General features: G+C 41.7%; 5 protein-coding genes and 1 long non-coding RNA gene across 10 annotated transcripts in view; 2 read left to right on the top strand and 4 right to left on the bottom strand.

Moving 5' to 3' along the window:
- Positions 1 to 15,155, bottom strand: part of HBEGF (heparin binding EGF like growth factor) — a 15,319-nt gene extending 164 nt beyond the window's left edge. Inside the window, exons 1-6 of the mRNA XM_020799411.3 lie at positions 14,771 to 15,155; positions 13,472 to 13,654; positions 6,412 to 6,583; positions 3,421 to 3,576; positions 2,283 to 2,374; positions 1 to 411 (exon numbers count right to left, since the gene is read on the bottom strand). The exon at positions 1 to 411 is cut by the window's left edge and continues 164 nt beyond it. Of these exons, the coding sequence (XP_020655070.3) occupies positions 2,302 to 2,374; positions 3,421 to 3,576; positions 6,412 to 6,583; positions 13,472 to 13,654; positions 14,771 to 14,813 (627 nt within the window). The 5' untranslated portion in view covers positions 14,814 to 15,155 and the 3' untranslated portion in view covers positions 1 to 411; positions 2,283 to 2,301. The remainder of the gene's footprint in view (positions 412 to 2,282; positions 2,375 to 3,420; positions 3,577 to 6,411; positions 6,584 to 13,471; positions 13,655 to 14,770) is intronic.
- A 25,160-nt stretch (positions 15,156 to 40,315) lies between these two features.
- SLC4A9 (solute carrier family 4 member 9) lies at positions 40,316 to 103,082 on the top strand. The gene is made up of 22 exons (XM_078392519.1): positions 40,316 to 42,525; positions 48,748 to 48,908; positions 50,228 to 50,380; positions 52,054 to 52,115; positions 53,024 to 53,181; positions 54,625 to 54,712; positions 56,580 to 56,734; positions 57,587 to 57,709; positions 58,155 to 58,329; positions 58,565 to 58,698; positions 59,676 to 59,947; positions 60,938 to 60,993; positions 62,121 to 62,315; positions 64,760 to 64,873; positions 68,818 to 68,979; positions 74,606 to 74,784; positions 74,987 to 75,059; positions 76,065 to 76,133; positions 78,446 to 78,619; positions 92,090 to 92,245; positions 94,351 to 94,444; positions 101,012 to 103,082. The coding sequence occupies exons 1-21, from the start codon at positions 42,212 to 42,214 to the stop codon at positions 94,402 to 94,404; spliced, it is 3,027 nt and encodes a 1,008-aa protein (XP_078248645.1). The 5' UTR covers positions 40,316 to 42,211; the 3' UTR covers positions 94,405 to 94,444; positions 101,012 to 103,082.
- LOC144588936 (uncharacterized) lies at positions 43,570 to 62,181 on the bottom strand. Its single transcript, XR_013544702.1, has 3 exons — positions 62,029 to 62,181; positions 58,994 to 59,117; positions 43,570 to 43,630 (listed from the first exon to the last, which is right to left on the bottom strand). It is a non-coding gene; the product is annotated as an uncharacterized LOC144588936 (long non-coding RNA).
- Positions 103,083 to 119,620: 16,538 nt separating the features above from the next.
- Positions 119,621 to 124,157, bottom strand: LOC144588935 (uncharacterized). The gene is made up of 2 exons (XM_078392518.1): positions 123,001 to 124,157; positions 119,621 to 120,387 (listed from the first exon to the last, which is right to left on the bottom strand). Exons 1-2 carry the CDS (start codon positions 123,997 to 123,999, stop codon positions 119,746 to 119,748), a joined length of 1,641 nt encoding a protein of 546 aa, XP_078248644.1. The 5' UTR covers positions 124,000 to 124,157; the 3' UTR covers positions 119,621 to 119,745.
- A 7,277-nt stretch (positions 124,158 to 131,434) lies between these two features.
- ANKHD1 (ankyrin repeat and KH domain containing 1) lies at positions 131,435 to 264,057 on the top strand. 5 transcript variants are annotated; one of them, XM_078392507.1, is made up of 35 exons: positions 131,435 to 131,827; positions 145,413 to 145,566; positions 166,729 to 166,885; positions 170,016 to 170,163; positions 173,137 to 173,284; positions 175,021 to 175,254; positions 184,909 to 185,003; positions 186,505 to 186,742; positions 189,513 to 189,704; positions 196,763 to 196,872; positions 198,012 to 198,099; positions 199,573 to 199,700; positions 199,903 to 200,046; positions 201,045 to 201,147; positions 215,582 to 216,328; positions 224,344 to 224,483; positions 224,587 to 224,698; positions 225,516 to 225,661; positions 226,512 to 226,654; positions 227,098 to 227,311; positions 228,996 to 229,171; positions 230,386 to 230,548; positions 231,618 to 231,713; positions 233,899 to 234,015; positions 235,956 to 236,130; positions 239,576 to 240,032; positions 244,930 to 245,076; positions 246,031 to 246,141; positions 246,983 to 247,132; positions 247,228 to 248,840; positions 256,247 to 256,411; positions 259,416 to 259,646; positions 260,404 to 260,576; positions 263,010 to 263,174; positions 263,530 to 264,057. In XM_078392507.1, exons 1-35 carry the CDS (start codon positions 131,531 to 131,533, stop codon positions 263,587 to 263,589), a joined length of 7,737 nt encoding a protein of 2,578 aa, XP_078248633.1. In that variant the 5' UTR covers positions 131,435 to 131,530; the 3' UTR covers positions 263,590 to 264,057. The 5 variants fall into 5 exon arrangements, with proteins under 5 accessions (XP_078248633.1, XP_020655028.2, XP_020655027.2 ...); XM_020799369.3 differs by having other exon boundaries at positions 260,401 to 260,576; XM_020799368.3 differs by having other exon boundaries at positions 259,395 to 259,646.
- Positions 264,058 to 280,356: 16,299 nt separating this feature from the next.
- SRA1 (steroid receptor RNA activator 1) lies at positions 280,357 to 284,026 on the bottom strand. The gene is made up of 5 exons (XM_020799423.3): positions 283,778 to 284,026; positions 283,469 to 283,648; positions 282,376 to 282,557; positions 281,590 to 281,698; positions 280,357 to 281,346 (listed from the first exon to the last, which is right to left on the bottom strand). Exons 1-5 carry the CDS (start codon positions 283,800 to 283,802, stop codon positions 281,153 to 281,155), a joined length of 690 nt encoding a protein of 229 aa, XP_020655082.3. The 5' UTR covers positions 283,803 to 284,026; the 3' UTR covers positions 280,357 to 281,152.
- Positions 284,027 to 288,358: the final 4,332 nt, after the last annotated feature.

Raw genomic sequence — 288,358 nt, 5'->3', positions numbered from 1 at the left:
ATTAAGTTCAAAAGTTAGGTTACTTCAGCAGAGTCTAAGTGTTTTCACAGTTAAATCCTCAGCAGACGTCAGAAGAATCCTGCTTGCTGGTTCCTTCACTGCTTGTATGTGAAGCTGTTGCCTTCCAGTGGTACCAAGGCAAAGTCCAACTTTCCTCTGGATTTTGTGGCTCCACCTTGGGAAGAAGCCCTCTGTGGAGAAATGTGTCCCTGTCTCTCCTTTGGATTTTTTTTCCAATCTGGAGAAGAGTGCATTGCTTCTTCAACAAAGCAACTATCTGATACACAGTCTCCTTGGGAAAGGAACACTTGCTTCCAATCCTACAAACTCCCCTTTGACTTTGAAATGTGTCCAAGAAAAAGAGTTCCATCCACTGGACTGTGGAAGTAAAGCTTCTTTCACTGCTGAATCCTGAAATGTAATGAAAGAATAGTTCACATGAAAACAAACTATTGACTACACAACAGCTTTTTATGTACAGAATTAATTTTTAAAGCTTCTATCTCAGGCATCTGAGGAGGAATCATCCTGGCCTTGTTGTCACGTAGGCTCCCATCTCCAAAGATAAAACCACAATACAGTGGTGCCTCGCTTGACGATGTTCATCCGTTCCAGCAAAATCACTGTAGAGCGAAATCGTCATCAAGTGGGGGGAAAAACCCATTGAAACGCATTGAAAACCGGTTCAATGCGTTCCAATGGGATAAATACCTAATTGTCCAGCAAAGATCCTCCATAGGGCAGCCATTTTCCGGTGCCTGTACAGCGAAAAATCTATCCTAAAAACAGTGGGGAGCCATTTTGCACAGCGGGCGGCCATTTTGAGAGCCGCCAATCAGCTGTTTTAAAACCATCGTTAAGCGAAAAATTGGTTCCCGAAGCAGGGAACTGATCATCGTTAAGCGATTTTTTCCCATTAAAACATTGTTTTGCGATTGCAAAAACCTCGTCATCAAGTGGATTCATCATTTAATGAGGTAATCGTTAAGCAGGGGACCACTGTAAGTGAACTTGCGCCACTCCAGGACTCACACTGAGGAAGTGGCTTGAAGCGTAACATTATGCACTCTTCTGGAATCCAGTAGCTCTCTACAAGTGTCCCTACTTGCCTGCTGGCTCTAAGTAGATCCAACACACATATTTATACTTTGATTATCTAGATTAAGGAAATACTTGCAAGGCAAGTTTTCAGAACATATTTATTCATAACCCAACATTTGCAGCTATGCCCACCACTAAAGGAAAGCACTCCAAGGGAAAAGACAAATCACTTCCTTTCAAGTACCACAACTATGGCCTGTATAGCCTCTAAAGGGCCGTTGTTGATGCTGGAAGCTACAGCCTTCTAGGCAGGGCAAGTAAGAGTGGAAAATATTTTTGTAAAGCAAGCCCAAAAGCACCAGTGTGACTCAGAAGAAGAAATTGCAATACAAAGGAAGGACAAACAGATAGCCAGGGATGTGGCAGGTTTTCAGCAACACCAGATGAGGCATCAGTAAAGAAGGTGTATGGCTTGGGTCTTAGTAGAAGACCACATGATATAGAGGCAAATCTGTTATGCTTGGTTAGGGGCTCAGTACTTGAGGTCAGCACAGTGCAATATAGCTCCACATACAAGCCAGCAAATTATGTTTGCCCCAGGGCTTAATGTCCTCTCATCTACCTTTCAAGAATATTTTTATGACACAGCCAACATCACAGGCATCTCATATTTATATTAGTCTACTAAATAAGAAAGACTGCTTTAGGGCAAAGAAAGGACAGAATCCAATGTGATGTATTCCCACCAATGATATAAGCCAGGCTTGTCCAACCTGCGGCCCGGGGGCCGCATGCAGCCCAGGTCGGCTCGTAATGCGGCTCAGTGCAATTTTTTTTTTAAAAAAAGAAATTCCAAAGTTTCAAGTTACACTGCCGGTGCTTGCGGCCGGAATGCGGCCCGGGCACGTCACAATGGTGGGGGGGAGAGAGAGGGAAGGAAGGAAGGAGCAGGAGGGGAGGGGAGAGGGGGGCTGCGTGACTGCATTGCGCCATCCCAATCAATAGGTGGACCCCCTCCTGGCCCCATAAAGCCACCGGAGTCGAAGCTGGCAGCCTCTGCTATCTGAGATCGCAGCTGCCGGTAAGCGCGCTTAGAGCGGGGCTGTGGAGGACGGCTAGGGCTGCCCCCCCCATGCGGCCCAAACCAAATTTTCATCTTCTAATGTGACCCAGGTGAAAGTTTGGACACCCCTGATGTAAGCAGTCTGTCCATCAGTCACTTGGTTGGAAAGACAGATTACCTTCCATTTCCAGATTATCTCAGTGGTTGACAGGGATGCCCAGCTTCACCTTCTCTTCACTCTCTACATCATATACTCCTTTTTTATGGCACCTGGAAAACCCAACCAAAAAAGATACTCAAGATAAAGAATAAATCCAAACCTGCATAAAGAATGACAAAATGATTACCACACTACCATTAGTCCAAGACAAGGAGCAAGTATTCCCTTATAGTATTAGAAATTCCACACACCTCATTTCATGCCATGGACCAGCCGCAAGATGTGAAATACTTTGGACAAGGGGTGGGCAACTGTAACCTTCCAGTTATTTTTGGCCTTCAGCTCCCTTAATCCTCCACCACTGGCTATCCTGCATAAGGATGCGGAGCTTGTAGGCCGTAAACATCTGGCGTACCACCGTTGCTCATGTTTGCCTGAGGCTAAAACTATATTAATGCCTTCACTTTCTGACTTCCTGTTCAGGCAGCTTTTTGTGCTGTAAACTGCCCCGAGTAGCCTTTGGCTAGATGGGTGGTATAAAAATCAAATAAATAAATAAATAAATAAGCCAGCTGTGTAACTAAGAGTACAGAAGGGCTGAACCAGGAGACCTGGATTCAAATTCCTGCTTGGCCAGAGAAATTCACCGAGAGGTGACACTGGTAAAACCATTCCTTAAATATCTCATACGCTTTTAAAATCCTACGAGGGTTGCTATAAATCAAATGCAACCTGACAGCACGTAACAGAGAAGGGCTAGTACTCAGAGTCACTGAACTGGAAGAGATTTCCAAACCTAACTAATCAAATCGGCACCAAAAAGATTCTTTGCAAAATTTGACAACAAATCAAATTAAGACCTTGATCTGCCTCACTCTGCTACTTGAAAAAAAGTTAAGGGAAATGGACAGATAGTTGGGGTTTTGCTATTGGACAAATCACACAGTTGTTCACGAGGTGGCCTTGGGGACAGAGATCTGCCAGACTCAGTTTCATGCCTGTACTGAGCTAAGGACCAAACTAAGCAAGGACTACAAAGGCCACCTTTCACGGCTGTTACTTTCTTGCAGTTCTTGCTCTTCCAAATTATAGCAAACAAAATATAGGCCTGCACTTCAGTTTCTGCTACTCTTCCCAAACCCATCCAAGAGCTTACCTGAGCATCAGTAATACAGCAATGATGATAAGGCAGAGGGAGGACAGCACAACTGCTGTGACTGCTAGTATAGTTGTGTTGTCATAGCTGCGGGATCGGTTTTCCACTGGAAGACTAAGGGCATGGCATCGCTCCCCATGGTACCCCTCTTGGCATCTGAGAGTTGCAAGTAAAAACAATGCAAAAGAATTATTCCAGATCTGAATAATAGTCACGATCAGTCACACGGGTACTAATGCCTACCTCCAGCTATGTTTAATGCACAAAACATTACCCTAAGCCTCTTAAGTCTACTGTGCACCACACGCCTGCTCAGTTTCTCATTAGTTTCCTCCAGTCTGCATTGGGCATAGCTAGTGCAGAGAGTTCTCTGGTTTTGATGGAATCAGAAATACACAGACACTAACTGAAGCATGAACAAAGCTTGTAGAGTCACAACCTATCAAGTTAATTGTGCACAGCAATCTTTCTGGAACGTTGCTGAAGATCTATTTAGGTCTCAACCAGAATAAGCCTGAAGTATGAAACTACTGTAACACTGTCCTATCTTCAAAAGAGATCTGAGTCTTGTGAGTGCAAGTAATTTGGTATTATTATTAGTTATTGTTTATTTAGCATCATAAGCACTCATGGGCTTTTTATAGTAACAGAAGCAAAGGCTGAATTGCACTCACCAGAGGGAGAGGGAATGTGCAAATCTCAGCAAGGACTGAAAGTTCTCCCCAGTTCATAAAGTCTTTGCTCAAGAAAAAACATTTGCATGCATCCAATTGTTACTCAGTAGCAATGCTCTTTTACTAGAACAGAGCAAGACAGAAATTTGTGGAAGCAAAAAGGGGAGGCCAGTATCCATCACTGGATTTCAATAGTTTAATGAACAAGAAAAAGCAGATGCTCTTTAAGAGCATCGCCTTTGAAGAAAAGGAAAACAACCATAATTAACTCTGTCTTGGCAATCTTTGGGATAGAAACATATATTCTGAAAAGGATAACTGAGCTTCACTTGTCTGTACAGTATATCCAGCTAGTCACTTGTATATTATTTATAAAAGGCATGTGAGTAAAATACTTAAATCCACAAGTGTCCGTTTCACAGAGAAGCAAGGTAAACAGAGAGCTACAAGCCCAACATTCCAACGAGGCCTAACAGAGTGGTTCTTTCCAAACATTCAGACCGTAAGTCTCATGCTTAGTGAGGGCCTGGCTAGAAGTAGCCCATTCCATACATCAAGATCACCTTCAAGCTTCAGTACTCAAAAACTGCACCAAGAGTGATGACACAGCTTACAGCCCCCCATGCCTTCTCCCCTTCTGATATCACAAGACTAAAAATCTCAGTAGCCATCCCATATGATCCATTGATCTGTTCTAGCAAGGATGCCTATGGCCCAAAGGGGGTGGGCAGGAGGACTAACAAGAACAGACTCAACTGCAGACAGCATACATAGCAGCCACATATTTGTGTGCTGTTACAACTGTTTATTCAACCGTTGTGGTTGTTTAAAAAGTGTAACAGAACTGGTAAATGTAGAACTAATTATGTAGGGATTTATCAATGTGATAGGTCATGTAGTCTCCTCATCGTATAAGCGGGAAAGCCATGACAATGAACATCTCAGAAAACTTCTGCTTTCTCAAGATGAAACACTGCCAGTTTTATTGAATACCACCAAAGGTCTGCAATGTCCAGAAGTCTGTTCATTTAAGCCAGTGGTTCTTAACCTTTGTTACTCGGATGTTTTTGAACTGCAACTCCCAGAAACCCCAGCCAACACAGTTGGTGGTGAAGGCTTCTGGGAGTTGCAGTCCAAAACTCCTGAGTAACCCAAGGTTAAGAACCAGTGATTTAAGCCAGTCACGCCTTTTCCTTGAGCCTGGCACAAAACACAGTCTGATGTTCAGTATCTTGGAGACCCCCGCTACTTAACACTGGGAAATGTAGTGCTTCCCCTTGCTGAACTGAAGGAAATAAGAAGAGGTCTGAAGCTAATGTTCAGCATGCCTGCATCCTGCACTTTGTGAAGAATAATCCCAGGTATTTTCTCAGCTGCAAGTTAACTGTAACCACAATTTAACATGGAGAAACAAGACAGAACTACTGTATTGTTAATTTAAAGTAAGACTCATTAGAGATGACTGCTTGCTTCTAATTAATTATTTCTTCCAATAACCAAGTTATAACTAAATCGTACCACAATTCTAACATAACAAGGGATAACATAACTGGTACTACAGTGAGGATGTTAATTGTAGGGTGTGGCAATATGTGATCTCATAGAGGAGTGCAGAAATTGCTGCTGGGCAAAGAACTCAGCGTACTGAGAATGTCAACTTTTAAGGAAAGCCGAGTTGCTTTCCTTGCTGCAGGAATGGTACATTTTTCCAGCAGTCAAGCAGCAGTATTTCTTTTGTCATTGATAAAGAACATATTTTACTGCCACCTAAGTACAATAAAGAGTTTGTATTGCTTGCCCAAGTCACTAGTTCAAGTAATACTGTAGTTGCTACTTCAAACCTCACCATCACAAGTTTTTAGGTAAATTTAGAAAAAAACGATCTCATATTTCTTATTGTATTCTGAGGATCAAATACTACTCCCATAACTCAAGGGCAAATATTTAGGCTGCTTTCTTTTAACCACATATTGGGAAACAAAATCTATATTCAATAGGACTTATTTCTCAACAGACGTGTATAGGTTTGTTCAGGAAGTTAAAAAGATCTTGCTGTGCAGAGCTAAATCTGGTCATTGTGTGGAGCTCTGCCTATTTCCATTTAGCTGTGTGATGAACCCTCACACTCTAGTACCACAATGCACATCTACCGTCATTTTTATTTAACCAAAAATAAAGAATGTAACACAGTTATGTGATCATGTGGGGCAGGAAGGCAGGTTTGTGCAGCAAGAACAAACACATAATTAAAAAGAATATATTCGCTTTCATTATCTGCAAAGACATCCCTAGGAAAGAAATGCTGTGATTAACTTACTGGCAGGTTGGAATTTTGAGTGCTTTGACATATTTGCATTCTCCATGAAAACAGTAATTCTTGTATTTTCGTAAGCAGGGATCTCTCTTTTTCCCCTTCCCCTTCCTCTGTTTCTTCCTTTTCCCCTCTTTATTTGGTGTCACTGGATCTTGAGGCCTGGACAGGAAAGCAACTGGAAAAAGAATTAAAACAGCAATATTTGTTAGACTTATTAACAGTCTACAAAACATGTCTAGCATATACTGAACTAAATTATCTGCAGGTAACTTTGGTTATTATACCTTCCCTTAGACAGGAAAATCAAATTAATGTCATGTCACTTAGTTATCGATGTGATTTTAACAGTCATGACTTGTGAATTAACATGGAAGCTGGTTTTATCATTATTTACTACAGAGTTTGGCAGACCTCAGATTTATGGGCCTACTTTGGTTTGGGCTACACCCTCCTCACAAAGGTAAAGGTATAGGTAAAGGTTCCCCTTGACAATTTTTCTCCAGTCGTGTTCAACTCTAGGGGGCGGTGCTCATCCCCGTTTCCAAGCCATAGAGCCACCGTTTGTCCGAAGACAATCTGTGGTCACATGGCCAGTGCGACTTAGACACGGAATGCTGTTACCTTCCCACCGAGGTTGTCCCTATTTATCTACTTGCATTTGCATGCTTTTGAACCACTAGGTTGGCGGGAGCTGGGACAAGCAACGGGCGCTCACTCCGTCGCGTGGATTCGATCTTACGACTGCTTGGTCTTCTGACCCTGCAGCACAGGCTTCTGCAGTTTAGCCCGCAGCGCCACCACGATTTTAAAATTAAGGAATGGAGTGCCTTAATTTTTTGCATACACATCCTAATAATATTAAATCTGGGATGAGTAAATTCTTAAACAGAAAAGATCTCCCTGCAAAATTTCTCAGCTTCCTGAGCTTCAGGACTGGGGAGAAGGTTTTTCTCGTTGTTCTTGTTCAGCAAGGAGCCATATACCTTTGCCAAACATCTACAACAAATCACACAGAAATCAAGTAAACAGCCCCCAGCCAACTTTCTTCCTGCTCTCAATCTACTGGAATCCTAAAGCCCCTCCAAAACAAAACCAGACTACCCAGCCACCTCTAACAGCCTCCACTGCTTTGGTCCTGGGGCTCTCTTAAGCAGTGCAGGGCGGGTGCCTCCCAGTCTCTTGATTCCAGCATCCTCCTCTGGCCACCGCATCCTTCCAGTTACATTTATAGTTCAGAAGGAAAGCTCCAGGAGTTCTCCTCACACAGCAGCCAGTGAGAAAGGCTGCAGCTGAAGCCAGATTACAAACCAAGTGCCTTATTCACAAAGTGCTTTGAGGAAATGGACAAGGAGCTCTCCTCCCATCTGTGCCAGACCAAGTTTGGGGGCACAGATTTGCTCCGACTGTGTGTGTGTGTGTGTGTGTGTGTGTGCGTGTGCGTGTGTGCGCGCGCGCGCGCGCGCTACATCATTTTCCTTGCTGACTAGAAACACGTCCCCTTTCCAACAGTGTTTGTGTTTTAAGTCTTAGGTTGTCATTTGTGCACTCCAAAGTCACATGGAGTTTGTAGTGGCTGAGTGACAGCTGAAAAAAATTGAAATGGGACCCAAGTGAGATCTCACTTAAGAACAGCTGTTCCTCTTATGTGCGGCTTTCACGTGGCAGAGCTTCTGCAGCAGCACACTGCCATGTTTTAATGTATAGCTTCTTATTCATACTCATGCTAGTAGGAATCAAGACAGGTTATTGTATGTTCAGAATATAAACTTTGCAGAGGGAAAATTTTGCTGTTGTACTTGCTGGCCTCCCACAAAGCGCAGAAAAAAATCATCATGTTCTGACCATGATCTTAAAGTCTCTGGCCTTTTGCATAAGGCGGTTCAGAGTCCTGCTCAATAAATTCTACTATCATTAACTGATGGTTGACAGTGAGCTAAGTTAAATATTACAACACAGCCCCAGGCAAGGTCAGGCTCCCAGCCACTTCTCCCTTGCAAAGTGCCATCAAGAGGCAGCCCATCTGCTGTTAAGAGGGGACATAACTGGGAGGGGATTGTATCCTTTACCCTACTAAATCCATTTCCGTGAGAACTCCACCCTGCTAGGGTTCAGCAGCTATGTCGTTCTGAACTTCTGAGGGAGTGGACCAGTCCATGAAAGCTCACATTAAAATATAGCAGTTAGCTTTTAAGGTGCCACATTTTTGCATTCTTTATTTCTTATTTTTCTTTTGACTTTGCGTGATGCATTACGCTTGGTTTCTACACTGTGTAATGGTTGAGGCCCATGAAAGCCTATTGACTGGTTCCCTGAAAACAAGCTGAAGCAAAACAAACATACCCAGTAGAATAGGGTTCCCCCCCCCATTCCCCTGAAAATCTTTGTTCTCCATGAACTCCACTAACCCCCCCCCCCCTTTTCACCCATCTGGGAACAACAGACAGGCAACATTCCCTTTAATTTTCCAGAGACTTACACAGGAGGCCTGCCCTGTTCATGCAGAGTTCTGGCTGAGACCGGAAGCAAGTGGGCAGCCCTGATCCAGTGTTGTGTGGCTGCACAACTTAGAGGGTTGCAGACAGGCATTTGCAATGAAAGAGATAATTCTTTTCACAGCAAAGGTACAGGTGTTCAGCTCTTTTCTTTATTTACTAATAGAGGTTGGACTGTTTGGACTGTTAACCCTACCCATTGCTCTTCACCAGCGTTCATAATTAACCCTTCTATCTCTGACTTCTGCTGGTGGTGAAAAAAGGGGGAAGGTGCTCATCCTATGCACTAGATTCATGGCAGAGAAGAAGACTGTTGTTTGACATGTTAAGCTTGTGAAGCCCTATGGCACAGTGGTTAAACTGCAGTATTGCAGTCAAAACTCTGTTCATGACCTGAGTTCAATCCCAGTGGCTTCAGGTAGCTGGCTCAAGGTTAACTCGCCTTCCATTCGCCTGATGTTGATAAACTGAGTACCTAGCTCAGGGGAGGGGGGGGTCAATGTGTAGCCTGTCCAGATAATGCTTTCAGCACTACAGGGTGGTATGTAAGCACTACATTTTGCTTTGCTTTGCTTTGAACATGAATCTGGATCAAAGTATGGAAATGTTTCTTTTCTAGATTACACCACACAGAATTATCCTACCAGGCATACATATTGGAACAGAAGGCAGCAAGAAGCAGCTACAACTCCTGAGCACATTTACACACAGCAGGATCTGTACATATTTAGCACTCTGCAATGCAGGAAACATCCCATAAAGTTGGATAAGTACTCCTCACAGAGGGGGAATGCCTCTTTGGATCCTGCAAAACCAAGCCGCAAAAGCTAGACAGACAGGGCCATAAGGCTATTTACAATTCCCCTCTGCCCCTGCTCCTCACCCTATTATTGGCAGCTCCCCAATCCTGCCCCTCCTCCCTGAATAGCAGCTTGAGAAGACTGTGTGTGTCCGAGGAGCAGAAAATCCGGTAGGGAGCTACTCCAGCAAGGAACAAGCCAAACATCACCCTCCGTCAGGCATTCTGCCGAACAATATTGCAGGCTAGTCTTCTATATTGGGGGGGGGGGGGGAGAGAAATTCCACCCCTCCTTTGCTGCCCTGCTCCTACTGCTTTATTCACCCAACACACCATTGTTAGCTCTCTAAGCCCAGATGCCTCACTTCTTTGTTTTAATCAGAAGACAGACTGACAAAATAAGCCTGCAAAACTGCTCCATCTGTTGAGAGGACCACCAGGTTGCTCTTTGATAAAGCGGGATATCTAAACAGGAGGCGTAGAAAAAAAACACAGGCAGTGCAACACCTGGGGAATGAGCAGAACCCAGAAGCAGGAAAGCCAGGTCCTGTGACCCTTTTCTTCTGCTGCTAGGAGTCCCCCATGCTCTGGGGTCCCAGGGCTGACCAATGAAAACTGACTGAAGAGCTGGGCATGCAGACAACGCCGTGAACTGTTTATGAAGAAAAACAACTAGCCCAGATCTGGAGAAAGGTTGACAAAAGCCCTGGAGGGAAAGAGAATATACAAATTGTATATTTAAGACACTAGACAAAGAGATGCCCCACTCGTGCAGTGCTGCCTCATCAACTCCTGTGCAAATGCAAAGAAATATTATTCACCCTACCACACGTCCCAAGAAGTATCTGGAATAGAAAACCGGAGAAGATGCAGTTGGAAAGGTGAGTGAGGAAGTTGTGAGAGGAAAGGGGAGGTTCGGTATTCAACTGCCCATTGACAAAACTCTAGGAGGGAACCCCAAATGCAAAGAAGAATGACATTGCAGTGCTGTGAAACAAACAGGAAAGAGACTACCCGTGAAAGATGGGGTGCCACCTCTTGGTCAGGGTAACCAGTGACTTCAACAACATCAGAAGTTAGCTTTGTAGCCTATTTTAGCCTCTTGCCCGGGCCTTCCCTAGGTGCAAAAGATGCTAGGTGTTTCTGAAAATAAAGGGGTGGAAAAACAGGGCTTTCTTGAAAAATGAAAAGAGAACTGATAGACATACAGACAGGCTTGCCACAGCTATGTTCATCTACGTAGTTCAACCCCGTTTAACTGCAGCAGTTCAAAGTTCTTCCCACACAGAGTTTAATGACTGGTGTACTGGGACCCATATTGGGCAGAAAGCATCCAAGGGACTCAGGACAAAAATGGGCGGAGAGGGTGAAATGGAGACCCAGCCAGACGCCCCCAGATGGCACAATGTAGCCTCAGTGACTAAACTGAGCAAGGTAAGAAGAACCACATTGTGTGGGCGGGGGACGGTGAGTCATCTGTGGATCCCCTCCACCAACTGACACCATCTCCAGCCTGGAAAATTAATACTTCCTCTGGACAGACCCCCCCAGACACACAAAGCAATTGAGCCCGGGTGGCAAATGACTGGTCCTACTTTGCCTTTGGACCAGGGCCCAGCAATGCTTTATTATTCAAACCTCTCTGTGACTCAAACTCTATACAGGGGTACAAATGCCAAGAAGACAGATCTTTCTTTCCTTGCCATATCTTAAGAACATTGTTGCTATGGGACCCCAGGGCTGGCCAATGTTTTCCATAAGAAAGAAGGAAGGACAGGGTTGTCAAGGGGGGAGAGAGAATAAGTGTTTGTGAAGTTGCCAAGTTTTCAGATTCCTGCAGAAAACTAGGGAAGGAAGGGGAAGCTAAGAATTCAAAGTTGAGGTCACAGCTATACTAAAAGTTCTTGTGTAGCAGGAAGGCATAAAAACATCCTGTCACTAACAAAACATGTTGCAGAAGAATTAAAACCCAGCCCAGACCAGTGGGAGAAGTTACTCCATACTGTTCAAATTCCTTAGAAGTAGGCAAATTACATGAAAAGCAAAAGCCTGCAAAGTGCAGCAGTACCGTCAACCAAAGTAGTCCTCTAATTTTGATGTCATATTTTTAAGTGCCGGGGCTTGTGAAAACCAAGTGGTTATACTTCATAAGAGGACAAAAAGCTGTGGGCAGCACAGGATGCAGCTCTAAGGGCTTGTGGGCAGCTGGAATGCACGGCTGGCTCAAACGTGGGGCACTGGGGCCCTCCAGGGAAATAGCAAGCTCAGAAAATAGAAACAAGGAACTACTAAAACATCAGCACACTGTGACATCAAGCAAACAAGGCAAGAATTTCCGTGGGAACATTCTAGCCTGATTCCCTCCCTTGTCCTGGGGATCCACTCCTGTTGCCAGGGTTGTGCACACATAAGGGGAAAACACCCAAAACACTCAGCACCACAACTTTATTTGGCATGAGAATGCAGAAAAACAATCCAGTAAAATATGAAAGATCACATCAACAATTTTAACTTTGCCACTGTCACTCTTCTATTCCTAGCAGGCTTGGTATCCCTCTAGCAACACACTGTACAAGGATCTGAGTGGCAAGAAATATTCAGGTTACTAAAGCATTCTTGGTCATGTTCCTAGTTCAAAGCACACATAAATGGGAGTGTATTTCACTGATAGTTAATTTATTTTCAAATAAGTATATTTGGAATTTGGATGGAAGGCTACTATAACTCCAGAATGCCAATGATAGATGAATTTCTTCGTCTATTTAGCCACAGGTCCTCCATCACTGGGATCTGTGCTCAGCAAGTACTATCTCCCAAGGCACGTCTGATAAAGTTGGGGGCATATGAGCTTTGCTAAACAGGTAAAAAGTAGTCTAATTAGTTCATGAGGAGGAGAGATTAATTTGTTGACTAATCAGTCACAACCTCCTGCTGACATACAAGCCAAAGAATTGATGATTTCTCTCTTCTGAAATGCAAGTGCATGGATTTTATATTCAGATGGGGTCTAAATGTATTTCATTCCAAATTAGAATAAGCCAAGTTACAGTTTACTTGGAAACCTGCGGAATTAAAAGGTGTCCATAATCTGATCTTAATCTCCAATTAGTTTTCTCTTTTCTCTTCAGTGCAGGACACGCAACAAGGGGCTCAAGTTAAAGGAAGCGAGATTTCAGTTGAATATCAGGAAAAACTTCCTAACTGTTAGAACAATAAGACACTGGAGCCAGTTACCTCGGGAGTTGGTGATTGCTCCAACACTGGAGGCAATCAAGAAAATCTTGGATAATCACCTGGCAGATATGCTTTGACTGTATTCCTGCGTTGAGCAGTGGGTTGGACTTGATGGCCTTCACTTTTCTATGATTCTATGATTCATCTATTTTTTTTTAAACCACCATTTCGTAGGAAGTCTGCTTTTATGATAAAGATGCACCCTCTTTTATCTCTGAATTGGTGTATTCCAAGCATCTGTCTCCCACTTCTTCATGCACCGCTCAAGTCACCATACAACACAAGGATATATCTTTCAGCAGATTGATTTCATTTTTCAAAATCAATGGAAACATATGTGCCTAACTCTCTACTGGACAGTAGCCACTGAATGCAATGAAAGAAAATGACAAAGATTTCCCCAATACAACATGCAAAGTAACAGACTTGTGTTCTCCATGAACCTACAACGCATGTTTGTGGAAAACCCAAACCACCCCCCAAAATAGGTAGCAGACAAATATTTATCACTTTTCTTCTAAAATACTTTGGGACATACCTTGCGAGAGTTCACTAAAGTTACTGCTTGAGGATGGCAGGCCCCTGTTTTTTTCTCCTTCTTGTCCCAAGGTCTCCCTAGCTGGAAGGAGTTGGGGATGTGTCAGATCTTCTACACCATCTTCACTGTACTGTTCATTCTGAAGTAGAACAGACTCCTCACCATTCACCAGGACGGCACAAACTACAATTGAGAAAAAGGATATGTGAAAATGACTAATTCAATCTATCAATCAATAAGTCATCCTTTTAACATCCTTCTAATACTCCCCCTCCCCAATACATGGGGAAGTTCATTGTGCAATTCTCTCACCCAACAACCCATTATAACACTGTATTTTAAGAACTGGCACTGTTATTTATTGAATGATTGTGCAGCTAAAACAAGGATCAGAAACATGGTATGAATGAAGGACGAACACATTTTCATTTGAGTGCATGACTACTATAAAGGTTCACACATTCAAATGCAATATGTGTACAACGACTTTCTCAGGCATAAGGACACACATTCTATTAAAATATATGTGCACCCACATTACCCATACCCTAATACCCACACAGTATACACGTCTAGACCATCCAGTCACACGCTTCTTTTACACTGCTGTTTCCAAGCATATTTATATGCATATTCACTGTTTTGAGGGCTTGCCCCTGGGCTACAAAGAACATTTAGATTTGCAAATGTCAAGGTGCATGTTTAAAAGAAGGGGGAATCTCAACCACTGGCACTGCAGAAACTTCGAAAACTTTTTTTTTCCACCGTCGGGGAATGGCATTTTGCAAGGAATCAAACCCCCCAGGCACCACAATGTTGTGCGTGTGTGCGTGTGTGTGTTGGAACTACAGTATGTAGTCCGCTTACACCCACCCAAGCGAGCCAACCATATCGGCTATCAAAACAGGCTAAATTAGGCCGCGCTGCAAAGAAGCCCAAGCGACGAGAAGAGAGCCGCGGATTCGAAAAACCTCCTAAGCATCCGCGGGACGTGGACGGACTTTTCCTAAAGACCGATCATTTTATTTCCAATGCAGTTAAAAACGGGGCACGACAAGAGGACAGCTAAGTGCCATTCCTGATTTAAATGACATGTACATACAGATCCAAAGGGGTATAAAAATGCGCAGTAACTTTGCGCCAACCCCGAGCGCCCCGCGTTTCCTCGCGTTCCAACCGCGCTCCTTCGCCTCCCTTCCCCGGGACCCGGCGCCCCTCTGCCCAGGAGCTGCTACTCCGTCCGCCGGCGAGAAGGCGGCCAGCCCTTCGAGTCCGCCTTGCGCCCCGTCTCCTTCTTACCTGCCGCCAGAAGAAGGCTCGAGATCACCAGCACCCCCCTCATCTCACTCCCTGGCCCCGACTGGACAACAAGAGCCGGGCGCGGGGCGGGAGAGGCGGGCAGAAAGGCGCCTGGGGCTGCCGCCTGCTTCGGAGCCGCACAGTCCGACGGCGGGGGCTTGAAAGCCGGTGGCTGGGCGCTGCCCACGGACTCGCCCTCCGGCCGGCTCCTCCGCGGAGGTCCTCTCGGGACGGCGCTGTCCTCAAACGAAGCCAAGCGGGAGCGCGGCGTCCCCACGTGCGCCTCGGCGACGACGATGCTGGAGCGCAGCGCTTGCTCCCTGGGCCACCCCGCGCAGCGCTCACCCTCCTGCCGCCGCCGCCGCCGCCGCCGCCGGAGCCCCAGTTACAAACTCGAGGGGGTGGGCCCGCCAGCCTCGTCACCGCCCGGCCCGCCCATTCCGGGGCGACGTCGCGGCCTTTCTAGCGGTTCAGGCGCGTAGGCGGGTTTCCGAGCCCTGCCCTCGGGCGCGGCAGGAGATGAGCGGGGCGCCTTCTGAGGTGTTTCCCCACCCGCACCCGTTTGTCCCGTCGAGGGGGGGAAAAAGCGTGTCCCGCCCGTGGATTTCTGCGGCTGCTTTCGGGTGCGGGGGGACATTAGGACCCTTTGCCTCCCGTCCCGTTTCTTGGGCGGGTCGCCCCCTGGCTGGGTTTGGCAAGAGCCCACGCTTCGTTCCCTCAGCTTGGGACTGGTGCGCGGGCAGCGGCCGTGGGGGGGGGGTTGTCCTGGGGGCGAGGTCGCTGCTCAGCCCACCTGCCCGCCAAACCGGCGTAGCTTTCCGGAACTTTAAACACGATACTAGGTCTCAAACTTGACACTGCTAGGCTTTCTGGTTTTCTAGGTCCCATCACTCCGGCCCATTGACTATCCGGGTTGTGGCTTCGGGGAGCTGGGAGTCCACAACATTTGAATCACCAGATGGGCTCCTCTTTCCCACGAGGGTTGAAGAGGAACGTTACAGCTCCATCTGGTCATTTTTTCCTGGACCTCTTGCACCTTGTTGACCTTAAAGACATGGATGTGTTTCGTGAGAATGTCAAGCCAAACTCATGTTTGCAGGATTTTTTTTACTATTGTAGTTACTTATGAATGAGCAAACTGAGTTAGTCCAGGCGGGGTGGATTTTGGGCTCTCAAGATTATTCTGAACTACAACTTCCATCATTCTTCACAATTTGTTTTGCTGGCTAGAGATGATGGGAGTTGCAGTCAGATACAGGGAGGGATCTAGTATGAAAGCTTAAGCTTCAGAGCTCCTACTCCTGGACGCATTACCAGAAGTGACTTTAGCCCACATTAAAAATAAATAAATCTGTGACGATCTGTTACACTACAGAACAACCCCATGGTTGCAAATGGGGCCCCATAACAGGTCAAGCTTGAGGGCCCCAAAAATGTATGTCTGCCGCTGCTCAGACAGCAGCAGGAACCATAGGATTCCAAGCCCTGAGCTAGTGAAATGCCTACCTTCAAGAGAGGAACAGTACTGTTGTCCTTAAGGAGCTAGTTTTAAAGGGGCCTTTTTGCAGAAATACTTACTCTTGAGCTAGACCATAACAACAAAGTGTTAGTTCTATAAATCCCTAAATGGCTTAGGTCCAAGCTATCTCAAGGACTGTGTCTCCCTTTATGGATCTGTCTGGGTATTAAGATAATCAGGGCAGGCCTTTCTCTTGATCCCACCACCCTCACAGGTGCACTTGGTGGGGACACATGAGAGGGCCCTTTCTCTGTTGCTGATCTCAGACTTTGGAACACCCTCCCACAGGAAGCCAGGCTAGCCCCATCTTTGCTGTCGTTCTGCACACAGATGAAGACCTTGTTCTTCATACAGGTTTTCCCATAGTGATTAGTTGTCTGAGAGGAGCTTTTAAATAGCCTTGTTGCTTTCAATCTTTTTTTAACGTCGCTTTGTTTAGTGTGGTATTTGTTTGATTCTTTTTAATATTTGTACATGTACTATTTTTTAGCTTTCAAATATTGTCTTTTAATAGTGTAAGCTTCCTTGGGTCTTTTTTAAGAAAAAGGTGGGGTAATAATATTTAAAATAAATAATAATAAATAAATTATCAACCCGCAGCAAAGCTTTTTTTCTTTCACTTAAATCGGGTATTTAGGCATGTTATTGTTTTCACTTCTAAAGTTTTCTGGTTGAAATAGATTCCTCAGATTCTTCCCAGGCTGGGTTCAGGGTGGAGACTGTTTTGGTCAGCTTATTGGATGCCCTGGGTCAGAAAAGGATTGTTAAGGAGAATCTCTGTTGTTGCAGCTCGGTATGATGCTATCAACTATAGTATCGTTCTGGTTCACCTGACAGGTGAATCAGTGGCTCAATTCCTTTCTGGAGGGCCAGTTGCAGGAGAGTGCTGTTCCATCTCATGGCCTTTGGCCTAAAATGGTTTGCCTCAAGGGTCTGTCTTGTCTACCACTATCTTTAACATCTACACGAAACTGCTAGATGAAGTCATCTGGAAGTCTGGGTTGTAGCATCATCAGCGTGTGGGTGATACACAGCTCTATGTACTTCAGAAAAGCCCCAGAAAGGCAATCATGGTGAGCAATCAATACTTGAGTTGTGTGGACCCATGAAAATGGCCCACCTGAGGAGGCTTAGGAATTCCTGAATGTTCCTGATGAGTTTCTGTTTAACGTTTTCATGCCTGTCAAGGCCCTGGTCTCAGCCAACATTACTCTTTTTTTGGGGGGGGGCTACAGCTCAGAACTCCAAACCTGCACAGGTGCTGGCCATGCTGGAGGGCAGTCTGGGGTTTGTAGTACAACAATATGGCTTTTCAAGATTGTGCTCTCACAATGGTGATTGATGAGAGAGAACAAGCTGTTGGGACAATTGAACTAGCTGCTGAGAAAATGCTTCCAGACATTCTTTCTGACACTGTCAAGTCTAATAATTTCTCTAGTTTGGTGAGGTGGTTCTCTAGGACTGAGTAGCTTGCCCATGCCTGGATAGCTGTTTTCCCAAGAGGCACACTAATGAATTGAACTCCTAGCCCCTACTTTAACTCAATGAACTATCTAGCTAGATATGAAAGCGTGCTCACATAGATAGGAAAGCAATTGAGGTTCAGCCTAAATTCCAAAAAGGTTAAGTCAGATAGAGGCCCATCATGCCATTTGGTGTGATCCTTGCATCTAAATGGCATATATACCTCAAACAACCCTATTTGGCTTTCCTTATGAAAACAAGAAAAAAATCCCCCTGCTCATCCCTCCTCTTAGTTATCTGTTTTTTCATTTCCCCCCTTAAATGATATAACCCATCAATGCTTTCCTCGCAGACTTTAAAAGAAAAACTTGCTTCCTTCCTTTGCCCATCCACAGAGGAGCAGAGGAAGTGTTTAAATTCCCAATATTGTGAAGTGGCTAGGCCAGTGATGGCTAACCTTTTTGAGCCTGAGTGCCCAAACGGCAAAACAAAAAAAACATATTTTCTTTCGAAGTGCCAACATTGCAATTAAATCTGAATACTGATGTTTTAGTTTAGAAAAATCAACTCAGTTGTCTGAACTAATCATCACCATTTGTCTTCAAAACATAACATAACTTTCAATGATATAAACACTTTGTTATTGAAAAATAACCATTAACTCTAGTAAATGGAAACAAATATAAAAGTAATACAAGCCAGGTAATTTATACAATCTTTTAAATAATTATATGCATGTATTTTTGATAAGGGATACTCAACTTGGCATGATTTTGCACAATGTGATTTTTGATGTTGTATGCATGCTGATAATTTGGCAAACCTTGGCCCATATGCTGTTAGTTTGAGAGCAAGCCATGCAGCACCCAGACAACCCAGATAGTGTGGCTGCTGACATTGAGCCAGACATCCTGGAGAGTGAAGTCAAGTCGGCCTTAGAAAGCATGGCTAACAACAAGGCCAGTGGAGGTGATGGCATTCCAGTTGAACTATTTAAAATGTTAAAAAATGATGCTGTTAAGGTGCTACAGTCAATATACCAGCAAGTTTGGAAAACTCAGCAATGGCCAGAGGACTGGAAAAGATCAGTGTACATCCCAATCCCAAAGAAGGGCAGTGCCAAAGAATACTCCAGCTACCGTACAATTGCACTCATTTCACATGCTAGCAAGGTTATGCTCAGAATCCTATAAGGTAGGCTTTAGCAGCATGTGGACCGAGAACTCCCAGAAATACACGCTGGATTTTGAAGGGGCAGACAAACTAGAGACCAAATTGCTAACATGCACTGGATTATGGAGAAAGCCAGAGAGTTCCAGAAAAACACAGCTTCATTGACTAGGAACCACAAGAAACTATGGCAAGTTCTTAAAAGAAATGGGAGTGCCTGATCACCTTAGCCATCTCCTGATAAATCTATATGTGGGACAGAAAGCAACAGTTAGAACTGGATATGGAACAACTGACTGGTTCAAAATTGGGAAAGGAGTACGACAAGGCTGTATATTGTCCCCCTGCTTATTTAACTTATATGCAGAATACAGTACATCATGCGAAAAGGCCAGACTGGATGAATCCAAAGCGGGAATTAAAATTGCCAGAAGAAATATTAACAACCTCCAATATGCAGATGATACCACTCTGATGGCAGAAAGTGAGGAGGAATTAAAGAACCTCTTAATGAGGTTGAAAGAGGAAGCTCAACATCAAAAAAAGGTGGTCTGAAGCTCAACATAAAAAAAAAAAAACCAAGATCATGGCCACTGGTCCCATCACCTCCTGGCAAATAGAAGGGGAAGATATGGAGGCAGTGACAGATTTTACTTTCTTGGGCTCCATGATCACTGCAGATGGTGACAGCAGCCATGAAATTAGAAGATGCTTGCTTTTTGGGAGGAAACCAATGACAAACCTTGACAGCATCTTAAAAAGCAGAGACATCACCTTGCCGACAAAGGTCCACATAGTCAAACCTATGGTTTTTCCAGTAGTCATGTATGGAAGTGAGAGGTGGACCATAAGGAAGGCTGGCCGCAGAAGAATTGATGCTTTTGAATTGTGGTGCTGGTGGAGACTCTTGAGAGTCCCCTGGACTGCAAGGAGAACAAATCTATCCATTTTGAAGGAAATCAACCCTGAGTGCTCACTGGAAGGACAGATCCTGAAGCTGAGGTTCCAATACTTTGGCAATCTCATGAGAAGAGAAGAATCCCTGGAAAATACCCTGATGTCAGGAAAGTGTGAAGGAAAGAGGAGAAGGGAAGAGTATGAGATGGTTGGACAGTGTCATCGAAGCAACCAACATGAATTTGACCCAACTCTGGAAGGCAGTGGAAGCCAGGTGGGCCTGGCATGCTCTGGTCCATGGGGTCAGGAAGAGTCAAACACGACTTAACGACTAAACAACAACAACATTTATAAAGCTTATTAAGTGCATTGAAATTCAGGACTTGTTTCTTCCAAAGTAAACCACCCTCTGAAAAGCAGCTATATATAGGAGTGCAGACTTTTAATACACATTTTAATACATAAAGTGTAAACACACATTTCACTTATTTGAAATATAGTGGTGGAAAAGAGTTTTACAGATAGCATGACTTGTCAGAAAGATAAGTAAAGCAAATTAAGTGTGGACTTTCACTACAAGCTAAAATAATCAAACAATGGGCACTGTACTACCATCATAAGAAGACAAGCTCACTAGAAAAGGCAGCAGTGCAAGAAAAAGTGCAAGAAAAAGGAAGACTGCACATGAGATGGATTGACACAATAACGAAACCCACAGTCTTTTGTTTGGTGTTGCAGTAAAAGTAGGACCAGGAGCAGAAAGACTGGGATTCAGATTTTGGAAATAAAATGTGATACTTTTGCCTGTTTTGGGGATGATAAATAGAGAAACACGATTGCTATACACTTCATACTTCTGCTGTTCTCAGCAGAAACTGCAGAGCTAAATGCAGTGGAGATTAACAGTTTTGAGTCAGTCTCTCTCCCTCTGTCACGTTCCTGGGGGTTACAACAGCCGAGGTCCGATAAGCCAGTCCAAAGTCAGGAATACTAGGAATGCAAAGCCAATATCCAATTACCAAACCAACTCACAGAACGTAGTCCAAGGTCAGAGTCCAGAGTCAAACACACAACGTAGTCCAAGGTCAAACACACAACGTAGTCCAAAGTCCGAGTCCAGAGTCAGGAGTTCAGAAAACATGGTTCAAGGTTGTAGGAGCGTGGATGCAAGTCAGAGGTTTTGACTTGTTGCTTCCACAAAATTCTAGCTGACTAGGAGCTGTTTTTACAGTAAAACAGCCCCTTGAGCTGCTGGAAACCTTTCCATCCTGTCAATACTCAGGGCTAGTTGAACGGATGTTTCTGTGGACAGCCTTCAAGTGATCCTCTGACCTTTTAGCCATAGGTCTTCCCTGAAGCCTGGCCCGAAGCTTGTCTGCTGGGGAAGGAGAATCTGGAGGCGATTCAGGTGTTTCTGATTGCTCAGCATTCTCCTCAGCCTCAGTTAACCCTTCTGGTTCCAGGACTTCAGCTGCATTCATGACACCCTCCCTCTCTCTCTGTCACACACAAACACACTCTTGCTCCCTCATTTTGTACATACATGTAAACAAGCTTGATGAAGTTGCGCATTCCTTCCCTCAACTGGAGTTTCCCTCCTTGAATCAGTTCCCTTTTTCTTGATTTTGAATCACACACACACACTCTCCCTCCCACACCCCTACACACATACTCACCCTTGCTCCCTCCATTTTATACATACATTTAAACAAGCTTGATGAACTCTCACGTTCCTTCCCTCCTTAACCTGGAGCCTTTCCCTCCTGCTTGCAGTCACCTCCGGGTGGAAGCAGTCATTCACAAGCCCTGGATTGACTGCTGGGGGCCAGCTGTAACCAATCAAGCAGGCTTATCTCTGATCTCTTAAATAAGGAGTGCCGGAACCAAGGAAAATAGCAGGAAGAGGTGGCTGACTATGATGCAGTTTGAGGTTCGGCTGTGAGGTGATGGAGAGGGGGTGGGTAGCAGGAGGGGTAGTGCTTGCGTGCCAAGGGAGACTCTCTGTGTCCCACCTGTCACACTTGTGTCATAGGTTCGCCATCACTGGGCTAGGTTGTCTTCTTAAGCCACTTAACAATATTGGGAAATTGAAAACAGAAGGCAAATGTAAAGCCACAAACTCCACTTTGGTTCAATCCCAGCAATTGCAGTTGCTAGAAACAAACCAAAACAGAGCAACCCTACCTGCACTGAAAAAAATCAAACAAACCTAGTAGCCCATGACAGGGATCCAGAAAAGTGCCGGTAGGAATATTCTCAAAATGTGCTGTTTGATTATCCATAGGGTCCCTTCCAGCTCTGCAATCCTCAGACAATGCTGATGGCGATGATGCTCTGGCAATTACATCATCTGAAAGGAGTGAACCAGCCCACTCCTACAGTGAACCAAACAGCAGGACATATGCCTGTCTGATTGCACCCTAAATCTTGTTGCTGGAAACTTTTACAAAGTGCAGTTCTCCTTTAGACTAAGGTGTTCTCAGCAGAACGTGTTTCAACAGTGTGGGGGTGGGGTGGGGAATGTTTCAAACCAGAAGTATAGTTTATTTACTTCTACCAGTAAAGGTGCTGAGAATGGGAGTTGGCCCCTTGACTTGCTGCATGCCCATCCTTGATTTTAAGCCTTAATGACCAATTTGTCAGTATGCACATGCATGCGCGCACGCACGCACACACACACACACAGAGAGAATATAATTATACAACACAGTATGTATATGTGTATGTATGTTTAAATGTGTTTGCTAGGAAAGACCATAATTTTGTATTTGCATAGCATAACTTTCTGACCAATCAGAATGTGTCTGGAGTCAGACAAGCAGATATATAAGAGGCAGGTGTCAGTTAGAAGTCTGTCAGATATGTGACAGGGTCCATTACATATGGGACAGGGATAAGGGTGATAGGTCAGACAGGGACTAATATGTGATGGGGGTGACAGAATGGAAGATGTACCAGACAGGATCCGATAAAGCCAGATAAGGCTTACTAATGTAATAGTGTTAGGATAAGAGAGCTAGTTATTTACTGTAGAAAAATGTCTATCTATAAGTCAAGAATATATATGATAAATACCAAATGTCTAATCACTATGAGTTATGTTATATTCTACATACACTTCTAAGTAGTGTTATTTAATGTTAAACAAAAACACAAGTGATTATTTACTGTCAATTGCTGGCACAGATAAGGAAGAACATCAAATGTTCTCTACCAAGTGGTTTTTATCAAGTGGTATTTTAGCTCTAATCTGCTGTGCACAGACTCTGCAAGTTAGAGGTTATATATTATTTATTATCACCAAAAGCCAACACAATGAAAGTACTTTCCATTGAGACTTTAAACCAGAGGGTAGGCAATAAAATTGTCATAGCCCTATACAGATATGTTCTGCGCTGCAGGGGCAAAGGTCTGACCAATACATTTTCCACATTTCCCTTCAGAGGTAGAGTGGGTAGTGATGGGCTGGGTGAAAAAAAGTGTTGCTGACCTCTGGGCCAGAGGTTACCCCCTTTTGGCCTAAGTGATCGGAGGGAGGTTACCTGATGGACTGCTGTGAGATGGTTCAGTAATTTTCTAAGTTACTCTGTGTACAGTCGCAGAAATGTAGAATATGAGTAAACTATTATTACCTTCTGGGTGCAGTTAGTGAGGGAAGGGTAGTAAATTTGCACACCTGTGCTTTGTCACAAGCTCACAAACAAACAAACAAAAACCCAGCCATAAAAGCCTTAGGAGTCCTTAAATTCAGGATGACTGATTATGCAGCTCGGAGGGACAGGTGCAGTTTTACAGGTACGTACCTGACTCCTACAGCTATCACAGTGCTCAACTTAAGTAGAAGGGGAAGAGATTGTGCATTCAAAAATATTTGAGCTGTTTTTCTCATGCTTGTGGGTCTGCCCCACTTGCAGACCCATAAGCACTGCACTTTGCCCAGTGCCTCCTTTTTAAATTGATCATCTCTTAATAATTTAAGTCCATGGTGAAAGCGCTGGGATTTCAGCTTATCACCTACTTGGCTAGCAGCCATCTTGGATGACGTGGGGGTAAGGAATGAGGAAATATCTGTTGAAGTTTTACACATGTCTGAAAGTCTGGGAAGAGCCTAAGGAAGCTTTACCCCACCTACTACCTGAAAGAAGGCTTGTGACAAGTATTAGCACATAGATGATGACAAAAGAGTGGTAGATCCTGTCTTTAATCAGATCTGTTTCATCTACCAGAGCTAAAGTATTTTTGTTGGTTTGAGAACATGACACAGTGTAAGAGGCACATAACAACTTACACTTTTCTTACATGGCAAATTTATTCACATAGTTGTTGTTTTTAAAAAAAACATCATGAAAGTACAGGATCATCATCATGCAGAAAAATGTCTAGTGTGTTTATTTTGCTTTGCATGCACAAATAACAAATCCCCAGGCTAGCATGTGTAAAACCAACAGGTAATTATCACAGTACCCATCTTGCATTTCCATTTTTTTTAACCCACACCAAAGAGCTTTCAGTCCAAGAAAAGCTTTTTAAGCGATTCTGTTGGGTCAAAGCAAAGGGTTCATTTACGCCAGGAGGTCTGTTGAAAGCTATCCCGATATAATTAAAAAACATTACATAAGCAAGTAATGATAGTGGTGGCCACCCCAGCATCTATCACATTGCCCCAGAACATGGAAATTCTGTTCCTGTAAGTCATAGTCTCTGAGCCTTATATGATCGCTTATTGAAGGAAATGTACCGTAATACCAAACTCTGGATGAGAGTCCCCTCTCTTTTACAGACACTTCCATAGAAGCCAACAACATTAGAACACTCTAAATACGGTAATGTCTGTCTTCCCTCCCTCTTCTGTCAACTGGCTCCTATTTTCCTAGATTATCACTTATTTCATCATCTTGATTTGCTTCTACTCATCTGTACAGTCATTCAAGAACAACTCAAACTGAGGAAACAGCTCCTTCCTGAGGCCCTTCCAAGATCACATTCAAAGTTATTTCTGCTAAAGTAATACATCCTGCTCTTCAATGGAAAATGTACTCCCTACTTACACCTCTTTGTACAGAAACAGGTGGATGGGCTGCTACAATAGTCAGAATCCTATTGCTTAGTGTAATAAATTGCAGTAGAGTAGGCCCGTTGAATCAATGGGGATTTAGTAAGTCAACTCTTCTGTAAATTCCTTTGACTCAGATGTGATTTATTATGCTAAATTAAGGCACAATTAGAATCAATGGCACTTACAGAGGGGTTGACTCACCAGATCCCCATGGATTCAATAGGCTTACTCTAGTGTGATCTGTTATGCTAAGCAACAGATTTTTGGCCAGTAGGTAAATTACCTGCACAAACTGTGTCTATTGATTGAATGACTGAGGCCTTTAGATATACAACAGAGACAATAGGGGGAAGTAATCTCCTTTAAAAACCATTAAAAACAGTCTGTGGCTGAAAGAAGGGTTAACTAACGGGCAGCCATTACATTCTATAGAAATGAGTGAAATATGTAAATATATAATTATATGTTCAAAAGCCTGTTGGGACGATTCTCTGTTCCCCACCCAGTCTCAGCGTGAGGGTTTTCTGCCCCAGGACCAAACTGTCATGAAACCCTGGGCAATTTCCATGTTCCAGTTGCTGCCGCCACCCCAGTTTTTGTATTTCAAGGAACAAGGGACCCTTCACCAAAGTACATGCCCTTCAACAGGGTCATCAAGAGGTCAGGACTGCAAACAGAACTGCCATCCCCTCTCTCTTAGCTTGTAGAACAAACTTGCAAGTCTTATAAAGTTTAGTAAAGGAAAACATATCAAGTAAATTAATAGAATTAAACATTTTGTTGCCAATGAAAAAGAATAATTCAAGGGTTACAAAATATGTGGCTACAGATAACAAATTTGGAAAATAAGATTCCAAGTTTATACATTAAAGCAGTGGTCCCCAACCTTTTCCGAACCACAGACCAGTTTAGCATGTGAGGGGGGGCAGGGGGCGGCATCAGTGGGGGGGGCAACCATGTATGCATAGGGAGGCGGGGCACCCATGCCTGCATGTGTGGGTGGGGCATCCGTGCATGCAGGGCGTGTGTGCGTCCGTGAGTGTATGTGGGGGGCATATGTGGGGGGGGACGGGAGGTCTGTCTCTGTGACCCAGGCAGCGGACCGGGGGGTTGGTGACCCCTTAATTAAAGGACTAAGCTTCCAGCCTGCCTAAGCAAGCTGTGGGCTCTCCCTCCCCCCCCCCCCCCGCGCCCCTGCACTTAGCTCATCCTTCAAGTCCCCAGGAAAAGACAAAGAGAATACACAACTCTTAGTTCCTAAACAGGATGCCCATTTTGTTAATGGCTTGTAATCTCCCTTTGAACTCAGCAGGGAGCAGAGTACTGATGTAACCAAAATGTAGGATCTCTCAGATATGCCCTGGGGGTAAGCAGGTTATCCAAACAGAAATCTCAATGACTTCAAAAGCCCTTTGAAAATCATGATGCAGGGAAATAACACCTCCCTTAGCATTAGCTTTCCCATTGTTCATTCTTGCCATTTGTGTCAGTATAGTATATTTAATTAATCAAGCTAACTTCTGAGATCACAACTGTCAAAATGACAATGTGAGGGTTCACTTCCAGGCTCCTGACTTGCCCCAAATAAATCGGAGTAACGTTTATTGCATTACAGTGGGGTCTTGACTTAAGAACGGCTTGAGTTAAGAACATTTTGACTGAAGAACCACTCTCATAGGAAAATATTGACTTGACTTAAGTACTTAGATTTGAGTTAAGAACTGAAAAAAAACCATGTGGGAGGCAGGGAAAGTGCAAAATTTGAACTTTCAGTTAACTGTTGGCCAGTGAAAAGGGTGCCTGTCTGCTTCCTCACTCCTCCCAGCGTTTAGAGAGTGGATTGGGAGACAGTCTTCAGACTGCCTGGTACTGTACTGCCTGGACTGTATTTTCCCTGCCTTCCCTGAACCTTTCTTGACCTAAGAAAAAAAAAGAAACAAAATATCCCCCTCTAGTGGTCGAAGGCGGAATAGCAGCTTCCCATTAGTTTCTATGGACGGAAAAGAGCAGATACGGATCAAATGGTTTTCAATGCATTCCTATGGGAAATGCAGATTTGACTTGAGAACTTTTTGACTTGAGAACCGCCTTCCAATACAGATTAAGTTCTCAAGTCAAGACCCCACTGTATTTAACAGAAATCCGGTATCAGCAAAAGCATTCTTCACCCCCTCTTATATCTGCTAGCCCCGCCTCCACCACTACCCGTGCTTTTTGTTCTGTTCCCACCAAACCAGTCCTGGTCTCCTTGACCATTAACTTTCAAATCCTCCTCCATCCTCCCCGGGTCTGGTCCAGGTGTCTTGTCTTCCTGGGTGGGGGAATTGGCGGGGGTTTGACTTTCTTTATCAACCGCAGACGGCGGGAGGGAAGGCACTCCTGTGCGAGGCACCTTGCTGTCACCTCCTGTCTTACAGACAATATCTTGGTTTCTGCCCAAGGAACACAGGAAAGTTCTAGATCAATGAAAGATGGGAAAGGATTTGAGAGCTGAGAATACCATTATTTCAGTGCTGCTCTGCAGAACATCCCAATATCATGCCAAAAGTAGAGCCGCTGAGATTGTATTAATTCCCTGAGTAGATTTATCTGCAAGCAAGGTAAAGGTAAAGGTTCCCCTTGACAATTTGTCCAGTCGTGTTCAACTCTAGGGGGCGGTGTTCATCCCTGTCTCCAAGCCATAGAGCCAGCATTTTGTCCAAAGACAATCTTCCGTGGTCACATGGCCAGTGCGACTTAGACACGGAACACTGTTACCTTCCCACCGAAGTGGTCCCTATTTATCTACTCGCATTTGCATGCTTTCGAACCGCTAGGTTGGCGGGAGCTGGGACAAGTGACAGGAGCTCACTCCGTTGTGTGGATTCGATCTTACAGCTGCAGATCTATAGACCTTACAGCACAGAGGCTTCTGTGGTTTAACCCACAGCGCCACCACATCCCTTTATCTGCAAGTAGACGGTACCTAAAGCAACCTGGCCTACCATGTAGGGCTGGCATAAACAACATGTGCCCCACTGACTACATTACCCATCCCTTTGGGTTTTTCACTGCACTGGTATGCATACACATGCATTCAGACATGGATGGTCCTTGCTGCTGCCCAGTCTGAGCAATTCTTCTGGGTAACATGCAATGTGGGGAGCAAATACCTTATTGACTAGTATAATCCTACTCCCAGTGGTTTTCAAGAGCGTTATTCTGTCTGGAAGCAAGGCATACGCACTATGTTCCATGTTCCCAGAAAGATTGCTTGGTTTGGGCACTGGTGGTGTGATTCTTTCTGATGAGGCAGGAGGAAATTGCAGCTCCCCCAGGGTTTGAGGGGGTCCAGCGTGGAAGTTGTTCAGCTTCCTAGGATTCAAAGATCCAAAAGTAGGATTCTTTGGAACAGAGCACCAATGTGTATAGCAAGTGATCTGAACCAGTAAACGGAGACAGGAACAGTAGGCAGATGGATAGCCTGGATGAGTTTTCCCTCTTGAGTTTTTTCTCAAGGTTTCTTTGTGCTTCTTCCCAGCTCATATGATTTCTTTATAATGGCTGAACAACAGAGACACATGAAAGTCAGATGTTGGGACTTCTGTAACTAAGTTTAGAAATTTCTGCATTATCATTGAATGGATTTCTTGAAACAGTAAACAATGTTTTCACATTGTCAGCTGATTAAGGAGTTTCTGAAGTAGCGACTCTCGTTTAATAACTATACACTCAGTACTAGCCCCTACATTCTGCAATTGTAAATATCAGATACTCTTACACAAATGACCTCCCCCATTACTTTTGTATAAGCATTAACAAACATAGGGAACAGAATTAAGCCTTATGGAATCTCACAAGCCAAAGACAGAACAACAATCATCCAGCTCTACCCTCTTATTAGCAAAATTCCCAGTCTGATGAAGAGTCCTATAGGACTCAAAAGCTATCCGGTTTGTGGGATTTTAGTTGTGTAATAAAGGTTTCAGCCACTCTGATTTTCATCTTTGTACAAAGATGACACAGATGAGGGGTGTAATCACAGAGACCATAAGAACTGCAGTTATATTGACTGTCATTAAATAATTTTATAAAATTCTGTTCACATGACACACTGGTAAAATTGATTTATTTGGCCAACTGATTGATTTTTTTAGATTTTATCAGCATGACTTTTTAAAATGATCCGGTCCCTGATCACTTCTATCTGAATTGGTTTGATATGTGTGATCATTGCTGTTGATTTAATTTGCACTCACTTATGTTTTCAACACTATGGGCACTGCATGGCCACCACACTTGATTACTTTTTAAATAATTTTCCAAATGCTAAGTGATATATCAATTTTCTCTCCCCCAAGAGTTTACCACCGCATCACTTCCTTGTAAAATTCACCCCAGCTCATCCCTTCCCTTGTCAATGTGAAGAGACCCCACCTAGTATCCTTTGAGAAACAAAAAAAATCTAAAACCAAAGAACTGCCAAACGAAACCTTGCATTATGAAACATCTTCGAATATTGCTTTCTAAAACTTTTCAGATGAATTTAGATGCTGCTTTAGTGATATATCATTTAGGTTGTTGGTTTTTAATTAAAAAGCAAGTTTAGAGCAGCGTACTCCTAAAAACAGAATTGGAAATGAGTCAGTTTCATTGGGATGGCACATGTAGCTTTCAAAACCTATTCAAAGTTTTAAGTAATGTATATATATATATGCTATATATATAAAGATCGCCATGTGAACTGGCCCAAAAATTTATATACCACAAGACTATACATAGATATGTATTAGTGAAGTACTGTAGGAGATTGAAACAAATCAAATGGCCCATGTGTTTAGGGCCTAGGTTTCAGGGTTCCACAGAACTCTTTCCTCTTTTTTCTTCTTGCGTCCCCACCACCGCTTTGTTCCTACCCGCTCTCCTAAGAGGTGGAATGAAAATACGCATCAATGACCAGAATCTGCAACAAAATGTTGCAGTGTGGCATTCTCTCCTCCAGTATTTCGACCAGCCAACCAACATATGTTCTTCAGGGATAAACACTACATCTGTTATGCCCACCCCAGAGGCTTTCTGCCACGTATCCCATCAGATGGCATTTAATGTTCTGTTGCCACTCAGCATGTTCGGTCGCCAGCAGTGCTTTCCTTCTCTGTGCATTTGTTCTTCTCCTCTTCCATTGCTAAACATTCTCTTCTGTTTTTCCTAACCCTGGAGTTCCCCTTAGCAGGGTGATCCAAACCTTTTCTTTCTTAACAACATGTTTTTGCAGCATAGTCATTACAACTCAACACTCAAGCTCACTATTGCTATATATGTGTGTCACAGAGCCTGTGTCTCCATGCTTGCTGGAGTTTCTGTGAGTAAACATCCAGATGATCCTGATGTTTCTCAACTCTTGCTAGTTTAGAAGGGGTCTGTCCTGTCCTATTAAATGGTAGGCCTCTTCTGACACACATCTAGGGCATAGCCATTCCTTTGTTCCTTGTTTGGTAACAAGAGTCTGGGAAGCAGGACTAGGACTCAAAGTCACCAGGAAGTTTCATGTCTCAGTCGGGTATCAATCCAAGTCTCAAGAGTTCTAGTTGAATGCTCTAATGGCCACTGTGCCACCCTGAATCGCACTAAATTGAGATTCAGGGTGTCACTAAATACTCTAGCTCTGTTTAGGCCTTTGTCTCATTGCTGTGCCTTTGTGGCTAAAGTATTTGCAGTGAATTTAATATCTTTCCCCGCTCTGTTTCTGGCCAGGCAAGCAATGTGTCTCCATTGCTTGAATTAATGAAAATTCTGCTGCCATCGTATGGCTGTAGTTCTTTTAATTACCTCTCCTTGTCCCTCCTTTTTTCCTACTTGACATTACGATTCATTCCCTCCATCCCTCGGTGGGTCTTGAATCTTGTCTCCACAAGGAGGACTCTTGTGTTCTCTCTGCTGGCCTCTTAGACAGCTGTTTGGGGATTCTGTCACCTGGTTTGCTCTTCCTTCACTTTTATAGGTTTGGAGCAAAACCATGATTGTGAGAACCATGGGTGGTATAAGGGTATCTCAGCGCCTTCTGCAGAGGTGCTTGGAGGCTCACAGTTACTCTTTATGCCACAGCAGCTTGGGGAATGGTGCAGGATGGCTGCTGCAGTGAGGTGGGGGAAAAAGCTGTCCGGGCCTTATGTGCTTGTGACTTTCAGGGCATGTGTTTGCTCCTGAGGGCAATGGCCCACGATAGCGCTGGTAGTGCTGCCATGGATGCTGTGGCTGGAGCTGTGGCTCTCTCTCTCTCTCTCTCTCTCTCTCTCTCTCTCTCTCTCTCTCTCTCTCCATCCATCCATCCATCCATCCATCCATCCATCCATCCATCCATCCATCCATCCATCTATCTATCTATCTATCTATCTATCTATCTATCTATCTATCTATCTATCTATCTATCTATCTATCTATCTATCTATCTATCTATCTATCTATCTATCTATCTATCTATCTATCTATCTATCTATCTATCTATCTATCTATCTATCTATCTATCTATCTATCACACACAGACAGACACACAGACACACAGACACACAGACACACACAATCTCTCTGTTCTTAGCCTGGCTGTCCTAGTGTAAGATTTGGAAGCAGTTGCCTCAACATATCAAGAGCCTCTCCCTCTCCTCTCATGTAACTGGTGTGTGGGATTAATTAACAGTGAAATGAACTTGTGTGCTTTTGATAATAATTTCCAAATGAACTCGTAAGTTGCTCATAATAATTCTTCTTGTGGTGTTCTGCTTGGCAATGTTTTCATATATTATTAGTGTCATATATGTACTGTACATATTTCTGCTTCTACTGAATGCTTAAACATTCTGAAAGAAGGGAATTACAGTACAGATCCTTTTTATTTTGATGTCCAGTCGGTATCTTTAGTATTGTACAGTCTTCAGTTAAATCATTCGCTATATGTGTCTATCAACCCAACATCTAAAATGGGAATTAGTTCTAGTGATAGTAAATATACTCATCCCCTGCTATGGGCAGCTCCGCCTGGAATCAAACTAATATACTCTGCATGCTGTGTTGAGGTCACCACCCCAGGAATGAATCGCATCCTTCAGTCTCAAGAGACTATGGTAATGTCACCAGTCTGCTGAAATACTGTGTTTGATAAATACAATTCAGTGAAGCATGAGCTTAATATGAGAATCCTGCCTTCTCATGATGTGCCCAAAGTAGGACAGCCTCAGTTTCAACATTTTTGCCTCCAGAGATAGTTCAGTCTGGATTTGTTTGTCTTTCTGGCAGTCCAGGGTATCTGTAAAGCTCTCGTCCAGCAGCACATTCCATGTTTTTCCTGTCAGATTTCTTTACTACCAAGTTTATACACCCATACATAGTGATCAGAAATACAAGAGTATGGATGACATTGGTCTTGGTCTACGGGTAGGTGGGGCTTGTCAGCCTTGGGAGGCAGCCCATCTAGGAGAAGGAAAACTCCAACTTCAGTCCTCCACTGCCTTGTGGCTATATCCACTGATGGAAAAAGCTTCAGGAGTCAACCTCGAGGCAAAATCCGGAGCTGGAGTCCCAGAGGCAGTTCATGTCGTTCTGTCAACTTCTGCAACGTCGCTGGAACCAGTTGTATTGGCTCTTGCCTCTCCATTGGACTATTTCAGTGATGTGGAGAGGGGGGTTTGCTGCTTGGGTAACAGCCTCTCCTCCATATTATTTTACCCAGGCTTCGTGCCCTGGAGAGGACACTCCAGCTTCGCATACAGCGTCGAAACACTAGACGCTGTTCCAAGGCCTCCATACAGAGCATGTTACCATAGTCTCTTGAGACTGAAGGATACCTATGAGTAAATATAGCAATAAAGATTTTACAGTCTGACTTGAGTTGAATGTCTGTCCCATATCTGTTCACATTTTTATTAGAACATGTCATAATTATAGTCCAGAAAAGTAACTGTACAAAGCAGGGGCAAGGGCTGTGTGATAACCATAGCATTTTATAATGAAGACTACTAAATTTCCATCTATAACTGGTAAGATCCTGATGTTTAAGTCTAGCTGGGTTGTCTTGATTACCATTTTTAACGTAATAAGGCAAACTTCAACATGAAAACAAAATACTTAGAGTAGAAACAGAAATGTAAGGTCTAAAATCCAAGAAGATGTGAGTTGTTTCTAATATGGAGAGCCTACCTGTGAGCGGTGCCAATATGATTTTATCTTATGAAAAAAGTATTTTGGGGTTAGGTGACAAGATGAAAACATGAAACAAAAACTTGATGTTTACAGTAATGTTAGATACAATATTGTATTATTGCCATCCAGTAGGAAGCCATAGTAATGTACTGCAGAATTGTTGAACTGTGTTTTATATAATAACCCTAAATAAACTTGTTCTCTCAGAGTATTTTGCATTATACAAAGGATGACGCTTTGGAATGAGACAGTGGGAGTCAGGTGGCCCTGGCATGCCACCTTGTGGTGGTTCTGCAATTCAACTCACATTTGAAATACTGTAGTTGTGTGCTGTCCTTCAGTTTCTGACTTAAGCCAGCCCTTTTGAGGTATCCTAGACAGAGGGTACTCAGCAGTATGCCTCACCTCATGAGGAAGACATCTGACAAAGCACCTGCAGCTGAGTTTTGGGTGGTACTCTGGCAGCACAGCTTTAGAAGCCTCTGTTGTCAGCAAAGAGGATTCTGGGGAAAAAAGTCTAGACATTGGCTGTATCCCTTGCTAGCATGTTCCTTGTTGCTTGCTCTGTCAGACCGCCTTCATGCTTGACTTGAGACTGCCTTTGACTTTGTCTTTAAGTGCCCTTGCCTGTGTTGCCTCAATGATGATGATGATGATGATGATGATGATGATGATGATGATGATGATGATGATAATAATAATAATAATAATAATAATAATAATAATAATAATAATAATAATAATAATAATAATAATAATAATAATAATAATAATAATAATAATATAGATGGGAAATTAAATGACTACAAGGACATCTGAGAAGTACTGATGGAAGGCATGACAATAATTCAACATGGGCATGGCTAAAACTTGGGACCATTAAGAAAGAAACTGAAGGCTTGATTTTTGCTGCACAAGAACAAGCACTCGAAACCAATGTAAAGAAAGCCAAGATTAAAGGAATTAGTGCTAACAGCAAATGTTAATTCTGCCAAGAAAAAGATGAAATTGTAACACCTCATCTGTGAATGTCCAAATACTGAAAAAAACAGATTACAATATTAGACATGATAGAGTGACAAAATTTGTGCACTGGTCATTATGCAAAAAAATATAACTTGCCAGCCTCCAAAAACACTTGGGAATAACTGATAGAGAACGGGTCAGAAAATGAGAAAGTCAAGATCTTGGGGCATTTCCAGATCCAAACTGATAGACACCTTTAGCATAATGGACCAGACAGAGTAGCAATAGAATGAAGAAATGTCCGGATCATTGACATTGCAATTTCAGGGGATGCCAGAGTTGAAAATAAAGAACTGGAAAAACTAACAAAATACAGAGATCTGGCAATTAAAACATCTCACTTGCAGATGAAACACATGTCAGTGGTCCACATCGTCATTGGGGCTTTTGGAATGCTATCAAGAAATTTCACACAGTATTATAAGCAGTTGCAGAAATCTCGCCATCAGAGATAGATTTTTGGATTGTTGCAATTCATCCTTCTTTTGATTAATGATACTCCCTTTCCTGCCCCCTTCCTCACTTTTTCCCATGGCCATAATAAAATGGGCCACAGTTACCTTCCTTTTTTTTGTTAAATAAATTATGTGATATAATGCAACAGCAATACATCTACCTAGCATAGTACACATAATACTGCCAATGTATCTAATTTATCTAGAATAGCGCTGCCTCAATAGACAAATACCGTATTTTTCGCACCATAAGACGCACTTTTTCCCCACAAAACAGGGGGCTGGAAAGTCTGTGCTTCTTATGGAGCGAAGAAAACAGATTATATTTTCCTGTTTTCTTCTCCTAAAAAATTGGTGCATCTTATAGAAAGGTGCGTCTTATGGAGCGAAAAATACGGTATACTTTTAAATGTTCAAATGGTAGAATAGATAAAAATAGTGGAGGAGGGGTTTCCATCATCCATTTCAATGCCACATCAAGGATTGTCACCTTAGATAACATCACCCACAGCTCTATTCGACTGCAAACTATCCACACAGGCTACAGAATGGGATATTAGGAGTGTTCCGAATTGTGTCAAAAATATGTATCCCTAGTGCTGTACTAAAAAGAATTGGGACAGTTCTAAAAAAGGGGCAGATCATTTAAAATCAAAAAACATGTGAATGCTGTGATTTTATTTGAATTAAACAGCACCAAAAATGATCCAAATAGTGAGCCATATATCCTTCCAGATGTGTCCCAGGACTAAAAGTTCCAGCACACTCTCAAAGAGGACGAGCACGGTGAACTTTCATATTTCTTTCATTTCAGTTTTTTTGGGGGATTCCTTTTATGTCCCCCCTTGTATCAGTCCTTTCATTTTACAAAAAAAGTAATGCTTTTTTTTCAGTTTCCTGTTCATGTTTCCTCGTCCATGTTTTCTGACACAAGAAAAGCACTGAAGAACCCTTCCAAATTGTTCCAAAAAGCAGAAGCAAGGCAACAGGTTTCTCTCCCCTCACCACTTGATATCTTCTCATCTGGTCTTTTGAATCCAGCAGGCAGCAGCAGGCAGGACTGGCAGCAACAAAAATAATCCAAGGAAGGAAAGGACCAAAGGAAACCAAAGAGATGAATAAATCCCCCCCACACACACAAAGCAGAGGAGGTCTTGACACCAATCCAAAATGAAGGACAGCCCACATACAAAGAAGAACTGAAGCAAAGAGGGCTCCTCACCGTGTTCCAGACCCATGATTAGATTCAGAATTCCCGCTCTAACCTGTGGGCATCCTGATCGGTTGCTGACAGCCCTCACTGAGCTTTTCAAAGAAAAATGTCTCAAGCAATTGGACTGACAGCAGGGGAAAGGGCAATAAAGGTTTACACAAAAGAGAGGACCCAAAAGAAACATGAAACTCCATGGACCCCCTTTTTTGTAAACCTTAATTATTTATGTTTCAGAGGCTTGTCTTTTGGCTATTCTAGAAAGATCACAAATCACATGGCAGAGAGACACTTTCCATGCAAAGCCCATCCCTAAAGGTGGACTATACATACATATCGCTTTCCACCATGGAAATTTTTCCCCTACATCAGCCAAATAAGGCAAGTGACCAGAGAGGCACAAGCCAGGAGCCCATACTGTTTTTAGCTGACCTGGCAGAGCTGCTGTGAAGTCAACCCAGGTATAAGAGTGGGTGGCATTCACATTGTGCAACATCTCCTTGCATCATGCTCTGGTGCAGTATACTGTACCCGAACACATATATGCATTCACTCACTAGCTCATTCAAAACAAGCAGAAGCATTGCTCATATGTTTGTAAACTGGATTTGCTCACTCATTGCACAATAGGCATGATTTCTTCCTGGTCCAGCCTGCCTGTGTGTGTTGTGAACCAGCTACATTGATTCATTTTATCTACAACATGCTGTGGGACATTGCACCTTGTTAGGACCAGACCTGGGTGTGAGTAGGACATCAGGGCTTGCTTATAAGAGCTCTTTGACAGAAAGGATGCCAGAGACTTAAAAGGTCTCTGCCATGCATTTCCATGGTGAGCTGCCCTTGCTATACTGCATTACATAGCGAATGCTTAAAAAAGGAGTGGAAAGGGGGCAGGGGAATAACCTCCATCAAAGAGAAATGAGTGGGCAAGAAAGGTATTTGCCCATAAGAAGGCTCTGGGGTGGTCAGGGCTAAAGTTATACCTGGATAAATACAAAATGTGAGACATGGGAGGGCAAAGGTCTTACTTGAGAGGCTGATTTGTTATCAAGATAATACACCCCACATCACATTAGAGTCAAATTGGCTCAGTGTGGAGGCTGCTGGGATCAGTTTAATACTGTGTGAATTCCTCAGATGTATGTATGAGGCTTACCAGCTGGTTACGTTTGTTCTTGTTCTCTCCCTCCCTCCCCCCCCCCATGTATGTATCTGTACACGCACGTTAAACTCTAGACTCCAAGGAAAAACAGAATTGTTATTGGTAGGTCATTAATTTTGGTTTTTTTTCCGGGTGTTTAGACATAACACAGGTGGCAGTGCTTATGTCCACATTTATCAATATATTGTGTCCATCCCATTATTCTCCTGCTGTGAGACACAGATTCTTTTGTTGTGCTAGCTGGTGATTTTTCACCTGATTCATTCTTACCCAACCCATTCTTTCTGTCTACTGTTTATAGTAAAAACACTTCTTGTTTTTATGCATACATACATATTTGAAGTACACACACACACACACACACACACACACACAGGTGCCCCACTCACACTGCTACTTTGTAGAAACAAGTACTGTAGTGCTAACCCAGGGCCACTTGTTATGCCTGCTGGTGTCGGAATGGCACTGCTGTCAAATAGCAATGGAGCCCTCCATGTCTCATGGCATCCTGGGGAAGTCCAGGGCTGTAACCGAAAAACTCTGTAAACCTAGCAGGAAAGGCAGCATCTGAAGAAACATTAAGGACTTGTATATAGCCTGCATAACTAAACTGTAAACTGCCCCTAGAGAGTGCTTTAAGTGCTATGGGGTGGTGTATATGCAGCACACTTTGCTTTGCTTTTGCTTCTCTTGTTTGGATTGACAAGTACTGCTTATTTAACCCCTTCAGAGGATAATGATTTAGCCTTCCAAAACAAGATGCAGTCTCGTCTAGAAGATGTGCTTTTCACTTTAAGCCTCTCATTGGAAGATACTTTTTCATGAACCTTTAAGTCTAGCCCCTTAAATGAAACCTATCAGTCCATACCTTACCTATTCAATACCTTACCTCCAATGCTATTTGGAGCCTGGTAAGATTCCATGTTCAGGGCGATTGCCTAAGAAAGCTTAGCCTAAAAGCACCCAGGAGATGCAATACTGTTTGTTTAATGTGTAATAGCTTTGGGTGCTATTCATGAAGCAACATGAGCCACGTCACCTCCAGAGGAAAACAGTGATTAAGCTGCTTTGTAACATTGTATTGTTGGTTGAGCAAGGTGTGTCTGGGAGTGTGTGCCTTCTTGTTTACCCCAACAATAAAGTAACTACTATGGTATGTGTGTGAACAACAAAGAGTGCTAGCCGAACACCAAAGTGAGCTGTTATAGATAACAAGCCGGTATTGCATAATAATATTTTTAGGAATGCAAACAACATGTACAAATTATCCTCATCATAATCTTAGAACTGCAGATTTGGAAGGGACCCTATAGATCATCAAGTCCAGCCCTTGTCAAAGAGACACAGTGAAGATTTATATTCCCAATTTCTGGCTCCACAACTAGATACCTAAACCACTGAGCTCAGTATCTAATAATTGTATAATAACAAAGTTTAAATATATGAATGAAGGCTGAAAATCCAAAGAGAGATTAAAGAGATTCCAAAAATAGCATGGACACTAAGTTCAGGTGGATAGTTCACTAAGGTTTGGGAGCTGTCTTCCCCACTGTGCCTCCTGGAAGAAGAGCAAGCCTGTGTGACCTTGAGCAAGCTGTGTGGCCCAAGAGCACCATCAGAAAGAACAGCTGGTAAAGCATCCGGGGAGTTCTTTGTACCTCAGATAGCCTGGATGGCTTGGTGGTAGCCACTCATATTGAAAGTACTGTACGGGGCCTCTCAGCTCTAGGGGTTGCTGGGTGAAACTGATTATCTGGATCTATTTCACTCTGCTTTTAGACTTGGCTGGTGGACAATCTACACTGGAGACTCAACACAGGGAATATGTCCCTGTTGACTCTCCTGGATTTCTCAGCAGTTTTGATATTATCTACCATGGTATTCTTCTGGGCAGCCTCACTGGAATGGGACCTGGAGGTACTCCTTTGCAGTGGCTCCAGTCCTTCCAGGGGCTGAGAGTGGAGAGAACAAACTCAGAAGGTGCAGCTGGGGGACTCCAGTTTGATGTCCTGGCCTTTGGCCTGTAGCATCACTCAGGGCGCTGCTTTGTCCCCTCATGCTATGAAACATATACTCAAAACCAATGGGAGAGTTTGTCTGGAGTTTTGGGATTCGGTGTTATCTCTCCTCATCTAATTCCAAGCAAGCTATATTGGCTCTAAACTGGTGTGTGATGTCTGTAATGGATTGGATGAGGGCAAACAAATTGAAATCTAGTCCTTACAATACAGATACTCCTTCCTGGTCAGTTGTAAGGCAGATCAGGGAACAGAGTTTGACAGGTTTACATTCCTCCTGAAAGCTCAGGTTCACATCTTGGGGGGGAATCCTGGATCCATCCTGGAGCCTGGACGCTCAAGATTCAGCAGCAGCCAGGACTGCCTTTGCACAGTTAAATGTGGTGCTCCAGCTGTGCCCATTCCTTTAAATGACTGATTTGGCTACAGTGACTTAGTTATGCCCTGTTTGAGTTACTGTAGCACATTCTATGTGGGTCTAGTTTTGCAGATGGATTGGAAACGTCACCTGGTTCAAAATGCTGCAGCCAGACTGCCGACTGGATTCAGTAAGAGAGACCATATAACTCCTTGGTTACAACAACTTCACTGGCTGCTAGTGTATTTCCATGTCATCCAGCACCCACCAGACAAATCTGTTTGACTGCAGAGGAAGCCCTAATCATCATCATCATCATCATCATCATCATCATCATCATCATCATCATCATCATCATCATCATCATCATCATCATGTGCCATCAAATCAATTCTGACTTACGGTTACCCTTTTCAGGGTTTTTCAGGTAGAGAATACTCCGAAATGGTTTGCCATTCCCTTCTTCCAGGGATGCCCTGGGATCATTCAGCTTGCCCAAGACCACACAGACTGGTTGGCACAGTGGGGAATCAAACGGCTAACCTCCCAAACTCTGGCTCAGCAGCCAGATACCTAAACCACTGAAATCATCATTCTGGGCTGTTTTGGGCAATAGAAATATTCTGACCAGAACAGGTACTGGAATGTTGTTTCCAGGGTGTGTGTGTGGGGGGGGGCTGGTTGCATCAGGTCCCCTCTAGTTGAATGGAATGGGTGCGTTTCATTGGGCTGCCCTACTTAGAAGTCAGTGTTCCAGGAATGTTATATAATATCAATTTTCTATACAGAACATTTTTTTTTCCTGAGGATGATTTGTGGCTTGCTGCATCTGTCTCATCTAGTCCCGTGTGTGTCATGAATTTGGCTTGATTATCCTACTCTTCTGGGCCACTGTGTTCCATTCTGTTTTTAAGGTCTGAGGTCTAAAATATTGTTCATTGTTTATTTGTTCTCTGGCATATATAGTATACATGCTTTTAAACATTTTACCATATCACACTGTCTTGTACTGTATGCCAATAAAGGTTTTGAAACTATAAACTGTTTATTTGTCCATTGCATTCCTTTATTTTTGACATCCATTTTTATTAAGAAGTTCTCATTCTGCCTTGTTCTGTTTTGTTCTGTTCCATTCCAAGTTTTACCTAGCCCCTGAATTTGTCAATTTCTAATATATACGAAAATATCAAAAAAAGAGAAGGAATTCAGTTTTCAGGCTCCTGAAGAGAACTTGTCTCCACTTATCTTCCTAACAAGTGTGGCAGACAAGCTGGCAGAGGTGCTGTGAAATTGATACTGTTTACATACATGGTAGAAACATGACTTTTTGGACTGTAACTCCCAGAACCACTTGCAACGTGGCCAGTAGGTATGAGGGGGCTACATGGGAGTGCAGTCCCACCCAAAAAAGCTTATATGCATAGGTGGCCCATGGCCAGATCAGAGGTTGCCTATTCACTTGGTCAGCAAGGTACTCTTGCTTACATATAAGCCATATACAGAAATGTGTTTTGATGTGTAAGCATTCGCATCAGCAGCCAACAGAGACTTCCCGTATTAAACAGTTTCTTGCCAAGCTACCACTGTTTAACTTAACATGTTGATCTTCTTTTTGAATAATAGATCTTGTTGCAAATTTAGCCATGGAAACTCAGGGACTAAAATTTACAAATTAGTTACAAAGTTTCTCCATAAATATGTGACCCATATGTAGGTTTACATGCCCTCCACATACATAAGCATATTTCCCTCCCATGCTGCATTTACCAGCCACTTGTCTCTGTAGCTGGTCTCTTAAACACACACACACACACACACACACACACACACACACACACACACACACACACACACACACACACACACACACACACACACACACACACACACACACACACACACACACACACACACACACACACACTTTAAATGCAATGACTCGTCAAATGCCATGTCTAGTTCAGCTTTCACCTTCATGGTCAGATGTTGCCAGCTATCAGATAGTGGAAAGCTCCATTAGTATTTTCCTCCTGGAGGTTTGGTATAAATTGCCCTTCACTCATGAAAATTCAAGTCTCACAGGAGAAAGAGATTACTATCAATGGTTGTGTATGCTTCCCCCCCCCAAAAAAATCTAAGTGTTCTCTTTCAGTGGTTTTTAATTCTCCCACTGTGCCAAAGCACAAAGCAAATTTTTCTTTAAAATCTTTCTTAGCTCGGGTTTTGGGGGAAAGGGTTTGTGTTTCCCTTACCTGCTGTGGCAAGCAAGTGTTATTTTCTAAAGAGAGCAAACAGTAAAGAACAGTTTGAAAGTGGGCTGCGTTCTCACATAGCTGCTTACATCTCTTCCATGGTGGGAATGCTGAAGTGGAGGTGTGGGGGGGGGGAGATTCATATTGCTGTTGTGTTCCCCACCACTGCCTCCCCCTCCCCAAAACTCTCCTGCTCCTACAAATCCTTCCAGCTTTCACTACCTCAAAGGTTCAACCGTGTCAAGTTTCCCCTCCTTCCCCCACAACCTCATCACTTTCCTTGTCTCAGGTTTCTTCACTTCCCAGGATGGCCTGGCCTGCCCTGGGCCTGGCCAGTGCTTCAAATAGTACACACTGTTGTAAACAAGCCCCAGCACCCATGATAAGGGCTGAGCAGTCCCTCTGTGATTAGGTGGGTAGAAAGGAGCAGCCCCAGTGAGTTCTGGCTGGTTTTTGCAGACCAAAAGAGCTCCTCTCCCTGGTTATATTTGTTTGGGGTAGTGTGTTCCTGCCCATTTGTCTGTGTCTGGCTTGAACAGGCTCTGGCCCCTTATAAAAGTGGAATGACATGGATCTGCTCAGTGGCTGTTCAGGCTTTGCCACAGAGGGAAGAGGGCCCTGCTGACGACGACAGCGGCCAGAGGGGGTGCTGATGGGCTGAGTGCTTGCCTAGCTCAACATGTCAAATGCAAAGGAAAGGGATGGAGGCCAGGATGCTCTCCCTGGAAGAACAGAAGACCTCATCTCTCATGCTGAGATGATGAACAACAACCATGGAGCAGACCGGGAGCCCTCCAGCAGAAATTCGGTGGTCATCTGCCAGGCAGTGGGCAGGAGTATCTTCACATCCACCATCTCTTCCGCGGCAGAGAGGGTCTGCCTCATGCTGAAACAGGAGGAGGAGAACGAAGAAGCAAGTCGCCCAGTGCTATTTATACAGCTCTCAGAACTCTTCAGTGCCCCTGAAGGACTGGAATGGAGGCAAACAGCCAGGTGGGTACCCATGCAGAGGCTAGCGTCAGGATTGAGCACATGGGTTACATACTCTCCCTGCAAAAGGTCTCCAGTTCAATCTTCAGTTAAACAGCTCCCCAGAAGAATGAGGAAAGAGTTATATCAATCTGAGATCTGAGGGAAGAACTTGGAAAAGTTCCCTTTTTTAAATTATAGGTTGCAGAACCCAGATATGAGCTGCTAGGAGTCTAGGTAGCCAAACAATGGGCAAGAGAGGTTAACTGTCGGGTTAACTGTCAGTATAAAGCAGAAGTCTCATACAAATCTCCTTTGGATTTGCCAGAACAAAGCAGACCTGATGGAGAACTGTACCATCATGTCTATAGATACCTTTAGTGGAGTGATAGGTGTTTTCTTGCCGGGTAGGAAGTTGCAATATGAAAATCTGTTTTCATCCTACATGTCTGCCACCAGAAATGAGAGAAAAATCAGATAAAAGACAGGTCATTGGTTTTCCTTGCCAGCAGCTGGAAGTAAAATTGGGATCACCATGCAGCCCCTTTCCCTGATGAATAATGTGGGGTTTATCCACATTCAACTGTCACAAACTCAACCTTGCCCATTTAATATATTAAAATGTTGCAGGACTTATTCTCCAGAGGAGGAAGAGGTTTAGATACTAGTTGTACCTGGAATGGCTGAATGAAGAAATAACCATTAACCCAGAGTACTTGGCAAATGCTAAAGTGCTTTCTAAAAGTAACATGGGAGAAATTGAGAGCATTGGTGGGATATCACAACAGAGCGGGCAGGGAATGATAAAATACTCTGCGCTCACATCATACAGGCTGCAACCTTAGTGCCAGTTGTTGCTTGTTCCATTATCATCCTGGAACATGGACAAAATGTGGCAGATAATGAATAAGCATTCCTTTATATTCTTACAGAGGATCTGATACAGGAGATCATGTAAAGAGGTATAAACTGCAACAATGTTACAAATGTGCTGAATATTGAAATATGCACATTTGCTGTAGTAATTTTCATTTATACATGCCTGGATGGAGTACAGCCAGATCACAGTGGTGGTGCCTCAGTGAGTACAGCTTTTCTCCACCTTTGTAACACCTGTCTTCTGAGTCACCTGGTGGGCAGGTAAGGGCAAACTCAGGTTAGCAGAGGGTTGAATTGTAGAAGATATCCCATTACTAGAAGAAGGAAGTCATCAAGTACTGATAGTGTGAGATTATTACTGTAGCAGTTTATCTCATCTCCTGCAATATGCAAAATAGCTTGCTTTGTTTTGGGGTTTTGTCTTTGGGACATAGGCAGCTCTTTTCTTGTAAGTCCAATTTCCCATCTCCAAGACAGACTATTGCCCCAGTTACATTTTATGAATTCCAGAGTGACTGCAGCTGCAATATACAATGTGGCCCAGAAATGAATTTATTGTTCCAGTACTGTAAATGAATCCATTGCAAAGAATGGACAATATGCAGAGGAGCGCATAAACTATTTCTAGCTTCCTGATTCTGTCACAGTTGTAAACTAGATTATGCGATCATTCAGACATTGTGTGATCTGTGTTCCCATGGATGGCAGAACCAGATACAGGAACTGTACAGCTTAGACACAGAGACAGTTTCTCTGTTGTGTCTCAAGTCATTCAATTAAAGAACTGGCAACTCTGTATTGAAAAAGAATGGTTCTGTGCTTGAAGTCATGCGCAGACTCAGACTGCCTTAGTATCAGATGATGTTTGCATGTACTATAATAAACACATGTGAAGGGTACTTTAATATATTTTTAAACAACTAAATAGTGCACAGGGGTGTGTGCACAAAAGGTTCCCCAAGCTACCTTCGAGTTGTGGGACCTCAAGGCTGGCAGGCAGGTAACTACCAGGTGTGTTTTCATATCTGCTTATATAATGGACTACATAAATAGGCCGCCTAAAGTGTTTGAAACGACCATATAGGCGGGGTATTAAATAAATAAATAAATAAATAAATAAATAAATAAATAAATAAATAAATAAATAAATAAATAAATAAATAAATAAATAAATAAATAAATAAATAAATAATCATGTCATGATCTCTTCCATATAGTTAAACAGGTGTCACAGTTATACAGACTATTACATAAAAAAGAAAAACCAAAAAGTAGCAATTGCTCAAAGTAAATATTGCAGAATAATTATAGAAGGAATCAGGAACAAAACTATCAGCACCGTCCTGTCTTAGACCAGATGGGTGGGATACAAATCAAATAAATCAATAAATAAAATAAATAAATAAATAACAGATGGATGACCAAAACGATCAAGGGACTGGAGTAACTCTCCTGTCAGGAAAGGCTGCAGTGGGCATAATCCTGTTGTAGAGCTTCATGCCAGTGTAACCCCAATGGGGGAACCGAAAACATTTAATGTACCATTGGTTAAAAGCTTATTGTCCTCTTGCCTTAGGGTCCAGAGCTCCCTAGTGGAACCCTTTTGCCCCGGGGAAGCCTTTGGGGTGTGTGTCTCAAGATGAAGCGGGGGAGAAGAGGCCTTTCATAGTCAAAAAGTGCATCAGATTATCACCACTAGTATTGCAACCACCAGTGGTAATCCAATGGTGATTTTTTTTTACTATTAAAGGACATTTATTCCACTTACAGACTGGTTTTCTATTTATTAATTATGCTGTCACTGTGACTACAGAAGAAAGGATGAGTTTTAAATTTAAAATACCTGTATTAGTCTATAAATGTAGTCTTTCTGCACTAAATCTTACAAAACGCTGCTTGAATCTGAACCATCATGCTTTAAAGTATTAAGATAAATTAAATAAAAGATGGACTGACCCCCTAAAGGTAGCCACAGGCTGGAGTTTACAAGAGCTGAGTATGGCAGTTGAGGACAGGGGATTTTGGAGATCGCTCACTCATAGGATTCCCACAAGTTGGAGGCTGTTGTTTAGTCGTTAAGTCGTGTCCAACTCTCCGTGACCCCATGGACCAGAGCATGCCAGGCCCTCCTGTCTTCCACTGCTTCCCGGAGTTGTGTCAAATTCATGTTAGTCACTTTGATGACATTGTCCAGCCATCTCACCCTCTGTTGTCCCCTTCTCTTCTTGCCTTCACACTTTCCCAACATCAGCTTCAGGATGTGTCCCTCCAATGAGCACTCAGGGCTGATTTTCTTCAAAATGGATAGGTTTGTTCTCCTTACAGTCCAGGGGACTCTCAAGAGCCTCCTCCAACACCACAATTCAAAAGCATAAATTCTTTGGTGGTCAGCTTTCTTTATGGTCCAGCTCTCACTTCCATACATCACTACTGGAAAAACCATAGCTTTGACTATGTGGATCTTTGTTGGCAACGTGATGTCTCTGCTTTTTACGATGCTGTCTAGGTTTGTCATCGCTTTCCTCCCAAGAAGCAGGCGTCTTTTAATTTTGTGGCTGCTGTCACCATCTGCAGTGATCATGGAGCCCAAATGCGATTCTAACGTCTTCTACATATATGTATTCTGCATATATGATGGAGGCTAATTGACAGCAAATAACAAAAACAACAAAATCCAGAGCATATGCAGAGTGCAAGCAAAATTACCAAAAAAAGGTCTTTGCCTGATGAGTAGACCTTTGGTCTAGATGGGTGGGGTAGAAATAAATAAATACATAAATGATGGAAGGACAAGAGGGAAGGGACCAGCCTAGCTGCACAAGGTAGTGCATTCCAAAGCCTGGGAGCAGCTCCTGGAAAGACCTTCTCTCCTGTCCTCACTAAATGATGCTGTGAAGGTGACGGGACTGTGAGAAGGGCCTCCCCAAAAGACGTTAAAAGTCAAAGAGGTTCATATGAGGTGATACAATCCTTCAGATAACCCGGACATAAGCCATTTAGGCCTTTATAGTTACTGTATAACCTGCACTTTGAATTGAGCCCAGAAACAGATTGTCAGCCAGTGAAGCTGTCGTATGACAGTATGCACAGGAATTATTGCCCCCTAATTCTGTAGACTAGTAACTGTCTTACATACAAATCTTCATAATGAGCAAACCTTGTTTTAAAAGCCTTTCATTCATTACAAAAAAGGAAATAATTTAACACACACCCCTCCCTGGTATTCCTGTTTCCTTATAAAACAATTGATTTTCTCATGTGTTTTTCTTGGGCAACCACATAACTAGATAACAGCATAACCACATCCGAACAGCTCTTACATCTTACTAGGGCAGTTGGATCTCCACTTTTGGCCCTGACACCCAGAGCTGGAATTTATCCTTTAAGTCTCAGGCTTTGGGATGTTGTCAGCTTGTCAACGTGACTTCAGTATAGGCCATTTAGACATAAACTTTTCCTTCTCATGCCTTTAACATTCCTGTGCTGGCCTTAAATTCCGTATAGTTCAAATGCTGTCTGTCTATCACATGGACACAATTTTGTAATTGCTGTTGAAACATTACTAACCTAGCAACTGAGCTTTAATATATTGGTCTGATCTGATCCATGAATACCTATTGTACTTTGTTTTAGTTCCTCAACAATCCATCAGTGTGCTATCAAATCAATTCTGGAACGGTGCAGCTTGCTCAAGGCCACACAGTATGGTGGAAATCAAACTCCCAGCCTCTAGCTCCACAGCCAGGTACCTAACTCGCTGAGCCAGCCAGCCAGCCTCCTCAACAATATCAGTCGAAAACAAAAAAGAAAGAGAACTGGGAATGACCAATCATAGTCAGCCTCGAACTTTCATGCAACTTTGCTGAGTCTGATTTCATGCAGATGTTCAACAGAGTGGCAGTCAAGCCAAAACCCGAGGGATCCTTTGCATAAATGCAACAGGGCCAGACAACAGCCCCAGAACACAACCTCCCCTCCAGTACGAACAAAACTATCAAAACAACTGTTTCCAATTCCCAAACCGCAGAGTTCAGTTAGAAAGACTTCATGGCCAATTCACCCTGTCCCTCTCCCACTATCTGTCCTTTGTCATGTTGTCAAAGCAACTTGTGTGTCAAAACTGGACATGAAACCAGGCAGGTGTGGGTGCAGATCATCAGTTTGACCCAAGAGTGCCGGAGGCTGCTCAGTTTGGTACTTTGCCTAAGAAGAGATCTTAGTGGATAGCTCAGTGGTTTAGGTATCTGGCTGCAGAACCAAAGGCTGAGAGTTCAATTCCCCACTGAGACTTCTGTAAACTAGCACCAGCCTGTGTGGCCTTGGGCAAGCTGCACAGTCCCAGGAGGTCCCCATAAGAAGGGAAAGGGAAACTACTTCTGAGTACTCTCTACCTGGCAAATCCTGGAACAAAGTCATCACAGGTCAGAACTGACTTGATACCACATGATGATGATGATGATGATTGAAGAGTTGTTATGACAATCCTCGTCTGCCAGTGGAAAGGCAAGAGGGAAGAAACTGGCCCAACTCTGGCAGGGAGCTTCACTCCTGAGAACAGCCATCAGAAAGAACTTCTCCACTGGGAGGAGAGGACTTATTAAGCAAGGAGTTTTCAGCACCAAAAGTGAGCTGACCTTTGGTGCTAGCAAAGATTCACTAGTAAATTCTAAGTAATTCTAAGCAATTAGTTAAGACACTGTAGAATTAATGACACTAATCAATACAACAGTTTGATACACTGTACTAATGTATAGTGATTCATCCTTCAAAATCTGGGTGTCTGTTCTATTCTGAAAGGGAAGATTTTTTCTTAAATGTGAAGACTGAATTTATTTGACAGGAAAGCCATTTCATGGTAAAGGTGATGTAATTTCTCTGACAGGCATTTGCCTAGCATCTATGGCAACACTATAGTTTCCCACAAATCACACTGCAGTGTAATGTGTTAATGGCTCCCGGTTCCCATATATGAAAGAAGGGATGTGGCCAGCTCCAGTGGAGTCCTCCATATCATTACCCAGCTCCACCACACAAACAAGGCATAGTTTGGAAGACTAAAGAATACCACAATAGAAATTAGTACCCACAAAGTATTAGTGGCACTAGGTGGGGGCTTGAATGTGATGTGCTGGGTTTCCAGGTTATTCCTGCCTTACTCTGATTACACACCTACTGCTAGTCCGCCTGGGCTAAGAGCCATCTCTCCTTCACCCTAGAAGCTGGCCTTTGCTCAGTTCTGACAAGGAGGCTAAATAGCTGGTATATTTTCCCCTGAAGTCATGAGGTCATGCCTTTTGGAAAGCATATGACCATAATTATGTCATATATGCAAGAGTCTCAGTTGCAGGTTTCACTTTTTGGTTGCAGATGGATAAAGTTTGAAGAGAAAGTGGAAGATGGAGGAGAACGATGGAGCAAACCTCATGTGACAACTCTGTCCCTTCACAGTCTGTTTGAGCTGAGGACGTGTATAAGGAAAGGGACTGTCCTCCTAGACCTGGAAGCTCCAAGTTTCAAGCAAATAATTGGTATGTGGGATGTGTGAATAGATCAAACCACCTTCCAAGGCCACAACTGGGGGTTTTGCAGCTTTTTCAGTGAAAGCCTTTGTTTGCAATAGTGAGGCCTATAGGCTCATCACAGGCTTTGGCACTGTAAGATTTGTATGGAGGGAGCATTCCTGGGCTTTTGCATGCATGAAGTTCTGGTGCTACCAGAAGTCTTTCTTGAAACTCACGTAAGCCCGCCATAGTACACTCTTCAAATGTACCCTGCCACTCAAGTCTTGCATATGGCATGCGGAAAGGCTAGTGGAAAGCAGCTTGGGAATCTGTAGGGCCACTTTCAGTATCATTTCTTCCTTCTGATCCTCCGTGCGTTGGGGCTCTCGTGCCTGCAAGAGCTCCTTTAAGCAAACGGTGGGGGGACCAGAAGTAGTGCAGAAGTCATACTTCTGCACTATTAGAGAGCAGGCCAGGTAGGTGGGACTTGTCAGCCATGGAAGGCAGCCCATCTAGGAGAAGGAAAACTCCAATTTCAAACCTCCACTGACTTGTGGCTATATCCACTCATGGAAAAGGCTCCAGGAGTTAACCTAGAGGCAAAATCTGGAGCTGGAGTCCTGGAGGCAGTTCGTGTTGTTCTGGCAAGTCTTGCGATGTCGCTGGAACCAGTTGTATTGGCTCTTGCCTTTCCATTGGACTATTTCAGCAACATGGAGAGGGGGGATTTGCTGCTTGGGTAACAGCCTATCCTCCATACTACTTTACCCAGGCTTCATGCTCTGGAGAGGATACTTCTCGATACAGAGCATGTTACCATAGTTTCTTGAGACTGAAGGATGCCTATGATGATGGGGGCGGGGGGGGACAGAACAATTAGAAGGTGCTGCAGAAATTGGCACTAGCCAGTAAGGGAAGATGCCTGAAAACAGTGCTACCTTCTGCCTGCCAAGGGCTGTTTCCCTTATATTACTTTTCCCATTGCCACTGTGGCTCCTTATAATCAGCACCCCTCCTGGCAGCGCCAGGACCTGGTGTTCCTGCAATATCTCACAGGTCTCTGGTTCCATGAGTTTGGCAAGATTTCCTCCTAGCAAATGTGCTGAAAATTGAAATCTTAATTTAGTAAAGTGACTGAACCTGGACCATTCGTTTCTCTGTTTTTCAACTGAGTCCATTGACAGAGCATTTATACTGAAATCTTTTCCTTTCTATGTCATTGGTAACCACTGCTGATCAACAGGGGGATGACTGACAGTCAGTGTTCTTCGATAAACCCCCAGATTTGAACATGATTAGCATGATAAGCATGTGTTTCCTCAACTGGTGTTTCTCTTGTGTTCAAGAAAAGGTGATTGAGAACCAGATTGGGAACTATCTCCTCCGGCCAGAATCCTTGAAGAAACTCACCCAAGTTTTGCTCCTGAAACCTCAGCACCAGACCACCAAATCACAGCTGAAGATGCTGGTTGAAATGGGGATGGGCTCCTGCTGCTCTGGTATGTAGGCATGGAACTATGTCCTCAGCATCTTTCCCTCAGTCCTTAACTCCAGCATCTGGCAGATGAGAGGGTCCCTCAAGCACTACGGCTTCTGGAGCACAGCTTGGGAGACAGCAGAATCCCATGCAGATTCCCAGAGATTCAGAACCTATTTATTTTGAAGCAGCACAAAATCGTCATCTCATCATTCTCTGACAATTTTGTTTGGCATTGATAATACAGCAGTCCTTCTTAGAATAATCATCATCTTAGAACTGCAGATCTGGAAGGGACCCTATGGATCCTCATGTTCAGCCCTGTCAAGGAGGCTCAGTGGGGAATCGAACTTCCAACCCCTGGTTCCATGGCCAGATATATAAACCAGATCATGGCTTAGCTGAGCAGATAATTCATTTATTTCATTTTCATTATTTGTACCACACACCCCCTTTCATTCTATTATCCTATATGGATGAGAACCTTAGGTCCTGTAGCCAAATCCAACTCTCTGAGACTTCCCAGACACACACTCTCTCTGTTCAGGATGACACCAACATTGGGTAGTTCCAAAGCTTTTGTATAGTTCTCCCAGCCTCATTTGAAAAGATTTAAGTGCCCCCCCCCAAAGGCCTGGTTGTTAGCTATTAAGGAGCCTAAACCTGAAAGCAATGACATTTTGATTGTACCCTTTTGACCATGACCCTACTGACCACTTGAAAGCAGCCTCTGTAAACTTCTCTGATAATGAATTTCGCCATGACTCTGAAATAATTGCCCACCTTTTCTATACACAGTCGCCTGAGCCTATGTTGCAGTTGACTCCATGGAATTTATTTCTGACTACACTTTGAGTATACCCATATTATACAGATGTAGCACTTTAACTGTCATGGTTCCATCCTATAGAAGCCTGGGTTTTGAAGTTTTATGAGATACCTAGCACTGGTAAATAAATAAATAAATAAATAAATAAATAAATAAATAAATAAATAAATAAATAAATAAATAAATAAATAAATAAATAAATAAATAAATAAATAAATTTTAACAATAACAACAACAACAACAACAACAACAACAATAGTGATGATGATGATGATGATGTGCCGTCAAATCAGTTCCAATGTATGGTGACCCTCTCTAGGGTTTTCCACATAGAGAATACACAGAAGTGGTTCACCTTTCTTCTGGGACATCCTGGGACTGTGCAGCTTGCCCATGACTGCATAGGCTGGCTCTACTCGCAGAAAGCAAGTGGGGAATTAAACTCCCACCTTCTGGCTCCATGGGCAGATACTTAAACCCCTGAGCTATCCACTCCTTAAATATTTCACTTTCTTTGAAATCCCTGAAAGGGTCACTATAAGTGAGCTCCATCTGAAGGAGGCATAACACAAGGCTGAGTCACCATTGAAAAAAGACCCTGAGATTTGTGGGCTGCCACAGAAGGTGGTCCGTGTACAGCAGGTTCTGTGTGATGGTACACCCATGAGAGACCCTTGGTAAAGCACAAGTGATGAGAGATGGTGCTTTCATCTGCATGCCTCTCTAACAGCCAAGTTAGCTTCCACTTCCTCATAAACACAAAGGAGTTGAAAACAATATAAATCCACTCATTTTGCTGCTGAGGTGCATTCCTGCTAGAAGCATGCTAACATTTCCTCTGCTTTTGTTTTTAACTTTTGCTGCAGGCAAAGCTAAAAGCCACTCAGTTCCTAAGGATGAGATCTCAGAGGTACCTCTAAAGGAACAGGTAGGTAATGCTCATTAGAAACACAGACAGGGAAAATGCTGTGAAATGCTTCAAAGGCCTCCTCCATAGGATGTCAGGGGTTGTCTATGGCAGAGAAACATCCTCCCTTCTCCAAGGATTCTTTTAGACACTCTCCGGTCTGGAAAGCCATGCCCGCTTTGAGAAGGCAGCTCTGAAAATTCAACTGGATTTTGTCAAATGAACGAATGCTTTCTAACAGAGAAAACAGAAGTTGCAAATATTTGTAGGATCTTTGGCACCCCTTACTGTAAAGAAAAGGAAAGGACTACCTTCATTTGAAAAGGTTCTACTTAATCCTCAGGACCAATACTAAATAGCCCTAGTGGTTTTATTAAGCCACAAGGGGAAGATCAGAGACTAAGATTAGAGAGGCCAGCTGCTCCAATTCATACAATGCAATGTAGTCTAGTTCTGTAGAAGAGGGAGCATCTCTCTCTCTCTCTCTCTCTCTCTCTCTCTCTCTCTCTCTCTCTCTCTCTCTCTCCCTGATCTCCAGTGCCTTTGGCTGATCATATGCCTAATCATTGCCAAAATCTGCTCATGTCATGATGCACTGCTATTAATTTTAGTGCTTTTATCTGGATAAGAAAAAAAGCCTAGCTGTAGAAGTGTAGACATCCTATATAAAATGAATAGCTAACCAAATGAGACATATACTTGCTAGTATATCTCAGTCTAATAATTTAATACAGCTAAGTTTGAGATCACAGGATGTTTGTGGGGACCCCAAGAATAATTTTGCTACAATATAATAGGAGTATTATTAAAAAAAACGTGAAGCCCCCTTAAAAAAATATACTCCATATACACCCCAAGAAATCATGCTGTCACCCTTCTCTAGCTTGGTGAACTCTCAATCGCCACCACAGTATTTCCTTTTACTGCAGCTGAAAAATGACTTCAAGAAGAAGATTCCACCTGGGACTGAAGTGGCCAACATTCTTGTAGGAGAAGCCAGCTTCCTGGAGAAACCTTTCATAGCTTTTGTGCGCCTTCAGGAATCAGTGCTTCTTGGAAACTTGACAGAAGTTGCTTTCCCTAGCAGGTAACAAGCAGGTGGTCCCTGGGGCCAGAATTTAAAAAGCAGCCAAAGACCCACTTCAGTAGCAATACAATGATATATCCCGTAATGTTTTTGTTGGGTGCACATTGTATGTATGGGTAGATAGGGAATATACAGATGTGGAATTGGGCATGCTTAAATTGGAGGAGAGATTATTGAGAAATGCTCATTAAGAACCTGAAGAGATACCACAGAGGAGATGGAACAAGTTGCAGTTTTGATGAAATATTAAGGACTTGCTAGGAATAAGAACCCATTGCACACTGCCTTGGAAGGAAGTGGACTCTCCATTATTGGAAGCTTTTAGGCAGAGACTAAACTGCTATCCGTTAGGTATGTTTTAGCTGAGGTCTCTCTGTCTTCACAGGAGTTTGAACTAATTGACCACTGAGGTCCCTCCCGGTTCAAACCGACTTTGATTCTCAATGAAGCATGCAAGCAAGCAGGTCATACAATCCTGCAAACATTTAGCAGAACACCACATTTCCTATAAGGATGCTTGCACTAAAGCAGGTGCCCAGCTGTTCTCAGCATTAGGTTGCTGCTGGAAATTAAGGTCGTTATCAGTGTTCTGATAAACAACTGAAAGGCTGCAGTCTCCCACACCCGACTGCACTTATTCAGTTTGAGACAGCTGGGTGCTAGTTATGGAAGAGAGTCCTTGAGGACAGCAGGGTTAACAGCCAGCTGCTCTAGGACTAGAACGCTTGCACCAAGGGATCAGGCCACTGCCTCTCATGTAGGTGGGCTCCTTGGCAGGGATATTAAAATTAGAAAGGCCATGCCTGAGGCCATTCTACAACCTGGGCAAAACTGAGGTTATGAACAAGAGCCAGTCCTGAGCAAATGTAGCATTTGGTAGGCTTGAAGACTAGTAGCAAGCCCTGGTTATTGTGCCGTCCAAGCTGGGCAGGACCCAGCCCATGTCTTTCAGGTCTTGTCTAAATGTAGAGATGGACTGCAGCCGGGAGTCCAGTTGCAAGACAGACTGACTAAGATCCATAGAGTCCAAATTAGGCAAGGTGGCTGGAAACAAGTTGGAGGCAGGTGAAGAGCAAAAAGAACAGGAGAAGCAGGTGAGGTCAAAGACAGGTCAGGGGCAAGGTTCCAGATGGGAGAGTGGGCAAAGCAAAGGCTGGGTGCCCACATGCAGGAACTGGCCCTAGAAGAACAACCGTAAACCAAAGCCAGACAGGACCTGACTGGATGTGATCCAGCCTGGCAGCAAAACCAAAATCAGGCCAGTATCTCTTTCAGGCTGAAAGGGGATCTAATGAAGTAGGGAGTAAAAGATCTAGCCCTGCTGCCTGACTCCCCAGACCCCTGGTGCCTAACAACTTCACTCGCTCCTAAAGAAGAAAAGGAGTGCTTAGCCACCTTCAGTGGAAGCAGGGACACTCACACACTCTCCATGGCTCTGCCTAGGTTCCTCTTCATCCTCCTGGGCCCCAGAGCCAAAGTGAAGGCCTACCATGAAATTGGCAGGGCAGTGGCTACTCTCCTGACGGATGACGTAAGTGTGGGTGCCGGGGGGGGGAATGGGGATGGGTGGCATAGAATTGCTGTCGCTAGTTTTTTGATAGTATGGTACTTTCAACGCCTAGAAGGCAAATAGCAGACAATTAGTACCCTGAGAGGAATCTTCTCATTCCGAAGGAAGAATTTTTTGTTTTTAGCACGTGGGATTTTCATAGGTGGCTGCCTCTGATGCATAATTTTCATGGTGGCTGCTAATGTTTTTCAGAACTCTGCCCACAGTCATTTTAAAATGTACTATGGAGAGTTGTTGAATGTATTTATATGTTTATTGTCCATTTATTTATTTTTGTGAAGGCAGAATTATGAGTCTGTGCAAACCTCAGAGTCCAGCTTTCTGTTTCAAAGATATGTGCCTGTGAACATTTCCAGATGGAGCATTTATTTTCCTATTATCCACAATGTAGCTGATGGTGCACTGATGACATCAGTACTGTACTTTTTCTACCATCCGTGCTAAATTCCGTTTGTCTCAGAACAGTAACAAACAGCAACAACATCCAAGATTTTCTATGGTTTACTCTTCCCTCTGCAATGTATGGTTGTTGTTTTGAAATCCCACATTGCGATGAATGTTGTTCATTTCTGACGTCAGCTCCCAGTTGAATGCTTTCAATTAAAGTCAATTAGATTTTCTGAGGTACAAAAACAATTTTAAAAATATTTCAAGGATGTCAACATTTTTAAGGGATCTCTAGATCACACAAAGCTAGGAGGGATATTCAACATCATAGAGGATACAGTCTAGGTTCAGAAGGAACTAGACAGGAAAGCAATGACAGGATGAGATTAAAGGAAGACCTCTAGATACAAAAATACCTCCACAGACGGAAGAGATCCGGCTTGGCAGTGGTATATGGACCTTAGTGCAGAATCTGAGCCAATGTTGTAATCTAGCAGCTAAAAAAGCTAATACAGTCTTGAGCTACATTAACAGAAACACAGAGTGCAGAACATGGGAAATAATAGTTCTACTCTTTTTTACATTAGTACAGCAGCATCCAGACTGCTATGACCAGTTCTGAGCAGGCTGTTTTTAAAAAAGTTAGAGCACAACCAGAGAAGACTGTGCAGTGTTTGGAAAACAGAGAAAAGTGTCTGTGTCCACAGAATGGTGTGAGTTAAAGAAACCATATCCTACAATCATTAGTTGAAAGATCAATATATATTTAGCTTGGAGAAGAGAATATTGAGTGCCATGAAAGCTGTCTTCAAGTATGATGATGATGATGATGATGATGATGATGATGATGATGATGATGATGATGATGATGATGATGATGTCAATAACAACAACAACAACCTTAGAACTGCAGAGCTGAAAGGGACCCTATGGGTCGAGTCCAGCCTCTGTCAAGGAGGCAAAGTGGGGAATCAAACTCTCACCCTCTGGCTCTGCTGCAGCCAGATTCCTAACTTGCTGAGCTATCCAGCGTTCCTATCTAACAAGCTATCGATGTAAAAGAGGGAGAGGATTCATTGTCAAGCCAGATGGCAGGTCTAGAATCAAGCCGTGCAAATGGCAAAGAAGCAGATTTGGCTAAACGAAACCTCCTATCAGTGGAAGGCAATTTAGCGTTGGAATAGACTGCCTTGGGAGGTGTGAGGTCTCCTTTTGCTGGAGTTGTTTCATTACAAGTGGGATGGCCCTCTGCCGGGGACCCTATAGCCAGATCCTGCACTTCATAGCCTGGATGTGGTTTGGGGGATTTGAGTAGCTTCCTTCTCTGACTGAAAGCACAACAAGGCCCTGCATGTTCTCTGGATGGTCCCCAAGGATCACATTATCTTATTAACTTTGCCTATTAAAAGTCAAAACTAGAACTAACACCCTTCTCTTCCAGCTTTTCCAAAGGGTTGCCTGGAAAGCAAAAAGTGCAGAAGATCTCATTGCAGGAATCGATGAGTTTCTGGATGAGCTGACTGTCCTACCTCCAGGCAAATGGGACCCAACCATCCGAATTTCTCCCCCAAAATGCTTGCCCTCGCCACAGAAGAGGTATAAACAGAGAGGAACTGGGAATGGGAGAACACTGATTAAATTCTGGTGAATCTGAGGCCGTCCATTTGATGAAAAATCAATGAGGAAAAGCCTGGAGTAATAAATGCTTCTTTCCTGGCTACAGCAGGGCCATCTTTTTCTAGTCCAGCAAGAATCTCTATGGACCAGGATCACTGCAGTACAACGGAAGCCCATTTATCCCTCATTTCTAGTGAGGAACTGAAAGAGCTTCATCCAGCTTAGTGCATGTGATGCTGCTTCTTCCCAGCATTTCAGTCATTCTAACCTACGGCTGGGAAAGAGTGGCTCTTTTTCTCAAGAGTGCACCAAGGTTGTGCACATCTTGCAGGTTCACGTACCAACTCGACTTCATTTCAGCTAAACAGCGAAGTTCAGTGTATTTTTTATTCTTTGCTGGAGAAATACAAGAGGCCAAGGTAGTTGCTTGTTTCTGCCAGGCAGCAGCACTGTTTCCTAGTTAGGACATAGCTGGTCCTCCCTATGTCCTCAGAGGTAGCTGAATGTCCCTGTTTCCGTCTTCGTTTTTTCCAAGAGGGAGCAATGGGGTGAGACAGGGCAAGGCCCCATGACCTCCTGGCAGCGCTGTCACCACCCGAGATACCATGTCCCAATCCCGACCCCAACAGAGATTGTTCTCTTTCTCAGTGGATCAGTGTTAGAAAGTGAGATCTGGGAAGGGTGTGCTATTCGATCATGTGCGGAAGCTGTTGGAAATCCTGGTGGTGGTGATGGTGGCTAGTGGGAAATATTGCCTAACGATCAATGGTCTGATGCTTTCTTGTAGATCAGGGATGGCTCTACCCTAAATTATGTCCCTTGTATTCTCAGGCTGTCCATGCACTTCCGTGAATGGAGTCCTCACTCTAATGGGAACATATCCGCCATAGATGACCGGCATATGCATGGACATGGCCACCAGCATGTCAGCGAGGAGCTGAAGAGGACAGGACGGTAAAAGCAGGATGGTCAAGGCAAGGGGAGGGGGGGTGGAAGAAGGGAGAGGAGGCAGTTTCCCTCCCCTGTCAGCCAGATATACAATAAACGGTGGTTGGCACAGGAATGCAGATCTAGGGGCCTCTGCACGAGGACTCAGCCCAGAGCTGGTTTTCAGTACCAGTTCAGCAGCTCACCGACAAGTGATTTCACACAAAGCTCTACTTCTGTTTCCTCCCAGCTCTCTTAGCCTCCCAGTGGAGGAGGCTTCTTATTTTTTTTCTTTTGTTGTCAAACAGCTGGGCATCAACACCATTGGGGATCTATTGCAGATCACTTGGTCTACTTTCTGCCTAGAGCTGCTCTATTCTAGGTTACAGCTTTAAAAGGAGAAATGGCTCCAAAATAATCACTTACCGTGAGTTAGAGACCAAGCATTACCAGAGTCTCTATCTTCTTGCAGGCTATTTGGAGGGTTATTAAAGGATATCCAAAGGAAAGTCCCTTGGTATTGCAGCGATTTCTATGATGCCCTCAACCTCCAGTGCTTTTCAGCCATCCTCTACATCTACCTGGCCACAGTCACCAACGCGATCACCTTTGGAGGAATGCTGGGAGATGCCACAGACAACATGCAGGTCTGTGGAAGAGCCCTGATGGCAACACACTGTGCTCCTCTGTGGATGCGATGACTTCTCCTCTCCGCCCCCACCTTACATTTCCTGAGCATCTTGCATGGGACAGAAGAAAGGCGGTTTTCATGGCATGATAGCCATGGAGTGCCACCTTATCCTCACCATCCCCATTGTAGCAATTAGCTGAGCACAAGCTTCTGGCCATCATTCAACCCACCTGCTTCTTCGTATGTTTTAGGGTGTGCTGGAGAGTTTCCTGGGCACTGCGATTGCTGGTGCGTTCTTCTGCCTGTTTGCTGGCCAGCCTCTGACCATCCTGAGCAGTACTGGCCCTGTCCTTGTTTTTGAGAGACTTCTGTTTTCCTTTAGCAAGTAAGTAAAGCCCTCGTATCAGTAAGTGTTTGCTTTTTGGGTTGGAGATGATGACAAATATAGTCAAAAGATGCCAGCTTGGGGAAGGCTGGGTCACCCCTCCCTCCCTCCCTCCCTCCCTTTCTCTTGCCTGCTGTCTGATGCCTAAAATTATCAGATGACTAACCTTGAATGCATAAATATCAATGAGCAGAAGACTGTTACCATTCTACTGTCTTTCAACAAAGGGTCCAACAACCAACCGAGATTATAAGAAAGCCATTAACAAGCGGTGAGGAGGCTTCTTCACTCTTACCTGCTGAACTTCAGGTTCTCCTGCTGTGTGGAGATGGTCATTCAGCTGCTCAGCTGGCTGGGCTGAGGGTGTAAGAATCTTCTTCTGAGCTCTCAGCAAGAAGTTTGAGCCATGAGTGAAATGCCTACATTGGAGTAGGGAACATTCAAGTTTGGAGTCACTTCTGTTTTCCTGCAAGACCTCAGAGGACTGCTTCCCCTCAAAACACCCATAACTCCCCAAAACTCCTGTTGGAATAAAGCTCACCAAATGTCACACTGATGCCCCCTGAAGCCTCAATTTGTCACTTAAACACAATTTCATCCCTTCCTGGGCTTTAGGCCTTAAAATGCCAGTCATTTCTGGTTTCTTTTTAAAAGGACCATTTAATGCCTAAAATATCCTTAGGAGTGAAGATTGTTATTAAACAACAAATAACAGCCCTCCTCCTGGCTTCCAGAGATTCAATTCGCCTAGCAGAGATGCTGACTTTTTTTGTTCAGGATTTTAGGGATCGGGGGCTGGAGAGGCCTGGGAGCCAGACAGGGGCATGGGGGGGGGGCTCCACAAAACCTAGAGGCCACATTTTGCTCTCCCCCCCCCCCCCCGTCAGTTGAATGGCTTAAATCTCATCCTGTGGACTGCTGCCTTCTGAGCAAGTCAGCTTATTAAAGGAATCTTTCTTGCTCCTCCTTCTTCCCAGAGACTACAGTTTGGATTATTTAGAATTCCGCCTTTGGATTGGCCTCTGGGTGGCCTTCTTTGGCCTTATCCTGGTGGCAACAGAAGCGAGTTACTTGGTGCAGTATTTCACACGCTTCACGGAGGAAGGCTTCTGTGCCCTCATCAGCTTCATTTTCATCTATGATGCAGTGAAGAAGATGCTGTCCCTTGTGGAACACTACCCAGTCAACTGGGACTACAAGATCGGGGATGTCACTTTGTACAGTTGCACCTGCCATATGTCAGAGAGAGGTAAGGTGAATTTTCAGTATTGCTGGGAGGGTAGGTGGGTGGGCTGCACCACATGGACAATTTGATCTAGTTCTCTCGGAATACTTTAATTTTTGAAATGTTTAGGATTTTGTGTTCAAGTGCAGTATATTTTCCCCCTTTGTAAACAAAAACCTCTGTGTTGCAATTATCAGTGCACCAGCTTCTCTTCTAGAGCAGCTATTCTCAATGAGGGCCCCTATGGCCCCGCGGGGGGTGCTCCTGGCACATTTGAAGGGGACCACAGGCTGGAAACAATTATTCACACAGCACCTTATAAGATTTGCTATGCTATTTATACAATCCTAATTTGGCCTATATTTCTTTTGTATTGTGTTTATGACCATGGCCAAGAAAAGGTTGAAAATGGCTATTGAGACAATATTATACAAACAAAAGAGAAGCCTGTAAAGCACAGTACAGTAGGTGTGGATATACTGTATTACTGTGCTCCAGGAAGGGTACACCCTCTCCGATACATCCTGTCTGTCCCTTTTATCATGCGCTACTGTTTGATGTTCTGTCATGCACTGTTAGCACTAAGTGGGGAAAAAAAATCAATTTTTAGCATGAAAAAACTGGCCAACCACCACACTCCCCTCCATTGAATTAAGAAAAAAAACTTCTTGTTCCTTTGTGTTTTAGAGTCTGATGTTATTAAAATATTTTGCATGACATCAACTAAATAAATTTGTTCCTCCTTGTTGCATTTCTTTTGAAATACAAATGTGAAATTCTGTCTCTTGTTGCCCCCAAAAAATAACTGCTCACAGGTAAGTACATTTATTGTAATATGTTACATCTAAGCTTTGCCCAACAACAGTGCAGATCATGAATGAGCCATCATGGCTTAACAGGTGTATTATCTAGGAAACTTCTCTGACATGAAGAATCTCTAAGTTTCAGGCAGCTGTAGACCTGAGTGATTGTTTGAGACAAGAACTAATGCCTTGGATTGACTGTTTCTTGCAGGCAACTTCTCTCTTACGAACAAGACGCTGACCCCTGACCTCAGCACTTTTGGGGAGGTAAGAAATTAAATAGTTATTATGGGGCAGGATGTGTATGGAAGAGAACCAAAGATCCTCAGGTCACTGTGACCCAAGCAAAGGCAAGAAATCAGCACCCCTTGACAAGCTTATGTCTTTCCCCATTTCATAATCAGGATGGTTTGATTGCCCCGAGTTATCAGCTATCCTATGCAGTTGCCTTTATGTGAACCCACTCAAAGCCCCCCCCCCATCACCAACATACACCATCTCCCTTCCAATGATACACTGTTGATTACCAGATAACATCACAGTCTCACAAATGCTAGAAGACCACTCCAGGGAGTTCACGGACCAGTGATTCCTCAGCTGCAAAGAAAACACACCCAATGCTTTTTAATTCCGTTTCATGTGAAAAGTGAAATAAATACACAGGTATTTGGGAAGGCAGATTGCCAGCACAGGCTGAGCTTGGCATGAAGTGGAAGAGGAAGGATGAGCCTGCTGAGACAGCCTAAAGATGCCCACTGCCTTCGCCCTAACCCACCCCGATTTCAATGCCTGGCTGTCAATGCCTCCAACTTATGGCAATCCTACCCATGAGCAATTTCCAAAATGGCCTCTCCTCAGCTGCTTAGGTCTTGTAAACTCAAGCCTGTTGGCTTCTTTTAGGGAATCAATCCATCTTGTGTTGGGTCTCCTGCTTCCCCTGCTGCCTTCCACCTTCCCTAGCAGGACCCTAGAAGGGAGAAAAGCCCCATGCCACCCTGAGCTCTATGTGCTGCTCCTTCTCTTCCTGACGTGGCCGAGATGTATCTCCTTCGCACCCAGGAGAGAGAGTTCTTCCAGAGAAGAAAGAAGGGCAGCACAGGCCAGAGATGACCGTCCTGCCACCATCATTAGGTTAGGCTTCTGACGCATCAAAAGAACAAGGCTTGCAGTGTTCTAAAAAGCCTGGCTATGACCCAGAAGCAAAGCTGTGGAACTGGGTTTTTAGAATATAATGTATTAATCGTGAATTCCTTTCATCAGCTGTCTTCGCCCTCACCCCCCCCCCGCGCGTGCCAATTTTACCTAATGGCAACGCTTCTGCAACGCGCTAGGCTGTGATCCATTTCCTGGAGGCGAGCAGCGCGTTTTCCCTCATGATCTGACCTTCTCCGCAGCAACCAGATCCGAAGCCCGGGAATTGGTCCCTGCTGACCAAAGAACAGTGCGTGCAACTAGGAGGCCACCTAGAGGGCAACAGCTGCAACTACGTGCCTGATATTGCTTTCATGTCTTTCATTCTCTTCTTGGGGACTTTCCTCTCCTCTATGGTACTGAAGAACTTTAAGTCCAGCCGGTATTTCCCCACCGCAGTGAGTAGCTCCAATGTCTTGCTTGTCTTTGGACTATCAGGGTGCTTGTTAGTAAACTGCAGGTAGAACAAAGGATACTTTGGAACGTGAACATTTAGCAGATTTGTCCCTTACGACAGTGGTCCCCAACCTTGGGCCTCCAGATGTTCTTGGACTTCAACTCCCAGAAATCCTGGCCAGCAGAGATGATGGTGAAGGCTTCTGGGAGTTATAGTCTAAGAACATCTGGAGGCCCAAGGTTGGGGACCACTGCCTTACAACGTCACAGTGGCCGAAATCCCGTGGCCTGGCATAGTAAGTCACAACCAGAATAGGCTCATTGAATCAGTGGGGATTTGATGAGTCAGCACCCTCTGTAAGTTTCAGTGATTCAATGGGTCTACTCTAATTGCAGCTTATCACACCAAGAAACAGGATTTCAGCCTCTAAATGTGTTTGTTTCTAAGGTATTCCAAGAGTCTGTTGCTTTTTTGGTTTGGTTTTTCAGAAAACTGTAACATAACTTCAGCAAGCAGGTGAATCAGTGCAGTCATGCCCATATGTTATGGTGATGAGTCAAGTACTGTGTATATCTACGTTATAGAAATAAAAGAATTTGCAAGAGATGGAGACCAAGGCTACAAAGTAAACAAAGAGAGAAAAGTACACATACACATATATTCGCCCCTCCTAAAGTCTATTTAATCTATATTTGACCATTATAAATTAATCATTTAGTTCAGCATATACTACTACTACTACTACTACTACTACTACTACTACTACTACTACTACTACTACTACTACTACTAATAATAATAATAATAATAATAATAATAATAATAATAATAATAATAATAATAATAATAATAATAATAATAATAATAATAATAATAATAATAATAATAATAATAATAATAATGTGCCATCAAGTCAATTCAAACTTGCAACAACTCTTTCTAGAGTTTTCTAAGAACCAAGTACTCAGAAGGGATTTATCATTCCCTACTTCTGAGGGCACTCTGGGGCTATGCAGCTTGCCCAGGGCTACACAGGCTGACACTTCTCCCAGCAGGCATAGTGAGGAATTGAATTGCCAGTCTCTGGCTCCAGGAGTAGATAACCACAGATCCAGTCAGCTATTTTTAATCCTATCTTTCCACTAAAAAAAGTGCTCACAGTGGCTAACAAATGCCACTAAAAACAGATTTTAGAAAGGAATATTCCATAAAGAGCAAAACAATTTGAAAATATTTATGTATTTTCCTACTTTTTCTACAAGCTGTGAGAGTGAGAACTGATCCCAGCTCTGAAAAATGTACACTTTACAATTTGGGAACATCACAGGAGGAAGTCATCACCTGTGCCAAGGCAAGGCCCTGAAGTTGATGGCATTCTCAAGATGGCCCCTCCAGAAGACCTAAGGTGGTCTCTTATAGAACCAGGTCCTATATTTTTAGTGCCTTAAAGGTTAAAACAAACCCCTTAGATCAAGCCCAGAAAGCAGTTGGCTACAAATGTTGTTTTACATTACTAGTTTCAAATATTGGGGGGGGGGGTCAGTGATTTATCATTCTGCACATGTTGTTTGCATTTGAAAAAGACAATAGTATCCCACTGTTGTTGCTGTTGTTCTTATAAACCTGTCCTTCCTGTTTCATACAACCTGCCCCATCATTCATCACAGAATACAGATTGCAGCCATCCTGCTCTCCCTAGTCCATATAACGTCCACAGTTAAAAAGGAAAGTGGGTTGTGGGAAGTTGAATTGTGCCTCTCAGAATATGGAAAGTTTCCAGGAAAGGGAAGGCACAGACTACTTTCTTTTCTCACTCCCAGGCCAGGAAGTGTTGCTGAATGGCAGGCTGTAGCCTCCAAACAAACCTCCAGTGCTAAATCTCTTTGTACAACCCTCCTCTCACTTTGAGGCGGGAGATATGTGTGTCCTTGTGGCCCACCGGCAAGTATGAGAGTAGAAGAGGGATTGCCTTGTTCTTTGCCTGATTAAGAGGTGCTCATCCATGTGTTTTTAAAATTTTTCTTACAGAACCACTTTATACATGTTTATTCACAACTAAACCCCACTGAACACAGTAAAACCTATTGCCCATTAATTTCCCCTACATCTAAAGACCACCATTCCCTTTCTCTCATGTACCCACATAGTCACAGATCTACAGAAAGTGTGATTTAATGGTATGATTACGAGTTAACAGCCATTAAGAAGAAAGATACTTTGTATGAGATATTTCATTACACAGTGTTTTATCCTCCTTCTTTCCCCCCCCCCCTCATTTTTTTTAAAGTCTAGGGCTTAACTGAGATGGAGAGGCATATGTTTGTGTCTGAATACTTTGGTTAATCTCATTTTTTGTTTCTTTCTTTCTTTCTTTCTTTCTTTCTTTCTTTCTTTCTTTCTTTCTTTCTTTCTTTCTTTCTTTCTTTCTTTCTTTCGGCTTCTTAGCTGAGGAGGCTAGTAGGGGATTTCTCCATTATCTTGGCTATCCTTACCTTCTGTGGAATTGATGCTGTCCTTGGATTAGAGACCCCAAAGCTCATCGTGCCAAACCAGTTCAAGGTGAGGTTGTCAGAACCAGGCACAAGGGTGATTCTCATTGGTTGTATAAGAGGTGCATTTAAACTGTTTGGAATTTTAACCACAAACTATGCAGTTGAGTTTCCCACGTTTGGAGAAATAGCAGGTGGCCACTTCAGTAAGTTCCAGAAGAGCCTCTCTGGATATAAGCAGCTTTGTTCCAGTTTCCTTAAAGGCGTAGATGTGAAATAGCTTTGCTTAACTAATTGCTAGGCTGTTAACTCTGTTCAAGATGACAGTGTGCTCTTAACTTAATTGGGTCCCTGACACAACAGATACTGTCCTTCTGGCTTTGGAAGACTGGGTGACAGTGGATGATGGAAGCTATAGTCCTCTTAAGGGTTAACTCAGTGAGTGCATCCCATTCCATCATGATCTTCTTTCATATATACAGTGGTGCCTCGCAAGACAATGTTAATTCGTTCCGCGAAAATCGCTGTCTTGTGAAAACATCATCTTGCGAAATGCGGTTCCCCATTGGAATGCATTGAAATCCATTTAATGCGTTCCAATGGGGGGAGAAATCATCGTCTTGCAAAAATCGCCCATAGAGAAACTGTTTTGCGAAGCACGGAACCAGCTGTCAAAGTTGTCATCTTGCGAAAAACTGTCCCGGAAAAAAAACCGTCTTGCAAAGCACGGACCGAAACATTGTCTAGCGAAAATCGCCCATAGGAAGAACCGTTTTGCGAAGCGCTATAGCAAAAAATCGTCTTGCAAATTAACCGTTTTGTGAGGTAATTGTCTAGCGAGGCACCACTGTACAGTCTTTGGGCTCAACAGAAGGTTTTTGGATATCTTCTGCACTTGATGACAGAGAGTAAAGTGAGAAAACATGTATCACAGTCCAACCTCCGATTCTCTGGTACCACAAATACTCTGTAATGGTAGGTCAATATTTTTAATACAGACAGTTGATAAGATGATCATGCAGAGAAACAATGGTCTGAATAACATCACTTACAGACCACACAGTAACAGATGAAGTTTGAAGAAGAAATTCTCCAGCTCCCAAGTTATGCTCGTAGTCACTAGATGACACTGTCTGTCTAATGTAAAGGTGCCAACCACTCAAGTCTAGGGAGAACAATGAATTTACTTTTGGAAATCTGCAGTATAATGGAAGCCAAGTTAAGCCATAGCTGTGGCCTCAGTTGCGGTCCTGGAACCATGCTCATTACAGTAGGAGAGAGAGTCAAGAGAAGCCATTGCTGCTATCTGGAAACTTTAAACTTTGTACACTTTGTTGGGTTATGATCTGGCGAACCTATCCATGATGTACCTTTACTGAATGTCAGGTTTGCACTCTCCTGCCTTTCTCTACTCACCTGTATCAAAAGGAAACACATTCCTTTCCTTCTTTATGCAGACGTCCCTATGACTTTATCTCATACCATTGCAGTTACATCAATTACAGAACAGAGGGGCATTAATCTGCAGGCAGTAATCCATCATTACATGCAGACAACAGGCTCCAACTCCCAGTAGCCACTGTCACCCCTGGTCCATTCCATTGGCGGGGCACTAGATTGCGAGGAGGCTTATATAACACTACATCTCAGTTATACCTATGTTTACTCACAAATAAGTCCTACCACTTTCTGTGAGACTTACTCACCAGTTAAATGTGAGTGGGATTGCTGCTTTACACTGGATGAACAGTCATTCCCACTTCTTCGGGTATCCTAGGGACTGTATTTCTGTCAAGGAGATCAAGAAGAAGCATCTCAGGTCCTCCAACAGACTACAGTTCCCAGGATTCACTGGGAAAGCCATGACACTCTGGAGGAAAAAAGAATAACAAAGCCGAAAACCATCACCAGCTTCCTGCTGTAAACTTGTTTCCTTAAGTCTCCTGCCATTTCTTCTCATAGGAAAATTCTGGAAGTAGCTACCCTGAAACATCCTACCTCCTGAGGAAGAATAATAGGAGTATAAAACACAACTTCACTAGAAAGCTAGCATAGCAATCTCAGCTGCCTTGCCCTCACCTCTTCTGGAGCAGCTCTTGTCTTCAAGCAAGGACTTTGAGGCCTAAAGGGCTCCTTCGCCTAGAGTGGTTACTACCATAATAAATAGGCCAAAGCCAGCCAGCCAGCCATGTCCTGGTTCTACTGTTCAGGGCACAGTTTGTGAAAGAAGAAGAGCCAATGGGTGGCACAAGTCCAGGCTTGAGCAGCAGCCCTGCCACAAGCCTGGGTGTGGGAGGATTAACAGAGGCTCCAGTGAGAACAGCACTCCCTGCCAGCCAAAGGAGGTGCCGAGGAGCTTGTGGCTTCTCTCTGGAACAGGCAGCAGGGGAGGTGTGTTGGCCAATGTGGGTGAGATGCCAGGCTCCATAAAAGGTGGAGGTTCCCAGGCGGACTGAACTAAGCGGGCATCCCAGATAGTGGTCTGAAGAACCTTCGGAGGCTTCTGCCCCTGCAGTAAACGGCAACTGCTGTTTCTCCATCTGACTTGCCAAAAGATTATGTTAATTAAATGCTACACACACAGCATCCCTTGGCAGCCATGGGAAGGCCTCATTATAATTAACTCTCTTTCTGAGATACTGAAACAGAACTTCAGAGAAGCCTTCTGACTCAGCCTTAGTATGGAGGTGGGGATGGACTGCCTGAGCCCTGCTACCCACGCCTAAGCCTGTTGCAACTTGCTGAGCACTGCCAAACAGTTTCAATCTAGGTTAAGGCCTCATGGATGAACTTTACCAACAGGGGAACATGTTGAGGGGAGGGAGGGAGGGAGAGAAAAGGATTATGATGCTGGCATGGCAGGATACCACTTTATCCCCCATGCTCTTTATCATCTACATAAACTCCCCGGCAACAGTCATCACTGTTGCAAGGACTATTATCAATCAGTTCTGGAGCAGGCACGGAGGTGGCAGTTTAATCCATAGTGTCTGGTTGCAGTGGAGGGATGAACTGGGGCCATAAACTGATACTGAGCTCTAGGAAAATTGTGACTTTATGTACGGCTGGTTCCCATATCTAGGAGACAGGTAGACTACTTGTTCTGTGAGGGATATCACCCCCACTGAACAATTTAGTGCATTCTGTGAGGACACTTCTGGATCAGTTTCTGGGGCTGGAGGCCCAGGTTGGTCTCAGAGGCTCAGAGTGCCTTTTAGCAGTTTGGACTCTGCTTAGACTAGAATGGCTGCCCTCAGTGGCCCAAACATTGGCAACGTTAAGCTTAGACTACTGCAGAGTGCTCCTTGTGGGGTTGCCCTTAAGGCTAATCAGCAAGATCTAGCTGGTGCAGAAAGTTTTCGGTTACTTTCCAACATTACATAATACCTCTGATGCAGGAATTACACCAGCTACCAATTTGCTATTGGGCTGGGTTTGCTCTCCCCACCCACCCCCACCCCCATTTTAAATTTTAAACAATGCAGGCATCTGATTGTCTGACAGAATTTCTCTCTCTTTCTCTCTCTCACACACATGCACACATGCACACACACACTTTGTAATATCACAGATATGCACTACATTATACTGTGTATAATTCTATTTTTAATTAAATTAGTACAAAATTAATGAATTCATAAAACTATGCAGTTCTTGAAAGAGTGATATAATCAGATGTGTGCAGATTTTTTATTTTTGGACTATAACTCTCCGAATTCTCTACATCGTCCAAAAACCACAAATTTGCACACCTGGATATATCCCTAACACAGCATCCATAAAATACTATCAAGAAGCAATGGCAACAAGCAGTCTGTGTTTTGTTCATTTGGAAGCCCACACCTCTAAGCCCAGCCTGCAGGACTTCCTTTTTGGTTAGATCACGAGATGGAGGATGTATAGATTGTACCTTGCAAGTATGTCTTAGAAGGATGTGAGGTGGCCACTGAATCCTTTGTTGAAAGCTCTGTTTGCTGCCTTTGATCTGCTAACTGTTCACCTTTCTCTCTGCAGCCTACAAATCCTGCACGGGGTTGGTTTGTCTTTCCATTTGGAGCGAATCCCTGGTGGATCTGCTTGGCTGCATCAGTGCCTGCCATTTTGGTCATCATTCTTGTCTTCATGGACCAGCAAATCACAGCGGTTATTCTTAACCGCAAGGAGTATAAACTGAAGGTCAGTGAGGGCTGGAGAGCACAGGGCCTCTTATCTCATGCAGGAATTCCCTCACACATTAAGTGATAGCGCTGCGGCTTTGAACATCAGATGGCTATTAAACCCAAACATCATCTTTCAAAGGAAATCTCCGCCGGTGCCTTTTTCCACTGGCTCTGTCACCCACATTCAAGCTATGGCAGAGGCTTTGTGTTCCTAAGTAAGTACAATTATCATGGTTGCAAAAATGGAAAAGACCAAGCGTGAGATTCCTGTTTTCCAGTGCTGGATGATGCCCCAAGATTGCCATTTTCTACATACTAGATCTTTCAGTATCCTCATTCCCAACTGCAGTTAACACAATTACTACCAAGTTACTGTCTGTTATTCAAATGAAAGCATACAGAGAAAAGGGTAGAACTGCTGGATAGTTCAGTAGTTTAGGTATCTGGTTGCAGAGCCAGAGGTTGGGAGTTCGATCCCCCACTGTTCCTCCTCAACAGGGAATGGACTTGATCCATAGGGTCCCTTCCAGCTCTATGGTTCTAAGATAGTGAAAATGAGAGAGTCAGCGTGCATAGAAGTTTCTACTGCTTCCATGCTATGTTCTTCCTCTGCAGGCATTCCTGATCTGCAGAGGAAGAACATAAATGCCGAAAGTCCAATGTAAAGTGTGCATGCCTGTCTGCTCAGCTAGCCAAAACTGGTTCCTCTGGATGGATTGTTATGGGAGGGAGTGCCCTGCATTTCTCTGCCGCTTGGCCTTTTATTCTTGCTGGAGCTTACCTAGCCAGGCTTCGTGCTTCTTCTCTTCCTATTCCAGTCTCCTACCATAGCAGAGAAACCTCCCAATGGAGGGAACTGTTAGGTTCAGTGGATTGGCGCATGCGGGACCTGGGAGCATGTGAGGACTGAGCCTATCTCTCTACGGATTGTGGAAAGGCCAAATAGATAACAAGATCAGCCAATGAAACACCAATACTGGAGAAAATACTTCTTCTGTGGGCTACTTCTTGTACTGTTCTGCCAGTGTTATGGCTCTATTCTGTGGCGTGGGGTAGAAAGAGGTGCATGTAGCAAAAAAATCAAACAAACAGAAAACCCACCAACTTTTATACTGTATTTAAAAGGTTTTCAGAGTGGCAAGTGCCTGACGTTTCAAAGAGATCGTTGTGTTAATCTTGTAGCACCTCTAAGACTTCTTTTCAGGCTTCTTCTACCTGTAGTGTGAGGTCATCATGTCCCTCCTCACTTTGGTTGTGACGGTTCCAACTTTGGTTGTGACAGGTCCCCAGGGTTTTCAGAAACTTCAGACACTATCTTCCCCCCTGCAAATTTCTTTTAGTGTGAGCTTTTGTGGATTACAAGCCACTCCTTTAGATGAAGCAAGTGTTATTGGGGTGGAGGCAAAGCGAAATGGGATCAAGAAAATAACACATTTTTAACATTGGTCATTGTTTCATCGTTAAGTCATGTCTGACTCTTCGTGACCCCATGGACCAGAACACACCAGGCTCTCCTGTCTTCCATTGCCTCCCAGAATTGTGTCAAATTCATGTTGGTTGCTTCGATTACACTGTCCAACCATCTCATCCTCTGTTGTCCCCTTCTCCTCCTGCCTCCACACTTTTCCAATATCAGGGTCTTTTCCAGGGAGTCTTCTCTTCTCATGAGATTGCCCAAGTATTGGAGCCTCAGCTTCAGGATCTGTCCTTCCAGTGAGCACTCAGGGTTGATTTCCTTCAAAATCTATTGGTTTGTTCTCCTTGAAGTCCAGGGGACTCTCAAGAGTGTCCTCCATCACCACAATTCAAAAGCATCAATTCTTTAGCAGTCAGCCTTCTTTATGGTCCAGCTCTCACTTCCATACATTGCTACTGGAAAAACCTTAGCTTTGACTATGCGAACCTTTGTCGGCAAGGTGATGTCTCTGCTTTTTAAGATGCTGTCTAGGTTTGTCATCGCTTTCATCCCAAGAAGCAGGGGTCTTTTGATTTTGTGGCTGCTGTCTCCATCTGCAGTGATCATAGAGCCCAAGAAAATAAAATCTGTCACTGTCTCCATATCTTCCCCTTCTATTTGCCAGGAAGTGATCGGACCAATGGCCATGATCCTAGTTTTTTTTAATGTTGAGCTTGAGACCATTTTTTGCACTCTCGTCTTTCACCCTCATTAAGGTGTTCTTTAATTCTTTTTGCCATCAGCGTGGTATTATCTGCATATCTTAGGTTGTTGATATTTCTTCCGGCAATCTTAATTCCAGCCTGGAATTCCTCCAGTACAGCCTTTCGCATGACGTATTCTGCATATAAGTTAAATAAGCAGGGGGACAATATACAGCCTTCTCTAACTCCTTTCCCAATTTTGAACCAATCAGTGGTTCCATATCCAGTTCTAACTGTTGCTTCCTGTCCCACGTATAGGTTTCTCAGGAGACAGATAAGGTGGTGAGGCACTCCCATTTCTTTAAGGACTTGCCATAGCTTGTTGTGGTCGACACAGTCAAAGGCTTTTGCATAGTCAATGAAGCAGAAGTAGATGTTTTATTTTTTTTGGAACTCTCTGGCTTTCTCCATAATCCAGCACATGTTAGCAATTTGGTCTCTAGTTCCTCGGCCCCTTCGAAATCCAGCATGTTAGCCATGCTTTCTAAGTCCCACTTGACTTCACTCTCCAGACTGTCTTGCTCAAGTTCAGCAACCACACTATCTGGGTTGTCTGGGACATCCAGATGTTTCTGGTATAATTCCTCTGTGTATTCTTGTCACCTCTTCTTGATGTCTTCTGATTCTGTTAGGTCCCTACCATTTTTGTTCTTTATCATGTCCATCTTTGCATAAAATGTTCCTTTGATATTTCCAATTTTCTTGAACAGATCTCTTTTTTTCCTTTTCTGTTATTTTTCTCTATCGCTTTCCACTGTTCATTTAAGAAGGACCTCTTGTCTCTCCTTGCTATTCTTTGGAAATCTGTATTCAGTTTTCTGTAGCTTTCCCTATCTCCCTTGCATTTTGTTTCCCTTCTCTGCTATTTGTAAGGCCTCATTGGACAGCCACTTTGCTTTCCTGCATTTCCTTTTCTTTAGGATAGTTTTTGTTGCTGCTTCCTGTACAAAGTTACAAGCCTCCATCCATAGTTCTTCAGGCACTCTGTCCATCAAATCGAGTTCCTTAAATCTGTTCTTCACTTCCACTGTGTATTCATAAGGGATTTGGTTTAGGTTATACCTGACTCGTCCAGTGGTTTTTCCTACTTTCTTCAGTTTAAGCTTGAATTTTGCTATAAGAAGCTGATGATCAGAGCCACAATCAGCTCCAGGTCTTGTTTTTGCTGACTGAATAGAGCTTCACCATCTTTGGCTGCAGAGAACATAATCAATCTGATATCGGTATTGCCCATCTGGTCATGTCCACCTGTAGAGTTGCCTTTTGTGTTGTTGGAAAAGAGTGTTTGTGATGACCAGCTTGTTCTCTTGACAAAACTCTATTAGCCTTTGCCCTGCTTCATTTTGAACTCCAAGACCAAACCTACCTGTTGTTCCTTTTCTCTCTTGACTCCCTACTTCAGCATTTCAATCCCCTATAATGGCAAGAACATTTTTCTTTGGTGTCAGTTCTAGAAGGTGTTGTAAGTCTTCATAGAACTGGTCAATTTCAGCCTCTTCAGCATTGGTGGTTGGTGCATAAACTTGGATGACTGTCATGTTGAAAGGTCTGCCTTGGATTCGTATTGAAATCATTAGATCTTTTTTGAGATTGTATCCCAGTACAGCTTTCCCCCCTCTTTTGTTGACTATAAGGGCTACTCCATTTCTTCTACGGGATTCTTGTCCACAATAGTAGATATGATAATCGTCTGAAGTGAATTCACCCATTCCCGTCCATTTTAGTTCACTGACGCCCAGGATGTCAATGGCGATTCTTACCATCTCCTGTTTGACCACATCCAGCTTACCAAAGGTTCATAGATCTTACATTCCAGGTTCCTATGCAGTATTCTTCTCTGCAGCATCAGACTTTCCTTTCACTTTCAGGCGTGTCCACAGCTGAGCATCCTTTCAGCTTTGGCCCAACCACTTCATTAGCTCTGGAGCTACTTGTACTTGTCCTCCGTTCTTCCTCAGTAGCATAATGGATGCCTTCCGACCTGGGGGCCTCATTTTCCAGCATCATATATTTTAGCCTTTTGTTTCTGTTCGTGGGGATTTTTTGGCAAAGATACTGGAGTGGCTTGCCAGTTCCTTCTCCAGGTGGATCGCGTTTAGTTAGAACTCTCCACTATGACCTGTCTGTCCTGGGTATCCCTGCACGGCATAGCCCATAGCTTCTCTGAATTACTCAAGCCCCTTCACCACGACAAGGCAGCAATCCATGAAGGGGACAAAAGAAGATGAGAATTACATTTTTAACATTGGTAGGGAGTCTCAAAGTGTTCATAATCATAGGTAGAGTAACTGTCTTTTGTAAACTAATCCAGGTCATTTACAGCAATGAGCAAATGTTCAGACTATCTGTCACTGTTTCATTAAGACTGACTATTGTGTTTATCTCATAGTCTTGGACTCCAGTTGTGACAATACTAAGACTTATACAACATGAAGTATTTTCAATGTTTATATCCTTCTAAGGAATCAACCTATTACTAGATTGCAGAACCGAAAAAGATCAAAACCAACATTAATGATTTAAAATTTGAAACCCCTTAAGGAACCAGGTGTTACTAATCAGAGCACCTGTTTCATGCTAGAATCTGTTTTTTACATAAACATCTGTTGTATACAATCAATTGACTTTTTTAAAGGGTTGAATCAATGTGTTTTGCTCTTTGGAAATACTTAGCTGTGCTGATAGTTTTGCCAAAGAATACGTAGTATTATATCAGTATCTAGATCCAGACAGAGATATAATAAATGCATGTATATGTAGTATTAGTGAAATTCTGTTGTGTAGTTATGCAAATGTTTAACTTTGAGATAATAATTGCTATTTGTTATGACATTTCCTTAGACATAATCCAAGTCACGTGATTCAATAGGTAACAGAAAATGTGTACAAAGATTTCTTAACTTACAGCAGTTCACAGCTACAAGTTGCACCATTTGTGTAACTGTGCAACAGGATTTCAGCCATTGTGTTTGAATGTTGAGAGATAGAGGTGTGTGTGTTTGTGAGAGAGAGGGAGGGAGAGAGGGAGGGAGGGAGGGAGGGAGAATATACTTCAATTCTTCACGTTGCCCTTAAATAGGTTCTGAAGCACAGGGCTTTGTGAGAAAATAGACAGGTAGGGCATAGCTGCCACAAACTGAGCAGTTATAGGGGCTGGGAAGACTTAGGTTCTAGTCCATACCAACAGGCACAACTCTCTGTGTGACCTTGGGCTGATCCCTCTCTCTCTCTCAGCCTTCCCTGCCTCACAGTGTTACAAGGGTCAAATGGGGAAGAATCCATGTATGAGCTCATTGGTGAAGAAGCAGGATACTGACAATAGATTAAAACATATACATATAAATGGTGAGAAACACACCATGTTTGGAAAAGATGAAGATGTTCATTGCTCCACAAGATTAGAAAATGTCTGGACTGGAAAGTACTATATAAGGCCTCCCAAGCACATCCTCCAGCTCATGTCGCTCGCTTTTCTTTTGCAGAAAGGGGCGGGATTTCATCTAGATTTCTTCTGTGTTTCCCTACTGATGATTCTTACCTCTCTTCTGGGCTTGCCCTGGTACGTGTCAGCTACAGTCATCTCCCTGGCCCATATGGAGGGTCTGAAGAAAGAGAGCACGACTTGTGCTCCAGGCGAGCAACCAAAGTTCCTTGGAATCAGGTACTGGGCAAGGGCTCTTCTTCAGAGCAGCCTCAATGTGGATTTTGCAACCTGATCTCTTTAAATTCCTCTTTTTCTCCTAAACAATGGGTACCTCTGCTGGATACCTATTCCTCCCAGCAGCTAGGGGGGGCGAGGGAATGGCAGGGATGGTTGCCCACTGAGATGTAAATGTCTAATTCAGAATTACTCTTGCTTGCAGGGAGCAGAGAGTGACAGGATTGATGGTCTTCATCCTCACTGGGCTTTCTGTGTTCTTGGCACCTGTACTCAAGGTAACAAAGCCTCGTTGTACTTTCCTAACACTGGCAAGGGCTGAAATGAATACAGTGGTGCCCCGCTTGACGATTACCCCGCTCCATGACAAAATCGCTTCACGATGAGGTTTTTGCGATTGCTATTGCGATCACAAAACGATGATTCAAAAGGGAAAATCCATTTTATGACGATCGGTTCCCTGCTTTGGGAACCAATTCTTCGCATTGCGACGATCAAAAACAGCTGATCAGCAGGTTTCAAAATGGCCGCCTGCTGTTTTCCGGACCTATTTCCGGAAGACAGCAACCAAAAATGGCTTCCCCTATGGAGGATCTTCGCAGGACGATGAGGTATTTTGCCCATTGGAATGCACTGAACTGATTTTCAATGCATTTCAATGGGTTTTTTCTTTCGCTTGACGACAATATCACTTAACAGCAATTTTAACAGAACGGATTATCGTCATCAGGCAGGGCACCACTATATCTTTGCCTTGGGTAGTGTCCGCAGAGATCTTTGGGTCCGTGGTAGAAGGCAAGCTTAATCTTCTGCAACTGAATTATGCTCACAGCTATCATAAGCAAATATCAGCACATATTTAACATATTATGACACTAACTGGTTTCTTATTGAAGGTAAGATCACTTGAATCCCCAGGCAATTTTGCGGCCTTGAATGCTCTTGCTGCACTATTAAGCTTGGAGTATCTGGAATTCTGTACGATATATGCTTAGGAGGAGGCAGAACAGGTGGGAAGCGTGGGGCTGGGGGACAGAGTCTTTGGATTTGTTTGTGCATAGATTCAAGAACATATTATTACCCCTGGATCCATGGAATCCTTCCAAAATTCCCTCCAACAAAGGCATGTGCCCATCTAGTCCTTGATTCCTTTTGGTAACGGCTGTCTGTTTTGTTTTGCTTTGCTTTCACATAGTCAGCATCAAGCTGACTTGGATAGTGGTGTTTCATAGAATGTTGTCTAGGAAGGTCCATTTTGAGTAATGCTTATGCTTTCCCCCCAGTTTATTCCAATGCCTGTGCTGTATGGTGTTTTTCTCTACATGGGTGTGGCAGCACTCAGCAGTATCCAGGTAATTTATTTATTTATTTATTTAATTTATATCCCATCTATCTGGTCGTGTTAGGACCACTCTAGGCGGCTAAGCACAAAACAGTAGGAAAAGAGGCTTTTGGGCTGAGTGGAAGGAGGCAATGGGAAATTCACCTGATTCTAGCACTATCACTGTTATGGTAGAGGAATTTTCTTGTTGTTTAGTCGTTAAGTCACATTTGACTCTTCGTGACCCCATGGACCACAGCACTCCCGGCCCAACTGTCTTCGATTGTCTCCCGGAGTTGGGTCAGATTCATGTTGGTAGCTTCAATGACACTGTCCATCCATCTCATCCTCTGTCGTCCCCTTCTCCTCCTGCCTTCACACTTTCCCAACATCAGGGGCTTTTCCACTGAGTGTTCTCTTCTCATGAGATGGACAAAGTATTGGAGCCTCCGCTTCAAGATCTGTCCTTCCAGTGAGCATTCAGGGTTGATTTCCTTCAGAATGGAATTTTAAATTATATTTTAAATTATATTTAATTAGAAAAAAAATGCTATTTCTATCTTTACATACTCCATTTAAAATATTCTTTGTATATACAGTGGTGGAAAAAAGTATACAGTGGTGCCTCACACAACGATGTTAATTGGTTCCAAAAAAATCAACGTTGTGTGAAACATCGTTCTGTGAAACACCATTTCCCATAGGAATGAATTGAAAACTGGTTAATCCGTTCCAATTGGAACAGATTGCCGTCTTTAAGTGAAAAAACCCATAGGAAACATCGTTGAGTGAAACAATGTTTCCTCCATTGGAATGTATTGAAGCCGACTCAATACATTTCAATGGCTTTGCGAAGTCCTTTTTCGCTCCTGTAAAAGTGCCTTACAGTGTTTGGAACAGGTTTTAATGGTTGCAATCGTTAGCCCACCTCCTGAACCCTATGCAAACTTAATTTGATGTTGTTCTGAGTCGTCCTTAATTTTTAGTGATTTTTTGAATTTTCTCTCATTGGAATGTATTGAACTTTCCGTCCAATGCATTCCAATGAGAGAAAATTCAAAAAATCACCAAAAATTAAGGACGACTCAGAACAACACCAAATTAAGTTTGCATAGGGTTCAGGAGGTGGGCTAACGACTGCAACCATTTAAAACCTGTTCCAAACACTGTAAGGCACTTTTACAGGAGCGAAAACGGACATTGGAAAGGGCTCTTTGATCTCCGTTTTCCTGCTTTTGAAGCTCTTTCCGATGTCCGTTTTCGCTCATTTAAAAGTGCCTTACAATGTTTGGAACAGGTTTTAAATGGTTGCAATCGTTAGCCCACCTCCTGAACCCTATGCAAACTTAATTTGGTGTTGTTCTGAGTCGTCCTTAATTTTTGATGATTTTTTGTTTTCCCTATTTAAATGCATTGAACTGTCCATTCAATTGATTTAAATGGGGAAAATAAAAAAATCACCAAAAATTAATGAAGACTCAGAACAAAACCAAATTAAGTTTGCACATGTTTCACAAGGTGCACTATGGAATCCAAGTATTTAAAACAGGTTTCAAACATTTTAAGACACTTTTAAATGAGCAAAAAGGGACATCGTTAAGTGAAATTCCCCCATAGAGAACATCGTTAAACGATGGGGGAAATTCCTCAAAAAAACCCATCGCTGTGTGAATTCATCGTTGTATGAAGCAATCGTTGTGCGAGGCACCACTGTATATTGCATTTATAAAAATGTGAGGGAAGCAAAGGCCTATGACCCACTGAAATCACTGTGAACCTTGGAGGAAGTTGGGCTCAACTTGCAGCTGTGAGCTTTCTCATTCTTTAACATCTGTCTTTCTCCTCAGACTCATTAGAAACCCTGCAACTTAAAATAGGGCTCGGAAGAGCAAAGGAATTTGCAGTGCTTCATGGATGCCACTTCAGTAACCCTGCAATTGCCTTGTGTGGTAGCCAGTATTATTGTGATCAATCCATAATGCATACCGAAGGGTGGAGGCTAAGTGAATAGAGGCTTACCCGGGAAGGCTACATAGTGAATTCGTAACTGAGCCAAGATATGAATGAAAAACTTTCCAGCTGACTCTTAACTTCCCACTGTAAAACAGTATACCTACTTCAGGGGGCTCTACGATTTAATATGGACAATTTAGTATTTTCAGCTCAATGTTCTTTATATTTAGAAAATCTCAGGCTCCTTGAAGTTCTTTATATTAAAAAAAAGTAATCAAAGTGCATTGTAATTTGTGATCGCTTGTCCTGCTCTCGTGTAGGATGTTCCTCCATGGAATATTCAGTGCCCAGGAAAGTACTCCATAGGTTTCTTGTTTTCATGTGTCCCAGTTCACAGACCGACTCCAGCTCCTACTGATGCCTGCTAAACACCAGCCTGACTTTATCTACCTCCGCCATGTTCCACTGCGCCAAGTCCATCTCTTCACCTTCATTCAGATCCTTTGCCTGGCTATTCTGTGGATTATTAAGTCAACTGCAGCTGCCATTATCTTTCCACTAATGGTAAGAGCCTTTAGGGCAGAGAGGAGGTTCTTCTGATATATATGCAAATATTGTGCATAGAATGTGAGAATTTGCCTTTGCTTGTATCCTCTTCTCTGTTGTTCTCTATAAAGCTGTAAATCTTTTATTTTCCACTGTACTATAATGCAAATTATCCTTCATCACCTCAGGGTTATCTAGTCCTTGAATCACCTGGTATATCTGTTTGGAATGAAACAAATATGCTAAAACTGTCTTGAGCTTTGACCATTTTCTCCTCTAGAAAGGTTTCATGCAACATTTTCTGTGGCTCCCTGTTGTCACTGTTCTGTGGTGTCACTGATGTCCAAAAATCTGCTTCCTGAATTATTGCCCTCTCTTGTGGCTCTGACTCTATGATTCCTCTCCTCAACTGCTCAGAGCTCTTTCCTTTCCATATCAAAAACAAACACCATATAATGTACTTGATTCTTTATGTCTCCCTACCATCCTCCTCTTCCCCCAGTTTCCTCCATAGCTTCCTGAAATCTTCCTAAGGATGATTCTCCCCTCTTAAGAGGTAGATACTCATGATATCACCTCTCTTCTTTACTCTCTTTGTGGTACTATATCTCCGCTTAACTTTAGACTGGCAGCTGGTGTGAATCTCCACAGGAATTTATTTATTTATTTATTTATTTATTTATTTATTTATTTATTTATTTATTTATTTATTTATTTATTTATTTATTTACTTGCTTGCTTGCTTGCTTGCTTGCTTGCTTGCTTGCTTGCTTGCTTGCTTGCTTGCTTGCTTGCTTGCTTGCTTGCTTGCTTACTTACTTACTTAACTTGTATGCCCTCCATCTAGACAATGTCTACTCTGGGCGACTCACAACAAATAGAGTAAAAACAATTGAAATGTACCAACAACTTCACAACAATAAACAATCATTCAAGATGGAGGATAAAAAGATAAATTAAGTGGTGCCTGGAGGGAAGGCCTGCCTACATAGCCAGGTTTTAAGTTGGCTTTTGAAAATACCCAGCGAAGGGGCCAAACGGATCTCGGAGAGGAGATTATTCCAAAGATGGGGAGCCACTGCCGAGAAGGCCCAGCTTCTTGTTTTTTCTTTCCGGACCTCCCTTGGCGTTAGGTTCCTCAGCCGCCCCTCCTGGCTGGAGTGAGTGATATGAGTAGATCTAGGTGGGAGGAGGCGTTCCGTCAGGTATCGAGGTCCTAAACCATTTAGGGCTTTATATGTAATCATTAAAACTTTGAAATCGATGCAGAAATGAACAGGTAGCCAATACAAGGCAGCCAGAGTGGGAGAGATATGTTGATGTTTTCTTACCCCACTGAGAAGTCTGGCTGCCGCATTCTGCACCATTTGAAGCTTCCACATCAATCTCAAAGATAGTCCTATGTAGAGCGCATTATAGTGGTCTAATCTCGAAATTACAAGCACATGGACCAGAGTGGTGAGTGCCCCAACATCAAGATAGGGATACAGATGGGCAATCCACCAAAGAGGCAAATAGGCGGAGCGGACCACTGACGCCACCTGAGTTTCCATAGTGAGCGCCGGGTCCAAATGGACCCCCAAGCTGCGAACCTCACTCTTCGTGAGGGAGTTTTCCAAACTGCCAATGATGGGGCCACCCACCCTCAGGACCTCCATCTTGTCCGGGTTCAGCCTCAGCCCATTTTCCTGCATCCATTGCAGTATGGTCTCCAAACAGCGCTGAAGGGACAGAACGGCATCCACTGTGGTTGGAGAAAAGGAGATGTAGAATTGAGTGTCATCAGCATACTGATGGCACGATGCCCCACACCCCCTGATGACCCCACCCAGCGGCCTCATATAGATATTAAACAGCATTGGGGAGATAATCGAACCCTCCGGAACTCCACTATTGAGGCTCCACGGGGCAGAAGCTCTCTCCCCAAGCTGAAATCTCTGAGGACAATCCTCCAAGAAGGATCAGAGGCGGCCTGAAACCCAACTGGAACGGATCCAGAGCATTTGTTTCATCCAAATCAACCTGAAGCTGATTGGCCACCACCTTCTCCACCACTTTACTAATGAAAGAAACATTGGTGACGGGCCTATAATTGCCAATATTGTCCACCGCCAAGTTTGGCTTCTTCCTAATGGGCCTAATGAGTGTCTCCTTGAGGGCAAGAGGAAAACTGCCCTCCAGGAATGACCCATTAATTATTGCTGTGGCCCATTAAGTTGTTATAGATCTGGCTGCTTTGATTAGCCAGGCCGGTCAAGGGTCAAGGGAGGAGGTGGTGGCCCGGCAGCGATCAAGTGCTTTGTCCACAATATCTGGCAACACAGGCTGAAAGAGATCAAGACTCACCGGGCAAGACGGAGCGCTGGATACCTCTGCTCGATCCACTGTATCCAAAAAAGGAGGGAGCTCCCAGTGGATGGCCTCCACTTTAGATTTTAAAAATGCTGCAAATTGGTCGGGTGAGATACTAGAAGAAGGCCCATCACTTAGACCAATTCCAGATAGGTTGCAGACTATACGGAAAAGTTCCACCTGCTGATTTGAAGCTTCACTTATCCGGTCAGCGAGGTGAGCTCAACTAGCAGCCCTTACCTTAGCAAGGTAAAGATTAGTCGCGACCCTGACAGCTTTCAGATTGTAAACCGTTGGGCTCCATCTCCATTTGCACTCTTGCCTTCTCCTGGTTTGCTTCATAGCTCGCAGCTCCTGGTTAAACCAGGGTGCTGGCCGAGCTCTGCAACGGAGAGGGCGTTTAGGAGCAATCATGTCTACAGCCCTGCTGGTGGCAGTAAACCAGCCTTCAACCAGAGCCTCAACAGGAGCACCAGTCAGATCAGCCAGAATCCCTCTCATGGAATCCTGGAATCCTATAGGATCCAGTAGCCTTTGAGGGTGGACCATCAAAATAGTTCTTTGCTCCCTCAGGAGAGGGAGAGCCACTGAGAGGTTACATTTTATTAGGTGGTGATCTGACCATGACAAGGGAACTGACACAAGGTCAGTTACCATTAGACCACATTCACTTCGCTCAGTGGAGAACACCAGGTCTAGCGTGTGACTACCCATGTGGGTGGGGCCGTTAACATGTTGAGACATGTTCAAGGAAGCCATGGTTTCCAAGAACTCAAGAGCTGGACCAGAAATCTCTGCCTCCGCATGGATGTTGAAATCTCCCAAGACCAAAAGCCTTGGGGATTCCAACAGTGCCACGGAGACAAAGTCCACCACCTCTGGTAAGGAAATGGCTGGGTCAGGGGGAGCACGGTAACCCAGCAAAATACTAATACCATCCCTGGCCCCTACCAACACATGGAAGGCCTTCAAACCTGGCTTCACCACCATGGAGCACCTAGTAAGTTCCAGAGTATTTTTATATAAAATGGCTACTCCCCCACCCCTCCAGTCTGCCCTGGTGCTCGACAGCATAACCAGGAGGGCAGGCAAGGGTCAGGGGTGGACCCCCATCCCCGCCCATCCAAGTTTCCATTATGCACGCCAGGTCTGCATTCTCCTCCAGAATGAGATCATAAATAATCTGGAATTTATTAGTTACAGACCTGGCATTCAACAACACCAGTTTTAGAGTGGAGGGTTGGCTGATCTGGCTACCTTGATACTGACAGTTGGTCACAGTCCCAGAACAGTGAACAGCCTACAAACATCTGTTTGCTGTTCTTCTAACACGAGTAGGGGCTGTGCCAGTGCCATATCTCCCTCTACCCGTAATCACTCGGATGTTCAGTGGCCCCTCGCTGGGAGGGCAAGCCTTCCACTCCATGTCAAAGAGAAAAGAAACCCAAAGAAAATGCCAAATTAATACAATTAAACAATATAGTGATATCAAAATTTAACATAAGGTAACAAACAGAAATAAAATATACTATTAAACTAAACAATAATCAGTAATCAAATTAAATAATTTAAAGTACATATATTTCAGAAAAAGGTGAGTAAGACAAATAACAATAAAGTAAATAAAATAAAGTAAATATAAATAAAATAAAATAAAAATGAAATAAAAATAAAATAAACAATATAAATAGACAATATAAAGAAATTAAACCCAAAATTTACCCCCCACACACACACACACTAACAGTCCTGTTCTGTTGTGTTCTGTCTGGAGATCTTCTCTTTCCAGATGTTATTAGGACAGTTATGGTAGCCGGTTCAAGGTTGACTCAGCCTTCTATCCTTCTGAGGTCAGTAAAATGAGTACCCAGCTTGCTGGGGGGGGGCAATGTGTAGCCTGCATAATTAACTTGTAAACCGCCCAAAGAGTGCTTGAAACACTATGGGGTGGTATATAAGCAGCACGCTTTTTGCTTTGCTTTTATGAGGACAGTTTTTAAAACTGAGGCATGTTTCAGTAGTAAGCAGGGGAAACAACAGTAGCAAGAGAGTTAGTGATAAAAATGGTGCTAGTGTTGCCATTTTCCATACCAGGAGGTCAGTTGAAAGATCCTTGCTAGTCGCGCCAGGAGAAGGGGCGGGGGAGTAGTTCTTGATGATATTGCTCCTGGTGAAATTAACAACGTGGCAGCTAGCAAGGGGGTAGCTAGCAGGACCCCACAGCAAGCTTCCCAACTCCAAACTCCCAGCCAAAACCTCCAATGCACCACCCAACTTCAAATAATTCCACTGAGCCTCCCATCGTCTTCTCAGGAATGGTGGACCAATTAAGATGATCCGCCCCAGATGCCTCATAGGTCCTATCAGTTTCCTGAGCACACTTGGGGAGCTTCATACTTTGTCAGTGGGACTATCAAAGCCCTGACTGGTTGGTCCAATATAGAAGGGGCTGGAGCTGTTGACAGTATTGCTCCTAAGCACCCTCTCCCCACTTGTACATCTAGCCCAGCTCCTTGGTTCAACAGGGATCTGAGAGCACTGAAACAGCAGGATGGAGGCTAAAGCATCACTGGAGGACAACTAGGGATGAGTCAGGTCACTACCTTGCTGTCATCTATTGGAACAGGCACACTGCAAAAGCAGAGGTAGCTAGGAAAGCCTACGTCTCTGTTGCTATTGTGTCTGCACAGAGCAGGCCAGCTTTTTCAGACTGTGCAAGGCCTCCTTCACTAGGATACTGGGAGGGACTACTGCGGGTGGCGTCTTACATGTTTTGCAGACAAGGCTCACCGGCCTTGCCTTGACATTGATTCTGATATTGGGCCATGGCCATGCTGATGTAACTATGGCAGCCATTTGTCCTTTTAGCTGGGATTCTTATCAGCTTGTGGAACTTGAGAACAGGAAAGAGTACTTGGAATGGTGAGGGCAACCCCGGCTCACTCAATCCTTGCTTCTTGGCTAGTCAAATATGCCAAGGTGGGAGTGATGCCATGGCTAAGGGAGGTGATAATTACTTACTTAAAGGAAGGACCTGTTCCTTCGTATCCAAAAGAAGCTTAAAACTTTCTGAAAGAAACTTGCCCTTGACTCAGTTTCAATTAATTGAAAGTCTGTCTCAGATTTACCATTTTTGGTAAATCCGAGACAGACCAAGTAGTTGCACTCTTGGATGATATTGATTATCTGGACCATTTCAATCAGGCTTTCCACAAGAATATGGGACTAAGACTGGTTTGATTGCCTTGGCAGATGACCTACACCAAAAACTTGATAGGGGGAGCACAACCTTTTTTGATCTCCTTTTAGTGGCATTTGATACCATTGATCTTGCTATCCTGCTGGACCAGGATGGGTTAGCGGGGGGGGGGGGCACTGTATTACACTAGCTCTGGTCCTTCCTGTCATGACATGCACAGAAATTAGTGCTGTGGGAGCATTGTTTGGTATTGTCGGATAGCATGACCTCCATCAGAGTTCCATCTTATCCTCTACAGTATATTATTTAATATCTACATGAAGCTGCTGTGAGAGGGTCATTCAGAGCTTTGGACTGAGGTGCCACCAATATGCTGATAACAATCAATGCTTATGCTTCTTCTCCCCCAACACCAAGAAAGTAATCAGGATCCTTGAATGCCTGAGCTTGATAACAGGCTGGATCAGTGTAAACAAGCTGAACCTAAATCCTGACAAGACAGACATGTTGCTGGTTATTAGAAAGTCAGATTCAGGAATGAGGATTCAACCTGCTCTAGAAGGGATTGCTCCTCCTTCCCGACAACTCAGTTTTGTAGTCTGGGAGTGTTCTTTGACTATGCTGGAGTCCAAGTGAGGAGTACCCTTGCACAACTCCACCTAGTGTGCCAGTCACCACCTTTCCTGAATTGACTTGGCTTAGTAACAGTCATTCATGCCTCAATTAAATTGCTTCTTGACTACTATAATGCATTCTGCATGGGACTACCCTTGAAGAAGGTCCAGAGTCTTTAATTAGTGCACCATACTGCAACTAGGCTGCCAGCCGGTACACAATACCTTCAGCAAAGGACCCCAATACTGAAAGACCTGGGCTAGTTACCAGGCCCCATTCAGGTATTGGTTTTAATTTTTAAAGCCCTAAACAGCTTGGGGCCCAGAGTGCTGACTGCCTCTCTTATTATGAATTGATACAGAAGTTAATAACAGGCTCCCTTTAAAATAGCAACTATTTCAGAGGCCTGCCTAACAATCATGTGGGAGAGGATCTTCTCTTATGTGGCTCCCAGACTGTGGAATGTACGTCCATCAGAGCTGTGATCTCTTTCTACTCTGACTGGTTTTAAAAGGGAATAAAAAGTATATATTTTAGACTGAAAAATTATTTAACCTGCCCTACTGCATTGTTGCTTTTAATGGTTTTAATGTACAGTATTTACTTGATATTAGTGGTTTTAACAGTGGAGGTGGCTTATTTGATTTTATGATTTTTTTAAGTTAAATGTTGTTTAATCTGTTTTATTCTTTTCTCAGGTTTGTAAGCCATATTGAGTGTTATTTTCTAGTGGAAGGACAGGATATAAATATAGTAAATAAAATAAAAATCTCCTTAAAGGTCACATTCTCTTAGTCGTTCTCACCAAGTGAAATGAAATTTAAATATACGTGACCAGCTTTGCCTCTTCTTTCCTCTTCTCCCTGTCTCTTTGTGTTGTCTACTTCATTTCTATTATTTCTGTAAGCTCTGAGGGGCAGAGACAATGTCTTTTAAAGTTGGCACCTAAATGACAAAGAGTGTGGTTAACAACCAACTCTCTGACAGAACTGAGATGTACAGTTAGGGTACCATCACTGAGAATGCCCTGCTGAATGCAGCGCTCCTGTAGCAGATCATGGATAGGTCAGTTTTGGGGAAGGGAGTCCTCTGTGCACCATGGCACTGAGTCATGTGGGTTTTTTGCACTACTGTTAACATATGGGGCTTTGTGACAGCTAGTGCAACGATTTTGAAATGCAGTCTGTGTTGGCAGCTGGGTGACAATATTCTGCACCAACTGCATCCTACAGATCATCTTCTACACAGTGTATTCTACACAGTAGGGCTGTGTAGAATGCACTGCAACAATCCACCAGAAACTTGTCTTGTCATTTTATTAACTTCTAGTTTGAGTGCTTTCTTACTCTGAGTTTACATACCAGGATGAGGAAGTTATCAGATAAGGGGGCAAAATTTAGGATTGTTGTAAGGATTGCATCACTATATTTCATCCTTGTTGTACAGCCTGTTGTTGCTAACCAGCAACCATTTAAATTGGGGTGGAAGATCCACTGATGAGAGCAAATACAGGAAGACCGCACAGTGTGTGGGAAAGGATGGCATAATTTTTCAGGAGGGTGTTGTTACATACAGCACTGATGTTACCTGTCTGTCATGGGTTTGGAGGGAAAGTTCCATCCTATGGGGAGTGGAAGGCGGGACATCAGGAGGAGGGGCTGTACTGTATATAAATGTGAAACCTGTGTGGTGAGAGAGAGACAGACTGTGAGACACTGGGTTGTGACGAAGCAGCAGCTGGGAAGAAGAAGCTGTTGTGGGAGTCTGTGTGTCAGACAGGGTACTTCTGTGTGTCAGAGTACCAACCTGATAGGTTCAGGTGTCTGTTGGTTAGCCAGAACTGATAGGTTCAGGGTCTGTGCTTTAAGTTAAGGGTTCTGGGTGAACCAAACTGTATGCTTGTATGAGTGAGAATAAGCCACGTTATTTTATCCTATTCACCTGATTGTTTATTTTTCCCTGTGTGTATTTAAATAAACCTTATTCTTTTTATTGTTTAAAAATCCATCCCTGGTCTGTGTGACTTCTTACAGGGAATGGTTGGTGGCAGCTTAAGTAAAGTGTGGCAGATCCCAGTAGGTCTGGGTTTGTCACATTGATTGGTGTCCAGCGTGTGGGATACGACTGGTCCAGTTGTCCAGCGGTCCAGCAAAGCCTTGGCAAGTGTGCCCAGAGCAAGGGGGGTCTAGTCAGGGACAGTCTGAGGCGCGTAGGTAATCTTCTAGGTGTACCTCACGGGGAGGTGCGCTAGTAGAAGAACGTGCCAACTGGGGAGACTTAGATTAAGGTGCTCTGAGGCAGCCTAGTTTTGGCGGGAAAAAGCTGAGGCAAAACTGCGTAGTAACAGTGAGCTAGCTTGCCAGCTGAGAGGCCCAGCAGAGGGGGGTAGGCTCTGACTCGATACTGTTGCAAGTTAGTGCTGAAGAACAGCAGCAGTCTCTAGGGAGAGCTGGTTCTGAGGCAAAAAGGAAAAAAGTGGTCGTTTTATTTTGAGGCTTGACTTTTTAAAGCAGCCTGTTCTGAGGGGGGATTATGCCCTTGACTCGAAGCCAGATAGCAGACATGAGTGAAGTGAAAGACCCCCAGATTGACCAAGGTTCTGAGGATGAATTTGGCTCAGTGCAGGGTGACAGCACAGGAGAGCAGAACCCAGAACTCAGAAAATTGCTCATAGCCCAACAGCATGAACTGAGGATGAGGCAATTTGAAGTGGAGGAAAAGGAAAGGGAAAGGCAATTTGAAAGGGAGGAAAGGGAGAGAGAGAAACAAAGGCAATTTGAATTAGAGAGAATGGAGAGGGAGGAAAGATTGGAGAGAGAGAGAATGGCGTTTGAATTGAGAAAACTGGAACTGATGAACCAGAACAATAATAACAATAGGGATTCTGAGGGAGGCCAATTGTCTAAAGCTGACCTGAAGAAATTCCCTGTGTACCACAAGGGAGATTGTCCTGAGGTGTTCTTTTCCTTAGTGGAAAGAGCGTTTGTGGACTTCTCAGTGAGGGAAACTGAGAAGATGACCATCATGCGATCTTTAATCAGTGGTAGCCTGGCTGAGGTTTATGCCGAGATGCCTGAGGAACTGATGAAAGATTTTGCAGAGTTTAAAAAACTGGTGTTTGCCAGACATGGGATAAATGCAGAGCAGCTGAGACAAAGATTCAGGTCCCTCACAAAAAAACCAGAACAGACTTTTACCCAAGTGGGGGCCCAATTGGTGAGGCTGCTTGAGAAATGGCTATCGCAGGAAGGGACAGAGACCTATGAGCAGCTTAAAGATTTGATAGCGCTGGAGCAGTTCTATTCAGTCCTGCAGGGGGAATTGAAATTCCAGGTGAGGGAAAGGAAACCGAGGTCTGTGGCAGAAGCCTCAGAGATCGCAGATTTTATTTCCCAAATAAGAAAGCCCTTGGGTGAGGGGAAATCTGTAGGTAAACCCAAAGAAACCTACAGCAAGTACTCTCAGGGACCAGGGAAAAACCAGCAAGGGGGAGGGGCCCATGGTGAAGGGAAGCCCTCAGACATGAAACTAAGACCTCAGATTTTGGAGGGAAAACCAAAACAAGATGAGAGAGAATCAAAATACACCAGAAAATGTTATTTCTGTCAGGGAAAGGGTCATCTAATCTCAGAGTGTGAGAAATTAAAACAGCTAAAAGGAATGGTGCCTCAGAATTCTAGTGGGACCAAGCCAAAAGCTGTGTTCTGTGTCCAGAAAGAGCAAGGCTCAGTGTCACAGAGGGAGCCGGTTGCCATGACTACTCAGTCTGGAACAGCTACCTCTGCTGATCAGGCTGAGGAAAATGGTCCTCTTGTGGAGGTAAAGCGCTGCTTGCTGGTAAAAACAGATTCTCAGTTGTTTGAGACAGCTGGGGTGGACGTAGGAATACTTGACCGTCAGTATAGGGGGCTGCGGGACACTTGTTCCCAGGTAACCCTGTGCCATCCAGATATCATCCCTAGGGAGTTTATAATCCCAAATGAGAGCATAAAGGTGGCAGGGATTGAGGGGCAGGTAATCTCTCTGCCAGTAGCAGAGGTACCTGTCAACTTTCAAGGCTGGAGGGGAGATTGGCGGCTAGCGATTTCATCGACTCTGCCAGCAGCCGTGCTCGTGGGAAATGACCTGGCTGAACATGTGAAACGGGTGCTAGTGATTACACGCTCACAAGCCACCACAGGGACAGTTCAGGGGGGTAATGATGAGCCAGAGACGGAAGCAGAGGGGAGTTCAGAAGCTGTGGTGGAAACCTTAACCACAGACAGCAGATTTGGACAGGAGCAAAAGGCAGACGCCACTCTCCAAAAGTGTTTTGAACAGGTGACTGACGCCCAGCTAACACCTGAAACCCCAGTGAGATTTCTGGAGAAAAAGGGGATTTTATATAGAGAAACCCTGAGGAATATCTCAAAAGGGGGAGATGGGATCAGAAGTCAGCTGGTGGTACCTGAAAAGTATCGCCCCATGATCTTACAAAGGGGTCACTCTGACATGTCTGCTGCACACTTAGGGGTGAAAGGGCCCCTTGATTTGATCAAACAAAATTGGGAGCAGATCACCCAGGATGACCCACAAGACGTTGTGACTTACATAGACACCTTGATGAATGACCTAAAGAGAAATCTAGAGCTGGCAGCAGAAAACCTGCAAGCTCAGAAGGTCAGACAGAAAACATGGTATGACCACAAAGCTAGAGAGAGGCACTTTGACCCAGGGGAGGAAGTGCTTTGGCTTAGGCCCTGCAGAGAGAACAAACTGCAGCTCAAATGGGCAGGACCATATAGGGTCATTTCCAAGATGTCAGACCTGAACTACCTAATAGAGCAGGAGGAGAACCAAGCAAGGAGGGTGGTTCATGTGAATGCCCTAAAACCCTACTACAGAGGGGAACAGAGGGTTTTATTCGCGATAAAAGCAGCTGAGAGTGAGGAAGCTGAATTACCCTTCTGGGAGGGTAGAGGGGAAGTAAAATACAACCCAGAGGAGGTAAAGATCAGTCCTGCACTCACCCAAGACCAGCAGCAAGAACTGAAAATGCTGCTTAGTAAATATCAACAGGTGTTTTCCAACAAGCCGGGGATAGTGAAGGGAGTGATGCATCGGATCCACACAGGGGATGCACCCCCGCAGGCAGTATCCCCATACCGAGTAACGGGACCCTATAGGGACAAGGTGCGGAAGGAGCTGGACGAGATGCTTAGGGAGAACATAATCGTCCCCTCTTCTAGCCCTTGGTCCTCTCCGATAGTCCTTGTGGACAAGCCTGATGGGAGCATTAGGTTTTGTGTCGATTACAGGAAATTAAACCGTGTAACCACTCCTGATGCCTACCCAATGCCCAGGCTAGACAACCTGATTGAAACCATAGGGGGTTGTCGGTTCATCTCATCATTGGACCTGGTAAAGGGATATTGGCAATTAAGAATTGATCCCAGGGATCAAGAAAAGACTGCCTTTTGCAGCCCGTTTGGTCTCTATGAGTTTCGAGTCCTGAGCTTTGGTCTCAGAAATGCACCAGCCACATTCCAAAGGCTGATGGACCAGACCTTGGCAGGGCTCAGTGACTTTACAGTGGCCTACATTGACGACATAGGGATCTTCAGTAATACCTGGGAAGATCACCTGAGACACCTGGAGGTAGTGCTGCAGAGGTTAAGTGCAGCAGGGCTAACGGTAAAGGCCAGCAAGTGTCAGCTGGGTAGCCCAGAAATAAAATACTTGGGTCACATGGTAGGGGGAGGAATGATAAAACCCCTGGAGGCCAAAATAGAAGCTGTTCGTGATTGGCCTAGACCCAACACCAAGAAAAAAGTCAAATCATTTCTTGGGTTGGTGGGCTACTACAGAAAGTTCATCCCGAGGTTTAGCGAGATTGCGGCTCCGCTGACCGATCTGACGAGGAAGACGGCTGATGACCGCATCCCGTGGACCAGCGACTGTGAGGCGGCGTTCCAGAGGTTGAAGGAGGCGTTAATCAACTATCCTGTCCTGCGTGCTCCAGACTTCGACCGGGAGTTCATCATCTACACCGATGCGTCTAACAGCGGGGTAGGAGCAGTTCTGTGCCAGGAGGATGAGAATGGTGACCAGCATCCAGTGTCCTACCTGAGTAGGAAACTTCAAAAAGGTGAGAGACATTTGGCAACCGTGGAGAAGGAGTGTTTGGCCATAGTCTACGCGATCCAGAAGGCCAAGCCTTACATCTGGGGAAGACATTTTATTCTGTGTACTGACCATTCACCATTGCAATGGTTAAAGACAATGAAAACCCACAATAGCAAACTTATGAGGTGGGCTTTAAACCTACAGGACTATGACTTTGAAGTGAAGGTGGTCAGAGGGTCAGTGAACTGCGTTGCTGACGCCTTATCAAGAAGACCTGAAGAATGAAGACGGCGAAAGAACATGGACTATGTGTATATAATGATGACAAAAAGTTAAATGTACCTGTTTTTGAATTGGTTTGTATGCATAAAGGTAAATTGATGTAATGTATATGGTAAATGTTTAAATGCCTATTTGCTATGGTTTAACTTAGAATGTAAGTATAAGTAAGTATAATATGGTATGTATAACTGTTGGTGTGTATTTTATACAGGTTGTTTTTTGGTGAAAAGCACGTTAGCTTTCCCCCTACAAAACAACTTATAAAGAGGGGAGGTGTTACATACAGCACTGATGTTACCTGTCTGTCATGGGTTTGGAGGGAAAGTTCCATCCTATGGGGAGTGGAAGGCGGGACATCAGGAGGAGGGGCTGTACTGTATATAAATGTGAAACCTGTGTGGTGAGAGAGAGACAGACTGTGAGACACTGGGTTGTGACGAAGCAGCAGCTGGGAAGAAGAAGCTGTTGTGGGAGTCTGTGTGTCAGACAGGGTACTTCTGTGTGTCAGAGTACCAACCTGATAGGTTCAGGTGTCTGTTGGTTAGCCAGAACTGATAGGTTCAGGGTCTGTGCTTTAAGTTAAGGGTTCTGGGTGAACCAAACTGTATGCTTGTATGAGTGAGAATAAGCCACGTTATTTTATCCTATTCACCTGATTGTTTATTTTTCCCTGTGTGTATTTAAATAAACCTTATTCTTTTTATTGTTTAAAAATCCATCCCTGGTCTGTGTGACTTCTTACAGGGAATGGTTGGTGGCAGCTTAAGTAAAGTGTGGCAGATCCCAGTAGGTCTACTGGGATATGTCACAGGTGTCACAAACTTCTTGTTGCTTTGCCACTCAGATCTCTGGAAAGAACTATGTTAATAAATAATAATCATAATTAATAACAAATATTATACTAATTAATTATCATAATTGTTCTGGCCTTCTAGCTGCTGTCTCTAGTAGGGGTACGAAAAGCAATTGAATACATCTTCCCCCGGCATCACCTGGCTTGGTTGGATGATGTCATGCCAGAAAAGGAGAGAAAAGAGGAAGAGGAAAAGCTGAAGAAGAAGCAAGATCATGATGACAGTGACAGCGAGGATGTGAGTATTAGTAATTTTTAGGGAACAGAACAAACAGGGGAGGAGGCTGCATGGAGTGTAAATTGCATATACCTCACCTCAATATCCCCTTCACGGATTGCTGCCTTGTCGTGACGAAGGGGCTTGATTAATTCAGAGAAACTATGGGCTATGCTGTGCAGGGACACACAAGATGGACAGGTCATAGTGGAGAATTCGAACTAAACGCGATCCACCTGGAGCAGGAACTGGCAAGCCACTCCAGTATCTTTGCCAAGAAAACTCCATGGACAGAAACAAAAAGCTAAAAGATATGATCCTGGAAGATGAGCCCCTCAGGTCAGAAGGTGTCCAACATGCTACTGAGGAAGAGTGGATGACAAATACAAGTAGCTCCAGAGGTAATGAAGTGGTTGGGCCAAAGCCAAAAGGACACTCATCCCCTGGACTGCAAGGAAAACAAACCAATCCATTTTGAAGGAAATGAACCCTGAGTGCTCACTGGAAGGACAGATCCTGAAGCTTAGGCTCCAATAATTTGGCCATCTCATGAGAAGAGAAGACTCAGTGGAAAAGCCCCTGATGTTGGGAAAGTGTGAAGGCAAGAGGAAAAGGGGACGACAGAGGATGAGATGGTTGGACAGTGTCACCAAAGCTAACAACGTGAATTTGACCAAACTCCAGGAGGCAGTGGAAGACTGTTGGGCCGGGCGTTCCCTGTTCCATGGGGTCATGAAGAGTTGGACGCAACTTAACGACTGAAGAACACCAACACTTCAATATGTAATTCTGAGGCAGCAAAACAGAAGTTCAACTTGCCTATGTGTAGGGAAGAGCTGGTGTAGCTGCCTTGTGACTTATTCAGGGCACTTCATAACATCCAGTTTCCTTCTGCGAGATACTTCAGTATCAAGACCTACATCCATTTGTCTTTAATGAGAGGGATGAAGGAGTATAGCAATCTTTTTTCCTGGCAGATCTATGGACAAACTACCTTCCCACTTGTATTTTGGCTTCTGTCGCCAGTTCAATTTCACTTGCCCTAAAGGAGCTTCCATCAATTCTAGTATCCAAAGAAACATGGGTTTAGCAAAGGAAGGAAAAGCTGTCCCTCCACAAAACATGGGCAAAAAATTATTGGGAAGATTAAGGTGGCAGGACTCAGTTGTATAAGCATAGCGTGCGTACAGACACAGACACAGATTTGTAATAGTAGACAGAGGCCCAGTGGTAGAAGTGCGATAGGTCTCTCTCTGCATCCACTCAGATCTAACTTTATGGGGTTGGTCCACCTTGCTTCAGGAGAGAATATCATTTCAAGTCGATCACTCTGGCTTCAATCAGCAATTTACTAAGAACCAAACTAGACAATACTTCTAGAATTACTAGACCTCCCTTTAGAGAGAAAAGATGGTACTTTTATCCTAAAAGGAGTTCTTCTCAGGATGTTGCAAATTAGTTTGCTTTTGTTTCATGACTTGCTACTGGGAAGTGAACATGGGCTTCATTTGGAGCTTTGATGCTCGGGTATGGAGTTTTGATGGAAATGCATGCCTATGGCGGGACTGTTGTCAGTTGTCATAGCAAGAGACAGGCCTCTCCCTTAATGCATAATTTGACATGCAAGGCCAAAACTGCTTTGAGCATGCAGAATAACAGACACTTTCTTTAGGCAATGCTAGCTATTTAAGGTTCAGCCTCCCCCCCCCCAGCCTCTGCCTTTTGGTAACCCCATCTTTTTGCTCCTCAAGTGCTGTTATTTGCTGCTTTCCTGGCCTCCAAGTTATGTAATTTCATACCATGGAGCTCTTGTTTCTGGAAAGAGTGTGGTTTTTACATCACATTTCTACAGAGAAGAGTTAGGAGCTCTTTCCAGGATCCTAGATAAGGGAATTCCAGCTGGTGAAAAATAGGAGTCAGACGATCTGGAGGATCATAGTCAAGCCCTTTCCCTCTCTGAGAATTTCACCTATGGTGTCATTCTTCCATTGTGTCTCCTATCTCTTTGGACCTTTGTGTAATGGCTTTCTCAGGGCAGGGAAAAGGAAACAAAAAGCACTATTTAGGTGGTGCTGTCTTGTATGTAGTTTTATTAACTCCTTCTTTGGCTTGTGCTTCTTTTTTAGTCTGAACTTATGTACCAAGAAAAAGGACCAGAAATCAACATCTCTGTGAACTAGAAGGACTGATACTTGCCAGTGGACCAGGCCAGAGATGAATGTGTGTAATGTGTAAGGATGGCTTTAAAAAAATAATAATATTTATTTATTTATTTGATTTATATCCCGTCTGGTCTGGTCGACCACTCTGGGCGGCTTCCAATAAAGTGTATACGATAAAACATAAGAATTTCACAAACAGTCCATAACACATACAATAATAAAACAAATAATAAATGAAAGAAAAAATAAAGAAAGAATTAAATACTGACAGGTGGGAAGGCCTGAACATACAACCATGTTTTTAGTTGACTCTTAAAAGTGCCCAGCATAGGGGCCACATGAATAACCAGAGGATGGTTATTGCAGAGGCGAGGAGCCACCGCCTAGAAGGCCCGGTTTCGTGTCCTTTCCTTCCAGGCCTCCCTCGGCGTTAGGCTCCTCAGCCTCACCTCCTGGCTCGTGCGGGTGATTCAAGTAGATCTAGGTGAGAGCAGGCTGTGACAAACCCAGACCTACTGGGATCTGCCACAGTTTAACTAAGCTGCCACCAACCATTCCCTATAAGAAGTCACACAGACCAGGGATGGATTTTCAACAAATAAAAGAATAAGGTTTATTTAAATACAACACACAGGGAAAATAAAATGATCAGGTGAATAAGATAAAGTAACGTGGCTTATTCTCATTCATACATGCATACAGTTTGGTTCACACAGAACCCTTAACTTGAAGCACAGACCCTGAACCTATCAGTTCTGGCTAACCAACAGACACCTGAACCTATCAGGTTGGTACTCTGACACACAGTAGTACCCTGTCTGACACACAGACTCCCACACCAGCTTCTTCTTCCCAGCTGCTGCTTCTTCACATCCCAGCGTCTCAACTTCACCACACAGGCTTCACATATATATACAGTACAGCCCCTCCTCCTGATGTCCCGCCTTCCACTCCCCATAGGATGGAACTTTCCCTCCAAACCCATGACAGACAGGTAACATCAGTGCTGTATGTAACACCTCCCCTCTTTATAAGTTGTTTTGTAGGGGGAAAGCTAAGGTGCTTTTTCCCAAAAAACAACCTGGATAAAACACACAACAACAGTTATACATACCATATCATACTTACTTATACTTACATTCTAAGTTAACCATAGCAATTAGGCATTTAAACATTTACCATATACATTACATCAATTTACCTTTATTCATACAAACCAAGTTCAAAAAACAGGTACATTTAACTTTTTGTTCACCAAAATATATACATAGTCCATGTTCTTTCGCCGTCTTCATTCTTCAGGTCTTCTTGACAAGGCGTCAGCAACACAGTTCACTGACCCTCTGACCACCTTCACTTCAAAGTCATAGTCCTGCAGGTTTAAAGCCCACCTCATAAGTTTGCTATTGTGGGTTTTCATTGTCTTTAACCATTGCAGTGGTGAATGGTCAGTGCACAGAACAAAATGTCTTCCCCAGATGTAAGGCTTGGCCTTCTGGATCGCGTAGACTATGGCCAAACACTCCTTCTCCACGGTTGCCAAATGTCTCTCACCTTTTTGAAGTTTCCTACTCAGGTAGGACACTGGATGCTGGTCACCATTCTCATCCTCCTGGCAAAGAACTGCTCCTACCCCGCTGTTAGACGCATCGGTGTAGATGATGAACTCCCGGTCGAAGTCGGGAGCACGCAGCACTGGATAGTTGATGAGCGCCTGCTTCAACCTCCGGAACGCCTCCTCACAGTCGCTGGTCCACGGGATGCGGTCATCAGTCTTCTTCCTCGTCAGATCGGTCAGCGGAGCCGCAATCTCGCTAAACCTCGGGATGAACTTTCTGTAGTAGCCCACCAACCCAAGAAATGATTTGACTTTTTTCTTGGTGTTGGGTCTGGGCCAATCACGAACAGCTTCTATTTTGGCCTCCAGGGGTTTTATCACTCCTCCCCCTACCATGTGACCCAAGCACTTTACTTCTGGGCTACCCAGCTGCAGTTTGTTTTCTTTGCAGAGCCTAGGCCAAAGCACTCCCTCCCCTGGGTTAAAGTGCCTCTCCCCGGCTTTCTGGTCATCCCAAACTTTCTTTCTGACCTTTTGAGCTTGCAGGGTCTCTGCTGCTAGCTCTAGGTTTCTCTTTAGGTCCTTCCTTAAAGAGTCTATATATGTCACAACGTCTTGTGGGTCATCCTGGGTGATCTGCTCCCAATTTTGTTTGATCAAATCAAGGGGCCCTTTCACCCTTCTCCCAAATAAAAGTTCAAATGGACTGAACCCGGTACTGGCTTGTGGCACTGATCGATAAGCAAACAAAAGGGATTGCAGCTTCTGGTCCCAATTGTTTGGATTCTCTGCCAAGTAAGCCCTAATCATGCGCATTAGAGTCCCATTGAACTTCTCAGTTAACCCATTACTTTCAGGATGATAGGCAGTAGTTTCCTTGTGCTTAATTCCACAGATTTGCCATAAGCGTTTCATGAGCTTTGACGTGAACGATGCGCCCAAATCTGTGATTATTTCTGAGGCAAATCCCATCCTGGACATATACCCCACCAAGGCATCTGCCACTGTGTTAGTTTCAATGTTAGTCAAGGGTATGGCTTCAGGGTACCTCGTGGCATGGTCCACAATGGTGAGAATGAACCTGTTCCCCCTCTTTGTGGCCTTGGGCAACGGTCCCACAATATCCACCCCTATGCATTTGAACGGAGTGTCAATCACAGGCAAAGGGCACAACTTTGCTTTGGTCCTGTCGCGGCTATTCCCCTGCCTTTGACACACATCACATTGTTTACAGAACTCCCTGATCTGCTTCCCTATTTCAGGCCAGTAAAAATTCTGTGTGATTCTCTGCTGTGTTTTGTTCACCCCTAAGTGCGCAGCAAACATGTCAGAGTGCCCCCTTTGTAAGATCATGGGGCGATACTTTTCAGGTACCACTAGCTGACTTCGGATCCCATCTCCCCCTTTTGAGATATTGCTCAGGGTCTCTCTATATAAAATCCCCTTTTTCTCCAGAAATCTCACTGGGGTTTCAGGTGTTAGCTGGGCGTCAGTCACCTGTTCAAAACACTTTTGGAGAGTGGCGTCTGCCTTTTGCTCTTGTCCAAATCTGCTGTCTGTGGTTAAGGTTTCCACCACAGCTTCTGAACTCCCCTCTGCTTCCGTCTCTGGCTCATCATTACCCCCTTGAACTGTCCCCGTGGTGGCTTGTGAACGTGTAATCACTAGCACCCGTTTCACATGTTCAGCCAGGTCATTTCCCACGAGCACGGCTGCTGGCAGAGTCGATGAAATCGCTAGCCGCCAAACTCCCCTCCAGCCTTGAAAGTTGACAGGTACCTCCGCGACTGGCAATGCGATCACCTGCCCCTCAATCCCTGCCACCTTCATGCTCTCATTTGGGATTACATACTCCCTGGGAATAATATCTGGATGGCACAGGGTCACCTGGGAACAAGTGTCCCGCAGCCCCCGATACTGATGTCCAAGTATTCCTACGTCCACCCCTGCTGTCTCAAACAATTGAGAATCTGTTCTCACCAGTAGGCAGCGCTTGACCTCTACAAGAGGACCATTTTCCTCAGCCTGATCAGCAGATGTAGCTGTTCCAGATTGAGTAGCCATGGCAACAGGCTCCCTCAGTGACAATGAGCCTTGCTCTTTCTGGACACAGAACACAGCTTTTGGCTTGGTTCCACTCGAATCATGAGGCAAACCTCCCTTTAGCTGCTTCCACCTCTCACACCCTGAGATTAGGTGGCCCTTTCCCTGACAGAAATAACATTTTCTGCTGTACTTGGAGTCCTTCTCATCTGGTTTTGGTTTTCCCTCCAAAATCTGGTTCCTGGACTGGCTCTGCCCAGAAGTTTTATCAACAAAATGGCCGCCCATTTTTGGCGGGCCCTGAACTAACCCTTTGGAGTACTTAGGGTCCCCTGTTTCCCTCATGTTTTCTTCAGACTAATTCAGGTGTTGACGTTGTGCCTTAACCTGTGTGCCTTCTTTTGGTTTCTTTTCCAGCTCCTTTTGCTTAGCCTCAAACTCAGCCCTGATCTGTAAAATTTCTTCCTCAGCCCTAGCTTTTATCTCTTTTACTTTTTCTTCAGTCTTATCTCTGATTTCTTTTAATTTAATGTCTTTTTGCTGATTATATTTTTCAAGATCTTGCTCACTTTGTCTGGCCTGAGCCTCATACTTTTCTCTTTCCGCAATTTCTTCAACTGATAAACTGTTGTTTCTCTTATTGAGGAATGTTAATTCTAATTGTGCCATTCTAATTCTGTGTTTCAGTTCCATCTCTTTTATCCTCATGGCCATTCCCCTTTCCTTGGCATCTGCCTCTGCCTGACTGATTTCAGATCTTTCTCTTAAGTCTAATTCCCTCATCCTCAGTTCATGCTGTTGGGCTAGGAGCATTTTTCTGAGTTCTGAGGTCAGTTCTTCCGTGCTCTCATCCTGCACTGAGCCAAATTCATCCTCAGAACCTTGGTCAACCTGGGGGTCTTTCACTTCACCCATTTCTGCCATTTGGCTTCGAGTCAAGGGCATAATCCCCCCCCAGCACAGGCTGCTTTAAACAGTCAAGCCTCAAAATAAAACGACCACTTTTTTTTTTTCTTCTTTTGCCTCAGAACCAGCTTTCTATAGATTGCTGCTGTTCTTCAGCACTTAACTTGCAACAGTTGCGAGCCAGCGTCTACCCCCCTCTGCTAGGCCTCTCAGCAGGCAAGCTAGCTCACTTCTATTTCACAGTTTTGCCTCAGCTTTTTTCCCCGCCAAAACAGGCTGCCTCAGAGCTCCCTACTCTAGTCCCCAATCTGAGGTTACACGTTCTTCTACTAGTGCACCCCCCCGTGAGGTACACCTAGAAGATTACCTACGTGCTCTCAGATTGTCCCTGACTAGACCCCCCTTGCTCTGGGCACACTTGCCAAGGCTTTGCTGGATCACTGGACAACTGGACCAGTCGTATCCCACACGCTGGACACCAATCAATGTGACAAACCCAGACCTACTGGGATCTGCCACAGTTTAACTAAGCTGCCACCAACCATTCCCTATAAGAAGTCACACAGACCAGGGATGGATTTTCAACAAATAAAAGAATAAGGTTTATTTAAATACAACACACAGGGAAAATAAAATGATCAGGTGAATAAGATAAAGTAACGTGGCTTATTCTCATTCATACATGCATACAGTTTGGTTCACACAGAACCCTTAACTTGAAGCACAGACCCTGAACCTATCAGTTCTGGCTAACCAACAGACACCTGAACCTATCAGGTTGGTACTCTGACACACAGTAGTACCCTGTCTGACACACAGACTCCCACACCAGCTTCTTCTTCCCAGCTGCTGCTTCTTCACATCCCAGCGTCTCAACTTCACCACACAGGCTTCACATATATATACAGTACAGCCCCTCCTCCTGATGTCCCGCCTTCCACTCCCCATAGGATGGAACTTTCCCTCCAAACCCATGACAGACAGGTAACATCAGTGCTGTATGTAACACAGGCGTTCTGTCAAGTATCGAGGTCCTAAACCATTTAGGGCCTTATATGTAAGCATTAACACTTTGAAGTTAATGCCGTAACGGATGGGCAGCCAGTGCAGCATGGCCAGAGTAGGAGAGATATGTTGGTATTTTCTCACTCCAGTAAGGAGTCTGGCCACCGCATTCTGCACCACCTGAAGTCTCCGCATCAGCTTCAAAGGGAGAGCTGCGAGAAATTTCCCAGAGAAAATTAAATTTGCTGCAGCATAAACTATGAGGAGAATGTCAGGGGTCATTTATGCTAAGCTTCTGTATGCAAGTGTACAGTATCTTATGTAATTAGACTGTTCTCTTCTTAAAGCACACCCACCCACACACCAATAAGTCCAGATATTTCATTTGATAGGGTAGTAGCCATCACAAGGCTTGTCCTAGTGATGGGACCACAATATTTACAATGGAATTTATTCAAAAGAAGATGTGTCCAATGCTGCCCATGAAGGTGTATCATGTAAAGAAATAAAGAGACAAGTCTTAAAATTAAATTTAATTATTCTCTGCCATGGTCCTGAAAAGAATCCAAGGTGAGGCTCTATGGACTGGAGTGGGCTTGTTTCTCAGTACCTCCCATTTCATTCTTGATATCAAGTAAAGCATTGGAGCTGAAAAATCTCCTTGAGAAGGGAGCAAATCTTTCTTCCCCAGAAAATGAGTTTTCTATTGCTGAGAGCAACCTCAGCCTACACCTCTGAGGTGGCCCTTAATATGGAAATTTCTTTCCTATACAGTAAAGTGCTGCCATCCTCCTAACTAGTGTTGCATCTGAGGATACAACTGTAATGACTGCCTACTCTTCCCCATAAGGCAAAAGCAGGCAACATTGCCCTTCTTGTATGGAGAGCTTCCTGTAGGTCTATTCCTGTGGTTGTCACATTGTCATGAGATTTAGATGCAGTCAAGCTTCAGGTGGTGGATCAGTGAGGTTGACCTTAGGCAGAGGAGACAAGGTGCTTTCAAGTTAGGCTTTCATTGTGAAAGGGATCTGTCTCCCTAATGAAATTTTATGGGGTCCAGATGATAATTGTAATCTGCTTGTAACCTTGTCTTTTTCTGTCCTTGCTACACAGGAAGGAAAGATGGAATGGCTTCACAATGCCTTTTGATTGGTAATACTGGGAGTCCTCTGTCTGGAAGCCTGCCCTCTGTTATACTCTCCACTGGCAGCTGTTGTGGTGGTGGTGGTAATGGGGTGGAGGCGCTGCTATCTTTCTCATTGCAGTTGCAGCAGAGCTCAGTTCAAGAGTGGAGGAGGAGAGAGAGCCTTCCCTTTGCCATCCAGCTTTGCAGCTCTTCATCTGACCTCTCCAGTCAGCACAGTGAAAGGACACAAGACCACTGCTTGCTTGCACTGTAGCAGAATTAGATGAACTGACTATATTCCCCCAAGAGCCATTTGACACTTACTACTACTGGTGGTGTTTCTATGCCATCAGTGCTCTTTAGTGTTGCTGTCAACCAATTTGCCTTTAAATGGCAAAGTGACTTCTCTAATTCTAATTATGGATGCAGATTTTCCAGAGTTTGCAACTATGTACTGACAAGCTACAATAATGTGATCATTATTCCATTTCTTGGGAGTAAGTCCCACCTATTTTAGTGGTATTTACCACTATACTGTAGAAATGTTTTCAGGAATGCATCCTTTGATTCTTGCCATTTTCTATGATAATCCAGAAAATGGCTATTTTGTTTAACAAGCAATTTTGTATCTTCAGGACTTTATGCTTAGAGCCTGTTAGATCTCACAGTTCTTCTCAGTGGGGCCTTCGACTTTACCATCTAAGTTGACTGGATTGTATAAAGAAAATGGTCTTCTGTAAAAATTACCTTCTCCTTCTTGCTGCTTTTCAGCTCATTCCCACTTCAGCAGGAATTAAACCAAGATATACAGAGAGATGTTCAGATACGTACTATGCAATGCATCTTATAGGAATTGCTGGTGTATTGACACATGTGCACATTTCACCTGGTGGATTTTCAAGATAATCCTCTGGTTGGCATTTCAGGACGTATAAGATCTGTTAGTTCCCTCTTCCAAGGAATGAGAGAGATGTCCATCTTCAAACAAAGAGGGTTCACCTCGGTCCTCCCCCCCCAAACTTCTGTGGCCATACCTGCATCTCTTATTACTGCAACATAAACAGAAGAAAGGTGGGGAGAAACTGTGGATCCAAAGGATCTTTGCTCTGGATGTACATGTAAATCAGTTAGTAATCTCTGCCAGCCCTGGAACATTTGTAGTTGAATCCTCCCAGACTGGTTTAAGTGAGAGGAGTCTCTCAATATACAATTTGATGGAAGTTCAGAGTGTGAAGGAAGGCCCATTAGAACATACCTCTCATGTGTGGAAATGATACCACACTTTTTCCTGTGAATTGTTTGAGAGAAGACAGCTTATATTTAAGGAGTATTCAATCCTTCCCAAGGATGCCCAATTTTCCAATGTTCTTGCTCATGTGTAGAGCTTACACACAAACAGGAACATATCTGCAAACTTTTTGTGCAGAAAACAACAGGGATGAAAGGGATTAGCAACTCCCCTCTCAATTTAGGACGCGTCTCGTACGAAACAACTGAATCCCCTTTAGAGGATGATCTCTGCCATCTTATAGAATATGGTTGCTGTATGAATATATCAAGACAAGTAGAATACTCCAGGGAGTTTAAGCATCAAAGAAAAAAAAATACATTATCAGCAATGTGCCCTCTAATTTTCCGCCCCGCTGGGCGGGGCTCTGCCTCTGTTCTGAGTGACTTCTCACCTGTGTATGCATGTGACTCTGCCCTCCCTGCGTGTGGGGTTCCATTGCAACCAGAACCAAAGGGGCTGCGCAGAGGAGGAGGAAAGCTGTCTGGTGAGAGGCCGAGTTGTGCACGCAGCCATGAGCCTTAGAGGAATTCTTGATTAGCAGTCTTTTCCCCCTTTTCTCCCTCTTTCTCTCCAATGTATCTTGCTATGCTGAAGTGGCCCGTATTGAACATGTTGTCCTAAAACAACTGTACAGCTATTTAGTGTAGAAAATCATGAAGTACAAATTGTTCAGATTTTTTTTTATGAAACTGTTGACATTCCTTTGGTACTTTGCTTCCTTTAAAGCTGAATAGTGTTATGTTAAATAAAGTATATTGAAACAGGCATTGTTGCTGCTTTCATCAATTCAATTGTGTATTTGGAACTTGAGGCTGTGATTACACCAGGCCTTTTGGTGCAGTATAAATAGGGTTGCCTGAGGTCAGAGGGAGGAATTATATGCCATTTGGTGCGATCCTTGCATCCAAATAGCATACCGATCTCAAGCAATCCTATTTAGTCCAGCTACCTCTCTGTGGAGGGACAGGGGAAGTGAAATTATCTTTTGCCTCTGCTAGAAAATTGTTGATGCCCTGAATCAGTAAGATTACATATTAAAAATATTATTTGCCTTTGTTTCAAGTGCTGATTGAAATCACAGCTGCATACAGTTTTTTGATTGGCATAACGCGCAAGGCAAAAAAAAATCTTAAAAAATTTAACCTGAGTGATTCAGTGCATAAGCATGGTCTAGCACTTTCATTTTAAAACATTTTATTAGTTTTTCAATCTATCTAGATTCAATTCATGCTTGTTAAACATCGTGTTAGATGGGTTGCTTATAATTATTTGGTTTTTGCGTCTTGGTGTCTTCTTAGTTGTACCTTCAAAATCTATACATTTTTAAACCATTCATGCATGGTTTTTCCAGTAGTGATGTATGAAATTAAGAGCTGGACCATAAAGAAAGCTGACTGCTGAATAATTGATGCCTTTGAACTGTGGTGGTGGAGAAGACTCTTGAGACTCCCCTGGACTGCAAGGAGAACAAACCTATCCATTCTGAAGGAAATCAACCCTGAGTGCTCACTGGAAGGACAGATTCTGAAGATTAGGCTCCAATACTTTGGCCATCTCATGAGAAGAGAAATCTGCCTGGAAAAGACCCTGATGTTAGGAAAGTGTGAAGGCAAGAGGAGCAGGGGATGACAGAGTACAAGATGATTGGACAGTGTCATCGAAGCTACCAACATGAATTTGACCCAACTCCAGGAGGCAGTGGAAGACAGGAGGGCCTGGTGTGCTCTGGTCCATGGGGTCACGAAGAGTTGGACACGACTTAACGACTAAACAACAACAACAACATTGGCTACTATCACGATATTGCTCTAATAGTATACAATGTTCTCAAAATCCTCTAATCACATACCTAATAAAAGTAATTCCGGTTCCAAATTTATATTATTTTGAGGTGATTTTACTGACGAACTTTGTATTTTATACCAGTAATAACTGAATAGGTTCCTAACACATAAAGCATTTTATACAGTTTTTTAATATGTTTAGCCATTTCTGTCTCCACATTTTCTATCATATCAATATCATATCTAATGTATGTTCATTAGGTACTATTTATTTTACCTCATCCTTATATCTAGCTTCAATTTACCTTAAGAACCACTGTGTTGTGCCTTTACCCTGATTAGAGATCCCTTATTTCAGTTTAATTCCCTTTTCTAATATATAGGATATGCCCCCTTACAATTCTAGAAGTTAGGTATATAGATGCTTTCAACGTTGAAGGCCACTTTAAATTTTTTTTATTTTTCATCTTTCTAAGTAACTCTCTTATTTGTCTTTTCCCGATTCTTGTTTCTATCTCTCTAAAAATTCTGCTGTGCCTTGTGCCACCTGAGAACATTTTATACATTTGATCTATATCCAATAGATATTCCAGGCTCTTTTTAATTCGATCTGCTGATTCTCTCCCATTATCTTCCCTTACAACACATAAAACTCTCCTTGGCTCCAGAGTTAGAATTAAATCTCCAGTTCCTCTTTTGACTGACATATATCATCCACCACCCTCTCATTTCCTTGTTCATTATTCCCTGTCTCCTGTTGACTATAGCTCTTCTTCAACCATGAATAATTTTGCCTCTTTGTTGTGGAATTTCACTATTTCTAAAATTGCTTGAATTGTAGATTTTGTTTCCTCCCAAAATTGTCCTTGTTGTGGCATTATGTCCCAGAGGTCAAATGATTGTATTCCAAGTGAAAGCTGTCCATTTCCATCAATACTTGCTTCCATAGGTCCACTTTAATGGATTGATCATGGATTAGGGTTGATGGATTAGGGTTAAGCTTGAATCCAGTCTCAGATGTAGAGTTTTCCCTGCCTAAAGGCTCAAGGTCCAGTCATGTTCAGAACCCAGGATACAGTTTAGAAGTTCCACTTTGGCTGGATTGGACTTTCTAGGGTTAATTTATCTGTAGTTCAGTTCCATCCTCAAAAAGAAAGGGAATTCCAACAGCCATAAAGTGTTCACGGTCATTGATTCTAGGCTTTTTGCCAGCACCTTATATAGCTGTTTCAAGTAACATAAATAAGTTTAGCTTCCCAGAGTTGTTGCCAATGATGTTTTCAAGAGAAAGATTCTTAAGTTTATAATGACAAGTACCAAACTTCCTTCCTTGAATTATAATTAAATGCCTAATTAATGTCCAATTTATTTTCCTTGTGTCTCCCTGCATCTCCTCCTCTCTCCAGATTCACTGCTGCTCAATCAGTGGTGGGGGATAGAAGACGCTATTTCTGCTGTAGAGATTGTCTCATCCAGGGATAGTAAAGCAAGGCAGTTAAAAATGTATCTCACCCAATTTTAATACAATGTTAATTACGCTGATTTATCACTTCTCCATTGGTGGCTGCTGATGACTTCCATGCAAGCTAGTTCAGCTGCTTGTTCCGTCTGCTAGTTGATTGGGGAGTTTCCCAGATCAAACGTGGGTAACCGCCATTTCCCCCATGATCAACAGGCTTCTCCCCCATTTTACCACCTCTTTGGGGTGGTTTTAACCCCCGGGGGATCCCAAACAGGTCGAATTCAGCCCAGGGGACAGAGCTCCATCCTCCTGCTGCTGTCTCATTGCAGTGTCAAGCCGGAAGCCAACTGACTCGGTCTAACACTTTCTTAAATTGTACCTCAAGCAAAACCACTCTTTTATTTGAAATACATTGATGACTTTTTTTCATCTCAACCCATGGAAAGGGAACCCTAAAAAAATTCCACTGAGATTTCAATAACTTTCATTTGAACCTCAACCTGGACCAATCCACACAACAGGTGCATTTTCTATACACCATTGTGAAAGTACAGCATGGACTCCTTAGCTCCACATTCTATCAAAATCCCACTAATCAATATGCTTACAGACAAACCCGCAATCTCAAGCAACAGTAAGTTGCAGAATACTGATACAGCGATGGGGACTATATCCTGCTACAAACCCAGGTGCCAGCTCTACTCCCACATTTACTCTGGCAACATGATTACAGGACCTAACAATGTCTCACACACTATCAAAGGCACTTTTACTTGTTTCTCTGATAATGTGATCTATGCTGTTTTTGCCAACAACGCCCCTCAGCACTATACATAGAAAAGATATCTATACAGAAGGATAGCATATATCAGACATCACGGATGGCAATACACAGGAATGTTTCATATCATTTCTATATCATTTCTATCTTCAGACAGCCAAGCTCTTCAGACACCCAGACAGACAAGCCAAAAAAAAAACCCCACCTCTCAGAGATGTCAGACCTACAAATAGGTAAAAAAGTCAAGTACCTCGGAATATATTTAACTGCCAGATGTTTAACTATAAAAGAAAATAATTATATAAAACTACTTAACCAAATAAAAATAGACCTAGAAAAATGGAAAAACCTACAACTATCACTATTAGGAAGAATTGCAACAACCAAAATGAACACCTTGCCAAATCTACTTTTTTTTGTTTCAAACAGCACCAGTGAAAATAGAGAAGAAATACTTTGATGATTTAAACAAGGTGATATTAAAATATATTTGGCAAGGGAAGAAAGCCAGAATCAAATTAAAAATGCTCCAAGAAACCAAGGAAAATGGAGGATTTGGTTTACTGGACTGGACCTTATATTACCAATCATCTGTTCTAACCTGGCTGAAAGAATGGATTAGCCTGAAAAACAAGACTTTTGTATTTAGAAGGACATGATCTACAGTTGGGTTGGCATGCCTTTTTATGGTATCAGAAAGCTAAAACTCATAGGTATTTCCAAAAACACTATATTAGAAACTCCCTGTATATAATATGGGAAAAGATAAAAATGAAAATGTACACAAAAATACCAGGATGGGTTTCACCCTTAGAAGCATTTGTTATCCCAATCTTCTGAATTTTGAAAAAATATGACCTATACAGATATCTTAGATATAGATCTTATAGACCAGGGATTAGATGCATCATGGTGCTCCATAATGCAAATACAATCAAGATATGAAAGGGACTTAAAATGTATCATTTTTAAAAAGAACAGACAACATTTGACCAAATAATGTTAACATCAGATGATAAATTAATTAGGAAAATATATAAATTTCTTTTAAACTGGAAAATGGAGGACGAACAGGTCAAAGAAATGATGGTTCAATGGGAAATTTTTTTTGGATACAATATTGACTTTGAAAAATGGCAAGGTCTAGAAACTATAAGATGACATGGCAACATCTTATAAAGAGAACTTATATAAAATGTTTTATAGATGGCATTTACCTTCCAACAGATTGGCTAAGATGTATTCTAATAGGTCAAGTAAATGCTGGAAATGTCATTTAAAAACTGGAATTTTTTATCACCTTTGGTGGACTTGTGATAAAGCAAAAAAAAATTGGAACAAAATACATATATGGCTTGTTAAAATAATCAAAAAGCATATAGATTTTAGGCCAGAGCTCTTTCTGTTAGGCATAATACCAGAAAGTGTTGATAAACAAAATGTATATTTAATACTGTATATTTTAACATCCGCAAGGATTATATTTGCACAGTACTGGAAAAATGAAGAAACACCTACAGATGAAGAAATAATTAAAAAGATATTGGACTGCACCGAAATGGATAGACTAACACTGAAAATCAAAGGAAAGGAAGATAAAAAATATTATCAAACATGCGGCTTTTTCTATCAATGGTTAGAAGCATGTTCTATAGATTAGGAGCTTAATGTGTATTGTCCTTTGCTAACAAATAATTATAAGCTGTACGCAGGTGGCACAATGTTAAATTAGCATGGATGGATTTTATAAATTATAATGATAATAAAATTAAAAAAGAAAATATTATGAATAAAACTTGGTGGCTGGAGGCAGAAAGAAACAGTCTATCAGACCCAGGAACAGTGAGGCTGGGTGCCTGAAGAAATATAGTAGCAATCCATAGCTGCCAACAGAGAGCTACAAAGTAACTCTCTTTCTAACGCAGAAAAGGAAAAAGTATTTTTAAATTGAGGCTTGACTGTCTGTCTCTGTAAAGTCAGCCAGCTTGTCCAAAGAAGCACAAATAAACATGCCTTCTAATCAAGGGAAAAGTTAGCAATGGAGGTAACAGATGTTCAAAGTTTACCTCACAAAGAGGAGAGCCCTCTTGAAATAACTGAGCAAGATGAGACTCAGGAGGAGGATGCCTCAAGAGGAGAAACTGGGTTAACCTCCCAAGAATTTGAAAGATGGAGGTTGCAACAAGAATTTAAATTAAAGGAGTTAGAAATAATAACTAGGGCTGAGGCTTCACAGTTAGAAATAAGAACTAGGGCTGAGGCTGAAGCCAAACAATTAGAAATGAGAGGAAAAGCTGAGGCAGAAGAAAGAGAAAGAGAAATGGCAATGGAACAAGAAAAGAGACAAATGGAGTATCAATTAGAACTGAAAAGATTAGAATTGGCATCTCTAAATAAGAATAACAACAATAATATTGAAAATGTAAAAACAGACCTTAAGAATTTCCCTCAATTTAGAAAGGGTGATTGTCCAAAAGCATTCCTTATTGCTTTTGAGTGGGTGTGCTGGGATTTGAACGTAAAAGTAGAAGAGAGAATGGTTATGCTGAGGTCCCAGATAGTGGAGAGTTAGCTGAGATTTATTTTCAAATGCCACTGGATCAAGCAAGAGACTATGAGGCATTCAGAAAATTGGTTTTCTCAAGGTTTGGGATCAATGCTGAGCACCTCAGATGGAAATTTAGAGCACTGACTAAAAAGCCTGAGGAATCATATTCTCAATTGGGAGCAAATCTGCTCAGATACTTGGAGAAATGGCTAGAACAGACAAATGCAGAATCGTTAGAAGATATGAAAAATATTATTGGGCTAGAACGATTCTATTCAGTTCTACCTGGAGAGCTGACGTATTTGGTCAGGGACCAAAAGCTCAAAACTGTACAGAAGGCAAGTGAAGCTGCTGATTATATATCAGAAATAAAGAGCCCAAAATTTTCTGAGGTAAAACTTGGCGGTAAAAGCTGGGATGAAAGAAAGAAAGAGTCCAGAGATTATCACAGAAACAATCAGGCTACTGGAGGCCATTTTAGAGGCAAGCCCTCAGAGCAGAATCAACAGAGGTATAAAGGCTTTGAAGGAAGACAAGTCCCCATATTTTGAACAAAGAGCCCCTACAACCTGCTATGGATGCAGAGAAAAGGGGCATTTCATTTCTCAATGTCAGATTTCAAAGAATAAAGAGGTTGGTCAACAGAAAGGAGGGAGAAATCTGCTCAAGAAAATGTACTGTGTACAACAACAGAGAAAGACCGCTGAGGCAGTTAGAAATGGTGCAGTAACTGAGAGAGCTGAGAGCCAGGAACAACGACTGCCTTTAGCAAACATTGTACATTGTTAGTTTATTGAGAGTAACCAGGAGCTGCTTCATTGTTCTGGTGAAAGCATTTACATAAATGATACTAAATATCTAGCTTTGAAAGACTCATGCTCTCAGGTGACTTGTGTTATCTTGATATAATCCCTTAAGGAGAATACATAATCATAATAGGGATTGGAACTGAATTAATTACTCTACCCATGGCTAAATTACAAATGAAATATCAAGGGTGGGATGGAGTGTGGAAGGTAGCCATCACAAATCAAATTCCTGCTCCTTGCTTGATTGGGCTGAATGTATCTGAGCATGTTAAGTGTGTTTTGGTAACTACTCGCTCCCAGAAAAAAAAGGAAACCCCTGAGGAAAAATGTGAGATCCCTGATGAAATTATAGGAGGAAATGAAGCCCATGAAACAGCTGAGGTATTTATGATATTTTATGATATTGGTAAACTGCCCCGAGTAGACACTGTCTAGGGGGGCAGGGTAGAAATCTAATAAATAAATAAATAAAAAGATTAAATTATAAGGAATCCTCATGAAAATGCTTTTAGCAAGGAACAAAGACAGGATTCCACTTTACAACAATGCTTTAAGTTAGCCAGAGAAGGAAAGCTAACCCCTGAAAACCCTGAAAGATTCTGTGTAGGAAAAGACCTGTTATATAGAGAGGTATTAATAAGTCCTAAGAGGGGAAGGGAAAGCATCCACAAACAACTAGTAATCCCTTTTAAATAAAAGGAAAAGATTATAGAAAATGGACATAAAAGCACCTTTCCTGCTCATTTGGGAATCACACACACAAAGCAGAGGATAGCTCAAAATTTTTACTGGCCTGGGATGGGGAAGCAAATAAAATCATACTGTCAAAGCTGTGACATATGTCAAAGGCAGGGTACTGGCAATGATAAAACTAAAGCTAAATTGTGCCCTTTACCAGTAATTTCAATCCCATTTCAACGCATGAGTTTAGGCATTGTGGGACCCTTACCTAAAGTAACTAGAAGGGGAAACCGATTCATTTTAACTATAATAGATTATGCCACCCGATACCCAGAAGCTGTTCCCTTGCGAAATATACAGAAACTGTGGCAGATACCTTATTGAATTACAGTGATGCCTCACAAGACGATGTTAATTCATTCCACGAAAATCGCTGTCTTGCAAAAACATCGTCTTGCAAAATGCGGTTCCCCACTGAAATGCACTGATATCTATTTAATGAGTTCCAGTGGGGAAATATCGTCATCTTGTGAAAATCGTCCATAGAAAACATTGTCTTGCGAAACGCGCTTCTCCATTGGAATGCACTGAAATCTATCTAATGCGTTCCAATGGGGGGGAACCGTCTTGCGAAGCATCGATTTAAAAAAAAAAAACACCATCTTGCGAAAAGCGGTTCCCCATTGGAATGCATTGAAATCTATTTAATGTGAAGCATAGACCCAAACATTGTCTTGCGAAAATCGTCCATAGGAAAAACCGTCTTGCGAAGCACAACAGCAATCACAAAAACCCATTGTCTTGCGGATTAATCGTCCTGCGAGGCAATCATCTAGTGAGGCACCACTGTATATGTGTCACATTGTGTTTTTTCAAAAGTTTCCCCACTGCCAATGCCTCAGTCCACAGGTGAAATGTGGGGCAGGAATCTCTCCCTAATTCTCAAGGAGGTGAAGAGGCCCCTCTCGCCAGTAGGGGGATAAGGCTGGTCCCTTATGTTTTCAGATTTTGTTCCAGTAAAAAATTGAAACTTCTATAATCTATATATGTATTTTCAGTTGAACCCAATGCCTTTGTATAATTGTGCCAGATATAAATAAATGAATAACCAGAAGACATTAAATTACATTTCTAAAAATCAATGCATCACATTCAAAATTGATTACATCTCAAGTTTCTTCAGATATGGTGCTGACAGCATGCATGGACATATGAGAAGCATTTGTCTCATACAACCAGCAATGTACAGCTGTGAATCAGTCAGTTGTTTTATTTGTATAGTTCTCTATTAACATTATATTCAAAGGTATTCACAAGTAGGACAAAAGATTAATAATATTTTCTTGCTGAAAAATATTAAATTTAATAACAATTACATTAAAATCCACAATAAAACAATGTAAGAAAAACAATTATAGCAATATCCCCACAATCCCATGACTTTGGTGTACATTCGCAGCAAGTTGTTTCAGGCAGGAAGGTGGAGGTATAAATGTGCCACGTGGTGTTTAGATAGAATAAGTAGTTTCATGGTAATAACATGTTGAGGGAAACAATCACAGACTAATAGCTGTTATCTGGTCACTCTAGCCACCATACAGTTATGAGTGATGACTGGTTTCCGTATCATCTCCATTCCATGTCATGAATGAAGACAGTTTCTTTTCTTTTAGGCAACCCTTTTATTATGGACATTATTCACTGATGCTGCAGTTGTACCTGTCACTCCTACTATCTTTGGACAACATTTTTTTACTCAAACAGACAATGTTCAGTGATAAAGGGTAAAAAGATAACATCATCTCACACCAGGATGGTTGGTCTTTGGGGTTAGGGTTCTGATTCTGAAATGTGTTGTGGGGGGATGCAGCACATCAACAATAGTACAAAAGACATTTTCCTCACCTTTTTAGGGTGATTGTTATCCTTAGAGAGTTCCAGATATATTTGGCTGGGAGAGGTTAGTCTGCTTTCTATATGGAGTTTCAGTTTTTATGTTACTGTTTACTGATAAAATTACTTTTCATTTTTCCCTATTATTTTTCTGTTGGTAAACTTTTTCATAATATTGATGTTTATTGTTTACCTTGCATGAATTAAACCTATGTACCTTTTAACTCTATAGACGTCTGCACAATATTTAGACAAAGCTCAGACACACAGCATGCCTAGCCTCATAGACACACACACACACACACACACACACACACACCTCTAATCACAGGTATATAGGGTGTCAAATAAAGTAAAATAACCACCATGACAGGTTTTGAAATTTGGTGACACAATGAGAAAAAAATTTAAAAATACTGTATTACGTGTTCTAAAATATCTCTTTTTTGCACTAAAAACAAATGCTAGCTACCTCAATATGAAATGGACATTTCCCTTCTTTTAATATCTAGTAATTTAGTAATATTTTAATTTTTACCATTTTTGTAAACACTTTTTAAAATAATAATAATAGCTCAAATGTGTATGAAAGTTATTAGTTAATTAGGGAAATAAACACTTAGTTCTTTATACAGTGGTGCCTCGCTTTACGATTGCCCTGCATTACGACAAAACCGCTTAATGACGATCTTTTTGCGATCGCAATTGCGATCGCAAAATGATGGTCTGGATGGGGGAATTTCGCTTTGCGATGATCGGTTCCCTGCTTCGGGAACCGATTCTTTGCAAAATGATGTTTTTCAAACAGCTGATCGGCGGTTTCAAAATGGCCGCCGGATGATTAAAATGGCTCCCCGCTGTGTTTAGGGACGGATTCCTCGCTATACAGGCAGCAAAAATGGCCACTGTATGGAGGATTTTCACTGGACGGTGAGTTTTTACCCCATTGGAACTCATTGAACGGGTTTCAATGCATTTCAATTGAGTTTTTATTTTCACTTTACGATGTTTTCGCTTAATGGCGATTTTCCTGGAACGGATTATCGTCGTTAAGCGAGGCACCACTGTATTTGTAATCAAGTATGAAACACAGTTCATTATATATGTTACTACTTTTTGTAAATGTTTGTTTTGTTTTTAGCAGCTGCTGTCTTATATGATGTCTATGTGTTTCTACCTTTCAAACAGCAGGGGAGTTTCTGAAGGGGAGGATACTTAATCGGTTTAAAACAAAAGGGTTTGATTGAAACTATACTCAACTAAGCAAATAAATTCAAACTGCAGATAAACCCTGCTCACTCAAAATATTAGCATATTGATGGACCCTTTTTTGCAGCTTAACTTCTACCCCAGTTAAACAGAAGAGATGAAGTTCATTCTGACTTTCTAAATAGGGGGAAAAACCAATTTAGGCTTATCTCAGCCTAAGCCAATTAAACACAGCACAACTTTTTTGCAACATGGATCAGATGGGTTGCACTAGTACAGATTATACATCTGTTTATTGTTATTGACATTATCAAAGCTTGTGCTTTATTTCAAGTCCTACACCCTACTAATAATGTGTTATGTAGGAGCATTGGCTAGTGAGATTATGCTGCAGCATTCATTGGAAATGGAGTTTAAGGTACTGTACCAAAAGGGTACATCAATATGCCTGCGTTTTAATTGAGACAATCAACATGTCATCTACATTTCTTTCATTTTGGTTTATAGAGATGTGTATCTGTACTGGTTGGAAGCTTTTGTGTTTAATGGTCCTAGCCAAAGCCAAAGCCTTGTTTCTTTACAACAGAGCTAATTTTTACACATGCTTAGGACAGAATATGAAGTACAAGAGCGGTGCTTCTATGTGCCCATGTATGGAGGGGGGGAATCTGCCACCTAAATTTCTGTACCTTTTGGATTACCATAAATTTTGCACTAAATTGGTTGAGACATACACACTTTGGGGATTACGCATTACATTTGGACTGCATATGAAACCTAACATACAGTTTTGCATATTTATAAATGGGAAAATCAAGTACTACTTGTGTATACTTTGCCTGTCTTCTAATGGGAAACAGAGAGTGAGAAAGCCAAACAGTGAGTGCGGTTCAGAATATTAGCCACTGATGACAGGCAATAAAACATAGGTGGCAGCACAAGATCTGAAGCTTGTTACAGTGCAATGAAAGGGAATTTTGATGTTGGGGGTTTAAGTATGATCCTACAAGGCTGAGAGTGACTGATCCAAACTCATGATAAATTTGAACCTCAGTCTCCCAATTCACATACAAACATTCTACCAATCACACTGGCTATCTAGTTATGGTTGTGTCATGGTTTTGGATGGTATTGCATAATCCTCCAATCTGCTGCAAAATTGTGGAACTGGTTTTAAGTGAAGAGCACAATATTGGGTTCAGAGTAATCAGTAGAACCCTGTACTAGGATGTAAGCAAGCATTGATGCAAACTGCATTTGGGAATACTGGCCAAAATCTTGTTGATTACTATAGTAAATTACACTATAGTAAATCCATTCTCAAAAGCCCTGCTCAACTCCTGTAAACTCAAGCATCAATCCATCTCATATTTGGTCTTCCTCTTTTCCTGCTGTCTTCAACTTTTCCAAGCATTATTGTCTTTTCCAGATAACTTTGCCTTCTCATAATGTATCTAAAGTATGATACAGCCTCAGTTTTGCCTTCAGACAAACTTCAGGTTTCATTTGCTCTAAGACCCTGTTGGGACCAGCCCCACTCCCCTTGCTGATGGGAGTGGGCTTTCCACCTCCCCAGGAGTAAAGGCAAGATTCCAGTCCCACAGTTTGCCTGTGGACTGGGGTACTGTAGGCAGTGATGTGGACAACACCTTAAAGGATACAAGCGGACATGGAAGACTGGATTTAAGGAGGAGAGCAAGAAGGGAGGACTGTTGAGTAGATGCCTTTGACTGGGAGGCATTCAAGGCTCAGATTGGTACCAGCACTACTGAAGCACCCACTGGTTGGTTGGGAGATGATCCATCGCTGGGACCCTGACACTGGGCATTAGGAGGAGTTCTTCGTGCCGATGGAGGAAGCAGCCTGAGTCCACCAGGATAAGGCGAGGTGGCAAGAGGCAAAGCAGCTGGAGAAGCAAAGAAGAGTGCAATGCCAGCAGAGGAAGCAGCAGGGACAAGTGGCCCTGCAGGAAAGTTCCATGGGCAGTATTCCCAGCACTGGCCAAGCGGTCCTCCTCCTGCATCATGTTACATGGGTGAGCCCAGCCATGTCTGTATAGACTTTGGCAGTGCCTCTAAGGAGATGTACTGCATATATGAAGCAGCTTCTGCTAGTGGTGACTACAGAGGAGTAGTTGGGAAAGATGCCCAGGCTACTCTATTCCAAGGACAATTAAGCGTTACAGCACTCCATACTTAACACACCTGAGAGGTGTCCTCAAACTGGCAGAAGAGGTAGGGCTCTGCTCCTTCAAGTAAAACTATTGTGGACTGGTCCTGTTGACATAAACTGTTTGAGAGTGCAGTTAACTCTGTGGAGTCCATAGAACTGTTTAAGTTTTGTTGTTGAGCCATGTTGGCGTCGTTACAGTTGCTTTGCTCTAATAAAAGAGCTTGTTCCTGCAAACACTTCCTGCATCTTCAAAGGTAGATCAATACATTAGTATGTATAATTTGTGTGCTGAATAAGAGCAACTTAGGGTTTCTACCACTCATTTATCAGTATTCTGGCCTTTGATATACTGCTGTTCTGAATGAGAGGAAAAGTACGGTAGTGTCACCATTAGAACTGCCCAGGCCAAACAAATTAGTTACGAGCCACTTTTTTTTTGTTTTTATTTACTTCTTCCCTACCTGCCCCTTTTCCTTTCTACATTGTTCCCATATTCACATCAAATTCCTGAGGGTAGGACTATGCTATCACAGAGTATTAATGGACGAGGATGGCCAGCAGATGTTCTCTTTACAGAAGATAAGGGCAAGAAAATAGTTGGAGCTCTCTCTGAAAGGTTTTAGGAAGACAGCTGCTATCAGAAGGTAACACATCATTCTCCTCTCAAGCCAATGATCTAATTATCTATTTACCTACAATAAAAATAAACTTGACAAGTTTGAAATGTGGTGCTAGAGTAGAGCTTTGTGGATACCCTGAATTGCCAGAAAGACACACATATGAGGCCTTGATAAAATCAAGCCTGAAATATCTCTGGAGATAAAAATGATGAGGCTTAGGCTGTCCTGCTTTGGGCACATCATGAGAAGACAGGATTCTCTCGAAAACAGAATGCTGGGAAAGATGGGAGGCAGCAGGAAAAGAGGAAGACCAAATATGAGATGCACTGACTCCCTAAAGGAAGCCTCAGGCTTGAGCAGGGCTGTTGAAGACAGGGCATTTTGGAAATCACTTTCTAAAGGCTCACCATAAGTTGGAAGCAACTTGGTGTCACATAACAATAACAATGTTTCCTCCAGCAGCCAGATGTGTCTCTTCCTGAAATCCAATCACGCTCCCAAAGTAGATACACTTACCAACACCTGGGCATTACTTTTTCATATAAGCAAGAAACTGGAAAAAAAATTCCAGTAATGGTGGAATATATATTCGATCTATAAATACACCCTGCTATTTGTTGTCTGCAACAGGAAGTGTGATGTAAAGCACTGAGTACATCTTGGCCATCATGTACACATTTTGTACTGAGAAGATAGGTGATCTGAGAGAGGGGTCAGGAAGGCCATACATGTACATATATAAAATCCCTCACTCAACAGGAGTGGAGGCCCTATATATAAAAGTTTGCTTTTTAATTATTTATATATATTAATTATTAAAAAGTAAACTATCTTCCAAACAATCCTCAAACCTAGCATTTAAGGTACTGTAGGAACTCCCGCACACACACAAATCCATGGCATCAGAATCTGCTGATTGACTTATCTGCTGCCTGAAAACACTAAATATTTATGTGTATTTCCAGGATGTATTTACCAGAACTGGCCACTAGAGAAATCCAGAGACCATGCAAAATACATATAACATTTGCTATATCTGTGTTTTTCGGCGTCTGGCTTGGAATCAATGCACCATGGATGCTGTGGTCCTACTGTAATGTGCTCATTGTTCATAGATTTGCAGAATCTTTATTGTTTTATTTTGTGTTGGAAGCCGCCTAGAGTGGGCCGGTGGCCCAGATAGGCAGGATACAAATCAAATCAAATCAAATCAAATCAAATCAATCAATCAATCAATATAAACAATAGGATTAAGGTCTCTTCCTGGACTTTGCTTATTTTATACCAGTTTTATTGTGAAAAAGTGCATGCTATCTCAGATTGGGTAACTTGGCTTAACTGAATTAGTTTACCAAAAATATATACACTGCATGAATATGCAGCCTCATGCTACATAACTAAACTCTATTTTATGCTGAATAACCTTTGTAATCATTGTATCTTAAATAGAAAACTAGATAATTCTTCCTCCAAAGCTTTTCATTAAAATAAATCTGATTTAATTTTTAAAAATTCTTTTAATTTTTTAATCATCCGTTTTAATTCACACTGAAATACATTTTTCATGCCATTTCTTTCTCCTGGGCCAAATTTTGTGAGTGAATTCATTCAGGAGAAGGCAGCAGCCTAATCCCCTGCCAACTGACCCAGAATATATTACAGTATGTAATATCCTGCACATTAACCTTTTACTGCTTGTTTGTTCTTTACATGGACAACTGGCAAAGCACTTGCCCTACTTTGATTTTTGGGATGTATCTACTAAATACACTAAAGTAAGACTGTATAAGGGAATATACTGTGGTTCACTGGTAAAGAATATGCTCTGTACACCATATGTCTCAGGTTACGTATTAGGCTTCACCAGGTGCAGTTGAGGTGCTAAGCCCTGGACATCCACTGCCATGCAGTTTAGATTACCCCAAACTTCATGTACCACCAATCCCAACTCTGTGTAACACAATATAACACAGCTACTTTTGTTCAAAATCGCAGTGTATTTGTAAAATCTGCAATCCTATGCATGCATATTTCTGAACTAATGTGCTGTAAACATTTATTTACTAAAGAATATAAAACTTTGCAGATAAAAATGGAAGCCAGTGTAAGACAGGTGCTGCTTTGTTAGTTAATGCCAAGTACAGTAAGATGAAAAGTCTTCAGCAATGGAAAATACTTTTGCTCAGCCCTAAAGCTTGTGAGTAAGACGTGGCATTTTGGATTTGTGGGTTTCCTACATGCATCTGGTGGCCACTGTGGAGAAAAATACTGGGCAAGATAAGCTTTTGGTTTGACCCAGCGTGGTTCTTATGTTATCTTCAATAGCTGAATTCAGAAAGATTACCTAAGATCTTGCAAACACGTTTTCAAAAGAATAGTTAACCTTGTTGTTGGAAAGGCTGCTGAGAAATTGGAAGCTCACCTCACTCAAGTGAAATAATTGTTATTCTGGGGAAAAATGATAAGACTAAGTGAAACAACTTTGTGGCGCACATTTACAACGGGAGATGTAACTAAGTATAATGTAAAGATTGTAAGAGAAGAGGCAAAATAACATGGAGGTTCATAGTGAATTCTATGAGGTGAAATTGTTAATTTAAGGCACACCAAGCTGTGAGCTGGAGGCAGTCAGTCCATGGCAAAAGTCAACTCTGACACCTTCCTCAACCACTTAAGCACAGGCGGGGGGGGGCATATGGTTCACTATGATCAGCAGTTAACTGCTGAAGCTCCTGGCTCCTAGATAAAGATTTTTAAAAATATTCCCTTGAAAAACCATCATATTGTGAGTGAGTAATGTGCTCTGAAAGAAAAAAGAACGCAGCTTCCTGATAAGGACGAATTAAGGGGTGGTGATTTATAGATAGCTAGTTTCTTTTATGAGAGTTTTTGCCGGGGCAGAGGATCACTGTCTCAGCAGCTGAAAAGGGAAGGAAGAAGCATCCATCTCTTATCTGACTTATAAGAACTGGCTGGGAAATTTGTTTAGATTGGTTAGGTTAACAAAGTTTAAAACTTATAAAAGCACTTGAAAGTTTTGGAAATGGCTCAGACTGAGGCTGTGATAAGGAGGGCAGAAATGAATCTTTTGAATCATTGTTGTTTGAGCAACAGAAAATTCTACTTCTTGCTTTTGAAAAGCGAATTTAAGAAAAATAAAGCAACAACTCTCAGGTACAAGATTATTAGAAAGAAAGCTGCCTAAAAAGAAAATATATACACATATGTATAAGAACGAAGGATCTGTGTGAGGTCTTCCCTGATGGATGGGTGTAAGAAGGTCCTTCTCCAGCGGGGGGGCACTTGTAGTGAAGGCGGGAAACAGACACGGAGGCTCATCACGGGGTTCATTATTAAACACTTTATTGTAAACAGCTTCCAACTCTAAAGGATCAAACGGATCTTGCAACAACCGATCATTCAACAAATGGTACTTCTTAGGACGAACAGTAGGAACCGCGGTTTGTTCGCCTAGAAGGGAGCTGGCCCAAACTTCTCCCTGTCTGTCATCTGACGCAAGGGCGCGCTCCTCAGTGCACACACCGTGCCGCAGCAAGGGTGGCGGGCCCAATCTCCCTCTAAAGGTCTCTTCTGATATTCTGGCCCGGGCCGGATCACACGTCTCCCTCCCCCAGGATAGTTCAGGGGGAAAACTGAAACCTTCCATTCCAGGGGCTCAATACCTCTGCCTTTGGCTCCCAGGAATGGTGGATCCGGCAGTAGTCCCCCTCCGGTCATCAGATTAGGGAACCCCGATGTTGCTCCAGACGCTTGACTTTGGTCGAGAATGGGCTCAGTCTGGACCCCTCTGTGTCTTGGTCTGTCCGCGTTTAAGTCTGTCCAAGTTCTAAAGTCCCGCGCGCCTCCTCCGTCTTTTATCTCCTCCCACATAATTAGATCCACCTCCTCCCCTCCTTCTTCCACAAGACACACCTCTTCAGCCCTCTCAGACACCACCTCCGTTTGGTCCAGTTCTATCAGCACCCCTTCCACACATCCGCCTTCCTCTACATCTTCCTTTTTAACGGAGGACGGCACACTCTCTTGATCACCTTCACACGCCCCCCCTTCCGAGTGGGCCGTCCTCGACTCCAGTTCGGGCTCCCCTCTGTCCTGTCGAGAGAAATAGTCCGCATTAGAATGGGCTGTCCCCTTTTTATACTGCACTTGAAAAGAATAGGGTTGTAAGCTTAGATACCACCTGGTAAGTCTAGGGTTGGTATCTTTCATTCAGTTCAGCCACTGTAAAGGGGCATGGTCCGTCACTAAAATGAAGGGAGCTCCTAACAAGTAGTATCTTAAGGCTTGAATGGCCCATTTGACTGCCAGCGCCTCTTTTTCTATGGTGGCATACTTCCTCTCCCGGTCACTCAATTTTTTACTCAGATACATTATGGGGTACTCTATCTCTTCCTTCTTCTGAGATAGTACCGCACCTAGGCCTCTGTCCGAAGCATCCGTTTGCAATATAAAGGGAAGAGAAAAATCGGGAGCGAAGCGACTAGGCAAAGATGACAATACCCCTTTTAACTCCTCAAAGGCTTTCTGTTCCGGTGGTCCCCAATCTATTCGACTCTTCTTCCTTTTGCGGGTTAAGTCTGTGAGAGGGGCAGCTACTTCTGCAAAATGTGGCACAAATTGCCTATAATAACCAGCCAGTCCTAGGAATTGTTGGACTTCTTTCTTATCCCGCGGAACTGTCCATGACACTACTTTGTCTACTTTGTCAGACTGGTTGAATCTTTCCTCCTTCTATTCGGAACCCCAAAAACTTAACCCCCTTCCTGGCTACTTTGCACTTGGAAGGATTAACTTTTAGCCCGGCTTTCTCGATTTCCCTCAAGACTCTCCTAAGGTGGTCAATGTGTTCCTCCCAAGTTTTGCTGTATATCAAAATATCGTCAATGTAAGCGCCCGCGAAATCTTTTACCGGTTCCAACACACGGTCCATAAGCCTCTGGAAAGTCGCAGCTGCTCCATGTAGCCCAAAGGGCATTTTTTTAAAATGGAACAGCCCCTTGGGGGTGACAAAGGCGGTTTTCTCCTGGTCTTCCTTCCTTACTGGAATTTGCCAGTAACCTTTAGTGAGGTCCAGCGAGGTCAGGTAAACGCCCCCCCCCAGCCTCTCCAAGAGGTCATCCACTTTTGGCATTGGGTAGGCATCAAATTTAGAAATTTCGTTAAGGCGTCTGAAATCAATACATACCCTAACTTGCCCATCTGGCTTAGGAACTAGTACTGGGTAGCTTCGCCAAGGGCTGCGGGATGGTTCTATGATGCCTAATTTTTCCATCTCTGCTACCTCAGCATTGATAGTATCTCTCAAATGATAGGGCCAGGTCCTATCCCCCATTCTAGCAACCATCCCCGGGGGTGTATGAATTTCATGCTGAATGAGATTTGTCTCTCCTGGTATGCCCGAAAATACCGCTTCGAATTCTTTTTCCAACCTCCTCACATCTAGTTGCTGGGCCTCTTCCAAAATCTCATCAACCTCTAACCTTAGGTCTTTACTTAGACACACACTTACTTCGGGACCAAATTCTTCTCCTACTTCCCCCCACAGGGCTTCTCTTTCCTTCCATTCCTTCAACAAATTGACGTGAAAAATCCCATTCTTTTTGGTCTTATCCGGCATGTATATTTCATAATCCACTGCTCCTACCTTCCTAACCACTTCGTAGGGACCTTGCCACGTGGCAAATAATTTAGCCTGTTCGGAATGCATCAATAGCAAGACTTTCTGGCCTGGGTGAAATTCTCTGACTTTTACCCTTTGGTCATACCTTCTTTTTTGTCCCTCTTGGGCGTTTCCCAAATGATCTTTTGCAATACTTAGGACAGTTCTCAAATGGTCCCTCATTTCCATCACATGCTGCACCGTGATCTGAGCATCATCTTGGCCCTCTTCCCATTTTTCCCTCATCAAATCCAGTATGCCTCTGGGATTCCATCCGTACATTAATTCGAAGGGAGAGAAGCCCGTAGATGCTTGTGGTACCTCCCTAATGGCGAACATTAAGGGTGCCACTAATACATGCCACCTTCTAGGTTTTTCCATAACCAGCTTCCTTAACATGCCTTTTAGTGTTTTATTAAAACGCTCCACTAAGCCATTGGTTTGTGGATGATAGACCGCGGTGTGAATAGGTTTGACTTCTAGTAAGCGCCACATCTCTTTCAGCGTAATACTCATAAAGTTGGTCCCTTGATCTGTTATGACTTCTTTAGGGAAGCCTAGTCTTGTAAATACCTGCATTAACTCTCGCGCGATTACCTTAGCCGTGGTGGACCTTAAGGGGATTGCCTCCGGGTATCGGGTGGCATAATCCACCAACACTAGAATGTGTGTATGACCTCCTGCTGATTTAACCAGAGGTCCTACTATGTCAAGGCCAATTCTTTGAAAAGGGTGATCCATGAGGGGCATTGGCATTAATTCAGCCCCCTTTGCTGGGCGCTTTTGCGTTTTTTGACATTGGGGACAGGTGACACAGTACTCTCTAACTTCCTTGTCCATCTCTGGCCACCAAAACCTTTGCTTAATTCGTGCTTTCATTTTTCCTCTGCCAAATGCCCAGCTAGGGGCACGTCATGGGCCAGTTCCATTACCTTACTTCGCCATTTCAGGGGTACCACCAGCTTCTTCCCCCCGTCTCCCTCCACCCTATACAACAATCCCCTATCCAACTCCCATCCCGTTTGCCCCTTCACCACAGTTCCCACCGGTTGAGCCGCTAGCAATGGTTCTTGAAGCGATGCATCGTCCTGCTGCATCAATTGCATCTGTTCCCGCGAGGCGCGCTGCAAAAAATCGGACTCGTCTTCAACTTTCAACATTTCTCCCTGTAATCCCTCCTTGATCTTCCCCACATCTCTAGATCCGACCCAATCTCTTCCCAGCAGCATCTCCCTCGACAACCCCGGCACCACACCTATATTCATCCTTCGTTCTTCTGCCCCTACCCTCACAGTGGCCCATAATGTCTGATATTTCTTTACATCCCCATGTATGCAGCGAACAGTCAATCCCTCTTCTTTTTTCTGTCCCGAAAGGTCCCGTACTAACGTCTTGGCACACCCTGTGTCTATCAAAGCCTTTTTCTTTTCTCCATTCACCCAGGCTTCTACCTCCCACCTCTCCGATGAATCCATTTTGGGGGGGGAAGGTCTGTCATACAGCCCCACCCACGAACAGTCGGCCCCCGGGCAATTCCTCCTCACGTGGCCCGGGACCCCACAGGCGAAGCAGACAGGGCGCCCCTCTTTGTTCTCGCGTACCCCTGCTCCGGGAGTGTAAATAGGGCGCCCGTCCTTGCCCTCTCTCCAGCCCGTCCCAGGAGCATAAATCCGCTGATCCACAGTTACCGGGCGCACAGGTTTAGATCCAAAGGGTTCGAACATCTTCCCTTTGAATTTCTGCGTTCCGCTTGGCTCTACTGCTGACCGCGCACTTGAATTAGAAAACGAAAGCGAAGCCTCTCCACCGCGTGGTTTGCCTTTCTCCGCCCAGGGGGTGTTGCCTTCTTTCGCAGCCTCCTCCGTCATACTATAATCCTCCAATAAGGAAATTGCTTTCTCCAGCGTCTTCGGGTTGTTTCGTTGAATCCAGTTTTTCGCGCCAGCTCCTAACGTCTGTACTAGCTGCTCCATAACAATCAAATCCACTACCCGCTCGCCGTCTTCACCATTAGGTTTTAACCATCTCAACGCGTTTGCCCTCATCCGTTGCGCCACTGTGCGGGGGTGGGAACCCGGCTTCCATTTTAGATCTCTCAGTCTTTTCCGATACGTTTCTTCGGTCAAATTCAGTGTTCGAAGTATAGCCCTCTTTACTGCCTCATATTGGGAGGCCTCCTGTGTGCTCAAAGTATCCACTTACCTCCTGCAACAGCCCCGTAAGGCATGGAATCAAAATAAGGGTCCATTGTTCCCTCGGCCACCCAGCTGCTACAGCCACTCGCTCAAAGGTATGCAAATAGGCCTCAGGATCGTCAGAGCTTGTCATTTTTTGCATTCGAATGGGGGCAGGCCCTGCTATCAAGCCCCCCCTTACTGCTGCCGCCGGTCTCTCCGTTCTCTCCTCCTCTGGCCCTTGCCGCCTTATCTGTCTCGCGATCAGCGTTTGTTGTTCAACCAGATTTTCTATTAACTTCGCCTGCCGGTCCATAGTCTCTTTTAGTCCCAGCCATTCTTCCTTTCCCGCCTTCGGTACCGCCCCCCGCCCCACGTTGGGCGCCAGTGTAAGAAGGTCCTTCTCCAGCGGGGGGGCACTTGTAGTGAAGGCGGGAAACAGACACGGAGGCTCATCACGGGGTTCATTATTAAACACTTTATTGTAAACAGCTTCCAACTCTAAAGGATCAAACGGATCTTGCAACAACCGATCATTCAACAAATGGTACTTCTTAGGACGAACAGTAGGAACCGCGGTTTGTTCGCCTAGAAGGGAGCTGGCCCAAACTTCTCCCTGTCTGTCATCTGACGCAAGGGTGCGCTCCTCAGTGCACACACTGTGCCGCAGCAAGGGTGGCGGGCCCAATTTCCCTCTAAAGGTCTCTTCTGATATTCTGGCCCGGGCCGGATCACACGTCTCCCTCCCCCAGGATAGTTCAGGGGGAAAACTGAAACCTTCCATTCCAGGGGCTCAATACCTCTGCCTTTGGCTCCCAGGAATGGTGGATCCGGCAGTAGTCCCCCTCCGGTCATCAGATTAGGGAACCCCGATGTTGCTCCAGACGCTTGACTTTGGTCGAGAATGGGCTCAGTCTGGACCCCTCTGTGTCTTGGTCTGTCCGCGTTTAAGTCTGTCCAAGTTCTAAAGTCCCGCGCGCCTCCTCCGTCTTTTATCTCCTCCCACATAATTAGATCCACCTCCTCCCCTCCTTCTTCCACAAGACACACCTCTTCAGCCCTCTCAGACACCACCTCCGTTTGGTCCAGTTCTATCAGCACCCCTTCCACACATCCGCCTTCCTCTACATCTTCCTTTTTAACGGAGGACGGCACACTCTCTTGATCACCTTCACAATGGGTTTGCCACATTTTGATGCCTAGACACTGATCAATGTGAAACAAGAAGCCTAAATGGAGGGTAAAAGACCCCATCTGTCAGATAGAAGTTTATCTAGACTTCAAAGAGTAGAGTTCTCTGAGGAACAAAGTGCTAATAATACAGATGAGACTCAAGAGATTTAGACTGAGAGAAGATACCTTACCACCTAAAGGGGACGACAGAGGATGAAATGTTTGGACAGTGTCATTGAAGCTACCAACATGAGTTTGACCAAACTCCAGGAGGCAGTGGAAGACAGGAGGGCCTGGCGTGCTCTGGTCTATGGGGTCATGAAGAGTCAGACACAACTTAACCACTAAACAACAAAAAGTACTGGCAAAATTGTTTTCCTATGTAAATATATATATGGTAAGGTGCCTAAAGACTGGGAAACACGTATAATTGTAACAATTTATAAGAAAGGGAATAAAATTGGTCCAACTAATTACAAGCCTATAAGGTTATTGGATGCAATCTCTAAATTATATGTATGACATCTCTTAATTAAACTGGAAGTTTGGGTAAAATCTAACAATATTAATGTGAAACAACAAGTAGGTTTTAGGAAAGGCAGGAGTATTATTATTATACAATTATTATATGTTCTATTATTGTATGTTATATCATCTCATAAACAAATATGCTAAGGAGACATCTGTATGCCATTTTTTTAGATCTTACAGCAGCATATAAATAAAATAAATCAAGAAAGATTGTAGGTATAGTTTTAGAACTCCGATATCGATACGAGATTATTTACTCTTATTAGAATTTTGTATGTTGATATGTGTATGACACAGAGAGTTGGCCAGCTGACAAATCCAATTCCAATTTCTAAGGGTGTACAGCAGTGCTATTTATACATTGGTTCGAAAAGATGAGTAAAGCAAAGTAAGAGCAAATAACAGCAGTATTAGGATGGGAAAGAATATCTTGGTTTAATCTGATCCAATTAGAGGAATGGACTAAAGAGTAAAAAAGAAATGGTAAATATAGGTATCTTACAAGATTTGAAGAAATGATACAAGAAACATGTAGATTAAAACTAGATAATGAAAGAGATAACAAGTAGGATGTACAAGGTATTAATAGAAGCAGAAAATCAATAGGATGTTCTTAAAGGATTATGGGAATATGATTTGGGAGAAGAAATAAATATCAAGGTGTGAAGAATACATGAAATAAAAGAATATTTTAACCGTATGCGGATCAGGATAAAGGAAAACTTTTAGAAATTAGTCTGGACATAGTATTTAACTCTGGTGAAATTAAATCATATAAATACTAAATATTCTAATTTATGTTGGGGAGTATATCAGGAAGCAGGCTGCGGATATGTGGTGGGAATTTAAGAATACATCGAAATTTTTGAGGTGAGTCTTCAAGGAAATAAATTAAATAATTCAGTTACATATAAAGGTTTCCCTTAAAAGAGCTCTTTTTTCAATATCTGATAAGAAGCAACGGAGCTGGACAACAACAGAATTGATTTCAAATTTATTAATAGTGGCAAGGTTAACGGTAGGAAGCAATTGGAAAGTTAAGCATGATTTTCAATTAGATGAATGGTATAAAGAAGTTTGGAATATAGCTATACATTTAGTTCATATGTAACATGAAAATTAAAAAGGGATTGTTACATAAGAATGTCTTTATTGATGCACTGAGAGAATTTATTGAGTTTGTGTTAATTAAAGGGAAGGGCTCTGTACCTCCTCAAGAATCAATGCAATTTTGGAAGGGGAATGGGGCTTCGCTATGAAATTAAACATGGCTATATCTTCAGATGGTTCTAGTGGTGGTGGGGAGATGTTTTTGTATTATTATGTTGTTACTGTGTTTTTGTGTTATTAAGGTTTTCTTGGTTAGTTGTGTCTCATTTTATTTTTCTAATGGTTGTTATAAATAAAAATGTAAAAACTTTCAAACACCAGCCTGCAAGAAGGTTGTGTGCCATCTTTCACCTGGGCACTACTCAAGGTGGGATGAGCCCTTTGTGCAGACTGCTTCAGTGGCAGCCCAGAACTCAGAGTCCTGGGAAGCAGGAATGGTGAAAAACATCTAGGAAGGGGCTGTATAAAAGGAGAAGAAGCAGCTGCTGAGGGAAAACAGTGTGAAGAAAAAGAGAAGGGGGAGGAAATTTCGGCTGATGCTGAAAAGAGAGAATTTTACAGGTTGCAACAACTTGAAGGTGGCCTCCAGGATAAAGAAGAGTGCAAAAAGGAATAAGAATATTGAGACAATAGAGTGATTAGTACAGCAGAGTTTTTAGCGAGTAGTGAGAGTGATTAGTACAGCAGAGTTTTTAATTTCTGGTTAAAACTTCTCTAGCAGTGAATTAGAAGTGCAGGGATCCATGGAGCAGAATACCTTCAAATTCATCAGAGTAGTCCACCCCTGGTACTAACATTTTCAATAACTCACTCTGACGCATTAGTAAGAAAAACAATAAAAAATTTTTTCTTTACTTACAGTTGTGCACAGACCAAACAGCAAACTGATAAACATGGCTGACTTCCAACAATAGACTAAAGAGAGGGAGAAACCTCTTAAGAGAGAGGTGGGGTTCTCGTTTAAATCAAAGGCAGGAGGGAACTGTTGGTTAGTGCTGGACACACTGACAGTCACCCCAGTCCAAAAAATATCCCTCCTAGTCAAACCTGCTAGAGGCAGCATGCCAGGTTGTAAAAAAACTTCAACAAATAGAACCACCCAGGACACTTGAACTGGATTAGCAGGTGGTGAAACTTAACTGCTCTGTCCTAGGAGAACAAGACTTGTCAGAAAAGTGATGATCTGGAAGAATCTAAGACAGTGAAAGTAGCTAACGTACTGTGTATAGTTCTTGAATAAAGTTCTGAGTTTACTGCACATTGTTCTTCTCATGGCAACAAACCTCATGGGCCTTGCTGCTGCCCCCTTGACCATGGAGGGCTTGCTTTTGTTGTTATGTGCTGTCACATCAGAACTTATAGTGACCCTAATAGGGTTTTCAAGATAAGTGAAGTATTCAAGGAGTGTTTTTACCAATCATATCCTTCCCCCAGTGAGTTTCCATGTCAGAGCTAGGGAACTGAACCCAAGTATCCTCAGTCCTAGTCAAGGACGGAGTTACACTCCCTCTAAAAACAAATTCGTGCAGCTTGGTGGTGCTCCTGGGTTAATCTTTGAGCCTGAATGCCCAGTTTTCAGTGGTGGCCAGGAGTACACAATTAAAACTGATGCACTCCTGGTAACCACTGCGACCACTCATGGAGAGGTCTGAATCTGGCTTTATGACAAATGTCTTAGTTAAATCCCGGCTGGATTACTGCAACGTGCTGTATGTGGGGCTGTCTATGGGAAGTGTCAGGAAACTTCAGCTAATTCAAAACACAGCAGCCAGATTACTGACTGAGACTGGTTACAGGGATCACATAACCTTTGTTAAAGTGGCTCTACTGGCTGTCGATTGATTTCTGGGCACAACATTTGATGGGGAAAGAGGAGAGGGCCTTCTCCCAGACTTTGGAACTCCCTCCCAAAGGAAGCCAGATTGGCCCCATTTTTACTGACTTTTCTTTCTTTGCTATAAGGAGGCTCTTTGGGCAAGCTTTCCCTCAGTGACTGGCTACCTGAGTGGAATTTTTAAATGGATGTTATCTATTACTGCTTTGACTGTGTTTTTAGTATTGCTTTTGTTTACCATTTCCCAGAGAGGTATTTGCTTGTTCCACATGTCTGTATATTTATTGTTTTTAGCTTTAAATATTATCCTTTAATGATGTAATCTGCCTTGGGTCCTTTTTGAGGAGAAAGACAGGGTAAAAATATTTTAAATAACAGTAAATCAATATTATTCTATCCACTACATCACACTGGGTACCATGAAGAGCTTGGGGACCCACAAAAGTATATTTAGGTTTTTGAGATAGTGGTTGCTGTGTCAAAGATGAAATACATAACTCATATTATCGAGTTTTAAATATGTATTATTAAGTCTTTGTGAGTTTTCAACCTCATAGGAATTTCTGATGTACTAAAATAGTGATTTAACTTATAAATAATTAAATAATACTGTAGAAAGCCTATAAATAGGTATTAATCAGTTAGGTATAGCAACTGGCTGCTAACAGCTTCCAAAACACCAGGAAACAGGCAAAATCCCTAACACTTGCAGGGTCCCTGGCAGGCACAGCCTGTACAGGTAAGATGAACTAATGGCTGGAGTTAGTATTAAACACCTTTTTCTCAGCAGTTCTGAAGATCATAAGCTGCAGCAAATCTCAGATTCTGCAGGTAGGTCTCAAGTTCACATCAAGTAACATCTTTGCTTAAAAGGAACTCTGATAGCAGGATCAGTTAAAACTAGCATACGAGCTATATCATTTTCTGGAGAGGTCTGACCTAGCCATGGTGACACATGCCTTAGTTACATCATGGCTGGATTACTGTAATACACTCTGCATGGAGCTGCCTTTGGAAAACATTCAGAATTTTTAGCAGGTCCAAAACACTGCAGCCAAATTGCTAACTGGGGCTGGTTACAAGGATCACGTAACCATCCTGTTATAGCAGCTCCACGGGCTGCCGATCCATTTTTGGATTAGCAATTCAAAATGCTGGTTTTAACCTATAACCCAAAACAGCCTGGGTCCGAGCTATCCCAAGAATCACGTCTCCCTTTACAAGCTTGCCTGGGTGTTAATATACAGTACTGTAATTTGGAGAGGCCTTTCTCTCAGTCTCACCACACTGACATATGCACTTGGTGGGGACACAGGGAGAGGAGAGGGCCTTCTCTGTCACTATGCCCAGACTCTGGAACTCCCTTTTGCAGGCAGCTGTCCTTCTGCAAGCAGGCAAAGACCTTTCGCTTCAGGCAAGATTTCCCTCAGTGTCTGACAGCCTGGGAGACAATAAACTGTGTGGTTTGCACTTTTGTTGCTTTTATATCTGTTTTAATAATGTTTTTACCTAACATTTTAAATATGTTTATTTAATTATTTTCCAATATTAAAATAATTTACTGTTTTTAGCTTTTTATATTGTGTTTTTAATGATGCAAGTAATCACTAAGGCAAGGTTAAAATATTTTAATTAATTAATGAATGTCTGGGCTCTTAGATGATCAGTGGTTAGTAGACACCTAATAGGTTCGGTGACAGCTGTATAATTACTTTTTTTCAATGCAAAGAGTAGTACTGGCCTTCACCAGGCCTTGGTATGAAAACCTGGGAAGTTCAGGAACAGGAACATCATCTTCTCACCTGTGCAGCGCTACTAAGACACATCTCCGACCAAGCCCTTCAAGAATCATTTGCCCGCGCCTTTGTTAAGTAAGATAAGTTCAAGCTCCAGTCACTTTTACCTTGGCTGTGCTATCCCTGGAGAGGCCCAGCAATAGCGAGGCTGCAACCTACCTTCCCTAGAAACACCTACAGATTCGACTAGAAAAGTCTACAAAATGGCAACTCGGAAGCTTTGGTATGGGATGGAGGTTGACTGAGAATCAGACCTCTGGTCTCAGTGACTGACATGACTTTTGTCCAATCCCTTCCTTATTGAGAATTGGTTTCGGAAAGCGTTAAAAAGACTGCCAGGCCATAACAGGTCGGCCTTACAAATAATAGGCACGCCTTCCCCCAATCAATACACTTTCTTTTTGAGGTGGGGGTCCGTTTCTCCTCAGACCAAGACCTTCACTCGAAAAAGAGAAGGGTGGGAACGAAAGGAAGCGTAAACCAATCGCGTGTCGCCAAGAGAGCAAGGTACGATTGATGGCTACTATGTACAATCAAGCTTAAAGATAACTCGAACGACTGTTGTCCTGTCCATTCAAATAGCACAATTCGGAAGCTTATGCTTGATTGACAGACTGATGACCTAATCATATATCGGCTGATTCAGGAAGCGAGTGTACAAAGTCTAAGTGGTAGGCGGGCAGTCTAAACCGCCTCAACGTGTACTCTCAAAGCATCTTGCTGGTGGGAGGGTGAAAGAGCGCGTGACGAGCTCGTAGAGTGACGGATATATTGTCCAATAGAGCTCGAACCTTGAGTAGTCCTGGCCAATGGAAGTGGCGAAATGGGTTGGTGAGGGCATCACGGTGGCTACGGGTTAGATAGGGTGTGAGAAGTTAGTGGCGCTGCTGCTGTGAGGGGACGGAGACGGCGTTTCCCCCTCCCCTCCTCCCACGGCTTAAGCTTGGATCAGCGCGCGATGCTCACGGACGGCACTGCCGCCCCGACCCCCGCCGGCGATGAAGAGATAGACTCGGTAACGCCCCGTGTTGCCTCGGCCGCCGTCGTCGAGGCCTCCACGGCCGGGCCCAACCCGCTGGGGCTGCGGGCCGTGCGCCTGTTCGGAGAGGCCGGGCCCTGTGGGCCGGTAGGCCCGGCAACAACTTCGGGAGAGGCCGGGGCCGCCGCCGCCGCCCTCGACTTTAAACTGGCGGCCGCCGTCCTGAGAAGCGGGGGCGGCGGCGGGTCCGGCAGCGACGAGGACGAGGTGTCTGAGGTGAGAGAGGCCTTTACTCCCGCCAGGCTGTCCGTGGAGGAGGAGGAGGGGCCGGAGGGCCGCCGTCTCGAACGGAGCTCCCTCCCGCGCTTGTGTACCGGCCCCGCCCGTCAGACTTTAGAAACCTTTCTGTGGGTTGGTTTTGGTCATGTACAGGAGAGTGGAGACCCACCCTGATGCGCCCCCCTCCCGCTTTTTCCCCAAGGTTTAATATTAGGTGGGCTGAGTTCTGCTCTGCTTTCTAGCTTCATTGTGTGAATGGAAGCTGCTAAAAAGACGAACATCGAGTCCTGCAAGTCCGGCCCATTAGTCTCCCGCCTGTACCTGCTCGGGTCTGGATGATGGCGGAAGCGATTTTGGCTTTCTGCGACACCTTCCTTCCCCGCGGCTGCAAAGATCTGCTTTTCTGTGAAAAGTGTTATTGGGTTAATGTGTATTTGAGGCCGGTTTGAAAGAGCTGTTATTATAATAGGTATAGTTGGATTGTTTATTTCCACGAATAAGTTGTTGAAATCTGTTCGAGAAACATTGCACATATACTTTTACAGGGTTTTGCTTTGCTCAGTGGGCCGTAGTAGTAATGCCTGGTATATGCAAGACTTGCATGGGTCTCCTTCTTTTCCCTAAATGAGACAAAACTCAGTATGTTAGGAGTCATGTAGAAAAAGTTTCAACGTTTAGATAACCTATGATCTGCCCTGTAGGTAAAAGATATTTATGGAAATTTGATAGAATCATAACAAAAGCAAGGTTATCCATCAGACATCCCATTCCTGCAGTCATTTCTGGTTCGTTTCTGGGCTCAGTTAAAAATCACATTTAAGCTCTAAATAACTAGAAAAGTGTATGTGTCTGTGTGTATCTATTTCTCTATCTAAGTTAGAATTATATGAAGTTTTCTTATTTGAAATTGTAGATTTTTTACTTCTTGACCCAGTTCACATGGAAGAACTTTGAGCAACATCATTCACAGTAGGATTTTTAACCTGTTTATTCCTGAGATGAGCACAATTTGTGTTGACTAAGGACTGCAAGAAAAGCTTAAATTTGATAGCTCATGAATGGTAGTCTCTTTGTCAAGACATGTTCCATTATTTTGATTTTCCTTTTTGTTGGCAAGTTTTTGTGTTGGAGTTTACATAACATACTGTATTACTTTTGTAATTTTAAAGCCACTTATTTTTATTAAGAATTCTGAGGTTATAGAAGTAGTGAAGACATTACATTGTAGTTCACAAAATTCTATTAGGATGTTGAGAGATTTGTTTTTCAATAAATAGGTCTAACACAACACTCAGAATTGTACAGAAATGGTAAAGTTTTTTTTTCTAGAGTAGTGGTTCTCAACCTTGGGTAACTCAGATGTTAATGGACTCCAGCTCCCAGAAACCCTGGCCAGCACAACTGGTGGTGAAGGCTTCTGGGAATTCCAGTCCACGAGTACCTGGGTTACCCAACGTTGGAAACACGGTTCTAGAGGATTAAGGTAGGTGGCATTAAGTATCATTTGAAAAAATGAATTACAGCTCAGAAAGGGCTTACAGTACATTGACTTATAGGCAAAGCAAGGAATGGAGGAGTAGAGATTCAATGAGGTTTATCTGTGGACCATTCTGCTTTGTCCACAGATGGAGGAGTAGAGATTCAATGAGGTTTATCTGTGGACCATTCTGCTTTGTCCACAGAGACTGCAGAACAACCAAGAATATCTTCCTTTGTTCTTGTACATGATTTCTTTTCTTAATGAAGATTGAAGCTGATTTTATAAGGGTTAGAGCAAGTTAAAAGGCTCTGGGCAGGCATTGGGGCACTATACATACTAACTTTTGAAAAGAATGATTGGTTGAGATGGCTCTTAGTCTTCTGGCTAGTGAATTGCATTGTATGATGCTGGTTTGCTGAAGATGCGAGCACAGAACTATTTTTTTTTTTTTGCTAACGTGAATTATTTGCACGTTGCAATTTGCAGAACAAATAAATGAAATAAAATTAAGAGGCCTACCCTGGTATTTAGCAATTTTCAATGTTCTGCAAGGGAACACTTTGGGATTTGTTATTTTGAAATAATAAAAGCTCACATTGCTTCCTCTACCTTTGCTACTGTGCTTGTCTTATCATTCAGCCCTCCTGTTCTTTGGAGATGAGAAGCAGTCTTATAGCCTAGTTTCCTTCCTCATTTTTGCTGTCACAGCATGTTTACCTCATGTCACATTTATTGCACTAGAGTCTTCATGGTGATTCTACAGTGCACACTCAATACATGAGTTAGGGCAGCAATTTTTACTCCCCCCCCCCAAATGTCCATAAACACAATACAGGATGAAAGAAATATAGGCCGAGTCAGGATTGTATAAGTCACATACAGAACTTTATAAGGTGGTGTGTGAATAATTGTTTCCAGTCTATGGACCCCTTGAAAAGTGCCAGGGCCTCTTAGGGGTACATGTGACCTCCAGTTGAAAATCACTGTATTAAGGTGCCGGGAGGGTTTGTTAGGCCTTACTCTTGTCTTAAATGAATTGCAAATTGAATTAAAATATAAGAATAACTCTGCTGGATCAGGCCAAGTGCCAGTCTAGTCCCTGTATCTCACAGTGGCCCCAGCAGATGTCTCTGGGAGCACATGAGACAACTAGATACCTTTCTCCTGATAATGGTCCACTGCATCTGGCATCTTGAAGTACCTTCCTTTGAAGCCTGGAGATTATACATCTCCATCATGGCTTGTAACCTGTGATGGATTGTTCCTCCAAGAATCTGTTCCATCCCCTTTTAAAGGCATTTAGGCCAGATGCCATCACCACATCCTGTGGCAAGGAGTTCCACAGACTAACAACATGCTGGGTAAAGAAATATTTTATTTTGTCTGTTCTCATTCTCCCAGCACTCAATTTCAGTGGATGTCCCCTGGTTCTGGTATTGCGTGAGAGGGAAAAGAGCTTCCCTCTATTTACTTTATCCACCCCCTGCATTATTTTACATGTCTCATATCCCCCCTCAGGTGCCTTTTCTCTAGACCAAAGAGCCCCAAATGCTGTAGCCTTTCCTTCTAAGGGAGGTGCCCTAACCCAGTCATCATTTTAGTCTCTTCTACACCGTTTCCAGTCCCACTATGTCTTTTTTGAGGTGCAGTGACCAGAACTGTACGCAGTACTCCAGATGTGACCTTACCAACATTTTGCACAGTGGCATTATAATGTTGGCTGTTTTATTTTTAATCCCTTTTTTAATGATACCTAGCATGGAATTGGCCTTCTTCACTGCCGCTGCACACTGGGTTGACACTTTCATCGAGCTGTCCACCAGGACACCAAGATCTCTTTCCTGAGCCATCACATTCAGCTCAGAACCTATCAGCTGATAAATAAAGGTTTGATTCCCCCCCCCCATTACTTTATATTTTCTTATATTTAAACACATTTGCCATTTTGCTGCCCATTCTCCCATTTTGGAGATATCCTTCTGGAGATTTTCACAATCCCTTCTGCTTTTCACCACCCGAAAAAGTTTCGTGTCACCTGTAAACTTGGCCACCTCGCTGCTGTTTCCAGGTCATTTATGAACAGGTTGAAAAGCACAGGTGCCAGGACAGATCCTTGGGGCACACCACTCTTCATCTCTCTCCATTGTGAAAACTGCCCATTGACACTTACTCTCTGTTTCCTGGTTCTCAATCAATTCTCAGTCCATCAGAGGACCTGCCCTCTTATCCCCTGACTGTGAAGTTTTCTCAGCAGCCTTTGGTGAGGGACCGTGTTAAATGTCTTCTGAAAATCCAAATAGACAATATCCACTAGTTCACCGGAATTGCATAATGGTGTCAGTTTTACTGATTCAAATCAGAATTCCACAAACCATCACATGGTTTTATATTCTCGTAAGGTCTTAAGGGCACCCCCCTCATTATATAAAGAATTTTTGCAAAATTACTGATTCTTGGTGAGGCAGTCTGTTTCTACATGCCGAGACAGGCTGTTGAGATATTGCTGATCCCTACAAGATCCCCCATCTCCAGTGCGAGCATGAAACAAAAGGCCTTTTTTCTTGACGTTTCCTCAGTTTGTGCCCAGTGTCTCTGTACAAAATTATTACCTGTGTTTTCTGAATCATAGTGCCCATATGCAGCAAGCAAAGAAAGACTGGGTGATTGATCAAACAGGTGAAGAAAATCCATTCAGAGTTTTTGATTTTTGCAAGTCTGTTACAAGATAGATGCTGTTCCTCTTTTGAGCAGTATGCATAGTTGGTGCATATTTGTGGAAAAATAATGTCAAATGTGAAAACTGCATCAAACTGTCAGAAATGGTCTCACAGACAAGGGAAAATGTTTAGTGATTTCCTGTGCTTGTGCAGGGGAATGAAACAAGCAGTGATTTACTTTCTTAGCTATGATCTTACCCTGTTGTTAAATTTCCTGCCCCACATTAATTTTTTGTGTAGATTGTCCCCTCTCCAGTTAACCATGATCCCTATGTGAGAGTGATCTGTATAAAGATCACTGGGAGGGGAGGGATGGAGAGAAAACTCCATCCCCCCACCTTGAGATAGAACAATTTGTGTTGTGATCTCTAGGGAGAGTATGGAAAACCTCTAAATGTTTTTCCCAAGAAATCTTTGCTTTGAGTTTTGCTGCATGGGGAGGTGGGAGGAGAAAGCAACATATGCAGTCCTTGAGATCAGAAATATAGTGCATCTCCAGTTAAACTTACTGTATTAAAAGTGAATTTTTTTCAGTGAAAGGGAAAACTGAAATTGGATTGTCTTTGTGTCTGTATTTTGCCTTCCTTCCTCTAATATTTGAGTTTCTCTGAAACTGAAAACTTGGAAATTTTTATAAAGCTGCTGCCCTCCAAATGTGGGACTGCAACTCCTTTTAGTCTTAAACAACAGTATAATTGACCATGCTGTTTGGGAGTTGTATTCAAGCATGTGGAGTGTGGTGGGTTGGGGAAACCTTTCCCGCTGTAACAAACTGAATGTGTAAGTGATAGTTAAGGGAGGAGTTAGAATTTTCCTCTTACCTGTGTGCCCTTTCTGTTTTGTATATTGGACCTTTTGCTCCATGTGATCATACATTATTTTTTAAAGTTGATTTCCATAAGTGGGTTTGTTGCTATCATATCTATTTTAGTTGTGGAAGTAAGTACTGAAATAAATTTAACTGTTCTCTGTGGTTGTCTGTTGCACAGAAGGATTTCTAATAGTGGACAAACTGTTTTTCAGAAATTTTTCTCTGGGGCTAGTGATCATCTTACTGAAAAAGCCCTGATGAGTTACCAGAGAAACTCAGGGTTCTCCTCAACACAGCTAGAAAATGGTTGCAATAATATAATGCACTCATTTCCCCCCTTTTCTTGCTTGCTAACCAATCTGTCTCCTGCCAAGACTTGAAAACAGCCCTTAATTTTCAGTCTCAATAATAGATATGGAACAGTACTTGCATTATGTCTATCTACAGTATAGGTTTCTGATCAGATTTTGAAATTGTATAGGTCATTTAGCATGTTTGCTGTATTGTAACAATATCACATGTAATGCTCTAATGTTGCTTACCATGTGATGTAAAGTTTTGGTAGAGTAAAATTATGCTACCCGAATTTGAAAAAAATCTTTGATTCTGAGGTTTTGCAAATGGGAAAATGTTTTCCCACTTGTGGTCAAAGAGCTACTTCCCAATGGATGCAAAACTTCTGTTCAGTTTCTTGTTTTTTCCACAGCATGCAAACTGAACTGAATTGGCCGTATAACAATCTTAGCTGCTTTTGCAGAGCAGTACATCTTAGCTTAACCAAAGTAAGAGGGAAAAGCTTTTGAATTGGTTGTGTGTGCATTTTAAAAGTGTATTAATGTGGAGCAGGAAAAAAGAACAATCCAAGTATATTTGTGTTTGATGTGAGAATGTCATATTTATGGAAGCTTTTTAACAATCATGGGTATACTAGTGAAATACATGGGGGCAGGCATCAAAAGGTCATAGCATCGTGAGGTAATGTACAAGTACACAGAGACAGTAGTGTGAGTCCAATGTTGCACTTCTCATGATGGTTTATGGGCAGTGTTTTTATACTTGGCAAAATATAAACATGTACATAGAGCCTTAGTTGGGTCTGTGCATGTCAAGGTATATTTTGGCTTTGAACTTGACTTCAGTTGCTGCCCACTTGCTTTTAGACTGTGATACATAACATGGCCCTTTCTATATAAAGGTAAAGGTTCCCCTTGACATTTAGTCTAGTTGTGTTTGACTCTAGAGCGCGGTGCTCATCCCCGTTTCCAAACCATAGAGCCAGTGTTTTTCCGAAGACAGTTTCCGTGGTCACATGGCCAGCATAACTACACACGGAACGCTGTTACCTTCCCACCGAGGTGGTACCTATTTATCTACTCACATTTTTACATGCTTTCGAACTGCTAGGTTGGCAGGAAATATGTATATAGTCAGTAAAATAGAACTGTGTCTTTGCGTCGCAATATGAGTAAAATAGATGAGGTGACAGAACTGAGAACATATATTATTTTTGTAAATATACTTTTTTCATTTGGATTTCTAGCATAATTTTCTTGATTTTTTTTCTATTGATCAATGTACCCTCTAATTTTCAGCCCGGCTTGGTGGGGCTCCACCTCTCTTGTGACTGTGCCTGCTTATGTGTACGCCCCCCCCCCATTCCAACTAGAACCAGAGGGGCTGAAAATGATCACTGTGTGAAGGAGGAAGAAAGCTGTCCAGAGGGAGGGGGAGTTGCATGTGCATGCATGCAGTCACCCACTTAAAGGGAACCTTGCTGTTGAATATTTGTTGTCATCATAATTTTTATGACATGCAGATTTCACTCCTAGTAAGCTGCATAGTAATTTGTTGCTGTTAATTGTGCTCTCTGAGTAAGCATCCTGGTCTTTTCTCAGAGTTTGTTGTGGATTTTGACAACAGTGATTACAGTTACCTTTTTGTTTGTCACATAAATTGCATGTTAAGAGTTTAGCAGATGGAAAATAAACATGTAGTATTAATTTTGATGTACAATTTAATGTAGAGATGAGAGCAAATTCAAAGAGCATTTAATTGATTATTATTTTGCTCTAGTTCTCTATAAATATGGATTTGTTATTTTAAAATGGGTGAGTTTCCCATCTTTTGGCTTCTGTTAGCAAGACTTAGTTGGATTCTTTTTTTAAAAAACTGAGTGATAATGTGACAGTTGTATCTGAGTTCATCTAATGATATAGTGACTGTTGGTAAATGCCATAATTAGATATACTTTTGTAAGATTCAACCAGCTTTGGATTCTTAGTTTATAGCTTTTGGTGTTCTTTAGCCAGATTTGTCTGCAGTGAATGTTTGCTGTAGTAGCTTTGGTTCTTACTGCAGTAGGTGGTTAGGAACATGACCAGTGCTGGCTCCCTTTTGAATTTGGGATACAACTTCAGATATTTTGTTTGATTTATAATCCAAAGGTGGAGAGAAAGTAAATTCGGATTGATTTATTGGTAGCCCTCTAAATGATTTGCAGTTTGCAGAGATTGACAGTAACGAAATGACTCCCCTGAGTATATTGCTGAAATGAGAAAGGATGGTGACCCAAGAGTGATATTGCTTGTAGAATAACTCTTTTCTGGTAGTCAGAACAAATTCCCATTATCAGAATTACAGTATTTCATTTTATATCTTCTGCCATGGTTGGGGTTCTACTAGGTATATAAAAATCACATGACCCTGAAAGTATCTGTCCAACCTTGTTCCACGGGCAGACACCGTTTGGATAGCAGTTCCATAGCAATGGAATTGGATTTTAGGGATTTCTGAATCATTTTTAGAATTATTCCTGTTCTAATGTGGATGAAGAAGTTTGATGGATGAAGCTGATATTTTGACAACTACTGGATAGAATAGTTTCAACTGTGAGTAATAGTATTCCGTTTATGGATTTAAAAAAATCCTATACTAGCTATACTAGCTTTTATGTGTATGCTGGTTAGTGTTCTGAGAACTGCAGCCCCAAAAAGTCTGGAGGATACTATTTCCTCAGCACTGCTTTAGATAACTGGAATCTGATTGACCTTGTTTTACTTGTATTAAACAACTAAAGATCTCCAGATTTATTTTGAATGCTATGTCAATCTGAAATTCACAAATACAGGAACATTACTGTTTGACGTGGGAAATAAAGTGAGGGTGTGTTTTAAATGTTGTGTTTAAGAGATTTAAAACTTTATTTGGAAATTATTTTTGTCGGCAAGTTTGTAAATATTGAAACATAAGAATAATGTGCTTTCTTTCATTACTTAAAGGTGCTGAAAACTATTAGCACACAGATTTCAGCACAGCAAAAGAGTTAGCCGCTTATGTACTATACTTTGTGCTATACTATACTAAAGTACTGTACTTAGTTTAGGAGGGATATAAAGTCATGTCAGTTGCAACTCGGAAACTGGCCAATTTCTCTCATCAGTTTGTTGTTACTGATTATTTTTGTGAAACAAGCCATTCATTTTTAGAAATGGGATGCTTTTCTTTGATTATTAATTTACTCTAGTTCTCTATAAATATGAATTTGTTATTTTAAAATGGGTGAGTTTCCCATCTTTCGGCTTCTGTTAGCAAGACTGAATCCAGCCCTTATTTGTGGAATTTTAAGAGGTAAAATGCAGATCTTTGTTAAAACAACTTTATCCAATTGGTTTCAAATCAGAATTATGTTCATTTTCTGATTGGGATTTTTTTTTCAAATGTTACACCAAAATCCACTTTCAAGTCTTCAGAATCTCAGAGGTTCTGATACCTATATCCTGTTTAATATTTTAAATGCTTTGGGTTCATATTTGGCCACAAAGGTGAGTAAAGAAAGAAGAGACAATACTTTGAGTTGCTAAACGGTAGGTCACTATAAGTCAGTTCTGAGTTGACAGCACATAACAAGCAGGAACAACAATTTCTCCTAAATTTTTGCTCAATGTAGCTTACAAAAACATACTAAAATGCAGCAAATTTAGATAATATAAACACACTCAATGGTACAATTGTTCTTAACACCAGTCCCTCTTTTTCTATTTCATCTTAAATAAAATGCTATGATTATTTATTCTGAGTTTTTGCTGAAATACAGGCCATTGTGAATATTGCAAACATTTTACAGAAACAAAGAGTTCCTAGCTGCCACTGGAAAGTTCTGCCATTAATTTGAGGATTGTTAAGGAGTGTGAAAAAGATTTGTATTGAGATTTATATGTAGATGCCACTTAACTCTCTTACTTTTTCTGAAAAAAAATCAGGATACTCTCCTCCCCCTGCTCTTTGCCTTCCTTTTGCAAATAATTCTTGTTTGTGGAACATTTCAAGAGTGAAAATTCTCCTTAAATCAGCCTCTTCCCTCCCCCACATACTGCTTGGAAAAGCAGGCATATGTATTTCATACCCCTCTGTACTATAAATAATTGCTTCTCTGTTATTCATTCAGTTAAGAAAATGTTTGTATCACTTTTCTTTTAAACAATCTCAAAATAGTTTACAGTCAAACAGCTACAAGGAATGCAATAGTTTAAAAAACAAACACAATATAACACAACACAACATTTTAATGTTCATTAAAAATTAGAAATAACTGACAGCATTGATGGTCAAGAAAATCTAACAGAGTACTAGATCCCAGTAGGTTTGTGATGACCTCATTCCATTGAAGAATGGTGAAGCATATGTACACTTTTTGTATTCTGGTGTGTATTTGATGTTAGTTAACTAAGTGAATAGCTGAACTAGATGCTGGAAATTCTCTATTACTTAGTGGGCCTATGTGTTTGCTTGCTTTGAAGACAGAGGGAGGAGGATTAGTCTTTCTATTGACATTTCTTCCATTGACAGTCCAACTTCCTGCTCTGTTATTCATTTTCTCTGTGGAGCTAAGGCCTGTGTGACAAGAAAGGTTAACATACCCCTTTTCTGCACTAATTCCAATTTTTGCTCTCTGTTTGTGGTCAGGGAGACCCAAGCATGTTTCTTAACTTTTGAATATGTGCCTGTTAATAGTTTATATTTTGGGCAAGTATAGGAATATGATTCTTGTTGGAAAAAAATCTGAAAAAGAAGCTTGTCTGGATTGAGTTTCAGTTTATTAACCCTCATCCAGTCCATTATCAGGTCCAGACACGAGTTCAGCACAGGAACCGCCTCATCTGGATTGGTGGAAAACTAGAGGTAGAGCTGAGTGTCATCAGCATATTGCTGACTCCTCAGCCCAAACCTCCTGATGACCTCTCCCAGCGGTTTCATGTAGATGTTAAACAGCATGGGGCCAGTATCGAGCCCTGAGGAACCCCATGACATAAATGCCATGGGGCAGAGCAGTTGTCCCCCAGCACCACCCTCTGGTCATGGTCAGCCAGGAAGGAGTGGAACCACCGTAAAACAGTGCCCCCAACTCCCAACCCAGCTAGCCTATCCAGAAAGACACCATGGTCGATGGCGTCAAAAGCCACTGAGAGGTCCAGGAGTATCAACAGGGTCACACTCCCCCTGTCTCTCTCCCGGCAAAGGTCATCCTACAGGGCGACCAAGGCAGCCTCTGTACCAAAACCTGGCCTGAAACCCAATTGAAATGGATCCAGAAAATCAGTTTTATTTTTTATTACATGCTTTTAAGTTGGAACTGACTTATAGCGACCCTAACAGGGCTTTCAAGGAAATTGAGATATTTAAGGAGTTTCCATGACTGACTGGGAACCCAGGCTTTCTGAGTCTCTCTGCTTAGCTGCAGAGTGGCTGGGTGAGCATGGAGGCGTGACTGTGGCAACCAAGCTACTGTCATGATTGGGGCAATGGATATGACGCCGGCTGTGCATGCCATGTAATAAGTGGTCTGGCCGGGTCTGGGGATGGGAAGTACTGTAATCAGGTCGGCCACATATGCCAGGGGGCTTTGTATTCGTATACAAATGTGAAGCCCCCATCTCTAGTAGTGACATTATTTGTAATGGGTTACCTTTGAGATTTGTTTTTGAAGTTTCATAATTTAGTATGAATTTTCTTGGGAAAAAGTACCACTAACATCTTTCTTGCTTTTGAAGAAGCATGCATTGAATCCTTCTACAAAAGTAAAATGTGAAGGCATTTGCACTAAAAAGTGGATTTAAACTAGTTAAATAATATTTCATAAATATGCCAAATAGTACAATTTTGTACGGCAATTTTAAGTGTGGATATAAATTTTTTAATCAAATTGATTTAAATCATAAAAAATCTGATTTTTTATCATTTAAATTGTGATTTTAATAATTTAAATACAGAAGTCATCGCTAGTGAAAATAAAGCAGCTGAAATGCTTAGTGAAACATCCTATGATACACATAGGAGATCATTGCTAGAGAAATTACACTGGTTGCTTGTGTGCTACTGAGTAAGTCTTGTTGACTTGCCAAACCCTGATGAGATCAGGTGCTTGACTGCTGCTAGTGTACAGTAAATGGTAATGTATGTTATGGCATCTAGAATAAGGACATTCTGTGTTGTGTCCCTCATTTTGTGGAATGCCCACTTGTTAGAGATACAACAGGCAATGTGTGGTGCTGGTATTCCTTCTGTTAGTAAAAATGGACCTATTCTTGGCATCAGTCCTACTCAGTTTAGTTAGAAGTCTAAAAAGTAAAGACAAGTTGTATCTGAACTGACAATGCATGATCTGGCTGGGCCTTCTAAACTGACTTGAAATAACATTGTGATTTGCTTCTTCACTAAATAATGCAAGATGGGTATTTTGCTTTACAAACATGCCTCTGTTAAATGGGGGGGGGAGTTATACCACATAAAATTAATGACATTATCACTTCATGATGATGTTTGAGAAAAAAGGAAATTTTGTATTCCCCTGCAAAGGTACTGAGGCTCCATGGAATCACGCTGTTCATGGGGAAACAATTGGGGCTGCAAATGGGGGTGAAAGTCTTCAATTTTCAAAAATTGCCATTGCTGGTAGAGTCATCCTGCTGGTGGTGATCTGTTGAAATTGAAATATGGTGGCTTCCAGGTGATTCCATGGGAGTCTTGAAGCTTTCAGGAGAGAGAAACCAATATTTTTTTATTTCTAAAGAATCATGATGTCTGATGACATAATCAGTCCTTCTGCAGTTTAGCGGTGCAAATGGGATTGCAGTCATTATATTTTTATTTTCAGATTATGACTTAAGGCAGCAGTACAATCAGAATTAGTTTAATCAGATTAATACTTCTGAATTACAGCAGGTAGGTTTTCCCTAAAGACAGACAAGAGTTCTTCATGTTTGAATGAGGGTTTTGTGGCTGGTTGGTGTAATTCTTGGCCAGTAGGTTATTTGTGAACCTGATTTAAAGATTATTTTCTATTTAGCAAATTTGCATTCCTTTTCCAATAATAATAATAATAATAATAATAATAATAATAATAATAATAATAATAATAATAATAATAATAATAATAATAATAATAATAATAATAATGATCATGATCATGATCATGATCATGATCATGATCATGATCTTTATCCTACAGCCTTGTCTTTTGAAAACATAATATCCATCTAATGAGTTTTTATGTCAGAATCTGAAATACTAAGTCACCTAAATTTGTTGACTGAAACCTAGTAGTTAGTTACAATTAAATCAGTGGAAGTTGCACAATATTGACACACCAAATCCTCATTGATTCAGTGGTCCTACTCTAGTTGTGATTTATTATTGGATTTCAGACATTGTATCAGATTTCTCTACATTAAATGAATGGTCTGTACTTAAAATTGCTTTGTTTTTCTTGTTAGATTGGGTAATAGATTTATTGAAGTTCTGCTAGAGTTCTGTGAATTTCCTGTAGTTATTCATCTTAGAAGAATATGAAATTGGTAACATAGCACAGTCTTATTTATAGTTATTTAGAAGTGAATTACGTTGTGCTCAATCGAGTCTCCCAGGTATGACTGTGTGGTTATTGTTTATTTTAACGTTAAAACAGTTTTTTGAGATACTGTTGACCAAATCTAGGTGATTAATAATTTAGTTGAGAGTTATTTTCTTCGTATCTACAGTCAAAGCTGCTCTGAAGTGGGCAGAGAACATTTATGAGCTTCACATTTTATGAAGTATCAACTGTTTTGAATTTCAGCAGTAATAAGTGATATGCTTGCTTTGCTTTTATCCTTTTTTCCTACAGTCATGTATAGGAGGATATTCTGTGTTATGTTAAAAGTGATTAGGCAAAATCCCATTGCATTACTATGCAGGTGTAATTCAGTGTTGTACCCATGGTAGCAATGATAATTCTGAGGCACAAGTGCTGTCCTTGAAGCAGTTCTGTGGGTATGCATTGCACAGTTGGCTTTCCAAGGATGTGTAACCAATTACGCAGTTGAATTGTGCTATTTCTTGTTGCAAGGTGTATTGTCCAGCACATTTATACAGGATTTTGCCCATTGTTATTTTGTTCAACTGAGAGGGTAGGATCTTAAAGCCATATTTGTTCAAGGAAGTGAATCCGTGCAACAGTTGTCATATTTTCAGCTTTGGCGTAATGATTACCTTCTTCACTCTCATTTCTAATATATTGTTAAATTTTATTTTTTGAAACAGGTTGAGTCGTTTATTTTGGACCAAGAAGATCTGGATAACCCAGTGCTTAAAACAACATCTGAGATATTTTTATCAAGTGCTGCTGAAGGAGCAGACCTACGAACAGTGGATCCTGAGACACAAGCAAGACTAGAAGCCTTGTTGGAAGCAGCAGGTAGCTACTTTTTGCTTGATAGTGGCCTGCTTTCGTATATTTGGTTTGAAATTAAAGAGATGTCAAGTTGTATTAGCACATTAGCAGTTTGGAGTTGCTACTGAAAAGTAGTATGAATTTTCTAGAACTGAGATTTATGAACAGGCACCATGCTGGTTTTAGAAGTATTAGATGTAATACATAGTGGCAATATTATCATTAGGACTTTGCAGATCTGTGTATACAGACTTGATTAATGTAAGAGGTACAAGAATAATGCTTCATATCCAACTAGTAGTAAGTTTAAGGGCATCAAGTTAATACTGTTCAGTAAACTGCTCAAAACTGAAATTTAGCTAGGAAATATTTCCTAGAGTAAATATGAGTTGATTGTTTAGGATTAAGTGTAATAAAGGAATGTATAATGGTGAAGCATTTGGAGAATAAACTGGTTTCCATTTAATTTCATACCATTCAGTTTCAGCTATGTAAAACAGTTACTCATAATTGGTGGAAGTGATAAATGACTTGAATATTAATTATTGAAGAAAGTTATTGTATGTAATTAAAAAGTGGACAGAGTGGAAAAGGAAAGGAAAGGGGACCAAGAGGCAAAAATTGGTGCAACATGTGGAAACTGATTCTTAATCTTAGACCATACAACAAGTGTAAGGATCCTGCTTGCAATCGTCCCACACCAGCTTCCTTCTCAGTTTGTGTTGCCATGCAGAAAGTTTTACCCTTGATCAACAAATGATAAATTCTTGCCGTTCACTTGATCAGGAACATAGGTGAAGCCTCTTTCAGTAGCTAATAGGGAAAGTGCATTGCCATCATCAGTATGGTTCAGTTGAGATGGGCTAAAGCAGTGGTCCCCAACCTTTTCTGAGTTGCAGACCGGTTGGGGTGTGGGGTGTGCTCACTTGCATGTGTGAACAGGCAGAACACGCTTGCGTGGAGGGGAGGGGTGCGCTCGCAGGTGGGCAGAACGTGCTTGCGCAGAGGGGCAGATAATGGTTCCAGTGTGGCTTTTAAACCATAGTTTACTGATGTGTAAACAAGACTGCGTAAGTGTTCTTGAATGCTTTCATGGCTGAGATCCGATGGTGGTTGTGGGTTTTTGGGGCAGTTTGGCTGTGTTCTGGAGAACACAGCCAGAGAGCCCAAAAAACCCACAGCAACTACAAGACTGCATAAGCGTCATTCTTATATATTTCATCCTCTCTGATTAGGTAAAATGACATCAACAGAGAGTGGGAGCGATAACACCTTCTCCCCTTCACACCTGAGACTTGCCACACTAATGGGTCCCATGACACCAGGGAGGGAAAATGGCTACTTGGGCCCAATTTGGACATTGTCGCTTGGGGGTGTACTGACTTTTGTTGCCAGTGGTTTAGACAGGAATGGCTGTGTGTTGCATTATTTTGAGGGGACAGCACATTTACACTGTTATACAAGCTGTATACTCACTGCTTTACATTGTAGCCAAGTGTCAATTCTTCAGTTTTGTAACATGAAAAGATATACTAAAATATTTATGAAATGTGAGCGGGTGTACTCACTTTTGTGATAAACTGTAAATAACAATTGAAATCACAATTTAAATTAAAAAATAAAATTTAAAAAATAATCAAATAAACCAATTTTTAAAATTTAGATTGTGATTTAAATTTATGTGATTTAAATAAATCCACTCTGGTTTCAATTAGGCTAATATTTGACTGAACATTTAATTTTATGGTTTGCCTGGATTCTAGAAATAAAAAGGTATTTAAGATGTGGTTTCTTAATCATGATTGTGCAAACTATAGGTTGTCTATGTTGACTGTAATAACAGGCTGTGTTTTGAGCAAGCCAGAAAGTAAAGCATGGGTGAAAAGCTTGGAAACCTGATGCTTTAGCATGAATAGTCTAATATTGTGAGAATGAAGTTTTCCGTTACTTTACAAATCTTTACAAATAGCTAAATAAGCATACAAGTTGGATCTCCATTTGTGAAGTGTTTGGAAAATTCATCTAGTCTAAAATATTCCAGCCAGACTGACTGGATCCAATTATGGTAGTGTGTATCTCCTCTGCTGCAATAACTTTTCTCCCTGTTAATAGCAGCTTAAGAAAAATGTTGTTGGATTTTTCTTGTGGCAGTGAAGCTTTGTATCAGGGTGGATTTGATTAAAATCAAGTTAATTTAAAGTACTAGTCAGTAAGACTTTATTTAAATCATGACTTTTAAATGTAAAAACTCATTCTTGCTGGTAAATATAATCTTTAATCTAGTTATGACTGTTTTTTGATATGTATAGGATTCCTCTTTATATTTGTAAGTACACCAGATAGTACACTTTTATATCCTAAGTTATGCATTTTCCATTAAAACAGAAAAGTCTATTTAGACTTGATTTAATGTTTCATGTACAATATTTCAATTTTTAAAAATGTTGTAGGTGAAGAACTCATGAACAGATTATCTCTACATACTCCAGCTTCAAAATTTCACACCTTTACTTGGGGGAATTCAGCTTCTGAAAATAAAACTTTTCATGATTGCTTTGTTCTTCCATAGTAATTGATTTTCACAAATGAGCTGTTTGTGCTATACTCTCAAGTGGATAAGTGTAATTTTATCTGACAGTTAATAGTTAAAATGCAGTGTATGTGAAATATTACTTTGTGGGTTCTTGAGGTTGGATTCCCTAACACTAGTGGAAATAGCAGAATTCTGTTTTTATTACTACTGCTGCTGCTGCTGCTGCTGCTGCTGCTACTGCTGCTGCTGCTGCTACTACTACAGTACTACTACTGTTATTTGTTTGCCACATTTCTCCCAAAGAGGGACCCAAAGTGGCTCACAACATTAAAATTCACACAATTTAAAATACAATAAGTTAAATATTAAAAGATAAATTAAACAATATATGATTTAAAATACCATTAAAAGATTGAAACATGAAAACATAAAGATTAAAATTATCTGTTAAAATGGGGTTCAGGGGTTCAGTTAAAATTGTTAAAAACCTGCCTGAAGAGATGGGTCTTCATCTTTTTTCTGAAGGATAAAAGGTTGAGCATTCCATAGCCTGGGAGCTGGCACTCCATAGCCTGGGAGCTGGCACAGAGAAGGCCCTCTCCCGTGTCCCCATGAGCTGTGCTTGTGCTGACAATGGGACTGAGAGGAGGGTGTCCTCTGCTGATCTTAATTGCCGAGAAGGCTCATATAGGGAGATATGGTCCTTCAGGTAGCCTGGACCCAAGCTGTATAGGGCTTTATAGGTAACAACCAGCACTTTGATGGATTTAAGGAGCCTGTGGTGCATTAGGTCTGATGGATTGAAACCATATGTGAATAATTTTTCCTTAATGGCTATTGCCCACTCTGAGAGATAATTATTTGTTAGAATCAGGGGAACTAACCGGATGAAGCTGATATTTAAATCCAACTGGATTGAAACCAAACTCTTGCTTCAGTGCCCCCATCCCCGATTCTCAGTAGCGCATTAGGATTATATTCGAGATGCCAAATGTGGATCATAAGCATTTAGATTTTACTGTTACAGATCTGTGCATAAAAGTGCATAATTGTGTCCCAAACATAAGTTGTATCACTGCCTTACCCTGAAAAACTTTTGGTATGGATAGTGTATGCAAATTCTTGTGATAAGTAGAATTTCAATATGACAGGAGCTGTTCTTTAGGCAGTTTCAGTGGCTTTGTTGATCTGATAGCTAGATGTGGAAAACAGTACTCAGGTATTCATGGATCTTAACTTGTTTGATGATATGTCCCTCGATCCACAACTTGTGCTTCATGGGCCTTCTGACGAACACAAGAATTTTAGTGTTGTTGTGTGTTTTTTTTGGATAGTTTGTTGTAAGTTGCTTCTCTGAACAATATGCAGAAACATCCGATAAGGATTTCCTGAGTCCTGTTTATAAGGTGGACAAGATGGCTGTATCAGCTGTACACAGTAAAGCAGGATTTACAGTATTTACTTACGGGTTGTGGGGCATGGAACTCAGAATTGGATAAATTTTGGGTCATAGAATTCATGTAACAGTTAAGCGCATGTGCTCAGAATATCTTGTGGTGAATTTAAACATTTAGCAGTTTGCTTCTGAAATTTAGTACTGTATCAGTTTTTTACAATTAATTTTTCTTGGGTATACTGGGAGGCCTTTAAAGGTTTGAGGGCCACATGCACCCTTTGTCTACCCTTGCTTTAGTCATTTACTTAAACTGAAAACTATTGAGTGTCTGTTGCTCAGAGGAACATTGTCAATATCAGACTCTGTTTTTTGAGACAGTGAACCCAGCAGGAAAGCTGAAGATCTTCAGTATCATACATTCCTACTAATGAAAATAGAGAGTTTACTCATTCTGCGTGCAGACAGACTCAGATGTTGGAAATATCCTCTCACAATTCTTGACAGGCTCTCACAGCCTTGAGCTTATGGATAAACTTTCAGAAATGTGGTTTCTGTTGTAGAATATGATATCTATGACTGGATAAGTAGAGTGCATTGTGGGTCCCAGGTATTTTCTTGATTCCCTGACATTATCTGCAGTAGTGAACAAGAATTGTGACCTTTTCTTGCCTTTAGGCTTAGTCTCTGTGGTTTAGAAACAACCCTGTCAGGCTTGTCATTGAAATGAGGATCTGAAGTCAGTGGGATTCACTGTGCATAGTCGAGTAACTATTTGAAAAGAAACATTACATTTAACAAATCTTTGTAGTAGCTGCCCTAGTTGAGCTGGTAGGATTCAAATTCATCCCACTAGTTCCATGGGAAAATGAACCAGCATAGGTGTCAAGACCAGAATTCAGGTGCATACCTGTGTAGTGGGTGTTCTGCAATATGGTCACTGACATGACATGCTCCCAGCTGTGTCAATTTATAAGACAGATACAGAATCTCCTTAGAACAGAATAAGCCCTAAGAATGTTACCACTAAATCCCTTACCCCAGAGTTTATTCAGAGGGTTGTTGTAAACATCCTGTCTATTCCTTCTGATGTATTAAGCTCTGAGAAAAATGGGTGAGCAACTTAAAGTCCTGGTGTCATTTCACCCATCTCACCTATTTTATTTATTTATTTATTTATTTATTCGGTTTTTACCCCTTCCCTCTAGACAACATCTACTCGGGGCGGCTTACATAAGTTAAAACACGTTAAAATAGCATATAAAATGCAATTATACAATTAATTCTAAGCAACAGATTTCCAAGATGGCAATACAGTGGGGGCTTGACTTGAGAACTTAATCCGTATTGGAAGGCGGTTCTCAAGTCAAAAAGTCTGTAAGTCAAGTCTCCTTTGACCTACAGTGCATTGAAAACCGATTAATCCCGTAACAGGCCATTTTTGTTCCATTTTGTCTTTGATAAGCCCCCATTGCCGTCTGATAATTGGTTACACCGAGCAAGAACGTTGTCAGGGAATAAATACAGTGGGGTCTTGACTTGAGAACTTAATCTGTATTGAAAGGCGGTTCTCAAGTCAAAAAGTCTGTAAGTCAAGTCTCCATTGACCTACAGTGCATTGAAAACCGATTAATCCCGTAACAGGCCGTTTTTGTTCCATTTTGGTTTTTTTCTGGTCTGTAAGTCAAATCTCAGTCTGCAAGTCAAACCTACATTTTGCGGCCAGAGAAGTCTGTAACTCAAAAAGTCTGTAAGTCAAGCCGTCTGTAAGTCAAGGGTCCACTGTACTCAAAAGAAGAAAAAGAAAGAGAAAGAGAAAATCACTTAATTGATTGGGGGGGGAAGGCCTGTTTAAATAACCAAGTTATTTCTCTACTTCTCTCTTCTCGTTCTTAAATGTTCCTCAGCTTACTCTTGGTAGAGTAGTCTAAGGACTTCCACATCAAAGTCTAGAATTCCATTCTGGAACAGGAAAGAAATTTTGAGAATTGTAAAGCAGATCTTAATTCTACATTTAGAGAGCACCACACTGCCTACAGAAAATCTAGAGAGATTTAAAGACAACCATGCTGAAGCAACAAGTATCTGACTTCACAGATATTCCTCTCTTATACCAAACTTGAGGTTATCTGCATGTCTCTGTATGGAACATCAGTCCCCCCTTTTTTTGGGGGGGGGGAAGGGGTCAATAAGTTACATACATGAAATCTTGAACCTTCTATTTTATCTTGACAGTGCTGACATTTGAAGTAATTCATACAATTTCCTGTTTCTAAAAAGTAGAGATGGCCCCAAACCAAACCATGAACCAGAAAAACTGATAAGCTGGGCTGGTTCACAGTTTGATTCATGACCCAGTTTGGCGACCCTGTTTTTCCAATGCAGAACAAAGCACCAAACTTCTTCTTGGCACTTCATTTTATTTTGGCAAAATGGGATGGCCTGAACACACTTTTCCCACTGACCTCATTGCTTCCCTAGCTGCTCCTGCTTCCACCGCCATCATCCACAGAGGCTGTGGGCCCAGCTTTTTAATATATTTTTATCCTGTCTTTCTCCTTAAAGAGAAATCAAGGTGGCTTGCATCATTTAAAAGACGATATTTGAAAAATAAAAATAGTAGGTATCAAAGTATTTTAAAAGATTTAAACAACATGGTGGATATATCAGGGATCCACTACCTACTGTCCTCAGACTGAAGAAGCTACCGTATTTTTCGCTCTATAAGACGCACCTTTCCATAAGACGCACCGATTTTTTTAGGAGAAGAAAACAGGAAAATATAATCTGTTTTCTTCGCTCCATAAGATGCACAGACTTTCCACCCCCCTGTTTTGTGGAAAAAAAGTGAGTCTTATGGTACAAAAAATACAGTACTTGGATGAGTCGCGAAATGTTTCAACCTAACAAGAAGTCCAGTTGCCTTGAGTCAATTTCCAGATAACATCTTTGTAGCAATAACAGATAGCAGTTGCTTTGTATATATGTAGGATAAGAGAGAGCAACAGAAAAAAAACCCAAAAAGATTATTGAAAAACTACAGGTGAGGAAAATTGTTTACCCTACAGACAAGTTGTTTTGGTACACAAAGTAACTGATAATAGGCAGTAGTAGCTCATTCAGTTTTGTGCCAGCTAGTACCTTGCCCAAAAAATGGAATGTTGGAGACTGGCTTATAATTGTACATTGCAGTGAGATTCAAGGAGGGCTTCTTTAATAATGGTTTTATTACTGCCTCCTTTGGTCATGCTGGCATTCTGCCTTGTTGCAAGGAGGCATTCACTACTTCCATTACCCACTTTTCCAGTCCCACTGTGGCTGCTTTTATAAGCCAGAAAGGGCAAGATTCCGGCATACATGTTGTAGCTTAGATGAACTCAGCCAGCTCATTCATGGTTGGACCTCATGGTGCACAGTACAGGCAAAAAATACTTGTTCTGTCTCAGACACCCACTCTCAGGTATACACCCGTAAACACATCAAACTTAGGACACCTAGTGAGGAGGATAGAATCATGACAGACTACTGCAACTCCACCTCTCTCCCCTAAGGTCTGGCCTTTTGCTGCACAGAGAACACCATTTGTTAAGAGCTGGGAGAGGCTGACTCGTCCAGCTTTGCCCAACAAATATTGTGAGCAGTAAACTTCAGAATAAGGAAGAGTAAAAGAGATATGAAATGAAGCAGCAGCTGCAGCTTGCTGCCACTTTGACACTTGTCAGATGCTGTATTGCCCACATCTTCGACATTGCAGCCTCTGCCTCTGGGGCCTGTGGTGCTTGAGAAAGTGCCAATTCTTCCTTTAGGCAATGTTACAGTGATGCCTCGCTTAACGATTGGCCTGCATTACGGCGAATCTGCTTTACGACAATCTTTTTGAGATCACAAAACGATGGTCTAAATGGGGGGATTTTGCTTTGCGATGATCGGTTCCCTGCTTCGGGAATCGATTCTTCGCAGAACGATGTTTTTCTAACAGCTGATCGGCGGTTTCAAAATGGCCACTGGGTAATTAAAATGGCTCTCCACTGTGTTTAGGGACGGACTCCTCGCTATACAGGCAGCGAAAATGGCCGCCGTATGGAGGATCTTCGCTAGACTATGAGTTTTTACCCCATTGGAACACATTGAGTGGGTTTCAATGCTTTTCAATGGGGTTTTCAATTTCGCGTTACGATGTTTTCTCTTAACGGCGTTTTTTTGGAACGGATTATCATCGTTAAGCGAGGCACCACTGTATATGCCTTCAGTCTGTTCTAGAGAGTGAGATTAGAGACAATCCAGATGGAAGTTTTTACATGTCTCATTGGTTACAATATTGTGATATGTATTTCCTGTAGAGCAGAGTTGACAAGACATACAAGCTCCCACAAGTTCGTTTTTGTGGTCTTTGCTCCTGTGATTTTTCCCAAAGAGGGGAAGGTGAATTGGTCCTGGAAATCTCCAGGAAGAGTGATTAATCAGCTCACCTTTTAAATATGTCCTATCCAACCTCCACTCACCTTCACATATCTTTAAAGACTGGAATTGAAATTTCAGTCACTTTTGGTTTGGGTTTTTTTTTCAGTGTTTTTGTTTGTTTTGTTCTTCGTATTTTTGGCAGTTCATGTGGCCTCCCAGAAAAGATCCCAAAGCAGAACATTGGGCTCCTATTATGTTGAAGTTGCTAATCCCAATTTTAGAGCTTCCAGTTTTATTCTGTACACCATTGATAGGAGCCAGCATGGACAGAGTCTTCTCAGACCCGATATTCTTGTTATCCTGCCACCTGGAGGAGGAGCTCTCTTGGAAGATGGGCTAAACATGATTACATTATAATACATGAGCTGAGCTGTATCTGATCTGTGAAGAATAAGATTGGAACCACCTTATTACTGCCAGCATACTTGCTCAACTCTTCTAACTTCCATTAAAACTTCACATCTTGCATCTGGCATATGCCATAGCATGTTCACCTCTCCACTGTACAGTAATTGTTTTAAACTTCATCACTCCAATTCGAAGAAAGGAGATACAAGTTCTTCTAGCAAAAGAAAAAGTAATAAAATATTCTAACCTATCTTACAAGTATACAGTTTTTCCTCCCAATGTTTTATGGAGTGAAAAAAGGAATACAAAATTGAATCTGTGCTTGCTCATGTGACCAAAGTCATTTTGAAGTCCCATCTTTTGGGCCATGCCACTGCTCTGGGAGTACTTACCAAGTTCATGATGGTGGCAGTTCAGTCATTTCCAGTAGTGGTCACTGTCTTGATGTATGGCTCTTTCCACTTTATCTCATGATACTTAGGAGACCAGTCTTCACATTGCTCTTAATCTGTTGGCCAGTCAGGCTCCCCAAATGAATGCTGATAGTTTCAGCTTAGGCTTTCTCAGCACATACAATTCATACAAGCCTCTTTGAGCTTCATTTATGGCATAATGTATTTACTTCCAGACAGGCTTTTGCTAGCCTAGTGCTTTGTCTTTGTCGCATCTGCTCTGTCTAGATCGGGGGTCTCAAACATGCAGCCCGTGGAAAGATAGTTTGTGGCCCCCGCCTTAATATGAAAGTTTAAGGAGTGGGAGCAGCAGCGGCACCTACCTGGCAAGCGCGGAGCTTCCTCCCCGCCTCATAGGGGCTGGGTCCTGCCTTCCCCCCCCCCCCGAAGCATCCACGTGTCCAGAAGGGGAGCCCTCACCCTGCCTGGCAGTCTTCTTTTAGGTCTCTCTCCCCCCCCCTTTGCGGGTCACCTGGCAAGGCTGCTGCTGCCGTCACTTCGTCATCTCTGCACTTCTCCTTCCCCCCGCCTGGTCCGCCTCCGCTCCCTGCCCAGACGTGCCGCAGGAGGGGGTTCTGCTGAGAGAACAGCCTTCTCGTGCACGCTTCCTCCCCCCCAGTCTTACTGAGCCACACTGGGCAAGACCATGGCATCTTGCCAGAGTGGGAGTCAAGAAGCCCCAGGAAGCCCCATTAGCCCTTGGGCACAAGGGAGAGATTACTCTGCTGATGGGGCCAGCCTTGCAGAAGGGGCACATGCAGCTGCTAGAGGTGTGTGAATCTGTGGGCATTTAAACTCCAGTGGTTTACTGCCACCCCCTCCATGGAACCGGGGTGCCTTGTCTTCCTGCTGCATCCCTCCATTGTCCCCAACCTGCGTCTAAAGAGGGCACGTTTCTTATGTGGAGAACGGTAACACGCGGGCAAGAGCAGATCGCACGTGGAAATCTTGCTCTCTCCGGGTTGTCATCCTTGCTTGTTCGCTGCACTCATTTTACTTCTGGCTCAAAACATGCAGGTGGGAACCCTTATGAAGCCAGTTCCCTACAAGGAGGAGGACATGTGCTCTTCCCTCCCACCCCCCTTTCCTGTTTCTGCTCACGGCCAGGCGAGCAACACACAAGCCGTGCCATTGCCAGATACAGCCGCCTTTTCCCTTCTGCCTTGCCTCTGTCCTTGGCTTTCAAATGCTTGCCCAGATATAGTGTGTTTGAACAGGGAGGCTCTGTCCGCTGACTGGGGCGAATGGCTTTTGGCACATTTTCCCTCGGCAAGCTGGCCTGATCTGCTGGAGAGGCTGGTCACCCTGGCGCCCCATCCATAGCAAAAGGGTGCAAAGAAAGTGGCTCCTGCATCAGCAGCTGCGGGTCGTCCTGAGTGGGCGACGGAGCCGCTTCCTTGAGTCAACTCCGTTTGTCCTGCTGCAGGGCAGGGCTCTCACCGGAGGGTGCTGAGGACAGGAGGAGGAAGGAGGATAAACAATGTTTTACTGGGCAAAATCCGCTTTACGACAATCGGTTCCCTACTTTGGGAACCGATTCTTTGCATTACAACGATCAAGACAGTTGATCATCGGGTTTTCCAAATGGCTCCCCGCTGTGTTCAGGATGGATTTTTCGCTGCACAGGCATTGGAAAATGCCCGCCCTATGGAGGACCTTTGCTGGACGCTGAGGTATTTCGCCCATTGGAATGCATTGAAATGGTTTTCAATGAATGCATTTCAATTGGTTTTTTTTTCACTTGACGAGGATTTCACTCTGCAGCGATTTCGCTGGAACGGATTATCCTCGTAAAGCGAGGCACCACTGTACTTAATTTATTTCTTGCTATCTTGAATTGTATTAATGCTCTTGTTTTATGTTATGCTGTTATTATTTGGATTGCTGTTAGCTGCCCAAACTAGACTTTGGTCTAAATGGGCGGGGTATAAATTTAATTTACATACATACATACATACTGTACATACATACATGCATACATGCATACATATTTTGTTGGGTTATGGCAGTGGTTTTTTATGTGTTTGGATTTGGGCCTTATATGTATTCTGTCCCAAATACCCTTGCCTATCTAAGAATGTGTTTGCTGCATATCTGATTTGTAGATGCACTATCTTTTGAGTCAGATAATAGGTTAGTATGTGAATCTGCTACAACATGTACACTACTTCCTTTGCTGACGGAATTCCAAAAACATTTCTGTTAAAGGGACTGTATTTTCTTCAGTGATTTTTCAGTATGGTCACCAGAAGTGCCTCTTGTTACTAACTAGGGACGGCACTGTAGCCAAAGAGTGTTTCATAAATAGCAAGGACACTTCCTGCACTTCTGATACAGCTCTTACATTCTATGACTCTACCTATATAGATGAGTCACAGAGATCACAAAGAAAGAGGACAGGTTGCTTACCTGCAGCAGTGGGTTTCTTTATGATGAAGTGTGATTCAAGTTACCCACTATTCCATATCAGATAGTTTACTATTCTGGTTATTTTATTTTAGTACATTGGGTGAGAATTGTGTGGGAGCCATGTTCTTGGATGTGTGTGTATCCTACCACAAATTGCTCAGTTCTAGAACATTCAAAACTAGCTTGAATTTCTGCTCAGTGCTAATGTTGAAAATGATTATGTGCCTGCACCTATGTGAAGCTTTTTAACAGAAGTACCATGTTGTGTCTTGGTAAATGCCTAAAAATGCTTTAAATGCTGTGTGGCAAATTGAAAATTGTTGTTTCTTCATCGTGGCCTCTGTGAATGCACACAATAGGGCTTTGACAGCGCCTGCGCTGGTTCTCCCGGAATATTCTAGAGCTTTTAGATAAAAGTAACAAAGTTTAGAGTTGCCCCTATCACGCATGCTCTGCCCGCCTCAGCCCTCAGTTCCATTTTACCGCCATTGTGCTTGGAACTTCTCGGATAGAGCTCTCTTCCTTTGCCAAAAAATTCGGCTTTGAACACAGACTGTTTCTCAATTCTGAAATTCTTCTGTTGTCCCTTGATCACGGACTGTCTTTGACTACTCTTGGACTTGTGGATTGGCTTTGTTGTGGATTACCGCCGCTGCTCTGGTTGATTGCCGCTTAAGTATCCTAATCCTCCCCTTCCAGACCCCATTTTCATCGGAAATCACCAATTTCTGAACTAATCTCCACCGTGAGTCTACCTTTCCTTCCTTTCCTGCTTATGTTCCCCTCAGGACCGTTTAGCAGGTGCAAGTCATGTTCCCGCAAACTACCATTCTCAGATGGGCACGACTGCTGCCTCTTCTATTTGGGAGACTCCCATCAACCCCAATCCTGCAAGCATTGCAAAAATTTCACTAGAGCCGCCCTTAAAGCTCGTGAACAACAGTTCAAACTTTTTCTGTGGGATAAGACATTGTCGTCATCCAGACCATCTGACATGGAAACTGCTTCCACTGCGTTGGCTACTCCGCGCCCGGAGGTTTGCATTTCCTCCCCACCCCTGGCGCCTACATCGAAGACTGTCGAAAAACCTCCAAAAAAGCCAGCTTCGACAAAAAAACTCACCACGACGTCGAAATCTTCCTCAACCTCATCCTTTAGAGATCCTGCGAAACAGGCAAAATCATCTAAGGACAAGAAAGATAAGTCGAAAGACCTTAGGAAACATCTACCTCCCATATCAACATCGCTGCCCTCTCCAATTCTTGAGGACTCGTCTAGGGATAGAGAATCCCGGTCGGAAGCCGCTGCCTCTCTTCCACCTAGGCAGATGCACACCTCCCCTGCCGGTCTCGAACAATGCGGCCAATCTCCAACCCCGAGTCACTGCTGTTATTAGCCCGGCTATTCCCCCTCTGTTTCGACCGGGCAGACATCTCCGGCACCGTCAACGCCTGTTTCTTCTTCATCGAGGGAGCCTTCTCCACCTCGTAAGAAGGCTGGTAAAACAAAACACATTTCATCTGATCGATGCTGAAAATCTCGATGAGAGGTGGTCGTTCTGCCTCAATCTGCTCGATGTAGATCAAAATACGACGATCAAGACTATGTCGACATTAGCCGCAAGATATCTTGCCGTCGACGTCGAGTGAGGACGACTATGCAAGAAGGAAGAAGGTAAATATGTGTATGCCTCATCTTCTTCCTCTTCCTTGATGTCGACACCGAAAACATGTCAACGTCGACACCGCTCAAGCCTCTAAAAACTCGGGAAAGAGCATAGACGTAGCCACTAAGGCAGGGGTCAGGGAACTTTTTTACCTTTTACCCCTAAATAATTTATATATGTATATACATTACCCCCCTTGGCTCGCACCATCTGCAGCCAAACCCCCTGCGCTCACTCGGGACCTGCCACCGCCACCCAGGCAGCCAGTCGAGCCGCCACACCACTGGGAAAGCACATCCTTGGTGAGGGGAGGCAGGCGCCGCAGGACCAGCAGGTCCACCGGCCATGAGCTCAGGTGAGGCGGGGCAGGAAGGGGGCCTCCTCACCAGAGCATCGGGCGGGTGGGCACAGGCAGGAAGGAGAGCCCTGACCAGGGCTCCGCCGGTCAAAGAGTCCAGCTGGCCTGGTACGCTGCCCTCCCCCTCCACTTTGGAGGTGAGGAGGGCAGGCAAGTGCCCTGTGTATTTCCTCACCAGGGCTCACTCTCGCTATGACTGAATGCCCGCCTACACACAACATCATCGAAAATAAAATGCCTGGGAGTAAAATGCCTGCTGCGACCGTCCTCATTACCCCCAGAATTTTCATTTTTATCCCATTTGGGGTAATTTACTCCTGTTCCCTGACCACTGCACTAAGGCTTCACATTCTACATCGAAGAGCTCACATATCAAAACCCACTGAACGTTGGTGCCTCAAAACTCTGAATTGGACAATAGAAAACGCACAGAACATATTCACTTAATTTTTGACACTGATGAAGATGAGGCTATCTCGTCAGATGATTCCTGCCAAGGACATGAAGTCCCTTCCGAAATATCTGGGGGAACACCTGTAGGAGGAGACCCATTGGAGTCAGATGCTGGAGACCCTCACCCATGCTCCCCTTCGGAAGATTTTTCTTCATATGTACAGATGATCTCGAGGATGGAAAAGACTTTAAAAATGCAAACCATTGAACCACCCCCTCCGTCATAAGATCTCATCTTTGGGGACATTAAACAGGAGAGAACCCCTCCACTCAGCTTGGGGTCTATTTCAGCACTGATGGACTTTATCAAAGAGTGCTGGAATCAACCATCCACCTCTGCCCCTGTTTCCCATAGGACAGAAAACCTGTATCTTATACATGGTGAAGATGCAACTTTCCTCATAAAACATCCTGTCCAAAAATTTTTAATTGTTGAATCCAGTTCCTCCAGGTCATCTACAAAATCGCATGTCACGCCCACTAACAGAGAGGGCCAAAAATTAGATGTACTGGGAAGAAATACAGTGGACCCTTAACTTACAGACAGCTTGAGTTACAGACTTTTTGAGTTACAGACTTCTCTGGCCGCAAAATTTAGGTTTGACTTGCAGACTGAGATTTGACTTACAGACCAGAAAAAAACCAAAATGGAACAAAAACGGCCTGTTACGGGATTAATCGGTTTTCAATGCACTGTAGGTCAATGGAGACTTGACTTACAGACTTTTTGACTTGAGAACCGCCTTTCAATACGGATTAAGTTCTCAAGTCAAGACCCCACTGTATTTATTCCCTGACAACTTTCTTGCTCGGTGTAGCCAATTATCAGACGGCAGTGGGGGCTTATCAAAGACAGCTTTGGTCAAGAGTACTCCCTGCACTCCAGGCAGCTCCAGATGACTCTAGACAAGTTTTCCTGAACACTTACGCAGAAGCCCAGTCTGTATCAAAGCACCGTTTAGCTGCCCGCCATTCAGGGGATGCTGCTGCAAAAACACTTATGTCCGCTGTAACATTGAGACGACATGTCTGGCTTAGATCTTTAGGCATCATAGAAGATGTTAAAACTTGAAGATTTACCTTTCGATGCCAGAGGACTGTTTAATGAAAAGACTGACAATAACCTTGAAAATCTACATAAGATAAAAAAGACAGCAAAGTCATATACCATACAACAACCTAAAAACAAATATCAGTGGGGTAAACAGTATCCACAGCAATACCAACAACTGGCTTCCCAATCATACCGCCCTTTCAAAAACTAGAGCCAGGCCAGATCCTCGCAAGCCTCGTCCTCTGCTTCCACATTTCGAACACAATCTGCTTCACAATGTCGTCTAAACAGTATCTTTGACTCACAACTATCAGGTCACGACCGCATCACTCGACTGGAACCATACAGTGGGGTCTCTACTTAAGAACGTCCCTACTTAAGAACAATCCAACTTAAGAACAGCTACATTTGCTAAATTTTGCTTCTACTTGAGAACAGAAATCCAAGATAAGAACAGGAAAAAAACCTTTCCTGCTCTTTTTTTAACCTTAGGTCATCTTAGGTTTAAAAAAAATTCTCCCCCTAGTGGTAGAGTACGTATTAACCAGCTTTGCATTAGTTCCTATGGGAACTAATGCTTCAATGTACGAACGCACCTCTACATAACAAAAAACCAGCCAGAACGGATTAATTGGTTTTCAGTCCATTCCTATGGGAAATTTTGCTTCAACTTAAGAACGTTTCAACTTAAGAACACCATTCCAAAACGGATTAAGTTCTGAAGTTAGAGGTTCCACTGTAGTTTCTATGGACGGAAAAGAGCAGATACGGATTAAATGGTTTTCAATGCATTCCTATGGGAAATGCAGATTCAACATAAGAACTTTTCAACTTGAGAACCACCTTCCAATACGGATTAAGTTGTATCTTCTCAACTGGACAAAAGACACCTGGGTCTTAAGCATTATTCAATTCGGCTACCGTTTGGAATTTACAGAATTGCCTCCTCTAGGACAAGTCAAGCTTACATTCTTCAATCCTGTTCTAGAAGAAGAGATTCTTACCCTTCTACAAAAACACGCTATTCAAAAAGTGCCCATGCGGGACATAGCAAATGGATTTTACTCCCGCTACCTCGCTGTGCCAAAAAAGGATGGCGGCATAAGGCCTATTCTAGACCTAAGATAATTAAACACGTACCTTCATCCTCGACTGTTCAGGATGGTCACACTAGAGTCCATTTTACACCGGCTAAAGAAAAAAGACTGGTTTGTAGTGATAGACCTCAAAGATGCTTACTTTCATGTAACCATTCACCCACATCACAGGAAATATCTCAGGTTCATATTCCAAAACACCATATATCAATTCTGTGCTCTTCCATTTGGACTCTCAGTGGCTCCAAGAACGTTCACGAAATGCATGGCCCCAGTGCCAGCCAACCTTCGTCTCCACAGCATACAGATATTTCCTTACATCGACGACTGTTTGGTAGTATCTCCATCTAGGCGAAGGGCACTTCAAGACACCGAGTTTGTCCTCCCCAGGCTCCACGATCTCGGGCTATCGTTCAGTTGGAAAAAGTCCCACCTTCTTCCATCACAGATGGTCGACTACATAGGGGGCAGGCTAAATTCTATCAAGGCAAGAATATTTCTACCTCAAGACCATGTGAAGAAAATCAAGAAGGCTGTTCGCAAGTTTTAACCACACTACACTGTGTCAGCAAGGCATGCACAACATCTGCTGGGCCCAATGGCCTCCACAACATCATCATTGGCACACGCCCGCCTGAAAATACGGTCTCTCCAGGCGTGGTTTCTGACCCTTTTCTACACCATCCAAGATGCACCTCGAAAGCGACTGCTTGTCATGGTGGAGCTAACGAAACAACTGCGATGGTGGACATTCGTACCAAATCTCCTGATCGGCCAACCGTTTCGTCCTCTGCAACTGACAGTTCAAGTAACCACGGACACGAGCCCCACAGGATGGGGAGCACACTGTGGATCCCACCAGATTCATGCACGGTGGTCCAGGCAGGAAAATCACCTGCATATCAACCATCTAGAAATGCTTGCTGTCATGAAGGCATTCAAGGCGTTCCTTCCTCTAGTACAGGGTCGTGGTGTACAAGTGATAACAGACAACATCACGACCATATACTACATCAACAAACAGGGAGGAACACGATCCATGTCCCTACTATATTTCTCGATACACCTGTGGGAATGGTGTTCCAACATCACATATTCGCAGTTGCGCTTCATGTCTCCACCACAGACAACTAGTTTGCGGACAGATTGAGCCGCCTCGCAACCCAAACCCACGAATGGGAGCTGGACGGAGAGATCTTCCACCTACTATGCAGCAGATGGGGCACTCCTGTCATAGACATGTTTGCCTCGCAAGGCAACAAGAAGTGCAAGAGGTATGCCTCCCGTGCGGGAAGAGGCATACAATCCCTAGGGAATGCCTTCATGATACCATGGGAACAAGATCTACTCTGCCTTTTCCCACTGATATCACTCATTCAGAAGACGCTGGTCAGGGCTCGACAACTAAAATCCAGTGCAATTTTCATTGCACCATGGTGACCTCGTCAGCGTTGGTTTTGAACCGTCAGGATGATGGCAATGGATGTGATGAAGCTACCAAACACCCCTCATCTCTTGACACAAGACTCAGGACAAGTCCTGCATCCAGACCTCGAGTCACTACACTTGACAGCCTGGATGATAACCCATCAATCAGATAAGTCTTAGACAAAGCAAGAACGTCAACCAATCTCCTGTACAAATACAAATGGAGGAACTTTGTCAAATTTGCCCAGTTAAATTACTTACAAACTTGTCCTATTTCACTATCAGCCTTACTCCAATACCTTCGTTACCTATCTGACTCTGATTTGGCACTATCCACCCTAATAGTCTACATTTCCACAATTATATCTTTCCAACCTCGTGATTTGGACTCCACACGATTTTTTTCCCATCCTACCATCAAATCTTTTCTGAAAGATCTTTCCAATATTCGACCACCCACTAAACTCCAATACCTCAGTGGTCCCTTCAAGTTGTTCTGCATGCGCTTACATGCCACCCATTCGAACCTATGGCCTCTTGTGACATTTGTTTACTGTCATTCAAGATATTGTTCTTAGTTGCCATTACATCTGCGAGAAGAGCAAGCGAATCAGCTGCCCTACAGTCTGATTCTCCTTATCTCCAATTTTAAAAAGATAAAGTTACTCTATACCCGGACATATCCTTTCTACCTAAAGTTGTCTCCGATCTCCACCTTAACCAACCCCTTATATTGCCTACCCTGTTTCCAGATCCTATTTCAGATGTCGAACGCATGCTCCACTTGTTGGATATGAAAAGAGCCTTGGCTTTCGTGTGGCTCAAAAACTGTTCCTATGCTTCCATGGCCAATACAAAGGGTCTCCTGCTTCTTCGTCTACCCTCTCCAGATGGCTTGTCTCGACTATCTCCCTTGCCTATGAGCTCCAGGGCAAAGCTCCTCCTGAAGGTCTCAAAGCTCATTCCACCAGAGCTGTTGCAACATCCAAGGCCCTGCTGCGTGTTGTCAATGTGCCAGACATCAGTAGAGCAGCCACCGGTCCAACGTGTCAACCTTTGTAACACATTGCAGGCTGGATCTTAGAGCAAAGAAAGAGACAAGCTTCGTGAGAGCGGTGTTGACATCCATTCTACAGTGACGGCCCTCCTTCCGGTAAGTGAGCTTGCTAGTCACCCTATTGTGTGCATTCACAGAGGCCACGATGAAGAAAAATAGGTTACTTACCTGTAACCATGGTTCTTCAAGTGGACCTCTGTGAATTCACACATCCCGCCCAGCCTTCCCACTATCCATCACTGATTGTCTCTGGACTGATTATGTCTGGATTAAGGTCACGTTATGATGGCGGATAAATGGAACTGAGGGCTGAGGCAGGCGGAGCATACACAATAGGGGCAACTCTAAACTTTTTTACTTTTATCTAAAAACTCTAGAATATTCCAAGAGAACCAGTGCAGGCGCTGTCAAAGCCCTATTGTGTGAATTCACAGCGATCCACTTGAAGAACCATGGTTACAGGTAAGTAACCTGTCTGCTTATGTGTTGCCCAAATAAGTTGTTTGGAACAGGTTGAGAACTGGCAGGAATACTCAGGAAGTAAGGAAAAATGAAAGACCAGCACCACAGGTAGAGTGAAGGAAGCAAGTGAGCAAAGTGGTAAATAAAGAGTAGCTTTTCCTGCTGCTTCTTGATAACAGGCAGACATTCATGGGTTGGGGAGTCTTCACAAACTTAGCCTGGATCTCTAGTGATTCATAGTAAGATGCATGGTCAGACATTATAGTGACATAAGGGTTACATGCCATAAATTCTTCTTCTTTAGGTGAGTTCTTATGGCATGGACTTTTTAAAAATTCTGATTTTGGTGTTGGTCCAGTATAAGCAAAAGAAGGTAATGAGTTGGAAGAGATTATTTGGGTATCTTTTGAGTATGTTTCTAGCTTGCTTTATTTAACCATACATTGTAAGATTGCCAGAACAGATGCATCCATATTTTATTAAAAAATCTAATTTGCTATGCCTTACTTGTGGTTAAATTTGTATTATTATGTGATTTGCCTATTCTGTGACCAGTATAAATATGGCTATGCTAGATTTTATATTTTTAGACTAAAATAAGCCCTCAATGTGGTAGATGCAGAAGATATATTTTCGTTAACAATTTATTTTATAATGCTGGTACACATTACATAAAAAGGCTTCAAAATGAACAAAATACATGTCTTCTGTTTTTTTTTACAAAAATGTAGCTTCAGATAGTATGTAAACAGTTTTAGAAGAAATTTGTTTTATAAAACAAAGAACTTTTGAATCTAATATTGGCCAGCATGAAAAACCACATTAACGTATTTTCAAATTATTTTACCTTGGTTGTATTTTTAGCAAAAGACACAGAATTGCATCCAGACATAGTTATATTTGTGGTAGACCCATTTGTGGTAGACACCCCACACACCCCTTCGCATATGCACGCAAGTGCCCCCTGCTCCTTCGCACATGCTCAAGCACATGTCCACCCCTTTGTGCATGTGCGTGAGTGTGGGGGGTACCCTGCCTTCCCTAACTGGTCTGTGGTGTTAAAAAGATTGGGGACCACTGGCTTAAATGACATTGATTTCAACAGTGTAAGCCTAACTGGGTCTAGTCCTCTGGAAAGTAGCTAGAACACCTACTGAATTAATTAAATTGATAGGAGACAGATTAATTCATCTAGTCACATACAGTGGTGCCTCACATCACGATGTTAATTCGTTCCAGTGAAATCGCTGTAGAACGAAAACGTCGTGATGCGATTTTAAAAAGCCCATAGAAACTCATTAAAACCAGATTGATGCGTTCCTAGCGGCTTCAAACTCACCGTTCAGCGAAGATCCTCCATAGTGCGGCCATTTTCGTTGCCTGTGCAGCGAGGAATCCGTGCAAAAACACAGCGGGTGGCCATTTTGTTTACCTGGTGGCCATTTTGAAACAGCCGATCAGCTGTTAAAAAAGGGAACCAATCATCGCAAAGCGAAATTCCCCCATAGGGAACATTGTTTTGCAATCGCTTTTGTGATCGCAAAAAGTTCGTCGTGATGCAATTTCGTCGTGAAACGGAGCGCCCGACTTGCAGGGCACCACTGTATAGGTTTGTCTTTTACATTTAAAATCTCCAACTGATTTAAACTTTACTTTTATCAAACTCCCTGAAAATTCAGGAAATATTTAAATTATAATTGAAGTCTCAAATGCACATTTCCTTGAGCCTTTTTGCCATTTCCTATTCTGTTCTTCAGATTCATGTTTTTACACCAATATAAGAACAAGAATACACTGTGTAATAAGAGTTATAAAGTCCTTAAACTTGGTACACTGCTTTGCTGTTGTATTTGAACTTCTGATGTTTTAGGAACAAAGTAGCATCTAATTTTCTGGCATGTTTGCAACTGACAACTTTAACTACTAGTGCATGTGGCTGAAGTTTAAAATAGTGTCTTTGCATTTTTTGTGTGGTTTTCGTACTAACCTGATTGATGAACGCACATACGCTGAAGGGATTGGTAAATTGTCCACTGCCGATGGTAAAGCCTTCGCAGATCCTGAGGTGCTCCGAAGACTGACCTCTTCTGTCAGCTGTGCATTGGATGAAGCTGCTGCTGCATTGACACGAATGAGAGCGGAGAACAATCACAATGCAGGACAAGTCGACAAGTATGTATTATGTATCTCTTGCTTTGGTTCAGTCTTGTAAGAGCTGCTGAGATTCTACAGGTTGATTTCTGAAGTGTACTGATATACAGTATGTGCTTAACTCCTGCAGTGTAGAATTCCATGTCTGCCCAGAAGTTATTTAGCTATGAAGTGAAATAATATGAGATAGACAGAGTAGCTTAAAATAGGTAATACACAGCAGAAAAGTGTATAGAAGCCTAGATAGTGGCTGCAGAAGCCCTTTAGGTTGGACGGGTAGGTGGAGAACATTGATTTCTCTCTGTAAGATTGCCCATGTCACATCCTTCCTGACTGTGGAGAGCACAGCTATGCAACTTCCCAGATCCAGGTGTCAGCTGCAGTAAAGCTTCTGTTTTTGGTGAATTTTTGTGCACGCCATTTCCCCGCTGTTAACAGGATTTCTGCTTTTTCTTATTTATTTCCACTTCAGAGGTCTGTAGACAAGACATTTCCCTTCACTATTATTATTGCTCAGATAACGTTTTTGAAAGTGACGATGAGGGTGCATTTGGGGAAGAGAATTGTCAGTTTCAGCTTGCATTTCAACCTTACTCATGGCGTAGGAACAAATATGTTGTCTTGAATGGGTTGAGGATGGGAAGAATTCTCAGGCAGTAAGGAAAGTAAGAGGCCAGGCTCATGAATAGAGGGATGAAGAAAGCAAGTGTGCTGAAAAAGAGTTTTGAGGGAAATTGGAAAATGGAAAACAACAGTTGGACATTCATGAACAGATGTCTAGACTAAAGAGTCTAGGTGGAAGTCCAGTGAGTTGCCAGGATTGACAACCTCTTGGGCTGATTCAGTTGAAACAGTAAGCCAAGAACTAATGGGAATGCTTGTTTGTACGGACAGTGTGCTGCATGCTGCCCACAGTTTCTGTTAGCAGGAGAAGGGGCTAAAGAAGATCTGTGGTCTGTTTTAACGTGCCATCCGAATGCAAATACAACCCTGATAATCCTTTTCGGCACTAAACCTGAAAAGAGAATCCAGAATAAGCCATGCATTCCTCCTCTGGTTTGTTGGAGGGTAGTTGCGTGAGTAAGGAAGCTGTGATGTATCTCAGTGACCCAGCAAACAAACTGGATCAGAAGAGAATGCTCTGGTTCATTTAACAGTCCTGTTCTAAGCACAAGTGATCAGGTAGCATATGTTGACATGCTGCTCCTAGGGTCCAAACCAGACAGTTAATTTGCAAATTCGCACAAGCCAACTTTTTGGTTTCAGGGCTCATCTTGTGAGGATTGGTTCAGGAACAAAAGATTGGATTTAATGCTGTTTCCATAGTCATTTTAATTAAGTCTGGAAAAAGTGTCAAACAGATTTGGATTTTCTACATTTGTGAGATGAAATGGGGATAAAATTGGTTTAGAAGGTGCCTCAGGAGGCAGTGCACCATTATTGAAAGGAACAGGCCTTGCCTGCAGATATATAGTATAAAACATGTTTATTGGCTGGTGCATATGAGATTTGGAGTTTTAAATGATCCTCATCCTTCCCTGAGCCTCATTTCTCTTTTCTCTGAATGTCTGCTATGTGTATTTACCTTGGTTCTTACTGATGGGCACTACTGTTGGTGTAATTATTTAAGAAGGAGAGGCCATAATTTGGTGGAGTATTTGAAAAGTCTTAACCCCTCAAAACAGTATTAGAAAAATTCTTCTTGAATAAATTCTATAGGCTAAAGTCCTAATAATATGTCACAACTAGGGTAGTCTTATTGAATACATTCCACTGATTCTGTGGGCCTGATCTAGTTGTGACTTACTACTGGATTTCAGCTATTATTTAAAAGGGTTGTGTGGTGAAATTTATATCTGGTAGGCATTAATATGGTACCTGCCCGCATCTGCTACGTTAATTGCAGCATGTAGGATTTGGAACCAAAGATTTGTTAAGCATGTAGATTTTTTTTAAAAGATATATGTTACAGTCCTTCATTTTTTGTGACACAGATCATAATTCAGGCTAAAGCAAGGAGTCTGTCATCTTCATATTTCTAGTGTACTGTACATAGTTAAGACCCTTAAGACTTGTGAGCTTCATAGAAAATATATTTTGTCAAACATGTACCACAACTATTTAGCTTATTCAGGAATCTGGAAGAAACATACTAATAAGCTTAAATTACAGAAAGCCAGATTTCAGTTGAATATCAGAAAAAAACATAACTCTTTTCTGTACTATTTTTTGATGAGTACAACAGTGGAACCAATTACCTTGGGAAATGGTACCGTGTTTCCCTGAAAATAAGACAGGGTCTTATATTAATTTTTGCTCCATAAATGCATTAGGGCTTATTTTCATGGGAGTTTTATATTTTTTTTTCATGTACAACAATGTACATTTACTCAAATACAGTCATGTCATTTTCTTCTGGTTGCTGCACGATGGTGGAGGGTGGGGTTTCACTTAACTGGGGCTTATTTTTGGGGTAGGGCTTACGCATTCTGAAAAATCATACTAGGGCTTATTTTCAGATTGGGTCTTATTTTCGGGGAAACAGGGTAAGTCCTCCAACACTAGAGGCATTCAGGAGGAATATCTGTCAAATATACTTAAACTTGGATTCCTGCGTTGAATAGTGGTTGGATTTGATGGCCTTATAAGGCTCTGTCTAACTCCATCATTTTATAATTCTATGATTTATAATAAAGAGAAGAGAAGTGAATCTTATAAACAAAATCTCTATCTTCCCAAGTATCAGTTTCATAGCCTTCTACACTACTTAATTTCTGTCAGTATGAAAGAATAGCTACAGTATTTCTAAATTGTCCTGATCTGCAGCCTTCATATAGACTATAGATTTCTTAGTTCTGATATCCCCATTTCATTTGTTGTGAATGGCAGCAAAGGGAAGTGTAAGGCCAGTGCTATACTTACTTCCAAGCTTTCCTAAGATTAGTCTTATTGAGAAAACATAGTCTTTGTAGGGCTAGAGTTGCCAGTATGCAAATGTGGCTATGTCCCCCATTTAGTTGTTATGTTAATCCATTTTAAAGGTTATCAGCTGTCCTTAACTTGAAGATCTTAATTTGATCACAAGTTGATATTTGTGTAATTTATTTCATCCAATTTCATGTGATGATTAATTTCAAAATGTATTTTCCAGTCGCAGTTTGGCAGAAGCATGCTCAGATGGGGATGTAAACGCTGTTCGGAAGTTGCTGGATGAAGGAAGAAGTGTAAATGAGCATACAGAAGAAGGAGAGAGTCTACTTTGTTTGGCATGTTCCGCTGGATATTATGAGTTGGCGCAGGTAAGTGCTGAATAGTGATTTTAAAACTATTGCTTTTTGTGAGGTGTTGAGTCCTTGTCATAAGTACACATTTCAGCTCACCTTATTCAGACCAGAAGGAAAGCTTGTGAATTATGGTTGCAGTGTAAACATATACATTAATAAAATATAATGTCAGGTACTTTTGTTCAAGCTTGTGCAGCCAATAGTTTTTGAAGGGCCTAAGCTTGCAAGGTTTCATTCTTTTAACAAGAAAGCAGTTGAGAATGTGCATTAAGTTGTAACCTCTTAGTTTATAACTGTAAAGATTGAGTAGGATATCTCCAGTTTTTTTAATGATCTCTGAGCATGATCCCCAGGGCTTGAAAAATGCACTCATCCACTCGTCTGTGATGAGTGAAAAAGTCACAGCTCCCTCCCTCCCTCCCTCCCTCTTTCCCCTCCACCTCTCTCTGTCTCTCTCTCTCTCTCTAATCTTGCAGTCCTCACGTCCACCCTCCCATTTCAAAAGGAAAACTGCTGTCTTCTCGCAAGAAGAGAGTTTGAGCGGCACGTAGAGATATAGCTCTGCAGAAGAATGTACAATAGTCCTATGCTGGAGAATATGGAGATTCACTGCTCCCAATTTCAACCGAACAAGGACACATCCTGGGGTTGGAGGGAACCGTGGCTCCTGAAAAGGCTGGGGGCTTTTGCTTTCGGTTTTATTTTGCTGGAGACATTAAAAAGAAAGGCATTCAAAATACAGTAGTGCCTCGCATTACGACGTTAATTCGTTCCAGTGATTTCGAAAATGTAATGCGAAAATTTCGAGAACGAAAACGTAATGCGAAAATAAAAAGCCCATTGAAACACATTGAAACCCCTTCAATGCATTCCAATGGGCTGGAAACTCACCGTCCAGCGAAGATCCTCCATAGGGCGGCTATTTTCGGTGGCTGTCTTGCGAGGAATCCATCCCAGAAAACAGCGGCAAGCCATTTTATTTACCCGGTGGCCATTTTGAAACCGTCGATCAGCTGTAGGAAAATCGTCGTTTTGCGAAGAATCGGTTCTGGAAGCAGGCAACCAATCATCGCAAAGCGAAAAAAACCCATTCAGACCATCGTTTTGCGATCGCAATTGCAATCGCAAAAAGATCATAATGTGGTTTCATCGTAATGCAGGGCAATCGTAAAGCGAGGCACCACTGTACAAGCTTCATGACCCCACAGGCACGCAGGTAATAAAGCAACAAAGTCTGAGGGCATAAATCAGTGATTCCCAGTCTCAATAAATTGCAAGGCTATAGTGTGGTCATGCTCACTGGTGAAATTTTTGACTGACTGGTGAGACATTCTAAAATTTTTCAAGCCCTGATGATCTCAGTTGTCATGAAGTTCACTGAATAAAAGAAATTGGGGAACCTGCTTTGCATACCCAACAGGGGGAAGTAATATTATTCTTTATGATCAACTCAGCCTGTGGTTGCTTTATTCCATAGACCTCAGTGGGAACTGAGTAGAGGAGAGCAGACAAAGGGAGGTTTCAAAAACACAATTATCAATGCTGAAAAGCGTGGGGGGGGGGGCTGTCATGTTACCTTTAATAATGCCTCTGTTATATCACCGAAATGAATTGATCCCATTTATTTTTGTGGCAAATGGTAGACATCTTGCCTCCTTTGCTTCCCATACCCAGTCACAGTAAGATCTTTTAGGTACTGGTAGCTCTTTTGTAAAAAGATTAACAAAGACAATAGGTGTTATGGAGAGCTGACCATGTCTGTCTTAATAGTCACATCACTTCATGCATAATCCTGATTTTACTTTATTTGTTGTATTTCTGAGGTGTGTCAGACTAGGGTGAGGGTAGGCATGTTTGGCAGATTTGGAGTCCCCTTGGTGTGAAAGTTCACCCTTTAATGAGAAAGTGTGAAAAGTCTTTAAATCAACCAGATAATACTTGCTTTAAAGGGCTGTAGCATAGTGGTGCACCACATACTTTGCATTAATTCAGGTTTGGCATCTTGAGGCAAAAATGAGGAAAAAAATAGATTTAATATCTTGAAGCTACTGCTGCTTGTGATACATGAGCTACATGGAGCAAAGACCTGAATTGGTAAAAGGTAGCTTCTTACCTACTTATAAATAACAGGGTAAAATATTTGAGGGTTACAGTGCTAAAATTTTGTATCATTTTTTTTTTTTGCCCAGAGATACAGATAGCATTGAAGACAAAAGTGCATTGTTCACCTTGGATTATATCTGGGGATATATAAGAAAAACTCATACTGAGAAAATGAATTAAAATTGATGCCATGTGAATATGGTATACCCAAAGTATAGTATTATCTTCCCTATTTGTTATAAGCATGGTTTGTGGTATTAAAGCCTTTCATTAATTTGCAGCCTTTCACATGAAAGTTCAGGTACTTATCTGTTCCAGGCAATTCTCATTCTTGGACTTCCCTCCTCCTTACCTTAAGAGGTTTTCACCACTTTTTTTTCTAAGCACAACAATATCATGGCACATAGCTCTACCATCATCGTGGTAATAAGACCAAGAAAAAGGAGTACAAAGATGGCAGATGGGCACAAGTGTAATTCCACCAGTTGTACATTGCTTCCTTAGTCCAGAAGACACTACATGTTACTGGTAGCATTAGTGTAATAAGGTGAAGTTTACCACTTGACTACTTCCCCAGGCCGTTTCTGCTTGTCCTGTAAAGGTAAAATTGAATTGCTGTAACATAGGTACAGGTATCTTAAGATATTCTTAGGTTAACAATTCTTTGCTTATATACCCTTTTCATCTTTGTCTGATATCAACAGTTCTTCATTTATGCTTCTTCATCTCTTCTTTATTCTTGTTTGTCTGATTTGAATGAGTAAGCCCTCTGAACAGGGATTTATATTATGCTGATACTAAATAACTACTTTTATGGTAGAAATCTGTTTCTTCCCTCTCACAGAAAATTTAATGATAAGCCAAATGTCTCTTTAATTTATGCAGGTGTTACTTGCCATGCATGCAAATGTTGAAGATAGAGGAAATAAAGGAGATATAACACCACTCATGGCAGCAGCCAGCGGAGGCTATGTGGACATTGTAAAACTGTTACTTGTTCATTGTGCTGATGTCAATGCCCAGTCTTCAACAGGTAAGAACAATTATAGATAATGTAATGCAATTGATAACATGGGTATTGGTCTTCAGTTTCTTATTTGCAGTGTTTTTATGTTAATTTCTATCCTTAAAAAAGACAGATGTTACGAAAAAAGACACATGATAAGAGTATGAATATATAACACAGTAGTTTAGCACAGTGATTTAGGGATCTGGCTATGGAGCCAGAGGTTGGGAGTTCGATTCTCCACTGTACCTTCTGGGAGAAGAGCCAGCCTATGTGGCCTTGGGCAAGCTGCACAGTCTCAGGATTCCCCTGGAAGAAGGGAATGGAAAGCAACTTCTTAGTATTCTCTACGTAGAAAACCATGAAAATCAGAATTGATTTGGGGGCACCTAGTTCTTATTATTTATTATTAATAGAGTATGAAAATCTAATTCTTCATAATTTTTTATGTCCTCTTTATTAATAATGCCACATTACATAACAAAAACAAAGAGAAAGTAAACTGACAGTTTTAACAATAAAAACAATGACGCTTGTCTTTTAAATTTATGAATCTCTTGTTGTAAGCTGCATTTTAAATGAAAACTCAGATGAATCTTGGTGAAAAATCAGTCAATGTTAATATTGCCAATAATGTTTAAAGGATTTATCGTAAATTTGAGAATTGAAACATATTGTTACAGTAATTGTAATTTATTGTAAAACATTTCTCCCAAGATACACAGAAATTATTGCTCATTCTTTAATTTATTAACATGGCTGAGCCTGAATTGCAAATAAATTTTCCAAATGTTACTTGTTATCGGACATATTATGGATCAGCATACAAAACTATAATTTCTGATTTAATAATACCTTTACTACTATCACCGACCAGAAGGCCAGAAAACAGTGGAAGTTGTCAATTATAAAATAAATGCCTCTTAGTTTGGCATTTTGGAGGATGGTTTCTACTTTTTTGATTTGACTTGACTGTAAAATAGTAATTCTTTGTGTTTTTTCCTTTGATATCTTTGACTTTCATGGCCTCTGATATATTCTTTCGAAGGTTTATTCAACGCAGCAGCAAGGTTTCTCAGTCACTTCACTTTCTGTCTGCAACACATTTTCTGTCTGCAGGAGGGTCACCTGATGTAAAAGTACATCCATTGTGGACATTTTTCCATGCCAGTCCTTTAAAACATTGAGCTTCTTCTCAGGGCATTTTCCTGAGAGAAAGCTGTGCAAACTTCTGACCAGACCACTCTGGCTAGTTTTTCTCCACTTCCAAGTGTCTCCTGTCTCCTGCAGGCTATTTTCTTGCATGGAGCAGCTGTGTTGATTTCCGGTACCACCACAACCAGCACTATATTAATATATGACACCACCACAGCCATCACTGACACTGGCCACTCCTTCCATTTTAAACAAGCCTTTAAATTATTAGTCGCAGCCCTCTTTGATACCTATCACGCGCAGGGTTAGCTTGTTGCTGCCAAACAAGAAGTAGAAAAATAAGGAGAAGGATTGTGCTCGAACTCCTTCCCCGCTTGTGAAAAAATTGATGTAGAATTAATTCTCTTATAGAAGATTCTTGTATATGCTTATTTACAGGAATGCAGAAATTTATTTATGTTGTACAATAAAGAGGTAGTGTTTTAAAGATCAAACAATAGTTTAAAAATACATGAATTATGTAGTTACGCATTTGTTAGATTTTTAAGTACATAAAGACTAAGGTGGCTAAAAGTAATCATGACATATTTCTTCTTCTGTCCTCTTAGGGAACACTGCACTCACTTATGCCTGTGCTGGAGGATTTGTTGACATTGTCAAAGTGTTGTTGAAAGCAGGTGCGAATATTGAAGATCATAATGAAAATGGACATACACCTTTAATGGAAGCTGCCAGTGCGGGCCATGTTGAGGTTGCAAGAGTGCTTCTAGAATATGGTGCAGGAATCAATACTCACTCCAATGAATTCAAAGAAAGTGCTCTTACACTTGCTTGTTATAAAGGTATGTAATTTTCAACAAATTGTATATTCTGTAGATAAAGAGCTGCCTCTTGCCTGTAGCATTCTACTCAGTATATATAGCTGAATTATAATGTCACATGACTCACTGATGGGTGTGCTGCCATGGGGTCTTCTTGAAGAATTTTGGGAGTTGGAATCCAAAAACATGAAAGAGTAAACCCACCCCTATTTCTCAGTATAAACACAGCCAAGGCTTACCTATAGAGTGGCAGATGTCATGCTTACCAGGACCTTGTATCCAAATTTGTGATGAATCTTAGAGCACAGGGAAAAAGCTTTCGGAGGTTGTTAGGGTTTAATATTTTTTTGCTGTAACATGACAGTAGTTCCCTTTACTTAATTTTGAACCAGCTGTCTCCAAGAATGATTCCTTTGTTACTGCTCTTACCTCAGATTTCTTCATGACTTGGTATTGGTCCACCTCACAATGTAGGCATATCACTCTGCTCATGTCTCCAGATACATCACCTTTAAAGGGGTCATCCCTTCCAATTCCCAAGTCAGTGCTTTCTCACAAATGAGAGTTTGCTTGTCCAGTTATTCACATGTTGCTGTAGATGAGCAGAGAAAGATCCATTGCTGGGAATGAGTACTGGTATGTGGCTATATAAATTTCTAGATGCATAGGTCATTGAAAGAACAACTGTTACATGTGAACAACCTGTGCACAAGGGTATCTAGTTATAGCTGAGATGATAACTAAAATGCAGGCGTTGGTTTTTTTAAGTTCTGTTAATATAGTAAACAGTACAGTTTTAACTGTTGAAGTTATACATGATGCATTTAAATTAAAAGCAATTGGTTCAATTCTGATTGTTTATTGTTTTTGTACTCCAAAAAAGATGTTGCTCCAAACACTTTACAAAATATTAAAAGTATAAAATATTAACCCATCATTAAAACAAGTTTCCAAACTAAAATCAACATTGATGAAGCAGAAAGAACTAGAATGAAAGAATAAATGAGCAGCAGAGTCAAATACTTGTTTAGAAAAAATATCTTAACTTGTTTGTGAAACATAGATACAAAATCTTTTGGTCTAGGTATTACATACAATTTTCTCTGCATGTCTTTTCTTGATTTTCAGAGAAATGTTTCTCATTGTTTCAGATTTATTTGATGTTTAAATGTTTCAATTCTGTTTACAAAATTATACATAATAGAAGTCATGGATCAATGTCTGATCCTAAAAATAGGCAAATAGAACAGGATTTTCCTGCTTCTCTTTCCTTCTGTTATCTCTTGGACTTCTCCCGAATCTTCTTTTGAGGATTTGGAACAGCGTAAATGTATTTTAAATTAAACTGATTTAAAACACTACAGTACTTGGAAGGACTTGGTTTAATCATATGACTCTCCCTTCCTCAACATTTTCCCTCTTGTTTTCTATAGACCCTTAATACTTATTTCCACAATTTAGAGATACAAGTTTCATTTTCAGAAGACCGATTTTGTACAGTTTAAGAAACACTCTCTGACTGAAATCCTGTTGCTTTGTTACATTCACTTGATTTCATCTGGTAATTAGAGTCACCATTGTGATTCTCAGGCAGTGCTTTTGCTTGTTGCCACTATTTATTTATTTATTTATTTATTCATTCATTCATTCATTCATTCATTCATTCATTCATTCCATTTATACCCTGCTTATCTGTTCATCGCGAACACTCTGGGTGGCTTACAACATAACATATAAAACAAGCATATATATAACATAATTAACATAATTAGAAAAAAGAAAGAATTTTTTTTCTCCAAGATGGCGAGAGAACAAGATAAATTATAATAGATAAAAAGGGAAGAAAAATTAAGAATTAACTGGAAGGGGGGAAGGCCTGCCTAAACATCCATGTTTTCAGTTGTTTCTTAAAACTACCCAGCAAGGGCGCTGCGCGAATCTCTGGAGGTAAGTTGTTCCAAAGGTGAGGAGCCACCGCCGAGAAGGCCCAATTTCTTGTTTTTTCCTTCTGGGCCTCCCTCAGCGTCAGGCTCCTCAGCCTCACCTCCTGGCTCGCGCGTGTGACATGGGTAGAACTGGGTGGGAGTAAGCGCTCCGCCAAGTATCGAGGTCCTAAACCGTTTAGGGCTTTAAACATAAGTATCAAAACTTTGAAGTCAACATGGAACCAAATGGGCAGCCAATACAACGCGGCCAGAGAATCCCAGCAGGGAGTTCTTAATTAGCAGCTGAAAGTGAATGAATGTTACGCTGTTTTCTTTCTACTTGTATAACAAAGCAGCAAGATTTCAGACATTAAAACAGATTTTGGCAGTGGAAGTGAACAATGTTTGGTTGAACAGGTTGATCATAAATATTCAGAGGATTTTCTGACTTTCATTATAACAACTACCGTCACCAGACAGACATTCAGATTATTATTTTTTTCAAACTAAAGCAACAGTGGCTGAAATTCTGTTGCCTTTGTTCTTCATGTGTCAGACTGATTATATCATCAATCATGGCCTTTTATCACTAATTAAAAGTTTGCAACCTGCCCCCACCCCACCCATCCACTGGTTTTAGGGCTCCCTAGAAATCCATTTCACCCTGGGTAAGTCTTTGGAAGGCTGGGACAGCCAGGTACTAGGAGCAGGATGGGAATCAGAATTAGAAAATAAAGTTGATCAGGTCTTTTCTTCCTTTTGTCATATAAATAAATTAGTATATGTTTCTAGAGAGAAACGTCTGAGTATTGCAGATTTTCTGCTATTTTCTATACTCGGTACCTGTAGAAGAGAAAGATTAAACTGATTAATCTCAACCAAAGCCTGTGGAATTGCATAAAATTAAGGTCCCACTCCAAGAGATGTTGGGCCCTTTTTACAAAAAAAATAAATAAAATACATTTTTTAATTCATTTTCCATTGGGTAAGAGAAGATCATAGGGAAGGGGATTTGGATCAGGGTATTGGGGTAAATAAAATATACAGAATGTGATGGACAACAGTATATATCATTATTACATTTGTTGTTATGTTTCTTACTAAACTTACTTCACACTTACCATTTTTTTTCTAAGCATTTAAAATCTAAAAATGTTATCCTCTCTATGTTATATTTTCTTTCTCATTATTTTATCCCTTTCATATTCTCATCTCTCATCCAATTATACAAAGGTTTCCACTTTTTTCTAGCCTCAGCAGTTTCTTTGTCTTTTTTCTTCAGTTAAAATATCCATCTCTGCTGCTTCAAAACTTTTTTCTATTAACTCCTGGGTTGTCTCCTCTTTTTTCCAATATTTGGCGTAGAAAATTCTTGCTGCTGTTGTTACATGTATGATCAAATATCTTTTTTTCTTTTTCTATAGAATCTGGTATTATATTTAACAAAAACAGTTCAGGTTCATATGGAATTATAGAGGATAACATTTTTTGTAAAAGCTCATGGACTAATTTTCAAAAGTTCTTAGCTTCCCTACAAGTCCACCACATATGATAAAAGCTACTTTCTTTTGATTTGCATTTCCAACATTTGTTAGAGGTACTTCGATATATTTTCAATAATTTTTCAGGTGTCATATACCATCTATAGAACATACATATTTTCTTTGTAATTAATTGTTCTTCTTCGTGGTCTCTGAATGCACACGAATGGGTTAAACTGCGCCTGTGCAGGACTCTTTGGAATATTCTAGAGCTAAAATGACAAGTGTAACGTCTCCCTGTATCGCGCATGCTCCGGCCACCGGTACCTCAGTTCCTTTTTGCTGCCTTTGCAATAGGACTTCTTTGAATCGCTTAGAGCTACTTCTGTTTAAAATTTCTGGTTTTGACTCAGATTGTTTTTTCTTGACTATTTTTATTATTTTATTTATTAGACTTTTATCCCACCCTTCTAGACAATGTCTACTCAGGGTGGGTCACAATAAAATCCTTCATAAAAACAATTAAAAGAATAAATTAAATTGACATATTAGTGTTGATCAAGATGGGAAAATAGACAAAAAACTAAGAAAAAGTAATAGTCAAGTATTGACAGGAGGGAAGGCCTGCCTAAAGAGCCAAGTCTTTAATTGGCTCTTAAAAACACCCAGTGACTACGAAGATTATCTGGCTTATCAACAAGGACTGTTCTGATTTTGATCTTATGCTAATCCCTTTGTATACTGTGATCATTCGGATTTGACCTCGGACTGTTTATCTTATTGATGCTGGTTTCCGATTCCATTTATATTTCATTACTTAATTTGACCCTTGGACTGCTTATCATTCTGATCTTGGTTTCAAATTCAATTTATACTTGATTACTTGGCTTGACCCTCGGACTGTTTATCATTCTGATCCTTATTCAGTGGCTTAGGTATCTGATTCGAATTGATTTACACTTGATTGTTATCGGACTGGTATTTCGGCTTGATCTTGGACTTTGACCACTACGTCTCCCATGAGTTTCACTTGCTGTTGTTGTTCTGTATAGTTCCTGCCAAATTTTATGGCCTCTTCAGGCCCATTTAAAAGGTGCGTATCATGTGCAAACAAGATCCCCTTCACAGACTGCCACAACTGTTGCTTATTTTGCCTAGGAGAGACACACCAGCCTAATTCTTGCAAGGAGTATAAAAAGCTGACTAAACCGGCCCTAAAGCTTCAGCTGTAGAGACTCCGATCTTTCCTCTATAAAAAATCTTCAACACCTTCCAGCTTGACAGAAATGGAACCAGCTGTATTGACTGCTCCCCCAACACCTAGTATCGAGATAGTCGCTTCACTGGCACCAGCTACAGTACTTCTTCCTCAAAGGCTTCGAAGACACCATCAACATCCGTACCTAAGGTACTGTCTAAGGGGGACCCGAAGAAGAAGGAGGAGGTGCCAAAACAAAAGAAATCTAAACCTAAATCGATTCAGCTGAGGGAACCTTCATCTATGAGGGTAATGTTGCCTTCTCCTATTTTGGAGGAGTCATCTAGGGAGCTCCAATACCCTGAGTCGTTGTCTGATGGGGATGATGTCCCAGCACAGTCTCAACAACAGGTTTCGGGGTTGATTCTGAGACTGTCTCCCAGCCATGGCCAGTCAGAGGCTGAGATAATTTCCAGCCAGGCCTCAGCCCATTCTAGCCCCAGATTGATCGGGCGGATGACAGTGGCTTAGGTATCGGAGTCGGAGAGGTCTCTGCATTATTCCTCTCCTTGGAAACACCTTGCCAAGCGTCAGCATCTTTCCCTGGACCAACGTCAAGCTCGACATTGATAGGTCATTGTACTCCCCTGCCCTTCTTGACATCGAGCGGCTGTTGAATACGAGGAGCCTCTGTACATGGAATCTAACCAGCATGGGGTTCGATGCCGGTATCAAGAATATGAATTCGACCCCATCTTGGACTCTCCTCTATTGATTCACCTGCCCAATCTATCTTACCTTCCCTGGCTAGCCCCATTTTTCAACAAGTGGACCAACATCACCACAGACACTTTGGTGCTCGCCATCATATGTTTTGGTTGCCTCCTAGAGTTCTTAGATCTTCCTCCTCTCAGTCCTCTCCGGACGACCTCTTACTCACCTGCTCTAGAGGAAGAAGTCTGTCCTTCTTCAGAAGCACACCATTCAATGTGTCTCTTCTCAGGAAGCACTGGCTGGCTTCTACTCCCGATATTTCACGGTCCCCAAGAAGGATGGAGGTCTGCGACCTATCTTGGATCTCAGGTGTCTCAACACTTACCTGCACCACTGAAGGTTCTGTATGGTCACTTTAGAGTCCATCATACCTCTTCTTGCTCCAGGCGACTGGTTCGTTGTGATAGGCTTGCAGGACGCTTACTTTCACATCACCATCCACGAGCATCACCACAAGTATCTCAGATTTATGTTCATGGAATCAGTGTACCAATTCTGTGCCCTCCCATTTGGCCTTGCCACTGCCCCAAGAACTTTTACAAAGTGCCTAGCTCCAGTAGCAGCCTACCTTCGTCTCAACAGTATCATGGGTTTCCCATATATCGACAACTGGTTGATCGTCGCTGGCTCATATGCCAGGGCACAAAAAGACACAGCTTTCATGCTGCAAACATTGGCAGATATAGGACTTCAGGTCAAAGTAACAAAATTCCATCTTATACCATGGGCTATATTGGTGCGGTCCTGGACTCCAACAGAGCCAGAATCTTCCTTCCCGTTGAAAGGCTCCACAAATTAAATCGTGCTATCTGTCCCTTTCGATCCGGCGTCAGAGTGACAGCACATCACACCCAACATCTCCTGGTTCTGATAGATTCCACCACGTCTGCTGTTCCACATGCGCGACTCGGCAACCATAGTTCACCACTCTCAAATCCATTGTAGCCAAATACCTGAGATTGCCTCCCAAACCAACTCTCCTGACTGAGGACGGAGGCAGTGTCTGCCACCCCAATGTCGAGTCTCTCCATCTCACAGTGTGGGGGATTCTCCCAGCATAAAAGAAGTACTCGGCAAGGCTAGAAAACCATCAACCAAATTGTTATATTCCCATAAATGGTCTGCCTTTACCAAATTTGCTGAGCTTTCTTACAGTTCCTGTTTCTCTGAGGACTCTCCTTACCTTCTTGTGCCACTTGTTTGATTTGGGTTTGGTGCATTCCACACTTAAAGTTTATATTTCAGCCATTGTATCATATCAACCAATGGGTTCGGAAGCTTCTTGTTTGTTTTCTCACCCTACTGTTAAGAAATTTCTTCGAGGTCTGCAGAATATTCGTCGTCCTGTTCAATCTCCAACTCCTCAATGGTCTGTTTAGATTGTCCTGGAAGTTCTCACATGTTCTCCATTTGAGGCAATAGCTACTTCTTTTTTGAAATTACTGTCCTTTAAGACTTTGCTCCTGGTGGCCATCACGTCTGCACGAAGAGCAAGTGAACTAGCTGCACTACGAGCCGATGAGCCTTATATCCAATTCTACCCAGAGAAAGCTGTTCTCTATTCTGATGTTTCATTCCTTCCTAAAGTGATTTCAGAGCTTCATGTTAATCAACCCTTAATCCTTCCAATGTTGTTTTGTAACCCTTTGTCAGATGTTGAGTGCATGCTCCACTCCCTCTATGTTCATCGGGCTCTAACTTATGTTTCAAGATCTAAAGACTTCCGCAAATCTCCAAGACTGTTTGCTTTCATGGTCCTCGGAAAGGCAATCCAGCTTCTTCCCAATCTATCTCCAGATGGTTGGTCTCTGCCATCGTTTTAGCCTATGACCTGGTTGGCAAAACTCCACCAGAGGTAATCAAGGTGCATGCCACCAGAGCCGTGGCTACTTCTACCGCATGGCTGTGTGGCATTGAACTCTGACATCTGTAAATCAGCGACTTTGTCTACACCACTGATCTTTGCTATGCATTACAGACTGGATGTCAGAGCAAAGAAAAAAGCAAGTTTCGGAAGGGCTGTGCTGACTTTGGTTCTGCCGTGACGGCCCTCCTTCCAGTAAGTGAGCTTACTAGTTACCCATTTGTGTGCATTCACAGAGACCACGAAGAAAGAGAGGTTACGTACCTGTAACCGTTGTTCTTCCAGTGGTACTCTGTGAATCCACATGTCTCGCCCTACCTCCCCGCTGCCCGCCACGACATCTTTTGGCATTTAACTTTTCAGAGCTATTGCAACAGCTGATAGTTGGAACTGAGGTACTGGTGGGTGGAGTATGTGCGATAGAGGGAGATGTTACACTTGTCATTTTAGCTCTAGAATATTCTGACGAGTCCTGCGCAGGCACAGTTTAACCCATTCGTGTGGAGTCACAGAGTACCACTAGAAGACTTTAAGTTAATATCGTGGCCCACATTTTGGGCTCATTTTATCATACATTCTTTAACTATTCCATCTTGTGTTTTTAATTCTAGTAGATAATTATACAACATTTTCATCAGTTTTTCCTTTACATTCAGAAGTATCTTATCCAATGGTGTCTGTTCCTAACAGAAGCCTACTGTTTTATCTCTTGTATATCTGGAATCTATTTGTGTTTTTGTCCACCAATCAAGTATTGTACCTAGTTTATTTATTTTATTTTTATTTATTTAGCTTATATGCCGCCCACTCTACCCAAAGGTCTCTGGGCGGCTTACAACAATTAAAATACAATAAAATATAAAGTAATTAAAATGCAATTAAAATAGATACTCTAAAAATTGCCATTAGGACCCACAGTTGATGTTATTTCAATTAAAAGCCTTCTGGAACAGGAAAGTTTTGACCTGGCGCCGAAATGTCATCAACATTGGCGCCATATGAATCTCAGTTGGAAGGGCATTCCATAGTCTGGGTGCAGCTGCCGAAAAGGCCCTTTGTCTACAAGTCATCCCTCTTACCTCCTTGAGGGACGGCTCTTTCAAAAGGGCCCCCTGGCTAGATCTGTACTGCTGAGTAGGCTCATATGGGAGGAGGCAGTCCTTCAGGTATCCAGGACCCAAGCTGTTTAGGCCTTCATCTGTCAAAACAAGCACTTTGAATTGGGCCTGGGCAGCAACTGGTAACCAATGTAATTTAAAGCTTGATATGTCCCCACCACTCACCAGCCACGCAGCTCTTAGTTCTTCTAGTTCCCTTGATTTCATACTTAAGTCCTCTTTTAACAAATCTCTGTATCTCAAGAGTTTCTTCTTTTCCATTACTGTTTTGTTGTGTAAATGCTTCCATTGGTGAGACCCATTCGGGAATTTTTTGGTAATTTTCTTCCCGGATCTTGGTCCATACCCAGTTTAAAGCTTTCCTTATCAGATAGTTTTTAAATTTTTTTGTCTTTTGCTTTTTGATACCATAGAAAGGCATGCCATCCTACATTTAAATCATGTCCTTCTAGTTGAAATATTCTGTCATTTTCTAAAACTATCCATTCCTTTATCCAAACTAGAGTACAGGCTTTATAATGTAAACACCAACCTGCAAGTCCAAAGCCTGCTTTTCATTTTGCATCTTGAAGTGCTTTGATTTTTATTCTAGTTTTTTTCCCTTGCCAGACAAATTGCATTTTTTGTTAATTCTTGAAGTTTTAATAAATTTGAAAGAACTGGTATTGTCTGAAAAAGAAATAACATTTTAGGTTTACAAAACTTTTTCAAAAGAGTTATATGAATATACTCTCTCACAACAGCAACAAAAACATTTTTACAATTTTTAAAATTATATCCAGTTTTAACTTTAAAAAACAACATTGATATTTACCCATTCTGGTTCACAGCCCCCCTGGAAATAGCAGTATATGGCATGGAATGCAGCATTAGGAGAAGGGGGGAAGGGAGCCTCCCCACTTTTTGCTACCAGGTGCCTCTTCCTCTCACCCCTCCAAGAACTTTTCAGATCCATACCTTTAGTTAAATACTTCAGATCTCAGAGTAACCATGATTTTTGTTGCATCAGAATTAAAATAACATTTTATAAAGTAAAGCAAGTTGTTCAAAGGAATAGGGTTAGGAAGCCACCTCAGCTTTTGCTTAAAAGTGTTGCTACCTTGCAAGTAAGCATTTCTAATGTAGATAGGCTTGAGATGTTTTCTGTCTGATATTAATTTTAGGTTGTGTACAATCCACATTGGGAGTTTTAGTTTGGCAAATGCTTTATAGTCATATTCTTAGACCTTTATTGTTTTAAATAAATAGGTTGCATTTTTTTTAATATCTAACAGTTATCTAGTCTTGTAATTTGTTTTTCTTATGTGTTTTGAAGGTCACTTGGACATGGTTCGCTTTCTGCTTGAAGCTGGAGCTGATCAAGAGCACAAAACAGATGAAATGCATACAGCTTTAATGGAGGCTTGTATGGTAAATTTGAATAAACTGTTTTTCTTAAAAAGAATTTTAACATATTCACCTTTTCATTCTTTAATCTGGTTTTTTTTTAGTCAGGGGGCCTAAGGCAGCTCACAATGAAAACTGTACAAAAATAACAAGTTGAAAATGCTACACACAGCTGTATTAAAAAGTTAAACATTAATAAGATTAAAAACAATTTTAAAAATATCTAAATTTCATAATTACCACATTTCCTAAACACTCCGTTATTGCTTAAAGCCTGGTTTTGCCATCTTTCCCGAAAAATATTTTTGCCCAAAACATCCATTTGTGTCCTCATGAGAGCGTTGAGGCAATTTTGTTGTGTTTTGAATGGGCACTGAGACCATCAATCCATGCATGTGTGTGTGTGTGTGTGTGTGTGTGCGTGTGTGTGTGTGCGCGTGCGTGCGTGCGTGCGCGCGCGCGCGCGCGCGCACGCATGCGCGCTTACCGGATCACTAGGTAGCACAAGCTTCTTTACATTTTTAAAATTACAAAACAAAGCAGGCTGCTTATGTCCTGCCCCATAGCATTTAAAGCACTCTCTGGGTGGTTTACATTTTAATTATACAAAGTACAGTCTGCCACCCCCACCCCAGCAACTTGGGTACTCAATTTACCAGCCTCAGAAGGATGACTGCAGTATACAGTTTAACCACAGCACCCTGAGGCTCTTAATTTCAATTTAATTTTTTTTGTTAATCCTGTTCAATTATTAAAAACTTATTGTATCAACATTTACAGTACATCATGATGGTAATTTTTAAGTGAAAAAAAATATTTACCTTAACTCCTTTAGTCCTGCACATACCTGCATTCACCCCATACAATTAATATAATTATACCTGAGAAAAGAAGATGTTGAACCATTTGAATCAAATAGTTACTCTTACATATAACTGCATTGATTTATAACATTTAAACACCGCCTTTCTTCCAATGAACCTAGTTTGGAATTCATGGCTGCCCTATTCTTTAAAAAGTAATTTACAGTGCAGCAAAATCAACCATTCAACACCCTTTGGACATAGGACTTTCACTTTCCTTCTTCTTTTAAGTCTCGGACGTCAACTCCGTCTTGCTTGCTATTTTTTCTCTGTTCACCTAACACTAAAACGTGAATGCCTAGACTGCCTCCAGGTAAAATGTTGCAGACTCCGGTGAAATCCATGTGTCTTCCACCTTGGAAACTGGCTTCATTCCCCAAAAATGTAAATGTCTATGGAATGAATACATTGCAAAAATGTGTCTTTCCCTTGAATTCCTTGATTTTCTCTGTGTAAATCAAATTTACTTTCAATGAGTATGAAAGGTCTTGGGAGAAGATACGTATATTTAATGAAATGGAGGAATGGTACAGGAGTTTTATTTAAAATTTAATGTGAACACTCTTGCATGGTCTTTAGTGTCACTTAGATGATAGTGAACAGTTATTTCTTGGGATATTAGTGTCATATCATTTAAATAACTCCATTTTTTCTTTTAATAGGATGGGCATGTGGAAGTAGCTCGTCTGTTGCTGGACAGTGGTGCTCAAGTGAATATGCCTGCTGATTCATTTGAATCACCACTGACCCTTGCTGCTTGTGGTGGTCATGTGGAGCTAGCAGCTCTGTTGATAGAAAGGGGAGCAAATCTTGAGGAAGTTAATGATGAAGGCTATACTCCATTGATGGAAGCTGCTCGCGAAGGCCATGAGGAAATGGTGGCTTTATTACTTGCGCAAGGTAAAACAACTTTACTTTTCAGGTTATATACAGCTTTAATATTCTAACTATCATTTGTCTTTGTACCAGTCTTACTAGCAAAATAATTGTGTTTCTGAGTTTGGTACATGGTGTGCTGAAAATGTTTGCTGTGTTCAATGGTTTAATGTTTTGAGAACAAGCTTAACTGTACCCAGATTTGCGTACTTCCCTTGTCTTCTTTTCATATGCAACTGAGAGAGCACGAGAAATCCAATTTCATTTTAGGTTAGCTACAATTTGTTTCTTCCAGACTACAGTTGATTTTATCTATGGTCTTCAATAGCTGTATGTAGAGAAAGCAATTTTAGAAGAGGTAGCCATTTTGTTTGTTTGTTTGTCTTTTACCCCGCCCATCTAGATTCAAACAAATCTACTCTGTCTGGCTTAGAGTCGGAGCAATATAAAACAAGAATTAAAACAGACAATATCGAAAGATGTTAGTCTGTGCTAGCATATCAGGCAAAAACAAAAGTAGATTAAAATGTTGTGATATCTTAAAAACAGTTACATTTTAACATGAGCTTTCGGGGAGATATCCTGTGGCCCATAGGCCATATTTTGAGGAAGTGAACTTGTCCACAAAAGCTCATATTAAAATATAGTAGTTCGTTTTTAAGGTGCCATAATGGTTTGTTTTCTTTATTTTTTTTATTTTTCTTTTGTTTTTGCCTGATAAAGCAAGTGTACTTCATCAATTGTTGGTTGAAGTACTTCTATTAACTATTGACAAACTGAACCAATTTATTTGGGTTTGCGAAATATGTCAAGCTGTGACTAGTGTAAAACAGAAACAAAACATTTGAGGATTACTCCTGTGCTGCAGAAGAAGGAGGGTTTTTTAGTCCAGTGGGAAGCTAGGATTATTGTCTTAGTGCTAAACGATGGCTTTTGTTATTGCCACAAAAGTCCAATTACTACAGGTACCTATTCTTTTACAGTTCTGTTGATCAGTGGTTCCCCACCTTTGGTCTCTATATGTCCTTGGACTACAACTCCCAGAAATCTTAGCGCAGCTAGTGGTGAAGACTTCTGTGAGTTTCAGTCCAGAACATCTGGGTTACCTAGGTTGGGAACCATTGCTCTAGACTGATCAGTAAGTGTCCTGAATGATCAGTTCCTTCTTCCTGCCATCTTGAATCATTTTAAAGTATTTTTTTCCACTCACAGCAAGATCTAGTGTTACTTAGATTGAGGAAACTGCATTCCATGGTAGAGCAGCCTTTCCTACCTTCTGTTTTCTCTAGTACAGATATTTCAGACTAAACCTCCCATCAGTTCCTGCCAGTATAGTTAATGGCTAGGGCTGGCAGGAATTCTAGTCCCAGATAGTTGAGGGAATGTTAAGTAAGGCTATACTAAAGAAAATAGAAGGTAGGAAATGGACCTCTGGAAAAGAACATGCTTCAGTTGGTTAGTGGTGAAGGAAGCATCTGGCAGGACCTCTTAGATTTATTTGAGTTGCCATCTGGCAGTGGATTAATATTAGACATGGGCTATTCACATTTGTATCCCTGGGGATACAAACATGAATAGCGTCACCTCATGGACTCCCATTCCCTCCCCTCAGAACTGACCAGTCCACCCACCATTCACAGTGTGGCATTCGGCTCCATTGTCATTGTTGAGCCAATCGCAGAAGAATCCTGGTCAGGTCTTCCCCACCTCCCTGCGCAGCCAACCACTCATTGGCTAAGCAGAAAGACACCCTCTCCTGCCTCCATGCCGCAGTGATCAGGTAGATGGACTAGCCAGTTTGATGGGGAGGGAATGGGCTTCGGTGGCACCTGTGGTGCCCCTCTTCTTACTTGTATCCCCATGGATATGAATGCAAATAGCACATGTCTAATTAATATTCATAGGATTATATTACCTAATGTTTTATCATAATTGTGCAATATGATCTCTTCTTTGCTAGATGATAGGGGAAGTTAACCTATTAACTAGCTTTTCATTCATTTCTGTCCCAGTTATTCCCACTTTGTCAGAAGAATTTTGTTGTTCTTCACTATTTCATGCTCATTCCTGTACCTTGTGCCAGTACTTGGCAGCTGTATGTAATCCACAATAGCATTGACGCTAGCATAGAACACAGTGTATGAGTGCACACCTTTGAGAGGTCCAGAAGCTGCAGAAACCACAAAAATGTATTTCAAAATCTCAAAAAAACTTAAACTCTTACTGTTAGGCATATGGAGTGATCTCCCACATATATTAAGGTATATTGAATTGTTTGGGGCACAGTAGAAGTCTCTTTTTTTTAAACTAGAAGAAATCAGAAACTTATAGCTTTGAAATAAGTAACACAAGTCAAAAAGCTGGCATTTCCCCTTTCGTCTGCTTTTGAGGTACTAAACTTTGGGAGTTCTTCTTTCGTTTTCTTTTGTTTTTCAAATGGAAGAGGTGTGGATACCCTGTATGTGGCCCATAGGCCATACTTCGACTACCCCTGTTGTAATAAGTTAAGTATTCTGGGTTGTAATAAGTATTTTATTCAGTCAATAGAATTTTGATTTCTAATAGATGTTTTTCCTTCAGACCAGTGATAAAACAGGCTGGAATGACATTTCTAAAGTTAAAAACTTGTTCTGTTTTACCTCATTGTTAGATTTTTTTAAAGAAGCAGAATGCTTCAATCTTATAATACAGTATACAGCTTAATAGATCTAGTTATAGCTAGAGAATGAGAAGACCAATGCAAATGGAAGTGGTTGTCATTTTATTAATTTTCTAATTATACTTTGTTTCATAGGTGCTAATATAAATGCACAGACAGAAGAGACACAGGAAACAGCTCTAACTCTAGCATGTTGTGGAGGGTTTTCTGAAGTAGCTGACTTCCTCATTAAAGCAGGAGCTGACATAGAACTTGGTTGTTCTACACCTTTGATGGAAGCAGCACAGGAGGGCCACTTAGAACTAGTGAAATACTTACTAGCAGCAGGTATGTATTTTTGCAGCTACTGTTGAAAACATATTTTTAAATTTGTGTCTCATATTACAAGGCTGGATTCAAAATTACAGTGCCTCTGAGAAAGTGGAGTAATCTCACCAGTGTCTCATTTATGATTGAGACAGACCATCTTAAAACATTGAGGATTTTCTAGTCAATGAAAGAATTCCTGCCTCTTACAGAAAGAGCAACATACCAAGTGCTTCTTTTCCCATCAACTTCCCATCAGGGTTTGCAACGTTTGTTCAGAATAGCTCTAGACCCTTTTCTCTTTCTGAAGCTAGGCACACATATACCGTGGTGCCTCGCTTAACGAGCACTTTGGTTAACAACGAATCTGTATAGCGACGATTTTTTTGTGATTGTTTTTGCGATTGCATTGCGATGTTTTAAATGGTAAAATACCGCTTTGCGATGATCGGTAAGCTGTTTCGCTTACCGATTTTCGCATAGCGATGTTTTTAGAACAACTGATTGGCGGTTCCAAAATGGCTGCTGGGTAAATAAAATGGTCGCCCGCTGTGTTTTTGCCCGGATTCCTCACTTACTGGGCAGCGAAAATGGCGGCCATATGGAGGATTTTCGCATTAAGGTGAGTTTTTTGCCCATAGGAACGCATTAAACAGGTTTTAATGCATTCCTATGGGCTTTTCCCCCCGCATAGCGACAAATCCGTATAGCGACGATTTTTGCTGCACGGATTATCGTCGCTATGCGGGGCGCCACTGTACATAGAAAACACAAAAGTCTAATCTGAGCGTTATCTCACAAAAATACAACATCCCTTGCAGTCCTTCTACAATTAAAAATTCAATTTAGTACAGAGGCAGCAGCTGTTATTTTAAGTTTTGTATAGTTGCATGAACAGTTTGTCTCACAAGTGCAGATTTTCTCCAAGACAAACAAAAAATGTTTCTGCCACTGGAAAAAATTGTGCTGATTCATTTATGGTTTAAGGGCAAACCAAGTTATAATTTACATCCCATAAGTCTCTCCCTGCTCTCTGTATTTTTTTAAAACATTTTTTATTAATTTTCCAATCTATCTACATTGTTTGTGCTTGTCAAACATCGTGTTACATACTTGCTTGCAATTAATTGTTTTTTACATCTCAGTGTCTTCCCGATTATCCCCCCAAATTCCAACCATCTTTCAAACCATTCATATACAGATTTTAGTATATAATATAACTACTATCATAATATTACTCTCATATTATATAAAGTTCTCAGGATCTTCTAATAACGTTCTTATTGAAAGTGGTTCCAGATCCATGACCCAGCTTTATATCTAGTTTAGTTTGCCTAAAGTAAAAAATCACCATATTACATCTTTACCCTGATTCGGGCTCACTTATTTCAATTTAGTTCTCCTTTTAATATATAGAATATACCCTTTTACAGATCCAGATGATAAATATAAACATGTTTCCAATATTAAGGGGCCCTTCCTTGTTTTCCTTTTTTTCATCTTTCCAGGTAATTCCTTCTCTGATTCCTCTTTTTTCATTCCCTGCTATATCTCTAAACATTCTGTCATCTTTCATGTCCTCTGAAACCATTTTGTAGTTCTGATTTATGCTCACTGACTCCTTTTGTACTTGGTCTATCTTCAATGAGTCTTCCAGGCTTTTTTTGGTTAATTTTGCTGTTTTTTTCCTTTTGTCTTCCCCTGGTACTCTCCTCTGGTACAAGACTGATGTTTCTCTTAGGCTAACTTTCTCAAGCTGCTGCTTGGTTTGGCATACATCATCTGTGATACTCCCATTTCCTTCCTTGTTGTTTCCTGTTGCTTGTGGACTATAGTCCTTCTGATGTTGATTAGATAATTTTGCCTCTTGATAATGAGATTTCACGGTCGTTAATATTTTTTGAAGCATAGATTTTACTTCATTCCAAAATTGTCCTTATTGTGCCATTCTGTTTCTGCTGCCTAGATGCTTATAAACAGATATTCCAAATTTCCAGAGTCATTTCAAGAGTTCCGCTTTGGCTATGTAAAGTTGAACCAAATTCGACCCAAGGAACAGTTTTTGAAAAGTCCACTTTAGGGTTAATTCCAGCCAGAAGCTCACGAGGAAATAAACAGTTTTTCAGACTTAAGCAACAACGGTATATTCAAGGTCACATCTTCTGGGAATCATTCCAAATGCTCTGGATAGTCAAAACAATGTCCGCACTTAATTTGCAGGAAGGTCTCTTAAGCTTATAACGCCAGGTTGTAAATATTCTTAAAGTATAGTTTAAAAAAGTTACTTTCTTCAGCTATCCCTCTCACCAGATTTTCTGCCACTTTAAAAAGTTACTGAGATAAGATAGCAATTCCTTTTTTTTTTCCATATGTAGGGGTACGTAGGCAATTAGTTGTAAAAAGATTCTCACCCAATGGAAAAACAGCGATGCCAGGTGCTGTTCCTTGCTTCTCTCAGCCGGCTGCCAGCGACTTGGAAGCTAGCCGAAGCTGCTTATTTCTGCCCATTGGCTGATTAGGGAGTTTCCTGGATCGAACCAGGGTGGCCGCCCCCCCCCCCCCCGTGATCAACAGGCTTTCTCCCCCAGTTCACCACCCCTCCAGGGTGGTTCCGACACCCTACGGTGTCCCAAAACGGGTCAGAATTCAGCCCAGGGGACAGAGCTCTGCCCTCCTGCTGCTGTCTCGTCGCGACGTCAAGCCGGAAGTTCCCCTGCTCTCTGTATTTTTAACAAGTGAAAGTCCCTGGTGTCTCCAGGTTAGAAACACATTAGTTCACTCACTCTTCCTAATAGTCTATCTTTTGTCCTCCTTCCAGTTCAGCATTTTTAAAACTTTGGTCTTGTTTTTCTTGCACTCATATTCGCTCACCCTAGTACTTCCACTTACACTGATATGGCGTTCTCTGGGATATAATATTTTTTTTGAAAATATAGATTTTTAATTACATTAATTCAATGGTTACAATTTAGATAATAGTATTTTTTAGCGTATATTGTTTGTACGAGTTGTCATTTTATATCACTCAAACTAGTTTTTAAAATATTGAACATAATACATATGGCTGTGTTCTAAAAGAAAGGGAATCGACAGAACCTTAATAATGATTTAAGCTGATGATTAGCTGCTGTTGAAAGCTAATAATCAGTGGATCTGTTGAGGACTGGTGGTGAAACTGTTTTGAGATACAAGCAAGCCAGATATATAAGGTGGAAAATCAGTGGTTTCTTCATCATGGTTGCTGTGAAATCACACAGTTTGGTATTTTGTGTCTGCCCAATAGTCATCTTCAGAACTTTCTAGAGCTTGAGCAGAGAAAATCATTAGTGAGTTACCCGTTACTGTGCATGCCTGTGTAGCCTGCCCAAACACCTCAGTTCCTTGTTGCCATCAATTCGACAGTATCTCGGAACATTCAGGGAGCTCTTGCATTTTTCAGATCACTATGCTCATCTTTCTTCCCTTTGTCAATCATCCTTCTCTATGAGTTCTACCCTTAAAAAAGAGAGAGAGGGTGAGTTGAGGTTCTCCGTTTCTCCCACCCTGTTAAGTGCCCTTTCCCCGGTTCTTTTCACCCTTTTTGTGACCTTTCAGTGGTATGTTTCTTGCAGAGGCAAACTACCCCACTCTGATGGTCTGAATGCCTGTACTGTCTGAGCAAAGGGCATGCAACTCACTCTTGCGTTCATTGCCACAAGTCTATGGAACTGCTGGATAGCTCACTGGTTTACATCTCTGGCTGCCATTGGGGAGTTCAGTTCCTCACTATGTTGCCTTGACATGGGCTGGACCCAATGATCCATAGGGTCTCTTCCAACTCTGCAGTTCTGAGATGATGATGTTGAAGAAGTTAACCAAGCTTGCTTTAAAAGATAGTCTTGTTTGCAGCTCCCCATACACCCAGTCTCCACCCAGTCTGGTCAGCAACTGTTGGGCCTTATAGCGTCTGCAACTGCAGTGATATCTCATGCCCACTTGAAACTCAGATCTATCCAGTCCTGTACCTAACATCTTTCCACCCCCTTTAGACCCCTCCCAAAGCTATTGATGGTGACTCTGGAACTGAGCAGCTTCGATGGTGGGTCTCATACCCCCAATCTCTCCATGGGCTGGTTGTTCAAACCATTTTGCCTGGTGATTTCAGCTAACCACTGACAAAAGTCTCTTGGGCTGGGGCACACATTGTGCTTGACATCACATTCAAACTCTCCCGTTTGAGACAGAGAAGCAGCTCCTCACCATATTCAAATCCCTGAAGGCTTTTCAGCCCTTAATGCTTGGTACGGTAATACAAGCGGTCAACATGATTATGATGTACTACATCAACCAACAGAATAGGGATGCATTCCTCTCGCCTACTGTTTCTCATTAACCACCTACAGCAGCACATTTTCCCCACCAACATTCACTTTGCTGGGAAAGGCAGTGTCATAGCAGATTCTCTGAACTAGCTGTCTGCACAAGAATGATGAGTGGGAATTGGCTGACAAGGCTTTTCTTCAACTCTTTTGCAAGGAGACACCCCTCATACACAGCCTACAATATAAAGTGCCCTGCCTGTTGCTCCTATGTAGTATGTGGAGTGAACTCCTTGGGTGACACATTCATGGTCTGGCAGACCAAACTTCTCTTTTGTGCCTTCTCACCTCTGCTACTTGTTCACGAATGGTGGTGAAGTTGTGGCAAGATCAGTTGCAAGCCATCTTTCTAACACCATGGTGGCCCAAGCAACCATGGTTCACCACCTTGCAGATCGATTTCAGACACCTTCCTCACTTCCTATCTCAGCAGGAAGGCACCGTCCTTCACCCAGACCTACAGAATCTCAAGATGACAGTGTGGCTAATTTGCCACAAATGAGGCAGATCCTTGAGGTTTCTCGGAAACCATCAACCAGATGAGTGTATGTCTAGAGGCATTTGTCCTCCTTTGCATCATCTATTGGAAAGCCACACACCTTCCTCTCTCTATGTGGTGTTGCACTTCCTTCTTCATCTGAAGGAGTCTGGCTTGTCTTATTGACGGTCAACGTCTACCTGTCAGCTTTAGTTGCCAGGCAACCCCCCCTGGATTGGAAGCCTCATGTTTATTCTGGAACCCTGTTCTGAAGCATGTCCTGCGAGGCCTACAGAACAAATTCTTAGGTATACAACCTCCACCACTGCAGTGGTCCCTTTCTCTTGTCCTGTGAGGTCTTATGTGGCCACCAATTGAGCCTCTAGCTATTACTGATTTGAGACTGCTTACCTTCAAAACTATCCTCTTCATCACAGTCACCTCTGCCCATCAAGTGAGTGAGTTCGCTGCCCTATACCATGATCATCTCCATTCTTCCAATTCTACCCCAGTAAGCTTCCCACTTACCTGGACGTCTTCTTTCTCCTGAAGGTCTATATCGTCTCTCTCAACCTATTGTCCTTCCCACCCCTTTTCCCAACCTGCAGTCGGACCTGGAACAAATGTTTCATATGATAAGATGTTTATCAAGCATTGGCTTTTTAGGTTTTCCAGGCTTGCTCTTTCCAGTGGACCCTTGTTAGTTACCAAACTTAGTGTCTTGGATCCCAGCTGTCTTCCCAATATATTTCCAAGTGGTTGCTACAATCCAACTTTGCTACCTGCTGATGAAGAGACCACTGCCGGACACTTTATGTGCTCACACACTCTTCATTTATGGCATTCCTCCTGGAAGTTCGTCTTGAAGATGTCTATGATACAGCTACGTAGTCACAGTTGTCCACATTTATCAGACACTGCAGAATTGATGTCAGGCAAAAGATGCAGGCACAGTTTGGCAGGGCCACCTTCTCATCCATTGCTACTCACCCAATTGTGTGACTTAATGGAAACCATGATGAAGGAGGACAGGTTACTTACCATAGTTGTTTGAGTGGTCGTCAGATGTATGTGTTTCTGCCACATACATTTTTGGAAATATTTAAGAAAAACAAATATTTAGAAATTTTTAAATTGATAATAGAAGAATAGTGCTAGAAATTTTAAAGCAGTAAGAAAGCAAATAGGTCAAAACCTTCCTGTTCCAAATGGCTTTTAACTGAAATAACATCAGCTGTAGGTCTGATGGCAATTTTTAGAATATATATTTTAATCGCATTTTAATTATTTTGCCCTTTTATTTTGCCTTTTTATTGTATTTTAAATGCTGTAAGCCGCCCAGAGACCTTCGGGTAGTGTGGGCGGCATATAAGTTAAATAAATAAAATAAATAAAATAATAAATAAATGTTTTCCACTTTCATTTGAAAATATTATTGAACCACCTACAAACATAGATTTACAGTTGAAACTGGTAACTTTTACCAAAGATGGTGAATAGAACACTACCTTTCTTATGGCTTATGCTCCCATGGTAGTTCTTTTAGCATTGTTGAGTATGTGAAATTGAAGTGAACTAGAGTGAAAATTAGAAAACTTGATTAGATATGTGGAAGAGAGGTTAGAATGATACTATCTTTGCTTTGTCATAGTTGAGTATTAGAAGAGAATAATCTGCATAAGCTCACATGATGGCTGATACAACTATTCAAATTTTTTCTCTTCATTTGAATAGAAAAATTAAAGTAACTGAAGGAAAATATTGGAAAATAAATGGGAAAATGTAACACACAGTATGGGAATTTGAGCAGTTTGGGGGGGGGTGTTGGAATAGTCTAGCAATGTATCTTTAGATGCTTGCCTGGTGTTAATATTTAAGTTTCATCTTTGTTCATTCATCCCCTTTATCTCTACCATTTGGTGATGGTCAAATAGAATAATATAGCAGTGGGAGGTCATCATTCTAGAATTATGGGAAATTAGTATTTCTTAAAAGTATTTCTGTGACTGGATGTCTCAGTACGGCCATCGTACAGAATGCACATTGGTTTATAGAGCAAACTACCCAAGACAGCCTAATATCCAAAACGCAGATATAATTTGATTCTCTTTTTTCCAATGTTATTTTGGTTTTGTTCATCTCTGCATAAAGTATAGAGCCTACCTGCTCTGCAGCTGAGGAACAGTTAAAGTCACTGTTTGACAAGCCAAATACAAACAATCTAATTCAGCATTCTTCAACAGGAGCTAATGTCCATGCTACAACTGCAACTGGAGACACTGCCTTGACCTATGCCTGTGAAAATGGACACACTGATGTTGCAGATGTTCTACTTCAAGCTGGGGCAGATTTAGTAAGACTTCAATATAATGAAATATAATCAAGTATTTTGCTCGCTTTCAGAATGAGTAAGGAATCTGTCATGTGACTTAAGCAAAATAGCTGGACAGTGAACTGTAAGAATGAATGCCAAATATCTCAGTGGTTTAACTATAAATTAGCAATCCAGATCCTGCTGCAGGTGGTCATATTCCATATTTTTCAGTATTTAATTATTTCACCATTTTGAAAGTATGATACCTTTTTTTTAAGATGTGGATTTATTCCCTGCCTGTAGTAGATAGTATCTGTGTACCTCTTCATCTTTGTTGTCGTTCCTGTTTGATTATTTTATTGATCATAGCTCTTGACATGACATGAGGTAACAGCAGAAAATGTGATAATATTTCTTTTCGTATGAAAATTTTTATATGTATTTTGCATTGACCATTGGTTTCCAACCTTGGGTCCCCAGATGTTCTTGGAGTAAAATTCCCAGAAGCCTTCACTACTAGCTGTGCTGACCAAGTTTTCTGGGTCTTGTAGTTCAAGAGCATCTGGGGACTCATGGTTGGGAACCACTGCTTTAGACAGTATCCTCTTTACTATGGGCAGAGCAAAACTTGTGAGTCTTTGACTTGCATCTGTGCAAATCAGAGATTTCCCCACCCTACCCCTGCCCTAGTTGATTTCAGCACAAGGAAACATCAAATACCTCCTTGTGTGAACTCTGGAAAAGCCCCACTGTACATGCAGTGGGATACGAAGATTCTCCTTTTATGTTTTTTAAGTTTTTGCTGAAGCATCGGGCTGTTCCAGCTGTGGTCCAGTAGTTAGATAAAGCCCCCTTGATTATTTTCTGTTGAGGGATTACACTGACATTGTTACAACTGTGGAACTCAAGAGTCCTGTATGAAGATCTAATTAAAACTACATCTTATTTCTTCACTGACTAACAATTTTGCATAAAGACTGGCATGGAATGTTCTTTTGCAACTAGAAGGAGGTTTCTTTGCAATAGCAATACTGCTGCAATTGGGCTAGGCTTAGTTTTGGTGGGAACACACCACATATGTCTACAGGCCAAGCAGGGACTTCCAGATGCCTTTGTTCTAGTTTTTTACTTTCTTGCCCAATATGCTATACATGATCTTTTTAATATTTCTGAAACAGGAACATGAATCTGAAGGTGGAAGAACTCCACTAATGAAGGCTGCAAGAGCGGGTCATCTATGCACTGTTCAATTTCTTATTAGCAAAGGTTAGTAGTAGTAACATCAGCTATAAGAATAGCTTAATGATGCGCGTCAAGGTATATGTTGTATAAAGAATGCATTGCAACAATACAAGGATTATATTTGGGGATACTAGCAAAGTTCTGTACAGTACTTGATGTGTGTTGAGATGAATTAGAGTATTAGTATAATTATTATAAATATTATTTTATAAGAATAATATTTATCTACATACAGTAATATTGTGGTGAACTTTAAATGCTTCATACTTCTTTTTCTCAGTAGTTCTATTAATAGGTCTTTAAGATGTAAAAATGAATAAACTATTGCTATAGACGTAGAGTATGGCTGAGAGAGAGTTACTTCCCTGGAGTGATACATATGTGGCTGAACCAATATTATAGTAAGCTTCTGTCTATCATTCTTAACTACATGACTATAACATCTTTTGCTTAATGCAATCAGTTTGGTCTACATTGCAAAGGAAAACCCCTTATACAGCAGTACCTCGGTTTACGAATGCCTCGGTTTACGTAATTTTCGGTGTACGTATGAACTTATGAACCAAAATCCATAGAAAATAATGCCCTGGTTTACATAGAATATTTGTTCTTACTTCCGGTTTGAGGTCAGAGAGAACTTCATTTCAGAGAACTTTCTCCATTTTGTACTCCCATGTGAGGAGACCAGTAATGTGCAAGAGAATCCCCTTTCTTATCACTAGAGATATGAAGAATACTCTCTAAAGTCGTAATTCTTATTAATTTGCACTGTGTCAACTCAATGAGATATCTTGAGGATTGATTTCCAAACCCTGTGAGATCTAGGTAGGAGCAAGACAAGAAATTCTGTTTTTTTTCTTGTCAAGTCTCCGTAATTTGCACAGACTTCCTATATATAAAATTAATGCTTTTTGCTTTTTGAAAACAGTGCACACAAGTTTTATAAAATGCCTCAGTTCTTTAAAAGTCTTCAGCAGTCATTGTCACTGTGAATAATATCTGTTACTCACTTTAAGCTGTTTTGGAAAAACAATTAAATAATAACTCTTGTACTCAAGAGCACCGCAATATAATTTGCCATCTGTTCTAGTCAAAGGAGAATATTGCACTCCATATTCCCTTCTCTTGCTGTGTATGGAGGACTGAGATGTGGGGGACAGGAGAGGGATCTTGCAGTTAGGCAGAGGCACCTTGTGTAAACAGGCAGTCTTTACACATATCTTTTCCCTTGGATCCACACATTGACTTTAAAACTAATTGTAACCTGTATTCTATATTAAATGTTCTTTAGAAATTAAAATGATTTTCCAGCTATTTTTGTTTTAACTTTGTCACATATATTTAAATGAGAGGATTTGGAATCTGAATGGTAGTTAAAGATTCCCTTGCATTGATTTTCTACATAGAATGTTCACTAAATTATATGGTGGGTTGTTGTGTGGTGGTGGTGGTGGTGGTTATTATTATTATTTATTATTATTATTATTTTGCATATAGGTGCCAATGTTAACCGGGCTACCGCTAATAATGATCACACAGTCGTGTCACTGGCATGTGCTGGGGGCCATCTTGCTGTTGTTGAGCTGCTCTTAGCTCACGGTGCAGATCCCACCCATCGTCTTAAGGTACTCTGTCAGTCATGTTATTGTACAAAATGTTATATTGTTATGAAATTTTGTTGCAGCATATCTTGTTAATTTGCTAGATACATGCCCCCCCCAAATATCTTAACTTTATTGACATCATAATATAAGCTTAGGAATCTGGTCTGGACAATCCACAAATAACAAGTAATTCTATGTTGTCTTCATCAAATGTGTGTTCTAGGATGGTTCAACTATGCTCATTGAAGCTGCAAAGGGGGGTCACACAAATGTTGTTTCCTATTTATTGGATTACCCAAACAATGTTCTGTCAGTTCCAAATACAGACATGTCCCAGTTGACGCCACCATCTCAGGACCAGTCTCAGGTAAGCCATAATACTTCTAAGTGTAGCAACATTTACAAACATTTTTAAAGCATGATTTAATTAAAAAGTGAAAGGGTAAATGGACAGAATTAATTTAACTGGTAGCTACTTCAGATACCTCTGCAGCTTTTTCTCCCTTCCTTTGGAAAGAGCCTGGAACATGGACTGCCAAAAATATTCTACATATTGCATATTATGATTTTGTTTATGTTCATTTTAATTATAAATTACTTTGGAAGATAGTATAGATCAAAAAGTGGAATGTAATTTCAAATAAATACGTTAAATTCAATTTGAAATCTGGTGCTATCGTTCTGGGTTTGTTGTTAACAATATCCCACTATGCTAGTTTTTGTTTTCTATTAAATCATTCAGGTATTGTATTTCTGACTATAGTTTGGTCTCTAAACCTTGATCATGGCCTCACTGAGAATGAGTGAAACCATGATCAAGGTAGCTGCTAGCAATGTCCTATATTGTATCATATCTTTTAAAATCACTCAGACTTTAAAATGCCTTGGTTTGAACTTATTGAATCTATTTTGGACTTTAATGCCAATTTTTCATTGGACCCAGAGTGTTCCTTTGCTTAGAGACTATATCTAGAGAACCACTAGAACAACTGTTAGTGCTGCTCAAGTGCTAGTTAAAGGTTTCTCACAACGTAGTGTTATAATGTATTTGGGATTTTGTGAACAGGATTAGAAATTGACAAGGCAAAGGCAGGAAGAGCTGTAGAAACTAGCCAGCCATGGAAATGTCTTGCATGAAAGCTTATTTGAGCAGACAAACTCTTCTATTTGCAGTCATCTTTACCACACAGAAAGGTGGAAGCAGCCCTGTTGGACCAGCAACTTTAGACAGAAAATTAGAACAATGCACTTAAAACTGTGCACATTTAGGGTAAACTAGATGTGTCTAAGCAGTTTGGATTAACTTGTGGGCTACTGTTTACAGCCACTGACATTAGTCTGTTTGTTTATGAGTTGATTTTGCAGGTTCCACGTGTACCGATGCATGCACTTGCCATGGTTGTACCTCCCCAGGAACCTGACAGAGCTCCTCAAGAGAACCCCCCTGCACTTTTAAATCTCCCCAAAGGTTAGTATTTAACTATTTTTAAATTACATGTCATGTTAGCATTGGAATTTTTTGTGTGTTCAGTATTTGGGAACTGATACTGCGTGGCATAGATCTATTTCTTAAACCATTGTAATGGGACATTTTGAAAATACAGTAGCAGAAAATGAAAGAAATGCTTAGGCTCCATGTGTGAAATTGTGTTTGCCAGTGTTACGTTTGACTTTGAATAGCCAGTCCCAGCTGACACTCCAAACACACCACGCTATAACAAAATCTGCTTTTGTGGCTAGTTTCAGTTTCAGAGCTTTCTAATGTGTGGCTGATACAGACAAAAGCAACCTCTTGCCATTCCTTTATACAGTGGTGCCTCTCTTGACAACGTTAATCCATTCCAGCGAAATCGCTATAGAGCGAAATTGTCGTCAAGTGAAAGTAAAAAGCCCATTAGAATGCATTAGAAACCTGTTAATGCGTTCTAATGGACAAAATACCTCATTGTAAAGCAAAGATCCTCCATGGAGCGGCCATTTTCCGGTGCCTCTCTTGTGAAAAATCTGTCCTAAAAACAGCGGGGAGCCATTTTGAGAGCCGCCAATCAGCTGTTTTCAGACTATCATTAAGCGAAAAATCGGTTCCCAAAGCAGGGAACCGATCATCGTTAAGCGAATTTTACCCATTAAAACATCATTTTGCAGTTGTCATTTAACGAGGTAATCGTTAAGCGAGGCACCATTTGATCTTACAACTGCTGGTCTTCTGACCTTGCAGCACAGAGGCTTCTGTGGTTTAACCCACAGTGCCACCACGTCTCTTCAAGTGTTATTTTACACTGATGTAAATAGAGGAAATGTTTCCAAAATTTTAAATACAAAAAGTATCTCTTTTACTAGTAAGTTATAAAAAGAAGGGGAGGGATTGGAACTCTGTCTCAAGTGTGCAAAACATGTGACAACATCAGAATCTTACTTGTGCCTACATTGTGTGACTTATAAATGGATTATATTTATCTTGTATCCTGTGCAGGCTTGTTTTAGGCATCTCTGTCCCTGCCAGGGTGTTAAATGCTCATAGTCGCACAAATGAGAGACTTCATTTAAGTTTCAAAAGCATAATTTTTTTTAATTTTTAAAAAACTGTCTTGAGACGTGTAAATATGTCTGCATTAAAGGAAGTATAGTAATGGTTGAGGAACTGAACTGAGCATAATTGTGTGTGGAACTGACAGGATGTGTAAACTCATTTCGTATGAAGGTGAATTATGACTTCTTCTGCAATTTAATATATATTCAGGCAAGCAGTATGCCAGATGCTGTGAAGAACATAAATGGCCTTCTTGGGGATAGAGGAACTAAAATATGTTAAAGGTTAAAATGGTTAAAATATGCTGGAAAGCCTAGAAATAGTCATAGTCAGTATTTTGTACAGGAAAACTGAATTCTTCAAAATAGGTTGCAAAAAATGGAGGTTTCCCATAGATGTTGCTCATCTGAATTTTTATAATTTTCCCCATAAGTGTTCAACATCAAAAATCTGTGTAATCTACTCTTGAGTTCTCAGTTCGACAACCCAGATTTTTCTCATGGAAAAGATGTTTTATGTAATCCATAAATTTCAGTCAGCTACCTCATTCACCCTGCTGGAAGAAGGAATTCTGCAGATCACTTAAGTGCTTCCATCTACTAGAATAATTTTTTTTCAGTCTTTTTTTTTGGCTGCAGGGATTTTAGCAGGATTTAATTGTAACCCCAAACATTTTTTTTCAGTAATGGGGTTTAGAAATTGAATAAAGACAAGAATGATGTCTGTACTTGCCATATTCTTATATGCATTTACAAAAGTGCAGTGGGGTGTAGTGGATAGAGCGACAAACTAGGAAATCTGGTTTCAGATCCCCACTTAGCCATGGAAACTCACTCGATGGGTGGAACTAGTAAAACTACTTTTTAAATATCATGCTTATCCTGAAAGCCCCATTAAGATTTCTCTAAGTCAATTCTGATTTGACGGCACATAAAGCAAAATTGCAACATAAGGCCAAACGTTTCTATGTCACAAATATGAGGGGATAAAAATGGAAGGTTCATATTGAGAGAGCACTGCTTGTGGATAATGTAATATTTCAACTAGGAATTTCATGCTCAAGGACAAGAACCAGTATTTACTTGTGGAAAACCAGAATCTGCTTTAAGGGGAAAGAGGTGGTCTGCTCTTCCCACTGTAGTTTAGAGATTTGAAAATCTCTGTTTTTATTTCATTGGGTTTTTAAAAAATCCCACCTGCAACTTCCTCTCATCCTTGTTTCAAATCAGTTTAAAAGACTTTTTTTATCACCACTGAAATCATGCTCAGTTTTATGTATTTTTATAACAATGCAGCTTCCCCCATTGACTGAATCATATTTGTGCATATATTGTTTTCCTAATAATACTCATTTTGGCCTGCTTACATTTTCATATGTGTGCATTGGTCTGTGTGGACTTTTTCCCTCCAGAACGCTCTGCGAGTTTTGTAGATGTGTGAATTCATGATGCAAGATGCATTTATTTTAAAACAAATATTGGAACATGTGAAAATGTTAGTTGAGATTACTGCATCCAGCCAAAGCCCTTTCCATCCCTATTGAACCTCCTGGCACTAATACCTGCTCCAGAGGTCTGGGAAGCTCACTGAAGCCAGTTTTTGGACAGCATACAAAGTGCATGGGATGGGGAAAGGAAACATTTTGGAACTATAATGCCAGTACGATATTGAAGTTAGACTTCAAGTCATTTTCTTAACTGGCATGCTGAGTTGAAGAAGAAGAAGAAAAGGAAAAAAACCAATTAGTACAGTTAACAAATTTGAGAGGTGCCCATTGCTTTCATGTTTTGCTCTGTCGCTTATGCTGTTAATAGCCTCCTAATTTAGGAAGTCAATAATGAGTTCTATCTTTCAGTAGTGATAGATTTCCTAAATGAAGCCCCTAGTAGAGTTTGCAGAAATTTGTATGCAGCTGAAGTTGATATATTGGTACCAGCAGATTTGCATGCCACACCGGAGAAAATGACAATTCTATCAGTCTATAAATTATAATCCCCTAAACACAGAGCATAACAAAATAAACCAGTTTCTACATAAGAACACTAGCATAGCAGTCAGGCTCTCAAGAGAACAACGCTCTATACGACATATCAGGCAAAAGAAGAAGACGAAAACATTGGGGCATCTTAACGACTGTTTTATTTTAATATGAGCTTTTGTGGTGTGACAATGTTTTTTAATTTTTCTTTTGAGTTTGCCTGATATGCTTGCACAGACTAACATGGCTACCTCTTTTAAAACTACTTTGTTCAACTGTTATTCTGCATGCCTCTCAAAATTTCTCTAGAACGATTCTTGTTTTGAATTGTGTCCTGGATGACATAAGCATGGGTATTTTGAGAAGGAGTTTCATAGGTTAAGGATGATAATTAAAAAGCCTTTATTCCTCTTAGTCTGAGCTAGTCTGGGCTAGACAGAGAGGGTGCCATATTGCAGAGAACTGAATGCTGTAATGGTAAAATGCCAAAGCATGTAAACTTTCATTTCTTTCATCAAGGTCACCATGAATGCACACATATGGGTTCCTTTTGCTCCTATGTGAAGCTTTTGGAACATTCTAGAGCTTAGGAAAAAGAAGCTGTTAGAATACCTTCTCCCGTCGCACATGCTCGTGCCTCTGACAGCCTTCCCTCAGTTTCTTTTTTTGCTGCCACCTAGGAAGCTTCTGAGGAGCATCTTGAGCAATTTTTCTCATACTTTCTTCATTGCTTGATCTTCACTTGTTTCCTTCTTGAGATTTTTTAAAATTTCCTTTTCTTAAAAAGAACTTTTTTATCCAACGTACTTTACCAGTTTCCTGCCTTTCTCACCATCTTCTTTTCCCTGTTCATTTTATGGCCTCTAGGGGCCCGTTCAAGAACTGCCAGCAGTGTGGTAATAAAGTCCCACTATCTGATGGACATTTGCTGTGCCTTTATGGCTTGGGAGAGGGGCATGAACCACAATCTTGTTCCCATTGTTGAGGGTTTGCCTAGCCTGCCTTGAGAAATCAGCAACATCAGCTTAAAGTTTGCCTTTGGGAGGCTTTCATTCAGGCCACTGAAGCCCTAGTCTAAACATCCACAACCATCTCTACTTCTACCACGGAACCAGCTTGTACCAACCTGTCAACCCTTACTACTGATGATGATAGACATCCTCAGCCATCTCCCGTGGCCAAGATCCCGCCTTCAACTTCAACAAAGCTCTTGACATTGAGGCCTCAGCACCAAAGGCTTTCACTGGAAGCTTGTACTTTCAGCCAATCACTGGAATATACTCATTCTATTCATCGTTCCCTTCAGCAGCTTGCTCCCCTCGAGCTACACCATTCCCAGTCATTCTACCTTACTCAACATTCTGATCAACAGCTTTCTCCCCTTTATGAGGAGCCTAGTCATTTACTCATTCTTCCACCTGTGCCTTGTCAGATTATGCTTGTCACTGTCAACACACTGTTCGATGCCAAAGCCCCTGTAAGAGTACTCACAAAATTCATCATCTGCACTAGTCTCCACCTTCAGACTCAGAGCCTTGGACCTGATGCCATCTTGCTCTAGACTTCAACAAGGTTGTTATGGCAGTTCTGATTGGAATGTGTTACAGCCTCTTCATGGCTACCATCCACTATATAGCCATATATAATCTACTCTGCACCAACACCAAAATCTAGCCCGAGACCACTGTTGTATTGGGCACCCCACACCATTGATTGCCCACTCTTAACCTCGACACCATACACCTGACCCTGTTGCTAGGGCCCCATCCTTTGAATCCAGAGGACTCATTTCACCACTGTCGGGCTATGGGTGTTGAACCATGATGGCCATAGCATCATTGGTTCTGAACACACAACTCCTGATATTCACTAAACCAACTGCTTTGAAAGGTAAGTCAGAGAAGCAGTAATCTGCTGACACTGAGGCCACTTTGGAACTGAAGTGACGGAGATACCTCTCACCTTCTGACTTCTGTTGAGGTGTTGCATTTCCCAATACCATGCACCTCAACACCAACCCTCAACAGCTTTCTCACACCTACCTTACTCCTCACTCTGACTCTGAGCACGTCAATATTGACTCCCGATACCAACATGACTAATGAGCATCCAGACTGTCAACCTCTTCAACTCAAGATGGTCCTGCTCTCCATGGCATGGGAGAACCCAACCAGGGACAGGCTTTGGGATTGGATAACTCTCGATCCTGAGCTCCTGAATCCAGATCCTTAAAAGAGACACCTTCAGCCCTGCTCTCTACCCCAGAATTGGATCTGGCAGACACACATCTGCCCTCTCCTTTGCCTGATCTCTGACCTCATCCTTTGTCTTGTCAGGTCCCTTAATTTGCAAACTCAGAAATCCTCTTTGTACCACTCAGACCCCAATTATGACCAGGCTGATAGACAAATATTTACACCCATTTTCCTCATCATACCTTCCCTCCTTGATATTGTAAAGGATTTTTGGGCCAAGCCATCTACCTTACCTCCAACTTTTAGACGTGCCTATGAAGGGGCGGGGCTTCATCCAAAACAGGAAGTAAACAAACCAGCTGCTGGGTGCCCATGAGCAGCTCCAATGCAGATGTAGATGTCCGAATGGAAATTGGCTCCAGAGATTTACAACAACCTCTGCTCCTGCTGGGCCAGTTCAGACTACAAAACATCTCCCTTGCACTACTCTAACTTATGCAGCCGCTTTCAAGCCTCTCTCTGGCCACTGTTGATTTCCATCTGCTCACTTATAAAACTGTCTTCTTTCTTGCCATCACTTCTGCAGGAAGGGCCAGTGTGCTGACAACATTATGATGTAATCTTCCTTTCCTACAATTATTCAAGGAAAAGATAATCAGTTGTCCAGACAATCTCCTTCCCTCCCAAGGTAGCATCACACTTTCACCTAATGCCACAAATTATTCTGCGGCCTTCTGCCTGTCACCAGCTTCTCTTAATAGATCTCTCCACTCTCCTAATGTGAGGAGGGCCTTGGTCTTCTACATCTGTCAAACAAAGCCTATCTGTAAGACCTCTTGACTTTTTGTCAGCTACCAGGAGGGCTGGCTGGGTGCCCTGATCAAATGATGCCACATTCTGCCTGAACTGTGTCATCATCCACTGTGTTCTTGAAGGGTGTCCAACTTCATGACATCTATAATGCTGTGTGGGCTCACCCATCTACTTTTGTCAGGCATTACAGACTTGATACCAGGGACAGGCTGTGTCCATCTTTTGGCAGAGCTGGGTTAGGTTCAGTGCTCCTGTGACTTCCCACTGTCTGGTAAGTAACCTTGATATTCACCCATTTGTATGCTTTCGTTGAGACCACAATGAAGGACGACAGGTTACTTACCGTGATGGATTAGTGTGTCATGCTTCCCCATAAAATAGGCTTGCTCTCAATTACATGGTGACCTCCTTTAGATGTTTTGGCTACTCCCAACTCACTTTGGTACCATGATGAGGACGTGTATTGGTATCTTTATTTCTGATGGCAACAGTGTAGTAGTGTTGGTGCTACATCCAAGTGTGTCCTTTGTGCGTGCCCCAGTTTGTATCTACCATTGCAAAAATCTAGATGAGAATTTGATATTAGTGAAGTCATAATACAAATTCTGACAAGATTAGAATAATAATAACCAACAGGCTTTCCTGCTTGTGAGTGCATCTGGTCATTTTGCATTGTCTCCCTGAGGTACCCACATGGGCTGCTATGGGGTGCTTTTGGATTTATTCATCTTTAATTTTTGGTGGTAATATAAAGTGTTTTGTCATCTTAATGTATTCAAAAAGGTGTCCCTTTTTATTGTGATTTGTCATAGTTATTAATGCATTCCAGTAAACTGCATATGAATAATACCTTAAATACTGGTAGGAATTGGTTACTGGAAGCACATTATACCAAGACTCCACCATGAGTTGTACAGTGGGGTCTTGACTTGAGAACTTAATCCGTATTGGAAGGCGGTTCTCAAGTCAAAAAGTTCTCAGGTCAAATCTGCATTTCCCATAGGAATGCATTGAAAACCATTTGATCCGTATCTGTTCTTTTCCGTCCATAGAAACTAATGGGAAGCTGCTATTCTGCCTTTGACCACTAGAGGGGGATATTTTGTTTCTTTTTTTCTTAGGTCAAGAAAGGTTCAGGGAAGGCAGGGAAAATACAGTCCAGGCAGTACAGTACCAGGCAGTCTGAAGACTGTCTCCCAATCCACTCTCTAAACACTGGGAGGAGTGAGGAAGCAGACAGGCACCCTTTTCACTGGCCAACAGTTAACTGAAAGTTCAAATTTTGCACTTTCCCTGCCTCCCACATGGTTTTTTTTTCAGTTCTTAACTCAAATCTAAGTATGTAAGTCAAGTCAATATTTTCCTATGAGAGTGGTCCTTAAGTCAAAATGTTCTTAACTCAAGCCGTTCTTAAGTCAAGACCCCACTGTATGCTCTCCAGAGTTTTTTGGCTGTATCTCAAGTTAGTTTTAAGTCTTAATTTATTTCAGATTGAAATGGCTTCCATTTAGATGCCTCACAGTGAGCTCCTCACTCTGTCAAAATTTTTTAATGATTTTATTTAGGTACCAGGAATGGTTTGTGGACTAGGGTCAAGAACAGGGTCATAAGTGCCTGTGCTGATCACTATGTTCAGACATCAAGAATATCCTTTTTAAGTGGGGCTAAACATTTAATTTTACAGCAATTTTTTTTCACAGCAAGTTAGCCTGTTGCATCAGTTTTTATCAAGTCAATAGGTCAGTGTGCGTTTCCTCATTTCAATTTAGAGCATAGCCCTGACCAAAAGAAAAACTAGCTTGTATGTAACAGACTTTATATAGCTATGGCACTGTGATTGGTTTCGTTAGAAGGTGGAGGCAGGGGCATACCTACTAGGTAAACTATTTAATATCTCTTTCAAGCTATTGAAAGCTTCCTGTTCTATGAATCCCCACCTTATTTTTTCAACTACGTACTCTTTTCTTGGTTAAGTCTGTGAGAGGTACAGCTATCTCTGTGAAATTGGGGACAAATTGTCGGTAATATCCTGCCAGCCCTAGAAATTGTTGCACTTCCTTTTTATTCCTGGTTGGTGTCCATTCTGATAATTTTGCCACTTTATCCTGTATGGGTTCGATCTATCCTTGTTCAACCTGAAACCCTAGAAATTTCACTCCCCTTTTAGCGATTTTGCACTTTGAGGGGTTTGCCTTAAGTCCAGCTTTTCACAATTCCATTAATACTCTCTCTAAATGCTCTAAGTATTCTTCCCAACCCATACTATAAATTAAAATATCATCAATATAAGCTCCTGTGAACTCTTGTACTGGCCCTAAGATCTTATCCATCAATCTTTCGAGCGTCGTGGCTGTTCCATGTAACCCAAATGGCATTCTGACAAAATGGAACATCCTTTAGGTGTGATGAAAGCTGTTTTTTCTTTACCTTCCTTTTTCATTGGGATTTGCCAATACCCTTTTCATAAATCTAGAGATGATAAGTATTTGGCTCTTCCTAGTCTCTCTCGTGTCTACTTAAGCCCTTTTTTGTTGACCATTCAACCATGCTACCACCGCCCAACCATTTCATTCTGATCCTTGAACCTGCATGGTCTTTGTGTGTTCTCCCACCCAGGAACAATCCGTTCCTGGACAATCCCAGCGTACGTGTCCTTCAGCTCCTCACTCAAAACAGACCGGTCTCCCGTCTTTCCCACGCTTCCACCCGTTTGCGTTTTCGAACAGCCGATGATTGAATGTTATAGGGTGCACTGGCTTTGGGCCCATAGGCTCGAAACCCCAACCTCTTCCTTGAGCAGGAGCACCAGGGTTGAAAACTCTGTGGCGCCGCGCCTAGTTCACTGTTTGCCGGCATCTTCTCTCTCCCTCTGCTCCTCTCCAGCAAGGGGGTGGAATTTTCCTTTACGTAGTCTTCTGTGTTACAAAAGTCCTCCACTAGGTGAATCGCCTCCTGAAGTTTCTTCGGATGATTTTTCTGCACTCAGTTTTTCAAACCGACTCCTTACATTGTCACTAATTGTTCCCTCACTAAGATTTCTAATAACTGTTCTTTGGATTTTTCTTCTGGTCGCAGCCACCGTATCAGATTGAACTTCATTCTTTGAGCCAATGGGCAGGGATGCATCCTGGGCCTCACTTCAGTTCTCTAAACCTTCTGTAAGCTTCTTCTGTTAAGTTTAACATATGTAAAATCGCCGTTTTCACATCTTCATATCTGGTGGCCTCATCTGGTGATAACGTATCTACCAGTTCTTGCAGCACTCCAGTTAAACAAGGAATTAATATTAAGGTCCACTGTTCCTTTGGCCATCCTGCCACAACTGCCACTCTTTCAAAGGTGTGGAGATACGCCTCCAGATCGTCGGTAGCCTCCATCTTCTGTATTCAGATCGGCATGGGTCCAGCTACCCATACGTTCCTTGGTTGTCCTGTAACTTTCTGCTCTTTACCTGCTTCCATTTCTTGCTTCAATATCCGCTTTGTTATCAATGCTTGCTGCTCTGTCAAATTCTCTATCAACTTTTCTTGTCTCTCTATCATTTGTTGTAGCTTTATCATTTCAAAATTTCCTGCCGTCAGAGCTGCCCCACATTGGGTGCCATTGAAATTGGGTTTGTTAGAAGGTGGAGGCAGCTCTTTCCTTTGGGTGGGAAATAACCATGAAGAGTCATTTTGAACATTAACAGATTTATTAGACTTAACTTCTGGAGAATCAATAACAACTTCTATAGGTTCAAAACAACTTAGTTCCAGTAAATGTCCATAAGAATCAGGCAACGTTTATAAGATAGAATTGTCCAATTTTATTGTGGAGCTTTGTCCATCAGTTTCTGCAACCTTCCGCTAGACCAGCAATGGCAAACCTATGGACACGTGTGCCACAGCTGGGATGTGGACCCTTTTCTGCTGGCACACGAGCTGAAAGTCGCCAGATTGCTATCCCCCCCCCCCAGGCAAACCTGAGAAGGCCGCTGCAGCCACAGTGCTTGCGCTTCGGCAGACGGATCTGGAGCAGCTGGCGTTGGCAGTGGATCCAGAGTGGGGTCTTGAGGTGCCTCCATGCCGGGATTCCCCCTTCCGTTGCTACTTCCAATTCCGCCACCGCCACTTCCTGTTCCGTCGCCTCTGTGGCACGCCGCCCACTGTTTGTTTTCCCTTCCCCCGTTTGGGCACGCAAGCCCAAATAGGTTCACCACCACTGCTCTAGACCTACTCCTCCTTCACAGGCACATTGATAATTTATAGTTTTAGTTACTAGCACTTTCAGCTTTCATGAACAAGAGACAGAAGGGGTGGTGATCTGAACTATTTTTCTACATAGTACAATCAGATTTTATGCTAATTGAGCTTCTTGAAGAGTGAGGTGTTAGGTAGCATAAATCTTTTTTAATTCTAGCAAAGGCTGGGCTTTAATTTTGGATGTGCAATGCTTCCCTTAATATATATCCACGTTAACCTTTTCTTTTGGAAAATTAAAATGCTGGCCAGAATCCAAGTCGAGATTTAAGCCTGCCTAAGCTGAATAGCTCAATGGGTTAGGCATTGACCTGCAAAGCCAGAGTTTGCATTCCAGAACAGCTAGCCTGTGTGGTCATGGGCAAGCTGCACAATCCTAGAATAAAGGAATGGTAAACCACTTCTGATTACTCTACCTAGAAAATCCCTGAAAGGGTTGCCATAAGTCAGAATTGATGATGGCACAGTTATTATTAAGTAATTTTGCATAACTCAGATTGTCAAATAGCTATTAGTAAATGAATCGCCAATTCAGTTCCTAGTCGTGTGCTGGGTTGTATCACTAGTCTGATGCTAAGAATTCAATCCAAGTCTTGTTAATTAATGGCTGTTCACCCTCTTGAGTTATGCCCTTCCACTTTCACATGTGTAATAGGTTACTGTAACATGCTCTCTGTGGGTCTGCCTTTGAAAACAATTTGGAAATTTCAGCCTATTTAAAATGTTGCAGTCAGACTTCTGATATTGAAGCCAGTAACAGGAATCGTATAACAGACTTGTTACAGTGACTTCTGGCTGTCAGTCCATTTCCAAGCCCAATTCAGATTTCTGGTTATTCTATTAAAAACCCTATACGGTTTGAGTCCAAGCTATTTAAAGGACCATAACTCTCTATGTAATCCTCTATGATTTCTGGGGTCTTCATAGTAGAGTGTTTTCTCAGTCTTGCTGCCATTACATTTGATGGGGACTCGAGGGTTTGGTTCCTCTCATAAGTAGTACCAGTGTACGGAATTCTCCCCTGTATGAGGCTTCTGCCAGCAGGTGTCCTGTTTAAATTGATTTTTGATTAGTGAATGCCCTGGCTGAACTGGAGATTTTAGTGGGGATGCAACATTTTTTACTTCTTTCAGCTGTTTTAAATTTGTTTTAAACTAGTGATATTTTTAGTATTGTAATGGGTATAATTGTATTTTCATAATATTGCATGAATTTATTCTGATTTTAAATATGCATATTTCTATAAATGTTGAAAATCTTAAGTCCCTACATTGGAAGAAAGGTGGGAAATAAATAATAATTTGGAGTTGAGCAATAGTTTTAAAAGGCATTTCCCACAGATAGTGGATTTGTCATACTAACTCTCACTGGATGTGTAATTGAGAAAGCCAGAAGTGAAAGCTAGGTTCTGTTCTTTTTCTTTTTGTGAAGAACAGCTCTTAAAAACCTTTGTTTTGAATGTTTGACTTCGCTGTTAGGGAAAACCAGCTTTGGATGTTTTCTTAGTAATATCCTGAGTTTGTCTTAGTTTGCTATGAGAGTCTAAAAACTACATTGGAAAGTAAAATGAATGGGATGAGTTTGGTCCAGTTTGTAGGTTTCATACTTGCGGTCAGTCACAGTGGTTTGCAATGGATAGTGGAGGTGTAGAATCAGTACCTTATGTTTAAATTTACCATCAATACATTGCAAACATAAAGTAGTATCCTCCCCCCCACTCACAAGCTGTCTTTCAAACAGTTGGACATAGTGGTTATGAACGTGGGCAAGCAGTCAGCAGACAAAAGACAGGCTGCTGGAGTTGAATACCTGCTGCTTGATTGCTTTTCTATGCACAGTTTTTGGTATCAGCATTTTGGACTGAGTCTTGTTGGAGTTTCATTGATAGGAGGCACCACCTATGGGAGGAAATGAGGTTGGCCCAGGTGTTATTGGATCAGAACAATTCCACATTGTTCTTCTCCTTCATGAGGTTATGTAGTTCATTAGGGTGAGCAGTAGGATTGCCAAAAAGGCCTTCCAATTTGAATCATTTGACTTTTTAAAAACACTCATTTAGTATACCTTTAGGAAAAATATGTCATCCTTCAGCTCTGCCTGTCTGCCTGGGTTTCTGGGAAGCAGGGCAGTTTGAGAGACATACACAGTGCATACATTACAGCAATGAATACAGTGCAGTAGACTCAGTGTTTTGGTATGCCAAGGAGCAACTCTGTGGGCCGTCCTTCCATTTTCTATTTTTCCACCTTGAGTGGGCTTTGTTGTCTTTTTTTTTTCATTTGAAAATGGTGTAATTAGAATCAGGACGCTAGGTTAATGTAAACTTGTTGACTTCTCTGGTAAGTTAACCAGCAAAGTAACATTTGGTAATACTTGAGTTTGTAGATTTCATTTCCAGATTTCTTTGTTTTCTGCAAGACCCTAGAAAACAATGAAGTACAGAATATGGACAGTTCAAAGTAAATTTCACCTATACAAATTGCATCCTGAGGACTAATCAGCATAGAAAACACATCCAGTTTTTGAGACATGACCAAGCTTGAAGAATGCTTAAGACTGATATAGAATTAATTATTTTACTTCCAGAAAAACTGCAATCAATCAATCAATCAATCAATCAATCAATCAATCAATCAATCAATCAATCAATCAATCAATAAGCACTCCAAGCCCAGCAAACCAGTTGAGTATTGAACAGAATGACTAAAATCCTTGTACACAGTCATGCAAATAGCTTAACTTTTGGAAGTGAATTGCCGTAAGTTAAGAAATCTCCATGAGCACTTCCTGTTGCGTACTGGGTTGTATGACTTAATGTTTAACAGATACTGCCTACAGGGATGTCTTATCTTACATCAATTCATGTCTGAAAATTAAGCTGTTTGTGTAACTGTACAACAAGATGGCAATCAAAGGATACTTTAAGAATGACTTAATCTGTTTTTCATACAGTGGAACAAGGATAGGGAATCTCTGGACCTGTATATATTGTTGAGCTCAAACTGCCATCATCCTGAATCAGTAGATCCAGTAGTGAAAAATGGAATTTATACTTAGCTGTAGCTGCATGGACACAGGTTCTTCACCTCTACAAAAAAGTTATGAGTAAGTTTAAGCTGTCAGTGATCACTATGAGAGGTAACATAATTATGTTCATCTTGTACACTTTACAAGCATATGTGCTTGATGATAACCCCAATGATAAGGAAATCAGAGTGTAGCTGCTAGTGGCAAATCGTCCATTACTTTTGCATCAGGGCAGTTTTATCTTTAATGTTAAGACATTTCCTTAGAAACTTGGAAATGTTCCAGAAATCTACAAACTAGAACGGTTTTGTATAAACTTGTAGTGACTTTTAAGATCCACCAGTTTTAATGTTCGGTCTTTTAAAATAAATGTTCTGTTACAATAATATGCTTCATGTCATTTTTTTGATCTTGAGGGCACATAATGGCTCTCTTGAAATTGAAGCTGTTTACTCCCTCATTAAACACTGTATGTGAACAGTCTTTTTTCACCATACCTTTTTTAGATTTGTTGATATAGGTCCTGTGTCGTCTTTTAGAGAAGCATCTGAAGTTTTGAACTGCATCACTTAAAGGAAGAGAGCTTTTCTATAATGAATAAGCTTGGTTTCAAAAAATTATACTTTCTTTTACATTGATAGATTTCTCATGCTGGGGTGGATAGTTGGTAGTAGTTTTGAAGTATATAGAGCAAAACTCTCAGAGAGAGGTTGGATGAGGAGTGTGTGTGTGTGTGTATCTGTTGGTTATTTGATGTTGTTTGTAATAAGCAAATTAAGGCCTCAGTGTTCAATTATAGCATTTCACTGCTTTTGCTTTTATCAGAACCGTTGTAATCAGGACATAAGCAAATATTCTGTTTGTTTTTCAGTTTCAGTCTAATTGTATTCATGTTATATCTAGGAACACGTCTTCATTCTTCTTTGTTGAAGTAGTTATATTACAAGTGAAGCAGGGGTCTGTATTTAAAATTCCAATTCTACCTTGTACTTTCTGTCCTGTTATGAGATACAGGCTTTAATCTGTTTTATCTTAATGTGGTTAGTTTTGGGTGGGGAAGTGTGGGGAGGTACAGGTTAACTTCAGCATGGCATTTTTTCAAACATTTTTCGTGTGCTTAGGTACATCCAAGCAGAAGTCAACTTCCCTTCAGGTAGCAGATCAGGACCTACTGTCACCTTTTCACCCATACCAGCCTTTGGAATGTATAGTAGAAGAAACTGAAGGCAAGCTGAATGAACTTGGACAGAGAATTAGTGCTATTGAAAAAGCACAACTGAAATCATTGGAATTAATTCAAGGTGAACCTTTGAATAAAGATAAGATTGAAGAGCTCAAAAAGAACAGAGAAGAACAAGTACAGAAGAAGAAGAAAATACTGAAGGAGCTGCAAAAGGTGGAAAGGCAATTGCAGATGAAAACACAACAGCAATTTACCAAAGAATATTTGGAGACCAAAGGTCAGACAGAGCCACCCCTTACCCAGCAACAGCAGTGCCCACACACAGGTGTCCTCCCAGAAGTGGAAGAAAATGAAAGTCTTCCTGGGGATAGCTTTTCAGGGTTATCGCAGGTTGACAGTATCCTCTCTAAAGATGATCAGCAACAGTCTCCAACATCTCCTGAGCAAACTGAGTTTGTCCCTCTCCAGCCTTTGTCAGCATCACAGTGTAACTTTTCAAGTAATATAGGTTGTAATGGGACAGATTCTTTTGAACTTCAGAAGGTATTAGGTAATCAGCAAAATGTAGGACAGCAGCAGCCAATTGCTGGAAATGGTCAGGGGCTGTTAGTTCAAGAACCAGATGGATTAATGGTTGCCACTCCAGCACAGACGCTTACCGACACTCTTGATGACCTGATAGCAGGTGGGTTGAGAAATGTACATTTCCTTGCATTAATGTATGTACTCAGTTTCCTTGCTTTAGTTCTCAGTGACAAAGCTGTCTTGCAGCTTCACCTCTGGAAATGCTTATGTAAAGATTTGTTTTAATGTTGTCATTCAGTTACCATTTCTCAATTAGCTGCGTGGCTATATCAAAGGCAAAACATAAAACTCTTTCTTTACTGAACTCTTTGTTATATCTATCTTTCTGCTTTCCACGTCTATAATAGTAACTGTCAAAGAAACCTAACCATGAAAAACAAAGTGGTTGACTTCATTGAGTTGTCTAAATATATATCTGTTTGATACTAGCCATTAAGTGTGTGGAGCAGCAACTGGCCTGATGACCAGGCAGTGTTCACGTGGATGTGCCATGTGTATGCATTATGAGTGGCACAAATGCTTCCATGACCTGCACTGTCATGCTGGCACTTGAGTTTGGAAAGCCTTCATGGCATAACACACCAGTAGCTTTATTTGAAATTCAGTCTGCAGACTTCTCATTTATAAGTATTGTGATACTAGCAGTATATAATGTACCTCCTGTTAGTGGTGAATAGTGTTAAGATAATTTTTTCCTAGCTAAAAGAAGTGGACAAAATACTTGCACCAGGAGTTAGATGAAAGCAGACATGATCTACATTGGCTATTGCAAGTCTTTCTGTCCCTTCAGTGTAATATCAAAAATACAAATATTGATCAAGAGTAATGCAGTAAAATGATGGCTTTTCTCCCAGAATTAGATGTATTTCTGAAGTTAGTTTTTAAATTGTAATTTTCAGCCTCTTGAAAGGCTGGTCTTTGTGGAAGCTGCACAGATGTATAGGATTGCTTTTCTCTACTATATTTGTGCAAAGGATATTTCCCTTTCTGTCAGAATCCAGAACTAACAGATCAGGGAAACTGTCATGGCACTGTGCCTAGTAATTGGGAGCATAACTGAACATAATTTTAGTATTCTAATGAAAGCAGTATATATCTCTTAAATCTGCATATTTCATAATTTGAATCAGCTTTGTGTTTTATTTCTAAGCTGGCTTTGATGTTTATGTCCTGGGAATATTCCTTATTTCTGGATTTAAAGGCAAATATGAAATAAAGTTCTGAGCTGAGTTAGAATTTAATTGGATACTGGCAAGGTACAGTTAAAGAGATCTCTTCATTGATCATGGTATAAAATTTGTGGTAAAAATGTTACCCAAACTCAGAGCTTCGGAGTTTTTTATGGCTGAATCACACCGCTGTTTTTTTAAAAAAATTGCTTTTAAAAATATAAAAGATGCCCTCTGCTAAGAATTGAGTGAGCCTTCTTGTTCATGTGAGAAAAATGAACTTAACTGAAGTATCTAAATTTATTTTTATATGTAAAAAACATTCAAATGCAGAGAAGCAAAAATATTACATGGATTGAACCTTGTGTCTATATTACTTATGTCAGCATTTTATTTTGTGGGAGTTATTTATATGATTCATATTTTGTAAAAATAGTATTGTGCAATCTCAGCAAGTTGTTGATTTTTGCTTGAAATAGTATATGGAATTATTTAGTACAATCTAGTAATATATAATACTGGACAAGTGGAATGTTTTAGTATCTAGAGACCAGTAACAACTACTACTGCCATAGCGGTTACTTGTACTAATTTTTGTTATTCAACTGTGCCAGTATGAAGGGCAGGAAGCATTGCTTTCATTCCAGTGTAGCATTATGAAGCCAGCATGTAGCTATTATCGCTGATTAGCTGTGTGATATAAAATGGGGTGGACCATCTTGAGAAAGCCATTTTTTTCATATTTGTTTGCAGCTCCTAGGCAGTAATTCCAAGAAATGGGGCTAAAGAAACTTATTGTACTATTCAAGTTTTAATTTTATAAAAATAAATGTAGTGATCATATACTGTTAAGATTGCTGCAGTGGTTTTTGTTCACTGAGAAACAAGTTTAGTTTAAACAAAGGTTTTTAAACTAAAAAGGACTTATTGTAGCCTCTTGTATTTTTGAATGCCCCTCCCCACACTTTTGCCTTAGTTTGTTGAGGATGAGAGTAGGAGGCTTTTTTTAAATAGCTCCCTGTAGAACTTGGCTTAGTGGTAGGGGAGGAATGGCACGGAAGTAAGATTAAAAGTGATTGGTGATAGAACAGGTGTTTATGTGTGCATACATGCATAGATGGAGTACTAGTTACCCAATATTAAGTTTTTAAAAAGTTTGAAACCCTGTCTGTTTTTGTGAATTTCTATTTGTTGGTATAAGCAGCTGCTTTCTTCTTAGAGAAGGGGAAAAGAGAGCTACCTGTTCGGAGATTCTAGCAACCTCTTGAACATCTTGCTTCCTGAGATTCGCCTGGCACCCTCACTGGGAGTTTTTAAGAACAAGCTGAAGACTTGGTTCTTCAGGCAGGCCTTCCTCTTCCATCACTTAGTTCTCTGTGTTTTTCCATCTTGGACTTTGCGTACTTTTCTTTTTGTTTGGATATTGTCTGTTTTAATTCTTGTTTTATACTGCTTGGACTGTAAGCCGCCCAGAGTAGATTTGTTAGAATCTAGATGGGCGGGGTAAAAGCCAAATAAATAAATAAATAAGAATCCAAGAAGAAACTTTACATAGCTATTGTTCAGTGTCAGGAAGTAGTGGGGAAAGTCCAAACCCTGTCGGCCTGATTTTTGTGTGAAGCACTCTTACTCCCAAATAATTTTGCATTATGTCACTTGCTTAGATGATGTTCAACAAAGCCTCTGGAAAAAAATATTTTTGATTTCTCAACCACTAATGTGCAGACCATACAGTTTGGAGGGGGATTCATGCTCTGTCAAATATAAGCCAGATTTCGGTTGACTAGAAGAAAAAACTTCCTGTTTGAGCAGTATGGCAGTGGAATCAGTTACCTTGAGTAGTGAGGAATGCTCCAACATTGGAGGCATTCCAGAGAAATTTAGACAACCACCTGGCAGATATACTGTGATTGATATTCCTACACTGAGCCAGTGGTTGGACTCAATGGCCTTATAGGGCCCTTCCAACTTCATTATTCAATGATTCTATGAAGTATGCACAAATCTAGTAATAAGAGGATTGAAATGCATGGTGCAGAGGGAGTAAGAATAATAAATTACATTTCTAATAGTACAGTTCTCATCAAGGGATTTCAGTTATAGTAATTCGGCACACACTGGCTGACTTATATGAGATAAAAAGTAGCCTAGCGAATCATATTAGTATCTTCCGTCCAGCTGGGATCTTTTTGATTGTCTCCATTTCAGAGATTCACAGAGCAAATTGTGTGTTTCCTCTCTGTTTCTAAACTGCCCAGAAAAAGCAGTCTTACACAGCCTGCCCTCATAGATTGGCTAGGAAAGCAGCTTTGCCCTTTCTTGGTGATTTGTATGGTAATCCCCATCTATAAATTTCAATAGTGCTCTGTAATGCTTGTCTTTGAGAAATTGGAAAATGTCATGACTTGATGATATCAGTCTTAATACTTGCTTATGTGAGAATATATAATCAAGATAAGCTATATGTTAAATACATTGTTCTCTAATGTAAATATTTTGCTAAAGAGAGCCATTTTACTATTGTACACATAAATGATTTAATTGCAGTGTATGTTGAAATGTAATATTTTACATATTACAAAAATATATATCTCATTGCAAGCATTATGTACATTGAGTATCCCATGATCCTTTACTTTTTATATACACTTTTCTAACACTGGCCAAAATCTGAGTGAGTAGTGAAGCTGGTGAAAGGGGAATGACATACGATGTAGTAGCAAATTGCCACTAATTTATGACTTCTTGCTTGGATTTCTGGTCATGTGCCAAGCCACCTGCCAGATGCAAAATGAGGAACCCATGTGAGGCAGTTGTTAATGAGCAGCAAGCTGTCAGTTACAGGACTGTGACCACTGTTAGTGATGAGTTTTTCATCTATAAGCTAACTTGAGTGGTGCACCTGTTCAGGAATTGTTTTCATTTATATAGCTACTGTCTACCAAATACATATTAAGCAGCTTTATGTGGTAGTATCCACCTCTTTGTGTAGCAACATACACACACACCTTGCCTGGAGATGAGAAATGCTACAATCCTTTGGGATCATAAAGTGTGTAGCAGAATTTGATTTAAATGTTGTTTCCACTTTATAGTTCCTCTTTGTTTGGAACATAACCTTCATGACATGGTGGCATAAATCAGTCTCTCTTTTTGTAGTTCTGTACTTCTGCTAACCTGGTCAAAACTGAGAAGTTCATATTTCATGCTTCATGGCTTTCCTTTTTCCTATTTAGCTCCCCAACCCAAAATGAGGATAGTTTCTTCTATGTCTTACTTGTTTAGAACTAGTTGCTAATAAAAGTCCCTTGTTTGTTCCATGTCTGGTGGTTGACTGGCTGCTGTTGGAAGCAGGAGCTTGCAGGATTTAGAGCAGGTGTGTTGAGAACAAACAAGACTTGTTACAGAAAGTGAGGTGCACATTGTTGGCCACAATTGCAATCAGAATGTGAGGAGATATGCGTGCCCATGTGTATGCACACACAGGGAATAGAATGTATCAATTTGTACCATGCCACAGTACCCATTTGAGTATTTTAATTTCCCGGTATCAGGAAGGGGAAATGGTTGTATCATTGTTTCATAGCTTTGTGTATATGTGTCTTTGTCACATGCTTTGTTCCTAAAGTTTAGTTTTAATAGGCAAGTAACACGGGACTGTTAAGAAGTAGAGCCTCCTTTTGGAGGTAATTAATCCTTCAGAAACAGATATTGGAGGATAACAGGAAATCATGTTCTATTGTAATTCTTCCTTCCCAGCTGATCCCAGAATATGCAGAGAACTGTGTGTTCACTTAATTGTATATTTATTACTTTGTAAATGTAAGTTTTCCTCTTAGATTTGCAGATATGCAAATATAATTGATCAGCTAATTCAAAGAATTTTTAATTTAGTAAAGTTTCAGCCTTATAAGAAAACAAACCTTGGCATGCACACAGCCAGTGTAAACAGATGTTCATGTATTCAGAAGGTTGGATCTATGCTGGCTGCTCCATATAACAGACTGAGATCCAGTTGAACCTCCCTTCTGGAGGAAGGCAGTGATTGAGTGTGGGAGGCAATTTTTGTCGTTTTCCCCTTCAGTTTTGCACCCTGCCCTTCATACTAATCTTAGTCTTCTAGAGCAGATTTTCAATGGATGGAGATTAGCAAAAGAAAGAAAGAATCTCCTCCCCCTGCCCCCAGTGTTGGCAGGTTTCCATCAGTTATACAATAGTTCCTTCCCATAACATGTGGAGCAATTACTGTCTGCAGTGCTTAATGTTTCTAAGAGGTGTAATTTAATATGCAATTTTAGCATTTCCCAAATACGTCAGTGATACTTATCAGAGGCGCATGGTATGTGATGTAACTAGTTCCATGTTATTTTTAAATGACTCTGTTCATAGCCCCTTGTTCCCCTTATGACCTCCTCAGAAGATACGTCTCTTCAGATTCTTCCTCAAACATATTTTTATGACTTTTAGCTTCACATTCATTTTCAGCTTGAATGGAATAGCACTTTATGTATGCTATTCATTCATTACTTCCTACCTTTGTTCCTTTCCTCACAGACCATATAAATGTAAACTCTTAAAACAGTAGCTTTACTAGTTCTTTATGTTAACCAGGGTTCTGTCACCAATTTATCCTTGCATAAAGTATCACCTAAATCTTAGCAGAAATTGCTCCTCATTAATGAGATACTGGGTGTGTCCTGGACATATGGTTGGGCACATGCCTGGGAATGAAACCAGCGCTGTATTAATGAGAGGCAATTTGTTACCAAGGCTTATTCAGTTCCCCTTAAATGAACATAAATGAGCCATATGATTCAGGCTGTACTCTGCAATGTGCTGTGTGAATTGATGAGGCTGTGTTCACATAAGCAATGATTTTGGACTCTCCTGTCTCTTAGCTAGTTCCCTCATGGGATAGGAAATAGTATTTTGTCCTTTTTGTTGATCCCTCAGGCCTTGGGCATAACTTGGTAATGGATGTACTATATGCTAACACTTTGAAAACACACATTTCAAGTGTTCCATGAGACATCCATTGTGTTTTTGATTGATGGGCAAACTTGAGTGATTTTAAGCTCAGTTTGTTTGTAAGCTTTAAGTTTAGATAAAGGCATATAACGTTTTCTTCAGCATTGATGTGATGTGTTCAGACTCTTTAAGACCATCAAACTAATCAATTTGTCAAATCTCAGAAATCAGTTGCAAGATCTCTCATATATTTGAACTACCTGGTAGCAGAAATACTGCATTTTGGTTTAAGGTGTCACTTAGATGTTTACACGTATGTACTTCTACAAAACTATCACCTAGTTTTAGTTACCTTATCCTATCAGATGCTTTCAAATGTTTCAAGTAAATAAGAAAATGTACACCCCAGTCACCCCCAGCTTCCATGGCTATTAGCTGTGATGACTAAAAGATTGTGAGAGTTGTGGTCCAAAATATTTAATAAACATCAGAATTGAGAAGTTTGGTATAGAAAGTTCTTGCAACCTTTCTGTATTCTTTGAAACTAATCACTTAAATAAAATTGTCTTGTATTACATGAACAAGCAGGTTTACTCTTAACCTTTAATTTTAATACACTTTAGTTTTTGATTCAGATAAGATAAACTCCTTGTCTTTGAATTGTCACTGAACTGACTTGGAAATTTGAAATTGAATCCAAGTGATAATATTTGCCTTTGTTCTTAGGCCAGATTCTCGGGGAATTTGTATTTTGAGGGATTTGTAAATACAAAGAATGTTAGTCTTCTAGTTAGAGTAGCTGCTTCAGCTCCATTTGACAGTTTACGTTTTGCTTTCTGACAAAACAAAATAATACCATGCCAATTAGATTTAACCCCCAAAAATGTGAACCTTGAAAGTATTACATGCTTAGTATGTAAAATATTTTATAAATCAAGACAGTATATCACAGGATCATACAATTTCATTATAGAAACTCGGACACAAGTACAGCTCTCGAGTAGCAGGAACTAATAATTCTAGTTTTCATTTATGGTAGCTTTCTTTTGCTATCATTGAATGGAATCAGAAGAAAATATTTCAAATAGTCACTTCATAATTCACTATTTGGGAATCATATTCTGCATATGTAGCAATTTTGTTTCACCTTTGGCTTCAGCTTCCTTCACCAATGTATATGGACCTTTGATTCCTCTATGCCAGTACATACAGTTACTGGCAGTATCTTTCCAAAATCCCACACTCTTACGTGCTGATGTCTAGTATTCTGTTGAATGCATTTGTAACTACAATGTTTTGTATCCAGAGTGACATTGTTTGCCTGTAAACTAAGACTTCCCTGAATTACCTTTGCTCAGTAAGAGTCAATAGCAGTCACACAGTTAAATTACTAGAAATGAGATTCTTAAAACATTCTTAAATGTTTGTTTTAGAAAACAAATCTCATATACAGACAGACTCACAGACTTAGAAACAAAAACACTGAAATTGTATCTGCGCCAGTCTTGTTTTACATTTTGTACTTGATTAGGTATGGTTCAGGAACGTAGTGAGAAGATGGCATCGAAATACTGTAATTGGATTTTTTAAATCAATTTTTAAAAATTTAAATTGTGCTTCAAACTGATTTGACTTAAATCAAATTCACCCTGCCATCAAGTACAACTCATGCAAACATGTAACATCTCTTGGAGAGAAAAGGGATTGGACTAGACAGTTCCTGAAATAGTTTAAAAGGATAATCCTGCACATTTTGGGGGATAAGCTTGAATTTTTTGCTTTAATGTATTCTGTAGCACAATACAGTACATAAATTAATATGACCTAAGTATTTCTGGAACTGGAGTACAATTTTCATTCCACAGGTAGTTTATTATTCATTAGGAAGCTCACTGTTTAAGAGAGCTTGATCTATAGCCTGGAAAAGGATTCCTTCATGCAAGAGATATTGAAAGTCTTTTTTTTCCCCCTTTCCCAGCTGTTAATAGCCGAGTGCCCACTTCCTCCAATGCCTCACTTACTGCGGAATCACCTACACCTGAGGCATGTTCACAAACGCTCAGTGTGACTTCTCAGTCAGTGCTCCCCACATATCCTTCTGTTGACATAGATGCACATGTGAGTATTATAGATCAGTAATAAAATCTGACGTTTTATTTGTTATTTCTGTTACAAATACAGCCATGTGCTATGGTAAACTTAAATCTTTTTTGCTGTTAAGACGGAGAGTAACCATGATACAGCGCTAACTCTTGCATGTGCTGGAGGGCATGAAGAACTGGTTTCCGTGTTGATAGCGCGTGGTGCGAGTATAGAACACAGAGACAAAAAAGGTAAGCTACTGAAGTGCTGTTTCTGTGCATTTCTGGTCAGGCATTCAATCATGTTTCTAACTTTATGACTGATAAAAAGAATTTTGTTTGTGTGCGTGTGTATGTGTGTGTTTTTTAGCTTTGGAATACTGTTAGCAAGTATTGGGGATCTTGGTCTTCTTTGTGATCTCTGTGATTCATGCCTATGGGTTTTCTGTGCCTGTGCAGCTTCATTTCAGACCATCAATAGCTAAAGGCCGTTGAGTTTTGGTGGGAGCCCCATACAACCACTTGCACAGTACTTTATGGTTTTCTCCATTGTCCCTTAGTTCTTTTCTTTCCACTGAGCAGTCAGCATTGTTGAAAGAGCTTCTCCAGATCCCTCTTGGCCATCAGTATCACTGTTTAAAACAGAGAAGTATGTGATACAGTACAACTGAGTGAGTGGGGCACCCACCAAAATTTAGTGGCTTTTAGCTATTGAAGCTCTGAAATGAAACTGCACAGGTCCAGAAAACCCACAGGTGTGAGTTTATAAATGACCACTTGAAGAAACAGTTACAGGTAAGCAACCTGTCATTTCTTATATAGAGTTTGGGTATTAGCTGATTGTTGCATGCATCTCTATAGAGGTAGCTTTTTAAAACCTCTGTTTCCCACATCCCAAATGTTCTACCAGGAGCTCACAGCATTATCATGTATTTTGAATCACCCAGTTTGTTAGAAATAATGATTTGTGCTGCCAGTATTATTTTAAATTCATGTATATTACTTTTACCTCCCAAGTCATATATAACTTGAACTTTGTTTTCAAAATTGCTTCTCCTGTTTCAATCAGGTTTCACACCACTAATTTTAGCTGCAACTGCTGGACATGTTGGTGTTGTGGAGATCCTTCTAGACAAAGGTGGAGATATAGAAGCTCAATCCGAACGTACCAAGGACACTCCCCTATCTTTGGCATGCTCTGGTGGACGCCAGGAGGTAAATGTTATCAGCAGGTTTTGCATGGAGTTCAATTTATAGATTGTAGTTTTCTGTTGGGATATGATGGTGTGTGCTGCAAATAGCCTAATAGGTTACTTTCTAGATTCTTGTAACATTTCATTGCATATTGCAGTTAAAATGTTCAGTATTATCCCAGTGTGGGTGAATTGCATTGTTGAAAAGTGTCAATTCCATTAGTTACATAAACTTATATCACATTTTGTTTTTATTTACATATTTATAGTGAACATGTTAGTTCTAATTCTTAATAGGTATTTAAAACATTCTTCAAGGAAAGTGAGGATTTCAGAATCTACCGTCTATACTGTTTTTATTTAAATGCCATTTTAAAATGGGAAGCTAATCAGTTCCAGGGAAGGTCTTGATGATGTGATGGGAATAAACAGAAGGTAAAATGAGGCCAAGATGCTTGCTCTTAACTGTACATGAAGTTGGACAGTCTGTCTATTTTAGGGCTCCAGGATCCTTTTCTTTCAAAGTATTGATAGTGTTGGTATTATTAATTATGAGCAGCCCCACTTTCCATATTAATAATATCCATGAAATAAGATGGACACAGCCATAATTTGTGCCATATTTTAACAAGGATTATGTAAAACTCACTTTGCAAAGTGTTGTGCTACCGTAATCTTCTTGTATGATTTGATGATGAACTTTTTTTAAAAAGTGTTGGAATAAATGATACCACAGAAAATCTTTAATTTCCTAGTGTGACCTAACCTGAGGCAAGTGTTTTTGAATTAGCAATTTGTCTGTAAACTGTCTCTGACATTGAGTGGAAATTGTTATCAGTCTCTGGTCCTGCTAATACTGTTCTACATTACAGGTGGTTGATCTGCTCCTGGCACGAGGAGCAAACAAAGAACACAGGAATGTATCTGATTATACTCCTTTAAGTCTTGCTGCATCTGGAGGCTATGTTAACATTATTAAGATTCTTCTTAATGCTGGAGCAGAAATTAATTCAAGGTAACAGACTCTATTAGTTTGGTTTTATAGAATATTTGATATCCCATTTCTCATTCAATGAAGAGGGTAGCAGAGGAGTGTTTAGCCCATCTTATTTGCTGTTCTGATGTATTGAACTGTAATGATGCAGCTACTGATAAGAAATATTTGATTTTTTGTACTTGATCTCTGTTAATGTTGCAATTTAAATTTCACATGTTTTGGTGTTAGTGCATAATTACTTAGAATTGTTGGTAGGTTTTTTTATAGTCTTTGACTTTGAGAACAGTTTGGTCTAAATTACTTTTTAAAATCTAATAATGACATCAGTTAGTTCTGGATTACCTTTGTATCTAGTGGTTTTTCATAAACATGTCAGTATTCCAGGAGGGGGAGCTTCCTTATACATTTTTCCAGATTTTATCATTCTTATAGTTTTACATTCATTATCTCTTCCTTTGTAGGACTGGGAGTAAGCTTGGCATTTCACCTCTGATGTTGGCAGCTATGAATGGTCATGTTCCTGCAGTGAAGCTGTTACTTGATATGGGCTCTGATATTAATGCCCAGATTGAAACCAATCGTAATACAGCACTCACTCTGGCCTGTTTCCAGGGCAGAGCAGAGGTGGTCAGTCTTCTTTTGGACAGAAAAGCCAATGTTGAACACAGAGCAAAGGTGAGCAGGCAATCACTTCTTTCTCAGCTGGGCTGCAGTAAAAAAAAAAATCTTGGCAAAAAAAGTTCTACTGTGAAAATAAAATTGGAGATGTCAAAAACTGATTTGAAAGCAAGCTAGTCCTAATGGTTACTATTCTTTATTGCTCTTATTCATGACATCATATCAAAACTAATACTGCATTCAAAACTGCAGTTCATGAGGAAAAAATCTGTCACTGCTTATCTTATCTAGAATGTGTGTTTTCAGCTAGGAGGTTCCAACTATAGCTATGCATCTGTTTTGACCAAACTCTGGAGCTATTTGCATCAATTTGGGGATGATGCACATCAAAGCAGATTGGGATTGACTGGATCATTTTTTTTTAAAATGGCATTTAGAGGGTTAAAAAAACGAAGCACAGGGAAGCAGGAAAAGGTGAAGAGAAAACAGAAAAGTTCCGTAATAGTGTATATGGAAGAGGCTGAGGTCAGCCTTGCTGACTGCTTTACCAACCTAGCCTCCTGTGGGAATTTCTCCTGTGGGAATTCCAGCATATGGGAGAGCAACAGAGACGGCCCTCTCCTGTGTCCCCACCAAACACACATGTGAGGTTGGCAGAAGCAAGAGGAAGGGCTCTCCTGATACCAGAACACTCAAGCAGGCCCATAAAGGGATATACATTTGAAATAGCTTGGACCCAAGCTGTATAGGATTTTATAGGTTAGAACCCTCACTTTGAATTGTGCCTGGAAATATATCAGCAGCCAGTGGAACTGCTGTAATGGGGATTATATGATCCCTGTGTGGGGATTATATGATCCCTGTGTCTAGCCCCAATTATCAATCTGTCTGCCATGTTTTGGACCCACTGAAGTTTCCTGACACTTTCCAAAGGCTGCCACACATAAGAATGCATTACAGAAATCCGGTCAGAATGTAACTAAGCATCTGTCACCGTGGCCAGATCAGACCTCTCCAAAAATAGGTGCAGCTGGTGCATTCGTTTTAACTATGGAAATGCATTTCTGGCCAGAGTTGAAACCTGTACATCCAGACTCTGAGACAAATCCACGAATACCTTCAGCCTGCTCACCTGGGTTTTCAGTGAGAGTGTAACCCCATCCAGCACAGCCTGCATCCCCTGAGGTACATTTCAACTGAACAGAATCACCTCTAAGTTTCAATTTATTCACCCTCATCTAGTCCATTACTGACATTGGACACTCACTTATCTAAAGCTCAAACAACTTCCTCAGATTTAAATGGTGAGGAAAGATAAGAGTTGAGTGTCATCCACATACTGGTGGGACTAAACCCCAAAACACCAGACAATCTGCCAGTGGTTTAATGTAGATAAATAATATATAACGTAGGAGAGAAACAGAACTCTGGGGGACCCCACATACCTGCAGCCAGAGTGTCAAACAGGAGTTCCCTAGTTATGGAGTGGAATGTGGTGTTGCTGAGCATGGAGCACTATGTCTGGAATGTGCATTCAGAGCATACAGTCAGTGAGGAGTCCTCAACATCTTCCTCAGTAATCTTTTGTGTGAGACGTTTTAGCTAGCTTGTTTTGTGAGCATGTTGGTGTTGCCCAGAAAATGGCTGCAGCAAGATTAGACAGTGCAGATTGTGAGAGCGACCAGTAACATTTTCTAGACTACTAACAGTTGCTTCATGGAGGCTTGATTTCTGCCAACAGACTGGACTTACCCCTCTGATGGAAGCTGCTTCTGGAGGTTATGCAGAAGTAGGAAGAGTTCTTCTTGATAAAGGAGCAGATGTCAATGCTCCTCCTGTGCCTTCCTCACGTGATACTGCTTTAACAATTGCTGCAGACAAAGGCCATTATAAGTTTTGTGAGCTTCTCATCAATCGGTATGTCATTTTCTGCTATTTAAATAGTTGTTCCTTGATGTACAGCATGCTATGGAATAACATGAACATGAGCAAAAGTAGTCCTCATGGTACCCCATGTGACATACATTATATTTTCCCAACATAATACCATCTGTGTATAAAATATAGGTATTGATATGTGTAGGGGTCTACAGGGTTTACCCAAGTACAGAAATAATTTAGAAGACAATCTCATATGGTTTATTTTCTTTCTTATTTATTTGGTAAGGACCAAGTATGGTCACTGGACTTGGAAAGCTCACTGACCAACGTTCCCTCTAATTTTCCATAGCGCTGTGCAGAGTTCAGCAGCAGCCAGAAACAAACGTGTGTTAATTCTTGCTCAGCTGCACATGCCCAATGAATGCAATGCTACTCTGCGCTGTGCTCCTGCACATTGTCACTGATGTATGGAGCAGAAAAACTTGGGATAGATGAAAAGAAGTTGAGTTGGTATCTGAACAAAAGTCCAAATGGGAGACCGAGTCTCAGGATGTATAAAAATATTGACAATGCAGACTTTATTCCTGTTTAAAAAGCTCAAGCTTTTTAATGACAGCATATACATATCAAGCTTTTAGAACTTTAGCATACCATAACTTCTGCATTTGCACTTTGAATCAATTTTGAAGCTGGTGTAGACCAAACAAGATGCTAAAGTTCTAAAAGCTCGATATATATATCTTATATGTTGGCATTAATCTCTACTAGGAGTTTATTGATCTCGGTATGTACATATTTATTAATATTTTATATTTTTAACTGTATAGATAAGAAAAAAGAGCTGTAATTGTCCCAGACCAGCTGTTTCTAAATTTACTCTCTCTCTCTCTCTCTCTCCTGAAGAAGGCCACAACTGAAATGCATCAAGTCTGAGCTTTTTTAGATAAGAATAAAGTCCGCATTGTCAATATTTTTATGCATCTTGAGGCTCAATCTCCTGTTTGTACTTTTGCCACCAGTGGATGTACAATTTCCCTCTGCTTTGTTGGATATCTGAACAGCAGTAATCTGGTAGTGGGATTCTAGCTTTTGTCTTACAGCATCCACATCACACTTACGAAAGTTCTTTTGGAGATCCAAATAATATCTGGAGATCTTAGTAATTGCAGTTTGATCAGCTAAAATTCTGTTTAAACTCGAATTATGCCTGAATTGTTTATCAACCTTAATTGAATTTTGTTTCCTTTCAGAGGGGCACATATTGATGTTCGCAACAAGAAAGGAAATACACCACTCTGGTTGGCAGCAAATGGTGGTCATCTTGATGTAGTGCAGCTGCTTGTGCAGGCAGGAGCTGATGTGGATGCTGCAGATAATCGGAAAATCACTCCTCTTATGTCTGCATTTCGTAAAGTAAGATTATCTGTTTCTCACAAACAACAATATTTTAGAAAAGTGGGCTTGATTACTTTTGCCTAGTGTGTTCTTTAGGAGCTATATCTGCTTCTGTTTGCCTGCTTCTGCTTGCCTTGAAGGTAAGGCATCAGGAGTTGATGTGATCTGCAAAGGCTTGCAATTGCAGCTTTACCTGGCTGGAATACATTTGAGTTCAGTTTGCTGCAGAAATTGTATTACTGCTTAATTGGGGTATTAAATGTGTAGGAAGGGTTATTGTGTATATTTAGAAGTCCTACGAATTTCTGGGATTCAGCCCTATCAAATATATGGACTGCAAGAGTGATCCTTATTCAGATTGTATTTGGAGAAGATTAGATGAACAGTAATACTTACCTTCATCATACTCTGTGTAATTCTTTTTAATAGCTGCCAATTCTGGGGAAAGATGCTCAGGCCTTACTGAAAGAATATCTGTACTTGAGAGAATTTTCAGCAGTGCATGGTTCCTCTAGAAGTGTAGCCATTCTTTACTATTCCCTCTTTGAGAGAGGGAAGCAGACTGTTTCTTTTGAAGATGTATCAGGATAATTTTAACAGATACCAGTCAATTAAAGCAAATGTTACAAATATCTGGACTAGATTTTGACAAAACAGCAAACAGTGGAAATTCAAAACATATATATTATTTCCACTCAGTTCCTAGCCTTCATATTAGGGGTGTCCAATCCACCTTCGGTCTCTGGGATGCTAAGAAATCATGCCTGAGACTTTCTTGCCTGCATCTCTAAAACAATGCTGCTGTTGGTAGTAAATTGCATCACTACAAGAGGGAAAACAACCATTTAAAGTAAGCTCCTTTCTTTTGCAGTTTGCTGCTAAATTAATCCAAAAATATATAGGGAACCCCCATTTAAAACAGTTAGAGGCTTGCTTAAAATAGTTTTTCCAAAGCACTGAAGTACACTTAAAGCAATCATTTACACATAATTGCTTTGATTTAAAATCCTCACACATCAGAAACATCAGCCCTTTTCTGTAATGGCTATCTTTGAACCATCCTGCTATTTTTTCTTTTTCTTTTCAGGGCCATGTGAGAGTAGTTCAGTTTTTGGTGAAAGAAGTTAATCAGTTTCCTTCAGACATTGAGTGCATGCGGTACATAGCAACAATAGCCGATAAGGTAAGTACCTGGAAAACTGCATTGTGTTCTCAAATGATTTGGTGCATCACCTAAAACTTAAAGAAATTGGATTTTCTTCTACTAGTGCTGCCCAGTTATGTTTTTAATGCAGTGTAGATAAATTCAATATGCTACCAAACATAGAAGCAAACATAACTATGTACCATGTATGTATTTGGGTTAATTTGGAAAAAAAATGTAAAATAAAAATTTTAAACTAAATGTCTTAGAATTGTTGTTTTGGTATGACAGTTGTTAGCTACAACTTTCATTTCACTTTCTTTCTGAAAGTGAAATGCAAGTTTTCTTTTTGAATTTTTGGATAAGTGTATGTTTGTCTGTTGGTGGGAGCAGAGGTGTTTCATCTTAATATCAGGCTGGATAGTCACTTTTTAGGGTACAGGATGGGGATAGAAAGAAAACTGAAAAGCCATTGAAGCCACAAAGTCTGCAGTTAGTCAGCAGAACTTAATCCACTTGCATTTTTAATTCCTTCCTACATTGTTACTAAAATACCAAGCCATCCCCTCTCCTCTTCCCTTCCCTCCCCAATCCTTTGCTTTGTTTTATCAGTATACAGCCTGATGTAGAACTTGAAAACTGGCTCACTATTGTATGACATTTGATTGATTCCAAGAAAGAAGTTGCCTGACCATGGATTTTGGAATTTTTTATATGCAAAATATTCTTACGGAAAAATCAGTTTCCATTAACTTCTCTGCAAGAAGAATAATAATAATAATAATAATAATAATAATAATAATAATAATAATAATAATAATAATAATAATAATAATAATAATGATGATGATGATGATGATGATGATGATGATGATGATGATGATGATGATGATGATGATAAACAACAATAACAGAATACCCTAGAACTGCAAGGAATTGAAGTCTCAACCTGCAGCTCCACAGCTACATACCTAAAGTACTGAGCAATCCAACAGTTGTTTACTTAAACCAAATTAGTAATGTATATTGACTGACCATTTAGAGGCAGTTGAAATCTAGTGTATATGCCCATGGCTTAAGTCATTTTATTGGGAGTGTAGAGGAGGTTTATGGCATACAATAGACTTGCTTTACCCTGATACCTCTCAGCCAGCACTGATATGGGGGTGGGGAGGTGGTTTCTGTCCAGTCTTATCAAAATAAGAAATTTGAACATGTTTTGAAGGTTCATTTTCTATTGTACAGTATCATTTTGGAGCCTTTGGGAAGGTGTGTATCAGACTAGTTAGGGAATATCATGTTTCAATGCATCATCCATTAATAAAGAAGGAAAAATACCCTTGAGTGGAAAGCAGAAAGATAAAAAAGCTAAGACTGAACACTTCAAGTGTCTGAGAAGCTTGAGGGAAAGGGTTCATACTGTAAATAAGATGGGAAGAAACTGAAACGGTAAACGTCTTTGAGAGCAGAACTGCAGGCTATTTCTGTACACTGTCCAGATGACATTTACTTGCTAGTCTACCTGAATTCACTCAATACCGTGTTTCCCTGAAAATAAGACAAGGTCTTATATTAATTTTTGCTCCAAAAATACATTAGGGCTTGTTTTCAGGGGATTTTTTCCATGTACAACAATCTATATTTCTTCAAATACAGTCATGTCAGCAACTTCTGATTGCTGCACAATGGTGAAGGTTGGGCTTTCAACTTAACTAGGGCTTATTTTTGGGGTAGGGCTTATATTATGAGCATCCTGAAAAATCGTACTAGGGCTTATTTTCAAGTTAGGTCTTATTTTCAGGGAAACAGAGTAGTTGCGTTCCTTATGCTAATTATCATGGTCATTTTTTTAAAATCTGGGTTTCAAGTGTCAAGACAAATTTCCATTCCTAAATGAAACAACTGAATATCTGGCTGTCTCTAAAGCCATTGATTTCTAATAGACAACTGTTCCAGCATCTTTCAACTTTGCTATAAATTTAATTGGTTCTTTTGAATTAAAATAAGCCAGCACAAGCTTGGAAAACAAACTGACTGTCTTAAAAGCTGTATTTTAAGACTGTAGGTCCACATTAATACTATTCCAAATATATTATTGTAGTTTTAATTCAACATGTACAAAATATATTTCATGTGTTGAGCCTGTATATGCAGATGAAGTCTGAGTCAAGTTACCAACTGTATTTCTTAAATTTCCACTAAATAGTATGTCTTTATTCCACAGGAATTGTTGAAAAAGTGTCACCAGTGTGTTGAAACAATTGTGAAGGCTAAGGACCAGCAAGCTGCTGAAGCAAACAAAAACGCTAGCATCTTGCTAAAAGAGCTAGATTTGGAAAAGGTAAAACATGCAATATATCATCCTGTTTAAATGCTACTGTATAAATGAAATTGAATGTCATAGTCCTCTTACTTGAATGCAAGCCTCCACATAAGGGGAGGAAATGTGGCAGAGATTTATTCTAAGGCAGAGCCAGGATTAAATTTTCTAGAATAATACACACATTTCTTCAGTGCACATCCATAAATCAAATGAAGGTGGGTCCAAGAATTGAAAATCTGAGCTGATCTGAATTTTCTAGGGTGGAGTCGAATCTTTATAACCCCCTCACATTCCTCTGATATTCTATGCAGTCATAACATAGTACACCGGTAAGATAGGCAGGATGTTAAGGAGAGTAGATGTTAGGATTGCTGAGTTTTTAAAATGAAGAAGATGGATGTTACATAGTAGACATGTAATTTGGCCCATTTGAAATTATTTTGGACTTCATCTACTTAGCTGCAGTGGATAAAAATTGTTAACGTTTAGACCTAATTGCTTGTTTCTGATAGCATAAACCTCGTCTATGAAGCCAGAAGGGGCCAAGTACCCTTTTCCTCACTTGTTTCTTTGTGAGTTTTATGAAGCCAGAGTTTTCTGTGAGATCATGTAAATGGACATAAGGTAGTAAAAATCTGAAATAAACACCCCAAAGCCACCAGTTTCTGTGGAGTTAGTCTGAGCAGCCCAAGCCATGTTCAGTCTGAGACAGGACCACAGGTTTCTTTGCTGTTGCCCTCTAACTATACTCACCACCTCAATTAGCTTGGTAGCACAGTTAACTATTGTAAGGAATTTAACCCTCGTAGATAAAAATAACCACCCTATAACTAAATAGCAATTTGAGGATTCAAAAATGAATCTAGAACCAACTCTCCAGCACACACTCTCAGAAAGCAGACAAATTGAGTGAAATATTTTATATTGATTGAAAGAATAGGAAAATGTCAGATTAAAAGAGAAGTCATTTTTGTAAAACTAAAAGTCAAGCAGAATCACAGAAACAGTCTAGGAACAACTACAACAGAAGAAGAAAAGTCTTAAGTAATCTAAACTAAATACCTTCAAACACAGCAATCCCAAAGTAGCAATAGACAAAGTTCCTGAATTTACTTAGAACATAGGACGGGTTAAACATCCTGGAACACAAGGCCAAAATACACATTGCACTTGCCCATTTATATGCAGTAATACCTCACTCAGTGCTCAGGATGTATTAAAAACAATTGAGTGCTAGCTGATTTAGCACCAAATAGAATTACTTTAACATTATATGTAATGGAAGGAGTTCTGGAGGCCTGTCTACCTCCACACACAATAGATAGACTGGGTCCCAAATATGCCAGAAGCCTGGTCCACCTTCCTTAAGTATATCATGCTCCTATTGAGAACTACAGAATGTCCATCCAAGCACACACATACACTAATGAATCAGCACTATATGGGGCTGCATTATGTGGGTAATTATACTTTAATAGACGTGGTGCCCATCAGTTAATCCAAAATCAGTTCAAGCAGGATCATCAGGAACACTACCAAAGCTGCTTATATCTCTCAGGCAACTGGAACTAATTAGAAGTTCGGCTGTCAGTCAGAGGCTGAAGTCCTGTTGCTTATGTAGTGAGTCACAACTGGAGTATACTAAGCAAAAGGATTTCAGTTGAAATGACCTTGACTCTCACTTCAGACAGTAACAAGTGCTTTTCTCATGGGAATGGCATCTCACCAGTTAGCACAATCGTAATCCTATTCCACCTGAGGCTCAGACCCAAGGTGGAATCAGTTGTTCGAATTTTTTGACAGATCCAAACTTGGGTACTGTGGCTCATTCAGAATGGTTGCCTTTTGACGTAGTATCTTCTGTACTTAAACCATTGCCACACCACTGCAGTTGTAAATGAAGTAAAAAATCTTTTTTCGGCTTTGGAATGTAACACATATCATGGATTTTTCTACAGTCCAGAGAAGAGAGTAGAAAGCAAGCTCTTGCAGCGAAGAGAGAGAAGAGGAAGGAGAAAAGGAAGAAGAAAAAAGAAGAACAGAAACGAAAGCAGGAGGAAGATGAGGAACACAAACCTAAGGAAACACTAGAGCTGCAAGAAGATGAAGATGAAGAGGAGAATGATGATGATGGTAAGGAACTCATTTTTCCTCCTGCTCAGTGTAAATGTTAGCTATGTTAAATTTAGTAAAATTAGGACTGCAGAGTTCACTGCTTTGTCAAAGCTGTAAAATGAAAGGGAGTTTTTACAATTGTTGTTAAGTACTGCACTCATTTCAGTTCTATATTGAAATCCTGGTTCTTAAAGTTAACAGATTATCCCAGGATTTTGGCTGAAATCCTGTAGTGCAATTATGCAGACAGCATAACATGAGTTGCTGAAAGTTAAGAAATCTTTATCTGTCACATGCCAAGTCCTTGAAAGAAACTTGAAACCATTGTGTATGCTATAACTGGTTGTTGCGGGTTTATCGGGCTCTTTGGCCGTGTGCTGTCCTCTGAAGATGCCGGCCACAGAGACTGGCGAAACGTTAGGAAGAACAACCTTCAGAACATGGCCAAAGAGCCCGAAAAACCCACAACAGCCATTAGATCCTGGCCGTGAAAGCTTTCACAAATATATGCTATAACTATTTCCATCTAAGAAGCGAACCTGGCTTCAACATCATCAGCCATGTGAATATGGGACATTAATTACAGCATATAAGTTCAGAACTACCCACAAGAACTTCAGTGCACAGCCTTGAACAAGATTATTTATCATCAAAAACTATTTGGGTTTTTTTCTGGGCGGGGGTTGTTTTATATTCTTAATAGTTGAGTAAAGGTATCACCTGTTCTTGCATTTGTATTGTTTCCACGATCATACAGTCTTTTCCTGATTTCTCCATGCCAAGTCCTGTAACTTAATATGCAGCATATCATGTCTATGGCAATTTCTTAATTTACAGCAATTTGCTCACAAAAGTTACACCATTTGCATAACTGCACAAAAGAATTTCAGCAACTCTATGTATAAGCTATATTACTTTTACCTCTTCCTTCTTACCTCTTCTTATTTCCTCTCCTTCCCTTCCCCCTCCCCCCAAATCATATGGAGATGGCTTGTTTGTTGGGGCAGGTATATATGTCTCCTATTTAATGTAATTTTGTAGAGTACCATAGACATTAGTAGAGATGAATGTTTATAAGAGGTTTATGATGCAGATTTATGAGAAGGAGGCAAAAGGTTAAAAATGAAAACAGAAGGAACTATCAATGTTGTAATTAACTAAAAGGAAATAATATATATTACTAAGTCTCTTTCGATCTCTTTATCTTTTCGCATGTCAGTTTCTTTGTTCCGAGTATTTATTAAAATTACAGTAAATCCTTTCATGTGCTGTAGAAAATGAATGACTGAAGCAAGGAGTAAGAGATTATGTCATGCAAAGGGTTTGCCACCGCATTTCAAGGACAGATAGCTTGGCAGAACTCCAGACTATATTGATACTACATTCCTGGAAATGGTTTACTGTTTTTCTCCAAAATTTGAAAATTAATTTCCAACATAAAGTCCTAAGCGTGCTTAAAAATACTTTTTTTCAGTGCATTTCATCTTCTAAATGCTTGTCCAAGACTTATCACCCTTTGCCATCTGCTCTCTTAAATAACAGACCATTTGTCTTTCATACTAGTTACTACTTTCCCAAAACATACATAGCCTGGTCTAGTTGTTACATATGTCTGGTGGATGGAAGGCCACTGTAGTACCACCTGTTCCTTTGCCACTGGGTGAAGTAAACTCATCCTGCAGCTGCTCGTAAACATCCTGGAACTTAACATATAAAGTGGTAATATCGAAGGAAGTGATATAGCATTTCCTGAACCACTAAGTTAACACAACATCTGAACATCTTTATCTTCAACTTTACTGAAATGAAGGCTTGGTCAGTTTGTTGTCAACATTCAGATTATGTTTTCCCATCTTGCTTAGTAATTTTTCCTCTGTTAAATACTATATACATAGATATATAGTTGATAAACTTTATGTATAAATCAAGTCACATCTGACTTACAGGGTTTTCAGAGTATGTAAGATATTTATGAGTGGTTTTACCAGTGCCACTGGTAAACATGCCTCCAGTGAGTTTCCTTGGCCAAGTGGGATTTGAACACTGATTGTCTGAAAATTTAGTGTGTGACTATTTTCCATTCCCCACCTAATGTCACTGAATTGTTGGGAAGTTCCTTGTCCTATTAGCTGCTGCCACCCCAGTTCTTTGATTTCAAGTTACTGGCAACCCTTCACCAAATTACATACCCTTCAGCAGAGTGACCATGAAGTTAAGACTGTAAATAGAGCCTCCCCTGCCACCCCTCTAAGCTGGCAAACCAGAGTTGAAAGTTCTATGGTTTATTAAAAGAAAACATATAAAGAAAAATGATAGAACTAAACATGTTGCCAATGGAAAATAATAATTAAAAGGTTACAAAAATGTGGATTCAGATAAAATAGAAAAGTAAGACCCCAAGATTTATGTTATGTTAACTTAAAGGAATAAGTTTACAGGCTGCCTAAGCAAGACATAGGCCTTCCCTTTAGCCCGTGCTTTAGGCTTCTAGGAAACAGACAATATGCAACTCTTAGAACCCAAATAGACTGTCCATTTTGTTAATGGCTTGCAATCTCCCTTTGAATCACCAGAGAGCAAAATACTGATGTAATCAAAAGAAAGGATCTCTCAAATATGCCCTGAGGTTATAGGCTATCTAGAAATCTCAGTTACTTCAGAAGCCCTTAGAAAACCAGGATGCAAGGGAAATAACACCTCCTGGGGCGGGAATTGCTTTCCCATGACTCATACTAATTACTTGTTTCAGCAAAATGACAGTATGTTTAATTACCATATTTTTTCTGTATATAAGATGCTACTTTTTCCTAAAATCATTACACTAAAAATTGAGGGGCGTCTTATACACGTAAGTAATCTGAGAACATGGAGAGAACAAAACTGCTCATACCTTGCCTCTGTAAAGAGGCTTCCTTCAGTCTCGAGGCTTAGGTTCCTACAGTCTGGAGACTTAACTTCCTCCAATTATGAGCCTTACGGAACTGACGTCAGCTGATGCTGAACAAACCAATTGGATCACACCTCGTTGGAGGTGGAGCCTGTAGGCTCCGATGCAACAGGGACTTGTAATGTCCAAGCATTCTGAGCCCAGAGGCTGAATACTCAAAACTAAGTTTTCTTAATTTGGGGGTTAGAAAAGAGGGGCATCTTATAAATGGAAAAATACGGTAATCCAACTAATATCACATTCCTTCACAAAGTCTGTCATACTATGCCATATTGGCTCTCCTTGTGAAAAAACTCCCCACCAACAAAGAGTTAACATCCGGGTTTCAAATAAAAGTTTTATTACTTCATCTGTTCCTTTACTAACAGTTAATAAAATAATTTTTATTAAGGTTTGTGTGACTTAAAGAAAAACATGAGAGCTTGGATATTGTGGTACAAAATACTACTGTTCTAAACAATTCTTTGAGAAATTACTATTAGCTTACAATTCTGTTTTCATTTACCTTTGTTTCAGTTGATCAAGAAGTTCCTCTGGAGCCTCCAAGTGCAACCACTACAACTACAATTGGAATCTCTGCAACATCAGCTACTTTCACGAATGTTTTTGGGAAGAAGAGGGCCAATGTGGTAACAACTCCCAGCACAAATAGGAAAAATAAAAAGAATAAAACAAAAGACACTTCTCAAAACGTGCCGATAATTTTGCCAGACCAGCATATAACTCTAGCACAGCAAAAAGCAGATAAAAACAAAATCAACGGAGAGCCAAGAGGTGGTACTGCTGCTGTGAACAGTGATTCTGACAATTTAGATAGCACAGATTGCAATAGTGAGAGTAGTAGTGGTGGTAAAAGCCAAGAACTGAACTTCACTATGGAGACACACTCTTCAGGCGATAGACGATACGCCTCAGTGCTGCTCCCTTCTCAGGAAGACAAGACCAACACCTCAGTTTCCAAAGTGCAAACCAGGTGAGTCATGCATTTTACCTCCTTTTCGTCATCTAATTAAAGCTGTCAGTACATTTTCCACATAACTAGCTTGATACACATGTGTTCTTTTTTGTGGTCTCTGTGATTTACAGACATGTGTCTTCTTAGGAACATTCTAGAGCTTTATCCCTTAGCCAATATACTGCTCCATTCAGTGGTCACTCCTTAGTTCCCTCTAATTGCAGACTAGTTCAGAGCAAAGTTTTTCAAAGAAGATCTCTCTCCCCAAAGTTTTTTTTTACATTTCATCTGTATATTATTATTCTCCATCCTATGTTTTTAACAAAAATATTTGTTTGTCATCATTTCATCATTGTTTCTGACCTCTAAGGCTCTGTTCAAATGCTGCATGTCTTGCAATGGCAAGGTACTGCGAATGGAGAGTCACAAGAAGTGCCTTTACTCTTTGGCTGAAGCTCATCAAACCAATAACTAAAAATTTGCCAGAATGTCATCAAAATGACACTCATGACTGAAATTGTTCCTGTGGGAGCAGTTAGTCAAGGCTGTAGAGACCATCTGAAAAAAGCAGGCCTAACTTCACTAGCAATATTGACCAACTGTAAAGTTCTGTTGAAAAATAATGGAAACAGGTCAGAAGTTCAAGACAGCAGAATAGATCAACATATCAGCAAAATCTGATAACCAAGTTTCCATTTTGGTACTGAAAACAGACCCACCTCAGAAGAGTGACTTCAGATCTCGTAGATTTTTGATCAAAAAAGAGAACGAAGGTCTTGGAAATGGAGCCTGTGAAATCTAAAAAGATTAAGAAGAAAGAGAAAATAATTCCACCCCTCAACACCTATCCACACTTCAGATTCCAGAGATACTGCAAAAGTTATCTGCTTGGAATCTATGTTGGAGGAGGAATCTGGTCTTAACAACAAGAACCAGAACAATCACGTAGATGTGATTTATGTGTCTTCTCCAGACAGACATTTTACCAGTTCACCATAACTGGGAAAGATCATCAAAAGGTCTCAATCTTCAGGCCGTCAATCTCATTCATATTTGAAATCTCTCACACTGAAGAAAGGGCAGGTAAGGAGAGGCAATTTTTGAAATCACCTTCCAGAGATACTTCAGTTACAGGGAGCAGACTTGTGGTTCTCCTTTACCGTTTCTTTGCCTCACCACCAGTTTATGTGGGTGCTGAATGGAATACACTGATGCTTCATTATAATGGAGATGGGCTCAAGAGATGCTCCAAGCATTATCTAGACAGATGTTGAGATCACTCTTTACCTCCATGCTAAGCCGTATGTATTCATACACAAGTCTGTATTGAAAGGGTCCTCAATACCAAGAGATATTTCTCCAGCATCGACATATAAAAGTAGGTCTCAATCATTGACACCAGAGTCAGTTCAACACCAAGATTCCAAAAAGCATAGAAGCGAGTGCCTAGCCAAATCTGATAATTCCTTCTTCAACCAAAAGACAATGTGTCAGTTTCATTAGTTGAAACTAGTCAGTTCGGATTCTGAACAGCAGTCTCGGCATCAAGCTCGTAGTTCAAAACTGAAGGCAAACATCGGTTCAGATGACATCATTGAGGAACTGTTCAAAATTATAAACACAGTAAAATGCATTGGATTCACATTACGGTATACACAAAACCCTTTGGAGGAGACAGTACACTTACCAGAGAGGTCTTCAACATAGTCATCTTCCTACTATGAACTGCAGCAGAAGTTTCCAAAATACAAACATATGTCAGGATCGGCAAAAAAAGAAAAAAGGGTTAAAGCTAATACAGTGGCTTTGACTCAACAGCATATAAGACTAAGAATATACATTCAAATATTGTGGAAAACCCACCTGTCCACCAGTTTCAGTCTGTGGTAGTGCCTTTTTTCAACACTTGGCACTCCGTCACCAACAACCGCTAGCCACTTGCCATCATAACCCATGGTGATTCCATTGAATTTGAAATATTACCACTGACCAGTGTTTACCAGTCAATGGGACCCATCAGAAATATTAGAAGAATAAATTATAATTCTTTTATGAAATAATGCAATAATCAGAAGTTCAGGGACAACAGATTTTGTATTCTTATTATTTCACTATGCCCCCCCCCCAATAAATAAAGATGGACGCTTGCATCCAATTTTGGAGTTGAGGAATGTAAACTACATTATCGTGAGAAAATTCAGGGTGGTGACACTAATGAACATAATTCTGCTGCTTCTGAAAGAAAGAGACTGGTTTGCAGTGATAGATTTGAAAGATGCATATTTCCACAAACCAATATCACCAAGTCATCACTGATTCCTCTGGTCTTGGGTCATTGAGTTTACAAGTTCATGGTGCTCACTGGTGGTCTTTCAATAGCACCCCGAGTATTTACATCAGTGGCAATGTTCCTCAGACTAAGGGGAATAAATATTATGACTGGTTAATTGTGGTGAATTCAAAGAAGACATTAAGAAATAGCATAGAAATGACACTGCAACTTCTGTTCAATGTCAGATTTAGAGTTAATATGCAAAAGTAAAATCTTCAGCCAATAAGAACTCTTCATTACACAAGTGAATTTGGACTTGAACAAGGGAAGAATATGTCTTCCACCGCAGAGATGTGTCCTCTCCAAAGGCACATATTTTGGTCAGAAGGTCCTCCTGTCTGAATAATTGAAAGTTTAGGGGATTATTAGCGAAGTGAATTATAGTTGTTTTCTCAAATCCAACATTAAAAGCAGATATGGTATTTAGTAGTATTATGATCAGAAACAATGTCAAAACAAGAGAAATGAATTGCCTAGTCAAGGCCAGATGTGTACGTTTTTGTGTTCCACTCTGTGCATGCACACTAGGAACAAGTATATTAGCATATGGGTGCACTCCCACATAAACCCGTGTTCAGTTATTGGAATATCTGCAACATCAGTAACTTTTATGAATGCTTTTGGAAAGAAGAGGATGAGTGTGGTAAGCAGAAATAGGATAAATAAAAGACACTTAGTAAAACATGCACAGTTTTTCCACAGGCATAGAACAACTTGTGTGTAATTTTACAGATGACCACTTTGAAGAATGAGATCTTAAAAGCTGTAGCATTGATATATCCTATGTTAAGATCTTCTGATGTTTGGGAATTTATCTTTTCCTAGGAAAGAATTTCACTTCAAATTGTGCAAATGGAATTAATAAACTTGAACTAGGTCCATATTAATCTAGGACAGGGGTCTCCAAACTTTTGAGCATGAGGGCCGCATTGTATATTTTCAACCTTTTTGAGGGTCGAAGGAACTTACACTGCACACACAGACACCTGCCTGCACGCACCCCTGCCTGCACGCACATGGGCTGAAGGGACCAGGCTGGATAAAATGGCAAGGTGGGCCAGAAGTGGCCCATGGGCCATAATTTGGAGACCTCTGATCTAGGACAATCTTGTTATGCATTACATTTGGACCCATGCTTCATGATTTTATTTATTACTGTAAATATTTATAACGTACCTCTCTTAAAAAACAACTCCAAGTAATTAAAAACATCAGTGTTGTTACAAGAAAATATAAAATCCAAGCAGCATAAGACAGTGAGATAAATGTGTAGAAATAACAGTAGAAGATCACAGAATTAGAACTTTCATCTCATAGCACAGAATCATCTTAAGCCAACTATTGAAATTAGATGTTGTAAGTCAATTTTTTTGTTTTTAAAAAGCCTTTTCTATTAAAATGGAGTGGGAAATACAAAATTTTCTTGGAAAGGAGTTCTGCGGCCCTTTTCCTTGATTACAGCTTATTGGACTCCAGGAATAGTTGGCACACAAATTACCTTTTTGTTGTCACCAATTTAGACATATATGGAACTTCTTTTCCTGCCCAGGGCATTTGTCAAAGAGAATATCAGAACATACGTATAAAAGACCTGGCTCTTCAGTATAGTATCTATAGGCCAAAGAGAAAGTTCTACATCTGCTCAGTTCTCTTGATAGAAAATTCAGAAGCAGTGTAAGAAAAACCTCACGTTCTTCCATTCAAGCAAGCTGGGCCTATCATTAGCATTTCCAGTTTTCATTCTGACTGTCCCCTCCACTAAACTTCAATGAGTGTTTTGCTTTTCTTCCATGGATTTCATCATGAACTTGGAAGCTGTAGTACAAGACTATTTTTTTAAGCTGGAAACTGCGAATGGCATGCAGTCCTTTGTGTCTTACTGAAGAATATAATGTAGATCCTTCACCTTTTCAGAAATATCATTTGACAGCCAATGTACGTATCTCCAAGGAATCAGCTTTTTCCATTAGATGCTGTGCCAGAGAACTCTGCACACATTGGGCAGTATGCTGTTAAGTATATATATGGAACTCCCAGTTGTGGAAGGTGCTAAAGCCATCTGACAAGGTGCTGTTTAAGTATGGTGTCATCTGCAGCTGACATCTTCTAAAATCACTGCAGCAATTTCTGCAGTTAGAGCTTGTGTGTGTGTAACTATTGAGCAGAATACTGGCCCTTAGATGGCAGGAAAGTAGTAGCATGTTCCATGCTTTCGCTTTTTTGCACAACCTACATTTGCTTTTCATGTAGCCTCAGGAAGGTTCAGTTGCACTATCAAATTGGCCACTTGTTTTTGTGACTAAAGCAACCTTTATTTCAAGGATAATTTTCAAATGATCATAATCTTTTACCAAATTAGCACTACCACTGTTTGATCACTACTCACTGCTATGAGAGATAGAGTCTTCTATATGATGAATGAATGTTCTATATACTGTACTATGCTAATCAAAGCTGGGAAGTATACTATATGGTTACCTTGTGACTCTCACTGAGTCTTGAAATCATTTCCTGATTTTGATCACAGCATTATTGGATAATATAGAATTTGATAATTAAAATGTTCTTGATCTTTCTTCCTAGAGTTGAAGGTGAATCTAATCCAAACTCCTTAACAGCAAGTTACAAAGCGGTACCTCTTCCTCTGGCATCTCCAAATGTAAAGTTAAATCTGACTAGTCCGAAAAGAGGCCAGAAAAGAGAAGAAGGCTGGAAAGAAGTTGTAAGGAGGTATGTTTCCATTCATCTTCATGAAACTGACTCATAATTCTCTTATGAGCATTGAATTTAATAACTGGTCAGTATCAAACCTCAGATCAGGGTATAGATATAGTAGATTCGTATACTTTAGGAAACAGTGCAATCAGAGACCACTTAAAGACAGAATACTTAGTATTTGCTAACATTAATATAAAGTGTCAGTATGTAGAGATCACAAGTATGCAAGAGCAAATACATGTATTTTTCACACTCCCCTGCTAAACATAAAAATAGCAGTGCAGCATGGGCCTTACACTTCATCAGTCAGCTTTTTCTTACCAAGTAGATCGCATAAGTTAGGCTGACTTGTAAAATACCGATATATATGAAGGTTCTGCACATGTCTGAGGCTTGCCCCTCATCCTGTCAAGTGTAAAATTAACATATATAAAGCAGATTAATATATAAGATGTTCCATGTGAAAACATTTAGTTTGGTATGTACAACCAGTGGAGGGTTTTCAGAAGCGATATCATTTGCTTCTTATTGTAGTAAGATTTTAAAAATCTGAGGTGTAAAGCTTTCTGCTGTCAAATCATGAATTCCTAATAGTTCAGATGCTACCCTTTTTTCTTTGTGCTTTGTGAAGTTTTTCCTTTCCCATAAAAAAGACTTTTAAAATAATGCTTCCATAGTTATCTTCTACTGTTAACTACTTAGTATAATGTTGTGAGTGCTGTAAGACTAGCCATGGAAACTTTCTGAGGAGTGCTACTGGTAAAACTACTCCTTAAATATATCATATATTTTGGAAACCCTATTAGGGTCCCTTATGTCAGAAATGACTTGATGGCACATTGTAAGCCGGTTGGTCTAGAAAATTAGTATATTTGATTAAGAGCACTTTCTCATCTCTTCCCTATGAAACCTTTTATTTCCTCTTCCCTTCTGCTTAATAAAAACAATTTGTTCAACCCTTTATAGGCAAGTAGGTAGAGTTTTAAAAGACCCTTCCCCTAGCAACAGTCTGCAGTCAACACCAGTTGAACAGTTTCAGTTGCAGAGAGGAGGACGCTGCTGTTCGGGAGCGAAAAGGTATGGGGAGTACATTCAGAGTTCTGTTTGAAGGGAGATGGCTGTATGAAAATTCTGTAAAATAGTTTATGCTTGATATTTGCATGCTGTTTAGAACTCCAGGGAGAAAGTACTCTACTGAGTAGTGGAGCATTTATTGAAGTAGCTCATTCATGTATCACTCTGTGGGGATTGAAAAGAGGAAAATCTTGAAATCCATATGAGGAAGAGACAGGAAATGATATTTGAATTGTTTGTGACAGAAGGGAATGTCATGATTGGGACTATAATGAGGGAATATTGAAGGAAAATAGTAAGTGGATTAAGGTAGTTGATAACTGAAGAGAATTTATCCTAGGTTTAAATGACACCCTTCATGCTTAATAATAGCAAATATCTAACAAATATTAAGAAACTATCCTGTTTCCCCTAAAATACCTAACCTGAAAATAAGCCCTAGTATGATTTTTCAGGATGCTCGTAATATAAGTCCTGCCCCCAAAATAAGCCCGTTAAGTGAAATCCCACCTTCCACCATTGTGCAGCAACTAAAAGATGATATGACTGTAAAATAAAACATCCCCTGAAAATAAGACCTAATGAGTTTTTTGGAGCAAAAATGAATATAAGATCCTGTCTTATTTTCGGGGAAACACGGTAGCAGTAATAAATTAATTAGTGTTCTCTTTTATTATGGAAAGTTGTGTGGCTTGGTAGATTTTATAGGACATGTAAAAAAAAATCAAAAAATCATGTGCTATTCTGAAACATTTGTCCATTTATCAAAATCATGTATTATAATATTGCCTAAATAGCTAACTAAAAAACAAAATTCTTACACATTTGTAACACTTATATTTAGGTCAAAAAAACTGTCTGTCCCAGCATCAGTTGTATCTCGAATAATGGGTAGAGGTGGATGCAACATCACAGCAATCCAGGATGTCACTGGTGCTCATATTGATGTAGACAAGCAAAAAGATAAAAATGGAGAAAGAATGATCACAATAAGGTAATAGAAGAGCTTTTCTGATCAAAATGTTTTTGAGATGGATTGCCCATACACTGAATGGAGGCTCACATATGATACCATCTTCTCTGTTTCAGGGGTGGAACAGAATCAACAAGATATGCAGTACAACTTATCAATGCCCTAATTCAAGATCCTGCCAAGGAACTTGAAGATTTGATTCCTAAAACTCACATAAGAACACCTGCTTCCAGCACAAAATCAGTCCATACAAATTTTTCATCTGGTGTCAGTACTGCTTCATCTTCGAACAAAAACTCATTTCCTCTTGGCGGTCCATCCCTTGTCACCCCTCAGTCATCAACACTGTCCACTTTCCAGTCTGCTAACAAATTGAGCAAGAATGTCCCAGCAAATGTACGGTCTTCTTTTCCAGTCTCACTCCCCTTAGCTTACTCCCACCCTCACTTTGCTTTATTGGCTGCTCAAACTATGCAACAGATTCGTCATCCTCGTTTACCTATGGCCCAGTTTGGAGGAACATTTTCAACCTCACCGAACACTTGGGGGCCATTTCCAGTGAGGCCAGTTAACCCAGGCAGCACAAACAGCTCTCCAAAGCATAACAGTTCAAGTCGCGTCAGTAATCAGAATGGCAATATTTTGCAGTCTGAGTCTACGGGTTTAGCTTCTAGCTGTCCTGGTACTGTCTCTTCAGTAGTCGCATCCTCCCAGCCGCTTTGTGTAACAAGTAGCCGGACTCCGTCATCAGTCAGAAAGCAGTTGTTTGCTTGTGTTCCTAAAACAAGTACCATGACAACAGCGATCTCAACTGTGACAACTACATGTAGCACACTGCCTTCAGCTTCTCCCGCACCTGAAAATACTGGGCATGTTCCCACTACATTTTTACCCTCTAGTGTTCCGCAGCAACAGCAGCCCGTACATAAAACAGATGTTGTTCCATCTATCCCAGCACCCAAAGAAAAAGTATCAACACCAGAACAAACAATTGGAAATGCATGTGTGCCATCATCAGTTGCAACTAGCAGCAGTATCTCAACTGGCAGCAATTCAGGAGTCCTAGAAGCATGCACATCCAGCAGTCCTGCACCTCCAAACAATACCCAGGATGAAACACTGCCAACCAATATGTCTGACTTAAGTCCTCCTATATCTATGCCTTTTTCTTCCAGTTCGGAACCCACTCCAATAAGTTTAGCTTCACCTAGATCAGTTGCTACAGATAATCAGGACAATGGTAACTTACCTCAGTTAGCTGTACCAGCACCCCGCGTTTCTCACAGAATGCAGCCTAGAGGTTCATTTTATTCAATGGTACCAAATGCAACCCTACATCAAGAACCTCAATCTATTTTTGTTACAAATGCAGTTCCTTTAACACCTTCTCAAGGTCCACCTCCTACTGTTCAGCTGTCGTCACCCATGAACGTTATGAATGGTTCTCAGATGCATATTAATGCAGCAAACAAATCCTTGCCTCCTACATTTGGGCCAGCAACACTCTTCAGTCACTTTAGTAGTCTTTTTGATAGTAACCAGGTGCCGGCTAACCAAGGATGGGGAGACTGTCCGCTGTCCACGCGAGCAGCAGTAGATCAGTCTTTCACTGTCCAGTCAACATTTTTGGGTAACTCTGTGATAGGGCACATGGAAAATGTGCATCCTGATAATTCCAAGGCTCCAGGATTTCGGCCGCCTTCTCAGAGAGTTTCAACGAGTCCTGTAGGTAAGTTGTTGAGATTTTTCATTGGAAAGGAGGTAATCATGTTCCTGTTTTCTTGATTGCTTAGATTTCTTAGATTCTTAGCCAGAGGAATCCTCAACACTAGGACATTGGTGGACATTTTACCTGGTTCATATTTCTTCGCAATTTAATGTGATTATAATCAGAGGATATGGGAATTAGCATGACTTTGAAGTGTAAAGGTTGGTACGTAATGGCGAATCAGGTAGTTCCTGTGGAAAGATTAAAGTCTGAAACTTCAGTAGTCTTTTATGGCTCTTAGAGTTGTAGTGATTATTTCTCTCTCTTTCTCTCACTCTCTCTCTCTCTCTCTCTCTCTCTCTGTGTGTCTATATACTTTTCAGAAGTATGTCCCCAAACCAGTCCCTGATAGTGTCCTTGTTTGTATTTTTTCTACCTGAACACTGATGCACTGAACATTTTAAGGCATAAGGCAGCCTCTTTTCCTACTCTGTAGCAGAGTGAACCATGCATTCCTTACAACTATTTATCAATATTTTTGTTAATTTAATAGGTGCTTAGTATAGTAGGCTTTCATTCAAAGGTGCTAACCTTTGCTTGCCTCTGGACCTCTCTGAAAATAGCACCACTTTTTATCAGACAAACCCACTTCTGAAAGTGGTGCCTATTACCATTTGTCAATTACCGTATTTTTTGCACCATAAGACACACTTTTTCCCCTCCAAAATGTGGGTGGGGAAGTCAGTGCGTCTAATGGTGTGAATGCAGCAATTTCGTCGCGGCTGGCCCCGTGGGGGGGAGCGTCGCAAGGGTCCAGGTGAGCCTTCCAGGATCCTTGCGAGGCTCCCCCACCCCCACCCCCCCCCCACGGGGCCAACACCGGCAAAATCGCCAGCTTCCAGGTGGGGGGGACGTCACAAGGGTCCTGGAAGCTCACTCAGATCCTTGCGACGCTCCTCCCACCCACGCACGGGCCAGCACTGGCAAAATCTCCAGGTTCTGGGAGTGTTTGGAGGCTTCCCAAGCCTCAAAACACTCCCAGAAGCTGGCGATTTTACCCCCCCCCCCCGGCCCCATGGGGAGGAGCGTGGCAAGGGTCCAAGGGAGCCTCCCATGACCCTTGCCACCCACCCCCCACGGGGCCAGCCCTGGCGAAATCGCCAGGTTCTGGGAGTGTTTGGAAGCTTGATAAGCCTCCAAACACTCTCAGAAGCTGGCGGTTTTACCCCCCCCGGCTCTGTGGGGGGTGGGGGGAGGGTGGCAAGGGTCCAAGGGAGGCTCCCAGGACCCTTGCCAGGCTCCCCCCCACCCCCCCACAGGGACAGCGGGGGCAAAATCGGGAGCTTCCAGGACCTTTTCTGAGCCTGGAAAGGCTCAGAAAAGGTACTGGAAGCTGCCTATTTTGCCCACTCTGTCGCCCGGGGGAGGCAGGGTGAGTCTCCAAAGGGTCCTAGGGTGTGTTCTAGGACCCTTTGGAGACTCACCCTGCCTCCCCCGGAGGCCAGAAGGGGCAAAATCACCACCTTCTGGGGCTCTTTTGAGGCTTGGGAAACTTCAGATGAGCCCCAGAAGGTGCCGATTTCACCCCCTCTGGCCCCCGAGGGAGGCAGGGGGAGGCTCCAAAGGGTCCTGGAACACATGGACCTCTCCATAAGGCTCACCAAGTTTTAGGAGAAGAAAGCAGATATTTTTTTCCTGTGTTCTTCTCCTAAAAATTTGGTGCGTCTTATGGAAATGTGCGTCTTATGGAGCGAAAAATACGGTATATGGAATATTTTCTTTTTAATGAATCTAAACTTGCTTTATTATCCTGTTCCTTTACTTTGTCCAGCACACTCAGTGAACACTATAGTTTTAGTTCATTTAGCTTTTAGCTATTTTCATCCAGCTAAAAGCCAAAATGTGCAGATTAATTACTGAAATGTAAGCAATTTTTGTCCAGGCTACGTATTTTCTGTGTTTGTAGTTCTGGACCTTGGGGCTAGCCCCTTGAAGAGAGAAAGATCTTTAGTGAAGGAAGAATGTGAGCTGGTAATATAGAGATTCCAAAGATTGATGTAAGAACTAAACCTTTCTACACAAAATACTCCAATCATTTTCTGAGGCTGGTAATTCAAGCAGATGAGCTTGGAGTTGACAGGGGTAATAGTTCTCTGTGGGATTAGTTGACTGTTTTTGGAATGCCAACAAAAATGGCAGACTTCAGCAAGATTATTTAACGTGTGTTCTGTCCCTATTGAATAACAATTCAAGGGTGGTTTCATCCAGTCATCTTTTCTCTGGAATATTCTTCTGTCAGGAGCAAATTTAAAGTTGCTTCAATCAGTATGTATGAAAAAAATAGTCAAGAGATGAACAAGATGCTTGTTATGAATAGCATTGCCTTTTTTGATTACATAAACTTCAGGCATTATACAGTGGTACCTCGCAAGACGAGTGCTTCATTTAACAAAGAAATCGCATAACGAAGTTTTTGCAATCACAAAATGATGTTTCCTGTGGTTTTTTTCGCTTTGCGATGATCAGTTACCTGCTTCGCTAACCGATTATCACAAAACGAAGATTTTCGCACAGCTGATCGGCGGTTTCAAAATGGCTGCCGGGTAAAAAAAATGCCGCCCGCTGTTTTCTGGGATGGATCCCTCGCTGCACAGGCAGCAAAAATGGCCGCGCTATGGAGGATCTTCACTGGACGGTGAGTTTCAAGCCCATAGGAATGCATTAATCAGGTTTTAATGCGTTTCTATGGGCTTTTTAAAATCACTTTACGATGTTTTCGTTCTACAGCGATTTCGCTGGAATGAATTAACATCATAATGTGAGGCACCACTGTATTAGATCAGATTGATTACATGGAGTTCAAGAGTTTTATTATATCTGACTTTGCACTTGGATGCTAAGTTTGGCACTAATGGCCTACAGTGCCTTTAGTCATTACCAATGTATCATATGTAGCCTTTCATTGGAGAGTAGCAGTTATAGCCATTGATAGTCATGCTTTTGTAATCTAGAAAGTTTGCAAGTCTCCCCTTGAGTATTTGAAAGCTTCATATTCAGTTGTCATTGAGAATGAGATATCAACAGCTGTAAACTAATACCTGTGTTGAAGTTACAAATTGTTAGTTTTGAGAGCATAATTCAATATTTTGGTTATTTGAAAGCTGTTACTCCGTTGCGTTTTACAAGATTTGTCTCTATGATATCATCTCTTCAATTTCTTGTGAGAACCATAGTAAGGCAGGACCTGGGTTAGATAATTCAGTAGAAAATGGTCTCTTCCATTATTTCTTTTGATAGCTTGTAAATATGGCAAGTGTCATCAACAGGAATAGCAAATGGCTGGTTGACATTGGCAGTAATATTTATGGACTGCAGGAAATGCTGGACCATATCAGATGGCACTGTTCCTTCTTCCAGCACAATCAATACAGCAGAACTGGAGGTGCACATGCTTCCTGTACCCTCCAAGGACTGCCTGTACTCTTCAGACCATTTTCCAAGTTTTGGTCTTAAAAGGCCCCTCATATCCCCTAGAAGGTTCAAGTTAGAAGTGACTTTCAGGTTTTTTAAAAAATCCTCCCATGAGCATTAAAGAGTGTGTGTGTGTGTGAAGAGATAATTAAATTGCAACCTGAGCCTCTAACAAGTGAAGGGGATTTACTTTAATGGACAACACTTGCACCACCCCTCTCATGGAGAAAGTGCTTGGATGCTGCCTAGGAGGTTGCTGCAAGGTCCTGTCCCATTTGATGCAGGATCTTTGTTAATAGATTTAGAAATAGAAAAGAACTGGCTTGTCATTGTGAAAAGATTTGCCTTCTCTGTGGTCTGTATGTTTCACACAGTAGGGTTCTGTGCCAATGCAAAAATTATCATGGAATCTTCCAGAGCTTTACTACAATGCTTCACCCACTTCCCTCAATCTCTTTTTGTCCATCGCAGCAACAACATTCTCAGATCACTCTGGAGTTTAAAAACTGCAAAAGTATTTGGAAATAGCCTCTAAAATTTTTATTTTACTTTTTTCCTTTGTTAGATATTGCCTGATTTTTAAAAAGGTTAAGTTAGTAGTTTGTTAAAAGTTTCTCTCTCACTCTTTTCCCCTAGAACTGTTAATGGTTATTTCTAGTGGTTTATGGCCTCACCAGTCTTAATGAAATACTGTTTTGGTTGTGGTCAGCGTTTCCTCTAAGCTGCACATGCACACTTGTCCAGAGTTCCATCGGGGCTGCACATGGGCAGCTAGTTTGTTTACTTCCCATTTTGAATGAAACTCCACCCACCAGCATGCACAGAGCAAGGCTCCTGTGTAGCAGGACAGAAAATTAGAGGGAACATTGGCTGTGGTTCAAAAATACCTCAGACAGATGGGAATGATCTGTTCCTATTTTGCCTAGAACACATTTAGTAAAAAAATAGTATGATCTGCAAAAAGTTCACTAAATTGATTCAAAAAGATTCCAAATGTGTTTAAAATCTTATCATTGGGGAGAGCTTGAAAGTAATGGGGTCTTTAGCTAAAAATAGCACAACCAGTCAACATCAAAAGACATTATAGAAACTCAAAAAACAGTTGAATTTACAACTAAAAATTTATCTGCTGGAGAACCAGCAACTATTATTTGGGGACAATATGGGTCTTTTGATTTTGAAGGCATCTTCAAAATCAGATCCTTACAGAAAAAAAGAGAAGAAAGTACCTATGATATCAATTCAGACAAAATCTAAAAAGGATAATAAATCTAAAACACCTCAAATACAAATAATGGTGGTGTCACAAAGAGCAGAACTTGCAGCAAACCAATGGGATGAACCCCAGAAGATTGGCTCCATTTTAGATGGAGAGCTTTGTAGTCCGTCAGTGTCCTAACACCAGGAGCTTTGCCTGAGAGAGATTCCTCACCTCCTTCAAATGCAGTTATGAGAAAGGAGAGGTATGAGATCAAGGAGGAAATCAAGAACTCCTTAAAGACATTATTCTCCTCCAAAAAACTAAAAGTATCATGGGATAGCGATTGAAGATCAAAATCACAATCCATATTGATATCCCAGCAATTACATCCAAGACACAGAGGTTACAGCTGCTCAATTTCACTATCAGTTGATTAACCATATTGTGCAGATCCATATTTTGCCCCCTTTTTCTGCCCTCCACCTTATATAAAGATATGGGTGGGCCATCTCCAGTATTTTACAGAGAAAGGAGACTTTCTAAGGAATGACTACACAATATCATTGCCGGTTGTCAGAAACTATGGAAATTGTATCTGTGAAGATTCTCAGTCATCCATATAAGGTTATCTGGAAGTTGAGTCATGGCAACTGGACTTCCTTCTTACTAGATTGAAACGTTTTGATCCTCATCCAAATAGCTTCTTCAGTCTGAGGAGAAGTTGGCAGGAGACCCCTGATATATCTTCCACATTGGTTTCATGTTGGTGTCGTTAACAGTGGTCTTTCTGATGGGAACACAGTCAACAGTGTTCCTTCGTTTGATGGACAAAGGACACTCATTTGATGACCAAGATGTACTTATTTTGGACCGAGAAGATAGGTGTTTAGAGAGAGGGGTCAGGGAGGCCATACATGTACATATAGAAAACCCCTTACTCAGCAAGGATGGAGGCCTTAGATACAATCTGTCTCCTAATTATCATGCAGCCTTTCATCCTCCCAAGAAAAATCAGGACCACACTCACCAGAAAGACCACTGTTAACAACTGTTAATGACCCATAAGGACTGCAAAAGTTGAATTTCCTCTCATTCTCCCCTCCCGTTCTTTGTCACTCTAAAGAGCCTATTCAGACCAGGGGGAAGCGAAACCAACATGGAGGACATATTAGAGATCTCCTACCAACTCTCCTTAGACTGAAGAAGCTACTTGGATGAGTAGTGAAATGTTTCAACCTAACAAGAAAGAAATCCAGTTGCCATGACTCAACTTACAGATACGGAAATTGTAGTGTAAATTCTGAGCAGGGCACACGTTTCCCATTCTGTATTAGTGCATTTCAGCTGTGTCCTGATGACCACAAATGGTCTCTTGCTTTTTCACATAGTTCCAGAGAGTGACTAATGAAAACAAAGGAAGATGCAGAAAAACAAACTGCTTTCAAAACCACCTTTCCAGCCATGCATTTTTCAGACTAAAAAGCAGCATTTTCTTAAGCAGCATGAGCATCTGGCAACTTAGAAGGGCTAACTCACTTGCATGTGCTTGTCTTAACTTCAAACTTGCATATTAGAACCTACATATATACTCATTTTCCCTTGAGAAGGTCTTCTAGTCCAGTTAATTCATACAGTTAAGTTGTATGTTAGGAAAATTGACTCATTTTAATTTTTGAGAGTCTGTTGCAAACACCATTATAAAATGGGCAACATAGAGGGGCTAAAATGGGTATGGAATGCGAGCAAATAAGATTTCACTATCAATGAATAAAACTTCAAAGTGTTCCACAGAGGCAAACACTAAAAAACAAATCCATTTCTTTGATCCTGTATTTTGTTGTTGTAACAAAATCTCTATTGCATAGAACAACAAGCTGAGGTTCTCAAATTCTATTTAAATAAATCTTTCAAAAGAAACTATTCCATTGAATTTAATTTTTCTCATATAGGAAAAAGACTCCCAAATCAATAGATTCTCCATTCTGACCATTAATATGTTAGAAACTTAACATGCAAGCCAAATATCTTAGCAAACTGAGAGAACATGGTCTTGGAATATCAGAACACTTTTCTTATCATTCATTGTTGCTGCTAGAGAGGTGAAATATTTTAGGCTATTATGTTTTAAAATGTGATTCTGAGCTGAAAATTTGCAGTTGGTATTTCTTGCATTTCCTAACAGCTGTCAGCAAGATAGACAAGTTAATACAGTGAATTTAGTGTTTAACTTCCTGAGTTAAAAGTGCTATATTAGACCAGATTGGTATTTATTATTCTGCATCATTCTGAAGATAATTCTAAATTTCAAAACTACATAAGTAACTTTGCCTTCAATATTGTTACATATGCTGGAATCATGACCTCAGACTTGGAAATACAGTAGTTAACAATTCTTCCTATTAAGGCTTAACTGGATACAGATGATCTGCAAAGAGTCCTTGTTTTAAATGTGCATAGGATATATTCAGCTTTGTGCTGAGGAGCAGTTTAAAGTTGGGGGGAAAGAATGTTTAAAAGCACAGAACGTAATTGTCTTTTATTTGCGTATTCTTAGAAAAACATCCCAAAGAAATTAGGATCAGTGAACAACAATTTCTAGTGTAATCTAATGCTGATGTCCTCTGAACATGGTTGTTGGTGGGGGTGGGTGGATCTCTGGTTCTTAATTCAGCAAGGTAAAAAGTCCAATCTTTCTAATGCTTTAGAATTATTTTATCAGATATAACTGTATTAATTTTAGGCTTACCTTCTCTAGATCCATCCAGCAGCTCCTCAAATTCTTCTTCAGCGCCCATGGCAGGTTTTTCAGCAAATATTCAAGGAGCACGGGTTTATCTTCAAGGGCCAGCACCTGTTGGGACTCCCAGCTTTAACAGACAGCATTTTTCACCACATCCTTGGACAAGTGCTACAAATTCATGTAGGAGCTTGGGGGTGGGGTCTGTCTAATTCAACTCTTCAGTCTGTTGGTATTGTTCTTTTTGCTGGCTGTATGATTTTGACAAGAATTGTTTAGAGTGCTGATTAGGGAAACTGAGGTAACTTGAAAATAATAAATCAAGAATTACTTGAAATGGCATCCCCTGAACCAAACCAAACAAGACTTGTGGTGATATGAATATGTCATGCTTCCCTTTGAGAAGGGTTAAGCAATGGAATAAAGCAGATGGAACAGAGGGGATAGTTTAATTCTTTCTGCTCTTGACCCTGCACATAATCTGCTGTAGTTTCCTTTGCAGTGGGAAAATAAAAGTTTATGTGTTGTGACAGTATTACTCTCTGTAATGCAGTCTGCTTTACCTTGTTAAGCTAGCTGCTTTAGAAAAGTTTTAAAAATGATGATTACTGCATGTGAAGTTGAGTTTGGAGATATTTCTTTAACAATGTTTAAAAAACCTCTACTCATTGTCTTCAGATACATTTGTCCAGGTCAATGGATGACCTGTGGTTATAACAAAATTAAGTTTGTCCAAGACAAGAGTAGGCAGCTTCCAAGAGGCCCAGAGTTTGCTTCTTCCATCTGATCTCAGATGGCCCATCACAAGCCCCCAAATTCTTAAAAACTGGGGGACCTTAAATCACCAATTATACCCTCTGAATTGTTTCTCTCACAGATATTGCAGATGTCTTATTTCAAATCATGAAATCACTGGCTGGATAGGTGCATGTGTGTGTGCATGTTCCGTGTTATCAAGTCAAAAGAGTGGGATATTTTAAGGAGTGGTGTTACCAGCTCCACTCTCCCAGTGAGTTTCCATGGCCAAATAGGGATGCAAATCCTAGAATTCTAGTTCTCCACTCTATCCACTATATGGCCCTGGGAATCCACCGGGGGGCAGGGGAGCTGACTCCGAATGCAGAAGTAAGGTACTAGGCCAGAAATTCGGGTCCCAAACTATTTGAGGGGAGGGTACTGTGGATCACACTTCTCACTATGGACTAGAGGATACATATCTTAAGTCAGAGGTGTGGCCTTTTTCCTAATATAATATCCTTACTGCAACAGATCAGTTTAAGCTCTGACTATTCTTTCACCATTCAGAAAGTAAATTAGAAGAGGTTGCAGTTACGTACCCTCAGTAAGGTTATGTGTGCACAAGAAAGGAGGAGCTGCTATCTGCTTGCCTTTCAGTTGCTTCTTCCCTCCACTCTTATTTAACCTAAGATCTTGGAAATGGAGAAAGGAAAATAGCTATGTTCTCTTAGTTTAGGTTGCACAATACTAGTCTGCAATTTCACTGTATAAGGAAAATGTACATTGCTTGCCAACATTCAGTTATACAGAGATGTTCTTCAGTGTTTTAAGCTGAATGGGAGTTTAAGAAACTGTAAACTGAGGAACAATCTGATTTCCTGTCTGTATAGAATAAAGACAAAGAAACATGGGATCTGGCAGAGGAAGGGTAAAAATCTAAATGGCCTAGATAACATGAGCAGGGTGATACAGTGGTGCCTCGCTTAACAATGTTAATTGGTTCCCAAAAAAACATAGCTATGGGAAAACATCGCTAAGCGAAACACCATTTCCCATAGGAATGCATTGAAAATCGGTTAATCCGTTCCAATGGGAACGGATTACCGTCCTTAAGCGAAAATCACCATAGGAAACATCGCTAAGTGAAACAATGTTTCCCCCATTGGAATGCGTTGAATCCTATTCAGTGCATTCCAATGGTTTTGCGATGTCCATTTTCGCTATTTTTAAAGTGCCTTAAAATGTTCAAAAACTGTTTTAAATGCTTGGGATCGTTAGTGCACCTTGTAAAACCTTTGCAAACTTAATTTGGCTTTGTTCTGAGTCTTCGTTAATTTTTGGTGAATTTTTTTCTCCCCCATTGGAATGCATTGAAATTCAATGCATTCCAAAGGGGGAGAAAAAAATTCACCAAAAATTAACGAAGACTCAGAACAAAGCCAAATTAAGTTTGCAAAGGTTTTACAAGGTGCACTAACGATCCCAAGCATTTAAAACAGTGTTTGAACATTTTAAGACACTTTAAAAATATCGAAAATGGACATCATTAAGCGAAACAGGGGGGCCTAAGCAGTCATCGCTAAGCGAGGCAAGGTCCCGAACATCGCTATGCGAAATTTCCCCATAGGGAACATCGCTAAACGGAGAGCAAAATTGCTCCAAAAACCTCATCGCTAAGCGAATACATCGTTAAATGAGGCAATCGCTAAGCGAGGCACCACTGTATATGTTTTTCTTAAGGCTGATAATCAGATGCTCAGGGATAGAGAACCAGCAGCCTGGGGCTGGACTCAGCCTTTAGATCCTTGCCATCTAGTTGGCTTCTTCCGTTCATCACCACCCCCTTTCCCTCTCTTTATTGTTTCCCCACAAGTCAGCTAGGCACTAGATTGATCATTAAATTGAAACTACCCTTTCTGAAGAAGAATCTTCATGAGTGAGTGTGTACATGACAGAAAATTAGGATGAATGGGGTGGGGATTGTGGAAAGAGAGAGTGGAAAGAAAGGAGAGTGTCCCCTCTCACTTTTTACATAGTTCCGCTCTCAGATAAGTGGGCCTGTTCACTTTCCCATAGGAAGTGTGGTTCTAGTTTCAGCCCCTGAAACCTATCAAATAGCTTCTTGACTGTGATGTAACATTGATGCCACAAGCTGAATTGTGTAATGCTATGAAAGACAACTGCTGTTACAGTGAACTGTTCCATGCAGTTTTCTCCCATTTCACAAATCAACATGTAGCTTTATTTCAGATCAAAACACATTCTTTTATTTCAAAACATTGATACTTCTGCAGTAAAAACAATTATTGAGTACAGTAAGAGCCACTGAATTCAGAGGTGACGTATTGTGAAAGAACTCTATAGAGCAGCAGCAAAGGTAATTGAATGTTTCTTAAGTGATAAAGCAAGAGAACTGTTTTTTCATCAGGTGAATCTCCTATTCCATCAGTTTCCTCGGGATCGTCTTCGCCTCTGTCAGCTACATCTGCGCCTTCTACCCTGAGTCAGCCAAAGTCAGGGAACACAACTCAAGATCGAAAGGTGCCACCGCCTATTGGAACAGAAAGACTGGCTAGAATTAGGCAAGGTGGTTCTGTTACACCTACTCCCTTGGGAACCAACTTCACAGCGCCTGTCGGTCACAGTGGTATTTGGTCTTTCGGTGTTAATAGTGTTTCAGGTGAGTGTGGCTAAAAAAAAGATTTTAAAAGTAAAAAAATATATTAATTGTTGAAACAACTGTATGCACATAAATGGAAAGGAAGAGTAGAAATAATGATTAGCAGGAGCTTCCTGCTTGGCCTGAGCTTTTGCTGAATGTTTCATAAGGATCCCATTAAGATAAAAATTAAACATGATAAATACTTTATGCATGTATTAATATTTATTGGCTCCTTCCTGGTATATGTGGGAGTGTAGAAAACTTCCATACAAGAATTTGATGCAATCAGAAGTAGCCCTGACTTAAAGAAATGTTCTTCAACGGAATGGACAATTATGTGCTACAGGCTACAAAATGGAAATGCAGAAACATATTATTCAGGTATAAGGAGCTCTTTTGTGGCAGAAGGCACAGAGACAAATGTGGGAAAGGAAGTCAAGTGGGGCTAATAATAAGTAGACGTGTGCCATTTTTTTGAACTCTTCCAGATAGATGTACACATAAATCATACTCACTTAGAGAAAGGCTGGGTTTAATGGCTACATGGCCTAGGATAAGTCAGGCTCTATCCTGGCTGCCTATAGGATAGGTCAAGCTCCATCATGGCTGCCTATAAGAAAAGGAAGTAGCTCTAGTGCTTACTGGGAGTTTATGTCATTGGGAACTAGTGTCATCATGACAGGAAAGAGTAAACTAATAATGTGTGGAATGAATTTCAGATTCTTTTTTTTCTCTCATCCAATCTTGAACAAACGCTTCATTATCTTTCTAGAAGGCTTGTCAGGTTGGTCCCAGCCTGTAATGGGAAATCATCCAGTACATCAGCAGCTGTCAGATCCAGGCACCTTTTCCCAGCATCAGCCTATGGAAAGAGATGACTCTGGAATAGTGGCTCCCTCAAATATTTTCCAACAGCCTATGCCGAACAGCTTTGTGGATTTCTCTAAAGTATGTTTTCTGTTATTTTTCTTTTACACACATAAACACATGATGCCCCATACACAGACCTTACACAGTTGCTACAAAGGAAGCCCAGTTTACTATGATACATCTTCAAGTTTTATTTTAGATGCATTATTTTGGTGCCTTACAGAAGATTCTTGTAAATACTGTAAATACTGTAACAGTCCTCTGACTATGAGTTTTAGAGATGTCTTGCTTTCACAGCAGTCCTTTCAGAATTACAGTAGTGGCCCACATAGCGACGATAATCCATTCCGGAAAAATCGTCGCTATACGGGGCAAAAAAGCCCATAGAAACGCATTAAAACATGATGAATGCATTCCTATGGGCTTCAAACTCACCGTTCAGCGAAGATCCTCCATAGCGCGGCCATTTTCGCTGTTCGGTAAGGGAGGAATCCGTCCCAGAAACAGCGGGCGGCCATTTTGAAACCACCAGTCAGCTGTTATAAAAGCATTGCTATGATTGGAACCGATCATAGCAAAGCGAAGTTCCACTGCCAGCCAGCCCCGGACAACGCCCGGCCTCCTTGCCGGGGCTGTCCTGGAGCACAGACGGGTGGGCCGGAGGGTCTTTCTCCAGTGAGCAGTGGGCTGGAGGGAGGCAGCCGCCCAGGTGGGAAGGGACGCGCCGGCCACCCACTGCTCGGCAACCAGTCAACTAGCCCGGGAGACACCCGGTTAGGGCCGGCAAGCGAGGGCTTGGAGGGAGGCAGCCGCCCGGGGTGGGAAGGGGGGTGGGAAGGGACGCGCCGGCTACCCACCGCTCGCCAGCCAGTCAGCTAGCCCGGGAGACACCCGGCTAGGGCCGGTGAGCGAGGGCTTGGAGGGAGGCAGCCGCCCGGGGTGGGAAGGGGGGTGGGAAGGGACGCGCCGGCCACCCACTGCTCACCAGCCAGTCAGCTAGCCCGGGAGACACCCGGCTAGGGCCGGTAAGCGAGGGCTTGGAGGGAGGCAGCCGCCCGGGGTGGGGAGGAGGGGAGGGAAGGGGCGCGCCAGCCTAACGCCGCCCGCCAGCTAGCCCGGGAGACACCCGGACAAGGCCGGCGAGCAGCGGGCTAGAAGAAGGCAGCCGCCCGGGGTGGGGAGGAGGGGAGGGAAGGGGTGCGCCAGCCACCGCCAGTGAGCCAACTCCGGACTCCCGGTCTCCTTGGCAGGCGAGGAGGGGGTCTCTGGCACGCCGCACCCCCGTCCAGCCACTGCCACCCTGATCCCAGTCCCCAGCAGGTGCCTCCTCCTTCGCAGCGCCTCCCGCCGCAACTGCTCTCTGGCTTGGTGCCCCAGGGGGTGTTGCGCGTGGGGATCGGGGCCAGGCTCTTCACCCCTCCTTCCCTGCCTCCTCCCCAGGCGCCGATCAGCTGTTTGCTTTGCCATGATCAGTTCCCCAAGCAGGGAACCGATCATCGCAAAGCGAAATTCCCCCATAGGGAACATCGGAAAGCGATCGCAAAAGAGATCGCAAAATCTTCATCGCAAAGCGATTTCATCGTTATACGATGCAATTGCTATGCGAGGCACCACTGTATTTGTTTGACTGGTAGACATTTGTAGATAACACCTCACATTACTTAAAGTTTGCCATAAATCCTTTTTTAAAGAGCCTATTATATACTATTGTCTAATATAGAGGTAAAGACTTGAACCCTACAGCTGAATGTAGCCCTTGACCTGCTCTCATGTGAGGTTCTGTTTCAAATCCTAAAAATCCTCAGCAGCTGGTCATTTCAGGTCTCTTCAGAAGAAATTGATCCCTTCCTCAGCAGCCTGCTAGATACAGCATGCAGAAGATTAATAAGAGACAGAGAGTGGGCTTGCTAATTTGGCTCTGATTCTAGCTACTGCTGGCTTTAGCCCTGCATGTTGTATGTATCTATTCTCCAAGAGGTTACATTGGCAGAAATTGCCCTCAACAGAAGAAATAGTTGGCCACCATCTGTCTAGGGCAGGCAATGTATATAGTGCAAAGAAGGAGCTCTTACGAACTACAGCAATTGTCCACAATCTTACTGCAAGGACCTCATTTATTACAACGGAAGAGAAGGAAAACTGAATTGAAAGCAACTAATAAAAACATTAGTTTAGATAGGGAGGATTTGGGGATTTCCTTGCCCAGTTGAATAGGATGTTTACAAGCTTTTAAAAAATGCACCCACGTTGCATAAATGAAGCCATCTCCATTCCAGATAGGGACAAAATTATGTGAGTCTAGGGATGACACAGATGAATATTTCTAATTCAGCCCATGGAATTGTCAAGAACTTCTTGAATGCTATAGAATTCTTACAGACAGTGCCCCAGTGTCTTGTAGAATGCTGATGACACTGTACAGTTGAACTACTACAGGAAAAAGCAGTGCCATTCTATGGATCTGGTTCTGCATTGTTATTTATTGTAAACTGGTGTGTCTTTCTATTCTAGGGCCTACCCATTTCCATGTATGGAGGCACTATAATACCTTCTCATCCTCAGCTAGCTGATGGACCAGGTGGCCCACTTTTCAATGGACTGCATACTCCAGATCCAGCATGGAATCCCATGATAAAAGTTGTCCAAAATTCAACAGAATGTACAGATGCTCAGCAGGTGCAGTAATTAACTCGTCCTTGTACTTTGAATCTTTTGCCTTAACTAATGAGATTGAAATCTTGTAAGAATACATCAGGCATCTAATTTTTCCAATCTCAGGTTAACATTTTCCAGAAATAATATCTTAATAGTGTCTATATAATATATAAGGATATAAGTATTAGCAAGAGTGCATGTGCATCAGCCTCAGTGTTAGGATACTGGCAGATTACAACTTTACAAAATGGTGTCACTTCTTTGTTGGGAGTCTGGGGGTGGGTGTCCCCACCAGAGTGATTTTCTTTTATAGCTGTTTGTACATTGCTGTACATTGAAATTAACAGTATGTTTTATGATGTTTCTCCCATTGTAGATTTGGCCTGGTACCTGGGCACCTCACATTGGAAACATGCACCTCAAATATGTCAACTGACTTAGGAGGGCCTACTGTTTCTTTTCTTTCTTTCTTTTTTCCTTCTTTTTTTTTAAAGCCTTGTTTGGCGAAACTATGACCTTGGAAGAACTTGGGAATTTTTTTAATGTGCCTAACTAAGCAATTTTTTTCTATGGGTTCCAACAAGGAAAGGCTTGTTTGCCCATTGTGTAAGAACAAAATAAGTTTCAACTGATTCTGTTCTCCAGTTAGTTTAGCCATTTTGAACTCAAAATCAGATGAACCTAGTGCTTTTGGCTAAACACTACTGAATGCTACTTGTATGCAGCAGAGAACTAGATGATTACATGATTTCAACCTTTTAGGGTGGTAAATACATGTATAATTGTTTACATACATAAAAGGAAAAACGTTGAGTAAATTTCATGTCGTATAGTGGCTCTACTTTATGTAGCCTGTATTAATGTGAAATATTTACCTGAATATTCAATAAAAAGATGAACATTATGGGCCTTTGTGTACTAATCTTGAAGATATGCAAGCAGGTTGCTGTTGAGTGGTCATGGCCAGTGGTATTTCACATGTACTTTCTGAGAATCAGAAGATGTTACACTTTTGTATTCTTGCTGCCAATGTTTTAATTTTAATTTTTAGAACAACCATAGAATTTTTAAGAAATTTCTATCAGTTCATCACTGTTCCTTCTGCTGTAAGTGTTGTAATCCTTGCTAAGAAACCACAGTGGTGAACTGAATAAATTTATTCTTTGCCTAGGATGCTGTTAAGTCCTCAGGATTAGTATACACAGACATTTAAAAGCATAGTGAATAAAATCACCTCATTCAGGAAGCCCCCAACTCAGAAGCAGTGGCAGGCTGGCTTGTCCCTATGTATTCTGCCCTGGTAAACAGTATATGTTATTTGCCAGTATATTGTCATAAATGTTCTCTGAAGGTGCAGAAATGTTAAATAAATGAAACAATTTATGTGCTTATGCTTGCACATCCACAGTATAGAGCCAGTCAACTTCAAACTTTCTCCAAAATAATCTGTTTTATTAGCTTTTAAATAATCTTTCTCAGTACATCCACTGAAGAGCATTTGAGAGGCTGTTCATACTGGCATATAGATTGAGACATGGTTCACTGTTGGTATGGTTTAGTTTGAACCAAATGATAGCATTAACACATATTTCCACTTAGATCAGACTATCCTGTCCTTTTAAGAGCTGCCGTGAACCTAAGGCAGTGATGGAGAACCTATGGAACATGTGCCGCAGCTGGCACGCAGAGCCTTTTCTGCAGGCACGCAAACCATAAGATGCTAAATTACTCCTCCCCCCCCCCCCGCAGCCAAACCTGTAAAGACGGCTGCAGCTGCTGTGCTCTCACTTTGACAGGCAACGGGCCAGGATCTAGAGCAGCTGTCACTGGTGACGAATCCGAAATGGGATCTCGAGGTGCCTCCATTCTCGGGATGCCCCCTTCTGCTGCCACTTCCAGTGCCGCTGCTGTGGCAGCCCACTGCCCGCTGTTTTTTTATGTGTGTGTTTTTTTCCAGTTTGGGCACTCAGGCCCAAAAAGGTTTGCTGTCACTGACCTAAGGTATACCGTATTTTTCGCACCATAAGACGCACTTTTTTCCCACAAAACAGGGGGTTAGAAAGTCTGTGCGTCTTATGGAGCGAAGAAAACAGATTATATTTTCCTGTTTTCTTCTCCTAAAAATTGGTGCGTCTTATGAAAAGGTGCGTCTTATGGAGCGAAAAATACGGGTATATGTTTTTTGTTACTATTTCGTTCGTTCGTTTAGTCGTTCAGTCGTGTCTGACTCTTCGTGACCCCATGGACCAGAGCATGCCAGGCCCTCCTATCTGAATAGTTACTATTTAGTGTGATCCTAATTAGCTCATTGTGAAGCCTGTGTGGATGGTTAGCCTGCACCCAAATGAAACTGTGGGCTGTGTTACCTGAGGAGACAACCCTGTGACATATTAGGTGGGTTGTGACATTAAAAAGGAGGGTAGGGAAACCCCCTCCCCTATTTCTGTCATCTTAAATAAAAACCCTGACAGTGAAATTCTAATACCATGCTAAGTTTGTGCATTGCCATTTTGATATGCCAATTTATTCAACCAAAAAAGGGGGTGCAAAGTCACCTCAGCCCCCTAAATGAAAGCCATGAGAAAATGCAGGGAAGGGTGACATGTTGGTGCCGTGGGTTCTGCCCCTACAAGACAGTGCAGTCCCAACAGAGCCCTGGCTGTGGAGAAAGGCCAGAAAAAGATGGATTACCTCCCTTCCTTCTCCCCAGCTTTCATCTTAACATTTCCCCCTTGTGCTGTCTCTGTCTTCAGCTGCTGTTGTTGCTGCCTCTTTATTCTCAGGTAAATCACGTAAACCTTCTTTGTGGACCTGTAACATGGGAGAAAAGGACCCTTAACACAATCTCCAGTGTGGATGGGAATGATTACTTAAATGAGAGTTAAAATAGAACAAACTTAAGAGCCTTTTAAGCATAGACTGAACTGCACCAAATTTCCTTGTATGGACTGGCCCTAAATTTACTCTGTTGACAAATTTATGAATCATAAATGGGGCAACACCACACCACACTTCATGAGTCATCCCTTATTCAGTCATTCAGGATTTTTTTATTATTTCATTGTATATAAACCAGTAAAATAACAATTGCTTCTGAATTTGACTTCAATGGCTCAGAACATCTAACATGACAATGGCCTGCTCATCTGCTTCCAAACAGTGCAAGCCCATTTGTATCTTCTGTATACTATTAAGATGCTAGCTGTTTTTAGAGGTGCTTCTGAACCACAACAACTCTGTCATGCATTCTCCACAAATGTTTCCAGAGTCATCTGAATCCTAACTGAATTCTTGATAGTTTATTAGCATGTTTGATTAATGCCAACTTTTGAGTGGAGACAAGATTGATTGAGGTAAAAGATACTGTACAAAATATATATTTCTTGCATAAATTGTGAGTAGAATTACTATGCTAGTGTCCTAAAAGATGTATTTCACTTACCAAGAAAATACAACACAGAACTCCACAGTTGGGATAAGAGGGCAGGTCCTCTTATGGATTGAGAATTGGTTGAGAACCAGGAAATGGAATAGGTGTCAATGGGCAATTTTCACAATGGAGAGAGGTGAAAAGCGGTATGCCCCAGGGATCTGTCCTGGCACTGGTGCTTTTCAACCTTTTCATAAATGACCTGGAGATGGGGATAAGCAGTCAGGTGGCCAAGTTTGCAGATGACACGAAGCTTCCGTGTGGTGAAGACCAGAAGGGATTGTGAAGAGCTCCATAATGATCTCTCCACTGGGAGAATGGGCGGCAAAATGGCAAATGCATTTCAGTATAAGAAAATGTAAAGTGATGTGCATGGGGGCAAAATATCAAAATTTTAGTTATCAGCTAATGGGTTGTGAGCTGTCCGTGAGGGATCAGGAAAGAGAACTTGGTGTGCTGGTGGACAGCTCATTTAAAGTGTCAACACAGTGTGCAGCAGCAGTGAAGGCCAATTCCATGCTAGGTCTCATAAAAGGGGGATTTAAAACAGTCAACATTATAATGCCATTGTACAAAACGCTGCTAAGGCCGCTCCTGGAGTATTGCATACAGTTCTGGTTGCCACACCTCAAAAAAGCCATTGTGGAACTGGAAAAGATGCAGAAGAGAGCAACTAAAATTATGACTGGCCTGGGCACTTCCCTTATGAGGAAAGGCTACAGCATTTGGGGCTCTTTAGTCTAGAGAAAAGGTGCCTGAGGGGGAACATAATTGAGACGTATGAAATTATGCAGGGGGTAGATAAAGTGAATAGAGGGAAGCTCTTTACCCTCCCATGCAATACTAGAACCAGGGGACATCTACTCCAATTGAGTGTTGGGAGAGTGAGAACAGACAAAAGAAAATATTTCTTTACCAAGCGTGTTGTTAAGTCTGTGGAACTCCTTGCCACAGGATGTGGTGATGGCATCTGGCCTAGATACTTTTTAAAGGGGATGGGACAGATTCCTGGAGGAAAAGTCTGTCGCAGGTTACAAGCCATGATGGAAATATATCATCTCCAGGCCTATAAAAGAAAGTTATCTCCAAATGCCAGATACAGGGGAATGGTATCAGGAGACCAATATCTACAGTGAGCCCTCGTCTTACGAACTTAATCCATTCCGGAAGTCCGTTCGTAACCTGAAAAGTTCATAACTCAAATCAGCATTTCCCAGAGGAATGCATTGAAAACCATTTAATCCGTTCCAGCTGTTTTTGGTTCTTAAGTCGAGGGGCGGTTTGCAAGTCGAATCATTAATTCCCATAGGAATTAATGCAAAGCTGCTTAATCCATTCCTACCACTAGGGGCAGAATTTTTCTTTCCCCCCCCCCCTTCGACAGTGGCACCCTGCTTTTGGATTGCCTTCTTTCAGGAAATATGCCATGCGCCCTCCTTTCAGACCTTTAAGAAGCTTCTGAAAGTGGAACTTTTTAGGGACACATTTGGGGTTAATGGGAGAGAGGAGGAAAGAAGAAAAAGGAAGAATAACAATAGTAATGCCTTATTATCATTTCACTGCTACCTGCTCCGCTGCATAGTATTATACAGTCAACCCTCGATTTACGAACTTAATCCGTTCTGGAAGGAGGTTTGTAAATCGAAATGTTCATAAATAAAATCCAAATTTCCCATAGGAATCCATTGAAAACCCATCAATCCATTCCAGCTGAAGAAAAAAAAAACCAAAATAAAAAGAACACAGCATGCCACGTCGGAAGGCACTGGGGTTTAAAAAAACAACCAAATAAACAGAGCAAAACCGGAAGGCGCTGGGATGCAAAACAAAACAAACCCCCCAAATAAACTTCAGAGCAAGTCCCGCGCTGGGACTGCAAACAAACAAACAAAAAATCACCAGAAAAGAAAAAGAGCAGAAACGTAACCCCAAAGCCACCCTGTAAAAGCCACCCAGAAGGGTTTTTAAAAAGCAGCGCCCTACCTTGCCAGTCCACAGCCTCCTCCGATGGCACTCGCTTCCCCCAGCTGCAGCCAAGGCGGACGGGCAAGGCCGGTGAGCGACCAGAGCACCCTGCCCAGGTTCAGCCTCCTGACGCCGCAGTGCCGCCGCAACTCCGGAGGACAAAGGGAGCGAACCCAATTCCTCCATGCAGGGAGGCGAAGACTCCGGGCGGGGCTGGCTCTTCCGCGCGCCCTGGAAAGCGGGCGAAGCTTGGGATGGAGCTGTCCAGCGAAGCAGCTGAGAAGGAAGCCTGCCCGAGCTGGACTCTGGGGTCGCAACAACACTGGGCAGCCCAGTCCGGTCCCATAGGGGAGAGCGGACTCCCAGTCTGAGGCACTCCAAAAGGTGGCCTCTGGTTCACCCGCGTGCCCTCACTCCCGGCCCCTTAGCTTGAACCCAGTGATGGGTTTGGAGGGGCCATGGGACAGCTGGCTTTCAGGGAGAGCCAGCCACCTCCGGGTAAGCCCCCTTGGTCTCCCGGGCTTCCAGCATTATCGGGGCAGCTCTTTGGGAGAAGCCAGGCAGCGGAGGAGAAGAGGCGGGAGCTGATCTGGCATTTCTCCCCAGCTGCCTGGCTTCTCCCAAAAGGCTGTCCCGATGGTAGTTTCAGCAGTGGAGAAGCCAGGGGGGAGGAGAGAAATGCCGGATTGGCTCCACCTCCCCGCCGGCCTGGCTTCTCCCAAAAGGCTGCCTCAATGGTGGTTTCAGCAATGGAGAAGCCAGGGGGAGGGGGGGAGGAAAAGGCCAGATCAGCCCCCGCCTTTTCTCCCCCCGCCCAGCTTCTCCTGAAGGGCTACCCCAATAGCACTGGAAGCCCGGGAGGCTGACCCCAGCTGGGATGGTCCAGTGGCTCACCTGGCGGCAGTAGCAGCAGCGCTGGAAGCCTGAGAGGCTGGGCCTCCCTTTTCCAAACCATTGGGGTGAAAGAGCTACAAAGCAGCAGCCTCTTCGCCACCAACGGTTTGAATTTCCGTTTTTCCATTCGTAACTCGAGGCTCAGTTCGGAAGTCAAGGGAAAATTTTTCCATCGGAGTAGTTATTTATAGTGTTGATTTGTAGTCGGTTGGTTTTATATTTGTCTGGTGTACAGTTGCAAACTGCCCAGAGTAGCTGATTTGTTAGATGGACAGTATAAAAGTCTAGGAAATAATTAGTACAGTGGTGCCTTGCATAACGAGTGCACCGTTTAACGACAAATCCGCATAGCGATCTATTTTTTGTGATCGCTAATGCGATCACATTGCGATGTTAGATAGGGAGAACATCGCATTGCGATGATCGGTAAGCGTTTTGCTTACCGATCTCCGCATTGCGATGTTTTTAGAACAGCTGATCGGTGGTTCCAAAATGGCTGCGGGGTGCCCAAAATGCCCGCCGCAAGCATTTTTGCGCACTGCCCTCGCTTACCGAGGCGGAGAAAATGGCAACGCTATGGAGGATCTTCGCTCAACTATGAGTTTTCGCCCCATAGGAACGCATTAAACTCTGTTTAATGCGTTCCTATGGGGTTTTCCTATCCGTATAGTGATGTTTCCGGATAGCGACGATTAATCCGGAACGGATTAACGTCGCTATTCAGGGCACCACTGTATTACTTCAATTTATATACTGCCCCATTAGTGCATGCACACTACAAGCAGCTAAAACCAGTATAAAATGTAATTGACAGTAAATTAAAACAGAAATAGCAGGTAACATAATAAATAATGCTTCAGGACATTTTTAGGGCTGCAATGTCAGCACAGTCCTCCATAGCCATCAAATAGGTGATTCAGTGTCAGAACTTGAGATGATACCAGATTTGGGACAGTGGTCCTTCTATTCTGCAGTGCCTACTGATAAGTCAGTCTGCTCCACAGATGACCCCTCAAAGAACCACAGTTACATGTAAACAACAATTTGACACAAACAAATGCTTCACCCACCTTTTAGTGATTGCATTAGTGTGAGTAGTGGGCAGCATTTTGCTCTTGTCTGACTCCTGGGCTTGATCTGTGTAATAGTCTGTCCTGATAGCTGCAACAAGAACTCCCATCGCGCATCACCCACATACACACGGCTCTGTGCTACTAAAATCTACTTGCTATTATTAGTGTGAGTTGTGGAAGTGGCTGGAGAAATTAAGCCTGCAGATTGCAAAGCAGGCATCTTTGAATTGGTTATAGACTATAGAAGAAGATAAATGTCTATCCACTCTCCATGCCATAGTCACTTCCTTAGCTAACATTTATTTTTCTTTCCTTGAAAGAAGTCGTTTCAGACCCATTAATGTTTGTTGCCCATTTCTAGCCTTCAAAATACCTTGAAAATAGGGTTAGCAATACAATATTCCAGAATACATAAATATATTAACTTCCCTTTCTTTATAATCTATAGCATTCAGAGTCAACACATACTGGGCCCATCTTTTTGTTTAAATGCCAAACCACAAATATCTCACTTTCTGCTTAATTACTTCCAGACAGAGATATCTGTATATATGTAGTAAAGCTTTTTAAAAAAATATATATTCTATTTTGTATCACAAGTACAGATGGGCATGAATTGCCAATTCATCTATTAGTCCAACAGGTGTTCCTGCAGGAGCCCAGTCAGAGGCAGCACCTCAACTTCCCTGTCCCACCTTCTCTGGGTGCTGCATCTTGATTATGTGCTTGCCAGAGGAGGTGGGACTCAGAATGGCAGAAGACCTGCCGGACCAACAGATGAACCAGCATGAACCATCAAACCAGCAGTTCGTGCCCATCTCTAATCACCATACATTTAATTGCATCGAAATACCCAATTTAGACAGCTCTTTTGGAGCCCTTGGCACTATGCTGTGTTTTTACTACTTTGAATATTGTAATTTGTAAACCACATACCACCTGAAACTCTAGGTAATTTACACATTTAATTTACAAATAACAGTTAAAGCAAAAAAGGGATCCTTTAGAAAACCAATGTTTTCTTCCCTTACATTCTGTTCATTGTTTTCTTTTTATGGCTGTTAACCGGTTCTTGGACTTAAGAGGCCTTATCCTCTTAGTTTGTCTAAGTTTACTCAAGAGTTTTTGAAGAGAAACTTGGTCAAAAACTTTTTGTCTGCCAGATCACCCATGTTCACCTACTAAGAGTGAGAAGTCCGATATATGGAGTTTGAATTACTTACCATAAGTGATTTTCAGCCTTGACAGGTGTAGGATTACAGTCAGGTTCAAGTTTGTGTAATATTTTTACTACCCAGAAAGCCTGGCTGCCACCACAAAAAAGAGATTTTGTTTCTGACTCACCGCCAAATTCATTAGCCATAATGCATGTACTATTTTAATATAGGGAGAGTTGATATAGAATATGTGAGATGCCATTCTAGTGCTGAAAACAAGCCACAGTAGGATGTTTTCTAGTATATTAATGTTCTGTTCTGTCTTTCCTTCCAGGAGCCTGGATGGCATATTTTACTCTTTCACATCCTTCCATTTTGTAGCCCTGAGAGATAGATTAGGCTGAGAAAGTTTATTACTCAAAGGTTACACAAGATTTTAACCTGAACCACCTACTATCTTAATTTAGGTGTGTGTGTGTGTTTCTTCTCCGGATAGGTCTCCAAAATAAGGGAAGAAACTAAACCACACAACACTTTTAGTGATCTTAGATGGCCAGTGCAGAAGAACGTTTCCATGCCCCAGAATGCTAGAAGCAGATAAACCAGGAAATTTATAGACCAGTTTCCTTACTTTTGAGCTGACAGGAAGGAATGGAAAATAGTTGCCACAACGCCCTTCAGTAGGAAACAGAAAGAAATGTTCCATGACAAAACCCCTCTGTCCAAGTCAGCATGCTATCACATTGCTAAGGTAAAGCTACTCTTAAGGGCAATAGTTCAATCAGGGTGCTTAACATGAAGAAAATTTTACATTATTGCTTCCAGTAAGGTAGTGACATGACACTTATAAAATAGGACATAAATGTGTTATTTACCACAAATTTACCATCCAAGACATGTACATAGATACAGAAGATTGATATGTACATCACTAAATACAGTTTAGAGAACAATGTGCTGTTGTTGCAAAACAGCGAGCTGTTATTCTTAAGCTCCTGCTGTGTGTATACATCTCATTTTTCATGTACTAATTCACACTACTGTTCTCCACCCATTGCATGACGGGTAATCTGTCACCAGGAATCCAAAGTCCAACCTAAACCAAAGTAGAAAATCCACACCTAAAGTAATCCTGACAGGTGGTCTTGGCTCTGTGTAAAAACCTCCGGCGAGATAGAGTTCACCACACTCCAGGACAGTGTCCACTGTCAAACAGGAACTACTGTTGAGAAGTTCTTCCCAATGTATAAGTGAAAATCACTTTTCTCATCACTTGAATATTTGAAGAGCATCATACTACTTCTGTGTTCTCTTCTCCAGACCAAACATACAGTTCCCTCAACTGTTCCTCGTAAGACTTGTTTTCCAGAATTTTTATCAACCAAAGAGCGTTTCTCTGGACACATTCCAGCTTTTCAGTCTTCTTAAACCAAGAAGCCCAGAACCAGTCATAGCATTCCAGGTAAGATCCAAGAAAAGCTTAACAGAGTGCTACCGTTTCTTCTTTGTGGTCTCTGTGAATTCACACTAACAGGTTAATCTGCGCCTATGCAGAGATCTCCAGAGTATTCTAGAGCTGAAACACGCATTCGCCAGGACTGCCCCCCTAGCACACATGGTCCGCCCATCATGGCGATTACCTCAGTTCCTTTCTGCCACCGCTGAGGTCTCATCTCTTGATGAGCTCTCCGTTCACACTTCTTGGTTCTTCAGCGTGGCCTCTGTGAATGCACACAAAAGGGTTAAATCAGCGCCTGTGCTGGACCTCTCAGAATCTTCTTGAGCGTTGAATAGAAAAGTAACAAGTTAGATTGCCCCTAATGCGCATGCTCCGCCTGCCAAAGCCTGTTCCATTTTTTCCGCCAAGCGATTTGGAACCTCTCACATAGAGCTTGCTATTTTTTTCGTATTTTCTATCAGATATCTACGTTTTTTTCGACACTATTTTCGTCCTTGACTGTTCTAAACTCTATTGCCCTGACCCGGACTGTTTTTTCAACGCTTCTCACCGCTCACTCCACTAATCTGGTTGCTTCGGATTTTTCCTGCGCTTTCTCGTCACCTACATTCCAAGTAAGACAAGAGACTTTTGTTAGCTTATGTCCCCCTCAGGCCCATTCAGCCGCTGTGAGGTTTGCTCTAGAAAACTCCCTTTCCATGATGGACATACTCACTGTCTTTTTTGCTTAGGAGAGACTTACCAAACTCAGTCCTGTAAACATTGTAGAAATTTTACTAAAGCAGCTTTAAGAGCAAGACAGCAGAGACTTAAATGTCACCTTTGGCACTCTACCTTGTCATCTTCCAAGCTATCAGAAATGGAAGTCTCTTCTCCTTCAGCTACCCCCCAGGCAGATGCCAATGTTTCTCCTCAACCGTCAGTTAGTAAGGCTGATAAACCGCCTAAAAAGTCAGTTTCGGTGAAGAAATCTTCTTTGACGCCGAAGTCTTCCTTGACTGCTTCAAAGTCTGCGAAACAAGCAAAGGCAAAGGCTCCAGTTAAATCAAAGGAGCAGCTAAAACAGTTGCCACCAATTTCGGCATCTTTGCCCTCTCCTATCCTAGAGGACTCCTCTAGAGACTGGGAATCTTTGTGAGAGGCAGCTCCCTCGCTTCCTCCTCGACAAGTTGAGCCAATTCCTTCAATAGGCATCTCTTCTTCAATGCCAAGCCAGCTTGCAAGTGCAACTGCAGGCTTGGTTTCTGCCCCTCACAGCCCTGTTTTGACCGGGCAGGCGTCTTTGGCTCCATGGGCATCATTGGTTGCTTCGAGGCCGGGTTCTCCTCCTCGGAAGCGTGCAACAAAATCCAAGCATATTAATCCTGATCGACGACAATCGCCTCACCACGAGGTGGTAGTGCTACTGAGATCGACTCGACATCGACACAGGGATCGTTCTGATGACTCCGACCAATATTAACCAAGGCACAAAAAGCATCGACATCTACACCGAAGGGACTACTCTTCATCGGATACCTCTTTGATGTCAACTGATAGACATCGTAAAAAGAGAAAGGTGAAATATGCCTACGCTGCTTCTTCTTTGTCTACATCCCCGCGTAGGCATCAACGTCGAAGACAGGTCGAGGAGAGGAGAGGTTTCATGACTATTTCAAAGAAGCATGCTTTGCAGTTGGCCCCTGCTCTTTCGGTATCAACTTTTATCCCTTCTTCACAACAAACCGTGTCTTCTTCCCATGATGTCGACAGATATGCCCACAAGAGACATCACCAAATCTCTACTTCGGAGCAGGAGGACATTTTTTCAGATAACTCTTCTACCCCTGACGATGATGCTCCCCAACAACCATATCAGGATGAGTTGCCAGAAGGGGAAGTGGTAGAAATCAGACACTGCCGACAGCCATGCCTTTTCCCTCTCTGAAGACTTCTCTTCTTACACCCAAATGCTCTCTAGGCTAGCCAAAACCTTGAAGTTGGAGGTTGAGCAACCTACTCCACCTACAGAGGACCTTATTTTTGACAACATAAACCAGGAATGGTCTGCACCACTAAGCCTTACATTCCTTCCAGCTCTACTTGATATCATTAGAGACACATGGAATCAGCCTTCCACATCAACGCCCATGTCCAGACGTACGGAGAACTTGTATTGCGTTCATGGGACTGACACAAACTTCCTGCTCAAACATCCTATCCCTAATTCCCTGATTGTGGAGACTAGCTGCTCCAGACCAACAGGAAAATCACACGTGACTCCGACAAACAGGGAAGGCAGGAAATTAGAAGTTCTTGGGAGAAAAAATTACTCCCTTATTTCCTTCCTTTTATGAGTAACAAACTATCAGATGGTGTTAAGAGCCTACCAAAAACAGCTCTGGCTTCAAATTTTGCCTGGATTTAAAATGATTCCTGAAGATGTCAGACAGGGATTCTTGAACACCTATAAGGAAGCCCAAACAGTTTTGAAACATCAAAAGCTGTCTACCAGACACGCTGCTAAAGCTGCATCCAGGGTGCTTATGTCGGCTGTCACTCTGTGTAGACACACATGGTTGAGAGCAGCCAACATTATGGAGGATGTTAAGACAAGAGTGGAAAATTTGCCCTTTGATGCCAAGGGGCTTTTTAACAAAAAGACCGATGGCAACCTAGAGGAGCTGCACGAGATGAAGAAAACAGCCAAGTTTTATTCCATCCAGCCTCAGACTAAGTTCAACAGATACCAGTGGCGCAAACCATACAACCAGTACTCTCAACCTGCTCAACAGTACAAACCCTTCAAGAACTTACCTCAGCATAGGTCTTCACAAGCCTCTTCTTCAGCTTCCAATTATCATCCTCAATTCTCTCAGTGTAGGCAGTCCTACAAGCCTCCTACCAAAAAATCCAAACAGTACCTTTGACTCAATCACCAGACCATTCGGAAAGCATTTCACGACAAGGCTACAACCCTATCTTCCAAATTGGACAAATATCAAATATCACAAAAGACTTATGGGTCTTAAAAATTATTCAATTTGGTTACCAGCTGGAATTTACAGAATATCCTCCTCTAGGACAGGTAAAACATACATCATTCAATCCTGCTCTAGAAGAAGTTGTTCTGTCTCGTCTAAAGAAAAATGTTATTCAAAAAATCCCCACAAAAGACATCAGGAACGTGTTTTACTCCCGATACTTCGCTGTCCCAAAGAAAGGAGGAGGAATCAGACTCATTCTGGACCTAAGGACACTAAACACTTCCCTCCATCCAAGACGCTTCCGAATGGTGACTTTGGACTCCATAATCCACCTATTGAAGAAAAACAGCTGGTTTGTCGTGATAGACCTAAAAGATGCATACTTTCACGTGACTATACATCCCAAACACCGAAGATACATGTGATTCATATTTCAAGGAAAGATTTACCAGTTTCTGTACCTCCCATTCGGGCTTTCGACAGCGCCAAGGACATTTACCAAGTGCATGGCACCTGTAGCTGCTTACTTACATCAACAGAGAATTCAAGTCTATTCCTACATAGACGACTGGTTGGTAGTGTCTCCGTCAAGGCATCGGGCTCTAAAGGACACAAAATTCATACTTCATGTCCTCAAAAACCTCGGTCTGTCGATCAACCTGAAAAAATCCCACCTCACTCCATTACAAGTAGTGGACTACATTAGAGCTCGGTTAGACACCACCAAGGGTTGGATTTTCTTGCCCAAGGAAAGGTTAACAAAGATACAGAATGCCATATGAAAATTCCGACCAGGGTCGTCAGTCTCTGCAAAACATGCTCAGCACCTGTTGGGTCTCATGGCGTCTACAACCCCAGCGCTGGTGCATGCCTGCCTGAAAATGAGGTCTCTCCAGTACTGGTTCTTGACCCTATTCGATCCCATGAGAGATCATCAGAGAAAGCGTATTCATGTAACAAAAGAATTGGCTCAGCAGCTCCAGTGGTGGAACTTCTGCCCTCATTTACTAGTGGGGCGTCCCTTCCAACCTCTTCAACTCACGGTACAAGTGACAACAGATGCAAGTCCAACAGGTTGGGGAGCTCATTGTGGACAACATCGAGTACACGCCCTATGGTCTCCTCAAGAACGAGATCTCCACATCAATCATCTAGAGATCATAGCAGTCCTGAAAGCATTCAAGGCCTTTCTCCCACTGATACAAGGTTGTGGTGTACAAGTAGTCACAGACAACATCACAACCATGTATTACATCAACAAGCAGGGAGGGACTCGTTCTGGATCACTCCTGTTTCTGACTGTGCATCTATGGGAATGGTGCTATGAGCGCCACATCTTCCCAGTGGCGATACACATCTCCACAGCAGACAATGCACTGGCAGACAAGTTGAGCCAGATGACAAGCCAAACCTCTGATTTCAATATTGCCCATCTGATGATGTCCATGTATAGAGTCGCCTCTTGTGTTGTTGGAAAAGAGTGTTTGTGAGTAAGCATTGGCAAACATATTTTGGTATGGCCTATCAGCCACCTACAAAATCCATCTAACAGTAGCATCTTCTAGCCAGCTTGGCTGCAAGAATAATTAAGGGACTTTGTGAAACCTGAGCTGGAGTAAAGAGTTGCCTTGTTGAATCAATGGGGATTGGATATGTCAAATCCTCTGTATGCTCCATTGATTCAGTGGGCTTATTCTAGTGCCGTACTACTGAATTTCAACAACTACATCTACAACATTCCTCTTATCTGCCAAGCTTGTGGCTCGATTAAGGAAAAAATAAGTAATCAGTCTTCCATGACTTAGTTTGAAACCCAGCTGGATTATAGAAATCACAGTGTTCTTCTGAGTGCTCACAGACCAACTGTTTATTGATATTTTGGAAGCTTTTCTGGTATTGATGTCAAGCTGACAAGACTAGATTTTTCTTTTTTGAAGATTGTGATGAAATTTGCTTATCTTATTTTTAGGGCCCTCACCTGTTTTCCAATAATACTCGAGTATTATAGACTAAGGTTCTGAGATTATATCTGAAATTTCTTTTTTTTACCCTTTGGTGCAATTTATTCAGCTCTGGGGACTTTGGAATAATGTAAAGTAGCTAGATGTTCCTGTATCACTTCTTTGCCTGTCTTGAGCAACAGCCCCCTCCATTTTGCTTTTATTCATCTTCAATTTCTTATACATGCCCCTTTTAAATCTTAACTCATCTGAAAGTTCTTTATGCAACTATCCTGGTTTCTTTAGGTGTCTCCCACTTATCTCATAGGAATTCTTGGTTATTGGGTCTTTTTAGTATTTAAACTCTTAAGAAACTCCTAGCTACCATGTGCTCTCTTCTCTTTGAATATTTCTGACCACAGAAGATGAAAAAAAATATTTCATTAAGCTTTCTGAAATCTGCTTTCCTAAACTCTGTAGTGCTCATTATATAGTACTGTTCTTTTCACTGTATAACAAATTCCAGGTGGCTATGGCCACTTCCACCCACAGTTACCACAATTTCTACTTTGTCAACCAGTTCTTTCCAATCAGTCAGCACCAGATCCAGGGCAGTTGATCCTCTTGCTGCTTCTTCCACTTTCTGAATTATGAACTTGTAAAGCAAAGCAAGTGAGGAATTTATTGGACTTCACAGTCTTGGGAGAGTTAGACTTCCAACAAAGACCAAGGTAGTTGAAGTGTGATAGTATTACTCTGTCTCTCCTCTTTGAATATCAGGTAATCTAACAGGACAGCATTATTGAGATCCTCAGTCTGGTTGGGAGGCCAGCAACAGCACAGAGAGAGAGAGAGAAATGTCACTATTGTTTGTCTCTTGTTTGACTTGCAACCAGCCATGGACACTGACTTAACATCAGTCAAGCAAGGGTTGAGGACAGTTTCCTCCATCACTAGATAATACTATCAATTTGGTTGTAATCAGCTTACCAATTGGGTAAACTAAACATTATCCTAAATTCTCCATCAAAAGGTTTGACACAATACTGTGTCATCCTAAACTCCAGCTGAAAAAAAATGTTTCAGATTAAGGTAATGGTGATAGTGGGGATGCTGACTGACTGGCAGCCTTCTGTCTGACAAGTCTGGCACAATTCAGTCAACATTGCCAGAGGCAGAATTTAAAACCAGCACTGCTGGCTTGACTTTGTAGCCCTCCTTTTGAAACCTGGCATACACATCAAGCCATGATTTTGGAACTCTTGTATTTTTTCTGCATCATCCATAGACAGGTGATGCCCACCCTGATGAAAGTTTATATGGGCCAAAAGCTAGCATTTCTTTGTGATTTTTTAATTATCTGGTCAAGGTATAGTCTAGTCTAGCCTTTAGAACAATTCTTTACGCACTACCTTATAAGGTCTGCTATGTCAATTATACATTCCTGATTTGGCCTATATTTCATATTGCATTTATGGACATGGCAAAAAAAAAAAAAGGTTAAGAACGGCTACCTTAGCCTATATAATGTTATCGATGATTCTCTAGCATCTCTTAACAGAAATTTTTGATTCCCTCCTCTGTTTACAGGACACTCAAGACAGACAACTCTCTCTCCCTGTTAACTGCTTCTCATCTTGATCCCATCCTATCCAGTTCTAGCAGCTAAAATGTAATCTGATTAGTACCAACAGTGGCATTCTCTTCTAGTCCAACATTCAAGCCAATGTGCACATTGTGTACAATGTACACATAAGTCAGTCAGTTCTAGAGTATGGATGGTTCCATCACTCCATGCTTCTGCCAAGCAGGTTGATTAAGAAATTACATTCCAGTTAGTATCACAGGACATACTGTGGAGCAGTGAGAGTGTGAAATGCCTGTGTGAAACGGCATTGTTCCAATACAGCCCAACTACATACAGAGAAGGATGGAGACTTATAAATGTCCGTCACTTCTCCTGCAGCTATTAGGCATGCATGCAGCAGGACACACACTATATCAGAATGCTACTTGCGTATAAGAGCTGGGAGCTAGTAACTGGTTTAAAATATCTATTATATACAATGTTATGGAAATTTGATCATGTCTATCGTGTTTGTATGGAAATTTTAGTAATTAGTAGAATTAAGACAACAGCATAAATTTATTACTTTTAATCTTCAACTTTCATATATGTACTTCTAGTGTATTGTAATCATGCAAAATGCAGTAGGCTCATTCCAAAATAAAAATGTCATATCTAAAGTACTGAATATACACACTAGTTCAAAAGAGTAAGGGGAATGCTGCAAAAAAAAAAAAAGAATACTTGCTGAATTGTCCATAGTTAACAAAACTATTTATTAACATTTTTAATATATCAACACTAGTTTGCAAACTATTAAAATTCATCTAGTATTGAACTGCAGGTGGATTGTAGTTATTGTCTAATTTCATCAGGTACTACAGGGCATAGGAAAGGACACAAAAAAGACAACTGACTGGATCAAAGGGATGGACAAGAAAGATCACAGTTAATTTTAGTATCTGCTTTAATATAGACTTCCCAAACAAGATGGAAACATATTTCTCTGTGTTGTAGCCACTTCAGGAAAAACTGGTCTAAATTATTACATTTTTTACCTATACCCCATCCTCAGAGGAGCAAAAGAAAGCTATCCATTGTAGAGTGCACATCCTGCACAGAACAAAGAGGAAAGTTCTGAATGAAGAATTATTTGAAAGTAAAGTCAGAGACAGCTTTTGCAGTAGCTCTACATGCAACACTACAGTTTCAACACTACATTTGCTGTGATGATATTTCACAATTCATTTATCACTGTACAATGGTGCAATTGTATCTCTGTTCATTTCATTTTTCACAAACATACGTAGAACAAGTTGGCATTTTTAACTCCAGTTACTGGATTTCAGAAAGCTGTTCAGATTGATCTGGCTTGCCTGAAAGCTTCTCCTTGGTCAAGCTTTGCTCAGTTTAGCAAAAGCTAACTTGAGTTAGCTAATGCTTATGATATGAAGCAGCTTTTCTGCAAATTAGGAAACCAAGCCTCACTGGGCCAAGCTATCTCCAGGCTGAAAGCCAGTCTTCCACTACTGAGTCCTTGGGCTCAGATTAATCTTCCTGATGTACAGGCTCCAGACAGTTTTCAATTTTCTGCTCATCTGCTAGATCTTCTGTAGGCAAGTTCTTTGTTTCTGCAATGAGTCTTTTGACTCCCACCATCCACTGGCTTACTTCAGTGATATGGTCCACCATTAGTGAGCGATGGATCTCATCAGCTGCATCCCAGTGCTTAGTCTTGAGTTCTAAAGGAAAAAGAGAACAACTCAGAATGTTTCACAGTGAGAAATTATTTTTAATCACTTGGCTTTCCTCCAGGAGGCAATTTGCTGCCAAAGAAAATGCTCAGCTATGCAATGGGCTTGTACTAATTCTAGTACAGCAGTGTTTCTGCTGCATGAATTATGTTAAGTGGGCAGATGATGGAGCCTCAAGTTCATTGTGGGGGATGTTGTAACCAGGGCTCATATTCTTGGCTTACTGCTCACCTTGTGTCAGAATCTGCATCCTCTTTCTCACAGGAGCAGAGAGTTTGCCTTGTGTCCACATTTGCTGCAGAATGACCAAGCGCTTGCTGATATCATCACAAACCTGTTTCTGAAAACAGAAGCATAATTCGTATTAGGAAGCTGGAGCTATTTCTAACTTCTGAACACATCCCCCCCCCCCAATTTTACTCTTCTCTTAAACACCTCCTGCAGTTCAATTCAGATAATGTCAGATGTCTAGAATTATAACAGTATCCATAAACTTAGCTTGTCCATGCAGACAGCAGGCTGAGCCACAGTTTAGAATCTCATGCTACATGCCTCTGTTTAAATCTGGCTGAACAATTTGGTAAGCACATTTGGAATGCTAAGGGCACCATCAGAAAAATAGTTGCCAAAAGGCTGTAAACAAAATATGGTGAGCTGCAAAAAAACCACACTTCATGGGTAAGCTGGTGAGGTTAGAGAAAATTAATGGATGTGCTCTTTGACAGAAAAAAGAAGATTCCTGAATGGCCCCACAAGATCTCTCCTGTGCTAAGAAATCCAAGAACAAAACTTGCCTTACTTCAGTCCTCTCCAACCTGATGCCCTTCTGATGTGTCAGAATGCATAGCTGGTTGGTGGACCACAAGGCTTTGTACTCCAACATCGGAAGGACTGTTGGTTGGAGGCAGTGCATTCAGTGCAATGTAGCAGGCCTAAATTGCTGCCACTGAGACTCAAGAACTTTATTCATTCTAAAAATACAGGGCAGTCCTGAAAGAGACCTGCAGTTCCTCTCACCTGCACAGATTTCCTGCAGTGGTCCAAAGCCTCACTCAAGGGGGAAAGAACATCTTCGACACTACAGTCCACTTCTGCCTCAGAGATGGGTGGTTTTGTGGCATTTGTCCCCAAAAAAGGGGCTGGAAGGCCAGGTGGAGGAGGCAGATCTCCAGTGTGTGGTGGGAAGGCTGGAAGCTGAACTGAGAAGGGAGACATAAGACAACATCAGGAGGGAAAAGCATAATTCAGTTTACATCCACAATTAATGGCCAATACAAAATTCAAACCTGGGCCCGAAAAAAAGAAAGACACCCCTTCATTTGCCTTGCCAGATGCCAAACTGTTATTCACATCATTCCTAGGCAGCAAAACTAATGGTTTGGTTGTGAGTTGTGGCCCCAAAACATCCGGTGGGCCATACATTCCATCTTCTCTCAGTCGCTGAGGTCCGGGCTGCTCATTTCCCACTCTTAGAAAGGGCACGTACACAAAGAACAAAAATGTCCCTTCCGAACAAACAACTTCCAAACTGTAACTCAGCACATCTTCCCCCCCCCCCCCCCCGCGCGCAACAATGTTGGTTTTGTTGCCTACAGACTATACCTTAAAACCAGCCTGGTTTTATTTGGTATAGATAATGCCCATGAAAAACCGACAGTCAAATAAGACTGATCGGTCTTTTAAATGCTGAAAGACTCTTGGGTGGTTTTGTTACAGAGAGATCCTGTGGTGGGTGAGGCTCTGCGATTGTTAATGACTAGAAAAGAATGGTTAGACAGGCCCTTGCATTAGGAAGTCATCTAGAGCGTGTTCAGAAAGTTCAGAGAAAGCCATAGTCATTCATCACGGGGAAAAAAAAACAGGACTCTATTCAGGAAGCCGCGAGGAGGAATTTTGTCTGCTGGCCGCAATTCGGTCCTCCAAAGTGTTGAAGCCAAACTACGATGCCCACTCTGGGACCGGAAAAGAAATGTCCGGGGAGCCCGGGAGGCGGGGGAGGGAAGGGCAACCGCAGGCAAAGAACCGCGGCTAAGGGAAGATGCCAGCGCCCCTATCCCGGGCGCCCGGTCTTCCAGCGACTGAAAGCGTCGGAAGAGAGCGACTCCCCTACCTGGCGGAGGGGGTTGCGAGGAGGGTGGAGGAGGTGTTGCCGGGTCATCTCCGGGGGCGGCGGCGGCGGCGACACGTCGCGCGAGGGCCCCCCGCTTGGCCGCCCCGTCCCGCGGGGTCTGGCACTGCTGCAGCCCATAGGAGAACTGAGGGGGGTCGTTCCAGCCACGCTGCCGGTTCCCTGGAAGAGAAACAAAAGCCCCTCGCCTGTCATTAGGCGCCAAATCTTCAGGGATTCGGGCCCGTCTCCGCCCCCTATCCCCGTCCCCGCCGAGGAGACCCCATCCCCACCCCCTCAGCTGCCCCTTACCCGGCTTGATATAGAGCTCCGCCATAGCCGCGTCACTTCCTTCCCTGCCCCGAATGGACTCGCCAGCCGGCGAGCGGACGCGAGGACGCCTCCCAGCCGCCCCGGCCCGCCCCGCTCCGACCGGTGTGACGTGGCGGGCCGGGCCGCCCTGCCTTTTGAGTCTTCGGTCGGGTTTACGCCTGGCTGCCCGAACGCGTCGCCATTGCAACGCCCCGGCCGGTGCCTTCAGGCATCCAGGCAAAGCCAGCACGGAGGCTGCCAGGAAGGGCTTCTCGGCCAGGAGCCTCTCGCCTGCAACCCGGTCTTAGGGCGGCTGGCTCAGAAGTCCCGTAGTTTTTTTCTCAGAAACGGGCCGCTCCCAAGGTCGTGGTTGCTATATCCTGAGGGAAGGGAAACCGCTGAAGGAGTTGCTTCCTAAATTAAATTTAAATGACATTTTCCCGGTGGGAGAGGTTAGAGACCTTCATCAAACCACCTTCACCTTCAGGTACCTTGCAGACTGGGCAAGACAGCGGGGAACGGGAGACATGGAAGAAAAATATGTCAGAAAAGGGAGAACATCTCTAGCATATAAAAATGTGTGCAGCGCTGCGTGCGTACAGTAAAAACAGCGCCCTTACACGAAAACAACACAATAAATAAAATTCAACGTGGCACAAAATCTGATACAGCAGTAGAATTTAGACTCCAATCGTAAATTGGGGTGAGGAAAGTATGGACCACTAAATGGCCCTGCACCTCCCATCATTCTTCTCTTGGCTGTGGTAGCTGAGCTTGATGGGAATTGAAGTCCAACGATCGCTGGATATTCAGAATTCCCATCTGTTGTAAGCTTGAGAGTAACAGGCATACAAAAGATGGAATTTTTAGTCAAATGCTTCCTGATTGTGGTTTAGTTCTGGCATGTGTGATCACTGCGATTGAACCAAGGTGGATGGAAGGCCCTGACTGCCAGTTTAGCTATGGCAGGATCTAAGCAGTTGTTAACAAATTGAAAACTTCCTGCTACTCCCACACAGAGGGGAAGCCAGAAGAGAATGCAAAGATGTTTCTTAAAAGTTAAATTCAGCGCTGTTCCACCTGGAAATTTTTTTTATTAAAGGAAAGCTTTATTCTGCTTTGAATTAGAGGGAGAGACAAGTGGGGGCAAGCAAAGAGATCCTTTGGTAACTATGTTTTTTCCTTTCTACTTCCCCTCTCCCTTTAAAGAAAGGAATGGGCAAAATACGGCTGCTTGAGATGTGGTGCTTGGTTTTAGGGCAGGATACAAGCATTGCGCCAATGAGCAAAAAACAAGTACAAATAGTTCTGTCACTAATGACACAACTAGATTAAAGCTGAAAGACCATTTAGTAGCTGATATGCACAGAAGTGAAAGAAAAATCAAGTGTTGCACAACACATACAGTTGGAACATGAAACATGAGAAGTATCTATCAAGGTATGCTAGAAACCACCCTTCATGGATTGCTGCCTTGTCGTGGCAAAGGGGCTTGAGTAAATCAGAGAAGCTATGGGCTATGCCGTGCATGGACACCCAAGACAGACAGGTCATAGTGGAGAGTTCTGATGAAATGCAATCCACCTGGAGCAGGAACTGGCAAGCTACTCAAGTACAGTATCTTTGTCAAGAAAACTCCAAGGACAGAAAAAAAAGGCTAAAACATATGATGCTGGAAGATGAGCCCCTCAGGTTGGAAGGCGTCCAACATAATACTGAGGAAGAGCGGAGGACAAGTACAAGTAGCTCCAGTGCCAATGAAGTGGTTGGGCCAAAGCCAAAAGGATGCTCAGCTGTGGATGTGCCTAGAAGTGAAAGGAACATCTGATGCTGTAAAGAAAAATACTGCATAGGAACATGGAATATAAGATCTATGAACCTTGGTAAGTTGAATGTGTACAAACAGGAGATGGCAAGAATCAACATTGACATCCTGGGTGTTAGTGAACTAAAATGGACGGTAGTGGGCGAATTCAATTCAGACGATTATCATATCCACTATTGTGGGCAAGAATCCCGTAGAAGAAATGGAGTAGCCTTCATAGTCAACAAAAGAGTGGGAAAAGCTGTATTGGGATACAATCTCAAAAATGATAGAATGATTTCAATACGAATCCAAGGCAGACCTTTTAACATCATAGTCATCCAAGTTTATGCACCAACCACCAATGCTGAAGAGGCTGAAATTGACCAATTCTATGAAGACTTACAACACCTTCTCAAACTGACACCAAAGAAAGATGTTCTTGTCATTATTGGGGAATGAAATGCTAAAGTAGGGAGTCAAAGGAGAAAAGGAACAACAGGTAAGTTTGGCCTTGGAGTTCAAGATGAAGCAGGGCAAAGGCTAAGAAAGTTTTGTCAAGAGAACAAGCTGGTCATCACAGACACTCTTTTCCAACAACACAAGAGGAGACTCTACACATGGACATCAGATGGATTGTGTTCTCTGCTGCTAAAGATGGAGAAGCTCTTTACAGTCAGCAAAAACAACACCTGGAGCTGATTGTGACACTGATCATCAGCTTCTCATAGCAAAACATAAGCTTAAACTGAAAAAAGTAGGAAAAACCCCTGGGCTAGTCAAGTATAATCTAAATCAAATCCCTTATGAATACACAGTGGAAGTGAAGAACAGATTTAAGGAACTCGATTTGGTGGACAGAGTGCCTGAATAATTATGCATTGAGGCTAGTAACGTTGTAGAGGAGGCAGCAACAAAAACCATCCCAAAGAAAAACAAATGCAAGAAAGCAAAGTGGCTGTCCAACAAGGCCTTACAAACAGCAGAGAAGAGAAGGGAAACAAAATGCAAGGGAGATAGGGAAAGCTACAGAAAACTGAATGGAGACTTCCAAAGAATAGCAGGGAGAGACAAGAGGGCCTTCTTAAATGAACAGTGCAAAGAAATAGAGGAAAATAATAGAAAAGGAAAAACCGGAGATCTATTTGAGAAAATTGGAAATATTAAAGGAACATTTTCTGCAAAGATGGACATGATAAAGGACAAAAATGGTAGGGACTAACAGAAGCAGAAGACATCAAGAATTGGTGGCAAGAATACACAGAGGAATTATACTAGAAAGATCTGGATGACCTGGACAACCCAGATAGTGTGGTTGCTGACCTTGAGCCAGATATCCTGGAGAGTGAAGTCAAGTGGTCCTTAGAAAGCATGGCTAACAGCAAGGCCAGTGGAGGTGATGGCATTCCAGTTGAACTATTTAAAATCCTGAAAGATGACGCTCTTAAGATGCTACACTCAATATGCCAGGAAATTTTGAAAACTCAGCAGTGGCCAGATGATTGGAAAAGATCAGTCTACATCCCAGTCCCAAATAATTAACTACATAAAAGCCTTCAACTGTGTGGACCACAACAAACAATGGCAAGTACCTAAAGAAATGGGAGTTCCTGGCCACCTTATCTATTTCCCGAGAAACCTATATGTGGGACAGGATGCAAGAGTTAGAACTGGATAAGGAACAACTGATTGGTTCAAAATTGAGAAAGGATTACAACAAGGCTGTACAGTATATTGTCTCCCTGCTTATTTAACATATATGCAGAATACATCATGCCAAAGGCTGGACTGGAAGAATCCCAAACCAGAATTAAGGTTGCTGGAAGAAATGTCAACAACCTCCGATATGCAGATGATACCACTGTAATGGCAGAAAGTGAGGAGGAATTAAAGAACCTCTTAATGAGGGTGAAAGAGGAGAGTGCAAAAATGGTTGTAAGCTCAATATCAAAAAAACTAAGATCATGGCCACTGGTCCCATCACCTCCTGGCAAATAGAAGAGGAAGATATGGAGGCAGTGACAGATTATACCTTCTGGGGCTTCATGATCACTGCAGACGGTGACAACAACCATGTACAGTGGTGCCTCGCATGATGACGATAATCCGTTCCGTTAAAATCGCTGTACAGCGAAATTGTCATTATGCAAAAAAATCCCATTGGAATGCATTGAAAATCGTTTAATGCGTTCCAGTGGGGAAATACCTCTTCGTCCAGCAAAGATCGCCCATAGAGAACCACCGATCAGCTGTTTAAAATCACTGTATTCCGAAGCTTCTGTTCGGAAAACAGCCATTTTGCGAAGGGAAGCCATTTTGCAGAGCCGGAAAAAACATTGTTTTGCAACAAAAGGTTCGCGAAGCAAGGACCTAATTAACGTAAAGCAGATTTCCCCCATAGAAACCATTGTTTTGTGATCGCAATAGCGATCGCAAAAAAGTCATCGTCAAGCGATTTCGTCGTTTACCAGGGTAAGTGTCTAGTGGGGCACCACTGTAATTACAAGACGCCTGCTTCTTGGGAGGAAAGGGATGACAAACCTCAACAGCATCTTAAAAAGCAGAGACATCACCTTGCCGCCAAAGGTCCGCATAGTCAAAGCTATGGTTTTTCCAGTAGCAATGTATAGAAGTAAGAGCTGGACCATAAAGAAGGCTAACTGTAGAAAAATTGATGCTTTTGAATTGTGGTGCCGGAGGAGACTCTTGAGAGTCCCCTGGACTGCAAGGAGATCAAACCTATCCATTCTGAAGGAAATCAGCCCTGAGTGCTCATT

Source organism: Pogona vitticeps, chromosome 4 (assembly GCF_051106095.1).
Source record: "Pogona vitticeps strain Pit_001003342236 chromosome 4, PviZW2.1, whole genome shotgun sequence".
NCBI lineage: Eukaryota > Metazoa > Chordata > Lepidosauria > Squamata > Agamidae > Pogona > Pogona vitticeps.
The sequence above is the reverse complement of the archived record's forward strand: the minus strand, read 5'-3'. Positions and strand labels throughout refer to the sequence as shown.

Bases quoted from the DNA above. Each gene is read 5' to 3' on its own strand.
- SLC4A9 (XM_078392519.1), top strand. From the start codon at position 42,212: ATGTCAAATGCAAAGGAAAGGGATGGAGGCCAGGATGCTCTCCCTGGA. The intron at 52,116-53,023 runs GTAGGTAATGCT...CTTTTACTGCAG, and splicing joins AGGTACCTCTAAAGGAACAG to CTGAAAAATGACTTCAAGAA. The intron at 76,134-78,445 runs GTAATTTATTTA...CATGTGTCCCAG, and splicing joins CAGCACTCAGCAGTATCCAG to TTCACAGACCGACTCCAGCT.
- LOC144588935 (XM_078392518.1), bottom strand. From the start codon at position 123,999: ATGAGGGCAAACGCGTTGAGATGGTTAAAACCTAATGGTGAAGACGGC. The intron at 120,388-123,000 runs GTGGGAACTGTG...TTCTCTCGACAG, and splicing joins CATTGCTAGCGGCTCAACCG to GACAGAGGGGAGCCCGAACT.
- ANKHD1 (XM_020799367.3), top strand. From the start codon at position 131,531: ATGCTCACGGACGGCACTGCCGCCCCGACCCCCGCCGGCGATGAAGAG. The intron at 196,873-198,011 runs GTAAGACTTCAA...TTTCTGAAACAG, and splicing joins TTCAAGCTGGGGCAGATTTA to GAACATGAATCTGAAGGTGG. The intron at 229,172-230,385 runs GTATGTCATTTT...GTTTCCTTTCAG, and splicing joins TGTGAGCTTCTCATCAATCG to AGGGGCACATATTGATGTTC.
- SRA1 (XM_020799423.3), bottom strand. From the start codon at position 283,802: ATGGCGGAGCTCTATATCAAGCCGG. The intron at 283,649-283,777 runs GTAAGGGGCAGC...TTTCTCTTCCAG, and splicing joins GGAGCTCTATATCAAGCCGG to GGAACCGGCAGCGTGGCTGG. The intron at 281,699-282,375 runs GTGAGAGGAACT...TTCTGTTTTCAG, and splicing joins ACTGCAGGAAATCTGTGCAG to AAACAGGTTTGTGATGATAT.